The sequence below is a fragment of the Odocoileus virginianus genome, chromosome 2 (genome assembly GCF_023699985.2).
Source record: "Odocoileus virginianus isolate 20LAN1187 ecotype Illinois chromosome 2, Ovbor_1.2, whole genome shotgun sequence".
In the NCBI taxonomy this organism is placed as follows: domain Eukaryota; kingdom Metazoa; phylum Chordata; class Mammalia; order Artiodactyla; family Cervidae; genus Odocoileus; species Odocoileus virginianus.
In genome coordinates this window covers 46208770-46448736 of record NC_069675.1, presented here as the reverse complement: position 1 = coordinate 46448736, position 239967 = coordinate 46208770, and the positions used below count along the sequence as shown (strand labels likewise).

The 239967-nt window shown below is 44.1% G+C and overlaps 3 protein-coding genes and 2 non-coding genes across 14 annotated transcripts; 3 read left to right on the top strand and 2 right to left on the bottom strand.

The window, feature by feature from the left end:
- Positions 1–2975: 2975 nt before the first annotated feature.
- IMMT (inner membrane mitochondrial protein) lies at positions 2976–43735 on the bottom strand. Of its 9 annotated transcripts, none has more exons than XM_020889452.2 (15): positions 43574–43734; positions 32062–32135; positions 31176–31365; positions 26535–26646; positions 24030–24167; positions 23573–23668; positions 19569–19705; positions 15387–15490; positions 14028–14163; positions 13353–13482; positions 11940–11954; positions 10408–10631; positions 6632–6763; positions 5249–5378; positions 2976–3929 (listed from the first exon to the last, which is right to left on the bottom strand). In XM_020889452.2, exons 1-15 carry the CDS (start codon positions 43616–43618, stop codon positions 3316–3318), a joined length of 2277 nt encoding a protein of 758 aa, XP_020745111.2. In that variant the 5' UTR covers positions 43619–43734; the 3' UTR covers positions 2976–3315. The 9 variants fall into 9 exon arrangements, with proteins under 9 accessions (XP_020745111.2, XP_020745114.2, XP_020745113.2 ...); XM_020889455.2 differs by having other exon boundaries at positions 24030–24131; XM_020889454.2 differs by having other exon boundaries at positions 24030–24134; positions 43574–43733.
- A 7449-nt stretch (positions 43736–51184) lies between these two features.
- On the top strand, positions 51185–59839 carry MRPL35 (mitochondrial ribosomal protein L35). Its single transcript, XM_020889457.2, has 4 exons — positions 51185–51289; positions 53160–53349; positions 54214–54358; positions 57375–59839. Exons 1-4 carry the CDS (start codon positions 51247–51249, stop codon positions 57561–57563), a joined length of 567 nt encoding a protein of 188 aa, XP_020745116.2. The 5' UTR covers positions 51185–51246; the 3' UTR covers positions 57564–59839.
- Positions 59840–61201: 1362 nt separating this feature from the next.
- REEP1 (receptor accessory protein 1) lies at positions 61202–193479 on the bottom strand. Of its 2 annotated transcripts, XM_070479468.1 has the most exons (9): positions 193156–193357; positions 134879–134951; positions 116762–116838; positions 103239–103359; positions 99124–99237; positions 78998–79175; positions 74120–74155; positions 66759–66910; positions 61202–64230 (listed from the first exon to the last, which is right to left on the bottom strand). In XM_070479468.1, exons 1-9 carry the CDS (start codon positions 193185–193187, stop codon positions 64159–64161), a joined length of 855 nt encoding a protein of 284 aa, XP_070335569.1. In that variant the 5' UTR covers positions 193188–193357; the 3' UTR covers positions 61202–64158. The 2 variants fall into 2 exon arrangements, with proteins under 2 accessions (XP_070335569.1, XP_020745119.1); XM_020889460.2 differs by lacking the exons at positions 66759–66910; positions 74120–74155 and having other exon boundaries at positions 193156–193479.
- On the top strand, positions 160841–160979 carry LOC139031705 (small nucleolar RNA SNORA68). Its single transcript, XR_011484187.1, has one exon. It is a non-coding gene; the product is annotated as a small nucleolar RNA SNORA68 (small nucleolar RNA).
- Positions 171445–171516, top strand: TRNAG-GCC (transfer RNA glycine (anticodon GCC)). Its single transcript has one exon. It is a non-coding gene; the product is annotated as a tRNA-Gly (tRNA).
- Positions 193480–239967: the final 46488 nt, after the last annotated feature.

Sequence of the window (239967 nt, the reverse complement as noted above, 5' to 3'; positions counted from 1 at the left end):
GCTTGTGCTTCATCCAGCCCAGAGTTTCTCATGATGTACCCTGCATGTAAGTTAAATAAATGAAGCAAAAGTAGATGTTTTTCTGGAACTGTCTTGCTTTTTCAAAAATCCAGCAGATGTTGGCAATTTGATATCTGATTCCTCTGCCTTTTCTAAATCCAGCTTGAACATCTGGAAGTTCACAGTTCACATACTATTGAAGACTGGCTTGGGGAATTTTGAGCATTACTTTGCTAGCATGTGAGATGAGTGCAACTGTGTCGTAGTTTGAACATTCTTTGGCATTGCCTTTGGGATTAGAATGAAAACTGACCTTTTCTTGTGGCCACTGCTGAGTTTTCCACATTTGCTGGCATATTGAGTGCAGCACTTTCACAGCAGCATCTTTTAGGATTTGAAATAGCTCAACTGGAATTCCATCACCTCCACTAGCTTTGTTCATAGTGATGCTTCCTAAGGCCCACTTGACTTCGCATTCCAGAATGTCTGGCTCTAGGTGAGTGATGAGACCATCATGGTTATCTGGGTCCTAAAGATCTTTTTTGTATAATTCTTCTCTGTATTCTTGCCTCCTCTTTTTAATATCTTCTGCTTCTGATAGGTCCGTACCATTTCTGTCCTTTATTGTGCTCATCTTTGCATGAGATGTTCCCTTGGTATCTCTGATTTTCTTGAAGAGATGTCTAGTCTTTCCCATTATATTGTTTTCCTCTATTTCTTTGCACTGATCACTGAGGAAGGCTTTCTTATTTCTCCTTGCTATTCTTTGGAACTCTGCATTCAAATAGGTATATCTTTCCTTTTCTCCTTTGCCTTTCACTTATCTCTTTTCTTAGCTATTTGTAAGGCCTCATCAAATGACCATTTTGCCTTTTCACATTTTTCTTGGGGACGGTCTTGATCACTGCCTTCTGTACAATGTCACAAACCTCTGCCCATAGTTGTTCACACATTCTATCTGATCTAATCCCTTGAATCTATTTGTCACTTCCACTGGATAATCAGAAGGGATTTGATTAAGGTCATACCTGAATGGTCTAGTGGTTTTCCCTAATTTCTTCAATTTAAGTCTGAATTTGGCAATAAGGAGGAATTCATCATCTCAGCCACAGTCAGTTTCCTGGTCTTGTTTTTGCTGACTGTATAGAGCTTCTCCATCGTTGGCTGCAAAGAATATAATCAACCTGATTTTGGTATTGACCATCTGGTAAAAGTCTTCTCTTGTGTTGTTGGAAGAGGGTGTTTGCTATGACCAGTGCGTTCTCTTGGCAAAACTGTTAGCCTTTGACCTGCTTCATTTTGTACCCCAAGGCCAAATCTGCCTGTTACTCCAGGTATTTCTTGACTTCTTACTTTTGCATTCCAGTTCCTATAATGAAGAGGACATCTTTTTTGGATATTAGTTCTAGAAGGTCTTGTAGGTCTTCGTAGAACCATTCAACTTCTTCAGCATTACTGGTCGGGGCACAGACTTGGATTACTGTGATACTGAATGGTTTGCCTTGGAAACGAACAGAGATCATTCTGTTATTTTTGAGACTGCATCTAAGTACTGCATTTGGACTCTTATTGACTATGAGGTGTACTCCATTTCTTCTTGCCCACAGTAGTAGATATAATGGTCATCTGAGTTAAATTCACCCATTCCATTCCATTTTAGTTCACTGATTCCTAAAATGTTGATGTTCACTCTTGCCATCTCCTGTTTGACTACTTCCAATTTGCCTTGATTCATGGACCAAACATTCCAGGTTCCTATGCAATATTGCTCTTTACAGCATTGGACTTTACTTCCATCACCCCGTTACATCCACAACTGGGTGGTGTTTTTGCTTTGGCTCCCTCTTCATTCTTTCTGGAGTTATTTCTCCATTCTTCTCCAGTAGCATATTGGACACCTACCGACCTGAGGAGTTCGTCTTTCAGTGTCATACCTTTTTGCCTTTTCATACTGTTCATGTAACAATCATCAGCTGGTATACTCCTGCAGAAATATATAATCAACTGTCTCCTTTTTTCATGATTTCCAGGTAGGTTGCTCAGATTAAAATGCCTCTTCAATAATCTGTTTATGAACACAAGCCTCCACAAAATTTTGATTTTGGAAAAAATGTAATTTTTGAAATGACCCTAGAATTTCAGTAATTTCATGAAATGAAAAATAAAAGATAAAACATTTGTTAATGCTTATCCACTAGGAAATTGTTCTGGTCTTCAGAGAAGCAAGGTAAGCAAGTTCTCTGGGTTTTACAGCAATCCCGTTCAAATTCCTTTAAGATTCCAGGCTCACCACCCCACTTCATTGGAGAGATTCACAGTCTACACACCAGATAGGAGCAAGGGTAGCTACCAGGGTGTCAGAACTCAGACCCAGGAACTCTTCTGAGGGCTGTGGCATTAATTTGTGGGTAGAGAAGAGACCCACATTTCTCTAATGCCACAGACCAAAACAGAGTACATCACAGTAGAAAAGAGGGACTTCCCTGGTGGTCCAGTGCCTTAAGACCCCACGTTCCCAGTGCAAGGAGCCCGGGTTCGATCCTGGGTCAAGGAATAAGATCCCACATGCCCCAACCCAAGAGTTTGCGTGACACAACTAAAGATCCCACATGTCGCAACCAAGACCTAGCGCAGCCAAATAAACGATGCTAACAATAAAAAAGAAGCAGTGGTTCCAGAAACTGTTTCAGGTATACATGCACATAATGGTGTGTGTGAATGTACTGCACCCCAGTGTGAAACACAGTTTTTCCCTGCGGAAGCAAAGTTTGGGATACATACTGTTTCTAGTACCTTTGAATCACTGGAATGATGTATTTCCAATTATAAATATATTGCCATTTTGGCTTATCTATATAACCCAACTCGCAGCCTAGAAACTGAGCATCCAGGAGTTCCTACTTCTGCTGTTGCTGCTTCTTAAGGAAAGTTTTTATGTACACAACAAACCAGAAATGGTACTGTTTGAAACGGGATGAGCTACTCAGTTGTCATCTTTTTATTTTATTCAGTTTGCTCCAAGGGCAAAATCAATAGTAATAGTGATCACAAACATTATTTTGACTGGCTTACCAGCCTGATCAGTAAAACCTGAAAAACAGAAAATGTTACACAAGTTGCAAATAAAATACTCCTGGAGTTGACTGACATGATAGCAAGTGGAAATAATATAAATGCAACAGGTGTTAACATTTGGAACAGTACTTGTAACTTTCTCACTTCTAGACAATTCTAAGACCCTGTTGCAAACCCTTCAGGTATTACTGCCAATTTCCTCTGATATAAAACATGACTTTACGGGACTCTTCCTAGGCCTTACTCCTGTTGCACTTGAGTGGTTCCTATCCCTACAGCACTGGCATATGCTGTCAGGATCTCCACTATCTGCTTAGTTTCTAGGGTCATTCGGGCTTCCTTCAGCCAGTCCTGGGCCACTCGTCTGGACTCCCCTTTCAGCTGATTGACAAACTTTGCTGCCAGCTCCAGGTCACCGTGCTCAATGCAATAGGAGGCATATGACAGTAGCTTAAATGTATTTGTATCCTCGGGGCAGAGCTCTGCTGGTGGCTTTAGCTGCTGAGGTGGGAACAGGAGCAGGGACTGTAAGTAGGAGAGGAAGTACTGGTATAAGCTATTTCTGGTCTCATCGATCATGGCTACCCTGCGGGCCAGTTTCTGGACAGCATAGAAACGGACTCTAAGGGTCTCTTCACTGTACACCCCACGGGTCAGGGACTCTGGAGGGAGGGCCGCTGTTAGCACCTGGGCAAATTCACTATCGGAGCAGCTGACTCGGATGGCCTCAACTGCACTGCCCAGGGGAACCGTGGGCAGGTCTGCAGACGCCGTCTTCATGCGGTACCTCAGGGCCTCCACTGAGAGCCAGAGCTGGTGCACTTTTCGGGCCTCCTCCTCAGCAACTGCATGACCTACAGAAAAAGACAAGAGACTGTTTTCTCCACCTGACTACATGTCCTCATACATGCAGAGAACTGATGCACCTTCAACAAGCTGAGTCCACAAAAGGGAAAGATGGGGCTGGACAGAGCCTCTTCCTCGTCCATCCCACCACTTGCTTCTGGTAGTCTTTCCTAGCTGGCCTCTTCACATGAGGCCACAAGGCAAGACGTACTTGGCTGAGGATGTGGTGGTGGTTTTTTTGTACAAATTTTCATCACTTTATTTGTAATCACTGGAAACAACCCAATGTCCATCAGTGGTTGAGGACTTGTTTTGACTACAGCCCTGGAGAGAGCGGGGCAGATGGAGGTACACAAGTGAGTCTCCCTTCCCTCTCCCTGTAACATCTGGGACAATACATGGTATCTAATTCAGATATGTTTATCTCCAGAAATGTGTGAGAAAGAAACATGACTCTTAATCTAGGCTAAGACTTCTACTAAGGCCATCAGAAACTTCCCACAAAGGAACGGAAGGCTACTGGATCCTGAAATTTCATGAGTACTCAGTTTGTTCTACTAATCTGACAAAAAAAGGTTCCATCACACCCCAAAGAAGCCCATTTCATTAATAACATCTTACCGTCAGGACATTTCCCTCTCAGTGTGGCCATGGAGGCTTCAGTGTAACTACTGTCCATCTGGTGGGTGGAAGAGCAAGTCATCCCCAGCTAACCCTGTGACTGCAGGGCTGGAGATGGGTCAGCAGAGCCTTGAGGCCACAACACTGACCTCTCCACTCGGCACGTGGGACACAACCAACGTGTGTAGGGTAAGCTGCCATGTAAATGGTGACCTCATGCTGGTCACATAATGAGTATAACTGCAAGGTATTTAGGTTTAAGTTTTAGATTCCTTAAGTTTTAGGCTTCCCTGGTGGCTCGGATGTAAAGAATCTGCCTGCAATGCAGGAAACCTGGGTTCGATCCCTGGGTCGGGAAGCTCCCCTGGAGGAGGGCATGGCAACCCACTCCAGTATTCTTGCCTGGAGAATCCATGGACAGATAAGCCTGGTAGGCTATAGGCCATGGGGTCACAAAGAGTTGGACACGACTCAGTGACCAACACTGTAACTTTTAGACTCCTTTAAGTTTCCTCTCACAACTCTGTAATCCAAACTTAACCAAATCTGAGGCTAATTTTCTAAGAAATTAACAAAACTTATTAGAGTGATTTTGTCATCTTCATTCCCTAATGTCAATGCAGGTACACCATTATCCTCGTAACGAGAATTTACTCTAAGAACTAGGGCTGAATGAAGTCAGCTGTAAGAGGTTCCACATGCTTACTCTGAACGGCCTGCTCGATTCCTCTCAGTCTGGCATAGGCAGTGTTTATATCCAGAGTGAAGTTGTCAACCTGCTCCTGACTGAGCCGACGAAACTGTAATTCTTGTTCAGCAAGTTTCTCAGACAGGTCCTGAAATTATAAACAGTTGACAAAAAAGTGGCGCTACCTCCACATGTGTCACTTACTGGGCCACCAAGTCTTCCAACAACGGCTGCATTCAAAAGCAAAGAGGGCCTTTATCTCAAAACAGGTGGCATGAAACTCCTACACTGTGTGTCCAGTTTCAAAAATTTCTTAAAGCTTATATCTGATGTTTAACCTTAATCTTCTACAAATTTACTGGTGGAACCTAATATTAGATGAAGAAAACCAGAAGGAAGAAGTCTATTAAAATGAGAAAATGACAACTTTAGAAAATAAAGTAACTATTGAGCCACCAATATTTACAATGAATTCAGTATTTTCTACTTTGAGTTCATTTTTTTCTCAGAAAAATACTCAACAAATAGAATTTAAAGTAATACACCTTTTCCTATTGGCATAAATTTCAATTTTCCAGAAGATTTCCTTACTTAGAAAACCTCATTCCCTTCTTGTGAGACAAGATAACAAGTTAATGTATTATAAACGGCCTGAGTAGAAACTAATTATGAAAGGTATCCTCATGATTTGCTGTATTTCCAAACTTCACCTCTGTGGGATGTTTCCTCAGACATAAAAATCTGAGAACTACTACGTCATCCACAGTTTGTGGAGATAAAGCAGGAAATACATGTGTCAAGTATCACCTACAAACCTGAAACTCCTGTACCAATACTCAAAGCTTTCAAGTCTCCAAATGACTAGGACATAGATATAAAACACATATCAGATCAGTAACACGCAGGTACACCTTAATGTAAAAAGGAGCAGATTTGCAAATATACAAAAGCCCACCACACTTCACTCACCCACCCCTCAAATCAGGACTTCCCTGGTGGTCCAGTGGTTAAGAATCTGCCTTGCAATGCTGGGCACTAGGGTTTGATCCCTGGTCGGGGAACTAAGATCCCACATGCGGGATCTTAGCAACTAAGGAGAAACTAAGTCCGCTCACCACAACTGCTGAGCCTGCACACCACAACTAGAGTCTGTGAGCCTCACAAAGATCCCACATTACTGCAACTAAGACCCAACGCAGCCAAATCAATGAATATTTACAAGACAAAAAAGCTCCCCCCCTCCCCTGCACTCCACGATGGGTACCGTTAGAAACTATTCCCCATGCTTCCACACCTCATATCAAAGGACATGGAGCACGTGAGATGAAAGCAGAGACTGTTTATAACATAAATGGGAAAAGAAGGTTGAAGAGGAGACGATGCTTTACAACAGGTCCTCACCTGCTCAAACTCAAACTTCAGTTCCTGCTCTTGGACCCTAAGGACGTCTCGTAAGTGATCAGTGTGGGCAGCAGCCTGCCGGCGAAGCTGGGTTCTCATTTCATTCTCCATGGCGTCTCTGACTTCCTCTACCTGTGAAGCCAAGCACAGTAATGAGGAGTTCTCAAATCTGCACAGATGCTTAAGCAAACGAGAAAGACTAGTAACCACGATGATGGCAGCTTCTTGGTCTGGAACCCCTATGATCGGCCGTGAATGTGAACACACTCTACTTCGAATGTTAATATGAATCAGAAAGCTAAGTGTTCGAAAGCGACTCAAATAAGGTCACACAGCTATGTCACATGGCTATGGCAAGATCAGATTCAAACAGGGGCTTCTTTGACCCCTCCCTCAAACTTGTGTTTCTTCCATATCACCAGGCTGCCTCCTAAACAAACACTGTCATTTCTTGAATCACAAACTCCCCTGGGAATTAAGAAATCCAAGCTCATAGAAAAAACAACTATAAAGATTTGAGATCAAACACAGTTTCACTGCAACCCTCCATGTGCCCTCAAGGAAATTATTCATCTTCTGTCTCCATTTTCTCCTCTGTGAATAATAATGCCTACCATGCAGAAGTGTTAAGAAAATTAACTAACATCTGGCAGTTACTGAACAAAATCTCTCTCAACAAAGAAGTTTAAGTGTTAGTCGCTCAGTCATGCCCGACTCTTTGTGACCCCATGGACTGCGGCCCACCAGGCCCGTGTCCATGAGATTTTCTAGGCAAGGATACTGGAGTGGGTTGCCATTTCCTTCTCCACTCAACAAAGAAAGCTGCTCTGAAACTGCTGATTTTCATATGAATTTAGATTCACACAGGCCAAATCAAGGCAAAACTGAAAAGTCTATCAAGTCTGGCTTAACAATTAGACATCAATCATGCTACAAATTATTTAACACTAATTACTTGGAATTCATAACTTAATTTTTCTCAGAAATAATACAGTTAATGAATCCATTCAGTCAATGCATAAATATTTATGAAGTGCCAGTCCTGTGCCAGGTACTGCCCACTATAAGTGTGAATGAAATGGTGCTCAAGGCAGACAAACTTTTTGCACTATTGCCAAGGTATACATTTCAAGAGAGGAATGAGTGACATCTCAGACTATGATACTTGTTTTTAAGAAAATAAATAGGGCAACAGACAAAAAAGTAATACAGATGCTCTACTTTAGAGGGAAGGGAATAGGAACGGGCGGCTGTTGGTCAGTTGCTCAGTTATGTCCAACTCTTTGCAACCCCATGGAATGCAGCACGCCAGGCCTCCCTGTCCATCACCAACTCACGGGGTTTGCTCAAACTCATGTCCATTGAGTTGGTGATGCCATCCAACCATCTCATCCTCCACTACCCTCTTCTCCTTCTGCCTTCAAAAAGATGTAGTCAAGGCACCGAAACAACATCAACAAAAAAACTCAGGGGAACCTGTGAAATAAAACAAGTAAGGGAAGTCTGGCTCACAGCAAACAGGAATGAGATCAAAGGCTCTTCAGGTATAAGTTACGAATTTGGATTTTATATTAAATGCAGTGGGCAATCAGTGGAGAATTTTCAGCAGCACAGTGTCTGATGAGAATATATTTTATAAATAAAGACCACCTGCCTGTGTAAACAAAGAAAGATGGGTATGCAAACAGAGAACCTGTCAAGAAGACAATGTGGACTAAGGTGGTGGTCACTGAGAGAGAGACTAGGGGAGAGTTTGGGGATTTACTTTTTTTTTAAATAAAAAGTTTTACTGGAGAAAAATAGAACCACCATGTACACAGGGAAAGGAGCACAAAAATTCAACTGATAGGGGACTGAAAGTCACAACTACCCAATGTTGTTTGCGATTACTTGTCAATTTCTTAAATGGCTTCCCTCAATTTTTAAAATAGCCTTGCCAATTTTTTTCAGCTGAAATAGCATCAAGTTTTCAAAAAATTAAGAGCCTCAGCGAAGGAACCAGCTTTTAAGATAACAAAGGTGACACCAAGAGTCTCCTAATAGGACCAATTCTACCGAAAAATTCCTGAAGCACATAACTACTGAGTCTGGTAGAACAGTAGCTCAGAGACCATCAGGGATTAGTTAGAACACTGACTCAGACGGTCCAGTATGCAGAGAGGGCAAACAAAAAAGCTGCATTTCCCTGTCAGATGAGTTCACGTAAGAAAACCAAGGAGGTGCTAAGAAAATACAGGCAATGGCTGCTCAAAATAATTAAGAAGGCATTCTAAATACCACATATTATTAGACAACAGTGTGTAAAGTGATGCAATTAGAAAACAGGCAACTTAAAAAAAAAATATGGTCACAGGTCTTTGAGAACTCAAGAAAACAATTTGAGAACTCAAGAAAACAATCAATAGCAAACACAACAGCTGAAAGTCTTTTCAGCTGAGGGTTGAAAGTGAAAGTGAAGTCGCTCAGTCGTATCCGACTCTTTGTGACCCCGTGGACTGTAGCCCACCAGGCTCCTCCGTCCATGGGATTCTCCAGGCAAGAATACTGGAATGGGTTGCCATTTCCTTCTCCAGGGATTTACTCTTGATGCAGAGCTTGGTAGACTCTCAATGGCCTGAATGCGAAAGTTGATGGAGGAACAACTAACTGAGCACGATTTCTAACTTGATCAACTGAGTGCACAGAGATTTATTTAGAGAGAAACAAGCTGAGGGGCTGGAAAACAGGTTGCACAGAATCAAGAAATTCATTTTGAACATGGAATGACTACTGAAAATCCAGCTGGAGTCATCAAGTCAGCCCAAGAAACCAAGGCAGAGGTCAGAGCCTCCAAAATAAATGTCAGTGACATTGGCCACAGGACTAGCTAAGAGCACCTGGAAGTAGCAAGATGGATAAAAGGTTTTAGGACAATGCGAATGCACGCTGATATTTGATAGGCTGAGCAACAGAGGCCAAAGAGGGGTGGGGGAAGGGCTGGCAGAGTGTGGTATCTGGCAGTCTAAGGAAGAAAGCACTTTTAGGAGTAAGTGGTCAGCTGTGCAGCTGAGAACACCTGAAGGTAGAATGAGTAGCGAGGTTCCTAATCAGTTAGCAGACACCTCTTTAACACACAATGTGCACAGGCAGAAGACCACAGCTATTTCATCTATGCTTAACTACCAACCACTCAGAAACACTCACAGAGAAAAATATTCTTAGAGTCCAACAGGGACTCCTGGACTTCCCAGGTGGCTCAGTGGTCAAGAACCGGCCTGCCAATGCACAAGAGGGGGGTTCGATCCCTGGATTGGGAATATCCCCTCAAGAAAGAAATGGCAACCCACTCCAGTATTCTTGCCTGGGAAAACCCATGGACAGTGGAGCCCGGCAGGCTATATATAGTCCCTGGGACAATATATAGTCGCAAGAGCGGGACACAACTGAGTGACTAAACCACAGAAACTCTTTCAACACTGCTTAAGGGGCTGAAAGGCTCCACTGGGAAAAGACAAGCTAGATAACTCTGGATGCTCACAGCTCATTGCTTTCTGGCACTTCTGCATCTGCTCCACATAAAGGCTCGCTGTGAGACCCGTCCTTCCCTAGAAGTTCTGACAAGGGCAAGGGGAGAAGCTCCACTCTGGAGCTTCTGGGCTGGCCAGAAGCTTCTGGAGGTGGGCTGGCCTAATTGACAGCTGGTATTCTGAAGTCAGTGACTGCTGCTATTATCTTCTCAAGGTAGGTAATCAAGCTAGATTCACATAAATATTGGTTAACTGCACTCATTTCTTCACCTTTCTGTCCTGTTCAGCCTGTATCTCACTTCTGTGATGCTCTAATGCTTTTGCCACTGCAGAGTCAAACGCCCGCTTTTCCTCCAGCTTCTGTTTCTCCAAGGCTAAGGCAATGTGCTGCTTCTCTGTGGCTTTCTGTTCGGCCAGTGCTCTGTTCAGCTGGTCAATGCGGCGATGCGCATGAGCAATCAGGGCGTTCAGGTCGTCGGCAGACAGCTTGTCAGCTAAACCAAACCACATGAAAATGTCAATGTCGTCACCCAAATCATATATCCAAGTAACTTGACTCAACTGACTGCAATTTAATTTTCACAGCTAGAAAGAAAAGATAAGAGGAGCTGACATTTCATAAGAGATACAGAGGCTGCAGTGTAATCAAATGCACAGCTCATGGCCAACAACTAGATATTTTCAATTCCAAGCAAAACTGTTCAGGGAGGCCTTCAAGTGTAGAATCACTTTTTTTTTCCAGTAACCCAAATTAGTAGTACTTCCAATCTAACCTAATTATAAACTGGTTTTATAACTCAATATAATTTTGTCTCTCAGGACAAGCTTACATACACAATCATTTTCTTTCAAGCATAACAGGAATCCAAATAAAGATTCTTTTCTGCTAAAACTTGACTCAAATTCAAATTCTCTCAGACTTTTCCCTAATCAGAGCTTTGTACTTTTTCTTACACAGGTAATATAATCCAGGATGGTCATCTGCAGCCAGAGCTGTCCATCAGAACCATTTTTAGAGCTTTTCAAAATAATCATACTCAAAGATTCTGACTCTTATTTTTTTTTCTTTCCCAATCTCACACTCCACAAGTGTTCTGAGATATTACCACAGGTTAAGAATTACGGCTGTAACAGTAAAATAAAGAATATGGGAAATACCATATGACAAATGACGCAATTGCACAATTAAGTAGATCAAAAAGCAAAAAAAGAATAAGAGATTTATAGACCAAATTCAATATGTGGAGCTCCTTTAGATATTGATTTGATCAAAAAGAACTAAAAAAAACTCATTCTATAAAGTGGGGATATCTGAACTCTGAAGCAACATTTGATAACACAAAGAATTGTTGTTGAGTGTGACAACAGTTTGGTGATAACATTAAAAAAATACAGGAAGTTTTTTACAAGTGAAAGAATAGGATTTGCTTCAACATAAGCTGGGGGAATAAATGAGACAAAACCAGCCAGGTGTTGGTAATTGCCAAAGTTGGGAGACGGGTCCACAGGAGTTCATTACAATTTTCTTCTTAGTTTTTAATGTTTGAAATTTTATAAAATAAAAATTTAAAATATATATCTTCACATATATCACATCTACAGGTTGCCAATCACATGGTAAAAACATTTCCTGAGAACATATGGATGACAAAAATATCCAAATTAGATTTATGGCATGCAACATAATTCTACTTTATATTAATTTTGATAGTTTAGTAAGAGAATCACAGGCAAAATAAAGACGAGCCTTTTTAAGACTTAAAACACAAGTCTTTAAACATAAAATACATGTAACTACTCACCTAGATCAGAAATACCTACAAAGGAAAAGAACAACGGTTTGAGAAAAAGAAAGTACATGTATCAGTTATTAATCATTGCACAGAAATATCCAAAAGAAAACAAGAACCAGAAGCCAGTAATAGAAAAAGCACATTTTAGTACTGAAAAGCAAAATGATGAGTGTATTTCCTAAAAAACTTTTAAAGGATCATAAAACAATATAAATCAGGGTAAATTCTAACATTTCAGAAAATCAGTCAATGACATTCAAAGTAGTTTTGGTTTCTGGGGACTCATCTCTTTTTGTAAAGCAATCAACTATATTTTTACACGGAAACTACAATTCTCGTTTATTCCCCCACTTCACATTAGCTCGCAGGCTATTTCAGGAAGTCACAGTCCATTAAGTCAACCACTTAATCTGGTTCTCAACCAAAGAAATAGGGAGCTGATCCAATGCTGCAGGAAGAACAGGCAAAGATGGACAAGGTAAATAGTTGTCTCAACCTATAACCAGACTGAACTCTGTATTTCTCCACTTAATCCTTTCATACAAATCCTGATTTTATTTTCTGCTTTGACGAGAAACTGCTATCTATCTCCCTCTTACGTGAGTCAACCACATGAAAAAAAACTAACTTCATGTCTGAGTTATTTTTTGACAGCCTTGATTCTACTTCTTGGCATTAAATCGTCCTGGTTGGCCCTGAAGCTGTTAAAAATCCCTGCACTGGCTATTACCTGAGCTACTCAGACCAGCCTTGGTTCTGTGATGCAACTTCGACACCTTCACCCCAGGGAGGCCTGTATCACTAGTTCTTCAAATGCTACCTGACATTCAGTTTCTAAAAGACACTGAATGCATTTAGGAAGTACTATTTTGACCTTGTTGAGACTCCAGGCGCACAGCTCTTCATGCAGATGTGACTACTCCCTGCAGTTAAGATGTGTAATTGTTTAGCCACCAAATTCCCTGTAATCTGAGCTATTTGCAAGCTGAAGGCCACACAGCCTGAAATTCTGTTTTCACCTAACATCCCAGGTGAGTTCTCAATCAGGCTTGTCACAGAGCAGTCACAAGGTATGCCTTATGTAATTCATTATGAATATTTTTAAAGTGCCAAGGGTTTTCAATAATTTTATATATAATAGGCAGATAGAGTCAAGATTAAAATGTCACTTCACTCACTAAGATTGCAAATTACACTGGCTGGAATTTGTGTTCACCATTGCTAAACCAGGTGTGTCACCTGTCACAGGTATGACTGAAATAAAATGCTGAAAACACTATATTGCACACGAGATAAAATATGCATGCCAGAGGGGTTTAGACTAGAGAATGGAGCTGACAAGTTTAGATCAGATGATCAGTTGTTTTAAAAAAAAAAAAAAAACCTGAAAAAGTAAAATATCAACACTTCAGTTGCACTTACTCATCCCCTTCCACCCCGGCAAGACTTCTGGAGTAATACTGTCCAGCTCTCGTTTAAAGTCGTCCCGGGCTTGGACCACGAGCTCATGATACTGAGACACGACCTTAGCCTCAGACTGAGCTGCCTGAACCTGAACAAATACAAGGGGTATGTGGTTAAAGTGAACAAAAAATACCATAAACACTCCAAAAAATATAAGTCATATTCAAGTATTTATTTGCATTTGGTTGTGAAAATATAAGTAATACACAGAAATCCAAAGGTCAGAGAAAGGAATGTAAGTCTTGCCTTTTGTTTCCATCTAATTCTGTTCAAATGCCATGGATAAGCCCTTTCCCATCTCCTTAGGCCACTGTCCCTCTTTCTCTGGGTCATGGAAAAACTAACCACACAGATCAGAAGCGCAGACAAAAGAGACGCTACAAAATGGAAATTTCCATAAGCGGTAATGACCATAAGCAAACACTTACCTATTATAAAATGTATCAACAATACTGAACAATCCACTTCATGTCCAAAGTAAGTTTCTAAAATTAGTAACAACTAATATTCTTTTCCAGGGGAAGGAAGAAAGATGACAGGACTCTTAATATTTTCCTGAATTCTTAAAAACCCCTTGACAAAACAACTATATTAAAAAATAAAAAATACTTATAAAAGACCTGAAAAACACACCTTTTGGACCACATTATCCAGATCAACTATCATGTTGTGAAGCTTCCCCTCTGCAGCGGTTATATGAGATTTGGCCCCAGCAACCTCTTCTTTCTTTGCATTTTCAATTACACTTTTCATCTTCTCTAACTCTTCTCTGGAAACCAATAAAACAAAGGTTTAGTATTAATCCTTGTCAACTTGATTAAAAAAACAGAAATCAATACACGTTACAATTAAGTCTATGAAACATTTAATTTGAAACTACTCCTCAATGCTTTTTCACACTCAATAGGCACAGAAGTTTTCCTCACCAAACAACTGAAAACACCTCGGTTTTTTAGCACCTCAAGCTAGATTTAAAGAGTGGACCAGGTGAGTAGTATGGTATACAGGAAAAGACATAGGCTTCAGAACCAGGCAGACCTGGATTTAGCTCCCAGACCAGCCTGTCCTTTGTTGCTCACCCTGGCATAGGGATTAGAAGTAATTCATGAGCAGTACCTTGCACAATACCTGCTACATCGAGAGCACTCAACAAATGGAAGCTTTTGCAAGGATTAGGTTGATTCCCTTGCCAATGAGAGCTTGAGGAAGACAAAGGCAAGGGAGCAAGTCGAAGAGCTCACTGAGCATAGAGCTGGGTCCTCAGGAGCCCTCTCGATTCAGGCTGGATGGACTATAATCTACAAACTACAAACACAGAACTCAGAGCCCTGACTGATGTGATGAACATCATGCTGTCAATCTCCTAAAAGACATGCTGGCTTTATCAGAAAGTTTCCCTTTCTCTATCAATTATAAATATTATGTTAAGACAACAAATTTTTCAATGACAAATAACAGTTCCACAATGTTGATGAGAACCCCTTTTCAAATATAGGTTCCTATTGACAGAGATTGAACTTATATTTGGTTTGCTTGCTTGATTCTAGTTTTAGCCAACTTTCAGGAATCAAGGTCAAGGTAGCATAAAACTAGACCTATTATATGCTAACTACTTCGGTAGTTAAGGCAAAGAGAGTATGACACACTCCTTAAATTCTGACAGAACTGCTCAAGCCATCCCAGAAAAACCTTGAAATAATGGCAGAATCTCTGTGAACTACAGAGACATATCACCTAAGTAATATTGCAGAGAAACTGCTTTTTATACAAGATTGTTTATGTAAGTTTCTGCCAAATTTATTATGGCCAGATTATATATTTTATTCTCTCTCTTCCTTTTAAATTTTCATGTTCCTAATACCAAACTACAGTGCGTGGAGAAGGGAAGGGTTTCTCTGCCTCCTCTTTCTATGTAGACAGTACAAAGAAAACAGAGCCAAAAGAAAGCCAGCAGGAGGCCCCAATTACTTGTCAAAGTCCATGAGTAATTACTTGGCTTTGAGAAGGGCATCAGCAGCCTCATCTACTGCCTTTCTGCGCTCCTTCAACGCACCCTCCACGGTGCGCCACTGAGCTGACTTCTTGTCACCTGCAACCTAAACAAAAAACTTGAGTTACGAACACATGAACAACTAGTACTGTCACAATAACATGACTAAATACAGAAAGTCAAAGGTTAAAAAAGTATATATAACATGTCTCCCAAACAGGAACTCTTAATCTAATGTTCATGAGAGGTTCAAAGAAGTCCATGAATCATCTCCCATCCAACCAACCCACCAAAACTGTAAGAGTATGTTCCAGTGCACAAACATGCTCTAAGGAAAGATAATATTTTTACTAGATTCTCAAAAGGAGATATGAAGCAGAAAAGATGAATAAGAACAACAACTTGTCATGAACTCTCTGATTAAATCTTTCTTCAACGAAGCACCAGTACTTAAAATTTTCTTACTTGCAGGTCTACTGAAATATTAGTATTAGTAATAGAACGTTTACACACTTGTGGAATCTCTACTCCTCCAAAACACTACCCCAAAGAATGACTCTCCATAATCTTTAAGGAGAAAATCAAGTCTTGTCAAGAACCCCACTCCACCTTGAGCTGGTTTTACACAGCTTTATATAAAGCTGTGGACTTTATATAAATGTCTCCCTTGGAAAGTCCTTAGGCAGGTTCAACATTTTTTGCTCTAGCATTGGAACTGACTGCCACCTTCTGCAGAGCTGGCTCATATTTACAGCATATATCATACCAAAAACAAAAACCATCTCTAGCAGAATAGTCACACTCTGTGCAGCAAGATGCTCACACAAGAGATGTGTGAGAACTCTTGCAACTGAAGTCGTGGCACAGATGAGTCCAGCTTTCATCCTGCCCCTCACTCTGCATCATATAAACAATGAGCAGAATGCTATTTGCAATTGTTTCAACTCTTTAAAACTACTTTTAAAATTAGTTAATACTTATTTTAAATGACTTTTCTTTCTTCCTTTCCTTTTGCCAAGTAGATATAGCTTAAAGTAGTATATTATGTGTAGATATGAAAAAAAAACCAACCTTAGGGCTTATCTTCAAAGTACAGCTGACCCTTTAACAACACAGGTCTAAACTGCATGGGACCACTTATTCGAAGATCTTTTTTCAGCAGAGTACTACACAGTCCATAGCTGGCTCAATCCTCAGATGCGGAAGGGCCAATTATGGGACTTGAACATCCCTTAATTGTGGTATCCCTGGCAGATACTGGACCCAATCCCCTGTACATACTGATGGGTAACTATACACTATACCAGGACCTTGGTGAAAAACAGGAACATATTAAATTACCGAAAATAAAATATTTATTGTCAAGGAAAAAAATGACTAAAGTAGTCCAATAATTATAGTTCACAAGTCACCAAAGAGAGTCACCGCAAGGGCTGCTGCACACCCAAAACATGAGTGCCCTCTGAATTAGGTGTCCCAGGCCTTGGATAACCAACCTTTATTTTCCCCTGTAAGAAACACAAATGGTTTTGCCTCTGCAGCCCTAGGCCTGCTACTTGAAGGAGAAGAGGACTCGGCAATGCCTCTGCTTTGGATCATTCACAAGCAATTCTCAACCTTGTGTTCCCCCTGACATTAAGTGTGATCTTGATTTTAAAGGTACATTCATTACCAACAGAAAGTTTAAACAACCAAGTTCCTTAAGGAGGGTTGCCACCGGACCGTTGTGGCGTCTGAGGAAGCCTCTCTGAGTAACATTTTTAAATGCTTAAAATGAAACTACGAGCTTACAAAGGAGCCCAATTACAATGAAATTTGATTTAAAAAAAAGTATTTTTTAATTCTGTGACACACAAACCAAGGTCTAGTGGCAGGACTAATAAGTACCCTAATCTAGAAGTAGTGATGAGCATAAATGATATTTCAACAGTCTGTAAGTACCACAATGTGATAGGAAAATACTTGTGCTCTCTCTTGGAAATAAAGTTATGATTACTACTAACACTACGGCTCTTGTTGTCAATATTCATAAATGAAGGAACAGCTTTTTAGGCTAGAGAAAATAAAGATATTTTCCATCCAAGTTTAGTGAGCCCCTGAATTCTATCCACAGACTTGACCTGAGGTTAAGAACTTTTAGAAGAAATATTTGGTACTTTCTTTTTTACCTTTTTATCTCACTTTTGAACTTTTTATGTTTTACATAGATTGTGGTAAAGTTACAAATCACAGTATTTCATGGTGCAAATAATCAAGTTGAGGTTTAGGTAAACTACCACTCTAGCCATCCTGCAAAACAAAATATATCAAGAAAGCATGCTGGGGCTTCCCTGGTAGTCCAGTGGTTAAGAATCCACCTGCCAAAGCAGGGACACAGGTTCGACCCCTGGTCTGGGAAGATCTCACATGCCTTGGAACAAGTAAGCCCATGAGCCACAACTACTGAGCCTGTGCTCCAGAGCCCAGGAGCTACCAACTACTGCACCGCTGTGCTGTAACTACTGAAGCCTGCATGCCTAGAGCCCAGGCCCTACAACAAGAGAAGCCCGCACACCACAGCTAGAGTGCAGCCCTGCTTGCCACAGCTACAGAAAAGCCCGCACAGCAACGAAGACCTAGCACAGCCAAAAATAAATAAATTTTTTCAATTACCAAAAAAAAAAGAAAGGATGCTGGTTTGGGCCATGTCAGTATCTTGTCATGTGCAAAAAATTTTACAAGACCTTCCTGTATGCTGTTACAAGACCTTGATACTATATTAGGATAACTCTTCATAACTAACCCAAATAGACTCATGAATCATGTAAGTGTCAATGACATATCTGGGGGCCAAAATGTGTCTCCCTCTACTTGTAGAGATCCAAAGATAAACTGTCCTATAAAACAGACACTAGGTTCCCCCACGATCCCCTGGTCCAACTGTTTACAGGCACTACCTTTTAGAAAGTAACTCAGTATATATTATAGAGTGAGCCCACATGCACCTACAGCTTTTTACTAGAAGAAACAGAGTTGGCATCAATTTTTAACATTCCATAACTTGTGCTCGTACATTTTTCTGGATTATTTTGTTAACGCCAGCTAACTATGCCTATTCTGGTTAACTTCTACTATAAGGGATCCCTTAGTTGTAAAATCTTAATTATAATAGATTTTGTACTGTTCAAGCCACATGCACCACATGTTATATGTTCAGTGGGGAGAGGAAATACCCTCTTATGTATAGCCTTCCACCAAAGTAGTATCATGGACATTTTAAAGCTTCTAATCACTGTCCTTCTAAAAGAACTCACTTGGGTTCAAACTCAATTTCCTGATATCATGCAACTTCGAGCTTTCTCACATGTGTATAATCAGTATATTAAATATTCCCTGTGTGGTTTCTTAGAATGAACTCTAAGATTTAAGCTTTCTTCTTGGACTTTGAATAAAATAGAATCTTCTTTTAATTTTTCCAAGGTTGTAGTTTCTTGGCTGTTTGCATCAGAAGCATAACTTAACTGCTTTGTGATGTATGTGCATATGCCTAAAGCAAGTAAAGTGTATTTAACTTTTTAAAAAAACCTCAGTCATGGTGGCAAAATAACTTTACTGATGATGCAGAATCCTGATCCCTGAGATTTATTAGGTTCTCTACTTTATTTTATTCTTTAAATGACTTGATGTCAAGATGCATTTTTATACACTGAATAACTGAATGTAACAAAGGAAATTTACTAAGTCTCAGTATTACATTTTAATTAGTGTAATTACTTTATTCTTTGAAGTGTACAATGTAAAGTAAATAATCAGCATAAGCATTTAAAGTAGCCAGTGTTTTGGGAACCCTGGGATCTCTGTATTACTTCTTACAACTGTGTATCAATCTCAAAATATCTCACAAAAAGTATATTTTTAAAAATGGTTGGCAATTTTAAAGCACACAAAAAAAACCCCAAACGACAAATACATTCAAGCAGTATTAAAAAACATGAGAGCAAATCTGAACTAATCCTAACACCACATCATGGTTGTGAGATAAAGCACCATATATAAAATTCATTAAAAAGAACATTTCAAGTTTTCTTTTTTTTTTTTTCCATTTTGCTTTGTTTTTCTAAAAAGATAGTCATTCTAGTTTGCTTTCACTTAGTGAGAGAAAGCCAACCTAGGAGAAGAAATCACGTGTAACATTCTTGGCCCACCTCAGAATCATCCATGGCTGCTTTCAGTATGTTCGCGTGGGCAGTGACAGCCTGCACCGCAGCATTCTGAGCCACAATAGCCTGCTGAGTGATGCAGGCAGTCTGGCTCAGAGCATCTTCTAAGCTCTTAGCTAATGCTGAAGTTAAAAAAAAAAAAGTTAAAGACCAGATCCTTCCCCACCAATTACTTTAATCTTTCCCTCTTTACCTGTTGAGTCCTGTGTCACATTTCCCCCCCAAAATGAACAAACAAAATACAGTTTTATAGAATCAAAGTTACACTTAAAAAAGTATGACAAAATTATTGAATCCAGGGACTTCCTTGGTAGTCCAATGGAGGGGGCACAGGTTCGATCTCTGGTCAGGGAACTAGATCCCACATGGTGCAACTAAGACCCAGTGTAGCCAAATAAATAAATATTTTAAAAAAATTTATTGAATCTAGATGATCAATCTATGGGAGTTATTATACTATTTTTACCTTTACGTATATCTGAATTTTTCCAAAATAAAACATGTCTGGGGTTTTCTATACACAAGGGAAAATCACAACAGGAAAGACAAATGTATGAAAGGACTGAAGGTCACTTAAGTAAGTTAGTACATAGTTTAGAAAATAATCCAAAAAATTCTGTGAAAGCAATTATAACTACAATGAACAGCAAAAGGATAAACATGAAGATATAAAACAGGATGTCAAAATCAACAAATGTGGGGGAGGGGAGTAAGAAAACACATCTTTAGAATGTGTTTGAGCTTATATCACTATCAGCCTAACACAAGTACATATAGTAATGGGCTAACATACTTGAAAATCTTGGTAACCAAAAATCAAAAAAACACGCCACAGATTCACAAACACCAAAAAAAAAAAAAAAAAAAGGAATTCAAGCATAATACAAATGAAAACCATCAAATCACAAAAGAGAACAAAGGAAGAAAGAAATAGTACATTAACTGGAAAATAAGGTTTAACATGGAGATAAATACATATACATCAGTAATTACCTTAGGTGTCAACAGACTGACTAATCTTAACAAAAACAGAGAGTGGCAGTACAATGAGAAGTCTGCTCACCACAACTAGAGAATAGCCCACATGCAGCAACAAAGGCCCAGCACCTAGAGGGGTGGGATGGGGAGGGAGGGAGGAGGGAGTTCAAGTGGGAGGGGACAGGGGCAAACCTATGGCTGATTCATACTGATGTTTGGTAGGAACCAATGCATTATTTTAAAGCAATTATCCTTCGATTAAAATTAAATAAATTAAAAAAAAAAAGACCCAGCATAGCCAAAAAAAAAGAGTTACAGATTAGAAAATAAAACAAGAATCTACAATATGCTGCCTATAAAAGATGCACTTCAGGGTGAAAGATACACACAGATTGAAAGTGAAGGGATGGGAATGGAAAAAGATATTTTCATTTCATGTGAATGGAAACAAGAAAGCAACAGTAGCAATATTCATATCAGATGAAACAAACTTTAAAACAAAGGCCATAAAACACTCTCCAACATAAATCACAGCAGGATCCTCTATGACACACATCCCAGAATTTTAGAAACAAAAGCAAAAATAAACAAATGGGACCTAATGAAACTTAAAAGCTTTTGCACAACAAAGGAAACTATAAGCAAGATGAAAAGACAGCCCTCAGATTGGGAGAAAATAATAGCAAACGAAGCAACAGACAAAGGATTAATCTCAAAAATATACAAGCAACTCCTCCAGCTCAACTCCAGAAAAATAAATGACCCAATCAAAAAATGGGCCAAAGAACTCAACAGACATTTCTCCAAGGAAGACATACAGATGGCAAAAAAACACATGAAAAGATGCTCAACATCACTCATTATCAGAGAAATGCAAATCAAAACCACAATGAGGTACCATTACACGCCAGTCAGGATGGCTGCTATCCAAAAGTCTACAAGCAATAAATGCTGGAGAGGGTGTGGAGAAAAGGGAACTCTCTTACACTGTTGGTGGGAATGCAAATTAGTACAGCCACTATGGAAAACAGTGTGGAGATTTCTTAAAAAACTGGAAATAGAACTGCCATATGACCCAGCAATCCCACTTCTGGGCATACACACCGAGGAAACCAGATCTGAAAGAGACACGTGCACCCCAATGTTCATCGCAGCACTGTTTATAATAGCCAGGACATGGAAGCAACCTAGATGCCCATCAGCAGACGAATGGATGAGGAAGCTGTGGTACATATACACCATGGAATATTACTCAGCCATTAAAAAGAATTCATTTGAATCAGTTCTAATGAGATGGATGAAACTGGAGCCCATTATACAGAGCGAAGTAAGCCAGAAAGATAAAGACCATTACAGTATACTAACACATATTTATGGAATTTAGAAAGATGGTAATGATAACCCTATATGCAAAACAGAAAAAGAGACTCAGATGTATAGAACAGACTTGTGGACTCTGTGGGAGAAGGTGAGGGTGGGATGTTTCGAGAGAACAGCATCGAAACATGTATATTATCTAGGGTGAAACAGATCACCAGCCCAGGTTGGATGCATGAGACAAGTGCTCGGGCCTGGTGCACTGGGAAGACCCAGAGGGATCGGGTGGAGAGGGAGGTGGGAGGGGGGACCGGGATGGGGAATACATGTAAATCCATGGCTAATTCATTTCAATGTATGACAAAAACCACTGCAATGTTGTAAAGTAATTAGCCTCCAACTACTAAAAATAAATGGAAAAAAAAAAAAAGTGCAACAACAACAAAAATAAAATAAAACAAAGGCCATAAAGAAGGACAAAGATGAACACTATCTAATGATAAAAGGATCAATAGAAAAAGTGGATATTATACTCATTAATATATATATGCACTCAGTATAGGAAAGCCTAATATATAAAAGAAATACTAACATACATAAAGAGAGAATCTGATGCAAGTACACTAATAGGAGACTATCACACCTCACTGCCATTAATGAACAGATCTTACAGACAGAAAATCAGTAAGGCAACAGATACTGTAAATGACACAGTAAAAGACTTAACTGATATCAATAGGACATCACATCCAGAAAATCAGAATACACATTCTTCTCAAGTATGCATGGAACATTCTCTAGGATAGACTACATAATTGCACACAAAACAAGCCCAACAAATGTGCTTATACTGGCCCATCTACTCTTTACACAATTCTAACCAACTTGCTTCCTAGAAATAAGACAGAACTAGCAAATTGAAGGAAACCGAGAACCACTAAAGGCAGAAAGACAGAAATAAATGGAGAGAAGACAAAAAACCACCTACAAACAGCTGTCATAAGGGTTTAAAACTAACAACTTTCAGCCCAGCAAAAAACTACATGCACACTACCTCGAGGGACATCAATATACTGCAGCATTATACAATAAACTATGTTCCATGTGCCTTAAGGCAGGAAAATACATTTTTAGATAACTAGTATCTTTTTTCTTTAAACCATCAAAAAACCAAATATAAAACTGAAACCTAAAAAGGAATAAGCCTCAGTTGGGTGGAAACCAGCAGTGTGTGAAACAGTCCATCTCTCAACAATGTCATATAAGAGGACAATGACACTGAGTCCAGAGGCCAGGTAACAAACTAGAGAAGGAGCCATTTCCAACCTGCACAAATAAATGTATAAGTGTAACAATTAGAAGACTCTTAGGCAAGGTGCCAAAACATAAATTATTCCCCTTCTGCAAAGTATATAGAATCTTCAGCACTAACCATACTAAAAACAAATGAAGGAAGTACATGTATCACTTGGAATTTACACCAATTTTACACTAAGAATAACCCCTTGTCACCTGGGTAAAAGTGTAGATGGAAAGAACACAAATGATGAGTGAGTAAGAGTAAGTAAAGGTGAGTAAGAGCAATGCCACTAAAGAAACCACAAACAGCTGACAGATGAGAAACTTGCACGAAGGTTGAAGAAGAAAGCAACTGAGACATGACCCAAGTACTTAGAAAGCATCTGGTTACATACACTCAATCTTAACTTGTTCTTGCTTCTCTTGTTGGGCAAGTCGTGCTGCAACTTCTTCAGGTGGCCGCTCCCTTACAGAAGCTGAGGATGCTTCCTCTTGCAGCAAAAGTAAATAAGAGGAAATCAAATTTCAGCACAGAATTTCAACAGCTAATGGGGACATAAAAACACCATCATTTGTATTTGCCAGCTATATCAACTTGAGGGCATTTTTGTGATAAAGATTATAAAACCACATCATGACTGAATGATTCCAACATGAAGAAATACAGGGTCAGCTCTAAAGTCCCTTGTTTTCAAAGATTTATTCTCTGAAATATCAAAAATTAGCTAAGCAAGGCTGCAGACCTAAAGCCAGTATAAATATGCACTTAAGAGTGTTTAGCAATTGCCTAGACAGTACATAGTTCGATGAACACATCATTTATAAAACCACATGTACAGAGAATTTAACTACCTGAAGTTGCAGGCTTGGGTTTTCCTTCACCAGTTTCAGGGTGATCGGTTTTTACAAGGTCCTCATGCTGAACCACAGGGGCTGGGACCGACAGTGCGTCACCTGCTGCAGAGATAATTTGAGCTGCCTCTGTAGGTGCTATAAATATATGTTACACATGGTATATAGTTTCCTGGGTTAACAGAGAACACACAGGAATCTACTACTACTACTGCCACTTCATATCTAACTCCTTAAAGACACAAATCCTTGTGATGCCACTCCTCAAACACACAAATTAGTCAGGGGCTCTGTCCACTGCATAAATCCACCAGCAATGAACAATGGTTGGGAAAGCACAAGAGAAAGGAATCTGGTCAGCATCCCTATGTATTCTAACTATTATTCTCAGGCAAGGCGTCTAGTAACAGTACTAAATGGTACTAATACTTAACATGAGAAGGGGACATAAGATTTACATAACATGTGAAAATAATAACAAAGGGGGAAAAAGGAGCCTATGATGAAGAAAGTAAGCAAAAAAAAATAACCACAAACCATTTTTTAATTGCTTTGAAAAATGGTAGAGATGAATGAAGAGGTGTGAAGAAAAACAAGATGGCAATTTTAAACACAGAAAAAGGGTTCACAGTTTAGATGGTGAGTTAGAGAACTCAGTCAAAAAACTTATGCCATAGACATATTTTTAAAGAAAGGAAGGTTTAAAAATCAAGAGCCTATAAATTATAAATAAAAGTATTGATGGAAAAGAAAGTGAGTAATTCTGAAGACAGAATAGATGCAGGGGACAATAAAATGGAGAAAAAAGTTTCTTAAATAAATTGAAGGTCCCATTTAAGAATTACAGTTGGATTATCACAAAGCCCACTAACTGGTCTCCTCGCTCTGTCCTTGTTTCCTTTATCTGTCCTCCACAATAGCCAGTCGGCACATGTGCTTAGTTGCTTGGTCATGCCCAACTCTATGACCCTATGAACTACAGCCTGCTAAGCTCCTCTGTCCAAGGGATTTTCCAGGCAAGAATATTGCAGTGGGTAGCCATTCCCTTCTCCAAGGTATCTTCCTGACCCTAAGATCAAACCCAGGTCTCCTACATTGCAGGTGTATTCTTTACCATCTGAGCCACCAGGGAGGCCCACAATAGCCAGTGCCAGTACTCTCATTAAAATAAAAGATATCAATCCCCTGACCCATAACCCTCCCAACAGCTTCCCATCTTACTCAGACTAGAAAGCAAAACTCTTACGGTGGTCACCAAGAACTGATACGCTGGCTTTCTGCTCCCTCTTTGACCTCATTTGCTGTTCTCTGCTTACCCCAGCCAGTCCAGCTTCATTAACTCCTTGCTAGAACATGCCAAGTCTTTGCACTAGCTAATCCTTCTACCTGGATGCTCTTCCCCACCAGTCTTTTACATGACTGACTCCTTCATCTCTTTCTGGTCTTTGCCTTCCAGAGGAAACGTTTCCTGCCCACTCCATTTAAAACTGCAATATTCCCTCCCACATTTACCATTTTATGCCATCCTATACATAAATTACTTGTGCATTTATATACAATTTCCCTCCCCTCATCCCACTAAGAAATATGCATAGCTTTTGTATGCTTGTTTTTACTATTTTGTTCATGGCTATAACCTCAGTGCCTAGAAGACACGCACCACTTGGCACAAAAGAGATACTCAGTATTTACTGAATGAAAGGTGATTTCATCAAGGCAGAAGTGACTACAGACAAACAATAAATTCAAATGTATGCTGAATAGGTTGCTGCTCCTGCTAAGTCGCTTCAGTTGTGCCTGACTCTGTGCGACCCACAGACAGCAGCCCACCAGGCTCCGCCATCCCTGGGATTCTCCAGGCAAGAACACTGGAGTGGGTTGCCACTGCCTTCTCCAATGCATGAAAGTGAAAAGTGAAAGTGAAGTCGTTCAGTCGTGTCTGACTCTTCCCGATCCCATGGGCTGCAGCCTACCAGTCTCCTCCATCCATGGGATTTTCCAGGCAAGAGTACTGGAGTGGGGTGCCACTGCCTTCTCCGCTGAACAGGTTAGGATGGGTAAATGCTGTAAATTGGTGTGGGATTACTTATGAATCATGAAGACAAAAAAATACCTGCATATCAAAACCTAGATCAAGACACTTCAACCACTAAGACAGAAGACAGGAGAATGAATTAGTGAACAAATAGAAGAAAGAAGTCGGGAAAGAGCAAATCTTAAAATCTAAAGAGAGGGAAAACTAGGAGTCAGAGAAAAGGAAAAAAGTAACTGTGTTTCAGGCTAGACCAATTCTTGTTCTTACCAGTACTCAGTAGCTGTTCAAAAACAAAAGCCCCATTCCATATCCCACTCAGCCCCAAGAAGACACGAGAGAATATTCCTTCCCCAGGGTGAGGGAAGACTCCTTCATGGGGACAGACTCCCTCACCCTTGACCATGGGTACAAATACATTAAAACAATTCATTTACCCACAATTTTAAAAGAAGGATTCTGAATATAGGTACCTGTTGTTGAAGCTGAAGTATCTCCCTTTTGTTTTTGAGGTTGTGAGGCAGGCTGTTTTGATTCTTTCATTACCTCTGATACACTAGAGATTTTCAGTGGACCAGACTGAATCTTGGAAATGAAAAACATTTAACGTTTCAGACATAATAGTGTTTTTTAAAAAGGCAGCATACAGTAACTTGTATTATTTAAAAAGTCAAGTTTTTCAAGTTTTTAACATGGGAGTTATCAATAATTCACAATAATGTATTTTATTAACTGCAGTAAAAGAACCCATCATACTAGGAAAATGCAGTCCAAAAGTAGTCCATATTTTAATAATAACAAAAACTACTCCTAGGGTAAGTAATGTACTTGATATATGACCTTCCCTTTAAATACCATTACTTTTATGTGTACAACACAGAGAAGGCTATTTCCATTCACTTTCTAAATCCAATTATGGTGTCTTCTAAATACATTCAGTTAGAAACAAACATTTTTTTAAAAGCTCTGAGTAAAAATAAAAATTCGTTTTCCTTTCTTTAATCTCCAAGATTCATGCACCTGCACTTCCAAGATATATGATGCAATTGTAATGCCTGCTTTCCTCTTTGTTAATAACCACATGCTTTAAGTTTAAAGCACCATTCATGAACTGGGTTGTCAAATGATACGCCAGAGAAAACTACTGAGTAACAGAAATATTTTCATTTACCACCTATGTGGTCTCTCTTTTTGCAAGAACTTGGCATTGGGACTCGGATATCCTAAGATGATTATGCAACCATAAAAGAAATGGTTCTGAATTTTGTCACTACCAGAAATCAGAAATATACCCATTTTCTTATTAAAATTTTATTTATTTTTATCTCATGAAATGCATGCTCATTATAACAAGCAAAATAGTATCAAGAAAAAGCATTGTTTTATAGCCTCTTCACTGCTCCTTCCAGCCTTCTCAGGGAGCCACTACTAATGCCCTGAAATCTATCCTTCCACCCATGAGCTCAGATATATACACATATGCAGTTTTTCATTTCATTAAACAATCCAAAATAGGTAATTTATATTATACAAATTATCATATAACTTGCTTTTTTTTCATTTAGCAACACATTAATATATTTTTTTCATTTAACAACAACTTATTTGTTTCCAGGTTAAGAAATTCTTTTTAGTTGAATAATATCCCAATTTAATTGTATAGCCTAATGGAGTTTCAAATTCCATAATCTGGGCCTCTTATTCCACTATTTATGGACATTCAAACTGTTTCCTGTTCTTTGTTAAGCATTCTTGTCCACAGACAACTGAAAAGCACTAGAGTATGATGTCTGCAGGGTAGTTTGCCCCAAGAAACACTGGGTCAGAGGGCTTGTATATTTTTAAGATATCACTTTCACATGAGATTCTAGCAACTCACACTCTCAAAATGAACATGTATGTGTACAAATATGATCTATCTGTAGACTCAGTTGTTCTATTTCTCTAATTTCTATTCCTATGTCAAAATCTTCTTGTTTATAACAGTAGGATTATAACAAAGTCAGTATCTGGAAAGGCAAGTGTCGTCTGAATCCCTAACCCAACACTTTCAAAATGTCCTTGACCAGCCTTGTACATTCCTTATTCTTCCATGTGAACTTTAAATCTTGTCTAATTCTTCACCCTCTGGAAAAATCAATTAGAAATTTTATTAGATGTGTGTGTATTTATATAAACACACATACACATCATAAAAATATTACTTCTCTCAAATACATATATATTTAAGAGATTTGAGAGAAACATATATTTAAGAAAAATGACATTTTTATAGTACTATATTCTATCCAGGTACGTAGCATTTGTCACCATTTAGGGAAGTTATCATCTACGTTCATCAAAAAGATTTTAGCAGGGGAAGAAGGGGGTGGAACAAATTGACAGAGCAGCATTAAAACATATACATTACCATATGTAAAACAGAGAGCTAGTGGGAAGTTGTATATAACACAGGGAGCTCAACCTGGCGCTCTGTGAGGACCTGGAGGTGTGTGATCGGGGTGGAGGGGTGGGGGGGAGGCTCAGGAGGGAGGGAATATATGTATACTTAAGGCTAATTCACATTATTGTACAGCAGAAACCAACACAACATTGTAAAGCAATTATTCTCTGATTAAAAGAAACAAAAAGAAAACTAAATTCAGATACAGCACTTGTATCTGTAATGAGACAATAAACTAATATGTGAAAAACATTTTAGGATTATCTTCTCTCAGTATTTACTGACTATGCATAAATAACCATGTTGACACTAAAAGGGTTACCATCACATGAAATGCATAGTATCTAAAATCGACAAGTTTGTAACAGTGCACAACCACTGAGAGTACTCAATAAATGGGACAAAATAAAAATAAAAACACTGCTACTGGAATTTAGAGGTGACAGAAAACTGACTTTGGTCTGTGTAGTGAAGAAAGCCAGTCTCGAAGGAAACAACAGAAGACAAAAGAAAGGAAGTCATTCTGGATAGAAGACAACCATGGGAAGAGGTATACAAAGAGAAAGGATCTCTGTTTAGTCTTCTGCTTTACCAAGGACCTTGGAACAACGCCTGGTACATAATAATCACTTGACTGACATTTGAGTAAATGAATGAATGAAAAATACAGGCATATCCATAAGGTAAACAACTACGAGAGCACAGATTTATGTGCAGGACCATACAGAGATACGGACAGAAGTGTAAGCAAGAGCCACACTGCCAAGGGTACTGAGTGTGAACCAAAGAACCAGCAAAAACCATAAACCACAGAAACAAAGGAACAAATCGCCAGCTCCCAGGCTAACATTTAACCACTCTTGGTTTCACTTTTCTTATACATACCATAATACAATCTCAAAGCCTTACTTGTTTTTATATTCTGTCTTTAAAACAATAGGAATCAAAGTCCCTGATTAAGTGATACAATGGAAATATCATGAAAACATCACAACACTTATTCTAGAAGATTCTCTAAAACTGATAAAAGGATAGCCTAGATGACGTTAAGAGTGACTGGGGGGCGGAGCCTGGAGGTGGGAAAGAAACACTGTGTGTAGTGAGGAACAGCACTGCTGACCTGCTGAGCACTTCCACCTGTCAGCTCTGCATATCTGCATTACACCACCTCACAATTTGCAGTCTTTTTTTAATTTCTTATTTTTTAATAACTTTATTTATTTTTAGTTGTACTGGGTCTTCATTGCTGCATGGGCTTTTCTCTAGCTGCAGTGAGCAGGGGCTATTCTTTGCTGCAATGTGTGGGCTTCTCATTGTGGCAGTTTCTCTTATTGCGGCATGTGGGCTCAACAGTTGTGGCTCCTGGGCTCTAGAAGAGCACAGGCTCAATAGTCGTGGCACATGGGCTAAGCAGCTCCACAGCATGTGAGATCTTCCCAGCTCAGGGATCAAGCCTGTGTCTCCTGCATTGGCAGGCGGATTCTTTACCACTGAGCCATCAGAGAAGCCTTTGCACTCTTTTTTTTTTTTTGCACTCTTCTTAAGTTGCTTTTTTTAAAAAAATATTAATGATTGTACCATGCTATCAGGTAGCTAGGTTAGAATTCTTGGATTCACCTTCACAGTTGCCCATATTTTGCTTGCAATCCTCTCATTTAATATTTATTCTTTTTCTTGCCACCATTCTTACCCTATTTCTGACCTTTAACAGCAGGGTAGCAAAAGTGGAGCAAGAAGAGGTCAAGGCTATTGAGAATGACACTTGGAAGTCATGTCCAGGGTGAAAAGAACACTACTCTGAACTGTGTAGCCTGACTCTATGCTCCTAGATGCTTCCAGCTATTTCTCCCAGGTCACGTAGCTCAAAACAGACTCAGGACTTTAGAATGAAGCCATAGGATTCTGCTTCTACTGAAGCTGCAACTTTACCTTCCTGAGCCAGCATAAACACTTTAAAGTTCACATGGATGAATAAACCATGTAGAAAACTAAGAACATTTTGTATCATTTGGGGTAGGGGCAGGAGAAGTCAAAGGACACCTGCTTTTCCACAGAGTAACTGTATCACAGGTCTGGTCTCAAGACCTTGCTACATACTGGAGCAAAGACCTCCACCCAGTTTCTAACAAAGAACTGGTCAGCCAGTATGATGTTTAAAAAAAAAAAAATTGTAAGCCTCATGGAGAAAACAAAGATGAAACTGAAGAAAATGCACAAAGTTCCAGGAATACTGGAAGATATTCCCATTACTGAATCGCTATGTAGCTGAAATTTCTGTGACTGCTTTGGGATCTAAAAGGAGCCATGACTAACTATAACATGGGGATCCTGGTGTCATGGCCATTCTCCGTTTATGCTTTTACCGTTCTGAGTCTGAGAGCTGCAGTGCTGGAGGCTGACACGGAACCCCTGGGTCCGCAGGGCAGCCAGGGTTACGTCTGCCCAAGCTGTCCTTCCATTTAACCTATGGGCCACATAATTATTTTCTATGTGACGTGCACTAAATGAGAGCACTTACGGGACTCCAAAGGGATAAAAATCCTGCTCTACGAAACATTAGTTCAAGTTAAAGAAAAATGACAAACAATGCTGGCAAAACATTTGCAAGATGAAAACAACCTGCTTTTCAAAGTATTCCACAGGATAAACTGAAACTGTTTAAAACTCTTACCGGTTTCTTTGGCAATGGAACAGTGTAAGGTGGGGTACCAAGGACCATTTCAAAGAGTTTATCTGAGTAAGGTATGGTTTTCTCTACATTCTTCCGGAAATGGGAATCCCATTTGGCATACAGGATGGTGCCACCAATACCGCCGCCAACAAACAAAATGCCAGCTCCAGCAATTTTGCTAGCAGACAATCTAAGTGAAAGAAACAGGAAACACAGGTTTTTTTTTTGACTCTCCTAAATCTTCCTTCCTAGACCAGCCTAAGTCTCAAAGACCTTTAAGCTCCACTTCTCTGCCACTGATTCAGATCACAGCAGCCCAGTGTATCTCCACACACTGCACATCACCTTCCTCTGGTTTGTTGTTTAACATGTCCAAAATAAAAAATAACATTTATGGATAACTCTTCCTTAATACAGTAATATCTAGGATAGGAAGAATGAAGCAATTGGCCCTTTCATACTTAAAACTTAGCATGTTCACACTCATGAGGCTTCCTTTGAACCCCAAAAACAAGTATCACTAATTTTCAAAGCTCCTCTCCCTTAATTAAGCATTTCTGTAAATACAATGAAATAAATATTAAGAAGAACTAACAAATACTTTTTAAGTTCCAGTGTGCTGAGTTCTAGATATAAATCTATTTGTCATATAATGGAAGCCAGTACAGGGGGAGGGGGATGTCTATCTTGGATGACATCCAACCACCAGAGCCAAAAAGAGCACCATTAACAAATTTTCACCTACAAATACATATGCTCCCAAGGTATTATGAGAAAACTTCAGTGTTTCTACCCTTTAAAAATCAAGATTTTAAGCAGATATTCCCATAATACACACACACACACTTCAGCACACAGTTAAAAGTCTGTTTACAGGGAGACATACCGAGAACTGCCTGAAGTGGAGTATCTGCGGCATGGTCGCAATGGACGGAGGACAAATTTCCCACAGAGACAACTCTAGAGGGGAAGGAGATAATATTACAACCAATAGTACAGGAACCTAGAAGGCTTTTAGGGTCAGGAAGTAAATCCTTTTACTACAAATATAAATGTCTTTCTTAAAATTTTACTTTCATAAACCAACTTACCGTGAAACATATTTACAGATCCATAAAAACAGTGATATTTCCTGTACCCCAAGACTCATGTAAAATTTACTTTTAAGATTTCAAAAAAAGGGGCTATTTTCAAGATTTCAAAAAGAGAGAGTATGAAACCACTCTCCGCTCCTCCCCCACTGACTGCACCATGCAGCTTGTGGGATCTTAGTTTCCCGACCAAGGACTGAATCTGGGCTCCTGCAGTAGAAGCATGGAGTCCTAACCACTGGACCACCAGGGAATTCTCCAGACCACTTTTTTTTTTTTAAATTGAAGTATATAGTTGATGTGGGCTTCCCTGGTGGTTCAGTGGTAAAGAATTCGTCAATCAATACAGGAGACACAGGTTCAGTTCCTGGGAGAAGGAAACAGCAACCTAGTCCAGTATTCTTGCCTGGGAAATCCCATGGACAGAGGAGACTGATGGGCTGCAGTCCATGTGGTAGCAAAAGAATCAGACACAGCTTAGTGACTAAATAACAACAACAACAACATAGTTGAGGTAAAATATTATCTTTCTGGTTTACAAAACAGTGTTCACAAATTTTAAAAGGTTATATTTCATTCATAGTTATTATAAAATATTGGCTATATTCCCTGTGTTGTACAATATACCCTTGTAGCTTATTATTTTACACACAGAAGTTTATACCTCTTAGTCCCCTACCCTTACCTTACCTCTCTCCTGGTTCTCTCTCCACTGGTAACCCACTAGTCTGCTCTCTTTATCTGTGGGTCTGCTTCTTTTTATTGTAAGTGAGTGAGTGTTAGTTGCTCAGTCGTACCCGACTCTTTGTGACCCCATGGACTGCAGCCCACCAGGCTCCTCTGTCCATGAGATTTTCCAGGCAAGGATACTGGAGTGGGTTGCCATTTCCTTCTCCAGGGGATCCTCCCAACCCAGGGATTGAACCTAGGACTCCTGAACTGCAAGCAGATTCTTTACCGATTGAGCTACAAGGGAAGCTGTAGCTTTTTTCTGGAGAGAAAAGGAGGATTCAATTGAGAAGGTTCACACAGGGCTTCTAAGAGTAATGCTGCAATTTTTAAAAACTTGTACACAAGTGTCCTGTTATTCATGTAAGTGATATCATATAGTACTTGTCTTTGACTTACTTCACTTAGCACACTGATTATAAAATAATCCTTGCATGATTTTACTCTGATGGTTTCATTTTTTTTTATGTTTAAATCTTTGAATCCAGTGTAAAGTATATGGTATGAATTATTTTTCCCCAAATGTCTATTCAGTTGTCCCTAAATCACAAACTGAAAAATACATTTCTTCCAACAATTTGAAATGCCACCCTAAAATATATTCAATTTCTTGATGAATTTAGATTTCCTAATTTGTCCCACTGTCCCACCCTATTCACACACTTCCATTCATCGACAACACAATGTTTTAACGACTGCATCTTATAATCAGGTTTTAACCTGGTAGAGCTAGTCCTCTCTTCTACTACTTTTTTTTTTTTCAGAATTTTTCTGGATTTTCTTGCTTTTGTTGTTGTTTTGAAAGCCGAGCTTTCAATTAAACAACTGTAACAACTGTAATATGCACCCTGATTTAAGAGATTAAATGTGGGGAAAAAATTACCTTTTATGACCAAAAAATAGTAGCAGTAAGTTTCATACCTCTATACCAAAAAAAAAATAAAAATAAATAAAAAACCTGACTGTATCTTGACTCAAATTAATAGGTTTTTTAAAATCTGAAACAGTGGCTCCTGATTTTAAAACTTGGCTACCTGCATAGTCTGTAATAAATTTTATATTCCAAATAGAGCTTTAAAAGTCAGGAAATTGAAGCTTTTTACAGTTTTATCATACAAGTATGAATCCCTAGATACAAAGTTTAATCTTGCCTACTAAATATATATATACCTGTATCTTCTAAGTCTCTTAATCCTCAAGTCTTTTACTCTATAGATGTTTCCTCCAATAATTCTGTTGGAAGAATCTACTTGTTTGATCTGCAGAATTTTCCACAGACTGGATTCTGTTCAAGGTGCAACTTAAAACATGCCAGTCCTCTGTATTTCCTGCAACCTGGAGCGGAAACCAGACACTTGACCAGAATCAGGCTTACTCTTTGGCAAGACTTTACATGGTAGTGTCTTCTTTCACTACGGAGGCACACAATGCCTGCCTGTCTCTCTTTTTGTAATGTTATCAACTGCTGATTTACAATGTCTAGATCCATTAATTTATTGGAAGCTGCCGAAAGTGGACTCTGATTCTATTTTTCATTTATAGTTTGACATATTCAATAAAGAGATGCTTACCCTCATCTACAATTTAGTTACTCAGCAGTAGAGTTTAAAGAGGAAAGGAAGGATAAATGGTTTATTCTTTTTATCCTTATATCCAGTTATCCTCTGATGAGGAACAATTGCAGGATTTTTTGATTTTCATTTATTGTGACAGACTGTATTTTCCAAAACTTGCCACATTTCACATGCTTTTCTAGAACCTTGCCACCTCCCCAGAACCCTGCAAGCTTATACGATCCCAAGAACCTCCTAATGTAACCTCCTCAGAAATGAAAGATAAATACTTACTTATATATTATTTCCTTGTATATATATATGCATGTGTGTGTGCTAAGTCACTTCAGTCGTGTCTGACTCTTTGTGACTCCACGGACTATAGCTGGCCAGGCTCCTCTGTTCATGGGATTTTCTAGTCAAGAATACTGGAGTGGATGGCCATGCCCTCCTCCAGGGGATCTTCCCAACCCAGGGATCCAACCCACATCTCTTAGCATCTCTTGCAGATAGGCTCTACCACTAGCGCCACCTGGGAACCATATGTATATATAATACAATATAATTTTTATCTGTATAATAATAAATATAATTTACTGTGAAAGAACAAATAATGTTATGGTTAATTAATACCACTAGGTTTGGGGTGATCTGTTATACAGCTATAACCAACCATATGCTTGCACCTGGAAATGGGGTGCTACTATAAAACATGAAACACATGGTAATGACTTTGGGATGGGACTGGGGGGTGGAACTGAAAGTTGGAAGGGCCTTGAGGAGACTGTTAGCAGAAGCCTAATGATCTTCACGGAAGCTGTTTTGGTGAGGGCTTGCTTAAGAAAGCATGAAAAATATTTTGGGAACCTGGAGGAGAAAGGAAATCTTTTATGTAGTGGTAGAAGTTTATCAAAACTCTCACGATTGTAAGACGTGGAAAACAGAAAAGTAGGCATCACTATACATAATGAAAGGGGATTCCCAGGTGGCCCTAGTGGTAAAGAATCCACCTGCCAATGCAAGAGGTGCTGGAGACACGAGTTTGATCCCTGGGTTGGGAAGATCCCCTGGAGGAGGGCATGGCAACCCACTCCAGTATTCTTGCCTAGAGAATCCCATGAACAGAGGAGCCTGGCAGGCTACAGTTCATGGAGTTGCAAAGAGTCGGACATGACTGAAGCGACTTAGTACACACTATCTAATGAACTGATGGATTTAGCTAGACGCAGTATCAAGCAGAATGTGCACAAGTGCCAAATGGTTCCTTTCAGCAGAGTATAATAAGGTTAGAGTCAAGCTTCTAAAACATAAGCCAAAAAAACTGTTTAGCTTGCAAGCAAAATTTGAAGGAAATATAAAGGACCCAGTACTTGGTGGGTTAAAAAATGAGACTGTTTCTCATTCTCAGCCTCTCCAGTTAGCAAAGATCCTTTAAGACCTCAGAAGGATCTCAGGAGGTGCTCCTCATAGAACTTTTTACACTGAGAATAGGCTCACTAAGGACAACATTAAGAGTATGCAACCCATATTCCTTTCATTAAACAACAGGACTGCTGAGAATCTTAGGGGTTTTAGACCACAGCAGCCTCACAGGAAGCCTAAAATGGAGAATAGCTTATCCTGGTCAGATTTATGGGTATGGCTTTTGTCTAATGAAGAAAACCCCAGAAAGACCCACAAGAAACCCACAAAGTCATTAAGATGAGAAAGAGCCCAGCCTGGATTAAAGGGGAAAGAGTACAAAATGAATTGAAGTTTCTGGACTCCAGAACGTCTACAGACAGACATCAGTCTGAGAAAACGATTCAGCTGCCAACAGGCTACAGTTTCTAGAATAGGAAGGATAATTTAAGGAGTGAAACCTGAAGCCCAGAGGGTAGAACCAAGTTAAGGAGAAACATTCCCAAGCAGAAGAACTAAGTCCTAAATAAGCAAGCAGCAACTCATGCCAGATAGATCTGACATTTGTTAAGAACAGTGACTGCTGTGTGTCTCTTTTTTTCCTGCCTTTTGGGACGGGAGTGTCACACTTTATTGTACATAGGACACATGGGGAACAGATAACTTGTCTCTTTAGTTCACAGGTCTTTAGACTGAAAGGAAAAGCACTTAAGAAACTGCACCCAAGGGATCACACCCAAGATGTTTTGTGTGCAAAGGTAACTGATTTGATGACAAGATCCTGGTCTGTTAGTCTAAGTCTGATGCTGTGATGGGATAAGGTTCTGGAGGGTTCTAAGGAAGACTGTGAACACATCTGCATGTGGGAGGTATTCAAGTTGCTGTGGCTACAGGGCAGACCATATGACTACAGTAATACTTCCTGTGATATTATTTCTTCCAGCAACTCATTATCTTCCATCAAACTGACATCTATGCACCATTCCCTGGAACTAGGACAGGCCTAAGTTATCAATTTACTAATAAGGGCAGTGAAAGTGATACTCTGTGACATATGAGACCAGGACATAAAGGGAACACAGTTTCTGCCTGGCTCTGCCTCTCATCACACTTGCTCTTGGAACCCAGCCACCAAACAGTGAGGAAGCCCAGACACGTAAAACCCCACATGTAGGTGTTCCAGCCAACAGCACCAGCTGAGGTCTCAGTTGCCACCAGTATCAACTGCCAGACATGGGACTGAGGAAGCCTTTGAGATGACTCTAGCCCTAGCCACTGCCTGACTACAGCCTTACAAGGGATGCTGACCAAACTGGCCACCTGAGGCCAGGAAACCCCCAGAACTGAGTGAGGCAATAATCTTTTACCCCAAGCTCAAGGTGCCTTATGTAGTTACCACAAACTAAAACAGGATCTTTCTTAACTCATAGATTTAAATACTTTTGATGGATTTAAACCAGCTGCAATTTCTATCTGTTTGAAAACTCAAATTGCCCCAATTTTGGCCAATGGATACTACTTCAAGTTTATTATGTGTTATATTACTTTACTATTACATACACACACACATCTATTTATCTATCTTTAGATATCTACCTGGAGGGCTTCCCAGGTGGCGCTAGTAATAAAGAACCTGCCTACCAATGCAGGAGGGCTTCCCTTGTAGCTCGGTTGGTAAAGAATCTGCCTGCAGCACAAGAGACCCAGGTTCGATCCCTGGGTCAGGAAAATCCCCTGGAGAAGGAAATGGAAACCCACTCCAGTATTCTTGCCTGGAGGATCCCACGGACAGAGGAGACTGGCAGGCTACAGTCCATGGGGTCACAAGTGTCAGACATGACTTAGTGACTAAACCACCACCAATGCAGGAGATGCAAGGGACGTGGGTTGGATCCCTGGGTCAGAAAGATCCCCTGGAGGAGGGTACAACAACCCACTCCAGTATTCTTGCCTGGAGAATCCCATAGACAGAGTAGCCTGGTAGGCTGCAGTCCATAAGGTCAAAAAGAGTTGGACATGAGTGAGCATGCATGCACACACTTCATGTATCAGGTCATTTCCAACTACCTGGTGCTTTTTCTCTGCATGGTAAACTTCACTTATAAAAGTCACCATTTAAAGTGCACATGTCAGTGCCATTTAGTACATCCACAATGCTATACAACCATCACCAATATTTAGTTCCAGAACAGTTTCATCACTCCAAAAACAAATTCCTGTACCATCAGGTCTCCCCACATTCCCTTCTCCCTAGCCCCTGGCAGCAATTAGCTACCTTGGCTCTACAGAGCCTGTTCTGAACTTTTCCTATAAATGGAATAATGCAATATGCTGCCTTCTGTGGCTTGTTTTTAAGGTCCTTCTATGTTGTCACATGTATCATGTATGTAACTCGTACTTAATTCCTTTTTGTGAAATTAGTATGAAACTAGTTCATTCAATTTGAACTAGGGTTCAAAGTATGAACTACTTTGTTGTATAGATATACCATATTTTGTTTATCTAGACATCAGCTGAATATCTGAATTGTCTCTATCTTTTGCTATCAACATTCACCTCCAAGTTTTTGTTTGAATACCTGTTTTCAGTTCTTTGGGGTGGAACTGCAGGGTCATACGGTTAATTCTATGTTTAACTCTGCAACATTTTACATTCCCACAGTGAAGTATGAGGGTTCCAATTTCTCCACATCCTCACTTGTTATTTTCTGTTTTTATCAGAACCATCCTGTTGGCTACAAAGTGGCTATTTCACTGTGGTTTTGATTTACATTTCCTTAATGTCAAAGGATTTTGAGCTCTTTTCTAGTGCTTGTTGGCCATTTATACATCTTCCCTGGATAAATGTCTAGTTAAGTCATTAGCCCATTTTTTATTTGGGTTGTCTTCTTGTTCCTAAGTTGTAGGAGATCTTTACATATTACAGATACTAGAACTTCATCAGTTATATGATTTGAAAATAGTCCCTCCTATTCTTTTCATTCTTGTGTCATTTGATGCAAAAATTTTTTCAATTTTGTGAAATCAAATTTATCTTATGTCTTTTGGTGTCCTGTGTTAAGAAACCACTGCCAAACCCAAGGTCTACCTCCAAAACTCTTTCTTAAGCACCAGACTAAACTCTCTCTTTATTCATACAAACTAAATATCCTAACTTTAACACAAAAGATACTGGACACCTTAATTCTGGAATACCTTTTAATAATAATAATAAACAATAATACAGAAGAGACATTACTGTTTCAAAACAATTTGTCTTGACATATAACTTTGTAATAAATGTTGTTAAGGTTAGTGCTGCTTCCAACCTATAAAACTGTGATTTTAGCAAACAAAACAAACAAACAAAAGGAGAGATAAAACACACAATTTCCATGTGATGTTTTGGTACAGACCACTAATTCCTTAGCCCTACCAAACTAAGTGAACATAGAAAAGGAAACCACAATCCTGGAAACAGAGACTGTAATACAAGGCCCCTCATATAAACCCTATCTAGAGGTTGCAGGTTTTCTTTCTAGACTAGGGGGTAGTTGTAACTGATATTTTTGAATTCTGTCAAAAGAATTCCTCCCACACAAACAAAAGACATCCAGACATTAATGGCCAGTTCTACATTTGAAATACAGATTAATATGCAACAACTTTTTCTATAGTTAACTAAAAATATTTTATAGGAATCATGCATTAAGATTAAAAATCTATCACACACAAAAATACAGTAAATTTGACATGAAAGCAGTATTATTTCTCAGTAAATTCATATTCTAGATCTAGAAGAAAAAGGGCTCTTTAGTTATGATAAAAAAATGGCAGATATTCATCAGCATGGCAAAAGCAGGAAGATGACATTTCCCTAGTTTTCTCTGCATCTATGTGTGGATATATATTACTTATATACTTTCAATCCTGTGTTCTAAGTCATGACGTAAAATGTATTTCAAAATGGTTTGAAAGCAACTGATCTAGAGAAATAAAAATGAGGAATAAAAAAAAGATTCTAATATCCGTAGAAGTAAACAGGCTGCATCATATATTAAACTACTTTCTACCATGTACACCTTGCTACCTACATATATTACTGAGCAATAGTATTTTATTATCCTAGTGAAAAGAAAGAATTCTAAAAGATGATAGCTAAAAATATTTACAAGACAAGTTCAGTCTTAAACTAGCCCTGCTATCAAACTTGGTCTTAGTTAAATAAATTCGCTTAGTCAATCCTCAAGAATAATGATGTCTCCTTCTCTTTTAAGATCAATGCATATGCAGTGACTACTCCCAAATTTATAGTCTGGGAGAGGGTCAGCCTAGACTGAAAGCCCGGGTCCTCCAAACCACAGGTCCTCCAAACCCCGGGCCCACCTCAAAAACGGTTGGGCCTGGCCATGCAGTCCTGGGACTAAGAGAAGATGGATGGTGTCAGGTCTGGCAAGTAAGGAAGAATCAGAGCTGTGAAGCTCATTTCTGGGAAAGAAAGAGCAATTCATTCCTGCTGAATACCCACATGGATGACTAAGTCCAGACACTGAGAATCAGTTAGATGTCAGCTGAGGTGGTTAATTTTATATGTCAAAATAGGTGTTTTTGGACAAGATCAACATTTAAATCAGTGAACTACGAATAAAGTGAGTTGCCTTTCACAATGTGGGTGGGCCTCATCCAACCAACTGAAGGCCTCAATAACAAAAAGACCAGCCTGCCCAAGCAAGAGGCAATTCTCTAGCAGACTGCCTTCAACCAAAACTGCACCATCAGCTCTCCTGGGTCTCTAGCTAGCCAGCCTTCAGAATGAAAATGTACCATCTCTTCTGAGTATGTGCATATCAAGCCTGCCAGCCTCCATTACAGATATTGGACTTGACCGTCTCCACAACTGCATGGGTCAATTCTTTATAATAAGTCTATCTATAAACGCATCCTATCGGTTCTATTTCTCTTTGTGTGTTAGTCACTCAGTTGTGTCTGACTCTCTGCAACCCCATCGTCCTCTGTCCATGGAATTTTCCAGGCAAGAATACTGGAGTGGGTTGCCATTCCCTTCTCCAGTGGATCTTCCCAACCCAAGTATTGGACCCAGGTCTCCAGCACTGCAGGCAGATTCTTTACCATCTGAGCCAAGTTTCTCTAGAGAAGTTCTAACACCTATGGAGGTTTAAGGGAGGTCACATCTTCTTATGGAAATTAAGAAAAATTCACAGAACACATTAATCTTTCATTCAAACATGTCACACTTGTGACATGTTTATTTACTGAGCATCTATTAGGAGCTAGGGGCTATTATGAGTACTGATGTAAATACAGTCCCTTTGAGGAGCTTCCATTTTAATGTGGAAAACACATAATAAATACACAGTATGTCAGGTGGTGTAAGAGCTACAAAGTAAAACCAAGGAGGGTAAGGGTAGGTTCCAGAGGGATGCAAAGGAGAGAGCGAGCAGAGGTGTCTTAGATAGGGAAGGCCTCTCTGAAAGAAAAGTGATATCTAAGAAAACATCTGAATGAAGGCAGTAAGCTAAGCAAAGATGTGTGGGAGGACTTCAGGGCAAACAGCAACTGAAAAGGCAATCAGAAGAACAGAATGAAGCAGAGTAAAAAAAATAAGATATGCAAAGAGCCAGATCACAAAGAGCCCTGTGGATGTGGTAAAGAGTTTAGATTTTATTCTGATATGATGGGATGAAACTGGAAGGCATGGCATGGTCCAGTCTATGTGCTTTTTTTAAAGGCCTTTGTTAACAACAAGGTAAAGAACTGACCCTAGGGTAGACAGAGGAGACAGATCAGTGACAATCATGCTGTAACCTTTGGGCAGAATAATGAAGAGTGGGCCTGAAAGGAGGGCCCCAAAGATACACCTCAACAGTTTCCCCTGAAAGGCTGCTCTGCTTCCTGCATCCTCCCAGGCCCACTTGGGCACTTTGGTAGCCCAGATTCTAAGATGGCTCCCACGATCTCTGTCCCCAGTGGTTAAGCCCATGATCAGAGATGTACAGGCAAAAGGGATTTTACAGATGTAATGAGGTTTCTAATAAGTTGACCTGATTTATCAAAAGGGATTTATCCAGGTGGGTTTGCCCTAATCACATAAGCCTTTTAAACCTAGGTCTGGAAATCAGAAACAGGGAAGAGATATTAAAGTCTGAGAGACAAGCTCATGGTAGCCTGCAAGAAAGTAAACATTGATGCTATAAACTGCTTCTAAGAATCTTGTGGCAAAGAATTTCAGGCAGCCCTCAGGTAGGTGAGGTGAGGGCTAGCAAGAAAACATGGACTTCAGCCCCACAGCTGCAAGGGGCTGAATTCTGCTAACAAACGGAAGGAGCTTAGAAGAGGACCCTGAGCTCCAAATGAGAATCACAGCAGGGACACAGTCTGTCTGCACCCCTGTATGACAGCAAACAGATAACCCTGACCATTCACCTCTAGAAACAGTAATGTAATAAATGGGTGTTGTTTTAAGCTGCTCCATCTGTGGTACCTGCCATGTACACAAAGCAATAGGAAACTAATACACACTCCACTTTCCTATGGAAGAGCCTGCTTCTTTTACCCTGGAAACGAAAGGGGAGATGGAAGATAAGCAAACGTGGGGAGAAAAAAAAAATTTGACTTTTCTAACTGACTGTGTCCAGGGACTAAGCTCAATTGCTTGAGTCACAGAACCTGTTTCGTAAATTCCACATTTTGCCAAAATACCAATTCTCTTTCAATTGTGAGCAATGGAAGCAGGTTTACTATTTTAAATTTCAGGAAACTACTTTGATGTGTGTGCTTAGTCGCTCAGTCCTGTCTGACTCTGCAACCCCATGGACCCCATGGAAGCCTCCCAGGCTTCTCTGTCCATGAGATTCTGCAGGCAAGACTACTGGGGTGGATTGCCATTTCCTTCTCCAAAATTACTGTGATAATTATGCAGAAATACAAGTAACTCCTTGGACGTCTGCCAAAGTTGTCCTAGCACCTAGAGACAGAGATCCTCAGGCTAATCTCAGAAACAAGCACAAGGTCAGGTGCTTAACCTTCCTCGAGTTCTAGAAGCTCGAGCTCTTACTGTTTTTATTCAGAGTAAGAATAACTCAAGAGGCGTTCTCAGTTATGAAAAGAAAGGCAGTCCTTCCTGGATAATTACAACCTTGACCCCTAAAACGCGGTCTAAAGCAGTCCAGGCACCTCCTTAAGGTGCAACCAGCCAAGGATATGCGTGTCCCGCTGGGAACCGTAGTTTTCCCCCCGTCGACCTTCAACCACTGGATCCGCGAAACCTCTCACGCGCCCAACCGGCGACCCGGGCGCCAGCAGCCTCGATTGGTCCTAGACTGAGGCAGCGAGGGGCTGATTGGATGGCACTTGCCCAAAGCCGTGCCTCCCGTCCTACGCCCGCCTCCCCGCCACCTTCTCTCCTCCACGCCCCATCCCGTTTCAGCAATAACCCTCCAGTCATTCCCGTCCACCGAACTCCCGAATTAACTGCCTCACGGGCCCACCCAGGACTCTCGCGATAAGGGCGGCCCGGAGACACGCCTCTGTCCTGGGGCCTAGGCAAAGCCAAAGCCTCCCTTATTTTCCGCTGGTTGCCGAGAGTCAGTTCACCATGCGCTGTCTCCCGGCGCCCCCTTCCTCACCTGGGCGGTGGAGGTCACGCCGGATAACTGACAGGCTCGCAGCATCTCTGCTGGGCTGATGCCTCTTCGGGTGTAAGTGAGAGCTAGGGCGGCGGCGCGTGTAGGGGAGACGGTGCGTCCGTGCGTGCCTGCGTCCGCGCCGCCTGTCCGCGCCGGGCGTACCGGAAGGGCAGCCAACGCCACTGCGCACGCGCAGCCCCGTCTCGCTCTAATCCCGGCCATTCGAAGAGGGTGGGCCCTTTCCAGGCGGAAAGGGCGATCTCTCCTTCCGGGTCGCGCTGAGGGGTAGCCTCTGTTACCCCAAGTGTAGGTTACTAGGTAAACGCGAGCGCTGGCAGTGGATATGAAACTCGGGCTTTGGTCCGCCCAGGAACCGAGCAGGTGTGACTCGTCGATAATTCAAGCAAGAAACTGTCTTAGCCATTTCTGTCAGCTGGATATTTCATAGAAAGAAATGGATTTGCCAAAAGACCATTGCCACAGTGGTGCGGTCTCCGTTTGCGCGTTCCTTTTCGTTTCACAGCCCTTCAGGGAGTCATCCTGCTTAAGGGAGATTCAGTTCAGTTCACTTCAGTCGCTCAGTCGTGTCCAATTTTTTGCAACCCCATGGACTGCAACACACCAGAATTCCCTGTCCTTCACCAAGTCCGGGAGTTTGCTCAAACTCAAGTCCCTTGAGTCGGTGATGCTATCCAACCATCTGATACTCTGTCGTCCCCTTCTCCTCCTTCCCTCAAGCTTTCCCGGCATCAAGATCTTTTCAGATGAGTCAGCTCTTCGCATCAGGTGACCAAAGTACTGGAGTTTCAGCTTCAACATCAGTCCTGTAAATGAACACCCAGGACTGATCTCCTTAAAGATGGACTGGTTGGATCTCCTTGCAGTCCAAGGGACTCTCAAGAGTCTTCCCCAACACCACAGTTCAAAAGCATCAATTCTTCGGGGATCAGCTTTCGTTACAGTCCAACTCTCACATCCATACATGACTACTGGAAAAACCATAGCCTTGACTAGACAGAGCTTTTTAATATGCTGTCTAGGTTGGTCATAACTTTCCTTCCAAGGAGTAAGCATCTTTTAATTTCATGGCTGCAGTCACCATATGCAGTCATTTTGGAGCCCCCCAAAATAAAGTCAGCCACTGTTTCCACTGTTTCCCCATCTATTTGCCATGAAGTGATGGGACCAGATGCCATGATCTTAGTTTTCTGAATGTTGAGCTTTAAGCCAACTTTTTCACTCTCCTTTCACTTTCTTCAAGAGGCTCTTTAGTTCTTCACTTTCTGCCATAAGGGTGGTGTCATCTGCATATCTGAGGTTATCGATATTTCTCCAACCAGTCTTGAGTCCAGCTTGTGCTTCTTCCAGCTCAGCATTTCTCATGATGTATGCTGCATATAAGTTAAATAAGTGGGGTGATAATATACATTTTTGACATACTCCTTTTCCTATTTGGAACCAGTCTTGCTCCATGTCCAATTCTAACTGTTGCTTGCTGACCTGCATACAGGTTTCTCAAGAGGCAGGTCAGATGGTCTGCTATTCCCATCTCTTTCAGAATTTTCCACAGTTTATGGTGATCCACACAGTCAAAGGCTTTGGCATAGTCAATAAAGCAGAAATATGTTTTTCTGGAACTCTCTTGCTTTTTTGATGATCCAATGGATGTTGGCAATTTGATCTCTGGTTCCTCTAAAACCAGCTTGAACATCTGGAAGTTCTCGGTTCATGTATTGCTGAAACCTGGCTTGGAGAATTTTGAGCATTACATTACTAGCGTGTGAGATGAGTGCAATTGTGCAGTAGTTTGAGCATTCTTTGGCATTGCCTTTCTTTGGGATTGGAATGAGAACTGACCTTTTCCAGTCTTGTGGCCACTGCTGAGTTTTCCAAATTTGCTGACATATTGAGTGCAGCACTTTCACAGCATCATCTTTTAGGATTTGAAATAGCTCAACTGGAATTCCATCACCTGCACTAGCTTTGTTCATAGTGATGCTTCCTAAGGCCCACTTGACTTCACATTCCAGGATGTCTGGCTCTAGGTGAGTGATCACACCATCGTGATTATCTGAGTCATGAAGATCTTTTCTCTACAGTTCTTCTGAGTATTCCTGCCACCTTTTCTTAATATCTTATGCTTCTGTTAGGTTCCTACCATTTCTGTCCTTTATTGAGCCCATCTTTGCATGAAATGTTCCCTTGGCATCTCTAATTTTCTTGAAGAGATCTCTAGTCTTTCCCATTATATTGTTTTCCTCTATTTCTTTGCATTGATCACTGAGGAAGGCTTTCTTATCTCTCCTTGCTATTCTTTGAAACTCTGCATTCAAGTGGGTATATCTTTCCTTTTCTCCTTTGCCTTTCGCTTCTCTTCTTTTCTCAGCTATTTGTAAGGCCTCCTCAGACAATCATTTTGCCTTTTTGCATTTCTTTTTCTTAGGGATGGTCTTGATCACTGCCTCCTGTACAATGTCACGAACCTCCATCCATAGTTCCTCAGGTACTCTATCAGATCTAATTCCTTGAATCTATTTGTAACTTCCACTGTATAATCGTAAGGGATCTGATTTATGTCATATCTGAATGGTCTAGTGATTTTCCCTACTTTCTTCAGTTTAAGTCTGAATTTGGCAATAAGGTGTTCATGATCTGAGCCACAGTCAATTCCTGGTCTTTTTGCTGACTGTATAGAGCTTCTCCATCTTTGGCTGCAAAGAATATAATCAATCTGATTTTGGTGTTGACCATCTGGTGATGTCCGTGCATAGAGTCTTCTCTTGTGTTTTTGGAAGAGGGTGTTTGCTATGACCAGTGCGTTCTCTTGGCAGAACTCTGCTAGCTGTTGCCCTGCTCCATTCTGTACTCGAAGGCCAAATTTGCCTGTTACTCTGGGTATTTCTTGACTTCCTACTTTTGCATTCCAGAAAACTAACCAATCTGATCACATGGACCACAGCCTTGTCTAACTCAATGAAACTATGAGCCATGATGTATAGGACTACCCAAGCAGACGGGTCATGGTGGAGAGTTCTGACAAACATGGTCCACTGGAAAAGGGAATGCAAGCCACTTCAGTATTCTTGCCTTGAGAACCCCATGAAAGTGAAAGTGAAGTCGCTGAGTCATGTCTGACTCTGCAACCCATGGACTATAACCTATCAGGCTCCTCTGACCATGGGATTTTCCAGGCAAGAGTACTGGAATAGGTTGCCATTTCCTTCTCCAGGGGATCTTCCCCACCCAGGGATCAAACCCCGGTCTCCTGCATTGCAGGCAGATGCTTTACCATCTGAGCCACTTGATCTTAGCTGAGAACCCCATGAACAGTATGAAAATCAAGGTAACACATGTTAAATATTAAGCAACATATTTAATACTATTAATCGTAATAATGATCTTACCATCACAGTATAGTGGAAACTAAACTTGTGTATCTGTTGCATTTGCAAAGGACTATCAAGTCTTAATGCTACCAAATCCAATTTATAAAGTAGAGAAATAGATTTGAAAATTATCTAAAATCAGGTAATTTCTTATGTTTGTATAGGTTCATTGCTTTTCAGAGTACTTTTGTAGTTATATTACACTATTTCATACTGCTATCACTTAACAGCTTCCAGAGCAGATCCCATTTTTTAAATTAATCTTATTCTTGAACTGTCATCACAACCCCTCCACCCCATCCCTGCCCACTACTATCAATTTCTGTAGTTTCCTAACCTCTAGTTTAACCAAGTCCTTAATCCTCATCTTCCACGTGCAATGTGAGATTTTTTATTTTTGCTTTAAAATGGACTCTCCTAAAGTAACTTAGAAATGTAATTCATTCCCTCGTTGAAAACTTTAGGCGACTCCCACTGCCAATTCAAAGATCCTTAAGAAATGTCTCAGAGTACTTTTCCAGCCTGTGTTCATGTTTTATGGCTCAAAGTGGTCACTGTAGGTCAGAGATCGAGATAGCAACAATAGCAATTCAAGCTCATCAGCCTCTTGTCTACCCTAAAACCCAGAGAAACTGAAATATAACCAACTCAGTGGTTCTCAAAGTGTAGCCTAGGACTCCTGGTGAACCTGAAAGCATTAAAGAGGGTCCATAAAATCAAAGCAACCTTCATAATTTTAGATATTTGCTGTTTTTTACTCATTATTCATAATTGTAGCATTTTCCCAGACACTAGGTGACAGGTGATAACACAACAAATTGAATGCATAAGCAAATTTCAGAATCCAGTTTTCTATTAAACCAGACCTTGCAGAGACTTGAAAAGAGGTTAAACAATGCCACTCTTCTCATTAATTTTTTTAAAATTTACTTGTTTGTTTGTGTCGAGTCTTAGTTGTAACCAGGGTTTTTCAGTTGTGGCGTGTGGGATCCAGTTCCCTAACCAGGGATCAAACCCAGGCCCCCTGCCTTGGGAGCACAGAATCTTAGCCAGGGAAGCCTTCATTAATTTTTAATTTTGAAATAATTTTTCCTAAAATATTTGTTAATATGTAACAGGCTTATAATTTTTTTCTGCACCACATCAGAATGTAGAATATCAGTTTCCCTACCAGGGATCTGGTATGCAGGTCAAGAAGCAACAGTTAGAACTAGACATAGAATAACAGACTGGTTCCAAATTGGGAAAGGAGTATGTCAAGGCTATATGTTGTCACTCTGTTTATTTAACTTATATGCAGAGAAACGCCGTATATCGTGAGAAACGCCAGACTGGGGATGAAGCACAAACTGGAATCAAAATTGTCGGGAGAAATATCAATAACCTCAGATATGCAGATGCTGCTGCTGCTGCTGCTAAGTTGCTTCAGTACTGTCGGACTCTGTGAGACCCCATAGATGACAGTCCATCAGGCTCCTCTGTCCCTGGGATTCTCCAGGCAAGAATACGGGGGTGGGTTGCCATTTCCTTCCCCAATGCATGCATGCATGCTAAGTCGCTTCAGTTGTATCTGACTGTGCGACCCCATGAACAGCAGCCCACCAGGCTCCTCTATCCATAGGATTCTCCAGGCAAGAATACTGGAGTGGGTTGCCATTTTCTTCTCCAATATGCAGATGACACCACCCTTATGGCAGAAAGCGAAGAACTAAAGAGCCTCTTGATGAAAGTGAAAGAGGAGAGTGAAAAAGTTGGCTTAAAACTCAACATTCAGAAAACTAAGATCATGGCATCTGGTCCCATCACTTCATGGCAAATAGATGGGGAAACAGTGACAGACTTTATTTTGGGGGGCTCCCAAATCACTGCAGATGGTGACTGCAGCCATGAAATTAAAAGACACTTGCTCCTTGGAAGAAAAGTTATGACCAACCTAGACAGCAGATTAAAAAGCAGAGACATTACTTTCGTAGCAAAGGTCCATCTAGTTAAAGCTGTGGTTTTCCCAGTAGTCTCATATGGATGTGAGAGTTGGACTATAAAGAAAGCTGAGCACCAAAGAATTGATACTTTCAAACTGTGGTGTTGGAGAAGACTCTTGAGACTCCCTTGTACAGCAAGGAGATCCAACCAGACCACCCTAAAGGATATCAGTCTTGAATATTTCGTGGAAGGACTGATACTGAAGCTGAAACTCCAATACTTTGGCCACCTAATGCGAAGACCTGACTCACTTGAAAAGACTCTGATGCTGGGAAAGATTGAGGGCGGGAGGAAAGGGGACAACAGAGGATGAGATGGTTGGGTGACATCACTGACTCAATGGACATGAAATTGAGTAAGCTCCAGTAGTTGGTGATGTACAGGGAAGCCTGACATGCTGCAGTCCATGGGGTCGCAGAGTCGGCCATGACTGAGCAACTGAACTGAACCGAACCAGGGATCTAACCTGTCTTCTGCAGTGGAAACAGATTCTTAACCACTGGACTGATGGGAAAATCCCTATAATTGTTTTGTAATAAAATAGTTAAGACCAACAGGCAGAATACTTATCTCCCAACAGGTCCTTGTTCTCCTAATCCCTGGAGCCTGTGAATATATTACCTTACATGGCAAAAAAAGAATTTTGCAGGTGTGATTAAGCTGAGAATCTTCAGATGGGGATTGAGATAATTCTGAAATGTTTGTATGGACCAAATGTCCACACAGGGGTCCTTAGGAATGAAAGAGGGAAGCAGGAGGGTGAGTCTGAAAAGGAAGTATGACAATGAAAGCAGAAGTCAGAGTGATGTCGCTTTAAGATGGAAGGAGGCAGTAAGCCTCTAAAACCTGGAAAAGGGAATGAAACAAATTTCTCTAGAACCTCTAGAAGAAACACAGCCCTGGATACCTTGATTTTAGCACTGTGAAGCCCATGTTGGACTTCTGACCTACAGAACTGTAAGACAATAAACTTGTGTTGCTTTAATCCACCAAATTTGAGTTAACTTGTTATAACAGCATTAAGAAACTAGTAAAATAAATAGTTTCTGTTTTACTTTCCAATGTAATACATATTAATAGATATAATCCATATAATTATAAGCTCTTTGGGGTCCTCAATTTTTAAGCATGTAAAGAGGTTCTAAGACTGAAAAGTTTGAGAGCCACTGCTCTAAATAAATCCTGTGTGTCTCTCTCTTGGCTCCCTCTTTTTTCACCTTAGCTCCTGGTGTTCTTACCACCAATAGTGACCTTGCTCTTGTTAAAATCCTCAGCATTCTTTAAGATCCATATTATATTCCATCTTCTTGTCCCTGATCACCTCAACCAAAAGCCTTCTTTCTTTAACTTTGAATGCCCTGTGAGTCAGTTATCTGCCATGTATTTTTGATCTGTTCTTTAGTAAGTCGTGTCTGACTTTTGTGACCCCATGGACTATACCCTGCCAGGCTCCTCTGTCCATGGGATCCTCCAGGCAAGAATACTGGAGTGGGTGCCATTTCCTTCTCCAGGGGATCTTCCCCACCCAGGGATTGAACCCATGTCTCCTGCATTGCAGGTGGATTCTTTACCACTGAGTCCTGGGGGGGGGGGGGGGGGGAACCTGTAAATAGTGCCATATATTGAATATGCCTCAAGTATCTTAGACAATGAGGATGGGAGAGAGTTGTTTATTTTCTGTTTGAATGAACCTTTTTTTTAATGTGTGATCAATAATTCTCAGGAATAAGATAAGGGATGTAAATTGTTCAGAAAGAGTTGAGATGCTGTTCTACCAAGCGACAGTGCTATTGATTAGAGAAAAAAAAGTGTGTGTGTGTGTGTGTGATGTCCTCTGGATATTTACATTGTTTTTATTAGAGTTGGAATTCAATTTTTAAAAATTTCTAATAATGTCTCTATTTCCTATCCATTTAGCCTAACATATACCAGCTTTGGGAGGATACACTGTATTCTCAAATAAATTGAATGAAATGAGCAAAAAGAAAATGTTTCAAATGTGTTGGTACTAAAATACATCATTCAATCAAATGCTCAGTAAGAATTTATTGAGAGCCTGCTATATGCCAGGCACACACACAACTGAGCGACTGAACTGAACTGAACTGATACTATAGGCACTTGTTTTACAGCGCTGGAGGACAGCCTGGCATATAGAAGACATTCAATAAAGGCAGAGCTGACCGTCCCTTTATTCATTTTTCTAACTCCCTTTCTTGACTCCGCCCAGGTTAGTTTTCCTAAAGTACGTCTAGTCCTGAGGCTTTTAGACCCAAAGCGGCTGCCGTAGGGCAGCGTTGCAAGATGGCGGCCTCCGTGTTCGCCGGTGCGGTGAGAGCAGCCTCCGGTCAGTGAGAAGCGCCACGCTCGGTTTATGCTTTCATAGAAGCGGGGACTGGCGTGGGATGGAGTGGATGTTTAACGTGGGTGGAGGTTAACAGGAAAGGAAAAAAAAGGAGAGGTGGTCGTTATTGAGGACAGAAGCTTGTTCCGAATTTTCTGCGGAGTGGCCTGTATTCGATATTCGATCTCAGCTCGAGAGAGCCCCGAAATTCTTGGACCCTCACGGACCTGGGGTTTCCCCCGGTTTCCTCTTCCTTACCGGCTCGTAGCCATTCCGCGTTCCCTAGAAAACAATCCCGAAGGACGAGGGTTGTGGTAGGGGGTTGCGAGGAAGACAGAAAAGTTCCACCAAGGCCAGGATCTGTCATTCCAACCTTTGACCTTGAGGTGTTACTTAATATCTTTGAACTTAAGAGGCTACGACTCTAAAATAGGGCTAACAGCATCCACGGAAAGTTCCTTGTGTACTATCTGGGACATGGTGTATGTATGAGATTCAGTCAGTGTGCAGGGGATGAGCCTGTTTGGTTCCCTCAGTCCCGCTACAAGGGGTCCTAAGAGAGACAGGAGTGAAGGGTTGCCTTCACTCTGAAGACTTTTGTAAAGGTTAGAGATCATTCAGATACGGTTTTAGAGAGTCCCATGGACAAGGAACCTGGTGGGCTATGGTCCATCCAGTTGTCGAACATTTCCATCATTCTGTGGAGTTTTATCGATATGCACACTCTTTATTATTATTATTCTAATTTTTATTGGAATATAGTTGATTTACAATGTTGTGTTACTTTCTGCTGTATAGCAAAGTGGATCATACACACAAATACATATATCCACTCTCTTTTGTCATTACAGAGTATGTAGAGTTCCAGTAGGTCCTTGTTAGTTATCTATTATATATATATATAGTAGTGTGTATATATCAGTCCTAATCTCCTCCTTTATCCTTCTCCCCTGGTAACCATAAGATTGTGTTCTTCATCTGTGACTCGGTTTCTTTTAACGTGCACATTCTTGAGTCCCTTACTAGTGTCAGAATCTGCAAGTGGAGCCCGAGCTCTGTGAGTGGTTCTGCTTTGCAGCCATGGACTCTGAGTCTGGTGATTGTGTGAAAGATTGATAGAGAAGACACCTAGACCCTCCATGATCTGCCTTCTGAGCTGCCACCACTCCTCCATGTTAAGTCTGGTCCCTGCTCCCAACAAGGATTTGTCTCAACTTCCTGACCTTTGCATGTGTTATCCTACCTAGAGTCTGTGCCTCCTCCTCTTGTGGCCTGTTCATTTTCGAGAGGGAAGCTCAAGTACCTCTTATGTTATCTTTATGAATCCTTTTTCTGCTGCTCTGCTGTCTCCAAGGATCTGTGGAGCTTTCATGTCTCTGCCATGCTGTTTCCTGTGTGTGGGAGTTCTGTGTCATCACAGTGCAAGATCTGGTGGTGGGAATTAACTTTACATATACTTTGCCCTCTACTGTTGACCATAGAACTAGGACATATCAGACTGGATTGTGGTGGTGGTAGCATAACTCTCTAACTTAAAAAATAATTGACTTGTACACAAATGGGTAATTTTGTAGTGTATAAACTATATCTCAATAAGGATAAAAAGCTCCATGTGTGAGTCTGATGCTCAGGATCCATTAATTAGAACACTTGGTTGCTTTGATGCTACTTCATTTTAAATATCTGGATGTGTGTTTGTTTGTTTGTTTTGGCTGTGCCCCTTGGCTTGCAGGATCTTAGTTTCCCAATCAGGGATTGAACTCAGGCCCCAGCAGTGAAAGCACCAAGTCCTAACAACTGGACTGCCAGGGAATTCCCTAGTTGCATATTTTGGAGTGTCATATTAAGTGTATATGCTTTTCTTTCTCTGCAGGAATTTTACGGCCCCTGAACATTTTGGCATCTTCAGCCTATCGAAACTGCACCAAGAATGCCTGTCTTAATTCTGTACTGTCCTCCCGACATTTCAGTCATATTCAGACACCAGTTGTGTCCTCTGCTCCCAGACTGATCACATCTGTCAGAAACCTGACATGTGGGCAGACTGCTACAGTTCTCAATAGGTTGAGTATTATATTTCAGTAGACATGACTCTTGGACAAAAATTCTAAAATCTTCATGCCTACCACAATATCTTAGGAGTAGATGAGATTCTCTGCCTACCAACAGTTGATTATAGACTTTGCTTGATAAGATTGGAGAATATGCATGTTAGCAGAGACAACAACCAGGACCCACTTCTGATGTTCTAGATGTGGTTTCCTGGGTGGAAGCTGTCAGCCAAAGGAGATGCTGGATAAAATGCTCAACTTAACAAGGCTGGGCTGCACATGGTGCTCATTCAGTCAGCCAAGATTTAGTTTAAGCACTCCTGGGTGCCAGCACCATACTTGGCAGAAACCATACAAGGATAAAAAAGTTGAGGCCCTCAAGGAAGGTTTTTTAATTTTTATTTATTTATTTGACTGCATCAGGTCTTAGTTGTATCATGTGGGCTTCTCTGGTTGCAGGGTACAGGCTCTAGAGTAGGCTGGCTCAGGAGCTGCCCCGTGGCATGTGGGATCTTAGTTCCCCCACCAGGGATCGAATCCACGCCCCCTATATTGGAAGGCGGGTTCTTAACCACTTGATCACCAGAGAAGTCTCCCTCAAGCAGTTTATAATCTAGTGGGCAGGTGGGTAAGAAATCAGGTGATTAAGCTATACCTGCATAAATTCTTCTGCAGGGATTAAGGGAGTAGATTATGGAGGGCTTGCAAGTTGATGATAATTGCTATTCTTATGGGTAGCATCATGGATCATTTGAAGTAGCAGTATATATTGAAAGTCAGCTTTATTCCAGTGGAGTTGCTTCTTTCATTTCTACGAAGTGGATTTTATCCTTTAGTGTCTTGTTGCTGAGTTTAAATTTTTTAAATGTGTTTTAGAATGGCCCTCTTGCTCCCAAACGTCCTGAAGCCACCAGTCAGAACTGTAACATACTACAGTTCAAGAAAAGGCAAGAGGAAGACTGTGAAAGCTGTCATCTATAGGTTTCTTCGACTTCATAGTGGCCTGTGGTTAAGAAGGAAGGTGAGTCTTCACATAGTGACTTGTTTAGAAAAGGAGTGTGAGGTTAGATGAAACTGACGCAAAATTCAGTTAGCCTGTTCTTGACACATCTTCCCCACATCTTAGCAGTAGGTCTTACAGTGCTGTGCTTGAGTCCCAGCTTTGTGGGCATCTCTTCATGTAAGCGAATCCATGTGAAGAAAACATGTTTTAGCATTCATGTAACAAAATATTATTCACAATGGCAGAAGTCTATACTGCAAAACAGGTTCATCTCAGGTCTCTTACACATCTGGCTTATCTAAAGATTACTAGAATTCCTTTGAGGCTCCTGATGTGCAGTATCTTGTAGGGAGGCTCTGTTTAAGCTCCAAGCATTGAAACAGCAGAGGAGACTTCAAGGACTTAGCCCCATGGCGAGGTTTGGGACTGAAGCACTTCCAGCTGACCTTGGATTAGGTTCTCAAGGTGACTTAATCTTTATGACAGAATAGTAGCCCCTCATAAGCCCCCCCTTCTTTTTTTTAACTTTACAAGTTTTTGTCTGTTGGTGTGTATGACTGGCAACCATATCAGACAGAACTCTTAGTTCTTAATTCTGACCAGGGACCACAGCCTCTAGAGGAGGACTCTGACAGATTACAGATTATTCCTGTTCTGTCTTCTCCTGCAGCAACAGGTGGTAAAAGTGAATGTGGGCTTTTTCATTCATGTCCTTAAATATTCATGGAAGCAGAATGGGTAATAATTAGAAAGCAGCTGAAGACCTGAGTTTTCTAGGACACTTTTGATAACTATTAAAATCCTAATTCCCTTTTACTATTTGGAAGTTAACAAACAATTCTTTAAAGGTCAAAATTTGTTTCCCTGTGAAAATAAATAATTGGTAGGATGGTCTCACTATTTGAAGGGTTGAAAGAATTATCTTCTGTCTTATAAACTATCCTAAATTTGTAGACAAATAACTTGACTGGCACTCTTAGCTCATTTCTCCATTGGAACAATCCTGTGGTAGTTAACTTCTTACACTAGTCAGTAGAAGCTCATGTAATCCCTAAGTACCTGAACTAAGTAATTCAGCAGGTAGTTGTGAATTCTGTGCCATTGGAAACATTCCTTCCCCTTTGTTAGTAATTATTTCCAGGTCCACATGTGACCCAAGACAAAATGAAATGGCTGGTCTTCCTTGCCTTCCTTTCCACAATCCCTTGTATTGGGCTCTGAAACCCTCTCACTATTATAAATGACCTGGTCAAGCTCCCCAGTCATAATACCTAGCCCCTACTCAAGACCCCCCAAAGTATTCCATATACAGAACAGCCTGCTTCATCACCATCTGATTTTAAGAAGAAAACAAAAATATTCGGATGGGTTAATTTACACTAATGTATAAAAACATTAGTAGAAACATTTGTATAAATGTTTATATAAGTTAGTATAAATAGTGTAAATATAAATATATATATTTATATATATAAAAAAACATAAAAACATTTGTATAAAAACAACTTATTTTCTGCAGCAGTTTCAGCCAAGTGTTCCTAATTTAGTCTTTACTCCCTCCTTCCATTTCTGACCCTAGAGACTGTCTAAGAAGTCTCAAGCACTTTCTCAGTGGCCACATTCCACAGAATAATCTTTGAAGGAGATAATTCCCTTGGTGACGGGCAGGACAGTAAGCTAGCTAGCTAGCTGTCAGATCCACAGGGACCCAGTTTGGCTTGCAAACTAGAAAACTTGTTAAATGGGGATTTTGCTTTGAATCTTTCAACTTAAAGTTGTAAGTAATGAGAAGTAACCATCTAATCTCTGGCATTGTAAAGTCAAAACTCTGAAATAATCCTTCCTTCTTTCTAAGCATCACTGTACTCTAGAAGTTGCTAACCGCACGATGACACTAAGGCATGTGAAACCCATGGCACCTTCCCGTCAGAGAGCTGTGGTTTTATTCACTTGGCATGCTTGTGAATTGCCAATTCACTTGGCACTTTGTTCACTTGGTAAGAGCCCTTGACTCTTACCAATGGCTCAGGTTCTAGTCTAACCTTCCCTGTAAATTACTGTATGATTTTAGCCAAGCATTAACCTGGATGGCACCTGAGGTCTTTTCTACTTTAAATAGGCTATGATTGGGAGTTTCTTGGAGGTCCAGTGATTAGGACTTCATGTTTTCACTGCCAAGAGCCCAGGTTCAATCCCTGGCCGGGGAATTCTACAAGCCACAAGGCCAAAAAAATAAAAAAGAGAAAAGAAAATAAATAGGCTATGATTATAGTTTTTATATTCAATCTCACTATCTGTTTCTTCAGAGATTCTTCAAAATTAATAATGTATGGATGATATATATGGCAGTTCTGGGTTAAACATATGGAGTAACTATTCCTTCAGCACTCTTCCTAATAGTTTTCCTGTAGTCATTATTCCTCAAAAGAGTACTTATTATAGAAACTAGTCCCCATGTATGAAAAGGATAAATGACATAGTATACTTGAGAACTCTGCTTCTCAGCCCTTGTAATACTTAGCTCCCATAAATGAACATAAGTGTCACCAGTTAGCTAGTACTCCATCATCCTTGACATTTGGAAGAGAGTAGTGTAGCGGTTAAGAACTCTAAATAATTCTGGGACCTCAGTCTGCTACTTAATTGCTCTAATTGTTTCTCTTTTATCTATAAAATCAGAATAATAGTACACTGCTGTTCAAGAGATAATAAAGTAATGTATATAAAGTTAGCCGTTAAAATTGTGTATCATTACCCTGTACTTCACAAGCCACAATTTATTTAGCTTTATTTTCTGTGACTTTAAATAATCTGTTTAAAACCGTTGAAGTTATTAATATTTGTTTTACAAACTATGCATGCTTTCTCTGCCTCCCCTGCATTGAGAATTGTATTTTTCTGAAAAAACATACCAGCCCCTATGAAAGTTTAGTCTTTGTTCCCAGTGGGCCTATAAACCATAAGTAGTGAAGATAATCTGTTTTTTTCTATATAATATAATGTTGTAAATGTCTCTGTAATATTATCTCAACAGGCTGGTTATAAGAAAAAATTATGGAAAAAGACGGTTGCAAGAAAAAGACGCTTGAGGGAATTTGTCTTCTGCAGTAAAACCCAGAGTAAGCTCTTAGATAAAATGACAACGTCTTTCTGGAAGAGGCGAAACTGGTATGCTGATGATCCTTATCAGATGTATCATGATCGAACAAACTTGAAAGTATAGATCAGAAGATCTATGATTTCTCAGTTGTTAACTGTGTATTTGTGTGTGTACGGTGTCTTTGCAAAGATGAAGTGGTATCAGACATGATGTAAATTGTACCAACTGATACTTGAAACATGGGGTACCAACATTAAACTTAATGTTTTAAAACTTAATGGATTAAACATTCCCAGATTTGTTTGGGGAAATATAAATTTTAAATTATTGATTATTTTTAATAAATGACAATGACTTAACTAGTTGTTCCAGTTAGGCTTATTTAGTTGCAAGGCATCTCCAGTTGGGACAGACATGAAAAGACTATAAAGCTAACAAGTTAGTTCAAGCAGTGTGACTTTATTTTAAGGACATGTGTCAGAAATGCAGGAATACCTCACACCACCCAGAACTAACCCCCAGGCCTCAGGGAGAGTAGAAATTACAGGGTGATCCTGGGTCCAAGGCACCTCTAGGGGCCTCAGCGGCAGAAACAGTGGCTCTTTAGGCTTGGGTGGTCTGCCATGCATGTGACTAAACTCTTTTTACATCACTGGCTCCATTCTCTCCTCTCTAACTCCTCTGATTCACAGCTGCTGTTTATTCTAGTGTCTGCTGCCTCATAATAATGCTAGCTTGCACCTTTGAGGTTCTTTTCTACATCATGACCCTCAGCTCCAGTCTCCCGTCTCTAATTACCAAGAGACTCTAATAGGACCAGTTTGTCTTTTTATATTAGGTTTCATCATGGGTCACTGACCAATCTATGTAAGAACTGACTTTTCTTAGGTCAGGAGCCCACACTGGCTCATTTGATTATGCTCGAGGTTCACGTAGAGCCAAAGATAGTTATGTGAGCAGCTTCCCTCAGAGGTGAGCCTGGGGTGATAACATACACCTAGTATACCAGGTAAACAGTTATCACTGAGTTTACTGGAACAAGATTTTTTGTTGAGAGAAGCATAGATGAAATAGCCTGTCAGTATGCCCATTCATGAAATAAAGAGGCTATATAAATGGAGACAAAAACTTCTTAACCAAGAGTTAAAAGATACTATATTTCATAAAAGTTAATTTATCCCCTTGAGGTTTCACATTTTTAACTGTGAGGGTAAATGTTTTCCAGAATTTTCCACATTGTAGAATGTAAAGGGGAAAAGGTAATTTCAGTCATTTTTAGAAATGATACATGATGCATTGTTCACTTGAAGAGGACCAGATAAGCAGCACTGAGGAAAATTCTGTTTTCCAGGATGGCTACAGTCTAGGGCAGTGGTTCTCAGCTCTCCCATCAGAATCATCTGGGAAGCATGTTGAAACAACAGCATTTTGCCTGGCTGAAAACCGTTATTATATACAATTATACTTCAGTTACTGCTTCAGATCCTTTAATAGTTGATGATGATAAGATGTAGTTCAAATAAATTAAAATATAACCAAATTGACATTCTGTGGCATATCAGACTTGGGTTATTGGAGGAATTCCTTGAAACTAGTGTGTTCATTAAAAGGAAAAAGGGTGACAACAGAGTGTTTTAAAACTGCAAGGCCAAATGTGTGTCAGGTCTCGCTCGTGGCTCAGCAGTGAAGAATCCACCTACAATGCAAGACACCACCCTGTGATGCAAGAGACACGGGTTCGATCCCTGGGTCAGGAAGATCCTCTGGAGAAGGAAATGGCAACCCACTGCAGCATTCTTGCCTGGAGAATTCCATGGACAGAGGAGCCTGGTGGGCTGCAGTCCTCGGGATCTCAAGAGTCAGTTACGACTTAGCAACTTCACCATCACCACCACCACCAAGTGTGTGTCTATTTATGGGACCAGTTGAAAAAGAACAGACATTTGATTTGAGATGAGAATCTCAAGAGTCTGAAGCATGGGATGGCTTTCTGTTCTGATGAGTTTTCATTTCCACTTGCTTCCCATCCCTCACAAGGGCTCCCCATCATTTCTCACTGGCCTGGCTCCTTACCTCTTCTGCTCACCCCTGGAAGCGGGATACAGCTGGTGCCCTACAGAGCCTTTCCCACGCCTCTGTGACTTCTTAATGCAGTGTGCACAAGCAGGTCTTGGGGACTCAGAGCACCTTGGTTCCCCTCTAGGCCAGTGACAGGAGAGGTAGAGACAAGGACGGGCCCAGCAGCCAGAGATGGACTGAAGTGGAAGGGCTAACTGGATTTAGGAAAAGGAATTTTCACATATATAATTTTTGTTTTGTGGGTAGCAGACTTATCAGACACTAATTTTGTAGTTTGACAACAAGATATCTTATTAAAGGTCTATATAAGTGACATTCAAGTATACGTAAAAGTGTAATTTATTAAGCACCTACTATGTCTCAACATGTAGCCACAAAACAGCAAACCCTCTTATCACCCTTCCAAGAAAGAGGGTGACACTATCCATCCCTAGTTTAGATGTGCAGAAACTGAAATTCACAGAAGGGAAACACATTTCTCAAAGTACAGCAAGTGAGTCCCAGAACCCAGGTTGTCTCCTTGGAACTTTGTGTATTTCCAAGTCTTGCAACAACATTGAAAATTCACACTGAAATCCACAAGTGACTGAAATCTAGCACCGTGAATACTAAACACTTCCTCATGACACTGAACCAAGTCAGCTTTTAAATTTGATAACTTTGCTTTTCTGTTACATTATCTTAACCTGGTTAATTGCATTTCCATCGACATGGACTTGGCTCAGTAAATGAATGAATGAGTGGATTTTCAGCCTTCCTTTGATCTCTTCTGTCCGTCTTGGAATCATCATCTTTACCTTCTGAGCCTATGCTTTACAGTCCTCGTGTCAAACGTTTTGGACTACACAAGCAAAGAAAAAGCGAGTTTCATTGTGATGTTTCTGAGTTTCTAAGTCTTTGTGACCACCCACTGAAGCGTGTATGTACCTGTTTCTGTCTTAAGGTGAGGGCTGTAGTGGCATTAAGGGCCTCCACACCACCCAGTGCATCTCCATGTGCAATGCCCTCTTCTGACCTGCACACGTTCTCCCACATTGGCAGATAAGAGAGCAGGTTCCAAAAAGGAAGGCAGCAGACCAAAGGTCTGTCTGCACAATTGAAACTGCCTTCCAGCAGAACTGCTCTGCTTTCACAGCTACCTAGTTTCCACTGGTGATCTTTAAAAATGTAAAACAAACATACTGCCAAATGAATGCTTATGTGATCAACTGGTTTTCAAAGCACTGATAGCATTTACTTTTTCCTCTCTGCAACAATTCTATGCAGTACGCGCAGAGCCCAGACACCAGGCCCGTTAGTGACTACACATTCAGCTTCTACTCCTTGCTCATGAATACATTTTTTTTAAAGATATTGTTTATTTGTTGGCTGTGGTGAGCCATTATGGTTTTCTCTGGCTGCGGCGCACATTCTCTGGTTTCAGTGCACAGACTTCTCAGTGCAGTGCTTTTTCTTGTTGGAAAGCCCGGGCTCTAGGTACGTGGGCTCCAGAGCACAGGCTCAGGAGTTGTGGCATACAGGCTGAGCTGCTCCGCAGCATGTGGGATCTTCCTGAGCCAGGGATCAAACCGGTGTCCCTTGGATTGCAAAGCAGACTCAACCACCGGATCACCAGGGAAGCCCAAATACATTTTTTTAAAAGGATGTTCTCTTTTTTCATAAGCCCAACATTTACAAAGATATCTTTTAAAAGAAACATGTTAAGACTTTATTCAAGATATAGATCAGGCATTATAACAAAACAGAACTTCAACCTTTGGAATACTGTAATTTTACATCCCTTTGATGCACAGTCCAGTATACTATTTGATTACAGATCGTCCTATAGGATTACAGAGATAAACTAAGGGGGAGTGTGCACAGTCACCATCCAGAACACCAGCCCTCTGGTGCCTGCCGTTCACGAATGAAGCACATCCTTTACCATTTCCAGTGCTGTGCAAGATGAACAACTAGGAAGGTACTCAATGGTGGTCATGGTTGACAAGCACTGTTATCACAGACACATGGACAGTTTACTATAGAGAACACACAATTCAGAGGCCAGCAAAGTGAGCAAGCTATTCACACAAAGCCAGGAGGGATTATGCCTAACTCTCCAGTTTGTAAGTACAACACCCTCTCTCGTCTCCTCAGAAACAGAACAGGTGCTCAAAAGCAAAGAAAAATTTACTACGTGAAAGGTACAGACTTTCCATTAGCATTTTGTAAACAGCCCGTGTCTGTAAATCAGCAAATTAAAAACATTCAACTTTATCGTCTTGACAGAACTCCACACCACTATGTGTACACTTGGAGGCATTCACATTTTTACGTCAGTCCACACAAATATACAGCTTGCTGGGCAAGTAAACACATTTTGCCAGAAATATGACAGCTGCTCTCAGTTGTACTGTGAGTGTTTTTAAGAAAGAAACCAACTCCCTAAGCAACACCTGAAGGAAAAATAGTTACATTAAGACAGCAGTTTGGGTGCTTTCTATTTTTTAAAATCTTAAATGAGAAGTAATACAGCTTGTCTGAGAGTAGAGTGCTTCAAACTCGTTTTTGGCATCATTGAGTGCAAACTTGAGAGCCCATACTTGTTAAAACTCTCCACTGTAAAATGGTGAAAATATAGCTTGTGTACAATAGGATTTTAATCTCTGCTGCTAAAGGCATTTATTTTGGCCAGGAAAGAAAAAAAAAAGTTGCTAAAAAGCTGCTTAATAAGTTGTTTTTTTTTTTTTTTGCATTTGTTTCAGATAATTCTGGGTACTCCCAATAACAGGTAAATACATTTTAAAGCATTTTTCAAACATTTTTCCTCTGTTTGAAACTACTCTGTGAGCTTGAAGAAAACAGGTTTTCTGTCTTCACTAACAGATTTAGGTATTGATGGGTATGGGGCACAAACATTAAACAGCCAGCCTCTGTTTGCCCTCCTGAACCCCACATACGCTTTTAGGTTTATTTTCCTAAATCCTTTTGTAAATTACCAAGTCACCTTCAGAGGCATTATGAGGAAAAGGGGTTTAAATTTGCAATCTAGTAGATAACAACTTCAAGTAAAACCCTTTCCGATGTGGCTAAGATCCAGCCAATGTGTCCTCAGGAAAGACTGATGTAGGTTTGTGTAGCTCAGTCATGCCACTGTCTCTAACTGGGCCTGCTTATAGCTGACTGACAGTAGGTTCTATGTGGTACGTGACACTAATTTTCTAGTGTTCAGGGCCTATCTATGAACAAACACAATCCAAGTATAATAAGTAACTGGGTCGCGACCACTGCATGCATCACACTGAAAGGAAACATCAATTCTAAGCACAAGTAGATGAGTCCTACATTTAGGCTCGGCGCTCCCAGTGGGGAGCAGCCACCTCTGACCAAGATGCTATTACAGCCAGATTCTTCATTTCAGATAAAATTCTCAGTCTAATTAGGGAGTCGCCTCAGATGGCGCTTTGTTCTCTTCCTAAAAGAAGTGGGCCTGTATGAAATACAAGTGCCCGTGAACGTGCCACTTCTCTCTGGCTCACACTCCACACAAGCCAGGAAGCAAACAGAGGGCGCGAGCCGCCGCTGCCCGTGGAGCTGAGCAGCAGGTCACATTCGTGAAGATGCAACCTCTACAACCTCTTAGAACCCAGGGTTGGGATCGTTACCCAGACGTCTCAGATGTGCTTCACGGAGCATCTGAAACAAAGCGTGGTTCTAGGGTTGGTTTTGTTTGGGTGGATTGGTTCATTTTTGCCAGTCACAGCGCAGGGTGCTATGAAGGAGAAATAAACACTCAATGATTTGTCACAACAATCCCAGGAGTTTACATCCCCGAATATTTCTACCAAAGGTGAGCCAACCTGCCTAAGGCAATGAGAAGTCCCCACCCTGGAAGGACTCTGAAGCTCCTAATCCTGTGCCCATGGGGGAGACAAGCTTCCTGTGACTTTTCCCTTATTCTAGGATGTTCCCCTGACTTCATACCCACCTCTGGTACTGAAATATCATGTCTCCATTCTAAACTTCTCTGGTATACTGACTGAAGAATACGGAGCATCGCCCTACAGGAAAAACGGATGTCCTTGAGGTGTGTTTGGAAGCTTCGTAAGCACATCTGAGACACCCTCCAGAATTAATCTTTTACGCTTCTGTTTTTGCAGTTTTCTTATACATCAGAACCTCTGGCAGCTTTTGCAAGTCCACGGTATCAAGTCAAAAGCCATAAATATGTACATCGTAGTCCAAAGTATTAGTATCAAGAACCAAAAAAAAAAAAAGTTTTTAAAAAATTGCTTTGTTTGCATATATAGGACTAAAAACAAAGTATGCAACAAATAAGTTACAAATGTACATCTCAGCAGCTTGGTGGGGGGATTCTCTTCTAAAAACACTGCTGTCTGTATGCCAATCCAATGGTGGGAAATGACTAACCTCAGAAGACCTAAGATCACACCCCCCACACACTACCTTTCCCTTATCCTCTCCCCAACAAAATAAAGAAAAGGAAAGGGGGGGCTCTTAGAGGGGAGAGAGGAAAGGCCACGTCCGAGGCTGTCACAGGGCACACCAGCTTGCGGTTTTCTATGTGGTTAGTGAATAAATAGCTCTTTAAGGCAGAGAAGAAACATTCTGTGGATCCGGTGCTGTTGGCTCATCTCACTCACGTGGTTTCAGTGGCCGAGGATGAGGTACTTTTCTTCCTGAAGCGAGATCGAAGGATTCTAGGCGGTGCCTGGCAGAGAAAACAGAAACAGGACTGACCCCTCCGTTTGGTATAAACACGAACGCGTTTGAGGACAGTACCTGGAAGGATTTGTGTTGGGACTTCAGCTCCTCGGGTCAAATGTCCATGTGTGTGAGCAGGCTGGTGGGACTGGGGACCCCCTTGGGGTCTCCACCACAGCAATCAGAGTGGCCTCCCAATTCCCCATAGAGCTGAGCCAATGGAGGAGCCCAGTGCCCCCGTCTTCATGCTCTCCTAAGTCTCTGCACCTCCCGAGTGCACAGTTGCATGGAAGAATGATACAACTTGTTTCTGCCTTGGGAGCGAAATGATCTTAACAAGTGACTCAGCAGACAGAAAGGCCTCCCGGTGGCTTCCCTGGTCTTTGTTATTTCCTTTGGGAACTGGCCTCGCCTTTCTTGGTACATGCTTAAAATTTCCATCACTGAATTTCCAGATGTGAAATCCTTTCATGCACAAGCAAACCAAACAACACAGGAAACACTGGCTTTAGGCACGAAGAGTTCTACTTCATCTCCCCTACCAATGGCTATCAAGGGACCCCCTCCTCCCATGGGACGCAGATCACAGGGGATGCTACGTCATGATTAAAGTAAAGGGGAATACTTTCTCCTGGCATAGCGCCCTCAAGGGGATTCACCACTGGCCCTGACCTACCCTCAACCCCCATCTGTCCACTTCTCCATACTCAGCTTCGTTTTCTACACTCTCCTTTCACATCTCCATCCCTTCTGACCAGAGGCCTTTTCTCCCTTCTCTGTCTGGTTATTTCTAGTCCTCTTAGGAACAAGCTCCAAAGTCACTCCTGAGACCCACCCCCACGGCCCAGTCACAGCCAGGATCAACTCCCTGGTTCTCACACTGTTTAGCAGCTGGCAGGGCATCAGAGACAGATGCCCACGCTCCCATGGGGGAGCGTGCTGCTCTGCGCACTGTCTTCCTTGGCCACACTGTGCCTTCCTGGGGGCAGGAAATGCACCACCATCTCCCAGCAAGGAGCTCCGTGCCCAGTGGGTGCTCGGAAGGGAGGCGGGAGGAAAGCAGGCACAAACAGAAGGCTCTGGCCTTCCAAACAGTGAGTCCTCCCACCACGCCTGAATGGTGGGAGCGTTTACCAGCCACCTCTGGTCAGAGTGAGGGAAGAATCAGTGACCTGCCCAGGCAGTTTAGCCAAAAACAGTAAAGCAATGTGGGCAGTTTTAAAAAACAAAACCAGGGACTTTCCTGGCAGTCCAGTGGGTAAGACTTGACCCTTCCCATGCAGGGGGAGTGGGTTTGATCCCTGGTCAGGGAGTTAAGATCCTGCATGCCCCGTGACTGAAAAACCAAAACACAAAGCCATAAAACAGAAGCAATGTTGTAAGAAATTGAACAAAGACTTTTAAAATGGTCCACATAAAAAAAAAAAAAGCACAAACCCTCCAGACCTAGAATGGTTCTAGCACCTTGCATGCCCTCCGGGCTGGGTCCCTCTCCCCATCATGGGGCTGGCTGGGTTGTAAAGGACTCCTTGGACAGAGTCCAAACCCAGAATATCTTCTACCAAAACCTCTCAGTTCAAAATGGACCCCTGCGTGCCCCACTTTGGGAAGGAATCTGATGAACGCATGTGCTCTGCGGTGGAACAGCTGTGACCCTGGTGGGAACAGGCCGTCAGGCTGCTGTGTTGGAGAAGGGCAGCTTGTCCACACACTGCCTCACCTGAGTCTCACAAGGGTCTCTGCACTGAGGGCAGGGGGGCTCCCAACTTGCCTCAGTTGGACTCTCAGGTTGCAGCGTTCAGCAGAAGGGGAAGGAGGGGAGACCTGATGAAACAGAGAGGAAGACTCTGGGGTCCCCCAATTTTGCAGGCCCTGCATCCAAGCCCAAGGCTGTGACCCTGCCCAGAGCAATGACCTGAGGCTCTAGGCTTGGCCTCCAGCTGCCAAAATTCCATCTATGTCTGCACTTGGCCAGAGTACGTATATCAAGTGTATTGTTTTGCTCATTTGGCCGTGCCCTTTTAATAACATTTTATGAACATCTACTGGGTTGGCCAACAAGTTCGTCTGGGTGTTTCCAAACTCGAACAAACTTTTTGGCTAACCCAATATTTTGTATCGGTCACTATATTGTGACATGGAGATAGAGAGATGAACAAGCTCTATTTATAAAGACAGATCGTAAGACATTCTGAATTTTTCTCTCCCCCAAAACACTCATTTGGGTTGCTTTTCACTCACGCATCATCTTCAGTTGGTAGCTGGATATTTTGTTTGTTTTGTTTAATCCCTAGACATGATCTCATTTCTTCGATTCCCAAATAAAAGTGGTAGAGTCTTTTTCACCCCTTGGCAAGTAGCTAGATGCTACCTAGTGGCTGCTCCTGCCTGTTTGCTGGAGGGAGGTCTCCCCTCCTCAGACACTCAGGAGATGCTGGGTATCCCAAGAGATGCCACTCCCAGGAGCCCAGACCTCCAGGGCAAAGCCCTCTGTGTAAACACACGCTCCACCCCGCAGCCCCCGATACTGTGTACCTCCAGGGGGAGCTCCGTCTTTCGAGGTGCTTTAAACTTGTACATGAAGTCCAGCAGGTCTTCCTCCTCCTCGTCAGAAAACGCCAATGGGTTTTGGACCTGGTGGGGCCCCCAGGCCTTTACACCACCCTCATCCACATCGCCCTCAACCACTGAATGGCCATTTACAATCTACGCAGGGGAGACAAAGTACAGCAAGGTGGCATCAGTGAAGAAAGGAGTGAAGACAGGCAGGCCGAGGTTAGGCACACAGCATGGCAAGCCAGGCCAGTTAGGAGAACCGAGGCCCCGACATCTTCCCAGGACACTGCAGGGGATCCAGGATCACTGCAACGGTGAGACACTATGCACAGGAACAAGTGCAGGCTTCAGAATGTACTGACAAGCTACCAGGGGGAGGTGGGAGTCCAGGTGGGGGTACCTCTGTCTTAACAGATGGATCACACCCTACAGCTTAGAGCTGAGAGGCCACACCAGAAGAACACCAGGGGGGAAGAATATCCTCTGGAAAGGATGGTGGCAGTGACTTCGGGAGGGGAGTGACACAGTTTTCTGCGTGATACATACAAGCTGACAGTGCCTTAATTGTATTTGCGCATACAGCTGCGAGCTGTCCTTAGGAGAGAGGATGTAAAATGCCAGGAAGCCTTCAGAGAGAACCTTAAGCAATGTAGACTTTTCATTTCAAAGGCCAAGTGCTAGACAGAGAAGCAAAGGAGACTGGTGGAAAGAGAACCTAGCAGCAGTCTTCCCCTCAAAAGCAGCAGCGAGATTCCTGTTTTGGTCTGCCATGACTAATGCACGTGGAAAACTCCAGAACTTATTTGTGTCACTGTTGTTGTTGTTCACTCAGTCGTGTCCGACTCTTTGCCACTCCGTGGACTGTAGCACTCCAGGCTTTCCTGTCCTTCACCATCTCCTGGAGTTTGCTCAAACTCACATCCATTGAGTCGGTGATACCATCCCACCATCTCATCCTCTGTCACCCCCTTCTCCTCCCACCTTCAATCTTTCCCAGCATCAGGGTCTTTTCCAATGAATCGGCTCTTCGAATCAGGTAGCCAGAATATTGGAGCTTCAGCTTCACATCACTGAGTATTTCTGCAACATCGAAGGTGGAGCATATTCCATGTCATCTGGCCACGTGATCCTATCTCAGTCAAGATATAAAATACTTCCTGTCCCAGTCTATCTGACACTCAGAGACATATCTTTCTAGGCTTCATATATTGTTTTTACCTAGAACCACAGAAAGCAGAGCCGGGGTCCCTCAGATCACCTGATCTGACCACCTGAGGCCTGCAGACAGAAACCAGAGCTCTTTCTGGGACGCCCTGCTACTTCCCCTAAAAACATGTTCAGCCACCAAATGTGTTCTCCTCATCAAAAGGGGTATGACAGCATCCAGTCTGGACTTCATAAAACTAACAGCGGGAGCCTAGTCTTGAGCCGCTTTCCCAGTCGTTGCTGCTATACTCCCAACAAACAGCAGGGGGCAGCATGGGAACACAGTTGTCTTAACCAAGAATCTCAAAGCCGAATTGTAGACTGGGAGTGACCAGCTGAGACAGGATAGAGCCAAGCCTGAGAATGTTAACCCTTCTTTGCATTTTTTGCTCCTGTGCATCCCCCAACCTGTTTCCTCTGGGTTTAGGCTCTCTCTGGTCCCTTCCCCTGCCCAAGTCAGCTGCATCGTTAAGATGGATAAATGTGAAAACTGGTCAGTCTGGCCCTCCTTGAATGCTCTGGTCTTCCCCAGCCTATCAACTCACCCAAAAGGTCTTGGGATGTGTACCACATGGCTTGTGCCTCGAGCCCTAGTTCTCCTGTCCATCAGTTTCTGCCTCAGCTTCAAAGAAAGTGGGCTGAGCTATGGCTAATCCTTCTTGGTCACTCTGAGCAGCTGATCCAGGACTGCGCCCACAGTGGCCACCCATCCACTAAAAGAGGTGGAATCTTGACATCATCTCAGAGGGCTCCACCCTTGTCCCAAACAGAACTCAACACCCATCACAAGGACATTCCTCTGAACACCTAACAGGAGAACAAAGAGGCGGGCCTGCCTAGGACCAGAAGACCAGGGCAGAAGCAACCTGCCCAGGTCTGCCCCAGCACAAAATCCCCCATATTGAAAGCAGACTAGGGTTTGAGTCTGTGCTTCTGCACGTGAGGGTCCCTCTAAATTCAGGGCCAAGGCTTTCCCTCAACATATCACTCTGGGGTTCAGAAGGCAGCCCAGAGTCACCAAAAGATCCTCAGGCATGGAACAGTTCAGGCTGCCCACCCAGTCTGGACTCACTGGGACTGAGCAGTGAACTCACACTGTCAGAATAGCAATAATAACAACAAGTGCCATCTAAGAGAGAAGCAAAAATGCTTTGAGTTAGTTCTCCACCGCATCCTTTAGCATGGACGAAATGGTAGAAAAGAAGGGCCACCAGGAGTGATGGATCAAGGGAAGTCCAGAGATCCAGGCAGGAATGGGAAATAAGGTTTCAACTCAGCAGAGGTGGGGAGTGAGGAAGTCAGTGTGGGCAGCTCGGGGACCAGAAGTATCTTCTAATAGAAGACACAGAGAGAACCTGTTGAAAAGAGGAGAATCCTATTGGTCACTGTGTTCGTGGAGAGTTTTTGCCAAGAATGTTGTTTGTAATATTCTGCTTGACTCTCGGGACCCAGGAGACGAAACACTGTAGACAGGCTGAGCCTCTGAGCCTCCAGATGTCTTCTGTGCTGTGACAATGAATCTCTTATTTGTTTTTGGCTGCGCTGGATCTTTGTTGCTGCACATGGCCTTTCTCTAGTTGCAGCACACAGGCTTCTCATTTCGGTGGTTTCTCTTGTTGCAGAGCATGGGCTCTCCGAGCATGTGGGCTTCAATAGTTGCAACACATGGGCTCAGTAGTTGCAGCTTCCAGACTCTAGAGCACAGACTCAGTAGTTGTGGCATATAAGCTTAGCTGTCCCGTGACATGTGGGATCTACGCAGATCAGGGATCGAACCCATGTCCTCTGCATTAGCAGGCACATCCTTAACCACTGGACCACCAGGGAAGTTGGACAATGAACTGCTTAACTGCATTTCCCTCTTTGTGCTGGCTGCGAGGAAGCCCAGCATCTCAGACTGTCTATGACTTCATGACAAGCGCCTATATTTTTCTTCTCATTCTGACTCCATCTTACCTGCCTCCTCCCTTCCCCTCCAAGCTTCATTTTTCTTATTTGGTTTGATCTATCATCTGTATTTCCACAAGCAGACTTAAATCCCTTAGGGTACAGGGAGGAGTATCAGTGAAGAAATAAAACCCATGAACATGGTCCCATCTTTATGGGCACTCAGATGAAAATCAGTGGCTGAGCAGAAATGTGGTGCTGGGCCTCCTCAGCGCTCCTCTTGCTGGACATCCAAACAGAATTTGTGATCCACCAGGTCCTCACCCAAAAGGGTGCTACTGTCTACATCTTAATAATCTGATGGCTCCTGAAGACAACTTGTATGAGGGGAGTATCTCATGCAAAGTCATGGCCACAGCCACCTGCAAACCTCAGGGGATGGCAGCCAAGCCCTTAAGCCCACAGAGCTGACTACGGTGGCCAGGGCTGGGCGGTCTCCAGGAAAAGACAGGCATCACTCTAATTTTCCTCAGTGGGGGAATGAGTGTATGGCCTTGGCTTACTTTCTGTGTTAGCAAATGTGCGTAGAGCAGGCTGGAAAGCGGCAGCACCTCTTCTCTCTGTGGGGAGTGCAAGGAGGGAGAAACTCCCAGCCCTTCAAGGCTGAGCAGATCCATCTGCAGGAGCCCCAGGCCTCCCCACACCCCTCCCCCAGTGCAGCAAACACTCCGGGTTAGCGAACACTTCCACACAGCACACATTAGTGGGAGCCATTAATCAAAGTCAGCAAACACATTTGAGGAGAGCACGCCTATCTGGACCACTTACATTTGAGTCCCCAACAGCCACCGAAGAGAAAGGAAAGAATATCCTGTTAAGGAAGGACCTTTGGGGATGAAACTCACACACGTGTGTGAGTGTTCGTGCACACACACACACACACACACACACTCACTCACTCACTCACTGCCCACACTCCAAACCTCTGAGGGAAGAAACTGCCCCAGGGCCCCTCTCATGAAAAGATGCAATTCTCTCTCTCTTTTAATAGGATAAAAAGGGATGATTCTGCTTTTAAAAATATGTCCCATCTACTTGATTTAAAAAAGTGGGGGCGGGGGGCCCACCTCTATGACTTATTTCGAGCAGTGACAGAATTCAGTCTTCAGTTCTATATAACATCAAGGCAGGCAGAGAGAAAAGCGGGGAGAAAGTGCGGTAGGGGTGGGAGACAGAGATAATAATAGAAGCACAGAAAAAGAGAGACAGATGTGCAGGAAACAACAGGAGACGGTGACAGGCAGGAATGGAGCAGAAAGTTCTCTTGGGACATGAGAGGCATGGATGAAAATCATTTAATCATTTCAGGGGACCAGGAGGGCCCCTCTGACCAGAGCATCTGTGATCTGCAGCATCGGTGCCCCAGCCCCAGATGTGAGACACACCTCTCCCAACACCATCTGCTGACGCTTCACAGCCAGCGCCCTGCATGGGTCAGAGCTGGAAGGGTCCCAGGAGCCGAGAGTTTAATCCCTCACCCTATTTTACAGAGGAGGCGACTAAGGCCTGGAGAGTCAAGGGGCTTTCCCATCATCACAGAGGGAAATGGTGCAGATGACTCACTAGCTGTTTCCTTGCAAGCATACTTTAGGGAGATAGGGTAGAACTCCAGGGCCTTGAATGTTCAGAAGGCTGAGAAAGGCAGGGCTGGGGCAGAGGCTCCCAGATCATGACTCTGAGCAGGTCCACCCCGGCCTGAGGCCTCCACCGAGCCCTACCTGCGGCCCCATCCCCAACAATCCCCATCCCCACAGCTCCCGGGAAGGCCAGACTCTACTCAACGCTCACCACCAGTGATAATTCTATTTTAACTTCTATTCTAATGTCCGAGAAAGGGAGGCTTTGATGATGAACTCACCAGGTGTTGCGGGGGTGGCGGGGGAGGGGGACTTCCCAGAGGGCAGCATGGAGCAGACCCACCTGCTTCTCTCCTCTCCCAGGTCCCCAAGATGACAGGATCCCATGGGGAAAGGCTTTCTGAGTGGCTTAAGGTATTTACAAACTCCAAATTGTAGGGTGATTAGATAGAAATAAACATAACTGCCTGAGGTCACTGGGATGGTTGTTTTCCTCGAACTGGTGTGTCCAGCGGGCTTCCCAGGTGGCACCAGTGGTAAAGAACCCACCAGCCAATGCAGGAGACGTAAGAGATGTGGGTTTGATCCCTGGGTTGGGAAGATCTCCTGGGAAAGGGCATGGCAGCTCACTCCAGTATTCTTGCCTGGGAAATGTAATGGACATTTCCCAGGAGGAGCCGATGGGCTATGGTCCATAGGGTCACAAAAAGTTGGACATGACTGAAACAACTTAGCAGCAGCAGCATCCAGCAGACCTGAGTATTATGTGCTAGTGCTGGACACAGCTATGTGCAGCCCCTGGGTTTGTTTCATCCTTGTTGAGCATATGTGCACTCCTCTGTTCCGGCAGGACAATGGTCCCCACAGCCTCCTGCTCAGGAATCTTTAGACCATCTATTCTCATTAGGCTCATGGCCTCTGAAACCCCCAGGTCTTCTACAGACCTTTAAAAATCCAAGAGCTGAAATGTCTAAGGCAGGGGTTCCTAATCTCTGGGATCTAATGCCTGATGATCTGAGGGGAGACTGATAGAATAATAATAGAAATAAAGTGCACAATAAATGTAATGTGCTTGAATCATCTTGAAAGCATCCACCACAACCCCAGTCCATGGAAAAACTGTCTTCCATGAAACCAGTCCCTGGTGCCAGAAAGGTTGGGGACCACTGGTCTAAGGGACTCCCCTGGCAGTCCAGCGGTTAAGACTCTGCATTTCCACCGCAGGGGGCATGGGTTCAATCCAGGTCCGGGAACTAAAATCCCCCATGTCGTGTGGTGTGGCCAAAAAAAGAAGGAAACGTCTTAAAACTGAAGAAATAAAGGGACGAGAGGATCCTTCTTAGAACACAGCTCCATGCCTTCCTGCTCACCATTTCTGTGGGAAGCATGAACCATGTCTCGGCAGCAACAGGGCTGGGGGTGCAGGCAACAGTGGCACTGGGCTTGTCTCCCTTCTCCTCCACCCCCGACACCCGCCAGAAGCCGCAGGCCAGGCGTGGCCCCTCTTGCCTTCTGAGCCAAAGGAAACTCCTTCAAGGGGTTGTATGGGGGACTTGGGTTAGCCCAGCACCATCTCTGGTCCCTCACATGTTAAGATCAAGGAAAGAGCAGGAGCAGGTCAGAAGACAGCAACACAGCCCAGACATCTCCCTCACCCAGGGAGGCTGGCAGCAGGTGCCCTGCCCAGGCCTAGGAGAGCCCAGTCCCATCTCCCTGAGGCCTTCTGGCCATTACGGTCAGCATCGTTACCATCATCATTCTTCAAAAAGCCCTGTCACAGATATTGTCATAGCTGCACAGTGAGGTGGGGAAGCGGGGAGCTTTATCTCTATTGGAAGGAAACCCAGGCTTATGGTGGTTAGGTGATTTGCACATAATTACACAGCTGGTAAGTGGCAAAGCAGGACCAGGGCTCCCTTGGCTGCACAAGGACTGAAACCCCCAGAACTGCAGGGCTCCATCACTTCCGGGGACCTGGGTAAGGGCCTGGCACTCCTATCACCAAGAGCACAGGGAACTATGACTCTGTGATGGTTTTAAAGTATCTCCATATTCCTCCCTCCAAGAGGTGGAGATGAATTCCCCTCCCCTTGAGGATGGGCTGGACTTAATGACTCACTTCCAACAAACAGAACAAGGCAGAAGTGGTGGTTTTGTGCCTTCTAAGACCAGGTCCTAAAAGGTGCTGTGGCTTCCCACCTGGCCTCTCTCTCCTGCATCACTCACCCTGGGTGAAGCCACCACGTGGTGAGGATGCTCAAGCAGCCCCCAGAGAGACACCTGGAAAGGAGCTGAGGCCTCCAGTCAAGAGCCACAAGTTGGCCATGTTCAGCCAAGCCTTCAGACAGCTGTGGGCCTGAATGACACCCAGACCATAACTCTTGAGAGTGCTTGAGCCACAGACACCCAATTAAGCTGCTCCCAAATTCTAGCCTGAATTTGCTGCAAGATAATACACACTTGCTATTTTAAGGAGTTAACCTCCTCACCCCACCCCACCCCCTGACCCTGCAGCTGAAAGGGAGCCCCAAGGTCAGACACCAGCTCACGGTTAGAGCCTCCTCCCAAGGCAGGTCTCGCACGCTGCAGGGAGGCTGGCTGTGTACTCACCTTTCCGGGTCCTGCAGGTGGAGCAGCAGGTACACACTGTGGGGACGGGGGCATCATCAGTGATACCCCTCACCTGGACAGGAACCAGCCCCAGGCCAAGAGGGAGGCCCCAGGGAGGTGTGGGCATCCCCATGTGTTCACTACAGGGGTCCCAGGAATGTGGGTCTCTGTAGAGACACCAAGGTAGGACAGAGGATCACTCCAGATTCCGCTTCCTCACAGGTGCTAGAAAATGCCCTTGTCTGGCGCACAGAGGCCGGTCCTTGTGACCTGCAGCCCGAGGGGAGGGAGGGGATGAAGTCCAAGTTTCCTCTGAGAAATAACTCCAACTGCCCCTTCTCTCTCTCTCCCAATTCGGCATGGACTGCAGAAAATCTGCTCACACTGACCTCTGAACTCCCAAAGGGGTCTGTGTCTGGCCATCTGGCCCCAGTGGCTAACTGGCTGCTACCTTACACACTCCACTGGTCTTGGTGCATATCTGGGCCTTGGTATATACAGTGTGTATGTGTGTGTATGCACGCTCAGCTATGTCTGATCTTTGTGACCCCATTGACTGTAGCCAGCCAGCTTCCTCTGTCTATGGGATTCTCCAGGCAAGAATACTGGAGCAGGTTGCCATTTCCTTCTCCAGGGGAACTTCCTAACCCAGGGATCAAACCCACATCTCCTGCATTGGCAGGGAGATTCTTTACCATTGAGCCACGTGGGAAGCCCTTGGTATACAGTAGCTGCTCACTAAATACAGGCTGTCTCCAAATTCATGGAGGGCAAAGATCATTCTTTCAATTCCCTTTGTACCCTTCCCTGGGTTCAATGCCAGACCTGCAATAAATGATGTCTGACAAAATACTTCCCAGGCCGTTTATTCTGCAGGGTGGGCCACAGAAATTGCATGGTGTTATTTTATACCAGTGGGCATGTATATTTTTATTTTACATAAATTATTACCTAATCTCTTATTCCATTTTGTACTTTTTTCACTAGGCCTCATGTTTTCAAACTCTACCTAAATGTGCATTGAAACTGTTGCTTCCAACAGCTGCACACAACTCCCTGGGGTGTGCAGCCACCGCCTCCTACCCAGCCTATCTGCAACAGTGGTCTCTGGTCCAGGACTGGCAAATTATTAATACCTCAACTGCTCTTCTCACAACCCCAAGATGGAGGTCAAATAGGGATTCTGGTATCTCACCTTCAAAGGCAAAGGCTGAAGCGAACTGGGCTCCTTTCCTGGTCCAAGGACAAATCCTCTGATAGTGACTGCCCACGGAATCACTCTCAGGAAGGTTCTGAGATTGCATATAGGCTTGGTGGGAATGAGAGTGGTGACTGCTTGGTGACGTCAGCCTCGCTGCATTGCCATCTCTGCCCAGGCCCAGGGTCACTCAGTCAGGAAGGAAGCCCAGACTCGGGGCCATTTCCCAGACCAAACCACGTCTGGTGTCTGAGGCCAGGGCTGGGAAGGGCACACCAGCTGGGCCTCCTTTGGTGGACTTCCTCCTAGGCACCCTGACCCTCCCCTCCGGAGTTATGACAACTCCAGAGCCTCTGACCTGGGTGCTTCTACCCTCGACCCAGGCCCTGAGCCATCTTTCACCTGTCTTTCTTTCTGAGCTGCCTTTTATTTTAGGCCCAGAACAGCTATGGTGAAGGCAAATCAATGGTCCCTGTCCTTCCTGCTAGGTCAACACCCCACTTGTTGGCCCTGAAATCACGGGTACCATGGCCAAGGGCAGGCAGTGAGGAGAGTGCATTTTGTTATAGTACAGCAGGCTCTCTGGTTCTCCGTGAATTCCACTTGCTCAGCCTGCAGACCTGCAACCAGCGTGCTCCCCTGCTTTCTGGGGCATCATGGAGCATGGAGGGGGCAGGGCCAGGAAGACAAATCAGCCCAAGTCTATTTCCATCAAGTGCTGGCCTGAGAAAATGTTCAAAGCCGAGGGGATGCCCCCATTGCCTTCTCTTTTTTAACTGAAGTACAGTTGACTTATAATATTTAGTTTCAGGTGTACAACATAGTGATTCAATATTTTTTATAGATCATACTCCAGATAAAGATGTTATAAGTAACATTGGTAAGACTATTGGTGGTCTAGTGGATAAGACTCTGTGCGTCCACTGCACTGGACATGGATTCAATCCTGGCCAGGGAATTAAGATCCCACATGCTACATAGGGTGACCAAAAAGGAAAAGAAAAATCTCACATAATACTGGCTACATTCCTGCACTGTACATGGCATCTTTGTAACCTATTTTATATGCAGCAGTTTGTATCTCTTAATTCTCCTCACCCACTTTACCCTCCCCCAACCTTCTCTTCTCTGGCCACCAGCAGTCTCTTCTCAGTACCTATGAATCTGTTTCTATTTCATTATATTCGTTTGTTTTATTTTTTAGATTCCACATATAAGTAAATATATACAGTATTTGTCTTTCTCTGACTTATTTCAATAAGCATAATACCCTCCAGGTCCATCCATGTTGCTACAAATGGCAAAATTTCATGCCTTTTCATGACTGAGCAACATCCATCTCCTTTTAGATCCTACCAGACCTCTTTTTTTCCCAATTTTGAAGCTGCTGCAAATAATCCGCCAAAGGGAGGAGTAGGCAGGAGGCCTGGATTCTGGTCCTGTGTGGCCTTGGCACAGTATGTGACCTCTCTGAGCCTACTTCCTCTGCTAAGTTTGCCTCTATAGTGACAACAGAGAGAGGAAGGGACTGCAGGGCCACCTAGACTCACTTCCTGGCCAGCGCAGGAACTTGGTACATGGTAACTCTGGTTTGGGCCCTTCCAATGTCAGGGATCTCAATACTTCACAAGGCAGCTCATTTTCATCCTGGTCACTTTAACATTAAACTGCTTTTCTAGGTAAGTTAGACAGCAACAAGAACAGTAATAGCAGCTACTACTTAGAGTGACAGGCATGACCCTAAGCACCTTCACATGGATTATTTCATTTGAATCCTCATGACAACTCTGCATATGGGGCTAGTCATTCCATGTGTTCAGATAAGGACTCTGTGGTGCAGAGAGGATAAAGCACTTGCCCCGGCCACACAGCTGCTAAGCGGCTGCCCCCTCAGAACTCTACCCCGGTGGTTTTAGCTCTGCCCACTGAGCCTCACAGAATCGGGACCCTTTATCAAGTCAAAGTGACAGCTTTCATTTGAGGCTCGGTAGCCCAGAAACTGATCAAGAGTGGAGGCTCGCATGCCTAGGAGCCAGGGAGGTCAGAGGCCAAAGATGCTCAAGGAAACCTGATGGCCAGTGGGTGAGTGGATAGAAGGCACTGACCCGGGAGTCAGGGGCCACAGGAGAATGCCACCAGCAGGCGCAAACCTGATGACAGCTACCTTTCCTGGGCCTTTGTCTCTTCGTTGGTAAAATCAGAGGGTGAGATTGAGTGATCCCCAAGCTCCCTTCCTGCCTGGCCTTGGACAGGGTTTCCCTACCGGAGGTGGATCTCACCCCCATGGCCAAGCCTCCATCTCCCCAACCCTGGTAGGGCTAAAACATCTCTCTTCCAACAGAAAAGCCACAATCTTCAATCCTAGGTAGAGGGGACATTCCCTAGAAGGGAAGAAACTGGCGGATGCCAGGCCTGGCTCTGAGCTGGTCTCCTTTTCCAGGCGGGGAGCACACGCTGTCATTCCCAGGGCAGCCATGAAGCTCCTCTTTCCCATCCATGTCTTAGACCCTCAAGTTGGGTGGGCCTGGAAGGACCCTGTGCTCAGGACTCTAAGATGTCCCCCGCGGGCTGCATCTCACAGCACACGACCCAGGTCTAAGTGACCTGGACATCCCTGTTTATACATTTAAGGGCAGGCGAGCCACCTGGCACACATCACAGCCAGAGATTGCCACAGTGGCCCCATATCCACCCCCAGGCTCAATGTCCCATCAAGTGAGAGGGGTGGAGGTGGAGATGCAGAACCATGCCCTGCAGCCCGCCCCCTCTCCATCAACCCTCAGCAGGAGTGCTCAGCCCTGTAACCTCCCCTGGGAACAGTCTGGGGAACCAGAAGTCTTGTCCGGCTCCCTACCCCTCCAGTCCCCGACCCCAGCCTCCACAAACCAGAAACTCATTGATGGGTCAGATGTTGGTGGGTCCCAAATGTGGCTGCACCTTGACAGCATCATGTATCAGGGTCTCGTCCTCAACAAACTGAATCCCCTGGGAGTGGGCCCAGGACGCTACACATTTAATAATAAGGTCCCATGTCAGTTCTGGCACAGGGACCCCTCTCTACCAGGGCAGACACGGAGGCAGAGGTATGGTTTCATATAACCCTGGCCTCCGCAGAAATTAGATCTCAGGGCTAGTGTGGCCTTGGCACGTGGTGGCCCAGGGTGAGGTTTATGGTGGGGGCACAAGGAAGGGACGAGATGGTAGAATGAGAAGACAGGAAACACCATGTCAAGAAAAGGGACCATGGGAGCCGTAAGCCCTGGGTGTGGGGGGGAGACACTCAGGTGCTCATGACAGGTGAGCCCTCCTGGGAGCATGTGGACAGAGAGGAAGGAAAGGGAGGAAGCTGCCTTGGCTGAGGGCAGCTGGGCCAGTCACCTCTAGGCTTGGTCTGCGTACCACTATTCAACCACCCTCAACACCCTCCCAACCCAGATAATCAGATGGAGGAAGCAGGACCCTCGGTGTAGGTGACCTAACTCTGCCCCCATCAGAGTTCCCAAGGCCAGCTTCCCATCCTGGCCTGAGTGGCACTCAGTCCCTTGGCTGGCCTGAATGGTCTGGTGGGTGTCTGTGTGAGTGCTGAGTCCTTGGGGAAAGGGTGCTAGGGTGGCCTGGGCCTCTCACTAGGAAAGCAAGGCCTAGGAGGTGGGAAAGAAGGGAAGTGAAGTGATACTTACCTGAGCTGCCGGCGCTCTCAGAAGCACTCCTGGACATCTTAGGCTGGCCGTGCTTGCCGCTGGCCCGCCCAGGGCCCGGTGGAGGGGGGCCCGAGGGAGCAGGGGTGCCGTCTCCCCTGATGGTGGAGAGATCCTGCATGCTGAAGCTCCGGAGTCGCTCCGATAAGGCACCTTGTCCCTGGACGCAACACAGGAGGGACACCCATCAGAGGCCTGCCCCACAAGCCAGGGGGAGCTGCAGGGGTCTCTGACAGTCAGCACAGGAGAGACCAAGCCCCTGGAAGGGCTCTGCACAGGCAGCTGCCCCGCATACTTTTGGGAAACACAGAGGGGGACTAGGCCCAGAATGTCCCAGGGCTTCCTATAGGCTCAACTATTATGTCTCTGCCTCCAGACTCTCCTCTCCTTCAGACACCCCCACAATAAAGCAGGGTCTCAGCCAGGCCCAGGGTGGAGGACACTACCATTGCCATCAGTCCTTACTCTCCAGGACTTGTCTGTGGCTTCTCCAGCTTTACATAAATAAAAATCCTTATATAGCTACATTTTTCTCAATCTTCAGGACACAGGAATCTGGCCAGAAGATCAGAACTTAATAATCTGTATGTGCTCAGTCCTTAGTCTTTTCAAAGGAAATCAAATGCAGACAATATTTTTTAAATGTATGACAACAGCAATTTCTTTTATCTACTCATGTGACTGTCCATGAGTCAGACTGACTGCCACTGGTGCATCTGAGCTTCATAAAATAGCCAAAGGTAATGAATCAGGAAGGAAAAAGATGATATTAAAAAAATAGTAACATACATGCAACAAAACCCTGCTGACTGTAACCATTTCTGTCTTGCTTGCTCAGTCGCTTCAGTTGTATCCGACTCTTTGCAACACTGTGGACGGACTCTTTGCAACACTGTGGACCGTAGACTGCCAGGCTCCTCTATCCATGGGATTCTCCAGACAAGAACTGGAGTGGGTTGCCATGCCCTCCTCCAGGGATCTTCCCAAACCAGGGATTGAGCCTGCCTCTCCTGCGTCTTCTGCATCACAGGTGGATTCTTTATCACTTAGCCACCAGGGAAGCCCTTTACTGTCCTGAGGGAGCCACAGACATCATCTCAGGCAGAAACTGTTCTTTTGTTTAGGAAAGCAAGATTGATCCATTATACTTATGAAAGGGAAGGGCCTTGTTGTCTGGATGAGAGACTCTTGTCATTGTGAAAAGGATTGTAAGGCAGACACAGGGACAATGGCGTCTTAGGTGCACCTGGGGGGCTGGAGGACAGACTCCTGTTTGCAGAATAGGAAACCTGAGGTGGGAGGAGCTGGTAGGAGACGGGTTATTGAGAATTGGGTTGGGACCTGGAACAAGACGTGACAGGCAGACTTTCCTGGTGGTTCGATTAAGAATCTGCCTTGTAATGCAGGTTCCATTTCTGGTGGGGGAACTAAGATTCTATACACGGCGGAGCAACTAAGCCCCAGCAACAGCAACTAGTCTGTGTGCAAGAACTAGAGAGTGTATGTGCCACAAAGAAAGATCCCGTGTGATGCAATGTCTCCTGGAAACTAACAACAACACATAGAAAACTATTTAAGTAATCAGATACATACACAATTAGAATATGAAATCCAGGCAAAGGGTGTTTGGAGGGCATTATATGAAAAAGGTGGGCTTTCTACGTAGCTCTAGTGGTAAAGAACCCACCTGCCAATGCAGGAGACATAAGACATATGGGTTTGCTCTGGGTTGGGAAGATACCCTGGAGGAGGGCATGGCAACCCACTGGAGTATTTTTGCTTGGAGAATGCCATGGACAAAGGAGTCTGGTGGGCTATGGTCCATAGATTTGCAAAGACTCGGACATGACTGAAACAACTTAGCATGAATGCACGTATGAAAAAGGCAGAAATTGTCCTGGTTGCCTCAGATATTGCCCTGGGATGTTGGTGGGCAAGGGGTTTGAGGCTTAACCTACCAGATATGACAGCTTGATAGTCTTTGCCAAGAAAATTGGGTAGAACTGGCTGCCCAGTATAAACCTCTCCAAATTTATCAGTTAATGACCCATGATATTTCTACTCAGAAACATTCATGATGACATCTAGAATTTAGAAGAAATGAGACTAAAGAACAAAAACTGATCCTGAAAAGAGGGAGTAAATATTCTGATAATTATAATGGACTAATTCAATATTAGGTTAACATTCAGGAAAACTACTTATAAATTTGCTCTTTCATTCATTCTTCCATTTATTCCTTTATCTATTTCACAAAGATTTATCAAGGATTGGCTGTGGGCAAGACACTGTGCTAGGTGTTACTAGGAAGTACCAAAAATATAGCTAGATTTCTAACAAAATGTAAAAAGACAAATGGACAAATAACCATTTAGAAGTGCCATACCAGAAGCTATAGAAACTGAAGATTAAGAACCACACAGTAGAGAATGGACACCGGAACACAGCGGGGGAAGGGGAGGGTGGGACAAATTGGGAGATTAGGATTGCCGTATATACACTGCTGCTGCTGCTGCTAAGTCGCCTTCAGTCGTGTCCGACTCTGTGCGACCCCATAGACGGCAGCCCACCAGGCTCCCCCGTCCCTGGGATTCTCCAGGCAAGAACACTGGAGTGGGCTGCCATTTCCTTCTCCAATGCATGAAAGTGAAAAGTGAAAGTGAAGTCGCTCAGTCATGTCCGACTCTTCACGACCCCATGGACTGCAGCCTACCAGGCTCCTCCATCCATGGGATTTTCCAGGCAAGAGGTCTGGAGTGGGGTGCCATCGCCTTCTCCAATATAGATACTACCATGTGTATATTCTCTGCGAGCTCAGACTGTAAAGAATCTGTCCACAATGCGGGAGGCCCAGGTTTGATCCCTGAGTCAGGAAGATCACCTGGAGAAGGGAATGGCTACCCACTCCAGTATTCTTGCCTGGAGCATCCCATGGGCACAGGAGTCTGGCGGGCTACAGTCCACGGGGTCCCAAAGAACTGGACACAACCATGAGACTGACACTACATGTGTAAGTAGATAGCTCATGGGGACCTGCTGTGTGGCTCAGGGAGCTCAGTTTGGCGCTCTGTGACAACCTGGAGGGGTGGGATGGGGGTCGGGTGGACAAGAGGCGCAAGAAGCAGGGCATATATGTATTCAGGTAGCGGATTCACTTCGTTGTACAGCAGAAACTAACATGACATTGTAGAGCAATTATACTCCAATAATAAATGAACAAACCACAGCTCTAGAATCAGACCTGGATTCAGTCCTATCACTCATAGCTGGGTGATCTCAGCCTGTCATCTGTACAACAGCATCCATGTGGCAGGAGGGTGGGGAGGAGTAAATGGGATGATGGCATAAACCATCCATGACAGAGAGCCCAGTGTGTAGTAAGTGGTCCCAAAATGTCAACTATGACGATGATTAACATATTACTCTAGCTACCTGAGACATACAAGTTGCTCCTGAAATCAAAAATAGAAAGATCAGGGACTTCTCTGGTGGTCCAGTGGTTAAGAGTCTATGCTTCTGATACAGGGAGTGTGGGTTCAATCCCTGGTCGGGGAACTAAAATCCCACATGCCACACAGTGTGGCCAAAAACAAATTAATAAATAAAATATAAATTAAAAAAAATGAGAAAACTCCAAATGCATTTGACCACAGTGAGACAGACTATTAACTGACCATCCAAAAGCCATCCCCAATCCCATTCTCAAAATGGTGAGAAAAAACAGATTTCCCAAACTCCCTCCTACCTACTATTCATGGCCATGTGACGCAATTCTGGACAATGGGAGGTAACGGGAAATTTGCTAAGTGATTTCTGGCAGAGAGATTTTCTCTGTCTGACATGCAGAAGGTGAAAGGCCTGACCCTGCTCCCTGCCTTCTGCCTCTGAGTGTGGGAACCGCTACCTTGTGACAAGAAGACTCACCAAGACATTCACCCGGAGCCTCGGCATCACGAAGACACGGGGATAATGTATGTCCGCTTACTCCTAGACTTCTTGTGAATGATGTTCATCAATTATAAGACATATATTTTTTCACCTCTGAAATTAGGGTGAGTCGTACGATTGCTTGCCTTATTCTTGTTGTCACTGATTACACACGAATGCACTTGGTCATTATTCCCAAAGGCAGGACCAGACAAAGGAAACTCTAGACGGTTCACTGTTAACAAACCAAGACCTACTGGAAGAAGGATTATGAGCCCAGATTGTTTAAAACACATTCCATTGACACCTTCTAGTAAGATGCAGAAAGTGGCAGAATGGGAAACAGCAACATGGATGAACATCTCAGAGACAAAATATCTACATCACTAGTACTCGGGAGAGCACAGAAAGTGATGTGGCTTCATCATATATGGATACTGATAAGCGGTTCAAAAGAATCTTAGAAAGACTTCAACTAATTTATTGCATCTATAGCTTCCCTTTACTGCATGTATGCAAGTGACAGACAGAAAAAATCTAAAGACTCAAAGAAAGCTGTTTTAATAAGCAGGAGTAGAGGAGTTCCCTGGTGTGTATGTCAGCCACTCGGTCGTGTCCGACTCTTTGCAACCCCATGGACTGTAGCCAGCCAGGCTCCTCTGTCCATGGGATTCTCCAGGCAAGAATACTGGAGTGGGTTGCCATTTCCTCCTCCAGGGGATCTTCCAGACTCAGGGGTCAAACCTGGGTCTCCCACACTGTGGGCAAATTCTTTACCGAATGAGCCACCCAGGAAGCCCCAGTTATACCAATGTTAATGGCCAAACAATTATATTTGTGAAAGTGCCTGCTGAAAGGTTACAGGGTTTCTTTTACTTGTTGATTTTAAAATTATGTATTTATTTATTATTTTCGGCAGCATCAGGTCTTAGTTGCAGCCTGTGAGCTTCTTTGTAGTTGTGGCACAGGGACCTAGATACCCCGTGGCATCCATGATCTTAGCTCCCCCACCAGGAACTGAACTAGAGTTCCCTGCATTGGAAGGTGGATTCTTAACCCCTGGATCATTTAACCACAGGTAAGTCCCATTACAGGATTTCTTTTAAAACAACTGTGTCAGGGTTCCCCAGTGGTTCAGTGGTTAAGAATTGACCTTGCAATTCAAGGGACACTGGTTCCACCCCTGGTCTAGGAAGATCCCACATGCAACTAAGACTGTGTGCCATGGTTACTGTGCCCACACACTGCAACTACTGAAGCCTGTGTACCTAGAGCCTGTGCTCAGCAACAAGGAGCCCACACCCAACAAATGAAGAGTAGCCCCCACTCACCGCAACTACAGAAAGCCCAAGCACTGCAATGACGACCCACCGCAGCCAAAAAGTAAAATAAATAAATCTTAAAAACAAAACAAAACAGTGTCAGAGGAGGGCGGGGGCAGAGGAGTAAGACTGACTTTTCACCTGATGCCCTCTTTTGTACTTTTAGAATTGTGTACAATGAACATCACCTTTAACGTAATAAATCATTACAGTTGCATTTCTAGTAACACCCACAGCACTCCTCCATGACCACCTTGTGGACCCCAATCTGTGAATATGAGGCTTGCATGATGCTGACAAATGCCATCTAGACTGAAAAAACAACATGGAATTATTTAAAACAAATGAGAAGAAAGGAGGAAGAAGTGGTTTCTCCAGAAATTGCCATATACTCACTCTCCAGCCTTGAGAGCCCGGTCTCAACTCTGCTTGGGGGACCCCAACCCATCAACTTGGTCCTGCTCAGTCTTGCAACCTCACTGGGAAGTTAAAGGGTTGAGTAAGATTCCTTTCTGGAATTCCCAACTGGGAAATTTTAACTTCAAGAATCTATGGCCTTCTCCTCTACAGTTGATTATGTGGTTCTGATCGCAACCCTAAGACTTTCCAGAGTAATTTGAAAATCTCTAGAATAAATGTTGGGCCTCCCAAGGTAATTCTGAGGAAAGACAAACAAAATTCTGGTGTGTGTGTCTTTAAATTCTTTTACCAATTTCCTTCCCAGCCAACACCAAGTTTAGAATATGAACCATAGGAAAAGCTGGGAAGTCTGGAGCCTTTTCATGAGCCAAGGTCAGCCTACTTCAGGCACATTTCGAGCACCTGCCTCAGGGCTGTCACATCACAGGTCTGCACTGCCTTCAGCATCTCACGCCTGGAAGAACCTCCCCGTGGCCCAGTATCATGGGACCAGAAAGGGAGATGTAGTCAGCCTTCCATGAAAACGAGTCTCCTATTTGCATTCTGTCCTACTTTGAGCTCTTTATTTCCCACTGTATTATAAGCATGGTCTACCCAGTCTTGTTGCAGCTGTTTGTTCACACGCTGTTTGTCTGAACAGACTCAACCTTGAGCTTTTCCTGGCATGTCGATACCACGTGGCCCAGTGGCTCTCTCAGCTCCTTAAAATACCAGAAATCCCACATAATCCCACATAAGTATCTTGGGGGCGAGGAAGGGAAATCTATTCCTGATTATTTAAATTTTTTTTTTCCTAGCTAAAACTCAGAAAACTGAACTTTAAGAGCTAAACTGTGTCACTGAATTTTCTATTAATCTGAGATCTTTATTTTTGTGTGTGTGTGTTTCAATTTTATTGATGTACTTTTTCCATTTGTATTTTTTAATTTATTTACTTATTTGACTGTGTCCAATCTCATTTGCGGCACGTGGGATCTTCCTTGGGTCATTCTGGATCTTCCACCGCAGCACTCGAACTCTAATTGTGGTGCGCCGGCTTAGCTGCCCTGTGGCATGTGGGATCTTAGTTATCCAATCAGGGATCGAACCCAAGTCCCCTGCATTGCAAGGCGGATTCTTAACCACTGGACCACCAGAGAAGTCCCTCCATTTGTACTTCATTACCACATTTTCCTAATTCTGTAGATGGATTCAAGATATAAACCTTAGGTGCTTACAAGTACTTTCACAAAGATATTTATACCTAACATGTACTGTAATTTTTTTTAATTTTAAAAGACTTTTTTATAATTATTTTTTATTGGAGTATGATTGATTTACAGTGTTGGAAATCTGAGATCTTTAATTCCCAATTCTCCCCCTAATTTGTAAGGAATAAGAAATCCATGTAGCCAACACACACCAAATTCTCTGTTTTAATGCTTTTCTTAGTCAGGGGAGCAAGTGTGTTCCTGGGAAAACCCACCAGACCTCTAGTAATCTGATATTCTAGGTAAAAAATTTACCACTAATAGAACACCTGCCATTACAGCCCAGAGAGCCCCGATTTAACACAGTCACTAAGTCTGGCTGCAGGCCCTTGAGGAGGTCCTCTTTCCCAGACGGACACAGTGGGGAAGGGACACCAGGACTCCCACGGGGGGCTCCAGCAGGGCATAAAGTTTAGCACACCTCACTTCACACCATATCTAAGGCCTGTGACTGATGACAGTGAGAATAAAGTCAGAAGGTTGCAGTGAGTCAGTCAGTTGATAACAAAGCCACCAGCAGTAACCACAATTCCCACTGGCGATGCAAAGAGCGTGAGCGCTTCCTTCTAGATTCCCATGGGGTACGCACCTCACTGACACAGTTAGCCTCTACAGCTACACATGCTCCACACCAAGCCCGAGCAGGCTCCTTCTCGGCATGCTGGATGAAGGCAGGGGCCTGTGTTTGTGCCACAGAAGTGGGTTAACAAACCAAAGAGAAAGAGAATCCTTCCCACCATAGCATCAACGGTAGCATCAGTCATCAAATCCAATTCATTCTCCAGGCATGAAACAAACAAACAAACAAACAAAAACAAATAAGTTAATCGTATGTTAGATGCCACCACGTTAACACAATAAGAGGCCCTGGGCGGAGGCTGACCCCGGCTCTGGGATTAACGCACATGGACACACACGGGTGTTGGCAGGAGAGACACCGGGCTTGGATCCAGACCATGGGCTGGTAGGCAGAGGTGGCTACTGGCCTCTCTCCCCGACTGGATCAGTTCGAAGTTAGTCACACCTCTCAACGGGGTTACCTGCCATTCTCTGAGGTCCAAAGAGGAGACAAAAGGAAAAAGTCGAGCCACCTGATAAAGGGGAAAAGAAAAAAAAGCCATGGGCACCAAGCCTATGAAATGGGTTGAAGGGCACCATTCTGTTGCCCTGGCCTCAGACTCACTCATTCACTCATGTCTTCATTCCTTCATTCACCACCAATGCTGATAGTGTTCCAGAAGCTCTGAGGGAAGCCCGGTGGAGGAAAACAGAAATGAATATGAATCAAGACACGGTTCCTGCTTCCACTATTCTTGCCTGGAGAATCCCATGGACAGAGGAGCCTGGCAAGCTACAGTCCATGGGGTCATAAAGAGTCAGACACAGTTGAGCAACTAACACTTTCCTGCTTCTAAGGGCCTCACAGTCTGGCCAGGCATCAAGACACAAACACAAACAAGACAGCAAAGGACAAACGACAAAACGCATGACAGACGTTCAAGGCACAGAGAGAAAGAGAGCAGTGTGGGCAGGAACACCCAGAGAGGCTTCGTCCAAGAGTTCAAACTTGAGTGAGAGATGAGGGCTGCAGCATCAGAAAGAGAGAGGAGGGATATTGTGGCCGGAGAGTTGTCGGAGCCAAGGTGTGAGAGAGGAAAACCTGGATTGGGAAACTGAGATTGAACCAATCAGAGAAGGGGCTCAGGTGCCTGGTGAGCAGCGGGAGGTAAGTCTGGAAAAACTGTGCTTTGTCTAAACCTGGACTTCGATGAGAATGCCACTGATGGTTTCTGAGCGGTGATCCAAGTGAATGAAGCGGGATTTTAGAGTCACTTCCATGGTGGCTCAGATGGTAAAGAATCTGCCGGCAATGCAGGAGACACGAGTTTGATCCCTGGGTTGGAAAGATCCCCTGGAGAAGGGAATGGCAACCCACTCCAGTATTCTTGCCTGGAGAATCCCCATGGACAGAGGAGCCTGGTAGGCTACCAGTCCAAGGGGTCACAAAGAGTCAGACATGACTGAGTGACTAACACTTAAGAGTCATGTGAACATTCCAGATATACAGTGTGGCCCACAGGGAGAATGGCCCCTGATGTGTGCTCTGCCTTTCTTTCTCAAGTTGGAGCCAGGCACATGGATGTCTGCAGGAAAGACTGAAGTGCGGGACTTCCCTGGTGGTCCAATGGTTAAGACTCCAAGCTTCTACAGCCAGGGATGCAGGTTCCATCTGTGGTCTGGTAGCTAAGATCCCACATACCTCATGGCCAAGAAACCGAAACATAAAACAGAAACATTCTGTAATAAATCGTACAGAAATATTGTAACAAATTCAATCAGAACTTTAAAAAACGGTCCACATCAGAAAAAAAAAAAAAAAAAGGACTAGCAGTGCCCTTAATGGGAGATGAAGTGCAAAATGAACATTAGCTCTGGTGAGGGAAGGCTGGTTTGGAGCACTGGCTGGATCTGAGGTGCCCACAATAGCTGCTGAGGAGGTGAGGAGAGGGATGGGAAATGAGGACATTGTGCAGGACAACGACAGTGCACGAATGAGCAGAGTGCCTATAAATCAGAGCTGGGCCTGGTCCTCTGAGCCAGGTCAGCACCCAGATGGTGGGCTTTTGGGGTCACCAGGAAGGACTCCAGCTGTCCCAGCCCTCACATGCAGAAGGCCACCATTGAGACCCATCCAGAAGCCCTGTTTGGTCCTTGGAGAGACCAGACCCTGAGGGAGCTTTGTGTGAGGCAGATCCCTGTTCCATGATCTAATTTCTTTTTTTCTGTTTTTTTATTGAAGTATAGTTGATTTACAATGTAATATTAGGACATTGTGGTGCTAGAGAAGACTCTTGAAGTCCCTTGGACAGCAGGAGATCAAACCAGTCCACCCTAAAGGAAATCAATCCTGAATATTCATTGGAAGGATTGATGCTGAAGCTCTAATATGTTGGCCACTTGATGGGAAGAGCCGACTCATTGGAAAAGACTCCAATGCTGGCAGACTGAAGGAAGGAGGAGAAAGGGGCAACAGAATGGCATCATTGACTCAATGGACATGAGTTTGAGCAAACTCCGGAGATAGCGAAGGACAGGGAAAGCCTGGTGTGCTGCAGACTATGAGGTCACAGAGTTGAACATGACTTAGTGACTGAAAAACCAATCAGGACACAGTGATAAAGCTTTAGAGAATCTATCTTTAGTATCTTTTTAAAAATTTAATTAATTCATTTCTCTTTGGCTGAGCTGGGTGTCATTGCTGCACTTGGGCTTTCTCTAGTTGTGGCTGGTCAGGGCTACTCTCGAGTTGCGGTACTCGGGCTTCTTATTGTGATGGCCTCTCTTGTTGCAGAGCACAGGCTCTATGCACATGATCCTCAGTAGTGGTGGCAGGCAGGCTCAGTTGCCTTGCAGTATGTGGCATCCTCCTGGACCAAGGATTTGAACCCATGTCCCCTGCATTGGCTGGTAAACTCTTAACCACTGGACCATCAGAAAAGTCCCTACCTTTAATGTCTTAAGGTAACTTGTGACCCACTGCCCAGGAGTTAAGTGTGGCCCCAAGCCTTGCCTGAAGAGCTGACAGACAACCTTAAAAGTACCCAGGGTTGGTTCTAGAATTCTCAGTGGCAGACTGGCATCTCTCAGGCCTTCAGTCCCGGGTCCTCCTGGGCAGGGGGTGAGATCCAAGCAGAATGTGGTTAAGGAAGCATTGGTCTGGTGTGGGTGGAGGGGAGGCGGTTGTGGGGGTGTCTGGAGTGATGCAGGAACAAGCGACTGGCAACTAGAGTCTCACTCTCAGCCTAGCTGGGCATCTAACAGCTGTGTGACCCTTGGCAGCAGCTTGGCACTAGGATCTCTGTGTCCTCCCCTGTGCAGTGAGGGACTACAGATGGCGGCATCTAAGGCTCTTGTTCTAGTCACTCACAGGCTGACATTCTTCTCTCTCTCTCTCGGTGGGGGAGTGGGGGCAGGGGCTCATGTGTTATACAGAAGCTGCTGCCCAGGCACTGCCCGCCTCGAGGCTGAACAGGTGGCAGAAGTCGAGCCCAGAGTTAAGAGGGACCTGAAGCCCAGGGTGGGGGAGTGTCTCTCGCAGGGCCACTCAGCACAGGCAAAGTGGACAGAGCACAGGCAACACCCAGCTCATGCCACCACACCCAGAGAAAAGACAGGATTGTAAATCACACTGTGATGCCAGCGTCAGACTTGTTTCTTTTATTTGGTTCATCAGTGAGTGAAGATCATGATCAACCTCAGGGTATAAACGGACACAGGAGGAGTGACCGACAGGCAGCCTCCGCATGAGCTCTGCATCCTAAGAAGTCTCTGGACATCGCCTTATGACTGTTTTGCGGCAGAAACCATCGTCATGCCCATTTTGCAAGTGAAGAGACTGAGGCTCACAGAGATGCAATAGCAAGCGGAGGAACTGAGGTTTGTTGGTTTTTTTTTTTTTTTGCCTCACAGCATGTGGGATATTAGTCCCCTGACCAGGGATCGAACACACACTCCCTGTATCAGAAGCAAGGAATCCTTAACCACTGGACCACAAGTGAAGTCTTGGAGCTGGGATTTCTAACCTGGGCCTGCTTATTTTCAAAGCCCACACTTGATACTAAGCATTGTTCTTCTGGCTATGACAGCTAAAAATAGGTACAACCGTCCTTCATTCCTTACTATTTACTGTGTAACTAGTAGGGATGCAGATAAGACATGGCTATAACGACGGCAAGAGGGCCACTGGGGGACCATGAAGCGAGAGACTGGTTTTATCGGGAATATGAGGAGGCAGCCGTGGAGGATGTGGCTCTTGATTTTGAAGGGTGGATAGGATTTCACAGTTGGGAACAGAGGTAGATGAAGAATCAGCATCAGAAGAGGTAGGGAAGAGAAAACTCTGGAAATAGCATGTTAGTCACCCGGTCATGTCCAACTCTTTGCAACTTCATGAACTGTAGCCCGCCGGACTCCTCTGTCCATGGAATTCTCCAGGCAAGAACACTGGAATGGGTAGCCATTCCCTTCTCCACGGGATCTTCCCAACCCAGGGATCAAACCCAGATCTCCCGCATTGTAGGCAGGTTCTTTACCATTGGAGCCACCAGGGAACGCCACATGGAGGTGCTGTTGCTAGAACAGCATGAGAGGGGGCGCTGTAAATACAGCACAAGAGCCAGGAGCAACTAGACAGGGAGGCAGGGATCAGTGCCGGAATGCACAGGCCTCACACAGGGAGAGTGGCAGCAACACTTGAGTGGCTATTGCAGGAGTCCAAGCTAGAAGGGAGGCTGATGGGAAGAGGGGAAGGAAGGGAGGAAGGAAGGAAGGGATGTCAGATGGGCAGGTCTTGAAGAATAAGTCAGAGGAAGGAAGAGCATCAAAGACAACTAAGATTTAGAGCTTGGGGACCAGAGAGGATGGTGATTTCATTATCATCAGAAAGTTGGGACACAAGAGGAGGGGCAGATTTGGAGTTAGGTACCTGGTACTAATGGTCCAGGAAAGAGGGAGATGTTCAGAGAACCAGTAACACTGGACTTGAGACCTGGGAGAGGAGCTGATTTGGGAGCCAGGAGCATCAGGTGACAGCTGAAGGCGAGGAAAGGATGAGTTGGCCCTGGAGGGGTAAAGGAGCAAGCTGGGGTCCTGGAGAATCCAAACACAAGGGAGTTAGGGGAGGTGGCAGAGAGAGACATATGGCCACTGATCATAATTGCAGGCAAATTGCCTGAGCTTTGGCTGGCAATTCAGCAAAGTGTGAAAGCAGGCCTGAGCCAGGGGAGAAGATGAAGAAGCAAAAGCTCCATCATGGGCAGTGCTGTAAGTTGAGTCTCTATACCCCTGTTCCTGGTGAACTTTATACACAAAGGCCTCAAAGGGCTGAGTGGGTGAGGGAGATGGTAGAGACAGGAGTCAAGGAGGAGGAGGCGACCATCCTCCTCCACGGAGGCTGTGGTGCCATCGCCACAGCCACTCATGGTGATCCTGAAAGGTTTCTCAGACCTCCTAGGTTCAACCATGCTCAGAGTGGTCCTCAGAGGCCAGGCAGGCACACGGGCATCTCTTCTTCCACTGCGACCCTTGGTGCATCCAGCACCATCACCCCCACAGGCCAACCTGGAGTAGAGGTGGGGCAAGTGACATCAGATCAGTAACTCTTCCTGCTACTGTGGAGTCCCGGCACTTCCACTGACTTGTGAAGCTGCGTCTCTTCCTTGTTTTAATCCACCAGGAGTGGATTCCAAATAGAAATCCGGAGAGAAAGGGCGTTGGGTGATAAAGGCAAGCGTGGTAGAACCACAGTGAACAAGGTTTACTTGGTTCTGTTTCAGCTTGTTTTGGCAACAAGCTCCAGTGCAGGCTGATTTGTTGGGGAGACTAGAGGGCAGGGAATACTTCCAAATTTTTTCAGTGGGTTGTCCATATGGTTTAGATAATCTTGGTGTTTAAACGGTTGCCATAGTGAATTCTAAACATTAATTTTATGTCACACAGTCCTTGGCTGAAACAGAAAGAAGGCTAACCTGACGTAAGTGAGCACAGAGGCTGGGAAATGTTGCTCTGAGGGGTGAAGGGACAAGCACGAAGCTTCCTGGAGTCCCTGGGTTCGGCAGACACGAGGGTGTGAAGCCACACAAGGGAGACATGGGAACCTGGAGGGGCCAGCAGTCTTTTCTTCTTCCTTAGAAAGCATGCCTTCCAAGCATGAGTGGATATAGGGAGATGTTATAAAAAGAGAATCAATATTTAATTGATATAATTAATTAAATGGGTTAAATATAATTAAATCTGATTAAGTAATTACTCTGACAGATTGTAAACAGGTAGGTTATTATTATTATTATTTTTTGTCTTTTGGGTTTTTGCTAGAAAAAAAACAAAGGCAAACAACTCCAGTCTGGTCAGAAATCTCAAATCACTAGGCTTATGAACTTTCCAGAGTTAGCTTCTGGCTCCAAAAATAAAGTTCCATGGTCATTTGAAAGCAGCATTTTATTCAAGCAAGATTTTCAGATAAAGCAATGATGGATAAAAAATAAGGATCAGGGGCAGAGAACTTTTAAAAGAAAAATTATGGTGACTTGTTCCATAGAGTTTATTTTTAAAGCAAAAAAGAAGGGGATTTTTTTTTTTCAATGGATGGGAAGACACTGTAATTTCTCTCTCTGTGACTGTGCCTAGCTATTTGGATACTAGGGCTATAGCCAAGGCTTGGCTACACCCAGGTGGCAGCTGACCATAATTGCAGGCAAAGTGCCTGAGCTTTGCCTGACAAGTCAGCAAAGTATAAAAGCAGGGCTGGACCAGGGGAGAAGGTGAAGAAGCAAAAGTTCCACCATGGGCAATGCTGTAGGCTGAGTCTCCATGCCCCTCTTTTCCTGGTACACCTCACATACAAAGGTCCAAAGGGCTGAGCAGGTGAGGGAGGGAGGGGCCTTGGTTAAAGCAGAGCACTGTAGGCAAGAAGATGGAAATAAGGCAAAGGAGAACCCAAGAGGCATAACAGAGGTCTTGGTGCAGTGCTGACCAAGAGAACTTTCTGTGATGGTGGAACATCCTGTACCTCTGTCAGTCACTAGCCACACTGGCTGCTGAGGACTTAAAAGGGGGTTAGTAAAGACTGAGGAATATTAAAACTTCTAATTTCAAATAATTGAAGTAACCACATGTGGCAAGTGGCTACCATTTTGAACAGAGGATTGGAGGCCTCAAAAAGTTTATTCTTCAGATCGGTTAACAAGGTTTAATGAGTGTAAAACAACAAACAAGATGGCAGTTTGGCTGTTAGTGTTGGTTTTTTCCTAAATGAGGAACAAGGGAAAAGAAACCAGAGCCACTCATCCCCAGGAGCTCACAAACTAACAGGAAATATCCAATTCTAGGGAGCAAAGAATCCACAGGCAATCCAGGGCAGAAGCATCCCTCATGCACAGACTGCCAGCTTTACTGAGGGTAGCTGACTTGAACTGCTGACTGTAATAACATTATTGGCACTGCTGGAACTGTTCTAGGGTAGGATCTCCAGGGGAAGTAAAATGACATTATTTTCCAAGTTATGAGACAAGTAAAACACAAGATTGGTTTACCAGGCCAGAGAACTGAGCAGGTGGAAGAGACGGAGGATATAGTTCAAATGTCAAGGGGAGTGAGGGGGCCTGGATATCTCACAGTCTTAAATTTCTTTCTTTCTTTCTTTTTTTTTTTTTTTTTTAGTGAAAAGTGTTTATTAGGAGGAAAAGAGTACAGTTCGTGTGGATAGACACATGGGCAGAGCTAGAGAGAGTCACTAAAACTCTTATTCAATTGTTTTTTTCTCACTATGGTTTCTCCTCATGTGAGAATGTATTTTGCTTAACTAATTAATTTCTCCATTCCCTTTTCCAGGGGATCTTCCAGACCCAGGGATCAAACCCAGGTCTTTGACATTGCAGGCAGATTCTTTGCTGTCTCAGCATACCAGGGAAACCCAATGAATTTCTAGAGAATTATTTTTAAAAAGAGAGATTTCCAATTCTAGTCTTAAAAAGATGTGGGGCTCAATATTCCCTCCAGGTGGAATTACTGACTGGGAAATATTAATAGCTAACATCTAAGTTCAGAACCAACCAGGAGACTAGGGACACTTAGAAAGAAGGTACTAGCAAAGTGTGTTCCCAGGAAGGAGACAGAGCAGCTGTCACTGAAAGCAAAGATGCATTGCTACTTCCCAGGAACAAGGGCTAGACCTTGGGGAAAACTGGGGGATGTGTTGGTGTTAATAGGTCTGGAGAGACATTTCCAATGTGCAATATTTTTATTTTAGATTTTCTAATTCTAAGATAAAACATCAATAGCAACTTAAATTCATACAGTGACAGGCTCTATTTTCTTGGGCTCCAAAATCACTGCTGACAGTGACTATAGCCATGAAATTAAAAGACGCTTGCTTCTTGGAAGAAAAGCTATGACAAACCTAGACACCATATTAAAAAGCAAAGACACCACCTTTCTGATAAAGGTCCATATAGTCAAAGCTATGGTTCTTCCAGTAGTCATGTACGGAGGTGAGAGTTGGACCATGACGAAGGGTGAGGGCCAAAGAATTGGTGCTTTCAAACTGTGGTGCTGGAGAAGACTGGTGAGAGTCCCTTGGACTGCAAGGAGATCAAACCGGTCAATCCTAAAAGAAATCAACCCTGAATATTCATTGGAAGGACTGAATGCTGAAGCTCCAATACTTTGGCCACCTGAAATGAAGAGCTGACTCACTGGAAAAAGACCCTGATGCTGGAAAATACTGAAGGCAAGAGGAGAAGCAGGCAATAGAGGATGAGATGGCTGGATGGCATCACTGACTCAATGAGCTTGAGCAAATTCCTGAAAACTGGACAGGGAAGCCAGGTGTGCTGCAGTCCATGGGGTCTCAAAGAGTTGGACATGACTAAGCAACTGAACAAATGGTTTACAAACCTTCACACTTCATGATTATTTGCAAAAACCCTGCAAACTTTTTTTTTTTTTTTGAGAAACGGCTCAGGGCTCAAAGTTACAAGGAGAAAGAATGAAATAAAAGTGTAGGTAAAAAACTTTTCATTCCTCCAGTTAAGCTCTGCAGTTCCTCTTGGAGAAGCATCAAAGGATGGAAAAAAGATCAGATGAGGAAGAAGCGCCCTTCTCACCTGGGCCCAGGCCCTCTTCAATCTGTCTGAACTCAGAGAGAGGCTCTCAGGCACCTCACCCCGTCTTCTGCATCTGTTGAGCTAAATGCAGTAGGTATTTAGAGTGAGAATTGATTTGTCAGTTGAAGGTGTTTTCTAGAAGGAGATAGGCAGGGTCCAGGAGATGTAAAATGGGGCCAAGAGCACTGCAACCATAAATTCCAGTTTGCTTGGAACAGACCTAGTTTATGCCTGTTGTCCTAGCATAATAATTAGAGCACCCTTTCACTCTCAGATGTGTCCTGTCTGCATATTATATTATATGGTCAACACTAGCCTCTGGGACTTGACATGGTGTCTCCCTGCCGCACCCCGCCCCCTCCCCCCAGAATTGCTTTGACTGTTGCCCTGGGGTCATTGACAAGGTTGTTCTGGACTCAGCTTTCTCATTCTTAAGGTTAATGCTTCTAAAGGGCTAAATCTGCATCCCAGGAATGTTAAAGAAGTTAACTGTTTTAACCCTATTCACCTGTGGTTTATGGCTCTGCATGGGGCGTCAGGCTGTGACCCGTAATGAGCTCGCTGTTTGAAAATGAAAATCATCTGGGGAACTTGTTAAAAATAGAGATGCAAAGGCCCATGGCCTGAAATTGATTCAGCTCATCTGAGAATCTATTTAAAAACGAGAAACAAAGCTTCCCAGGTGGTTTGAACACTGAAGCCAGATTTGAACCCACTGGTGAGTCATCATTCTTCAACCGCTGGCTGGAGTGGTCCCTTGTTGCTATGGAAACCACTGATCTACCCCTCGGCCAGACTGAATTTTCCTTTTTTTTAAAGTACACATCTGTTTCAAAAATAGAGGGCATTATTTCAGGGAGAGAAGAGTATTTTCTCTGTTAAGACATTTAGAGAGGAAAAGCAAAGCTCCTAAAAGGCAGAAAAATTTCTAGCCTGAAACCAAATTCAGCAGAAAGCAGGCATCCCTCACTACTTTAGCAAGACAAGAAAGAACCAGAGAGCAGTTATTTTCTGAAGCAAGTTTCAGACTGTCTGGAGCATCCTTCAGGTTAGCTGTAAGATACCCGACTGGAGGCTTGGGCTCACGGGCTTCCCCGGTGGTCGGAGGGGCTGATGGTGACCGGCCAAGATGGTATCAAGACTCAGGAGATTCCTGCTGGAGAGGGACCTGGAAAAGGATGGCCCTACAGAATTACCATCAGAATATAATTTACACACACTGCTGAGTGGCCAGGCGGCCTGCACTGAGCCACTCTGATAAATATACCACACTGATGCTCTATGTCTGAGCTGAGGAAAGAGCAGTAATTTGTCCTTTAGGTGAAGAAGCAGAGAAGATAGGGTGGAGGAAGGGGCCTGGAAGAAGGCTTCTATAAGCTTCATGTGGCCAAGCTGGCCTGATGAATTCAGAATTTAGCAATTCCGAGTTCTCTTTTCTTTCAGCTTAAACACAAAAGCATAAAACAATTGTATCTCAAATAGAATGATCTTGGAATTCACCTCTCTTTGTAAATTCTGATACAGCTGAAGATAAAACAGCAGAATTTCCCCTCCAAAGATACTCCCTGGGATTCGCTGCTTTGCCAGCAACTATTGTACTAAGGTAGACAGGGACCCTCCAGGTACCAGCTGTAGAAGCAGAGAGACACTTCACTACAATTCTGCGTTACATAAGCAGTGGTCCTTTTCTGAAATAGGAATCATTCCCTTTTGGTTCTCCTATCTCCCTGCCAACCTATGTCTGCAGAACTCCCTGACTTTATGTGGATGGTACTTTTCAAACACTCAGCCCCGTGTGCTATATCTTTCTCCCAGAAATGCTCCTAAAGTGCTTCTCCCTGGGCCTAGAAAACCCAGCTCAGTCCCTTGACCCAACTCACTGTCCATACACTCCATTCCACCATCCACTGGAAGCCCATGGAGCACCAAGATCAGTATTCAAAGTCCTTTTCCAAATCCTTTCAAAACTCTACCCTCTCTTTCCCCGAAACTCTCACATCACCATCTAGGACTCATAGCTTCCCTTTGCAAATACAACTCACCTCCCAACCACTGGGTCTCCCCAGACATAAGCATAACTATTTTCTCTCCATCCTCCACCAACTGTAGACCCCTATTCTACATCCCAGTTTGGGGGAAGCGATTTTTACATGGGCAATCTGCTGAATTTGCTCTACAAGTAAACGTCTACTAATTAGATTTTTCAGGGTTGAGCACATACTGACACAACGACAAGGAGAATGTGATGGAAGAAGAAGCTGGGAAGGAACACAGAGGGCCTTTGAACAGGGCTGGGTGGAAAAGAGAAGGAAGCAATGACTTACATCACAATATCCCACAGATTTGTGTTTATTTCAAACCTCCTCTACTGTATGATATGTTTTTCTCTTTCTGACTTACTTCACTCTGTATAACAGGATCTAGGTTCACCCACCTCACTAGAACTGACTCAAATTCATTTTTTATGGCTGAGTAAGATTCCGCTGTATATATCCACCACATCTTCTTTATCTGTTCATCTGCTGATGGACATCTAGGTTGCTTCCATGTCCTGGCTATTGTAAACAGTACTACGATGAACACTGGAGTACATGTATCTTTTAGAATTGTGGTTTTTTCAGGGTATATGCCCAGTAGTGGGTTTGCTGGGTCATAATGAATATATATGAAATCTAGAAAAATGGTATTGATAAACTGATTTTCAAGGAAGAAATGGAGATGAAGATGCAGAGAATGAACTTGTGGACACAGAGGGGTAGGAAAAGAGTAGGATGACTAGAGAAGGTAGCATCAATATATATATATATATATATATATATATATATATATATATACATACACACACACACACTATCATGTGTAAAATGGATAGCTGGTGAGAAGTCACTGTATAACATAGGGAGCCCAGTCTGGTGCACGATGACCTATAAGGGTGGGGTGGGGAGAGGGGAGGCAGGCTCTAGAGGAAGGGAATATATGTATAATCATGGCTGATTCAAGTTGTTGTATGGCAGAAACCAACACAACACTGTCCAAAAAAAAATTTTTTTTAAACACTCTTCTACGCTAGTTACTGCTACTACACATATTGTCCTCCACATTTAAACCACTCAACTTATTCTAGGACCCTGGGTTCCTTCCCCTGGATCTTCAGGGTCATGTGAGCCTGGAGTGCACCTGCTCACTCAGGTAAGTCTCTGCACCTGTCTATTTAGGTGACTCTCCCAGTGCATGCTGGGAAATTGCAAAGAAGTGCCCCATCGCCTCCCCTCCCCTCTTCTCTGTGTCCAAGGTTTATGCTTCAAGTAACTTAGAAGTTCTTAACATGAGAACCACAGGTGAGCTTCAGGGGCTCTGGGAACCTCTCGGTATTGCATAGATCATTTGCATGTGTGTGTGTGCACGAGCATGCAGTTTTCTGAGGGTAATATTCACCCTTTATCCCCTCCGGTTTTCAAGGGTACCCCAGCTATACTTAGCCTGTGGGGATGAGTTACAGCCATGGTGGTCAGGTCCTGGCACGGTACCTTGGAAGCAGCCATCACCGCTGCCGTGGCCGCCACGTTCAAGCCTCGCTTCCCAAAGTGCACAAGGGCATCGTAACTTCGGTCTTTCGCTTGGACCAGGCAATCATCGATTTCCTGTCAAGGGAAAACAGACACTCTGAGTTGGAAGGCCCAGATAAACCTCTGTTCTTTCTCCCCTCTCCTGAGCGCTGAGCTTGGCAGCTTGCTCCATCACTGATTCTCACTGGCGCTGCCACTAATCGGCTGTCAGAGCTGGGTGAGTGCTTAGCCTCTACACATGGTTCTGTCTTCTGAGAAATGAGGACAGTGGTGCCACCTAACCTGTGGAGCATGATGAGAATCATTGCTGTTGTTTAGTTACTAAGTCCTCTCTGACTCTTGTGACCCCAAGGACTGTAGCCCACCAGGCTCCTCTGTCCATAGGATTTCCCAGGCAAGAATACTGAGTGGGTTGCCATTTCCTTCTCCAGGAGATTGTCCCAACCCAGGGATCGAACCTGTATCTCCTGCATTGGCAGGCATATTCTTTACTGCTGAGCCACCCCGGAAACCCCACGGTAAGGACTACATGCGCTCATTCCAGGAAAGCACCTGAACAGTGGTTGGTTTCAATAACCAAGAACCATTGTCATCTTCCTTATCTCAAGTAGGTAAAGCCCCAGGATCTCTGAAATTCTATTATTTCATAGCAATTTCATACAATATTCAAATGCCTCCTCGTGTGTATGTTGATGGGAGAGATCAGAATGCAGAAACAGACAGGGGATATTTTTGTTGATAGAGGAGATCATTTTACAGATAATTAAATAAAAACAGAAATCAGAAGTCAACTACAAGGTAAAGGTGAGGTGGGAGAGAGGATTGAGGTCTACTTAGGGACCAAAAGCAAGTCAAAGATTGGTTTAGTTCAAATTTGGATCAGTGCTGGCTCATTCTTCTTGTTGTGTTTGGGTTGCTGTTGTCATAGTTTTAAGAAAACAGCCATTCTGTAATCATAGGAGCAGAGTTCAGTCAATGACACTTGGCCTCTGTCTCATCTGAAGTTCAGCACACTGGTGCACTTCCTTCACTTTGAGGCATACAGGTGGGCATTCGACGCCCTGCCTGGTCCTTGTTTAAAATTCCTCAGGAAGTCACAGCACTCAGTTTCCATTGTGACCCCTGGCTGACTCTGGACGTGATTCGTGGCAGCTCTTAAGAGTCAGTCACCTTCGTGTCAATGGAAATGACATTAGTGGCTTCAGGGTTAAGTCCAGTGTTAAGAGAAAGGGAAGTAGGAAGAGTAGAGATTTGATAATGAGGTGGAGGCAGGGATTATTGTTTCTCAAATTTTACCCTCTGAGACAGTAAGTGTTGTGTCCTAGTTTCTAAAGGGCATCTCAGAAATGGCTACAGTAACCTGTACCTCCAACTGATGTACTCAAAGCCTTGCCCTGGAAATCCAAAGTGTCCAACTTTCAGAAGCAACAGAAACAAATATATCAAGCCACCTATAGTGAAAAAGTTGGCTTAAAGCTCAACATTCAGAAAACAAAGATCATGGCATCTGGTCACATCAATTCATGGCAAATAGATGGAGAAACAGTGGAAATAGTGGCAGACTTTAATTTTTTGGGTTCCAAAATTGCTGCAGATGGTGACTGCAGCCATGAAATAAAAAGATGCTTGCTCCTTGGAAGAAAAGTTATGACCAACCTAGACAGCATATTAAAAAGCAGAGACATTACTTTGCCAATAATGTTCCATCTAGTCAAGACTATGGTTTTTCCAGTAGTCATGTATGGATGTGAGACTTGGACTATAAAGAAAGCTGAGCACCGAAGAATTGATGCTTTTGAACTGTAGCATTGAAGAAGGCTCTTGAGAGTCCCTTGGACTGTAAAGAGATCCAACCAGTCCATCCTAAAGGAGGTCAGTCCTGAATGTTCATTGGAAGGACTGATGTTGAAGCTGAAACTCCAATACTTTGGTCACCTGATGCGAAGAGCTGACTCATTTGAAAAGTCTCTGATGCTGGGAAAGATTGAAGGCGAGAGAAGACGGGGACGACGGAGGATGAGATGGTTGGATGGCATCACTGACTCAATGGACATTAGTTTGAGTAAACTCTGGGAGTTGGTGATGGACAGGGAAGCCTGGTGTGCTGCAGTCCATGGGGTTGCAAAGAGCTGGACACGACTGAGCAAATGAACTGAACTGATAGCGTTCTTAATTCATATGGTAGAATCTCACCACACAACCAGTTCGGAAAGTCATATAATATCATTAACAAAATATAGAATGCTGGACCCAATAATCCCACTCTAAAGAATTTATTCTAAGACAAGTAGTCAATAGAAGTTGACTGTATACTATGTGTGGTGTTGTTTGTGGGTCCTTATGAAGAACAAGTAGAAAAGATGGTATACAAACATGTTTAAGATTTCAGAAGACAAGTAATGCATCTGTTCAGTTTTTTGTAGTTATTGCTTTTTGGTTTTGATTTGGTTTTTTGGTGTGTGTGTGTGTGTATGCTTAACATTTTATTTTAAGGAAACATTACATAGAGTAGATTGAATGAAAAAAGGAGCTACCAAACAAATTAATAAGACAGAGGTCATTTATTTTAATGGTCTCTGCGTCTATTATTTCCCCTAGTGTCTCAGTGGTAAAGAATCCACCTGCCAATGCAGGAGACACAGGAGATGTGGGTTTGATCCCTGGATTGGGAAGATCCTCTGGAGGAGGAAATGGCAACCCACTCCAATATCCTTGCCTGGGAAATCCCATGGACAGAGGAGCATGGCAGGCTACAGTAGGACATGACTTAGCAACTTAGCGTGCGTGTGTCTCTTATTGTATGAAATCTCAACAAAACCATGGAACAATCCATTGAAAACAAATCTGGCAAATTAGGTTCAGTGGAGATGTTAAACAAAAAGTAATTTTATGGACAGTGACATTATCTTAAAAGTAGCTTAAATTTCTTTTCAAGAGATATATGTTGTAATTCCTCCTTGAATCCTTAGTTACTGTTGACTCCTTCCTGCAATTTCTCCCTATCTTATTTTTTCCATGTCTGACATTAGACAAATCTACATTTTCATTTCAAGGATGTATGTGAAGCAAAACTTTGAAGCAAAACACAAAAGGTAAATAGCATGAAACAAATTATTATGTCTATTCCCACTACCACACTTATCAACTGATAACTTATAAAGTATAAAAAAAGCAGGTATTTCATGTGTAGCATACATTTTATCATTGATCAATAAAGCAAATGTACTAGAAATTTATTATATTCCAGTCTCTGTTGCAGCTATCCAGGCACAAATTCAAGTCTTTTCATCTCTCTAGGCTTCAACTTTCCTGTTTATGTTAGGTTTTTAAAAATTTATTATTTTTATCTTTAAAATTTGTTATTTTTATTTTTTTGCCTGTGCCGAGTCTAGGTTGCTGCTCAGGCTTTTCTCTAGTTGCAGACAGCGGGGGGCTACTCCGTAGCTGTGGTATGTGGGCTTCTCACTGCAGTGGCGTCTCTTGCTATAGGGCACGAGCTCTAGGGCGAGCAGGCTTTGATAACTGCGGCACGTGAGCTCAGTAGTGTGGCTCCTGGGCTCAAGAGCACAAGTTCAGTAGTTAAGGTGCATGGGCTTAGCTGCTCCTCAGTATGTAGGATCCTCCCAGACCAGGGATCAAACCTGTGTCTCCTGCACTGGCAGGCAGATTCTTTACTACTGAGCCAGCAGGGAAGCCCTGTACTAAGTTTTTAAAGTATTTTTTAGTAGTATATATAAAAATTCCATCTGCAAAAGGACAGGCGCTGAGCCTGATGAAAGGAAAGAAATTCAGTTTGGGGAGTTGAATTATGAGTGAATTTTTTTCTGTCTTTTGTTTCAATGCATGGAAATGTTTTACAATAATAGTGATGAATAATATGCTTTTGAGAATTGCACCAGGTCATAAAAATAGACTTAAAAGAGAAAGATTAGAAGGAACAATTTTCGGGTAGGGGGCAAATAAGTCAATCAAGAGTCTCCTTCAATAAAATCACATGTCTTTTTAAAAAAAAAAATCACTTAAAATTTTTTTTTTCACTCGCTGGAAGGAGTGAAAGGCAAAACAACACAATTTACCTTTTCTTTTGAAGACAGCGTGGGATGTACAAACTTCCTGTAGAGGAGGCTGGAGCCTTTTGTGTAGGGAGACAGCAGCCAGGCTACAAATGCTATTTTTAGTTCATAATAGAATGGAAACCTGGAGAGAGATGAGAAAAATACACATTCCATTAGGTTTTCAGCACTCTGCCCTGAGTCTACAAAAGACAGAACCTGGGAGCACAGATAGCTCTCCTGCCTGCACACAGCCTGGTCCTCGGATTCCCATGAGCGTGTGTGCACACACGCACGCCCAAGGTACAAGTCCAGGGCCTCTTTTGAAAACCAGTTCCTTTTCTGTGTATGTGTGACCTCAATATGAGGCTTGTAGGACCTTAGTTCCCTGACCAGGAATTGAACCCAGGCACCTAGCAGTGAAAGCACAGCATCCTATCTATGGGACCAGCAGGGAGTTCGCAAAGCCCGTTCACGTTTTCTTTTGTTGTCAAACAAGCTAGGGACCCAGGGTCTCTCAGCAGTCACTCTATGACTGTGCCTGACAACAACTGGCACTTTCTGCCAGGTTCTGTTCACTTCGGCTGGAGCCGGAGCTCCTGCAGGCCCAGGTGCCACAGCCACTCTTGCCTGAGTTCCCAGTCATTCACTCTTTCCTGGAGGCCGAGAAGGGGCAAACGCCTGGAGGATTCACAGCAGGGCAGAGCTGACAAAGAATCTCCACTTTGAATAAAGCCTCTGTTCCTTGGCTGTCTTCTTAGTCCCCAAACAGGCCGGATAGGAGCCCAACTCTTGCAGGAAAGAGGATGCTACTTACCCTGATCAAACCAACAGCAGACTTGGAGGAAGGGGGCAGGGAATAGAATATAAATAGTAAAATACAAAAAAGCCTGGCATGCTGCAGTCCATGGGGTCACAAAGAGTTGGACACGACTAAGCAACTGAACAAGTACAATATATATAACTGCTTTATATACATATACTTATATATATACATGTATGTATATATATACTCCCTGAGAATCCCTTGGACAGCAAGGACACCAAACCAGTCCATCGTAAAGGAAATCAGTCCTGAATATTCATTGGAAGGACTGATGTTGAAACTGATGTTGAAATATTTTGGCCACCTGATGTGAAGAACTGACTCATTTGGAAAGACCCTGATGCTGGGAAAGACTGAAGGCAGGAGGAGAAGGGGACGACAGAGGATGAGATGATTGGATGGTATCACTGACTCGACGGACATGAGCTGGAGTAGGCTCCGGGAGTTGGTGATGGACAGGGAAGCCTGGAGTGCTACCGTCCATGGGATCACAAAGAGTCAGACACAACTGAGCGACTGAACTGAACATATACATATAGTTTCAGGTGCACAACAAAGTGACTCAGCTGTACACCCAACACTAACACATCATTGTAAATCAACTATGCGTGCGTGCTAAGTCATTTCAGTCATGTCCAATTCTTTGCCACCCCATGGACTCTAGCCTGCCAGGCTCCTCTTTCCATGGGGTTTTCTAGGCAAGAATACTGGAGTGGGTTCCTATGCCCTCCTCCAGGGGATCTTCCCAAGCCAGGGATCAAACCCTTGTCTCATATATCTCCTGCTTTGGCAGGTGGGTTCTTTACCACTACCGCCGCCTATACTTCAATAGAAAAAAAAAACTAAATTTTAAAAACCAACAGCAGGCAAAAAGGTTTTGATCATTTTGGTGCCAAAAGAAAGAAGAGTTCAAGGTACAGATAAAATATAACTCTGAACTTTAAAGTCCTGGGTACTACTCACTGATGTATCCCATGAACACTTCACCAGCACCCATATGTGGCAGTTGGTGCTGGGCACCAAGAGGACACTTGGTGGGGGAATGAATAAGCTCCTGTTCTCTTGGAGCTTCCAGTCTACCAGGAAACACAGACAAGGTTCTGGCATCCTCGGGACCGACAGTCCAGTCAAGGCAACAGAGATTGCTCAAATCAAGACAATTAGTATAGAATAACATCCTGAGACAAACACCATCAAGGGTCTCTGTTAACCCATGTGGTACTTCTGCACGTGTGAGAAAAAGCCTAGCCCTTCGACTGGATGCAGTCCTGTGAGCATATGACTTGCAAACAGGGCTTCATCTGAATTTCAGCTCCACTGGCCAGGTATCTTGTGCTATGAACAACCTGTGCAACCATTCTTGGCAGGTCAAATGGGTATTAACCAGGTCTTTTTATTTTCTGTATTCTGCTGCTTTGCCATCTTGGGACCTTGCTGATGGAAAGGCTGCCTCTCTCATGGACACCACAATACAGGCTCCTGCCCGCACTTCCTTCCTCTGCTTCCTGATCTGCCCTGTGTGACTCTGCATGGCATACTGTGCCTCTAGGGATCTGTGTATCTTTTTAAAAATATTTATTTATTTATTATATATTTGACTGTACTAGGTCTTCACTGCGGCACACAGGATCTTCAGTTGCAGCATGTCAACTCTTAGTTGCGGCATGTGGGATCTAGTTGCCTGACCGGGGATTGAACCCAGGATCCCCACCCTGAGAGTGTGGACTCTTAGCCACTGAATCACCAGGGAAGTCCCTTGGGATCTGTGAAGTTAACAAACTTACTCCTTCATGACAGACAGTCATTTCTGTGTCTGCATGTCTTGTGCTACGCTGTGCTTAGCTGCTCAGTCATGTCCAACTCTTTGTGACGCCATGGACTGTAGCACACCAGGGTCCTCTGTCCATGGGGATTCTCCAGGCAAGAATACTGGAGTGGGTTGCCACGCCCTCCTCCAGGAGATCTTCCCAACCCATGGATCAAACCCAGGTCTCCTGCACTGCAGGCAGATTCTTTACCATCTGAGCTACCAGGGAAGCCCAAGAATACTGAGGTGGGTAGACTATCCATTCTCTAGGCGAACTTACCAACCCAGGAATCAAACCAGGGCCTCCTGCATTGCAGGAGGATTCCTTACCAACTGAGCCACCAGGGAAGCCCCTCTGCACGTCTTACCAGACTTAAAAACAAATCCTGGGTACCATTCAAACATGATGCTGTGAGGGAACATGACACCTGGGCAGGTCTGAGGCATCGGAAAAGTGAAGCCCTTCCAGGCCATCCTCGTGATAAAAGAGCAAACACAAACAGTAATTTCTAAGAAGACATTTCAAAGGTCTTTAACTCTCACATCACTCCAGACAGCAGCTCCACCCACCCCTTCTTTCCCCATCCTAGTCCACTGCCTTCTGCTCCTGGCAGGCCCTTCCTGAACATTCCCCTAGCAACTAAAGGACACTTTCATGTCAATATCATTTAATGCTTCACAGCCAGAAAGAGAAGGAGCTGAAGGAACAGAGATGTGATCCCCTTATATTTAAACACTCTGGTGATTAACAGTGGAGGAAATCTGGTCTTGGAAACAAGTATTCATCAGCACCAAGGGGCAAATGAGCCTGGCAAGCTCAGGCACCAATCCAAGATACACAGATAATCCTAGGGGGAATCTGTCACACTGTGGCTGTTTTGTTTATTATGTAAGAGATGTGTGTGTGTGTGTGTGTGTGTGTGTGTGTGTGTGTGTGTTTTAATAGGTTGTGTGTGCACATAGTTTAAAAGATTCTAGAAGTCCAAATGGGGACATAACAGAGTCTTTTTCGCATCTTGGACCCTTTTCCAAAAGCACAAAAGCATCATCAGTTTCTTGTAGATCCTTCCAGAAGTGGACTAGGGCTCAGATGTACAATCATGTGGGCATGTAGGACACCTGCAATGCTCCCTACACTCACTTAGTGGCATTCTCTGCTCCCTCCCCTTCACATCACACCTTGCTTTCCCCGCCACACACACGATTAACAGTACACTCTGGTGGCTTCAGCAACACATGAACCGTCAACTTCCAGATGTTCAAGCTGGTTTTAGACAAGGCAGAGGAACCAGAGAGCAAATTGCCAACATCCACTGGATCATCGAAAAAGCAAGAGAGTTTCAAAAAACCATCTATTTCTGCTTTACTGACTATGCCAAAGCCTTTGACTGTGTGGATCACAACAAACTGTGGGAAATTCTGAAAGAGATGGGAATACCAGACCACCTGACCTGCCTCTTGAGAAAGCTATATACAGGTCAGGATGCAACAGTTAGAACTGGACATGGAACAACAGACTGGTTCCAAATAGGAAAAGGAGTACACCGAGGCTGTATATTGTCACCCTGCTTATTTAACTTATATGCAGAGTACATCATGAGAAATGCTGGGCTGGATGAAGCACAAGCTGAGATCAAGATTGCTGGGAGAAATATCAATAACCTCAGATACGCAGATGATACCACCCTTATAGCAGGTATACTTTCTTATAGCAGAAAGTGAAGAAGAACTAAAAAGCCTCTTGATGAAAGTGAAAGAGGAGAGTGAAAAATTTGGCATAAAGCTCAACATTCCGAAAACTAAGACCATGGCATCTGGTCCCATCACTTCATAGCAAATAGATGGGGAAACAGTGGAAACAGTGACTGACTTTATTTTTGGGGGCTTCAAAATCACTGCAGATGGCGATTGCAGCCATGAAATTAAAAGACGCTTACTCCTTGGAAGGAAAGTTATGACCAACCATGATAGCATATATAAAAAGCAGAGACATTACTTTGTCAACAAAGGTCCGTCTAGTCAAGGCTATGGTTTTTCCAATGGTCATGTATCGATGTGAGAGTTGGACTATAAAGAAAGGTGAGTGCCAAAGAACTGATGCTTTTGAACTGTGGTGTTGAAGAAGACTCTTGAGTCCCTTGGACTGCAAGGAGATCCAACCAGTCCATCCTAAAGGAGATCAGTCCTGGGTGTTCATTGGAAGGACTGATGTTGAAGCTGAAACTCCGATACTTTGGCCACCTCATTCGAAGAGCTGACTCACTGGAAAAGACCCTGATGTTGGGAGGGATTGGGGGCAGGAGGAGAAGGGGACGATGGAGAATGAGATGGTTGGATGGCAATGGACATGGGTTTGGGTGGACTCTGGGAGTTGGTGATGGACAGGGAGGCCTGGCATGCTGCGGTTCATGGGGTTGTAAAGAGTCGGACATGACTGAGTGACTGAACTGAAGTGAACTGGAAATTTTCTCATACCAGTACATGGAAAGTGGTTTCTCTCTCTCTCTCTCTCTTTTTTTGGCTGCTCCATGTGACTTGCAGGATCTTAGTTCCCTGGCCAAGGATTGAACCTGGGCCCAGGGCAGTGAAATCACTGAGTCCTAACCACTGGACCACCAGGGAATTCCCCATGCCTTACCATTCTTAATGGCTGAATAGGGGGCATGAGCGTCTACCCAGACCCCCATGGATGGATATTTATGAAGGTCGCAACCTTTAGCTACTACAACAGAGCTGCTGTGAATCTCCTGGAGTATGCTTCTTTGTCCTGATGCTAATGTACCTTTAAGAAAATGCTCAGAAGTGAAATTTCTGCAGGTATTTGATTTATACATAGAAGCTGCGCTTTTGTGCAAGCATGGGTACAAGAGCCTGGTTCCCCCCAGCCTCACGCTCATAGTGTAGGACAGTGTAAGAGCCTGACCCAGGTTATGAGGATTAGCGGGGTGGGGGGTCAGGGGGGAGGATGGGCATCATATCCTGAGCAGTTCTTCTGAGCTGCTGGAGCCCTTGTATTCTCTGGTCAGCCTGCTACTAAGCCTCCTTGTTCTTCAAGATCTTTCCTGTGTACCCCATCCACATTAACATGACTTTTTTTTTTAAATTTATTTTTAGTTGCACTGGGTCTTCATTGCTGTTTTAGTCACTCAGTCATATCTGACTATTTGTGACTTCATGGACTGTAGCCCACCAGGTTCCTCTGTCCATGGGGATTCTCCAGGCAAGAATACTGGAGTGGGTTTCCATTTCTTTCTCCAGGTTCATTGCTGTACATAGGCTTTCTCTAGTTGCGGTGAGCGGGTGCTACTCTTAGCAATCACTACATTTTCTTTCAATTTTTTTCCTCAAGCTTTTTTCCTGCCCCACTTTCTATTCAAAGACAACTGCTGGCTTATTGAGTGATTTATTCAGTTGGGAAAATTCAACTGAAAAGCTGTGAGGTAAGGGGCCTAGGCTAAGCAGTTCAGGGAAACCAAAGCTGGGGTAGAAACATCTTCTCCCTTAGTGGTTTGTCGTCTAGCAAGACAGCAAGACCAACAGGTAACCCCATAATGTGCAGTGAGTAATGGAACAATGTCTCAGTGAGGCTCAAGGGCTTTGCTTCTCTCTGAATCGTCATCCATTGCTCACAAACATCTACCTCATAATTCTTACTATGTATCTGGCCAAAGGTCCATATAGTCAAAGCTATGGTTTTTCCAGTAGTCATGTATGGATGTGAGGATTGGACCATAAAGAAGGCTGAGCACCAAAGAAGTGATGCTTTCGAATTGTGGTGCTGGAGAAGACTCTTGAGAGTTCCTTGGACAGCAAGGAGATCAAACAAGTCAATCCTAAAGGAAATCAACCCTGAATATTCATTGGAAGGACTGATGCTGAAGTTGATGCTCTGGCATTTTGGTCACCTGATGCAAAAAGACAACTAATTGGAAATGACCCTGATGCTGGGAAAGATTGAAGGAAGGAGGAGAAGGGGGCAACAGAGGATGAGATGGTTGAATGGCAACACTGACTCAATGGATACGAGTTTGAGCAAACTCTGCGAGATGGTGAAGGACACAGAAGCCTGGCGTGCTGCAGTCCATGGAGTCGCAGGGAATCGGACACAACTTAGTTACTGGACAACAACAAGAAAATTCTATGAGGATAAGCCCTTGAATTGCCCTGACCTTGAGAGTTAGGATGTATTTGAGGAGAAAAGGCCGGATGAACCCATCATATCCAAGGCATCTGTACAGCACTCAGGTGCATTTCTATGCTCCCAATATAATACCGTCACACTCAAGAGGGTAAGAGTTTCCTTTTTTTCTCAGTCATGCCAGGTGGCCTGCTGAATCTCAGTTCCCCAACCAGGGATCAAACCAAAGCCTCAACACTGAAAGCTCTGTGCCCTAACCACTGGACTGCCAGGGAATTTCTAAGAGTTTTCAAAGAGCGTTGGGCAAGTGATGAAGCTGTCAAAAACACAAGCAATTAATGTGTATAGAAAATTTCTGGAAGAAAACACAACTGACTTTGACCATGCTAACCTCTGGGGAGAGAGCCAAGGGCCTGGGGGAGGACAGACTTACTTTTTGGTATATTGTTTCAATTTAATTTTGCCATGTGCATGTAGTATTATATAATTTTTTTTAATTAAATGAAATAATCTACACAAATTGTGAAACAAACCACCATCCTATCTCTTCTGTGACCATACACAGCTGCTGTTTTCATCAAGACAGAAAGCTTTTAAAAGTTACCTATGAAGAGAGAACTGTTCTAAGGGTGAGGTGGAGAGAGCAGAGTGGGGATGGATGCGTGAAGAGTGAGAGGAAAAGTATAAACATGAGGGGTGATTTCCAGTCCAAGAAGTGAACAGAAGTGAAAGACGCTTCTAGGATGCCAGAAGTGGGGATGCCTCCCAACTTTTTTAATTATAAAAAGAACTTAGAGCTGCTGAATTGGGGTCCATTCCCTGGAAGGGAAAGAGGCTCTGTCTGTCTGATAGGCCTGTTCTGTGTCCAATCCCAAGGTGAAAGCAAGGATGGAGAGGGAGGACTATCCCAGAAGGAGACCAGGATCTGTGATACCTAGAGGTGGGCAGGAAAAGACAGAGCAGGCTGAGGCATGTCCAGACTGTAAGCTGAGACAGGTACAGGTGGTAGTGGTTTAGCTGCAAGTCGTGTGTGACTCTTGCAACCACATGGACTATAGCCCACCAGGTTCCTCTGTCCATGGGATTTCCCAGGCAAAAATACTGAAGTGGGTTGCCATTTCCTTCTCCAGGGGATCTTCCCGAACTACGGATCAAACCTGGGTCTCCTGCATTGCAGGTGGATTCTTTACCAACTGAGCCACCAGGGAAGTAAGGCAGGCAGGGAAGGATCCGATGAGCCCTTCCCTGCAGAAGCGGAGCCCAAGGTGCCAGGAGACAGGCAAGGGACCCTCACTTTCCACTCACAAACTGCCTGGACAGTGCCAGCTCAGAGGGACCAAGGAGGGACCAGATGATGCCTCTACATGGGTCATGAAGAGAGGGGGATTCTGCCCACACTGCACACACACTCCAAATACACCAGCTATCAGACGCCTTCCTGTGACAGGCAGCATTTTGATCCTATAAACTTCCTCCCCATGTTACCCACCAATATGTTACCTCATATGGCATAAGGGATTCTACAGATGTAATTAAGGTAATTAATCTGCTGACTTTAAGTTAGGGAGACTGGGACTTTCCTGATGGTCCAGTGCTTAAGAATCTGCCTTCCAATGCAAGGGATGCAGGTTCAATCCCGGATCGGGAGACTAAACCTGTGCACTGCAACTATTGAGTCCACATGCCACACTGAAGACTCAGCATAACCAAAAAAAAAAAAAAAAAAAAGAAAGAAAGAAAGAAAAGAAAACTGAACACAGGAAAATTTCAAGGTTCAAGTCAACAAGACAGGGAGATTATATTGGATTATTGGGGTGGGCTTAATCTAATTACATAATAACTTAAACAAAAAAGCAGAGACCATTCTCTGGCTGGTAACAGAAGAGGACAGAAATGACATGCTATTGTTGGCTTGAAGATGACAGGATGTCACATGTCAAGGGAGTGGGGACCTCAGTCCTACAGCCCCAAGGAATTGACTCTGCCAACAACCTGAACAAACCTGGAACTGGAATCTCCCCAGAGCCTCCAGGTAAGAGCCTGGACTGACCCACACCCTGGTTTTGGTCTCGTGAGCTTCTCAGCAGAGGACCAGTTGACTCTACTTGAACTTCTAATTCACAGAAACTGTGAAATTATAAATTTGTACTGTTTAAGGATGCTAAATTTTTAGTAATCTGTTATGGCAGTAATAGAAAAGTAATACACCTCCTGCAAATCAAAATTAAATCAACCCCAGAAATAGTTGTTGATACCTGCGTTGCCATGCCCTCCTCCAGGGCATCTTCCTGACCCAGGGATTGAACCTGAGTCTCTTTACGTCTCCTGCATTGGCAGGCAGATTCTTTACCACTAGTGCCACCTGGGAAGTCTACTTATTAGGCATGAGACTAAAATTCCAGGACCATGGGTTAAACATATCCCAGCTATTAGGGAGCAGCACATCCATCATTAGGTAGGATTTCCACCCAGCAAAGTGGTTGAAATGCCAGGACCCCCAGGAAAGAGCTCATGAGACTAACATTCTTTCCCCTAGTGTTCATAATAAAGGATGAGAGGACAGAGGGAGGCCACCAGTGCCAGCCAAAAGGAGGGCATTAATAGACAGAAGACTGGACCACAAGAAGCGCTGGCCATGCTCTCTCTCTCTTTTTTTAATTGCAGGACAATTGCTTTACAGTGTTGCATTGGTTTCTGCTGTACAACACTGCAAATCAGTCATAACTACATATTTATATCCGCTTCCTCTTGGGCCTCCCTTCCTGCCCCCATTCCACCCCTCTAGTTCATCACAGAGCACCAGGCTGGACTGGCTCCCTGTGTTATTAATGTATTAGCACCTTCCCACTAGCTATCGGCTTTACACATGGTAGTGTACATATGTCAATGCTACTCTAAGAATTCATTCCACCCTCCCGTTCCCCCACTGTGTCCACAAGTCTATTCTCTACATCTGTGTCTCCATTCCTTCCCTGCAATTAGGTTCATCAGTACCATCTTTCTAGATTCCATATATATGCTTTAATATACTATATTTGTTTTCCTCTTTCTGACTTACTTCACTCTGTATAAAAGGCTCTAGGTTTATCCACCTCACTAGAATTGACTCAAATTCATTTTTTATGGCTGAGTAATATTCCATTGTATATATATATACCACAACTGCTTTATCCATTCATCTGTTGATGGACATGTAGGTTGTTTCCATACCCTGGCTACTGTAAATAGTGCTGCAGTGAACACTGGGGTAACATGTGTCTTTTTGAATTGTGATTTTCTCAGAGTATATGCACAGTAACAGGACTGCTGGGTCATATGGTGGCTATGATCCTTAAGTAATTACACAGTCCTCACTAGGTCCAGGCTATTCTCCTCATCTCCACGAGACAGACAGGAGCCTCCCCACTGAAGCTCTGATCAAAATGCGGTTTGCCTCCTAGTGCCAGCCCATGGGGCCTGGGGAAGGAAAAAAAATGGCTCAGCAGAGTTCTGTCTCCACTCCTAGAGACTCAGCCCATCTCTAGTCTGTTGTTTACCTGGGCACAGAACAGGGCAGGATGGCATAAGCATATTAAATTAGGTAATCCAGATTCCTTCCTTCCAGCTTGAGGTCATAATAGCTGAGACATCTATCTCTCCCAGTGGAGATGAAAGCCAGGCTCCTTCACTGGAAAAACTACATACACTCTGAGCCAAGACAGTGAAGTAGTGTTCAGAGAAGTGGATGTCTTTGACCCAGGACACCCCAAAGGGTAAGTCCAGACGAATCCTTTTTTGGATGAGAACTTTCTTCTCCAAAATGGAAATATCCTTATTATTTTTTCTGATGATATTTGACCATGGTAAAACATGCATAAAACACAGCAAATGTGAAACTGACCTCATGATCCCAAATTGCAGAAATAACCCTAGTTAAGTGATGAATATTTTCCACACTATTTTAGTATACATTCACATGTGCATAAACTCAGATGCTTCAGGTATAAACAGGATGCTATATATTATTTACAACCTCTTTTAGCTAAGATACAAGGTATCAGTACAAACACATAGCTTATGATTTTCACTTGATTCACTGCTAAAACTGTACTGGTCATAAGAGAAAAAAAGCTGTCCGTCAAAAGGGAATAGATTAAATAAGTAACAGTCCATCTATACCATGAAATTCTGCTGCTGCTGCTGCTGCTGCTGCTGCTGAGTCACTTCAGTCGTGTCTGACTCTGTGCGACCCCATAGATGGCAGCCCACCAGGCTCCCCCATCCCTGGGATTCTCCAGGCAAGAACACTGGAGTGGGTTGCCATTTCCTTCTCCAGTGCATGAAAGTGAAAAGTGAAAGTGAAGTCGCTCAATCGTGTCCGACTTTTTGTGACCCCATGGACCGCAGCCTACCACGCTCCTCCGTCCATGGGATTTTCCAGGCAAGAGTACTGGAGTGGGGTGCTACTGCCTTCTCCGCATGAAATTCTATGTGGCCTTTAAAAAAAAGTAAGTAGATCTGTTTATGCTTTCATGAAAGTATTTAAAAAATAATTTAAAAAACAAAGTAAGACCTATTAGGTATACTATAGTTGTTGTTCAGTCTCCCAGTCATGTCCAGCTCTTCAAGGCCCCATGAACTGCAGCACGCCAAGTCTCCCTGTCCCTCACCACCTCCCAGAGTTTGCTCAAGTTTATGTAAATTGCATCAATGATGCCGTCCAGCCATCTCATCCTCTGATGCCCTCTTCTCCTTTGGCTCTCAACCTTTCCCAGCATCAGGGACTTTTCCAATAAGCATCTGTTCACATCAGATGACCAAAATACTGGAGCTTCAGCTTCAGCATCAATCCGTCCAGTGAATATTCAGGATAGATCTCCCTTAACATTGACTAGTTTGATCTCCTTGCTGTCCAAGGAACTTTCAAGGGTCTTCTCCAGCACCACAGTTTGAAGGCATCAATTCTTTGGTGTTCTGCCTTCTTTACAGTCCAACTCTCACAACCACACATGACTACTGGGAAGACCATAGCCTTGACTATATGGACCTTTGTTGGCAGAGTGATGTCTCTGTTTTCCAACACACTGTCTAGGTTTCTCATCATTTTCCTGCCAAGAAGCAATCATCTTCTGATTTCATGGCTGCAGTCACCATCTGCAGTGATTCTGGAGCCCAAGGAAAGGAAATCTGTCACTAGTTTCACCTTTCCCCCTTCTATTTGCCATACAGTAATGGGGCTGGATGCCATGATCTTAGTTTTTTTAATATTTAGTCTTAAGCCAGCTCTTTCACTCTACTCCTTCACCCTCATCAAAGGGCTCTTTAGTTCCTCTTCACTTATTGCCATTAGAGAGATATCATCTGCATATCTGAGTTTGTTGATGTTTCTCCTGCCTATCTTGATTCCAGCTTGTAACTCATCCAGTCAAGCATTTCTCATGATGTGCTCAGTGTACAGGTTAAACAAACAGGGTGACAGTAGACAGCTCTGTTGTTCTAGTTTCTCGATCTTGAACCAATCACTTGTTCCAGACAGGGTTCTAACTGTTGCTTCTTGACCCGAATACAGATTTCTCAAGAGACAGGTAAGATGGTCTGGTATTCCCATCTCTCTAGGAGCTTTCCACAGTTTGTCATGATCCACAGAGTGAAAGGCTTTAGCATAGTCAATGAAACAGAGGTAGATGTTTTTCTGAAATTCCCTTGCTTTCTCTATAATCCAGTGAATGTTGGCAGTTTGATCTCTAGCTCCTCTTCCTTTTCTAACCCAGTTTAGACATCTGGAAGTTCTCGGTTTGCATGATGCTGAAGCATACAGTGCTGTATGTTGTGCTTAGTCGCTCAGTCATGTCCAACTCTTTGTGACCCCATGGACTGCAGCCCACCAGGCTCCTCTGTCCATGGGATTCTCCAGGAAGAGTACTGGAGTAGGTTCCCATGCCCTCCTCCAGGGGATCTTCCCAACCCGGGGATCTTCCCAACCCAGGGATCGAACCCAGGTCTCCTGCATTGCAGGCAGACTCTTCATTGTCTGAGCTACCAGGGAAGTCCAAAGCATTTGGTACATCCTTAAAAAAAGGAAAAGTATGTGTATATGTGTGTACCCCTGAATATTCATTGGAAGGACTTTTGCTGAAGCTCCAATATTCTGGCTACCTGATGTGTAGAGCCAATTCATTGGAAAAGACCCTGATGCTGGGAAAGATTTAAGGCAAAAGTAGAAGGGGATGGCAGAGGATGAGATGGTTGGATGGCATTATCAACACAGTGAACATAAATTTGAGCAAACTCTGAGGGATAGTGAGGACAAGTGTGCTATAGTCCATGGAGTCACCAAGAGTCGGACCCAACTTAGCAACTGAACAACAACAAAAGTGTGTGTGCATATACACACGCACACATTTTTAAAAATTGTATACAACTGTGAAAAGCAGTAATGGTGAGAGTGAATGGTGCCAGGGAGAAATTTAGTTTTATTGCACACTTTTGTGTATTGTTTCTTATTTTCCTTTTAATTTTTTAACATATGAATGCTTCTTTACCAACTCCATTAATTGAAGAATCTTGTTTATCTTGCCCATCATTATAAGAACAATACCTGCTCTGATAAGGGCATTCAATAAATATTTACTTGAAGAACAACTTCATAGACTAGTTGATTTGAAATGTTCCAGTGAACATCCTTGCACCTGCTTCTCTGCTGATTAGGTTTAAGACTGTTGTCAGACCTTTTCCACCTCTCCCTTGAGACTAGGCAACATCTTTCCTGGAAAAGTCCCAATTCCTGGAGTACTTACCAACAAAGGAAGATGTCAGTGAATGTCTCTGCTGTGGTGAATAGTGCAAATATAATCCAGTACATCATCCATTTGACCTGTTGAAAGAAAAAGCAACAAAGCTAGCAGAAAAGGTCAAAGATGAATGGTTGCCAACTTCAAGAGAACAGGCTCCAACAGCAGATGCTGGGATGGGTCCAGGCAGCCTGGCCTACTCTGGTCATCCCTTCTCCTATCCTTCCCCAGGTTAGTCCACTTACACTCCAGACCCTGGGACTGCAAGCAAATAGGCCATTTCCACAACTTACCCAGGCTCAAGCTCAAAGTAGACTTTAGGTGGCCTTCACTAGCCCTCAGGTGAGCCAGTGAGACCTGAAGACCAGCAGTGACTCAGGATTCAGTCAGGTCATTTTGCCAGGACTAACATCAGGTGAATAAAGTTTCTGAGCTTCCACAGAGACATACTCTGGGATGAACTTTAACCTGGCCATATTCTCTGAGATAGAATAATGGTAATCCTCACTGGTCACTTAAAAACACTTCTGAGGACTTTCCTGGTGGTCCAGTGGTTAGGACTCAGAGCTTCCACCGCAGGGGGCACAGGTTAGATCCCTGGTCGGGAACTAAGATTCCACATGCTGAGGTACAGCAAAACAAGCAAACAAAAAACTCTCTCATGTGGGAAAGCCCTCACAGAAACCGGATCTGTCTTTTAATCTCCCCCATGTGACCATCCTTTTCCATTTCTACTGTTTCTCTTCCCCAGTTGAAGCCTTGGTTTCCCCCTCCCCGCCCCCCACTCCTGCTCTCTTCAACTACCGTAAGAGTCTCCTAACTACTTCCCTGCCCCTTGACTTTCCTCTTACCAATCCATCTTACAAACTATCCCCACACTAATCCCCCACAAAGCATGAACTCATCCTACTAACCTTCCATTTAAAATCTTCCAGCCTGCAGAATAAAGTCCCAAGTCCTTAGTCTGTTCCTCCTGTTTTTTGAAACCGTGGGGTAGTTTGTATTGGACTAATCCTCTTGCCAATAATGATAATAAACTCAGAACAAAATGTTTTATATTATTCTATTTATCTTTGGCCACACCATGTGGCATGTGGGAAATCTTAGTTCCCTGACCAGAGATTGAACCCACACCCTCAGCATCAAAAGCACAGAGTCCTAACCACTTGGCTGCCAGGGAATTCCCTAAACAAAATATTTTAAATTAACTGTCTGAAGGCTAGAAAAGCTATCAAAAGCTGGCGGAAACTGGAAAGGATCCAACTCTTGAAATGTGGGGACCACACAGAGTAAATCCACATGGATGCAGCTAAAGAAACCACCCAGCCAGCAAATCATGGGGCAGACAGAACTCCAGAAGAAACCCATAGCCAAATTTGCCTGAGGAAGTGGAAAATAAGACTTTTAGACTGTTAAAGATGCTGGAAATTGAAAAGAAAAATCCTCAGTAAGAGGGAAGCATAAGTCATAAACCAAACTCACATATAAATTCCTTTCAATTTCTTAGCTGGCTCCTGAATTGTACAGAATCAGGTACTATTCCAAGGTGGCTGAGTAAAATACAGCTAGGAAGTGGAGAGTTGAGCAGAGATTCAGTTTCTGCCCACTACAGGAGAAACAGAGTTTGGAGTTCAAGTTTTGCCTAATTAGAGGAGGTTGGTAAACATGTGGGAATTTCCAGCGGAACATCTAAAAGGTCATACTTCAGGAATAAAAATTACAACCTAGGATTTAAGAGATTAGCTCTAGGATTAAGAGTAAAACTGAAATACACCTGCCCCAAGAAAATGCAAAACTTAACTACCACAAGATCAAGATGATCTGTCAGAAGTTAACTGCCTGCTAGAATAAAAATAACATTTTTCACAAGAAGACAACACAGATCTGGAATTCCTATGATGAAGTATACATAAAAATTCCAACAAACAAAAAAGGTGTATATATATATATATATATATATATATGAAGAAACAGGAAAATATACTCCATGGTTAAGAGAAAAACTAGTCAATAGAAACAGATCTGTATTTGACTTAGATGTTACAATTAGCGAAGACTTTAAAAAGTATAAATGTATATTGAGACAACTAAATACTCACATGTAAAAGAATGAAGATGGACTTCTACCTCACACTATATACAAAAAGTGAACTCAAAATCGATCAGAGGCTTAAATGTAATAACCTTACAAGAAAACATAGGAGTAAATTTTTGCTGCCTTGGGTTAAAAAATGTTTTCTTAGATGTGACACCAAAAACACAACCAACAAAACAAGAAAATAGATATACTAGACCTTGTAAAAATTTAAAAATTTTGTTCTTCAAAAGATACCATCAAGAAAGTGAAAAGACAACCCACAAAATGGGGGAAATTTGTATCTGACAAAGTATTTGTATTGAAATAATAAAGAACTTCTATAGCACAACAATAAAAAGATCAAACCCAGGTCTCTTGCACTGCAGGCAGATTCTTTACCAACTGAGCTACTAGGGAAGTCCCAATAAAAAGACAAATAACCCAATTTAAAATGTGTCAAGGGCCCATATCTTTTAGAAAATGAATCAGTAATAAATCCAACACCCACTTATGATAAAAGACCTGAATAGCCAATATGATACTGAAGAGAAACAAAGTCAGAGAACTGATACTGTCTAATTTTAAGACTTACTATAAAGCTACAATAATCAGGAGAGTGTGGTATTAGTCAAATAACAAATATATCAAATAGACTAGACAAATAGAATAGACAGCCTCCAAACAGACTGCACAAATACAATCAACTGATCCTTGACAAAAGAGCAAAGGCAATTTGATGGAGAAAAGATAGTTTTTTCAATAAGTGGTGCTGGGAACAACTGGATATTTACATTCAAAAAACAAATAGATATAGGCAATGATCTCACATCTTTCACAAAAATTAACTAAAACTATAAAATTTCTAGAAGATAACACAAGAGAAAACCTAGGTGATCTGGAATTTAGTAATTAGTCTTTTAACACACCACCATGACCCACAGAAGAAAAAAATGATAAGCCAGACTTCATTAAAATGAAAAATTTCTGCTCTGCAAAAGATATTGTTAAGAAAAAAAAAAAAGATATTGTTAAGAGAATGAAAAGACAAGCCACAGACTGGGAGAAAATATTTGCAATACGTATATCTGAAAAGGGACTTGTATCCAAAATATTCAAAGAATACTTAAAACTCAACAACAACAAAAATAACAACCCAATTTTTAAAATGGCAAAAAATCTGAACATATATCTCACCAAAGAAGATATACAGCAACTTAATAATAGATATTTTGTTATAAGTTTTTTTTTGTTTGTTTGTTTTTTACCACCACTTAACAAGACACTTATCCTAGGAGAAAAAGGATAGATTCAGTATTATTTCTTTTTAAGTATAAATATGTTAAAAAAAATCTATAGGAAAAGGTAGATATAATCAGTGAAGAGATAGGAGATTTCAAGAGTAAGAAGGAAAATCTTTAAAAAGAACTAAATGTACTATGGCAAGAAGAAAGAAAGTAGTATACCCACTAGGGAATTTCTATCATGTTTCTTGCCAAGAGATTTCCACTGAGGTTTATTACTTGTATGGAGAAAATGCCCCGCAGCTTTATATAGAGAGGAAGAACCTTTCCTGAGCAATTATTTTAGAGTAAAATGGGTTTTCATATCTAAACATATTGAAGATGCTTCAAATCAAATATACATATAATGTTAAGGACCTACAATAAGAAGTAAAGACCTACAATAAGAAGTAAACATACTTAACACAGAGAGAATATACAGTCCTTATCTCCAATGAATCCTGAGGGAAAGTAAATATCAATGTCAAGAAAGGGAAGTACTACCATTGAACATCAACACTGATTTAAAGTAAGTATTATATGTAAGTGATTATGATCTGTTTAGCTTGATCGATTCATATCATTTTGTACAAGTTTTTGTGCAAAGCTGCATACTAAAAAAAATGTGTAAGTAAATTGGCACCTTTAGTATTAATAGTATTGAAATGCTCCTATTTTGGAAAAATAAATCTAGAGATACTGTTAAAATAAATAAATAAATAAAAAGAACTAAATGACATCCTAGAACTGAAAAACACAATATCTGAAAAAAAATGCTTTTAATTATTGAATGGAATTTATAGCAGTTTGGACACAACAAAAGATCTGTGAACTTGAAGAAAAGACAACAGAGTCAACCAGGCTGAAGCCTAGGTCAGGGGATGGGGTAGGGGATGAAGAGTCTCAATACCTGAGGAACAGGCATCAAGCAGTCAAATATACATGGAATAGGAATTTGAGAGAAGAGAAAAAAGAGGATTGGACAGGAAAATTATTTGAAGAAACACTGCCTAAAGTTTTCCAAAATTTGACGAACATATCAAACCCACAAAACCCAGTGAATTGAAGCAAGATAAATATGAAGAAAACCACACCTACCCACATCATAGTAAAACTGCTAAAAAACAAAGAGAAAATCTTAAGTTGGGGGAGGGGAGGAAGACATTACATATAGGGGAATGACAGTAAGAATTACAGTTGACTTTTTATCAGTATCCCTAAGAAAGGCAATCCCAAAGAATGCTCAAACTACCGCACAATTGCACTCATCTCACACACTAGTAAAGTAATGCTCAAAATTCTCCAAGCCAGGCTTCAGCAATACATGAACCAACAACTTCCAGATGTTCAAGATGGTTTTAGACAAGGCAGAGGAACCAGAGATCAAATTGCCAATATCTGCTGGATCATCGAAAAAGCAAGAGAGTTCCAGAAAGACATCTATTTCTGCTTTATTGACTACACCAAAGCCTTTGACTGTGTGGATCACAATAAACTGTGGAAAATTCTGAAGGAGATGGGAATACCAGACCACCTGACCTGCCTCTTGAGAAACCTGTATGCAGGTCAGGAAGCAACAGTTAGAACTGGACATGGAACAACAGACTGGTTCCATATTGGAAAAGGAGTACGTCAAGGCTGTATATTGTCACCCTGCTTATTTAACTTATATGCAGAGTACATCATGAGAAACGCTGGGCTGGATGAAGCACAAGCTGGAATTAAGATTGCCGGGAGAAATATCAATAATCTCAGATATGCAGATGACACCACCCTTATGGCAGAAAGTGAAGAGGAACTAAAAAGCCTCTTGATAATAGTGAAAGAGGAGAGTGAAAAAGTTGGCTTAAAGCTCAACATTCTGAAAACTAAGATCATGGCATCTGGTCCCATCACCTCATGGGAAATAGATGGGGAGACAGTGGAAACAGTGTCAGACTTTATTTTTTTGGGGCTCCAAAATCACTGCAGATGGTGACTGCAGCCATGAAATTAAAAGACACTTACTCCTTGGAAGGAAAGTTATGACCAACCTAGATAGCATATTAAAAAGCAGAGATGTTACTTTGCCAACAAAGGTCCATCTAGTCAAGGTTATGGTTTTTCCAGTAGTCATGTATGGATGTGAGAGTTGGACTGTGAAGAAAGCTGAGCGCCAAAAAATTGATGCTTTTGAACTATGGTGTTGGAGAAGACTCTTGAGAGTCCCTTGAACTGCAAGGATATCCAACCAGTCCATCCTAAAGGAGATCAGTCCTGGGTGTTCATTGGAAGGACAGATGCTGAAGCTGAAACTTCAATACTTTGGCCACCTCATGCGAAGAGTTGACTCATTGGAAAAGACCCTGATGCTGGGAGGGATTAGGGGCAGGAGGAGAAGGGGACGACAGAGGATGAGATGGCTGGATGGCATCACCAACTCGATGGGCATGAGTTTGAGTAAACTCCGGGAGTTTGTGATGGACAGAGAGGCCTGGCGTGCTGCGATTCATGGGGTCGCAAAGAGTTGGACATGACTAAGCGACTGAACTGAACTGAACTTTTATCAGAAACAATGAATACCAGAAGAAAATGAATAACATCTTTAAAGTGCCACATACACACACGCACACACACACATAGTGCCAACCTATAATTCTGTACCCAGCAAAATTATCTTTCAAAAACCGAAGGCAGTTCTGGTGAATCTCATTGCCTTTGTGACTCTGAAACATGTGGCCAAGTAGATCAATTAGAGGCCTCTCTATTTAGAAAAACAGAATAATCCCTTGGGAACAAGGCTGGCTTAGTCCATCAAAAGAAACTTATCTGTGACACTATATACTACCAAGGTTATCTGCAGCAGAACGGGCTCCTTAGCAGGGAGCAAACAATCTTATCTAGCTGTAAACTCCGTGGCATACTGGGGTCCAGGATCTAAGAATTCCCAACACTGGTATCCATATACACTGCAAGGAGCCTAAATTCCCTCTCTGGGAGTTTTTCCTTTTCAGTATTCAAACCATGTTCCAGGGACTTCCCTGGAGGTCCAATAGTTAAGATGTTGCACTTCAGAGAATGCTGGACTAAGTGGGTTTTTGGGAAGATGGGATTAGAAAGCTTGCAAGGCAAGAAATCCTCCCCAAGAGAAGGATGGCTGGGTATACAAGGGAGGGAAGGGACCTGCTGAAGTCAGGTCATGAGTGACTGATAGTTACGGAACCACTCACATTAACAAGAGATTAAAAAAAAAAAAGCCAAATTAAGGAGAAGAAGCTGAGCTCCATGAGGCTGAGGACAATCTAAGGGTCTCGGAGGACATCTAAGAAAAATGCCCAATGGGCCTCTGGAGAAGCAAAACTAAATCTCAGGAAGGAGATTGGGGCTGAAGACTGAAGACAAAGATGAGGAAGTCATGGCAGAGAGGAGGCTGGAAGAGATAGCCTAAAGAATTTTCCATCATGTACTCCTTCACCTTAAAATACTTTCATGCAGAAAGAAGGATCTGAGAATGACTCACTGAGCCTAACAAGGTAAATGAAATACTGGTGACTCAGACATGGAAACCATAAATAAATATCTGGAAATGGTCTCCCGACCACTCCTCAGAGAACCAAACGGAAGCTGTTTTTCCAAGATTTGAAATAGAACTTGCCAGGTTAGAGGGATTCTACCCCAAACTCCCTGCAAGGTGAGTGGGAGTGTGGGTGGGCCAGCACCCAGAATAGAGAGAGGAAGTTATTGTTGATTTGTGATGTTATCATCAGGGGCAACTCTGGAGTGGACAGTTGACAGCACAACTGGGAACTCCCTCTGGACTGGTCAAGCACAGGAATGAGGAGATAGGAGAGAAGCGATGACCCTAGGTCACAACAAAAGGGTGGGAAGCAGATCTTGGTGACCTTCCATGAGTCACAGAATGGGCTGAGACCCCAGGACCCATCAGATCCTGCCCCCAGGGCTCCTGGGAGCCTGTGAAAGGCCTCGTCCATGAACTCTGGAGGCAGCAGTTTCAGTCAACTCAGCCTCACCTCACCTGTGGACCCTCCCCCACACCAGTCACACTAATATTCCTTAAGCCTCTCCAACTCCCTTCCTCATGTGAGCTCTGCTTCAGTCTCACAGGGAACCCTCTCTGACAAATGACTGAGGAAGGAAATATCTGAGCCTGGTTGACAGATGAGTTGGCACCATCTGCTGGTACCAGCTCACAGGGGACAACTGTATAGTCAGAGGTGGCCCAGAGAGAGTAGGGAGGGAAATTCCCTGTAGGCAGAACTTTGAGCAGTGCTCTCAGTCCAGAAGGAGAATTGTCCTAAGCTAAGGCATTTATACTGTCATCATGTATATTAACTGTATTTTCATATTTTCTGGTTTTTTTTTTTTTTTTAGATTTTTCTTGATGTGAATCATTTTTAAAGTCTTTGCTGAATTTGTTACAATATTGTTTCTGTTTCATGACTGCAAGGTATTTTGGCCACAAGGCATGTGGGATCTTAGCTCCCCAACCAGGAACTGAACTTGCATTCCCTGCATTGGAAGGAGAAGTCTTAACCACTGGACCACCAGGGAAGTCCCATTTCCTGTGTTCTTGATGTTGTAACACCTGGGGTCTTGCTGACTGGAGCGTCTGCCTCTCCTATGACTAGCTAATTCATAGAGATGGTATATTTCTTATCCCAGAGCAAATCTGCAAACTGAGCAATCTGGGGTCCATACTACAAACCACCTCCTTTATGGAGCTCTCACAGGTTGAGCTAATATTTCCCAGCCCTAATCATCTAGGGCCAGCTGCCAGATAACTGGAAGCAGATTCCATACCCCAGAGCCGGTTGAAATTATTCAAACTAACCAGTCATAAGATTGCTCACTCTGCTTTGCCTTGAATTCTCCACAGAAACTGTAATAAAGGTCAATGCCCATGTTTTCCCCTTGCTCTCCTTCTAACTCCTAACTGACCCTGGTGCTTCTCCAGTGGCCCTGCATGATATGCTGAACCTCCTACTTCCAAGGAATTGTGAGTAAAAACTTCTTCCTCCATGAGTCATTTCTGTGTCTTCATGCCTTACCATAGCTGATTAAAACAAATTTGGGATACATTTTAAAACACCAGGTAAGAATCTGGATAGATGATGAAGTGCTTGGAAGGGACAAGACTGAGAATTTGGTGTTGAGGTGGTTTAGAAATTATGTGGATGGGTCCATAGAATGCAGATATTTGTGGCTCATGCTAATGCTCACCAGAAGGTCCCAGTGGCAGAGGAGGCTCTTGGTAATCAGGTGGATGAGATGACCAGTTCTGTAGATGTCTGTGAGCCTTTTACTTCAGGCATGATATTGCTTGATCAATGGGCTCATGTAGCAGTGGTCATGTGGACAGAGGAAACACACTAGCTCAGCAATGTGCATTTCTCTCACCAAGGATGACCTGGCCATGACCACTGCTCAGACAGCAAGTTGCCAACAGCAGTGACTAAGCATCTCTAGGATGGTACCATAACTCAAGGCACCAGCCAGCCTCCTGGGAGCAGGCCATCATACCAAGCCCCTTCCTTCATAGAAAGGGTAGCACAGAGTCTTTCTGGAATATTCATTTATTGGGCATATGGGCTTGCTTTCCCCACTGCCATGTTTCTGGCATCCACACAAGAAACTGTGGACTCCATTGAGTATCCTTCTCATTTTGATGTATTCCACCCAACATTCCCATGAGAGGAGCCTGGCAGGTCCGTGGTGTCATAAAGAGTCAGACACGACTGAGCGCACACACACACACACACACACACACACACACCCAACACTGCCTCTAACCAAGGGCCCTCTTTTACAGCCAAAGAAATGCAACAATAGGCTGATGTTTTGGGGAATCTCTGATCTAATCATGTATCCCAATGCCCAGAAGCAGCTGGCCTTATACAATGCTTCAAGAGCTTCAGAGAGTGCCAGAAAAGAGCCAGGTGGTAATTAGCATTCTGGAAAGTTGCTATGCTCTCCTAGACAATGCAGTTTCCTCTCTGAACTAGTGACCAACACATGGTACTGCACCTTAGCCAGAATCTAAAGGTTCAGGAACCAAGGAAATGAGGGTGGTGTTTCTTAGAATTAGGCCTAATGCTAGCTCCCTGCAATTCAAAATATGGTTCATGAGATTGCAAATTGGAATCCCCAAGGAGTTTGTCAGAAATGTAGAATCAACTTGTTAGAAGTGTAGCATTTCAGGTCCGACTCCAGAGCTAATGGATCAGTTCTACATTTTAATAAAACTCTCTGCTTATTCATACGCATGTTAAAGTTTGAGAATCACTGGTCTAACCCACTCACAACACTTCATTTCTCACCCTCAAACTTCTGAGCTCTGGTTTTTAATAATTTTAGTACTTGAAGGATGGATGCTTCCACCAGGGATATAAAACGGTTCTGATGAAGTAGAAGCAGAGACTAGAAGGTCACCTGGCCATTTCAAGACCACTATGTCACTAGGAAACAGAGAGTAAAGGGCTTATGGACTGCAAGAAGATCCAATCAGTCCATCCTAAAGGAAATCAGTCCTGAATATTCATTGGAAGGATTGATGCTGAAGCTGAAACTCCAATACTTTGGCCACCTGATACAAAGAGCTGACTCATTTGAAAAGACTCTGATGCTGGTCTTTTTGAGATTGAAGGTGGGAGGAGAAGGGGACAACAGAGGATGAGATGGCTGGATGGCATCACCAACTCAATGGATACGAGTTTGAGTAAACTCTGGGAGTTGGTGATGGACAGGGAGGCCTGGCATGCTGCAGTCCATGGGGTCGCAAAGAGCAGACACAACTGAGTGACTGAACTGAACTGAACAGGGCTTTTGTAGGATAACTGATACTGCTTATGAAGGGAAACTAGAGTTGCTATTATACAATGTGGTGGGAAGGAGGTTGGATGGAGGTTAAGAATCCTTTAGGGCAGTCATTTTTGGCACCAGGGACCAATATCAATTTCTTGGAAGACAATTTTTCCATGGATGGGGGTTGGCGGGTGGTTTTAGGATGGTTCAAGTACAGTAGGGTTTGTGCTCTTATGAGAATCTAAAGCCACTGCTAATCTGATAGGAGGTGGAGCTCAAGCGGTAATGTGAGAGATGGGGAGCAGCTGTAAATACAGATGAAGCTTCACTCGCTTGCCCATTGCCCACATCCTGCTATGTGGCCTGGTTCCTAACAGGCCATGAATACAGGTTTGTGGCCTGGGGGTTGGGAACCTCTGCTCTAGGGGATCTGCAAGCATCATTTTGTTCAGAGGTAAAAGTCAATGGATCATTACCACAAGCCTCCAGAGGCAAGACCACTAAGGCCTCAGATTCCCCAGGAATGAAGATTTAGGCCACAACCTTGGAGAAGAGAAGAGGGCTTCCCTGGTGGCTCAGATGGTAATGACCTGCCTGCAATGCAGGGGACCTGGGTTCAATCCCTGGGTTGGGAAGATCCCCTGGAGAAGGAAATTGCAACCCACTCCAGGATTCTTGCCTGAGAAATCCCATGGACAGAGGAGCCTGGCAGGCTACTGTCCATGCGGTTGCAAAGAGTCCAACACAACTGAGCCACTAACACTAACACTTGGAGAAGAAACCACACTCACTAAAGTTGAAGGCACAGGAAGCATGGACTGGATGGTAGAAAAGGAAAGTAATAGGAAAAGCTGTGAAAGACTTCGGAATGGGTGTCCTGTGGACTGCTAGGTGCTAGCCAGAGCAGCCTCCTGAATTATTTTAACTCTGCAGGTGTGCTGCTTTACAATATCTTTGAGTTATTTTCCAACTTTGTGAGTGACTGAAAACTGACTGCAATGCAGATAATTTAGTCTATAGAGGTGAACAATAATTTTGTCCAGTGGAGATACAACTGGGTCCAATGATCACATTTCTCAAGAAATCAGTTGAATATCTATGAACAAACATTTCATCATACCTCATTGCTTCCATATGTATCTGTTCTTTGGAGTCTCCTTTGGACTGTTTTCTTCTTTAACACCTTATTGGTTCCCACATTACTCAATGAGTTAAGTAAAATTTTCAACATGTGTTAATTTTATATTTGTATAAGAATCATGATTTCACCCCTTTTTAAATTTAGTCGGTTCAGTCGCTCAGTCGTGTCCGACTCTTCGCGACCCCAGGGACTGCAGCACGCCAGGCCTCCCTGTCCAACACCAACTGCCAGAGTTTACTCAAACTCATGTCCATTGAGTTGGTGATGCCATCCAACCATCTCATCCTCTGTCATCCCCTTCTCCTCCTGCCTTCAATCTTTCCCAGCATCAGGGTTTTTCAAATGAGTCAGCTCTTCACATCTGGTGGCCAAAGAACTGGAGTTTTGGCTTCAATATCAGTCCTTCCAATGAACATTCAGGACTGATTTCTTTTAGGATTGACTGGTTGGATCTCCTTGTAGTCCAAGGGACTCTCAAGAGACTTCTCCAACACCACAGTTCAAAGGCATCAATTCTTGCGCGCTCAGCTTTCTTTATAGTTCAACTCTCACATCCATACATGACTACTGGAAAAACAATAGCTTTGACTAGATGGACCTTTGTTGGCAAAGTAATGTCTCTGCTTTTTAATATGCTGTCTAGGTTTGTCATAACTTTTCTTCCAAGGAGCAAGCATCTTTTAATTTCATGGCTGCAGTCACCATCTGCAATGATTTTGGAGTCCAAGAAAATAAGGTCTGTCACTGTTTCCACCATCTCCCCATCTTTTTGCCATGAAGTGATGGGATCAGATGCTATGATCTTAGTTTTCTGAATGTTGAGTTTTAAGCCAACCTTTTCACTCTCCTCTTTCACTTTCTTCAAGAGGCTCTTTAGTTCTTCTTTGCTTTCTGCCTTAAGGGTGGTGTCATCTGCATATCTGAGGTTATTGATATTTCTCCTGGAAATCTTGATTCCAGCTTGTGCTTCATCCAGCCCATCATTTCTCATGATGTACTCTGCATATAAGTTAAATGAGCAGGGTGACAATAAACAGCCTTGACGTACTCCTTTCCCAATTTGGAACCAGTATGTTGTTCCATGTCCAGTTCTAACTATTGCTTCCTGACCTGCATATAGCTTTCTCAAGAGGTAGGTCAGGTGGTCTGGTATTCCCATCTCTTGAAGAATTTTCCACAGTTTGTTGTGATCCACACAGTCAAAGGCTTTGGCATAGTCAATAAAGCAGAAGTAGACGTTTTTCTGGAACTCTCTTGCTTTTTCGATGATCCAGCAGATGTTGGCAATTTGATCTCTGGTTCCTCTGCCTTTTCTAAAACCATCTTGAACATCTGGAAGTTCTTGGTTCATGTATTGCTGAAGCCTGGCTTGGAGAATTTTGAGCATTACTTTACTAGCGTGTGAGATGAGTGCAATTGTGCGGTAGTTTCAGCATTCTCTGGCACTGCCTTTCTTTGGGATTGGAATGAAAACTGAATTTTTCCAGTCCTGTGACCACTGCTGAGTTTTCCAAATTTGCTGGCATATTAATAAAAGACATACATACAAGTATGAACTCATGACCACTGACTTAAATAAGGACTCTAGCTTCTATTCATATTTTCTTTCATTCTATGTCATGTATAGATTTACATATTTTAACTAATTTTATTTTTATTTATTCTCCTTCTCCCCTTAACATAGTATATGGGCTCTGCCAGTGATGGTTCACTTGACAATTTAATTTTTAGAGTGTTGACTATTAAGGTTAGATCCTGTCAGGAGCCAGAAGAGAGAGGACTTTGCCAGAGATAAGGATCTGAAGCTGGACTCAAATGAAGAAATTTGGATTTGGCAAGTATATGGTATAGAATTCTTATTGGAAGAATTTGTTTTGTTTTGGGGTGAAGTAGAAAAAAATAGCTTTGTTGCTTTGTGAAGCAAAGGGGGACACAGTGGGATTGTGCCTCTCAAAACTGTGTGTCCCAACCTGGAAAGAACTGGTGAGGAGTTTTATTCTGGCCTCAAGTGGTCTCCTGATCTTCTCTGAAGAATACTTCATCAAGGGTGTTCTATCTTCCACTTGTTCTGGAAAGATTTTTTTAAAAGCCAAAACCTAGGTAAAGGAGTGGATGCAGATGTTGTGCAGCCCAAGAAATAACTGTAATATAGATCACTATATAGTTTCATATATATAATATACAGGCATATCTCCTTTTATTGTTTTTTTTAAAATGGTCTTTGCAGACACTGAGTTTTTTCACAAATTGAAAATTTGTAGTTAAGCAGATATACTGGCACCATTTTTCCAACTTTTGAATAAGGTGTATATAGTTTCTTAGACATAATGTTAGTACACACCTAACAGACTATAGCATAGTGTAAACACAAGTTCTGTATGCTCTAGGAAACTAAAAAGTGCATGTGACTTGCTTTTTGGTGATACTCATTTTATTGTTGTAGTCTGAAATCAAACACGCAGTATCTCTGAGGTGTAGGATGTGTGTATGTGTATATTTTTAAAACTACTAGCATCTAGGGACTTCCCTGGCAGTCTCCTGGGTTGTACTGCAGGGACACATGTTCAATCCCTAGTCAAAGGATTAAGATCCTGCACGCCTCATGGTGTGCCAAAAAAAAAAAAAAATTATGAACTACTAGCATCCAAAGCCTTCTAATCTGGAGGGCATCTCCCAGAATGTGGGTCTTTATGGAAGGCAAAGTCTATTACCCAGAGTTGGAAAAATCAAATGTCCCTATCCAGGGTTTTGAATCTTCATGGGATATTCCAAAGGCAAGAATGTTCCAAAGGCATGGGCAGCTGGCAGCCAATTTGGTAGTGGTGACCTGGGCAGCAGATTCCTAACCAGACCCTTCCTGTAGCACAAGCTTGGCCATCATCCAGCCTTCTCGGACCTTCCCCAATTTCTGAGTATCTTTCCCTAGCCTTCTAGTTAATTCTATGAAAGTGTTAGTCGTTCAGTCGTGTCTCTTTTTGACCCAGTGGACTATAGCTTGCCAGGCCTCTCTATCTGTGTAATTCTCTAGGTGAGAGTACTAGAGTGGGTTGCCATTTCCTCTTCCAGGGATCCTCCCAACCCGGGGATCAAACCCAGATCTCCTGCACTGCATGCAGATTCTTTACCGTCTGAGCCACCAGGGAAGCCCTATAAATTCCTTTCTGTTTAAGCATTTGCCCATCAAACCTTGACTAGTGTAGTAAGTTTGGAAAGACATAAAAAGCTATGACTGTCAAGAGCAGTGTCTCTCAAATTAAGGATCTTGTCAAAAATGCCGATTTTTGAGTAGAGTTACCTGTACACCTGAAACTAACAGTGTAAATCATCTATATGCCAATAAATATTAAAAAATTGAAAGTAAATAAATACAATAAAAATAAATTTAAATGATAACTTTTTTAAATGCCAATTTTTATTTCAGAGGTTTAGGTAGGGCTTGAGATTCCAAGTTCTAACAAGCTCCCAGATGATGTGGGATAATGCCAGTCCACAGACCACTCCTTGGGTGCTGAGCTCGGGAGTGCTGAATGCTTGTAGAGAAGTGGCTAGAGAGTAGGAAGGCGCAAAATCAACAAGGCTCAACACTACCTAATGGAGTTCAGACTTGATCCTGCAGGGGATAAGCAGCCATTAAAGGACCCAGGGGGAGTGAGATGAATAAATTTCCATTTCTCGAGGGCTTGTAGATGTGATGTAGACAACAGAGCCTGAGAAGACAGGAGGCGGAGGAAGCAGGGAGGGATGGGGGGGGGGGGTGCAGAACAACAGCCTCCACCCCCAGATGTCCTCTTGCGCATCCCCAGAACCTGTGCATATGTCACATTATATGATGAAAGGGACTTTGCAGTTATTAAGTTAAGGGCTTTCAGATGGAAAGATTATCCTGGATTAACCAGGCAGGCCCAATGTAATCACAGGAATCCTTGCAAGTGGAGAACCCTTCCCAGCCAGAGGGAGACGGGATTACAGAAGAATACACAACACTGTGTGTGTTGTGTGTCAGATACGCAACACTGGTGACCCTGAAGGTGCAGGAAGAGGCTTAAGCCAAGACATGCAGGTGGCCTCCAGGAACTGGAAAAGGCGAGGAAGTGGGCTCTCCCCTATAGCCTCCAAACGGAGGCTTGATTTCAACCAGGACACCCATCTGACTTGAACTCTATAACTGTGAGATAGTACATTTTTGCGTTTTTGGTTTGGTTGCTTTTAGTCTATTTTTGGCAGGGGTGCGGGGGCAGCTGTACATAGGGCTTGTGGTACCTTTGTTCCCTGACCAGGGATCAAATTTCTGCCCTTGCAATGGAAGCATGGAGTCCTAACCACTGGACCACCAGGGGATGCCTGCATTTGTGTTCTTTCAAGCCACAAAGCTCATGGTAATTTGTTACAGGTGCCAAAAAAAAAAAAAAAAAAAAAAAGGATATAGGAAGCCACTGGGATATTCAGGTGAACAATGATGAGAGCCTCACTGAAGAGAAAGTATTAGTCTCTCAGTCATGTTTGACGAGTCTTTGAGGCCCCAGGGACTGTGGCCCGCCACACTCCTCTCTCCTTGGAATTCTCCAGGCAAGAGTACTAGAGTGGGAGGCCACTCCCTTCTCCAGTGGGTCTTCCCCTTCCAGGGATTGAACCCTGGTCTCCTGCACTGCAGGTGGTTTCTTTACTGTCTGAGACACCAGGGAAGATCTCACTGAAGAGAGAGGGCAGCACAAAAGGAGAGACCTGGTTTGAAAGATTATTGCGACGATAGAGATGGAGGGTCATGGTTACCAGCCGGGTGTGTGGGTGGGGATGGGTGGTGAGGAGAGGCAGGAGTCAAAGGAAGTTTTCAGGTCTCTCTCTCGGACAAAGGGGTCTGTTGGTCAAAAGGAAGGAAAGAAGTGAGTGTGAGTCTGAGTGTGAGAGAATGTGTAAGTGTGCACGCAAGTGTGTGAGTTGAAGGCACGTGAGAGATCCCAGAAAAAGGAAGGAGTCTCCCTTAATACCACTGGGCTGTTTCCTTGCAGTTCCATTTTTACTGAGAAACTGGCTAATCTTAACTCTCAAGCTTTCCCTCCTGAGAACAGCATGGCCAACATAAACAGCTGCTCTGCCTGTCAGTTATATTTTTCAGTTTAAATTAATGAACTGCCATTCTAGTCCTACACCAGGCTCCCCTGAGTTTAACCAGGGCAAAACAATTCCCCGGGGGTCACTGTCTCCCGGATAAGTGGACAGAATTGAGTTTTGTACCCCTGCAAAGCGGAGGATCAAGGAGACCTTGAACCGTGGTTACCCCAGTTTCACCTCCTTCCTGGGCACAGCGTCCCCACGTCCCCGGCTGGAAGGGGTCGGAGAAAGGGAGGGAGACGTGGAGGAGGCTGCCCAGTGCTGTCCCCCAGGCCAAGTCAACTAGGAATCATGAAGTTTTGTGCTTGCAACTTCACTGCTATTTATAGTTCACACTCTGAGATTCCTTCACATATGCTTATCCGGGACCCAGCCTCCAGAGGGGACATGCCCCATTTGGATCCCCTGCATGGTCGCAAATGCAAGCCAGGCAAGCTGTTCTGGGAAACTCTGAGGGGGTGAGGTAGGTCTGGCTGAGTTGATCTAGAGGTGGCTGGATCCATCCTAAAGACATCATGGGAAAGCCAAGAAAATAACTTCAGGGCAGGTTACTGCTCTGAGTGATTTCTCTAGCTGTGCCTAACTTGCCAAGTGACCTCTTCTGAGTAAAAGGAGAGCAAAGATCCTTTTTCACTCCCAACGCTAAGGGCTGGGACTGTTGATATCAACCCACTGCTCAGATGAGGAAATTAAGGCTCTTGGAAGTTAAAGTTCTTATCTAGTATTTTGTCAATCAAACATCGGAGCCAGGACTTAACTTGTCTTTTGATGACAAAAATCTCTATCCTTTGTACTCTGACTGAGGATTCTGTCCCCTCTGGGGAGGGACACCCCCCACCCCTCACTCCCCACAGGCCTTTGTCGATCAGTGGTAGTCTGATGATTCTCCTGCCTGGAGCTGCCCAGAACACTTAGGGCTGTGACTGGGGCACCCAGATCACCCAACAGTGACACAATCCTCCCGCCAGTAAGTCTTCCTGATCCCCTACCTGTGTTTCCAGCCCTTGGCCAGGTGTTGTGGAAGATAGTATAGGAGGTATATGTGGAAGATGGTACAGCCATAGGAGGATGGTAGCTCCTCTTCTCTAAAAGTTTATAAAGCAACAGTGCTTAGATCGTGGAGTGCTCAAACCACAGAACTGGAGTGGGGTTCAGAGTTGCTGAACCGGGTCTGTTGGACATTAGGATCTGAGTCCCTGCCCCCAGTGCAAGACTGTTTCCCAGTAACATTGCCTTTCACTCCAGACAAGGAAACTGACACTCAGTAAGATGAAGTCATACTTCCAAGCCCATGGCCTGTGGCCTCTGGCAGCCTCCAACTCTAGCTAACATTTCCTCTTGCCAGGCCTCCCTGCTCTCATCACTTCCACACTCTACTTGTAACACTGCTGTTACTCAGCATAGTAGTTCATTTGTTTAAAATAATGCTTCATTATGTCACAGTCATGACCACCAGTCAATGAAAAAATTGTGTGAATATGCAATCATCTCTTTTCCTATGGCCTCTACCTCATGACTCTTCTTAAAAGGGTATGGAATCTCCTTTAACCTTGCTAAAGGAGAGGACTCCTGGGTGATATCTGGCAGGTCACTGTACCACCCTGCTCCCAGTATCCACCAAAGAGGGCAGATGCCCTGCCTCCACTTCACGCTCAGCCTCCCCCACTTAACCCCATCATCACCCACCCCACCCACTCAAAAATTGTGCTACTTACATATTCTTTAATGTCCTTTGACTTCACAGCCTTGTAGGAATAATATGCAGGGTAAAGAGTGCCAAATATTAGCCTGGGGGGAAGAGAAAGAGGGAAAAAGTGAGAAATGTGATTTTCATTCATTCTGTTTGATGGAAAATGTTGTCTTCAGTGCCAGAGCATCCTCTGAGCTACAGAACATGCTTCTGTGGGGCTTGGGTTGTTTTTCTGAAGGCCCTGAAGCTTTTCTGCTCATGGCTGGGACATGCTTAGGAACCTCTATGACCTGTTACAACTCCACACCCACCCTCCCTCCATCTATCATTTGGCAACACATTTGGGGTCATGGAAGCCAAAAATGGGAGGAATCAGGGCTCTGGAGGTGGGAAACCAAGCTGAGCAGCCAAGACCCCTGAAATTAAAGGCTCAGTGGATTTCCCTGGTGGTCCAGTGGATAAGAATCCACCTGCCAATGCAGGGGACACAGATTCCATCCCTGGTCTGAGAAGATCCCACCTGCCGTGGAGCAACCACGCCTGCGCACTGAAACTTGTGAAGCCTGTGTACCTAGAGCCTGTGCTCGGAAGCAAGAGAAGCCACCACAAAGAGAAACCCACGCACCGCAAGGAGGAGCAGCCCCCACTCTGCAACTAGGAAAGAGTCCTTGCAGCCACGAAGATGGAGCACAGCCAAAGCTACAAATGAATAATTATACCGATGTTTTTAAAAGGCCCGATGTTCCTCCCTGCTGCTGGTCCCCATCAGATGCTCTCTTAAGCCCACCTACACCTTGGGCTTCCTTTTCTACCAAAACCACACCACTCCAAGTTTCTTCAAATTTCACTCCCTGCAGATTGGATTTCAGCATCCTGCAGTCAGAATCAGCTGTTCAGTTTGTAAATCCAATCGAACCAAACCTTCCTCCCACCAGACAGCTAAGTCCCCACCTTGCATTAACCTGCGTCCCCGCTGCTCTGAAGATGTAGAAGCAAAAATAATGACACCAGTGTGACTGTTTGGGCTTCAGCTCTCACTGAGTCATCACACCTGGGGCCATGCACCAGGTCATTAAATAATCAGACTCTGCATAACATAGCTTCACTTGCCCTCATTCTCTCTACTTTGTCCCTTCCCCACCCCCAACAGCCGAGTCTTTGCCTGTTCTGTTCTTTCCTTCTGGAATCTCTGCATCACACCCCCCCACCTCCTTCTTTGTCAGGTTGGTGCCTATTCACTCATAAGATGCCAGCTCCATATGACCTCTTCCTGGAAGCCTTCCCTGAACTCTCCCCCTAAGTTAAATCTTCCCACTACACTCTCAAAGCATGATGTACAATTTGATCAGGGCATGTGATGTTTTGATTGACAGAATCCCCCAACTGGCCTCTAAGTGCCTCAGGGCACAGAATGGATCTGTTTTGTTCAACAGTGTATTTCCAGCACCTACCACATAGGAGACTCAGTAGATACCTTAATAATTATTATTTTAATTTTATTCATTTATTTATTTTTGGCTGTGCTGGGTCTTCATTGCTGGGCATAGGCTTTTTCTAGTTGTGGTGAGTGGGGGCTACACTCTAGTTGTGGTGCTTGGACTTCTCATTGTGGTGGCTTCTCTTGCTGTGGAGCGCAGGCTCTAGGGCATGCGGGCTTCAGTAGTTGCAGCTTGCAGGCTCCAGAGCACAGGCTCAGTAGCTATGGTGCTTAGTTGCCCTGTGGCATGTGGAATCTTCCCAGACCAGGGATTGAACTCATGTTCCCTGCATTGGCAGGTGGATTCTTAACCACTGGACCACCAGGGAAGTCCCCTCAATAGATATTTTTAAATGAATGAATTGACAGGATGCTGGAGCTGAAAGGGTTTCATCCTTTCACCCGACAGGTGAAGTCACCTCTACGTGTCAATTCAGGTGCCAGCTGTTGTACCATCCTGGCTCTGTCCCCACAAGGGCCAGCAACTCATGTGACAACCCTATGGACAGGGCCATGCAAGGGGACACCACACTCAGGAAGCCGAAAGCCATGGCTAGTTCACCGGGGGATAGGGGTGGGGGGTTGGTTATACAGAGGACTCCCATCAGATGCTATTTATCAAGCAGGGCTTAGTTTTACAATAAACTGTGGCAGGTAATACGTTGACAGTCCACATTCATCATGTTTCCATGGAAAAACAGAAAGCTAACTGAACCAAGTCTGTTTCTGGTTCTGAATGGGAAGGGGAAAGGATTTTGTAACCTTGACTCACACAGGCCCTGCACTAAATGCTCTGCAGACGTGAGCTCAGACAGCCTTGGTAACAAGAACCTCGTCCATAGACACGGCACCAAGGCTGGAGCGGCTAGTCCGAGCTTGCCTAGTTCCATGACCAGTAAGGGATAAAGGAGGGCAAGACAGACTGGCCTCCTCTGTGCCTGACTCCTTACCAACACTGTCTACCGCCTTGGAGAGCAAGGCCACGCCCTGGGAAGGCTGAAACTGTATCTAAGGAGCTAGATAAGACAGCCAAAGGGACAAAAACATAGTCTGAAAGAAAACAAGAAAATTCAAAAAGAGAGGGTGACGTCCACCGATTGTCCGGTGGCTAAGACTCTCCGCTTTAATGCAGGGGTTGTTTGGTCATTCAGTCATGTCTGACTCTTTGCAACCCTATGGACTGCAGCATGCCAGGCTTCCCTGTCCTTTACCATCTCCTGAAGTTTGCTCAAACTCATGTCCATTGAGTCCAATGCAGGGGGCCCAGGTTCAGTTCCTGGTCAGGGATCTCACATACCGCAACTAAGAGTTCAAATGCCTCCACTAAAAAAGAATCCTGCATGCCACGGTGAAGATCCAAGATCCTGCGTGTTGCAACTAAGACCTGGTGCAGCCAAATATAATGTCAAAAAATTAATTAAAAAAAAAAAAAGATGGCCACAGTGCCAAAGACACAGGCAGCCCAAGGAAGTCCACTGGGATCTGTCACAAGTCAGCTCAGAGGAGGAGGTTTCCCCAACACACCACCCCCACCCCACACCCTGGCCACTAGCCCCACTTTGCCCCTAAGCAATATTCTCAGATACTCAGGAGAATCTCCCTTTGTCCATGAGACCTTTCCTGACCTCAGCATCCCCTGAAGATTAGGTTCCTCTTCTGTTCTTCACTGCCATACCCTGGATGGTCTCCTTTCTTAGCTCTGATCCATATCACTTGCATCAGTTTTTTCCATGTCTCTCTCTCCCACAAGACAAGTTCTACAAAGTTGACTTGATGTTGTCTGCTTATGAGTCTAACCCACACCCCTTGGGCAGAGGAAGTGCTTGGTAAATATGTGTTTCCTCTGGGAAGTTTCAGAAAGTGGTGAAGCAAGGGTCAGAGCCATCCAAGGGATGTTCATGACTTTGAGGCTGAGGTCTCAGTAGCGAGGAGATGCTGGACAGCACCAGGCTGCTTCAGCAAAGCCTCCAGCACAAGGTCACGGGCCCCAGAGAAACAAACACACCCTCCTTTGGCACAGAGGCCCTGGTCAATAGTCACGTCTGCCAGGACACAGGAGCCTGCAATGCTGCAGTCCATGGGGTCGCCAAGAGTCAGATGCGACTGAACAACAAGCAAGGCTGAACAACAGCAACGGCCAGGAGGGTGTCCAGCCCCTGCCTTGGGGCAGCGTGTGAGCAGCAGGAGACACGGGTGGAAAGTGCATCTTGACCTGACAGCCCATGGATCAGGTCTTCTGTGAACCCCAAAGGCCAGCGACACCCCCTGAGTGGACATAGAGGTGGAAAGCCTCATGAGGGCCAAGACAAAGGAGGCCTGTGCTCCGTCTGCCTGGGGGACTCAGGTGTGAATGGCTGCCAGCATCCCCCAACCTGGTTCCCATTTGACAGCACAGGGACAGCAAGACAAAAGTGCCTGTGCTTTCCAGTCTCCAAAAGCTCAGAAACACCGGCATGTAAGGGACTAGACCCAGTATTTCACTGCCCAGAGGAGGGAGAATGGAATGAAAAGGGCAAGCTCTCCTAAATCTATTTTGGAGAAAAAAATAAATGAAGCAGGTCCATGCCAAAGGGGTTTGGGATTGATGTCCATTCAGAGCAAGTCCCCCTGGCCAGGCCCTTCTCTTTCCCCACCTCCCTCAGCTCCGGACCTAACCCTAACCTCCTGGCCAGTGGCTGTTCCCCACTGAGCCACGCTTGCAGGCTTACAACGTGTCACTTCCTGGGACTTCCCTGGTAATAAGTGGGTAACAGGCAGGAAGGCCAGGGGTCTCCAAGGGGAGGAAATAGGCTGCAAGTGTCAGACATTTTTTATCTCTCTCTCTTAAGCGGCAGGAGGAAACAAACAAGTGTTAGATATTTTTCCCCTTCTCTATACAAATTTTAAAAAGGTTTCTCTTAAAATTCTGTGTTGCCATAATGACACCTGGTTCTACCGGAACTTAGCTTTTCTCAAACCTTGAGCTAACTAATGCACTTTTCTTACGGAAATGTTTGTCTTAAGCTATGTTAATGAGCTATGTATTTACCCTAGACACTGTCTTTCAAACCTGTATATTTAACGCATACATTGTTCTCCTAATCTATGTTAATGAAACTATATATTTACTTGGAAACCTGCCTTTCCTCAAGATTCAAGTCAATAATTTTATGGCCCAGGATAACTCACCTAGTGCCAATGTTATCTCAAAATGAATGTTGTGGGTGAGGGGCCTGGTGCCACTCTGAGTTTTGAGACATCTCCTTTCTATAATTAACAGCTTGCCAGTAGCTATATAATATCCGGCTAAAGACTAGCAGGGGGCACTCTTTCTACCCCCTTCTGATGTCTATGTCAGAAGCTTTCTCTATCTCTTTTATAGTTTAATAAAACTTTATTATACAAAAGCTCTGAGCAGTCAAGCCTTGTCTTCGTCACTGGCCCCGGACTGAATTCTTCTCTTGCGGAGGCCAAAAAGCGTCTTTCATGGCTCAGCAACAACCTTTCAGTAGGCCAGTGGCTAAGATTTCATGCTCTCATAGCAGGGGGCCCAGGTTCTATCCACAGTCAGGGAACTAGATCCCACATGCCATAACTAAAGAGTTTGCATGCTGCAACTAAAGATGGAAGATCCTGAATGTCACAACTAAGACCCAGTACAACCAAAAGAATAAAAATAAACTTTTTTTAAAAATGTGTGACTTCCTATTGGTTACCTCTTCTTCAATTTTTTAAAAATTTATTTGGCTGCATCAGGTCTTACTTGCAGCATTCGAATTCAGCTGTGGCTAGTTCCCTGACCAAGGGAGCTTGGAGTCTTAGCCACTGGACCACCAGGGAAGTCCCCCAGCTTCCTCTTCTGCCTGCATCTTAGTGCATGACCTTCCCACAAATCCACACCTTACCAACACCCCCCCGCCAAAGTCTCACTAATCCTTTAAGACCATGTCAACAGAGCCACTTCTGTGAGTCTTTGATCAGTTGTCTCTCAGGATTTTCTTGACACATGTTAAGTCTCTTACAGCTCTTATGTAGTAGTTTTCATAATAAGACATTAAAAATAATGATATTAAAATCACTTGAGTGCTCACTCATGCCAGGCACTGCTCTATAGGCTGTCTATTCTCTCAGTCCTCTCAACATCAATAGGATAAGAATTATTGTAGTGTTAGTCGCTCAGTCATGTCCGACTCTTTGCGACCCCATGGACTGTAGCCCACCAGGTTCCTCTCTGTCCATGGAATTCTCCAGGCAAGAACACCAGAGTGGGTTGCCCTTTCTCTCTACAGGGAAGAATTCTTACCACTCCATTTTACAGATTAGGACACTGAGGCTTATAGGGACAAACAGCCAGGAGCTGAGCTGGGATGTGACCCGGGCAGCCTAACAGGCTTACTGTCTTCTCCCAGGGCGGCCTGTGCTGACTGGGTCAGACCATCCAGGCCTAGGGGATTAGTGGGGTCCTCAGCACCTGACACAGCCCCTGCCCAAGTGGGTGCTGGATGAATGTCTGATGGATGAATAAATATCAAACAACTGCAACCTCTCTCCAAGGAACTTCAGCCCACTTCATATACACATGACTCTCTCTACAAGGTCAAGAGAAAAGCTGTACAATTCTTAGGAGGAATAAAGCCACTTAAGTGCTTAAGGTTGGCTCAAGAGTGGGAAGGAAGGCTTGAGTGCCTTCTGTAGAGGGGAAACGAGGCTCTGTGCTCACACACTCCACCTGGTTATCTGTGAACGGAGTCTCACCCGGCGCTCCAGAGCCACAGAGCTCTGCACCCACCCACCCTCTGCCCACGGCCATTTACCGCTCCCCGGAAGCCCCCAACCCAACCTGCTGCCTCCATGTATCTGCTTGCCGCATCCCTGCTATCTTGCCCTTCATTCCTCCCCTTGCTCCAAACTAAAGGCTTCATCTGGGTTGCCTCCTTTGCTTGCCCCCAGCTGCAGGGGGGGGGTGGCCAATGGGCCTCCTGTGAATGCTAACCTCTGAGACAGCAGTTCCCAACTGGGAGTGGGACATCTGGGCAACATCTGGAAACATGCAGGTCATCACAACTCAGAGAACGCTACTGGCATCTCATAGCGGGAGGCCTGGAATGCTGTTAAACATCATACAGCACACAGGACAGCCCCCCAGAGCCGATCGGGTCCATAACATCAGAAATGCCAAGGTGGAGAAACCCTTGTCTAGGTGCTGTTTTTCAATCCTTGGGCCCTGCTCCTTTCCTTCAGCTTAAATGACATAAGATAACTGCTTTGAGCAGGACCCAGGGGCCTCTCTCCTTTCTCCAGTTAATTTCCAAGGAGTTAAAATTTCCTAAGAAGAAAAGGCTTCCCAGGTGGCACTAGTGGTAAAGAACCTACCTGCCAATGTAGGAGACATAGAGACTCAAGTTCGATCCCTGGGTTGGGAAAATTCCCTGGGGGAGAGCTTGGCAACTCACTCCAGTGTTCTCGCCTGGAGAATCCCATGGACAGAGGAGCCTGGCAGGCTACTCTAGTAGCCATGGCCTGTCCATGGGATCACAAAAAGTTGGACACGACTGAAACAACTTAGCACAGCACAAGAAGAGAGGTAAGAGGTCTGTTGAAAGCCTGACTGAGCCCCACTGAGCCCCTCACTGGGCTCACCAAGCCAAACAACAGCGGAGGGTCCAAGAGGGTGAGCCCACACCTGATCTCATCTTGGCCAAGTCCACAGGTTCCCCCCTCAACACTCAGTCAGCCCTGCTTCCAGCCGCCCCACCACTTCCCAGCCCTGCTGGGACCCCAACACTGGCAGCAATATGCATCCTTGGCACTGATGCAAAATATACAATTTCTGATTATCATCCTATGTAGGTTTTTCTATGAAAGTTTATGAATTCACTTTTTAAAATATTTACTTATTTTTATCTATATATTTGGCTGTGTTGGGTCTCAGTTGCAGCACACAGGATCTTAGATCTTCGTCGTGGCATGCAGGCTCTTTAGCTGCAGCATGAGAAATCTTAGTTGCAGCACGTGGGATCTAGTTCCCCGACCAGGGATTGAACCTGGGTCCCCTGGATTGGGAGCACAGAGTCTTAGCCACTGGACCACCAGGGAAGTCCCTACAAATCAGTTTTGATTACTTTCCAAGAGAATTAATTTCCAAGACCATTTTTACTTTCTACTGTCACACAAGGGTCCTCCTTGATGCTAGAGTGCCTACTGGCATTTCAATAAGTATGCTATAATTTTTAAGACAGAAAAAAACTTAAAACAGGAGAGAGAAATCTGAAGTCTCCTATATGTACTCTTTTCTCATATTTTTCTTTCTTTCCTTCCCCCAAATAACCTCCTGAATTCGGTGTTTCTCATTCTATTTCTCATTAATATTTTTACTAACTCTGTAACCCATGCTGAAACAGACAAAAATGTATTTCTATTTAAACATTATATAAATGGAATCACACTTTATGTATTCCACTGAAATCTTTCTTCATTCAAACTTATGGTTTTGAAATTTTGATCCATATTGAGACGTGTCTTTCTAGATCTTTTTTGTTGTTGTTGTGTTGGGTCTTCATTACCGTACGCAGGCTCTCTAGTTGGTGTGTGGGACCTTAGTTCCCTGACAGGAGATCAAACCCACATTCCTTGCACTGGAAGGCAGATTCTTTTTTTTTTAATTAATTAATTTATTTTAATCAGAGGCTAATTACTTTACAGTATTGTAGTGGTTTTTGCCATACATTGACATGAATCAGCCATGGGTGTCCATGTGTTCCCCATCCTGAACCTCCCTCCCACCTCCCTCCCCATCCCATCCCTCAGGGTCATCCGAGTGCACCAACCCTGAGCACTTGTCTCATGCATTGAACCTGGACTGGCGATCTATTTCTGGAAGGCAGATTCTTAACCACTGGATCACCAGGGAAGTCACTCTAGCTCACTGTAAACCTCTGTATACTATTTCATTATGTGAATTTATCATAGCTTATTTACCCATTCTATTGATGCATATTTAGGTCCTTTCCAAGTTGTCACTATTACAAACAGAGCCAGAATGAACATTCTTATACAAGTCTCCCTGGGCACATGTGACTTACTCTAGGGTTTACACACAGTGTGGAACTGCTGAGTTGCAGGGCACAGCACCTTCTTCCAGACAAGGCCAAACCACTCCCCAGAGAGGTTATACCAGTCTCTACTCCTTCCTGCAGTATAAATGAGTTCTGATGTTCTCCATTATTATTTTTGGTTGCGCTAGGTCTACATTGCTTCACTTGGGCTTTCTCTAGTTACAATGAGGAGGGGGCTACTCTTCATTGCAGTGAGTGGACTTCTCATTTCAGTGGCTTCTCTCATTACAAAGCACTGGCTCCAGGCACACAGCCTTCAGTAGAAGCATGCAGGCTCAGCAGTTGTGGCACATGGGCCGAGTTGCTCCGGGCCATGTGGAATCTTCCTGAACCAAGGATCAAACCTGTTCCCCTGTATTAGAAGGCACAGGATTCTCCATTCTTGCCAAACTAATACAGTCAGGTTTAAAATTTTTTTGCCAATCTGAAGGATGTGAAACAGTATCTCAAGTTTGTTTTAATCCGTATTTCCTCAATTGCAAGTGAAGTTGATTAACATGTTACGCCTCTTGGCCATTTGGCCCCCTTAACTGAATTATTGATATTGCTTCCCTCCCCCACCCCACTCAGTTCTTTATCTTTTTCTTACTGATTTTTAGGACTTCTTTGTGAATTCTGGGTATAAATTATGCCTCGGACATATGGATTGCAAACATCTTTTCCCAATAAAAGGCCCTTTTAACTTTCTTTGCTGTGGTCCCTTCTGCTGTACAGAAGTTTTAAATTTTAAACGATAAATATATCAGTCTTTTATAGCTTGCTTTTTTATAGCTTGTTGAGGAAATCCTGGCCACATATATCTTCTCATAAAAGTTTTTCAGGTTCACTTTTTCACTATTAGGTTTTAATTCATCCGGAACTTATCTTTATGTATGTTATGAGTTAGGGATTCAACTTCATGCTTTTTTGTAAGGATCCCAACTGTTCTAATAACAATTACCAAATTCTTTCCCACTGATTTTCAATTCTACCATCACATGTAATATTTTCTAATATGTATAGATATTATTTCAGTTCTCCATTCCCTTACCCTGGTCTACCAACCAACCATGCACCTATACCACAGGGTATTAATTTCCATAGCTTTATAATAAATCCTGATATTCTTTTTAAAAAATATTTATTTATTTGGCTGCACTGGGTCTTAGTTGCAGCATATGGGATCTTCAGTTTTCATTGCAGCATGCAGGATTTAGCTGCAGCATGCAAACTCTTAGTTGTGGCATGTGGGATCTAGTTCCCTGACCAGGGATCGAACCTACATTGGGAGCACAGTGTCTTAGCCACTGGACCACCATGGAAGTCCCCTAAATCCTGATATTCTTAACGTTGTCTTGCCTATTCTTAGCCCTTAGATTTTCTATATGAATTTCATGACAGCTTGTCAAGTTCCATGAAAAACTTTATCTATTCTGATTGAGAGTACACTGAAATTACAGATATACTTGGGAAGAGTCACCATCAGGTTTCTTTTTCATGAACATGGTCCCTTCCACTGAGTCTTCCTCACCGTCTTTTCAAGATATGCTGCAGATTTCTCTATAAAGATCTTGGACTTGTTTTGTTTTCTTTATTCTTAAGTATATATTTCAAGAGGTTTTTTTATGGTATTATGAGTTTTTAAAATTAGATTTTCTCTTGGTTTTTAATGTTCTACAGGAATGCCATTGGTTTTCCATGTGGATCTCAGAACCACTCAACTTGCTGCAATCAAAACCTTTTGGAGTCCCAAATGCATTACAACTCCATGAAAAAAGTCAAACCCTAAACCAATATACTGTATGATTCCATTTATATACTATTCTGAAAAAGGAAAGTTTACAAGGATAAAAAGGACTAGAGATGGTGGGAGAGGTGACTACAAAGTAGAGTGAAAGAATTATGGAAAATGATTTATGGAATCATGAATTTATGGAATCAAGAATTATGGAAACTTCTTATATCTTGATTGCAGTGGTAGCTACATAATTGTCCATTTATCAAAACTCAGAATTCAAACTCACACTTAAAACATTCATACTGGGATTTCCCTGGGGCAGTCAAGTGATTAAGAATCTAAGTTTCCAAAGGCAGGGGGTACAGGTTCAGTTTCTGGCCAGGGAAAAACTAACCCATGTGTGGCCACATGCCACACAATGCCGGCAAAAAATTTTAAAGTAAAAAATAAAATAAAACTAATCAAATTGATTAAAAAAAAAACTGACCCTAAAAAGAAAAAGCATCCGGAAGAATTCACACTCATAAGTCTGTGTGTGTGTGTGTGTGTGTGTGTGTATTGGTGTCCAAAAATGCGTAAAGCTGGCCAGGCATTAGCCTCCAAGCTTGACACAACTTCTTGATATTGGAGGGTCCATGTGTGACAAAACAACGATTTGCAAAAAACATAATACACCTCTAGGGGCTGTTAACACTATAGCTCTGAAAGGACTGTCTTGGACACACTATGGGCCTGGGTACTACATGCAACTGAGCAAGCCTGATTTTTACCATGCTGTGTAGGGAATGTCCTTATTCAGAGTGGTTGTCCACAAGCCTAAGCTGGGCAGCTTCTCGGGCTGGGTGCAGAGCTCAAGGTTCCCATGGCACGGCAAGCCAGCTGGGCTCTGGTTGCCATGGGTCCCACCCCTTGGGCTCCTGCTTCTGTTTACCCACTGTGACCTTCTAAAAGGCTAGAGGGAGAAAACAGGAGAACAGCAGAACTGGCCCACTGGGCATTTGGGCTCCTTGGAGACTATATGACTATGATTTATAAGTTCCTCTTTATTTATTGAGTATCCATTAGTTACCAGGGACTGTGCGAACTTCTGTATAAGCAATATCACTATTCATTTTCATATGTCCTTTGAGAGAGAAATTGTTTTTCTTATAACAGAGACAAGAAATCTCAATAAGAAGACTGAGCACTGAAGGACTGATGCTTTTGAACTGTGGCCCTGGAAATGACTCGAGAGTCCCTTGGACTACAAGGAGATCAAATCAATCAATCCTAAAGGAAATCAACTCTGAATATTCACTGGAAGGACTGATGCTGAAGCTGAAGCTCCAATCCTTTGGCCTGATGCAAAGAATCTTTGGAAAAGACCCTGATGATGGGAAAGAATGAAGGCAAGAGGAGAAGGGGGCGACAGAGGATGAGATGGTTGGATGGCATTACCGACTCAATGGACATGAGTTTGAGCAAATTCTGGGGGACAGTGAAGGACAGGGAAGCCTGGCGTGCTGCAGTCCATGGGGTCACAGTCAGGCATGACTTAGTGACTGAACAACAACAAAGCTGATCTCAGCCAAAAATAAACAAACCATGTCTTTCTTTTTCAATGTGGCATGTGATTCTGCTAACCCCTGCCTATAGACCCTGCTCTTTTTCCTCTTGGTCTCACTGTGTGGCACGCAGAACTTCTCCAAACAGGGATCAAATCTATGGCCCCCTGCCACCCCCCGCCACATTGGAAGCACAGAGTCTTAATCACTAGACCATCAGGGAAGTCCTGTAGACTTTCTTTTCAGGGTGCTTCAAGTCCAACTCCTCTCTGCAGACTTGAGACTAACACATACAAAACTGTTCCTGGGGGAACACCTCAACAAACACCTTATTCTTTTATTTGCTCCTTTGGTCTACACCACAACCCTCTGAGTCAACTGGGGTTCTTTTCACAGTCAATAAAAAACTGAGGCTCAGAGTGGTTCAGAGACCCGCCAAAGGCCCCTTCCTTATCTGACAAGACTCAAACCCAGGTCTCCTGCCCTGAAGTCCAGGACCATTCTGAAGCCATCGCCCTGGCACAGAGAAGAGTTTATTACTTATTTAGAGTGGTGTATAATGTGTGTGGCAAAAATACAAATTTAAGTTGGATTACAGAAATACTCCAAAGTCCAATTTAGAAAAACACAAAACAGAACAGACATGCTGCAGATTTCAGTTCATGCTGTTAAGTGTTAAACTCTGCAATCCAGCCCACTCAAGTCCTGTTCAAGTATCGGTCTGAGTATTTTTTAAAAAATATATATGATTGAGATTTCTATTCTTAAGAAATCCAGAAGCTAAGCTCTGGCATCAGACCTGAGTCCGAATCCAGTTCTATCACTGACTACCTATGGGACTGGGAGTGTGTTTCTTAACTCCTCTGGACCAGTTTCCTTGAGGCTAGAGAAGAAAAACACCTATAGTCAATAGCCAGTGCACATATTAAACAAGGAGACTGTAGGTGAGAATTTAACATTTCAGAGGCAGTGTAGAAGGATGACAAATACTAGTTTCCTTCCCTTCTACAGAAAAAAAAGGATCACTTCTATTTACAGAAATAGTGCCTTCAAATGCCAATTCCTTTAGGCACAAAATAGTTTTCATCCAATCATTATTTGTTGAGCATATACTATCTACCCTGGGTCTTCTGGTAGGGAAGGCATCCAGCAAACAGATAATTATACAAATAGTTGACTAATAACTGCGGCATTGAGTCTCACTGAGTGTGTTTTGAAGGAGAGAATGGATTTCCTTTACAATGACAGTCCTGTGGTCGCCCACTTCCCAGCTCACAACCCCTCCCAAGATCTGAGAGCCAGAGACCTTATTCCCAGCCAGATGGTCCCCTTGTAAAGGGTTATGGTTCTCCTCCTGGTGAACTTATCTCTAAAGCACCCTACAAGGGATATGGGGCTTCTCAGGTGGCTCCGTGGGTAAAGAATCCACCTGCAATGCGGGAGACCTGGATTCGATCCCTGGGTTGGGACGATCCCTTGCAGGAGGGCATAGCAACCCACTCTAGTATTCTTGCCTGGAGAATCTCATGGAGAGAGGAGGCTGGCAGGCTACAGTCCATGGGGTTGAAAAGATTTAGACACAACTGAAGTGACTGAGCATGCACAAGGGATATACTTGGTGAGAGGAAAGTAGTGATGAACCTTCCTGCCTGCACCATGAGAGAGGGGGAAGGGGAATAGGCCTGAGGGGTACTCTGAGCTAGATCTGAGGTGGTAGCTATAGGGTACCTGTGGGATTCTCTGGGAACCTGTCTGCTCAGCTTGTGCCCCACCCCCGACAACCATTCCCACGGAGCAGGTGCTGGTGTTGCTGTGCCCAGTTTGGAGGTCTACACAATGTGCACACACCTGTCTAAGGAGGGTAGCAAAAGGCTCCAGGGGAGAGAGGGGAACAGGACAGATCTTTACTGTTGCCTGCCAAGTGCTCACTGATGCCCACGGCAGTCAGGTGAAGTCGTGACTATTATCCCCTTTTTAAACAGGTAGGGCCCGGGACTTAAGGAGGTTCCATTCTTACATCCATTCATTAGATATTCATTCAGCACACTCTGTGCCAAATTCTGAGTCTAACACAAAGTCACAGAGCTGCCAGGTGGTAAGCTGGATTCAAAGTGCTGTCACTTCCTGGCTTCAAATCCTTTGCCCTTTCCAGTCCAACATGATATCTCAGGAAGGTAAGAGATTTTATGTTCAGGGTCATCAGAAGTACCTGGAGTGCCAGGTGTATTAGAATGAGATAGTTAGCACAGCAAAGCTGCATGTGCTAAATATTGAAGGAAAAGCCTATGGAGGTGGGTCCAAGAGCTTCCTCCATCAGACTGTGAGCTCTCTGATGGCAGGAACTGGGACTTTCCCCTCCTTTCAACTCCAGCGCTGGGCATGGAATGGGTGAGACATGCAATAACATGGTGAAATTCAAATGTGTCATGCTAAGTGAAAGAAGGTGAAGGTGTTAGTTGCTCAGTTGTGTCCAACTCAATCCCCCATGGATTGTAGCCTGCCCTGCTCCTCTGTCCATGGAATTTTCCAGGCAAGAATACTGGAATAGGTAGCCATTCCCTTCTCCAGGGGATCTTCCCAACTCAGGGATCAAACCTGGATCTCCCACATTGCAGGCAGATTCTTTACCTTCTGAGCCACCAGGGAAGCCAGACTCAAAAGGCTATGTGCTGCTTGACTCCACTTACATGACATTCTGAAAAAGACAGAACTATTAGAGACAGAAACAGACGCACTGCCAGAGGCTGGGGATGCGAGAGAAGTTGACTTCAAAGGGGCACGGGGAAATTTTTGAATGTGATGGAATGGTTCTATATACCATGATAACGGTTACACGATTGTATGCATCTATCAAAGTTCATAGAACTACATGGTAAAAAGGGTAACTTTCATTGTATATAAATTATACTTTAATTTTTTAAAGGGGGAAGAAAGAGAAAAAGAGAATGAATATAAGCAGAAGCAGATTTACAGGGAAGCTAATGAAGCTTAAATTTCAAGACCCCTCAACTGCATGGGTCCTGGGAGGGGTCCTAGTAAGTGTACTCATCAAATTTTTTTATGACTTTTTCAGAGAAGGCGCTTTTCTTTCACTGTAAATGCTTCAAGATCTATTAAACTTAGATCCATGCCTGAATAAAAGTATAAGAACAGATCAAAAGAAGAATGGTGGGTTCCCAAGGAATTAAGACTCAAGTGGGACCCTAAAGAAAGGCAAGACCTGGTTCCAGCAGAAGGAGGTAAGGAAGACAACCCAGGGAGCAGAACTAGCATGGACACAAGTTCAGGGGTTTCTCATGGTTCCCGGTGACATCATGAGCATCAGGAAACTGGTGTCCCAGCACTTATGCTCACTACTCAGACACAGATGTCATGGTGTGATCTCTTCAGGCACATCAAGCCATTAAATGCAGGTAGAGTTGTGACCTAACAGGATGTGAAAATCCTAGATGCCAGTGTGACAAGCTTGTATCATTCTTCTGGCTACCCACACAGCAATGACCCCCAATGCCCAAAAGAGGGAAATTTTACATTATGTTTCTGAAATGGAAAATGGTTGATGTCCACTTTTCCAGCCTTCCCTCCAGCAGGGGTGTGTGTTTGTGAAGACACACCTGCCCAGGTATGAACCCAGGTCCCTGCAGCCCTCTCACTCCAAGAATTCGTCCTCCATGAGGACAATCTCATATACTACAGAAACAAACACAGCCAAGTGAGGCGGGTCTTGTGGGTGGAGTTGCTGATTTCTTAATGGTTAAAATCAGCCAAGTTGTCAGTAGACTGCAGCTCCAATTTTAAAGCAATTCTATTACAGAAAAATATTTGCACACCCATGTTCATAGCAGCATGATTCACAATAGCCAAGGGATGGAAGCAACTTAAGTGTCCAATGACAGATGAAAGGAGAAACAAAATGCAATGTATATTTATTTTTGTTGTTGTTCAGTCACTAAATTGTGTCAGTCCCATGGACTGTAGCCCGCCAGGCTTCTCTGTCCATGGGATTTTCCCAGGCAAGAATACTGGAGTGGGTTGCCATTTCCTTCTCCAGGGGATTTTCTCCATCCAGGGATCAAGCCCATGTCTACTGCATTGGCAGGTGGATTCTTTACCACTGACCCACCTGGGAAGCCCAAACATATATATATATATGTATGTAATTTTATAGAAACAGAATATATTGAGTACAGGCCATTAGCTCATTTAATCCATAAATGGTTCACTGTAACAAACTTAGAGGAAAACAGAATTTATAATTTTTCAAGTTACATCTGTTCTGCTTCATGGTACAATGTCATTTATTTAATTTACTGAAATTGTCTAACAAAATAAAATTTACCAATTTTAGATAGCATTGTAAACTCATCTCAATTCATTATAGAGGATATAATGACATTTAAGATGAATGAAAATTAGCAAGCAATGCAAAAATCGTATTTTTTAAATGGTTCTGGTTGTAGAGGAAAAAGCAAAGCCTGTATATTATGTTATATCCAGAAGTTTCACTACTAAGTATGTTCCTCCTATTGATAGATGGTAAAGAATCTATCTGCAATTCTGGAGACCTGGGTTCACTCCCTGGGTCGGGAACATCCCCTGGAGGAGAGCATGGCAACCCACTCCAGTACTCCTGCCCAGAGAATCACATGGACAGAGGACCCTGGCAGGCTGCTGTCCACAGCGTTGCGCAGAATTGGACCTGACTGAATTGACTTAGCATGTACACAAACACATACACGCACACTCCGCACATGTATATTTGGCTGTGCTGGGTCTTCGTTGCTGCGAACAGGCTTTCTCTCTAGTTGCAGTGAGTGGAAGCTACTCTTTATTTCAGTGCACGGGCTTCTCATTGCAATGGCTCCTCTTGTTGCGGAGCACAGGCTTTAGGGTGTATGGGCTTCAGGAGTTGTGGCTCACAAGCTCTAGAGCACGGGCTCAGTAGTTGTGGTGAGTGGGCTTAGCTGCCCTGCGGCACATGGGATCTTCTTGCACCAGAGATCAAACCTGTGTCCTCTGCATTGGCAAGTGGATTCTTAACCTAAGATCACCAGGGAGGTCATATATATATATATATACACACACACACATATACGCCTTGATTTCCTCCAGAAAAGATCTGGAGGTGACTTGGTTATAAATCGTGTGACGGATAAGAAACTATCACGATTCCAGGCCCCTGGGCTTGTCTGCAGGAAGGCTTGGGCAGCCAACAAAATCACTGTCACCTCACCCAAAGTGGGAGGAGCTAGGGGAAGGCTAATCACATCCAGGCCTGACTCACCTGCTCATAGAAGAACAGGGCTGTCTGGCCAGTGCCCAGAACGCCTCCCTGATGAGACAACAAAAGCCCAAGAAAAGAAAAAGCAGAGTGGAAAACAGCCAGGTTTTCTTTGGTGAGTGAAATTTCAAATGAGAGGAGGTTCTCCAGCACATGTCTCAGTCGTGAGGGAGTTGTTCATTACGAGGGACAGTTAAGGAAAAAATGCAGCTAATGACTGCTACAGAACGGATCTGGCTGGGCCTTGTGAACTGGGCTCCTGAGAAGGCCAATCCATCATCAAGAACACCTGTGCTTCAGGTGAAGTAAGGAAGCCCACGGCTCCCCTGGGAGAAGATCAGCGAGTGCCAGCCTCCCAGCTGTGCTGATTGCTTACAACTCCTGGGGTCCAGCCATCAAGAGCAGACGGAACCTCAGAGAAGAAAGGCAAGGCCCTGGTTTGGGTAACAACATTTTGACCCTTGAAAAGGTAATCCTTGGTAGTGCTCTAAAAGGTGTGGAGGAGGGAGTTCCCTATTGGCTACTGGTTAGGATTCTGGGTTTTCACTGCCGTGGCCTGGGTTTAACCCCTGGTCAGGGAACTGAGACCCTGCAAGCCACTCGGCCAAAAAGGAAAAAAGTTTTTTTAAACAGGGGGTAGGGGTTGGGAGCGGGAGGCAGAGGGAGGGGCTTCCCTGGTGGTTCCGTGGTAAAGAATCTGCCCGCCAATGCAGGGGACACAGGTTCTATCCCTAGTCTGGGAAGATCCCACATGCCATTGGCAACTAAGCCCCGTGCACCACGACCACTGACCACAATTACTGAAGCCCATGGCCCTAGAGCCCATGCTCTGCAATGAGAAGCCACCGCAGTGAGAAGCCCGTGCTCCGCAACTGGAGAGTAGCCCCCTCTCGCTGCAGCTAGGGAAAAGCCCAGGCAGCAACGAAGACCCAGCACAGCCAAAAATAAGTAAATAAAATTATTTTTTTAAAAAAAGATGAGGTAGAATGATGCTTGGGAGTTAACAAGCTGAAATACATCAAACAGTTTGCTTTGTTTAGAAAAGATATTCCTCTCAACTACACAGAATGAGAACTACTTTGGAACATCTGTTCCATTTGCTTTTGCAGATCTGAAAAGAATGGATAAAACTAGGTCACTAAGGAGAAAACAATTCCAACACAGAACACAAAGAGTTGGATTAGAGGAGGGTGATATAAGAAATTTTGTCAATTCAGAATGAAAACAGTATGCTTTCTTTCCATTTGTTGTGAGCTCCAGATGGCCATGAAGACAGGGCGGACAGACAGGCAAGTCCTGGTGAGGGATGGCCTGCTATCTTGGGAACCAACAGCAAGCAGAAACGCTTCACATTTTGGAAAATAAAAAAAGTTAACATCCCATAATAAGTGGTGCTGATTACTGAGCAAGGCCCTAAGCACCCTACATGCATTTGCAGGTACAACCACTCTAAGAAGTAGGCATGATTCTTTTTTTTTTTTTTTTCCCAGTTATCATTTTAATCACCCAGGTAACTCCTATGTTTTATGTCCCCTTGTCAGAATGCGTTGTTCATGTTTTCAAACACTAAAATGTTTTTAGTGACTAGCCTTCCATCTTGTTTTTGATTACACAGAACTCCTGCAGTTAAGTGTTCTAAAAATAAATTATCAGCCCCGTTCTTTACGCATTACACTGATGTAGGCATGATTCTAATCTCCATTTCTCACACTGAAGATGTCGATCAGAGAAGTTAAATTATCAGGCTAAGGTCACACAGAGGATGAGATGGTCGGATGGCATCACTGATTCAATGGACATGAGTTTCAGCAAGCTCCAGGAGCTGGTGATAGACAGGGAAGCCGATGTGCTGCAGTCAATGGGGTCGCAAAGAGTCAGAACGACTGAGCAACTGAACTGAACTATAGGTCACACAGTGAGTCCACGTCAGGAATGAAACTAGAATGTGAGATTTCAAAGCCTCGGTGCTAAACGGATGTCCCGACTTTTTTTGACAGCACAAAATCAGTAAAATATGATATTCCTCAGGCTTTGCTGAGGAAATCTTGTTAAGTCATCATGAAGGCTGGTTTTATCTAAAATGAGCCTATCTAATAACATAAGCCCACTTCCCAAGGCTCTTTCAAACTGTAACATAACGTGACTTCTGCTGAAATCAAACCAAAGCTTGGGAGAACCTCCCACAGCATTCGAGTCTACTCCCCCAGCCTCATGCCCTACCCCAGAGAGTGTGTGCACCATGCTCTTCTCCCAGGCAGACCCACTGCCTGCTCTGGCCCAGCACTGCACTGTAAACCACCCATTCCATCTCCTCTCATCTTCATGACGCCCAGAGGTTTCGCTGTCCACAGAGCCAGTCAGTATCTGTTAATAGGGGATGTGAACTGGCTAGAAAGCTGCTTGAACCCACAGCTGCCGATGGAAGGAGTGAGCAAACTGGGAGGCTTTGGAGGTCAGGGACCTCAGTGCCGACCTGTGCTGCACCACTCACTGGGTGATGGTCCTTGGACGAGCACCCAGGACACTCACTGGGTTTATGTCCTCTACACAACGGGGTGTCCCCACCAGAGCTGGGAGTCCTGTCAATGGGATGATATACAAGAAAATAGTGATGCTGAAGTTCCAATACTTTAGGCACCTGATGTGAAGAGCCAACTCACTGGAAAAGACCCTGATATTGGGAAAGATTGACGGCAGGAGGAGAAAGGGGAGACAGAGGATGAGATGATTAGATGGCATCATCGACTCAGTGGACATGAGTTTGAGCAAATTCTGGGAGATTGTTAAGGACAAGGAAGCCTGGCATGCTACAGTCCATGGGGTCACAAAGAGACAGACACAACTGAGCAACGGAGCAACAACAAGAAAATACATTGAAAAGAAATGCTGCACAGACCTGTGACATTATTTCCCTGTGGTGGCTGTGAGCAAAGGATCATGGTGTCCCACTAACAGCAGGGTGAAGCAGGAGCCACCATGGGAGTTATACCTGAAGAGCCCTGGGTGGGGCTGAGTCCAGCCCTTGTGCCTATAAGACCCAGGGATGCCTTGTAGCTGGGAGAACAGGGATAGCACTGCCTGCAAGTCCCTCCCTGGGGTTAGTGGACACTAACATCCAATGAGCATGGTTTTCAGAGCACAGGGAGGAGTGTTGCTGTCCCAGTTGACTCTTAAAAGCATCCCACCCTGATTCGTTGCTTCCTTCTGGCTGCATGACAGCAGGGAAATGCCTCTTCCCAGAAGGTTCTGGGGGCATCAGGAACACCTGTATTCACACTGCCTCCATTCCAAAACAGAGAAAACAATGGACAAATTCACATTACTTCCTCTCCCTGTGTGCATTTGACCAAGAAGGTTTTACTATGAATGGTACACATGCTCATGTGCTCAGTCGCGTCCAGCTCTTTGCAACCCCATGGACCATAGCCTGCCAGGCTCCTCTGTCCATGGGATTTCCCAAGCAAGAATATTGGAGTGGGTCACCACTTTCTGCTTCAGGGAATCTTCCCAACCCAGGTACTGAACCCATGTCTCCTGCATTGGCAGATGGACCCTTTACCACTGAGCCACTTTGGAAGTCCATGAATGGTATAGTTTGGCCCAAACTTCAGCGTTGATAGGATCTTTCCTCAAACCCCAGCCCTGACTGGTCTGTGAAGAATTAAGCCTGGGCTAGCTTCCCAGGGGTCTCAGTGGTAAAGAACCTGCCTGCCAATGCAAGAGATGTGGGTTTAATCACTCAGTGGGTTAGATTCCCTGAAGAAGGAAATGGCAACCCACTTGTCCCAGGCAAGAATAGCTGGGAAACCCCATGGACAGAGGAGCCTAGCGGGCTACAGTCCACGGGGTCACAAAGGGTCGGACACGACTGAGCAACTAAACAACAAGGCACCACTCCTGGAGGTGTCCCTGGGGGTACGCTATCCTCAGAAGGATAACTAAAGGGACCACAAGCCTGTGATGTGGTATGGGGTGGTTCTGTGGCTCGTTTGCAGGTAGAAAAGGCAAGTTACTTTTTAGGGTGGGTTGGTTAGTTGGTTAGCAGTGGACTTCAACAGGAGGGGACTAGAGCACAGAGTGCTGGGTACAGGGGCCTGGTCTTCAGGAAGCTCTGCATCAGTCAGGGCCTAGGGTGACATCTCTGGGTCCCTATGCACTGAACGGGGTGCAGCACAGAAGAACGGCTCCCAGCTGGGCGTCAGGAATCACGTTTCTAGACTCAGCTCTGATCCCAACTGGCAGCGTGATCTTGAGCCATCACACCATCCCTCCCGGAACCTCTCCTCATCCTTTCATTCAGAAATCACTGACCTACTGGGACTTCCCTGGTGGTCCAGTGACTAAGACACTGAGCTCCCAGTGCAGGGGGCCTGGGTTCAATCCCTGGTCAGGGAACTAGATCCCACATGCCACAACTAACAGTGAACATGCAGCAACCAAAGATCCCAAGTGCCCCACCTAAGACCCAGTGAAGCCAAATAAATAAATATTAAGAAAAAGAAAAAAAGAAAGAAATCACTGACCCACTGACCTATTGTACCTATTGTACTGACCTGGTCCCACAAGTGTCCAGCACTGCTCTGATGACAAACCAGTGGTGAACAGATGGGGATAGAACCCTGTTGAGTTCTGGGGTACCCCTTCCCCTGGCTCAGGCATTCTTTCATCTGATGACTGCAATCTGACCCAGCTCCAGTCCTGGCCTCTGCTTAGCCACTTGCCCCGTGTGGACACTGCTGAGTGTGAACTGTAACCTGGCCACCACCCCCGCTCCACTCTGCATCCTGAGAGAGCAGGAGGATGTCAGCAAACACCCAAACAGTGGTGATGAGCAAACAAGCAAAGCTGCTCCAAGGCCATCTGCACAGATGTGGACAGTCACCCCTCACCAGGGTAGGTTCCTGGGAAACTACAGCAGGAAATAGAACGGTCCAAAGGGGGATCATATTTTTGCTATATCCCTTTGTCACCAGTAGATGGGAATCACGGGTCAGCAAGGCAGAATGCTGACACAGCTTTCCCTCGGATGCATGCAAAACAAAGAATGGACAGCCTGAGGTGGAAAACAGGAACATACGGTGTGATTGATCTGTGGGTGTGCAGATGAGCCAGCAATGAGGCAAAGCTGGGGTGATGAGAAATGATACCCTTCTTGATGGAGTGATTCCACTGCTCCAAAATCTTCCATGGTGTGACTTCCCTGGTGGCCCAGTGGCTAACACTTCACCCTCCCAATGCAGGGGACCTGGGTCTGATCCCTGGTCCAGGAACTAGATCCCACGTGCCACAGCTAGGAGTTTGCATGCCACAACTAAAAGATCCTGCATGCTGCAACAAACCCCCACCTTACTGCAATTAAGACCCCGAACGGCCAAATAAATAAAAATGCAAAACTTCCACAGCTCCCAACTGACCGCAGAACACATCCAATTGCTTGCTTTGGTATTGAGGGCCCCCACCATCCAGCTGGGCCCACCCCGCCAGCCTCGTGTGCCCTCCGCTAACTCCTGGGCACACATCATGTGTTTTTGCCACTCATGCTCTGCCATCATTCTCTTTGCCTGGAAGGTTCTTTCCCAGCTCTGTCTGCCAAAATCCTGTGCACTGGATTAGAAGCCTTGACATCTGGAGCCAGGTAATTCTTTGCTGGTCAGGGAGGGGGCTGTCCTGGGCACTGAAGGATGTTCAGCAGCAACCCTGGTCTCTCCAATAGATGCCAGTAGCATTCCCTCCATCCCATCTGTGAGGATCAAAAATGCCTCCAGGAGAGAGAAAAGTTCAAGAGGGAGGGGACATACGTATCCCTGTGGCTGATTCATGCTGATGTATGGCAGAAACCAACATAATGCTATAAGGTAATTATCCTCCAATTAAAAATAAATGAATTTAAATTTAAAAGAGAAAAACAACGCCTCGAGAAGGACCTCCCAGGTGGTCCAGAAGCTAAGACTCTGTGCTCGCAATGCAGGGGGCCCAGGTTCAATCCCTGGCCAGGGAACTAGATCCCACATACTGCAACTAAGACCTGGTGCAGCTAAATATATACATAATGTTTTTTTTTTAACGCCTCTAGATACTGGCAAATGTCCTCTGGGGGCCAAAGAGCCCCTGGATGAGAACCCCTATTCTACACTCAGATCCAGTGCTACTCTTTTCATGAAGCCCTTCCCTGAACTTCTTAGAAGTGTAAATGGCTTTTACACGCTTTGTAATAACCTATTAGCTTTTAACATAGCTTCTTTTCAGCTTGATTTATATGTGTTTATATCACCCTCCCCATCAGGCCATAAATTCCTTGAGGGTAGAGATCACCTATTGTTCATCTACAAGCCTATTGTTCTACAAGCCACTCATTACCTACTGGCCTAGTGAAACTCGACCACTGGGTTTAACTTGCTTACTGTTAACATAAACATAACCTGTCTACATTACTTATTTATGCTTATTGTAGAAAAAAAATAAGACAGAAAAGGACAAGACCTGGACCTGGTGGTCCAGTGGTTAAGACTCCATTCATCCACTGCAGGGTACACAGATTTGATTCCAGGTCAGGGAACTAAGATCCTTAAAAAAGAAAAAAAAAAAAAGAATAAAATAAAAATCACCCAGAATCCTACCATACAGCAATAACAAGTAGTTAAATTGTTATACTAAATATGTCCTTCTAATACTGGTATACCAATAAAATACTGGTACACATCCCTCCTCAGGGCTTCCCTGGCGGCTCAGTGGTAAAGAATCTGCCAGCCAGTGCAGAAGATGTGGGTTCAATCCCTGAGTCGGGAAGGTCCCCTGGAGAAAGAAATGGCAACCTATTTCAGTATTCTTGCCTGGAAAATCCTATGGACAGAGGAGCCTGGTGGGCTACAGCCCATGGGGTCACAAAGAGTCAGACATGATTGAAGACACTTGGCATGCACGCACATGAAAAGTCGAAGCCTAGAGAGAGAGTCAGAGTCAGAAAGAGAACAGTGAACACACATACACACACACACACACACACACAGAGAACACAAAGCAGAGATGTGAGACCAGGGTCTTGGGGAGGGGGAGGAAGTGAGAACAGCAGGCTTCCCAATAGCTTCCAGCCCAGTTTCTAGGATCCCATGGAGTCCAGCTGCAACTCCATAACTCTTTACAATGAATTCCCCTTTTTGTTTTGTTTTTATTTTTTTTAATTTAAATTTTTTTTTTTTTTTTACTTTACTTCTTCCCCTATTTCCATTATTTACAGAGTTTGAATCTTAGGGCAAGCTTTGGTTTCTTGTTGTTAAGTCTGAGGAATAGTTTAAACTTAAGGCTCCTCTGTCCATAGGATTTCCCAGGCAAGAATACTGAAGTGGCTTGCCATTTCCTTCTCCAGAGGACCTTCCAGACCCAGGGATCGAACCCACATCTCCTGCACTTGCCGGCAGATTCTTTACCACTGAGCCACCAGGACAGCCCTGAGGAGGGATGTGTACCAGTAATAGTTTAAACTCTGCTGATTTAGGAATTAGCAGAATGCATACTTTCTTTCCTTGTTGGCCACACCACTCAACATGTGGGATCTTAGTTCCCCAACCAAGGATCTAACCTGTGTGTCCCACCCCCTGCAGTGGAACCACAATCTTAACCACTGGACCACCGGGGAAGCCCCCAATTCCCCTTTTTGGATGATGCTAAATCATCCACTTGGTTTTATCTCTCCTGGTTCATGCGGAGGGAGCAGTGGGGGGTGGGGGTGGGGGTAGTGAAGACTTGACTAAGACACAGCCTCTGACAACTGATGCCTAAAAACTCAGATCCCCTTAACTTTCTCCTCTCCAACCTGAACTCACATCCTCTGGAGCTGACCGAGGCCTCCTGAGGGTAGATTATGTACCCTTGTGCATTAAGCCATTCACACTGCAGTACTACAGACAAACTCATTATGATGGTACCAAAAGGTGAGGCTCTAGATCCTGGGCTGAGAGAGCTGGAAATCCAGTACAGCAGTACCCACCCAGAGTGTATGTTTGTGTAAGGATTCAGATCACCCCAACTAAACACAAGTACCCACAGTGAAGGTCTAAGGCCAGAGAAGCTGGGAGCTGTCCAACTTCTCCATCTGGTTCCCTTTGAAGGGCCTCTAAGCTCCCCTCAGAGCAGATCCTCAGCAGAAACCACAGCAGGCTTTCTCCTAGGAGCACACAGCCCTGTCCCTCCCAGGACCAGGTAATGGCAGCTGGCCTACCACCCTCTTTAGTCCAGCTTCTGCCAGAGCCAGAAGAAAAACCATCCCCTAAAGACCGAGAAGGGCATTTCATCTTTACCATATACTGACTTCACGATTTTGAATGTTATTTAAGTTCTCTAAGTTTCAATTCCCTCATCTACAAAAATAAGAAATAATAACAATTCCCACTGTAAAGATTCAGTGAAATGAGAATTTTAAAGGGACCAGAGTATTAAAATAAAAGTTTTAATACTCACCAGGTGTTAGCTTTCCATCTCCCATTTTGTTCATATTAAATGTTTTAATTAATTTTTTCAATTTGTGCTGTGTGTTGTGTCCGACTCTTGGCGACCCTATGGACTATAGCCCATCAGGCTCCTCTGTCCATGGAATTCTCCAGGCAACAATACTGCATTGGGTTGCCATTTCTTCCTCCAGGAGATCTTCCCCACCCAGGGATCAAATCCTCATCTTATGTCTTCTGCATTGGCAGGAGGGTTATTAACCACTGGCGCTACCTGGGAAGCCCATTCATATTAAATGTTTTAAGTAATGTCTTTTAGTTTACTAGGTGACAATATAATGTCAATTTAAAAAACATAATCTATGTGAGATCCTCCTCAGCTGTAAAATAAAAACTTGATTAGGGTTCATTTTATTTTTTAAGTATCCTCAAAATGGCACCAATTCCAGAAGTATATCAGCAAAAATAAGCAATACCATGGTTTAAACAGGGGTGCCAACAGAAAGTGGATCTTATTGCCTTTAGGGGGCTACAATTGTGCCCCTCAAAGTGAATTTGCAGGTTCTGTGTGCTTAGTCACTCAGTTGTGTCTGACTTTTTAAGACCTTGTGGACGGTAGCCTGCCAGGCTTCTCTATCCATGGGATTTTTCAGGCCAGATACTGGAGTGGGTTGCCATTTCCTCCTCCACGGGATCTTCCCAACCGAGGGATTGAAACTACATCTCTGTGTCTCCTGCATTGCTTAATGCAGAGTATACTTAATATTTCAACAGATGTATACGTGCAACAGGGTGCAAGTTCAGCTTCCAGGCAGGTTCAATTTCCTATCTGGAAATGAATGACCTCTTGGAAACCCATCTTTGTTTGCTCCTGGGCTTAACTGGCCAGGAAGCCCCAGGCAGATGAATGCACAGTAGTGACCTCCCTGCACCATGACGGCAACGAATGCTTCACCCTCATTCCATTTTCCTTTAATGTCCGGTAGATTTTATAAAGCCAGATGGGCTTCCTGAAGCTTGAGTTCCTCAGTGATGGATGTTCAGCCAATGCATTGCTGTCTGAAGCACCCTGCCCACAGGTCAGCAAGCAGCTTCTTTCCCTCCCTACTTCGGAAAGCCACAGAGTCTCTCTGGGAGGCTCTGGGGTCATGGAAGGGGCAGCTATGCTGAGAGCCCTGGCCCTTGTCACTGAGGGCCAAGCTCCCAGCCCTGGACTGCAAGGCAACAAGCCTGTCTCCACACAGGGGCTCCAAACACAGGAAAAGCTGCCACTTCCTCCAGACAGATTTTCCAGGCAAGAATATTGGAGCTGGTTGCCATTTCCTTCTCCAGGGGATCTTCCCATTGCAGGGATCGAACAAGCATCTCCTATGTCTCTTGCACTGGCAGCTGGATTCTTTACCACTAGCCCCACCTGGGAAGCCCCCTCCAGGTGGAAGTCACAGCCAGTTAAGAGGATATCAGGCTGATTCATGTTGAGGTATGGCAGAAACCAACACAACATTGTAGAGCAATTATCCTTCAATTAAAATTTTTAAAAAAGAGGCTATCAGTGCTTCTTTTTTTTTTTTTTTCTGCCTCTATTTTTTTTTTTTTTTTAGGAATTTACAAACTCAATCATCCAGAACTGCAGATGGGAGGAGAGACTGGTATGATCTGTCTGGGAGGCAAGTTGCCCTTATCTCTCAAATCTTTACAGCTTTGCTACCCTCTGACCCAGTAACTGTACTCCTGAGAACCCACCCAAAAGAAATCATCAGAGGCAAACAAAGATTAAGGCACAAACACATCCCATGGCTTTTTATTACAAAAGAAACTGAAAATAATACAGCTGTCCAACAATTTAAAAAAAGGAACTGACTGTACAATTTTAAAAGGTCACTAAAATTCTGTTTAGAAATATTGTGGACACAAGGATATATTAATATATTAATGTTAATGGGAAAGCAAGATACACAGTAACTCCAACCACACAAAATTTTTGTGTTCAAAAAGCCTTAAGGATCCCCCCAGAATGCATTTCCATAATGGAATTATGAGTGACTTTATCTTCTTTATCCTTTCCTTTTCTTCCTCATCCTATTGCCCAGAGTAGCATTTTATCCATCATTGTCAGGATCTAAAGATGAGTGGGACAGTCCTAGACATCACCAAGTTCAAGTCTAGCTGAATGACAGATCATCACACCCACAGCCATGCTCTGTGAGCTGAGACTGGGCTGCTAAATTAGCAGGGGATGCTCCAGATGTTGAACAATGAGCAGGAGCTTGGTAGATTTGGGAGGAAGAAGGGGACACTTTAGGAAGGGAGAAAACATGAGGAAATCCCAGAAACAAGAGAGAGCATCGTGGGTTTGGGGCTACCAGGGGCTCAGGGAAGCTAGGACTAGGCTAGCTGGGCATGGACTGGGGAAGCTGTCATTTTCCAGGGTACATTCTGCCAGGGGGGTCCCTCCAAAGGCTGAGCAGAGGAGGGAAAACTAAAAAGGAAGTGCCAAGGCGGGTGATCGAAAATATGAAGCAGGACAAACTCTAGGGGACTCCCTTGAGGTCCAAGTGTTGAGACCCTCCCCCACTTCTAATGCAGGGGATGTGGGTTCGAACTCTGGTGGGGAACTGTGATTCCACATGCTGAAGGGCGTGGCCAAAAATTAAAATAAATAAAACACACTTGAAGTAGGACGAAGTCTATCTCTTTACACAGTGCTTGGCACACAGAAGGTATGAATAATGAGTGAAGGAATGAGTGAATGCATGCATGAATGAATGAATGAATGGATGACTCAGGGGCAGAGAGACGGTTAGTGAAGCAGTTTACAACCAAGACAGTGAAGGAAACCAGTGAGTTGGAGTTTCCCCTCTTTGGAGAGTGGGTAGAGATCCATTCACACATATGCCCTGTGGTCTCCCAGAACTTATAAATACTCCAATAAAACAAAGGAATAATTCTTGTAGAATCGTTAGCAACCAAGTCCTAGATTTCATGGGAAAGAAAGATGCATGGACCCGAACACACCACAGCACCAACCAGATGAAGGTGAGTCTACTGTGCTCAAGAAGGAACACACAAGCCACTGCCATTCCCTCCACTCCCCTCCATCAGGCTTAGATGCCCAAACTCCGTTGTTTCATTTGTAATCACAGACTCTCAGGCAGAGCAGCTTTAGAAGCTATCACTCTGCCCCCAAAAGGAAAAGAATCACTGTGTCAGTCCCTCTTCACCAACAAGCTCCACCTCTCCCATCCCCTCCTCCTGACTCCACCAACAATAAGTGTTTCTAATAATTAGTACACACAAACCCTCAAAGGGGCCGCACAGCGTTGCAAGAGTGTGCTGTTAAGAAGTTCATTATGAGTGAAAACAAAAACCATTTCCCCATACTAGTGGATCACACTGCTGCTGCTGCTGCTAAGTCACTTCAGTCGTGTCCGACTCTGTGCGACCCCATAGACGGCAGCCCACCAGGCTCCCCCGTCCCTGGGATTCTCCAGGCAAGAACACTGGAGTGGGTTGCCATTTCCTTCTCCAATGCATGAAAGTGAAAAGTGAAAGTGAAGTCGCTCAGTCGTGTCCGACTGTTCGCGACCCCATGGACTGCAGCCTACCAGGCTCCTCCGTCCATGGGATTTTCCAGGCAAGAGTACTAGAGTGGGTTGCCATTGCCTTCTCCATGGATCACACTAGTAACCATGAAAACACTGCACTGAGGATCAGACAGATTGGCACAGCCACGCTGCCCATTCACCTCTCTTACAAGGACCACCCCCCCACCCCCCATCCCCACCCCCAGGCACGAACAGAGGACCCTGCCTCCAGCCAAAGCTGATTCTGCCACTGTTGGCCCCCAGCTGGACCTCTCTGATTTTCGCCCCCAGGAATTTAGAATCAGAGCTGAGAGATCTGCAGGTTACTGAAAAGGAGGACTGTACGCACAGTGGGTAAAGAATCCACCTGCCAATGCAGGAGAAGCAAGAGATACATGCGTTCAATCCCTGGGTGAGGAAGATTCCTTGCAGAAGGAAATGGCAACTCACTCCAGTATTCTTGCCTGGAGAATCTCATGGATAGAGGAGCCTGGCAAGCTACAGTCCATGGGGGCGCAAAGAGTCGCACACAACTGACCGCGCGCGCGCGCGCGCACACACACACACACACACACACACACACACAAACACACACACTGACTAGCCATGTCTGACCAAATGCTCACCAAAGGAAAAAAGGATGTCTGCAGAGACAGAAAGGAGTACAGAGAAGCAAAGACAATATTTCAAGCTAAAAGAAACAGATAGACATGCTGTATAAGGACAGAGCTGAGTCTCTTTTTTTTAAGCTCATATACTCTCTGGGTTCTCACCATGTTCAGCTCCTGGTTTCAGTCCTTCCTGAAGTCCAGGTGGACTCTGTCCTTTCATACTCCGGGAGCCACCCCAACATCCTTCCCACAAACGTCCTCTCTCGCCGAAGCTGATCAGAAGCACATCTCTGTTCAGTTCAGTTCAGTTGCTCCGTCATAGCTGACTCTTTGAGACCCCATGGGCTGCAGCACACCTGCAGTCTCTCCTGGACTTTGCTCAAACTCATGTACATCGAGTCAGTGATGCCATCCAACTATCTCATCCTCTGTCATCCCTTTCTCCTCCTGCCTTCAATCTTTCCAAGCATCAGGGTCTTTTCCAATGAATCAGTTCTTCGCATCAGGTAGCCGAAGTATTGGAGCTTCAGCTTTAGTATCAGTCCTTCCAATGAATATTCAGGACTGATTTCCTTTAGGATTGACTGCATTGATGTTCTTGCAGTCCAAGGGACTCTGTTACTTGCAACCAGAGATTTACTGAGACACCGACAAAACTGCCTAGGCAGAACACTCCTTACACTCCTGGGTGCACAGATTGGGCAAGGCCAGTGATCACACCGGCCCCACCACCCCTCTACCTAGCTTCCACCTCCTCCTCCAATCTCCAACAGCCTGTCAGTATTTCCTCTTGGATCATATACTTCCCCTCAAACCCCATTTCCTTATGTCAGGGGTTCTTAAATGTGAGGTACATCAGAATTTCTCAGCAGGCTTGTTAAAGCACAGATTGCTGGGCCACCTCCAGAGTGTCTGAGTCTGTAGGTCTAACATAGGGCCCAAGCCTGCCTTTCTAGCAAGATCCCAGGTGGGGCTACTGCTGGCCCCAGAGCACAGTATGAAGATCACTGTCCTATTTCCTTCCACGGAAACAGGGCATCTGCCCTTGTTCAGGGGCTTCCCTGGCGGCTCAGATGCTGAAGAATCTACCTGCAATGTGGGAGACCCAGGTTCAATCCCCGGGTCAGGAAGATCCCCTGGAGGAGGAAATGGCAACCCACTCTAGTATTCTTGCCTGGAAAATTCCATGGACAGAGGAGCCTGGCAGGCTACAGTCCAGGGGGTCACCAAAGAGTTGGATATGACTAAGCGTGCACACACACACACACACAGAGGTGTGCAGTCTGGCCGATCCAGCCAAGTCCAGCACACCACAGGCGTGATCTCACAGGGTCCTCATGATGTTCCCTGTGCTCTGATCCTACACTCAATCAAGTCCCACCTTTTCTGTGAGACTTCTCCCACCCACCCTCGTGAAAAAAAAAAAAAAAAACCCAGTAGGCCTCTCTTCCTGAAATGCAGAATATACAAAAACAGTTGAGTAAAGATAATCTAGTTTCCCATTTTCCCACCTTTGCTTGAAAAAATGTGATCATAATAAAATACTTCCAATTGGCTTACATTGTTAGGTAGTCTTTAACCACTCATCAAAAAAAAAATTTAAAAAAAAAGGACTGATGGCTTTTTCATGTGAAACAATCTACAGCATCACACTGGCAACATTTTTCCACATGCTGGAGACAAACAGTTACTGTAACTTTATCAAATGAAAGAACAAAATGTATGTCCCTCCCTCTTGCTAAGGGTCATGCGATCTACAAACGGGCGGCTGGGAGTTGTCCGGACAGACCTCAAAGAACGCTAATAGAAACAACTATTTGTTCTCACTCAGAGTCTTGGGCAGAGAACCATACAGGAAATTCTGACAGGGCCGCTCACTCTACTGGTAGCAGGGGAATCAGTGCTCTGTGTATGAAAGCCATTGATGACACACATCAAAAGTTTTTCAAAGACTCATACCTGTTTATCCCTGATTGTATCAGTAGAAGGAAAACATCTGAAAAACAAAGGCCAACAATACCATTTCCCATAGTCACACACATGCACAAACTCAGAAACAAATGAGACATCTCACATGAGCATGGCTTTCACATTCATATATTTATTTATTGTCATTCATGCTCCCCAGGTGGCGCTAGTGGTAGAGAACCCGCTTGCCAATGCAGGAGATGTGGGTTCCATCCCTGGGTGGGGAAGATCCCCTGGAGGAGGGCTCGGTGACCCACTTCAGTATTCTTGCCTGGAGAATCCCATGGACAGGGCAGCCTGGTGAGCTGCAGTCCATGGGATTGGAAAGAGTCAGACACAACTGAAGTGACTTAGCACATGCCAAAAAGGATTTACTATACACTTAATTGGGCTCAATTTACTAGAATGGATGACAGCCCTTAAAAGTGATATTTACAAAATGTCAGAAACAGCACAAAACTTTTTAGAACATTATCTTCAAGTGAAAAGTAGAACACAAAATTGTTACTATGTATAAGTACAACTGTATATTTTTACAAAATAACTTCACAAGCAGAAAAGGACCAGAAAGATTCTCTATGATGTTATTAGCAGTCCTGGTGGGAACATGGAAATAGTAATATTTTTTTCCTTTCTATTTTTATGCATCTTCCAACTAACAATGAGCTCATTTTTAAAACATAGCTTAACATAAATATAGAAACCAAATGGGGTATGGAGGTCAGGTGTTCCCTATCATATAGCTTGGAGAAAATCACCTGTTCTCTATAGAAACATGTATCCGATTACAAGAACAAAAGGCAGACAAATGTAGAGAAGGCAGGAAGGACTGGGGAGATCTTTGTTGTCAGCCAAGTGCACACTGCTAAGAATCTTTTAGATGCAAGATTCAAAGGCCAAAAAAAAAAAAAAAAAAAAAAACATGAGTGGTGACAGCCCTGCTGCTCAATTGGACAGGATTACAGAAAAAGGGGGGAAAACACATGTGATGTTAGGAAAGCATTTTCAAGGATGACCCAACAAAGATCATGTTTTAAACTGCTGGCAGTGAGAGAATAACAGCATTTCTCCTCGGGGTCTCAGAGCCTCCCAGGTCTGCTTAACAAGTTCACTCCGCTAGCCCAGAAGGGCAGGACTGCAGACAGCTGGTCTGAGGACCAGAACTGCAGCCCAGACTCTGTCACTCGCTAATGGAGAGCTGAACTAGTCAGCCTCTGGGCTCTTATTGTCCTCCTCTGTAAAATGGGAGGGTCTTGGAAGAGAGTCATTTGGTTGTAAGTAACAGAAACTGACCAAGTTGGCATAAGTAACAAAGGGAATCTGTGGGGAAGACACTGGGGTAAAGTCATAACCCCAGGGCAGCTGGGCTCTGGGAGCATCTGGAACCGGGACTGGAGAGCCTAGGAAAGCAGGCAGGGTTTCTGACACCTCTGTGCTAAGTATCTCTGTCACTCTTCCTTCTCTGCTAACCCATCTTCCACATGCTCTTTGTGGCAGAACACAGCCTGCACACCTCCTCATGCTTACTTATTACGGCTCCTGCCTCTTGAATAATTGGTGTTTTAGCTCAGGCTACCATAACGACGTACTACATACAGACTGAGGGCTTAAATCACAGAAATTTATTCTCCCACAGTTCTGGAGGTTCAAAGTCCAAGACAAGAACACTGGCATGGCTGGGATCTGGTGAGGACTGACAGATGGCCAGCTTTCTCCCTCGGTCCTCCTATCACAGAGACAGGGGGTGGTGGGAGAGCTCTCTGGCGCCTCTTCTTACAACAGCACTAATCCCATCATGGGGGTGTCATCCTTGTGACCTCACATGAACCTAATTACCAGGCTTCCTCGGTGGCTCGGTGGTAAAGAATCCACCTGCCAATACAGGAGATGCAGGTTCAACCTCTGATCCAGGAAGATCCCACATGATGTGGAGCAACTGAGCTCGTATGCCACAACTATTGAGCCTGTGCTCTAGAGTTTGAGAGCCACAACTACTGAAGCCCGCACCCCCTAGAGCCCAAGCTCAGTAACAAGAGAAGCTGTCAAAGTGAGAAGCCCTGATACCAAAACTAGAGAAAAGCGTGTACAGTAACAAGACCCAGCACAGCCAAAACTAAATAAATAATATTATTAATAAATAAACCTAATTACTTCCCAAAGGTCCCACCTCCAAATATAATACCTTCTTATTGGACGTTAGGGCTTCAATATATAAATTTGTACCTGCATGCTCAGTCGTGTCTGACTCTTTGTCATCCCATGTGCTGTAACCCACCAGGCTCCGCTGGTTCATGGGATTTCCCAGGCAAGAATCCTCCTCTAGGGGATCTTCCTGATCCAGGGATTGAATCTGCATCTCCTGCATTGGCAGGCAGGTTCTTTATCCCTGAATTACCTAGGAAGCCCCTATATAAATTGGAGGAAGACACAATTCAGTCCATGGCAACTGGCTACCTCTGAATCTCACTTCTCAAGAGAAGTGCCAAGAGAGGGAAAACAGAATTGGTTCAGTCTTGAGTCATGTGGTCATCCAGCACAATCCTGGCTGCCAGGATTGATTCCCCAGTCCTGTCTCTACCCTGTCACCTGAATGAAAAGCTATAAAGCAGCAAGTCAAGAACTGTTCATTTCCTCTTGGTCAATATTTCCCACAAAACTAAACATTCATGGAGGATAAAGGTCATTTCTGTCTTATCTAGCACCACCTCCTCAAGCCCATCATCGAAGCAGGCACACAGAAGATGTTCAATGCCTGGTGGTTGCTTTTTGGCTAAACGAGGATGGACTTCCCTGGTGGTCCAGTAGTTGAGCATCCACCTGCCAGTGCAAGGGCCACAAGTTCAATACCTGGTGCAGAAGGATTCCACATGCTACAGGGCAACTTAGCCCGTGCACCACAGCTACTTGGCCCAAATTCACAAACTGATGCTCCGCAACAGGAGAAGCCACTGCAGTGAGAAGCCCGTGCGCCACAACTAGAGAGTAGCCCTCACTTGCCACAACAAGAGCAAGCCCACATGCAGCAACCAAGACCCAGTGTAGTAAAAAGTAAATACATTTTTTTAAAATGGGAGAAGGATAAAGAGTTTGTACTCCAAAGATATATACAGACATACCATCACCTTCTTGGAGCCAGAGTATGATTTCCACCCTAAACGTCAAGAAAACTTTCCTTTGAGTCAAACTTTTTTGTTTTTTAATCTTTCCCAGGCAAAGAAAATTACCACTTACCATTGCTTAGAAACTCCACTACATGTATGTTGAATACTAACAATATATAAAGTGTATAGAGCAGAAAAATATTCAAAATTCAGTCTACCTTCCAGGACTGAGACCTGAGCCCAACCGAAAAGCCATCAATATTGGCAAAGTAAAAAAATATGAGTTAAGAAAGAAGAAAACATGTGATATGTCTCAAGACGGCTGGGAAGAATACTGCCCAAAGACTGGTGCTGGCAAGCAGAGTGTGCTTTGAGGGGGCAGGACACGGAATCCACCTTGGTCTAGAGTGGCCCAGGAAGAAAGGGCAGATGTTAAAGATGGGTGGGATACAGCTTGGGGAGGTAGAGATGCGGCCTCAGGAATAGGGTAGCAGGGACTCAAGTCAAAGCATAGAAAACACATGACATATGTAGGGATGGTCACAGGGAACAGTGCATACAGTCCTTTAGAAGCACATCAAGAGGGCCCTGGACAACTGCAAAGCCTAGACTGGATAACTGAATGACTGTGAGCACTGGAAGGGCTTCCCAGGTGGCTCAGTGGTAAAGAATTCACTGTCAGTGCAGGAAACACAGATTCGCTCTCTGGGTCGGGAAGATCCCCTGGAGGAGGAAATGGCAACCTGCTCCAGTATTTTTGCATGGGAGATCCCATGGACAGAAGAGCCTGGTGGGCTGCAGTCCACGGGGTCACAAAGACCTGGACACGACAGAGCACACAAAGGAGCACTGGGAAGGAGCGAGAACAAGTACCTGGACCCTGAACGGGTCCTCTGAGGATAATCAGGCCAGGCAGACCTGCTTCTCCTTAAAACAGGGAGGCCAGCAGGGGACTGTGGGCTCTGCAAGGTCATGAGTACAAGTTCCCATAAACTTGATATGAGAAATTTCCATAAGCTTGATGGCTTAAAATAACAGAAATTTATTCTCTCAGTTCCAGAGGGGATACGTCTGAAACCAAGGTATCGGCAGGGCCATGCTCCCTCCAAAGGCTTAAAGGGAGAATCCTTCCTTGTCTTTTCCTAGTTTCTGGAGGTTGCCAGCAATCCCTGGTGTTCCTTGGACTGCAGAGGCATCGCTGTAAAATGCCTCACTTGTCACATGGTATCCTCCCCCTGCGTGGCTCAGCCTGTGTCCAAATTTCCTTCTTTTAAGGACACCAGTCACTGGATTAGAGCCAACCCTAATCCAGTGTGAACTCATCCTAACTTGACTACATTCGCAAAGACTCTATTCCCAAATAAAGTCACATTCTGAGGTCTCGGGTGGGTTTCCCTGATGGCTCAGCAGTAAAGAATCTGCCTGCAATGCAGGAGATGCAGGAGACGTGGGTTCAATCCCTGAGTGGGAAAGAGCCCCTGGGGAGGGGAATGGCCACCCATTCCTTGAATATTCTTGCCTGGAGAATTCCATGGAGAAAGGAGCCTGGCAAGCTGCAATCCATAGGGTGACAAAGCATCAGACATGACTGAGCATGCACGCATCTTTGTGTCTTTTGTATATGAGGTCTCGGGTAGACACAAACTTTGGGGAGACTCTATTCACATCAGCACAGACACTGAGTAACTCCCATCCTTATGTGCTGGTTCAAGAAACTAACAGCCACATAAACAACTGTTCCATTATCCTGCATGAGAAGTGACTCAAAGGACTTCCTTGGTGGTCCAGTGGCTAAGACTCTGCACTGCCAATGCAGGGGCCTGGGTTCGATCCCTGATCAGGGAACTAGATCCCACATGCTGTAACTAAAGAGTTACTAGGAGTTCATGTGCTACAACTAAAGATCCCGCACACTACAAGGAAGAATGAAGATCTCATGTGCTGTAACTAAGGTCTGGCACAGCCAAATAAATACTAGAAAAAAAGTGACTCGATGGACGCCACCAAAGGAGGAGTCCCTGCGCCAGGACAAGTTAAAGTTCTAGATGACTTCCAAAATTCCTTCCGATTATACAGACATGGGGTTCAAGGTTCTGTCAATTATTTCTGTTATACTGAGTTACCAATTCAGTCCTCTCTCTCCATTCCTACTGCCAGACTCTGGTTCAACCCTGTTGCTTCAAACTTGACATCAATAGAACTGTTTTCACATCACTTCCGCTTTCTAAAAACCTTCACTGGCTCATTCCTGTCTAAAAGCAAAGTCCTGTACCCTTCAGCCCTGTACTTTGACCTCAAATCTACCTTCCCCACCAGAACTCCCCAGACATCCCAACATGAATTCTCAACTTGAATCAGTCTGGTCCTTCAAACACAGCTGGCACATTTCACCCCCACATCTTAGCCTGGCACGTGCCTGCCTCCTGGCAGAAGGAAATCCAAGCTGCACCTTGAAGACCATTCGCTCCTCTTTCACACCACCTCTGAGGACCAACCAGCCCAGCCCACAGGGCTCTGGCATCTCCATGAGTCTGACTGCCTGCAGAAATGCTGGATCCTTGCTCTCTCACTGCCTTCCACTATTGATGATCCTTTTTGGACACAAAGAATGCTACAACATCCAAACAAAGACAAACAAAGGCTGTGAAATCTGAGCCAATGGATAACCATTAAGAACTGGGCAAATTCCTTAACCTTTATAAGCCTCAGACTGCTCATCTGTAAAACAGAAATTATACTATGTACCTATCCCATCAGAGTATTGTCAGGATAAAGTGAAATAATACACACACAGCTGCCCATGAAACATCTTACATGGAGTACAAACATGCTAATAAAAGTACTCATTTGCAGACTTCCCTGGTGGTCCAGTGGTTAAGACTCCACACTCCCAATGCAGGGGACCTGGGTTCGATCTCTGGTCAGAGAATTAGATTCCATATGCTATAACTAAGAGTGACTAAGAGTTTGAAGGCTAAAGATCCTGCATGCCACAACTAAAGATTTTGCATGCTATAACTAAAAAAAAGAAAAAAAAACCCCACTAAAACTAAAAGATCCTATTTGCTGCAATAAAGATCAGAGATCCTTATGCTGCAACTAAGACCTGGTGCAGCCAAATAAATAAATAAATATATTTTTTAAAGTACTTACTTATATCATGGTTGTGCTATGCTAAGTTGCCTCAGTCGTGTCTGACTCTGCAGCCAGACTGCAACCCTTTGGACTGTAGCCAAACAGGCTCCTCTGTTCATGGAATTCTCCAGGCAAGAATACTGGAGTGAGTGGCCATTTTCTTCTTTAGGGAAACTTCCCAACCCAGGGATCAAAACCCACATCTCTTATGTCTCCTGCATTGGCAGGCGGGTTGGACCCAAGTTTTGCCTTTAGATTTGGGGACCAAGGCACAGATCTGTGTCTCTCCAGAACCAAACAGCACACAGCCAATGACTAATCAGGTGACATATGTCGTAGGACCCTGTAAGCATTTAGCTACCCCTCCCTTCATTTTTGGAGAAGGCAATGGCAACCCACTCCAGTACTCTTGCCTGGAAAATCCCATGGATGGAGGAGCCTGGTAGGCTGCAGTCCATGGGGTCGTGAAGAGTCAGACTCGACTGAGTGACTTTACTTTCACTTTTCACTTTCACGCATTGGAGAAGGAAATGGCAACCCACTCCAGTGTTATTGCCTGGAGAATCCCAGGGATGGCGGAGCCTGGTGGGCTGCCGTCTATGGGGTCGCACAGAGTCGGATACGACTGAAGTGACTTAGCAGCAGCACCATCAGCCCTTCATTTTATGAATGGGGAGACTGGGACCCAGGCAGGCAAAGTGACTCACCCAAGCTCACAGAACTGTTAAGCAGCAGAGCCACGAATGAATTGGGCCATGACTATTTTCCTACATCAAATGTTGAAATCAGTTTGGGCTTTGGTTACCTCACTGGTAAAACAGGGATGCTAATGCCTACCTGCCCAGGTTGCTTTGGAAATACTGCATCAGGCTGGTGAGGGAAATGACTGGGTGTAAGATGAGCAGTGGTAATCTCCAGCAGCCTTCAGTAACCGGACCAGGTGGGGCTGAGTAGACCCGGGGGCACGTGCCCCAGGGGCAGCCTCTTCTCAGCTCAGCTGATACTGCCTTGCTCAAATCACCCTGGGGCCTCGACTGTCCGAGTCTTCCAGGGAAGACAGAAATCTGGATGCGGGTGCCACAGCTCTCAATTTTAAATGTGGTGAATGACTCAAGTTTCAAACACCACAAGGCAAATAAGCACAGGTAAGCTGGTCTCAGCCTGCAAGCCACCATGTTTGTGACTCTGTATCCAACAAGAGGGGCTTCCCTGGTGGCTCAGTGGTAAAGAATCCACCTGCCAATGCAGGAGAAGCGGGTTCAATCCCTGGGTCGGGAAGATTCCCTGGAGGAGGGCACAGCAACCCACTCGAGTATTCTTGCCTGGAGAATCCCATGGACAGAGTCTCACGCAGATGGGTGGGCTACAGTCCGTGGGGTCTCAAAGAGTCAGACACGACTGAGCGACTGCACATGCATGTACACACCGTGGGGTAAAGTAAGGACTGCCCCACGGTGAGTGGGGCGGTCCATCCACCTGGAAAGCTGCCTCCAAACTGTCTTCCCAGGATCAGAGCTCCCACTCCAAGTGATTTCACCCAGCCCGGTGACAGGCCTGCCGCAACCACCGCTGACCTCACCCTGCCCCCAGCCGGCACCACGTCCTGCAGGGAAAGCACCTGCTCGCTCAGAGCCTCATTAAGCTCGAAGAGCAGCCCCCAGGGCAGTGCTGAGCCTCAGTCACAACTGGGAGGAGACTGCGGGGCTGGGCTGACCTCAGAGTTTGGAGGCCACCTCTCCTGAGAGGAGGCAAGCGCTGGTCAGGGGAGCAAGGAGGCAGGGCTGAGCCAGCCAGGCCAGGAAAGACAGAATCTGGGCTTTTTCAGTTGCTCAGTTGAGTCCGACTCTTTGCGACCCCATGGACTGCAGCATGACAGGCTTCCCTGTCCTCCACTATCTCCCACACTCCTGGAGTTTGCTCAAACTCATGCCCATTGAGACAGTGATGCTATCTAACCAGACAGGTGTGTAACCAAAATCAGGAGAGTGAGATGCTTGCTAGGAACTTCTGAGGAAGAAGCTTCCTTGTGTCCCACGAAGATACTCACAGAGATGCCCTCTTCCTCCTGGACCCCAAACCCCCTAGAAGCTGCTGGCAATCACCATATGTCCACAAGGGGAACCAGCTAACATCGGTGCAGGGGAGAGACCAGGAGAACCTGACACTCTGGTGCTGACCCTGGGCTGCTGGATCAAGCCTCATCTGAAGTTAGCCCCACCCTAGACTTTTAAGTTATATGAGCCAGCATGAGTTGTATTTTTTTTTCCTTGGAACCGAAAGAATTCTAACTGCTACACCTCTGAACCTCAAAAATGAACACGCAAAAGGATATCATTATTTACAGTAGTATCAGACAAGATATTTGGATATTACCTACCCATTGAAAACAACCAAAAATTCTGGATATAAAGAAACTGTAACTGTTTTTTTTTTTCACCAAGTGGTCAAGTTTGGTGGGCTTCTTCAGTGACTCAGTGGTAAAGAATCCACCTGCCAATGCAGGAGATGTGGGTTCAATTCTTGGATTGGGAAGATCCCCTGGAGAAGGAAATGGCAACCCACTCCAGTGTTCTGGCCTGAGAAATTCCATGGACAGAACCTGGTGGGCTACAGTCTATGCGGTTACAAAGAGTTGGACATGACTTTGCAACTAAACAACAACAACGATGACAAATTTGGTATAATCAATCATGGGACAGCCTGACATTCTGTCCGCTTGACAGAAGGTAGTGGGAAGTGCATCTCACCATCTGTACAATGTTTGACTTGAGTCTAACCATGAGGACATGTCTGACAAGTCCAGAACATCTATATCACAGTCAGAGTCACCATAAATTTGGGGGGTAGTGGGAGACTGCTGGCACTTCCAGGTGGTGCTAGTGGTAAAGAACCCACCTGACAATGCAGGAAATAGAAGAGATGCGAGTTCAATCCCTGGGTCAGGAAAACCCCTGGAGAGGGGCACGGCAACCCTCTCCAATATTCTTGCCTGGAGAATCCCATGGACAGAGAAGCCTGGCAGGCTACAGTCCACAGTGTCGCAAAGAGTTGGACACAATTGAAGTTACTTAACACGCATGTGTGGGAGGACTGTTCTAGGTTAGTCAAGATGCAATAGCCAGATTCCATGTGTGAGCTTTAACTGGATCCAAATAGAAACAAGAAAAAAATAAAGAGTTGCTTAAAAACTGGGGTTAATTTGAGTATGGACCACATGTTGGTTGAAGCCATGGAGTGACAGTTGATATTCTTAAGTATGGAAATGATTGTTGATTGTATAGAACAGTGACTGGTTCTCAAGCTGGCTCCACAGACTTCTGGGAGACCCCCAAACCCTTTCCAGGGGTTTCTGAGACCCTGTCAGAGGGTTCATGAGGTCAAAACAATTTTAATAATAATACAAAGACATCTGCCTTTTTCACTGCATTGAATTTGCACTGATGATGCAAAAACAATAGAGGGTAAAACCACGGCCTTTGCATGAATCAAGGCAATGGCACTAAACCTTAGCAGTAGTCATTGTATTCCTCACCATGACCCAGTAGGGGAAAAAAAATGCCTGTTTCATTTAAGAATGTCATTGATGATGAAGCAGAAATCATCAATTTTATTAAACCTTGACCTTGGAGTACAGTTGTTTTTAATATTTTATGATGAAAAGGGAAGTATGCATTAAGCACTGTTGCATGCCAACGTATGATCACTGTCATGAGGAAAAGCCCTTGGGTCACTGAGTTATGTGTTGATTATCCACTATTTTTCAGGGAACACTATGGCTACTTATTGACTAGCAAACCATGGTTATTCATCTGGCAAGCATGTTTTAGGAAATGAGTCCATTTCTTTAAGAAAAACAAATAAGGTTTGTTGTCAATGATAAAATTTGATATTTCAACCAAAGACTAGAATTTTTGAAAATGTTCCTCTCCTACCATGAATTTGATAGTGTCCTAACACTTAAAAGACTTTTCTGATGAGACTGATGGTGACATTAATGAAAGTGATTTTTTGATATCATATATTTGTCAACATTTAGAAGATCTGCATTTAACTTGGTGAGACAATAGTTTCTAAATGATTCATGTGTGATATTACAAATAATGCACGGAAAAAAGATCCATGAATTTAAAATATGTGGAAGGGGGCTTCCCTGGTGGCTCAGTGGCAAAGAATCTGCCTGCCAAAGCAGGAGACTTAGGTGTGATCCCACACACAGCAGAGCAACTAAGACCATGCACCACAACAATTGAGCCTGTGCTCTAGAGCTTGGAAGCCACAAATACTGAGCCGATGCATTGCAACTACTGAAGACTGTGCACCCTAGAGCCTGTGCTCCACAACAAGAGAAGCCATGACGATGAGAAGCCCACACACCGAAACTAGAAAATAGGCCCCACTCAGCCCAACTAGAAAAAAGCTCGCAGAGCAACCAAGACTCAGCACAGCCAAAAATAAACAAATAATTAAATAAATTTTTAAAAAAAATCTTTAAATATGTGGAGGGATCAGAGGCCATAAAGTATGACCAAAGAGAAATAATCAGCTAATTAGAGACAGACATGGATAAAATTATTCATAAAGCAGCAGAGGGACTTCCCTGGTGGTCCAGTAGTTAAGAATCCACCTCGCAATGCAGGGGACATAGGATTCGATCCCTGGTAGGGGAACTAAGATCCTACCTGCTGTAGAGCAACTAAGCCCATGCACCACATCTACTAAAGCCCATGGGCCACAAGAAAAGATTTCTCATGACACAAGGAAGATCAGCAACTAAGACCCAATGCAGCCAAATAAATAAATAATTTTTTTTTAAGTAGTAAAGACAAAAGAGGAATCAGAAATAAGAAATGAAGAGATATGGAAGACAGAGTAAGAACACCTACCATATATCTAATGAGAGCTAGGTTAAAAAAATTTTTTTTTAATTCCCTTTTCTCCCCCAGTGGGGTAATTTGCTTATTAAAGTAGTGACATTAATCCAAATCATAAATATTGCTAAAAAAAAAAAAAAAGGAAAAAAGGAGTGGGGGACAGAAGCAGTGTTGTTAACTATCAATAAATTTGAAAAATTAGTAAAATGAATGAACTCTAAACTGACACTGACTCAAGAAAATAGAGAAAATCTAAAATCATCAAAGAAACCAAACAAGTATGTTAAGTTTTTTCCATAGAATAATACACCTGGCCCTGATAATTTTACTGGTAAGGTCACTTATTTTACACACAAGAAAGAAATTCAATATTACACAAATTATTCCAGAGTATAAAAAGGAGGATATATCCGCCCTCCACTTGGTTTATAAGGCTAGCATAATCTTTTTAACCAAACCAGACAAGATAACACAGTTAATATCACTCCAAATATAATTTTAAAAAGAAAAACTAAATACTAATAAACTGAATCTCAGGTTGTTCTAACAACAAAAAAGAAAAATAACTTTATGACCAAATTGCCTTTATCCAAGAAGGCAAAATTGATTAAAGGTAAAACTAATTTGCCGCTTAACAAATTAAAGGCCAAAAATATCATTATCATCTCCAAGGAAGCATCAGATAAAATACCATATCATTCATTAAAAATCTCTCAGCAAACTAGGATGAAAACAAAACTTACAATGATAAAGTTTTCTTTATCATTTAAAGTTTCTTTGAAGTTTTCTTTAAAAGTGTCTTTAAAGTTTTCTTTACTGTTTAAAGTTTTCTGAAAACCCTATGGCAAGCACAATACTTTATGGGAAAACGTTGAAGCATTCCTTTTTAAATCAGGAACAAGACAAGAAGGTTTGCCTTCATCACTGCTTTTTATCTTGCACTAGAGATCTTAACCAGGATAGTCAGGGGTAGGGAAAAAAGGGATAATTATTGGAAAGACACAACACTGTGCTCTTCTCAGATGGCATGACTATCTGGAAAGCCCAGAAGAATCTATAGTTTGACAAGGATGCATTTTAACAAACAACCGGAAGGTGAAAATTTTAATAAGATACCAAATACACAGGCATCAACAAACATAAAGTAACTGGGAATAAATCTAAAAAATGATACATAAGATATTTACATTAAAAATTATAAAACTATATTGAAAATCACTAAAGACCATAAACATAGATAGAGACCATGGTTAATGGATTGGAACATTCAATACCTCAAGAATATCAATATTACTACAATCAAACCCCCAAAAGATTTTTGAGTGAGTATGTGTATGTCTCTGTGTGTATACATCTGTGCTGTAACATATAATTTTAAGATAATTCAAAACATGTATATGGAAGAGAAAGGTCTAAGGCACTTTTGAAGGTGGGGGGGACTTGCCAGGACAGATTCCAAGAATTTTCATAAAATTATGGTAATGAAAACAGTGGTATTGGTACAGGGCCAGACAAACTGTTCAAAGGAACAGAATAAAGAGCCCAGAATAGACTTACACATCATGGAAACTTACTTTATGACAGGCTGGAAATCACAGATGTAGAGAGACAGGACACACTCTATAATAAATGGTGCTACAACAATTGGTTTTTTTTATAGAAAAAAAAATTCTGTAGTCCTATTCCACATCATATACCAGAATCATCTCAAAATGGATTAAGAAATTAATGTGAATGACAAAACTATAAAACTGCTTGCTAGGAACAATAAAGGAGAATAGCGTCATGATTTCAGATAAGTATGGTTTTCCTAGGACACAAAAAGTACAAATTGTAAATGAAAAAAATTGCTAAATCAATTGCACTCATATTAAGAACTTCTGCTTATCAGAACACACCACGAAGAAAATGAAAAAATAAACCAGAAACTGGGAGAAAACACGTGTAATGCATAGTGACAGAGGATTAGCATCTAAAATATTTAAAGAACTCCTACAAATCAGTCGGATAAGGATAAGAGAAAAATTGGCAAGACTTAAACAGGCTCTTCACAGAAAAGAGAACATGAATGGGCAATAAACATATGAAAAGATGTTCAACCTCATTAGTATTCAGGGAAATGCAAATTAAAACCTATAATGAGATTCCATTCTGTACCCACCAGACTGGCAAAAATTCCCAAGTGTGACAATAGCAAGAGATGGTAAAGATATGGCACAACTGAAATAATATATTTCGCTGGAGAAAAACCATTTCAGATAGCAATTTATAGTGAAAAAATGTGGAGACTCGCCAGGCCAGATACCAAGAATTTTCGTAAAAGTTATGGTATTGAAGACAGTGTGATCCTGGTGCAGGGTCAAACTGATTAATGAAATAGGATAAAAAGCCCAGAAAGAGACCCATACATCTAGGAAACTTAATTTATGTTATTTGGCCTAGTGAAAGATACATATACCCTATGTGTCAGCCATTCCATTCTTAAAGAAATTTGTGCACCGGTGTACCAGGAAACACACACAAGAATGTCCACTGCAGAAATCCTTTCTTTTCACAAGCAAAAGAGAAAAACAAAAATCTAGGAAGAACCCAAATGTCTGTAAACAGTGATATATTGATAAAATGAAGGTAATTTTCTATTTCTTAAACTGGTTGGTGAGTAAAGAAGCATTCATTTATTATCCATTACTAATGTGTATCCTAACCACTTCTTTGTAATCTTTTCTACTGACTCAATAATTAATTTTTACAAATCAAGGAGAATCTGGAAATAGACACAAACTAAGAACATCAGAGTGTTCTTTCTTTAGGTTATTCTTTTTTTAGATTCTTTTTTTTATGTAGACCATTTTAAAAGTCTTTCTTGAATGTTACAATACTGCTTCTGTTTTATGTTTTGTTTTTTTGGCCCCGAGACATGTGGGATCTTAATCCTCCAAACAGGTGTGGAATCCACACCCCCTGCATTGGAAGGTGAAGTCTTAACCACTGGACTGCCAGGGAAGTCCCTTTCTAGGCTATTCTTAACTCCCCTCAGCTTAGCAGCACCAGAACCAGCAGTTTGGTGGGCTGAATTTTGTTTCCATTGTCCTTGTGCTTGGCTGTGTCCAACTCTTTGCGACCCAATGGACTGTAGCCTGCCAGGCTCCCCTGTCCATGGAATTCTCCAGGCAAGAATACTAGAGTGGGTTGCCATTTCCATCTCCAGGAGATCTTCCCAACCCAGGGATCGAACCCCATTCTCCCACATTGCATACAATTCTTTACCATCTGGGCCAAGGAAAGAGGCTGGATTAATTTCTATCAGATGCTGCAGGAGTAATGCTGTGCCAGGACCAATGTGTATGTTAATCTCTCAGCTAAGGGTACAGAGACCATGCAGAATGTGTTCATTTAAACCCCAAATCCATATAAGGACAGGGCCATAGAAGGTTTCAAATTCCCAAGGGAGAGTTTCCCCCCACCAAGAATCCTGGGCAAGACAGACAAACTTCACTGCCATCTTCCTTTGCCAGTGGGTCTATGCTTTTACTCAGGACTAGGCTGCAAAATGCCCTTCAAGTCTGAGCTGTACTCAACATTCAGCTCTGACTTATTACCCCCACAGACTCAAGGCCCCTCTTTTCTCTACTGAGATACTAAAACCAAGTTAGGCCAGTCCTATAGGACGGTATATTAAAGAGGGCTGCAAATTACTTCTCCCCATCCTATGGAGAGGGAGAGTCTAAACTCCCTCTCTTCAAATCTAGGATGGTCTTAGCAACTTGTTTGGCCAATAGAATGCAGCTGAAATATTGTCCTGGGACTTCTGAGACCGGCTGGTGAAAAGTTTCGCAGGGGGCTTCCTTGATGGTCCAGTGGTTAAGAATTCACCTTGCAAGGCAGGGAACACAGGTTTGATCCCTGGTGGGGGAATTAAACCCCAATGAGATGGAGCAGTTAAGCCTGGGTGGCACAACTAAAAAGTCTGCAAGCCACAAGGAAAGATCCCATATGACAGTATCATGTGGGATCATGTGGGATCTTTCATTGTGGCGCAGGGACTCTCTAGATGTGGAACACGAGCTTCAGAGTGCGCAGGCTCATTTGTGGGCTCAGTAGTTGCAACATGCAGGCTTAGTTGCTCCATGGCAAGTGGGATCTTAGTTCCCTGACCAGGGATTGAACCCATAATGTACTACACCAAGACCAGCCAAACTCTTAGCAACTGGACTACTAGGGAAGTCCCTCTTGGACACTCACTTTTGCAGCTCTGAGCTACCATGTAAGAAACTTGACTATTCCAAGGCCTCCATGCTGGAGAAATTACATAAAAAGACCAAGTGGAGAGGTCTTGGAACACATGAAAAGTGAGAGACGGCTAGTCTGCCACTTGTTGCCATTTGCCTCATCCCAGTTGATACCCAGATATCACCAGGCAGAAATGAGTTTTGTGGTTCGTGTCCTGCCCAACTTCCTGAACACAGAGCCAGAGGAGATGATAACAAAACGGCTGCTGTTTGAAGCTAAATCTCAGGTTAGACTGTTGTGCGGCTGCTGCAGGACTGGTTTACAGCCCAGCAAAACACTTCTCTCTGTCCTGTCTCTTGGCAAATTTCTTGCTTACTTAAAAGTTTGGCTATGTTTTTAGGGGATCACTTAGATTTCATCCAAAAGTTTTAGAAAAATGTTTCATTCAGTTTTCTTATGGGAGGAGTTTCAAGCTATATAGTTTTCTATACTGCCAGAGGTAGAAGCCAAATCTTTCACTTAACAGATGAAAAAATTGAGGCTGAGAGGTTAAGCTATGTGTCATGGTCACGAATCAGGGTTCTACAAACCTAGGTTTAAAAAGGGATCTTCTAGCTGCTCTTACCTCCTGGGATGGCCCACAGTGAGTCTGTGGCATGTTTCTCTCTAAATAAATCCACTTCTTACCGATCACTTTGTCTCTCACTGAATTCTTTCCATGATAAGATATCAAGAACGTGAACTTCATTAATTCCTGAGATGAGGTGTAGCCTCAATTAAAAGACTGTGGGTTCAAGTCCCAATTTGAGTTATACAGTTTCACTTTGACATCACTTATTCTGATCACAAATCTTAGGGACAGAAGTTCCTCTGTGGGGCGTGCAGATGGTGGACGGGGCATGACAACACACCAAGAGGACTGAGACATCATAAAAAATTTTTAAAAATATCTTCTAACCCTAAAGGGAATACAAAGTCATCATTCACATTTTTATCTATTTATTTATTTATGACCTTGCAGCATATGGGATCTTAGCTCCCTTACTAGGGATCAAACCCATAACCCCCCACAGTGGAAGCAAGGAGTCTTAACCACTGGACCACCATGAAAGTCCCTGGATATTTTTTAAACACCTACTATGAGCTTAGAACTGCTCTAGACACTCAAAAAACAGCTACAAGATAAAACAAGAAAAAAGTCTCAAAACAAACCACGGAGATCATATCCTCTGGAGAGATAGACCAGAAACAAGTAAGAAAAGAATTAAAAGCATAGTTTCAGGGAGGGACAAGAGCACAGAGGTGCGGGTGGTGGATATCTTGGAGAAGGTGATCAAAAGAGGCCTCTCCTGCATACGTGACATGTAAGCAGAGACCTAATAGAGAGAGGGAAAGGGCCATGCATGATCCAGGGCAGTGTGTTCAGGGCCACAGCCCATCCACTCCAGGGTGTTCAGGGCAGAGGGCACAGCAAGTGCAAAGGCTTCTGGGTGGGACAAGCTTGTTGCCCTCCAGGAATAACGAAGATGATGGAACTGAGTGAGCAATGGGGGAGCAGTACCAGTGAGGTTGGTACAGTGGGCAAGGCTAGGCCTTGCTGAGTCTTGTTGAGAATGGTGAGGAGTCTGAATCTTATTCTCTGTGTGATGGGAGATCTTTAGACAGTTTTTAAACAGAAGGGAAAGCTAAGATCTATTTTATTTTTTGAAATCTTTTCCCCAAATAAAGTATACTCCAATAAAAATTAATTTTAACAAGGAATATATAATTTTTTTAAAAGGAAAAAAAAATTTCCTTTATAATATTTATTTATTGAAGTATAGCTTTTTTTTTTTTTTTTTTTTGGCTGCACAGGGTCTTAGTTGTGGCACACAGCATATTTTAGTTACAGTGGGATCTCTTTAGTTGGAGCATGCAAACTCTTAGTTGTGGCATGAGGGATCTAGCTCCTTGACCAGGGATCAAACCCAGGCCCCTGCTTTAGGAGCATGGAGTCTTAGCCACTGGACCACCAAGGAAGTCTCTATTGAAATATAGTTGATTTACAATAATGTGTTAGTTTCTGGTCTATGGCAAAGTGATTCAGTTATATAAATATATGTGTGTGTGTGTGTTATATGCATGTGTGTGTATTCTTTTTCATATTCTTTCTCATTATGGTTTATTACTGGATACTGAATATAGTTCCTGTGCTATACAGTAGGTTCTTATATATATGTATATATATATAAGTTTTATATTTTGGCCACATTGTGCCATACATGGGATCTTAGTTCCAAAACCAGGGAACAAACCTGTGCCCTCTGCAGTGGAAGCATGGAGTCTTAACCAGTGAACTGGTAGGGAAGTCCCAAGACCTCCTTTTAAAACTATCCAACAGGATAAAGAAAATAGGTCAGAAGGAGAGAGAAAGATTTTTCTACTGTGAAGAGGTAAAGGAGTATGTTAGCACTGTCCCGATAGCAATAAGGAAAAAAATCCCATCTCACCCCAACTATAACAAAAAAGGCCATGCAGAGGTTTGCAAAGCTGGTGAGGATTTATTCATTCAACACATATGGTGATCACTGGGGCTGATTACAGATATTTCGTGAGATTGGAAATCTCCACCCAGTTAAATTCAGGCTTAGTCATATGATCTTTGGCCAATGAAATGTGAGCAGAAATGACACATGTCACTTCTGGTTAGAGGTACTTAAGAACTGGTACATGACTCTTCATTTTCTTTCCCTACTCCAGTGAATCCTGGTGCCTTATGTTGTAATAATAGCACCTGGAGACAAAAAATACTCAGTCACTCTGAGCCTCTGGTGATGACCATGAGCGGAGTGCCTCTGCCAACCCACAGTGAACAGGCAGCATAAAACAAGAAATAAATCTTTGCTGTCTCTAGCCACCGGGATTTAAGGGTTGTTGCTGCAGCATAACCCAGTCCATCCTTACCACTACAATAAATATTTAATTCACACAAGCACTATTTGGGACTTCCCAGAGTGGTTAACACTCTGAGTTCCCAATGCAGGGAATGCAGGTTCGATTCCTGGTCAAGGAACTAAGATCTCACATGCTGCAAGGCACAGCCAAAGAAAACTACAAGCATTATTCAAGGCCTTCATTGTAGGATATGGGATAGATCAAGGAATCAAAAGAGGAGCTGCAGGAACCAGAGCCTGAGAAACCAGAATCAAGACTCTGGTGCCAGCTTCCTGCTTTCTATTCCTGCATCTCATCACTGTTTACTTCTGCTTTGCCATAATTACTCTCTTCGGTCTCTATACATTCTTCATGTGCCAGGTAGCCACCAGCAGTCCCAACTTCACATCTTTCCAGTTCTGGGTCCCCCAGGCAAGTCTATTCTCTCTCAGCTTCAAATAAAGAAACCCTGGGGAAGGGCCTAGGGGTTCCATTTGGGTCACAAACCCACCTTTGGACCAATCTCTGTGCCCAAGGAAATGTGCAGCTAGGCCTGAGTCACTGCCTGTGTCCACAGTGGAGTGGAGTAGAGGGAGGTAGGATGGGGTATGTCACCAAGCAGGAATGGGAAATATGTTTTGAAGCCCAAAGTATCATCCCCATCCATAAAGGAAGTGGAAAGGCTATGAGTGTACAAGTACATGAGAGAAGCCAAGGGAGAACATAACTGAGCTGAGACCGGTGAAAGGCAAAGGAAAACGTGGCATATGTATGATCAGCCGAAGAGGACAGAGGCAGACTGCAGAGCCACTGGCTGACAGCTTCCTAAGCTGGTATCAAGGAGGCACCAGGGCTGTAGTACTGCCGTGTAATTGACAAAGCCTGGTGGAGACAGGATATGAGGAGGGGATGTTAAGTCAGATAAGGCATGGTGCTCTCTGTTTACTAATTTAGGGAACAGTGGGATGGACCTTCTGTGACGGGGAATAGGCTAAGTTTGGAAGAGCAAACACTGAACTAACCTGTAAGCTCCATTACCGTCTTCCCTGCGTGAATCACTTATTGGTCTTCTTCACCAGTGAGCCCAACTCAGGTTTATACCCCATCTCAAGACTGGTCCCAAGCAACCCCCTGTCAATTATAAGAGATGAAACCCACCAGCCATCCTGGTTGAGGTATGCACACTGTGCTTTGAGAGCTATAATACCAGGTTACCTGTCAAGATTCTTTCAGACACCCCGACTGTGTACAAGATACTTGGTTCTTTATATTTACCTTTTCTCTATAAATCAAAGGAAAGGCCCCCAGGGCAACTGAAATGAACCAAAGGGAAAACAATGCACTTCTGTGTGAAGATGGGTGAGATCTGAAAGTTCGGAACAAACCATATGCATGTACCTATCCAACTTCCAATCCATCAGGGTCTTCTCAAGGCCCAGAAGTGAGAGGAAAATATTCTCTTGGCCCAAATGCAAACTCTCTTAACACTTGTTGATTCTTGGAAAAATTTCCACAGACACCAAGAATCCTGGTCACTAGTTGGGCATGTGCATGGCTCTTTGTTGGCAATAAAATTCCAAAGATGCCAGGGACTTCCCTGGTGGTCCAGAGGCTAAAACTCTGTGCTCCCAATGCAGGGGACCCGGGTTCAAACCCTGGTCGGGGAACTAGATCCCACTAGGCTGAAGCTAAGACTTGGCACCGCCAAATAAATAAACAAAAATAAATATTTTTTAAAACTTCCAAAGGCTATTGCACAGTCAAGTTTACCCCACCTCCCACCCTCCTGAAATCCCTTGGACAACACACACTCACACACACACACACATACACAATACAAAATAACAACCTGTCCAGGTGGCTACTTGAGGGCCTGATCCTCCCTTCTCTCATTCTTCCCAGGGCTCACACTCCCTGCAGATAATATATACCCCAAAGAGGACAGCTCGCTTTAAAAGGAAGGGGAGGACTGAGCCATTACTAGCCTGGTGAGAACGTCACTTGTCAGCTACCCTTCAAATTAAGACCCAGCAGGAAGAAGGGCACAAAAGCTACTTCCCAGCAGGCAGGCAGGATTAATAAACAAAAATCAGGGCAACAGAACATCAGTGAATCTAATGATGTTTTTCACTTCCTTGCGGATACTTGTCCTTGTTTATAAACAAACATGGTGCATATGGGCCAGCTAGGGGATCTGGGGAAAAGAATCTCTGTGCCCAGAGGAGCAATGGCTCTTGGAATGTCACCAAGAATGATGTTGGTCAAAAATCTTGTCTCATAGACCGGGAGCTGGAGAAGGGCATGGCAACCCATTCTAGTACTCTTGCCTGGAGGATCCCATTGACAGAGGAGCCTGGTGGACTACAGTCCATGGGGTCGCAAAGAGTCAGACGTGACTTGGCGACTAAACAACAACAACAGACCGGAAGCAGGGCCCTAGCGCGGGTATGAGTTGCCCTTAGGACTCTGCCGGCAGGTCAGATCAGCACTTGGACTAGAACCTGGCATCCTTCCTCTCAATAGTTCAACTGAAACGTTCACCAGGCTCCTACCCTGTACCACACCCAGTGCCAGGAACGAAATCATTAACCCACCTGAACCCTCCATTAACAGGATCACATTTCTGCATTCCACTTTTCAGAGCAGGCCCCAAAGAAAAGCAAGCTTATATTTAAGAGTGTATGATTTTTTTCTTTTTTCCATTTATGTTGCAATAGTTGGGGAATATCTCAAGGACAACCCACATTCCTTCCAGATTCCTCTATGTGTCCATCTCTGACCCAGAGCACACAGATTTCACACTCCAAATCCCAACCCCAGGACTCAGCTAGATCTTCAGCTATCAATCCAAGACTCTGTTTTAAATATCAGACTTTCACTTTCTAAAAACTAACATTTTTTAAAAGATGTGCAATGTGGAAAAGTGGCATTTTTCAGCACGTGTGTGTGTGTTTAGTCACTCAGTCATGTCCGACTCTTTGTGACCCCATGGAATGTAGCCCACCAGGCTCCTCTGTCCATGGGGTTTCTCCAGGCAAGAATACTGGAGTGTATTGCCACATCCTCCTCCAGGGGATCTTCTGAACCCAGGGATCAAACTCAGGTCTCCCGCATTGCAGGTGGATTCTTTACCATCTGAGCCAACAGGGAAGCCCAAGAATACTGGAGTGGGTAACCTAACCCTTCTCCAGGGGATCTTCCTGACTCAGGAATTGATCCAGGGTCTCCTGCATTGCAGGAGGATTCTTTACCAGCTGAGCTACCAGGGAAGCCCATTTTTTGGCATAGCTATTGGTTATTTAAAATTACTGTTGAATTAGGACTCTCTTTTTTCCCCCTGCAGTGAGTTGGAGTTGTGGTCTACTAACCCAGTAAGTGGCTTCCTTGGTGGATCAGTGGTAAAGAATCCGTCTGCCAATGCAGGAGACTAGGGTTCAATCCCTGAGTCAGAAAGATCCCCTAGAGTAGAAAATGGCAACCCACTCCAGTATTCCTGCCTAGAAAATCCCATGGACAGAGGAACCTGGCAGGCTACAGTCCATGGAATCACAAGAGTCAGACACAACTTAGTGACTAAACAACAACAACACAGTTAAGTGGTGGGAAGCTCTGGATCCATTTAGCCAACATCCTGGGTCTCAGACAAAATTCTGTCCAGGGACTTTCTTAGTGGTCCAGTAGCTAAGACTCTGAGCTCCCAATGCAGAGGGCCCAGGTTCGATCCCTAGTCAGGGAAACTAGATCCCACATGCTGAACTAAAGTTTCCACTTGCCCACAACTAAGACCAGGTAATCAAATATACAAATAAATATCAAAAAAATTCTGTCCAGAGATAGTGAGGCGACACCTGCTCCTTCGAATAAATGCTTCAAGACAGTGCATTCTCCCAAGAAGGCACAGAGCATGCTCTGTGTGACCCCAACTCCCTCCAGTGCACATGAATTTACCCTCCACAGTTTGAAATTCTTTCACACCTAGGCCTTGCGTTGTTTGGAAAGAAAACAAAGTATTTTAAAGAAGGCAGGCAGCCCAGGCCTAAGTGAGCTTCCAAGTTTCACGCAGATATCAACCAGGTTTTAACAAAGCCAACTTTGTTGTTGCTGCTATTTAGTTGCTAAGTCATATCTGGTTCTTTGTGACCCCACAGACTGTAGCCCACCAGACTCCTCTGTCCATGGGATTTTCCAGGCAAGAATACTGGAGTAGGTTGTCATTTTCTCCTTCAGGGGATCTTCCCGACCCAGGGGTGGAACATGCATCTCCTGCACTGCAAGAGGATTCTTCCCCACTGAGCCACCAAGGAAGCCCTAAGGGCTACCTTGCTACTGCACTAATATTTCTTCCTTAATTCTCCCTAGCTAAGTGAAGGGAGTTAAGAGGAAGACACCTGGCAAGAGAGAAGAATCTCAAATTGGTTCCCGTTCCAAGAGCTTTGCCCATTGGACACAACTCTGTCCCAATGCCCACTAACCTCCGTCCCCAGAGAATATCCCTGACCAGCTCCCTGGCTCATCCCAGGGCCTCTGACCTCATTCAACACAAGCAACATTTACTGAGGGCACTGAGGTGCCAGGGACTTCACAAAAGAGCCTTGGGAGGGGGCAAGAGGTGGAAGAGGAAGAAAAGCTACCACCACTGCCCTCAAAATGCTCACAGTCCATGGCAACACAGACAGCCACAGACACAGCTGCCTGTCCCCAGACACCATCAGCTTGTCCTGATGCCTCTGGCTGGAAGGAAGATACTCCCTCCCCATTCTCAGAACACAGTGATAGGTCTTTCTTACACAGTCTTTGATGTGACAGAGGCTCACCAAATCATGAAAAAGATTGCTTACAGGAAAAGGGACTTGTGGACAAAATCATAGGACTTCATACTAGAAGTCTCGAAAGCTTGAAAGACATCATTTTAGGTTAAGGGCCAGCAGAGGTGGAAAAGGCACAGGCACAGTGCCTATGTTTTTCTCCAGCTCACCTCCTGCCCTGAGGCAAGGCACACTCCACTAAGAGTTTTACAGAGGGAAGGACTGGTTCGGCGGTTTTTATTAGCAGTAAAACCCTCATAGTTTCCAAATTACATTTGATCTAGAACCTCAATATATAAAAAAAAGAAAAGGGGTCAGGGCTGCAAGCCCAGAGCCAACCCACTAACACTAGGTGGCCACCAGGGCAGCCAGTTTGAAATCTGTAGGAATAACATCTGAAAGCTCCTTCCAGAATTTGTACACCCTCGCTTGGAGGACAGAAGGAGGGGATTCTCGTTGACTGAATGCTTTCTGTGGTGCCTGACAATTTATCAGTCAAGGATCATTGAAATCTCTGCAACAGTAACATAAGTTCAACTAGTGCCTGTGAACTAGTGTCTCCTTGGATCTGAGTTGTGAACTGGGATGTTGGTAAGAGGCAGAATTGGGTTTTGAATCAAGGATTTTCTGGCTCCAAACATGGGGTTTCTACTCTTTACTAAGGGGTGTCTGGAAATGTGGGCTGAATCGATAATCTCCTTGAGTGGTAAAAACAAACATACATGCATATATGCCTAGGAAAACACATCTTGACAAATACACCTCTTAAAATTATCATTAGCTGGGCTTCCCAGGTGGCGCTAGTGGTAAAGAACCTGCCTGCCAATTCAGGAGACAAGAGAGGCAGATTTAATGGGTGGGTAGGGAAGATCCCCTGGAGGAGGGCATGGCAACCCACTCCAGTATTCTTGCCTGGAGAATCTCATGGACAGAGGAGCCTAGTGGGCTACAGTCCTTGGGGCAGAAAAGAGTCATACACAATTGAAGTGACTTAGCATGCACGCACATATGGTAGTCATGTAGATGCCTTATAGTCTATCTGGTCTATATTTTCTAATTTCCCTATAATGAATAGTTATTTTTATACAAAACAGGTATTGCTTATTAAAATGGTTTTAATAATTCACAACTGACACATATTGGGTTTCTGTAGAATTGGGGGCTGGAGGGATAGGTGGTATCTCTGAAGTTTTGGAGTTGACAGTGGGAATAACAACCCCAAATTCTGAAAACTCTCTCTTGGAGTAGAGGGCCCTGGGCTAAGGAGCAGTTCTCATGGTCATTTAACAGCTGGCGAAGGAGAGGGTGGGACGAATTAAGAGAGTAGAATAGACATATATATATATATATTACTATGGCTCAGACGGTAAAGAATCTGCAATGCAGGAGACCTGGGTTCCATCCCTGGGTTGGGAAGATCCCCTGGAGGAAGGCACAACAACCCACTCCTGCATTCTTGTGTGGAGAATCCACACGGACCGAGAAGCCTGGCGGGCTACAGTGCATGGGGTTGCAAAGAGTCAGACGTGACTAAGCGATTAAGCACACATATGTAAAATAGCTAGTGGGAAGCTGCCATATTACATAGGGAGCTCAGGCCAGTACTCTGTGATGACCCAGAGGTGTGGAAGGGAGGGGGCAGGGAGCCTCCAGAGGGAGAGGATGTTTGTACACTTATGGCTGATTCATGTTGTTGCACAGCAGAAACCAACGTAACACTGCAAAGCAATTATCCTTCAATTAAAAATAAATAAATAAACAAAACATTCTCTGAAATGAAACTGTTCACTTCTAGGAAGTGTGGTTATTTTCAAAAACAACAGTAAGTCCTTAAGACCCCACCCAAACCTATGTCTCTCTTCTCCACTCCTCTCAGTGGCCTCATATACAGGCTGAGGGTGCTAATAAAATTAAAGATGGTCACACGGACCCCTTATGACACATGGACCCCAGAAAGCCTAGCTCCTTAGTGTTCCAGCCCCAGCCCAGCAGGACCTTTGGAGAGTGAGCCCTCCAGCCTGGCCAACTCAACTCTCTGGCCCCACCCTGAAGTCCCCCCAGCAGCCACTTGAAAATATGACAATCACAGCACTACTTCAGGAGAGAGAGAGAGAGAAAAAAAAAAAAAACAAAAAACACCCAGAAGGCAAGACGGGCCTTGATCGGGCATGAGGTGGGGCCAGCTGTGCCAGCCACTTCCCTGGGTTATTCATGCCAGCCCCGCCTGCAGAAATCTTCTAAATATTTAACATGCCACCTCTAGGTACAGGACAAACCCCCAGCAGGCGGCAACAGCTGCGGACAGGCCCGCAAGGAATGAACAACTCGGGGGGCTGAAAGGCCCATGCCCTGGCTTTCAGAGGAAAGCTCAGAATGGTGGCCGTGAGACAATGCTGAGTACTGCTTCAGAAAGCGGCCCCTGACCGGCTTCTGTGAAAATCAGGAAAGAAGGATAGGAGATGGGAGGTGTTTCCAAACGTGGAGGGTGATGGTGCAGAATCAACCAGAGTCAGGAGCCCCTCTTTCTCAGACAAAGAAAAAACCAGAATCGCACCACCTGGCCCCCGTTCCCAGACCAATTTCACCCCGGTTCCCCAAGCAGGTGGCAAATCTGACTCAGGAGAGGCTGGTCAACGAAGGGGGGGAACTCGAATAGATGGCTATGTCTACCTCCAAAGGAGGGCAAATCCGCGAGAAAAGGAACTCTTGAAAGGTCTAGTCAGCTCTGGGGCTTGTCAGAGGAGAAAACGCCCCCCACGCCCACCCGCGATGACTTCGCGCAGGCCTCACCCCGGATGACTCTGCGCTCCCCTGCAAGGCCGGGGAGGTGTCATCGTCACCGTCAGGGTGGCCGTCCGTCACTTGGAAATTTCCCGGAGATACCTGTCTGTCTCTCTCTCTCTCCTTCAAACCCCCCGCAAAAGGACCCAGACAAGGGGACGCGAGATTCAGAGGTGTCCTTCTCCGTTCCACTTCCCTTGGCCGCTGTCAATTTGAGAACCCTAAAAAGGAGTCTTTTTCAACCCCCTGGGGAGCCCCGCCTCTGCCTCTCAGCCCTTCTCCGCGACTACCCTTCCAGGCAGCGCCCAGGCTCTGCCGTCAATTTCACCCGACCAAAGCGTAGTGGCGGGGCGATCCCAGGCCAGCGTTTCTCCCCCAAGGAGAGGGACGCGTGTCCCCGCGGCGCGCCCACTCGGGGCCTCTACCAAGCCCATCAAGCGGGGAAACAAAGCGGCCGGGCGCGGCGACACGCGCCCCCCGGCGCAGCCCCGTGCGCCCCAGCCCTCGCAGCCCCACCCGCCGGTCCCCCGCGCCCCGGGCCCGGCCCCGCAGGGCAGCAGCCGCGTCCTGCGCCGCCAGATCGCCCGCGACCTCGGCAGCTACTGTACCTGCTAAATTTAGCGGCCGCCGGGTATTAATAGCCGGAGCCACCGGGGCCGGCGTTCCGCAGGGGCGTCCGCAGCCCCCGGGGCCGGCGGCGGAGGAGGGAAAGGAAGGAAGGAAGGGACGCGGGGAAGGAGGCCACTTACACCACCAGCCTGGAGATGATCCATGCCACCATGGCGGGGGCCGGGCGGGCGCGGCTCGGCGACGCGGGGCGGCTCGGCTGCGGCGCTCCGGGCACGTCCGTCCGCGCACGGCCGCCGCCGCCAGACTGAACGCGCCCGCCGCCCTGCCCGGCGCTCGCGCGTCGGCGCAGCCGCGGCACGTTCCGGCGGCGGCCCCAGCCCCCCGGGGCACCGCGGGCCCGCGGCGATTGGGCGGCGAGCGGCTCCGGCACCCGCGGGACCCGCCCCGCCCCGCTGGCCCCGGGTCCCCCGGCTAAATTCGGGCGGTTCCTCCGCGCGCCCCGGTGCCCCCTCCGTTCACAAGGGGACCCTGCGGTGGCCTAGTGGGCAGGGCAGAGACCCCGGGGCCTCCCCACCCTCGGTGCTCGGGGGAGAAACTGAGGCGTGGACTTTGGGAATCTGTGTCCACCTGTTCTGATTAGAACACAGCCATCCCTCGCCCGGATACCGCGCTGGCCGCGTAAGGGACTTAGCAGTATCCACATCTGACTTCTCCAATTGTCCCCCACAAGGCGTTATCTGCCTAAGAAACAAATCTGGGCCTGTGTCTCCTGAGGTTAAAATTCTGAAGAGTTCCTGCAAAATCTGGTCTCTGCCTACAAACTCACAGCTACCACCATAGCCCAGATCCCCTCTCCGGGCCTTTTTACTTCAGGCATTTTGGACTTAGACCACGTTGTCCCCTCTCCCCTGTTTATACTCCTCAAGCCTTGTCTCTTTCTTCCAGGCTCAGATAAGGGTTATTTCCTAAGGACAGCCTTTCCTGGAGGCTGTTCCAGCGTCTCTGTGTCGAAGTGGCTCCCAGTGCCCTGGAGGAAGAGAGAAGCTGGTATTGCCTAGCGCCAGGGCCCTGTGGAGCCATTTTGGAGTCTTAAGCAAACGGGAAAATGTGCATCTATAGCGTTTGTTTTGTTTTTAAACATTGCACAAAATGTGATTTATCTTGATAACTGCGTATTGTGGCACTCCCTTATATTTTGCCACTGAAAAAGTGCCTCAACCTTCTCACCCTGGATCTTATTATAGACGTGCTCCCTGTTACATTGTTCCATGTGCACTTGAAAAACCTTTGTCTACTGCGCCTGCCCTTGGCTGCTGCTTTCCTCACTGCCTCCATGGTGCCTTCTGAGAGCCTCTTCTTTGCTGATGCGATGTCATGTATAATTCAGTGTCAGATGCCAGAGACACAGGAAAGAGCCAGCTTGAAGCCTTCTTTAAAGGAAACTTGCCCACGACAGCTCCCTAGCAGAGGAGAGGAGACCTCAGACCTTGGAAAGAGGCTGAAATGTTCCTTCAGAGGGAGCAGAGAGACAGTGAGGGTGCAATATAGGCAGAAAAAAGACCTTGCCCACAACAAGGGAATGGGAGACAAGATATTCTCTTTCAGTGCATGGGCTTTCCCAGGTGGCTCAGTCAGTGAAGAATCTGCCTGCAATGCAAGAGACCTGAGTTCGATCCCTGGGTTGGGAAGATTCCCTGGGGAGGGAAATGGTAGCCCACTCCAGTATTCTTGCTGGGAAATCCCATGGACAGAGGAGCCTGATGGGCTACGGTCCACAGGGTCACCAGAGTCGGACACAACTTAGCGTTTAAACCACCAAAGAACCCATCAAATACCTGTAATAGAGTAGTTGTTGTTGTTTAACGCTGTTTTGACCCAGGTTTGAGGTCCAGCAGGGACTAGTCAGTTCCCCTTCGTTGGCAGCCAAGCAAGTCCACACCCCACCACCTGCCTTATCAGACTCTGGCACAGGCCACCATAACCCAGCTTATCGCTCCGGGGCCAAGTACCAGATGGTCAGGGACAGCTTCTATGTCCTCGAGCCCACCAAAATTATTCAAATTAGCTAGTCCTAAACCTGTTTATCCTGCCTTGCTTTTTCCTTCCCACGGAAACCACAGTTTCCCTCCGTCTGTCTGCCTAGTCATCCACCCCCATGTTTACAGCAAGTAGCTCTATGCGCAGGGCTACTGTCCAGGGAACTGTCCAATTCTCTGTCCAAGGAACCGTGAGTATAACAAAACTGTAAAACTTTTTGCTTTCTACCTTCTGATCCAGCCTCATCGTACTTTACTCAAGGTAATATGGTGAACCTAGTTGTTGTTGTTCAGTTGCTAAGTCATGACTGACTCCTCGTGACCCCATGGACTGTAGCCCACTCGGCTCCTCTGTCCATGGGATTTCCCAGGCAAGAATACTGGAGTGGGTTGCCATTTACTTCTCCAGGGGATCTTCCCGGATCAGGGATGAAACGGATGTCTCCTGCATTGATAAATGGATTCTTTACCACTGAGCCACCGGAGAAGCCTGGTGAAAACAGAAGCCCCCAGGAAGAAGATTGGAATACGTACTAGGCACATCAGGACAGTAGCCAGCTAATAGGAATTTCCTCCATCCCCTCTCCACACCCAGGTCAGAAAATGCTGTTAGTGGTGTTGAGGGGTGGATAAGGGAGGAATTTTGTAGTTTAAAGAGAGACTTTTGGTGGGAAATTAGAGAAGCTGGTCACATGCTATTTCTCTCCTACTTTTGTTGTTCAGTTGCTAAGTCGTGTCCGGCTCTTTTGTGACCACATGGACTGTAGCCTGCCAGGCTCCTCTGTCCGAGGGATTTCCCAGGCAAGAATACTGGGGTGGGTTTGCCAATTCCTCCTCCAGGGCATCTTCCCGGCCCAGGGATTGAACCTGCGTCTCCTGCATTGGCAGGAGGGTTCTTTACCACTGGCCACCAGGAAAGCCCTTCTCTCCTGAAGATGCCCCCTATTCCTAGAAATAGAATTCTTAGGTTTGACTGATGCTCACAACTGGACATTTTCATTAATGAAATGAGACTATTCTTGGGATTAGAATATCTGAAGATCTTTCTGTTACCTGAAGAATACCAAAAAGCTAGTGGGACCAACCAGATTTCATTCAAGGGTTGGGGAAAAAAAATGTTCAACAGCACAAACAGGCAGGGGAGGGGAAAGAACACAGAGAAGAAAGTTGCTTTTCTATTTCTTTCTATCTCTTTCAGGGTAACTGTTACATATATTAACTCTCTCCTTCATAGACTCCTGCCAGTTAGTCCTTGACCCTGGAAAACTTCAAGCCAGGGGAATAGATAGAGCCTTTGAAACAATGAGTCTCTTACAGCCCTATCAGCTGTTTCGCTTTAAGTTATTTCTCACATGAATTTCTATTGCCATGGATACTTAGGTGGAGACTTACACTCTGTTTTTCCCCTGTACCCTTTCTTCGAGGAAGATCAATTCATTTTGCATTGAGGAGTGATTTTCCCTATCCTCAAATCTTTTTTTTTTTTTAATTAAAGTTTATAGCTAATTTACAATGTTGTGTTAATTGTCTGGTCCTTCAAGTGTCATTTTTCACAGGTCCTTGCTACCTTGACTGGCCAAGGGTGAGCACTGGGCATCAGCTGAGCCAAAGTTCTCCCCTGGGATTTTTAAAGTCGAAAATAGGAAAGAGAGACTTTAGTTTTTCATCCATTTATATGAAATTCTAGTCAAGACAAAACCTTTGACTCTGCAAATTCTAGCTTCCTACCTAAACTATCAGAGTAACAGAAAATACATCAGTGTTTCCCAGATGCCAGGAATGGGGGAAGGCAATTGACTGCAAAAGGGCAAGAAGGAACTTTTAGGTGATGAAAAAACTTGGCAATGATAGCATTTTCAGTGAGAAATATCAAGACAATATAGTGCACTTTTCATAAAGCTAATGTATGCCATCTAAAAGACCATCTCTTATTCTGAGATTGTCTTTTATACCTTTGGGGTTCCTAATATGTCCTTTCTTTTATGACATCATGGTGATAGCAATTAGTGGTTGTTATTTTATTAATGTCCTTCCTGGCAAAGTAAAAAACTACCAAACTAACGTCATTCCCTTCAGTTACTTCCTTTTTTCTTTTTTTCCAAGTGTCACTGTTGCTTGAAATTCAAATGTCCAGGGGCCATTGCTCTGCCCTAGTCCTTGGGTAGCATGGACTCAAGAGGTGCATAATTGGACACTTGACATTTTTGTAGAGTTCTGTGGTTGTTGTTGTTGTTGCTGTTGTTTTCCATCTTCCCTTGTAGAACTAGCATATGTATTGATTTATAATTTATACCCCACCTGTTTCCAGAAGGATTCAAGGCCACAAGACAGTTTTTCCCCTGGCATCCCCCCAGACTCTTGTAACGGTTACTGAGTCAGATGGGGCCCTTTCCTGGGTGCCGACAGGATTCAAGCAGCAGGAGTGGGAGGATGAGGCATGATCTTGCGCTATCTATTGCAGGCAGAGCTGCCACATTGCCATTTGGCAGAGCTCAGCAGGGAAAGGCAGAGATTGAGACCAGGGGCCCTTGGCAGGTGTCCCAGGCCAGCCCTCAACTGTGGACCGGCAGCTGCAGCTTCTGTCTCCTGGCATGTGGTTCTGCTGAAGTCTATCTTTAGGCTGTAAAGCTTTGCCTTGGGCCACACTCTTCCCTTCAGGTGACGGAGTGCTCTTGTCACCCCCCTTATAAATGACTACCCGTAATAGGACCCCAAAACTTCTTGGGAGAATAATGTAGCAGAAGAGCTAAGAGTCTGATCTCTGGAGGAATAGTGCCTGGATTGAACCTAGTTCTGCCTCTTACTAGGTATATCATGTCCTTGGGCAAGCTATCGAAACTTCCTAGGCCTCTGTCTCCTCATATGTAAAGTGAGGGTGGTAGTAGTAGAACATACGTCATGAGTTGGTCATGAAACAGGGCCTGGGGACTGCCCTAGTGGTCCAGTGGCTAAGACTCTGCCTCCCAACATAGGGAGCCCTGGTTCGATCCCTGGTCAAGGAACTAGATCCCATGTGCCCCAACTAAGAGTTCACCTGCTACAACTCAAAACCCCACATGCTGAAACTGAGGCCTGGTACAGTCCCCAGAAAAACACAAATAGGGCCTAGGAAAGGCCATTTAAAACCACATGAGGGAAAAAAAAAAAAACCAAACACATGAGGACTTCCCCGGTGGCTTAGTGGATAAGACCCTGCCTGCCGTTGCCAGGGACACAGGTTTGGTCCCTGGTCTGGGGAGATTTCACATACCACAGAGCAACTAAGCCAGTGAGCCACAACTACTGAGCCTGAGCTCCACAGCCTGCAAGGTGCAACTACTGAGCCCACGTGCTGCAGCTACCGAAGCCCATGCATGAGCCTGGAGCCTGTGCTCCGCAGCAAGAGAAGCCACTGCAACGAGAAGCCTACACACTGCAAAAAGGGTAACTCCTGCTCGCCACAACTAGAGAAAGGCCACTCAAAGCAATGAAGACCAAGGGCAGCCAAAAATAAAAATGATGATTAAAAAAACCCCACAATGAGATAGCCCACCCACCCAGGAGAACAACTGAAATGAAAAAGAATGACAACACCAAATGCTAATGAACAGGAAGTACAAGTAGAATTCACACATTGTTGATGGGGATGAAAAATGACACAGCCACTTTGGAAAACTTGTTGGCAGTTTATAAAATGCCAAATGTTTTTTAAAAATTTCATTCATAAAATGAAGTATTTTAAAACACATACAGTGCATAAATATTAGAAGATGCATGTCTTTACAAAAAAAAGAAATATGTATTTACCAAATGGCCCAATATACATTTACCTCCTGGATATTTTACCTATGAGAAATAAAAGCATATGATCACACAGACTTGTACACAAATGTTCTCGTGTATGTGTGTGTTTAGTTGCTCAGTTGTGTCCAACTCTTTGTGACCCCATGAACTGTAGTCTGCCAGGCTCCTCCGACCATAGGATTTCCTAAGCAAGAATACTGAAGTGGGTAGCCATTCCCTTCCCCAGAGGAACTTCTCGACCCAGAGGTCGAACCCCAGTCTCCTGCATTGCAGGCAGATCCTTTATCACAGAGCCATGGTAGCATTATTTGTAATTGCTAAAAATGTAAACAATGTAAATGGCCATCCACAGGGTGGATGGATAAACAAAATGTGGTGTTTCCATACAATGAAATATTGTTCAGTTGTAAAAAGGCAGGATCTACTGATACATGCAACAACATGGATGAATCTCAAAAAAAAACTTTATGCTAAGAAAAATTTTAAAAGGCAACAATAAAACAGTTGTTCATTTATTAAAAAAAACTCTTGGGAAGACAAATCTAATCTAGAGTGACAGAAAGCAGACTGTTATTTATATAGGGTGGAGAGAGAAGACTGGGGGAGAGCAGAAAGAAATTTTGAGATGATAGAAATGTTCTCTCTATATATATTGTGATGGATGCAGCCTAGTGTATGCAGTTTTAAAAATACAACCTGGGAGGGAGGTTCAAGAGGGAGGGGATATATGTATACCTATGGTTGATTCATGTTGAGGTAGGGCAGAAACTAAGACAATATTGTAAAGCAATTATCCTCCAATTAAAAATTTAAAAATAAAAAAATACAACCAAGCATACACTTAAAATATAAGAATTTTATTATGTGGAAATTATACCTCAGTAAATTGATTTTTAAAAATCTACCTGTTTGGGACTTCCTTGGTGGCCCAGTGGTTAAGAATCTGCCTTCCAAAAAAAAAAAAAAAGAAGAATCTGCCTTCCAAAACAGGGGACACGGGTTTGCTTGCTGGTTGGGGAACTAAGATCGCACATGCCAAGGGGAAGCTAAGCCCCCGTGCCTCAACTGATGGAGGCCCTGTGCGGCAACAAAGACTCAGTACAGCCAAAAGTAACAAAAATTAAAAAACACAGCTACCTATTTGTATATAACATGATGCTGTAGCTGAAAATTGGGCTAAGGAAGGGAAGACAGATATAAAGTTGGGGAGAGTGAGAATGAGGTAGAACCCATGAGCCTGAGCTGAAACCCACAAGGATGGGCAGAAAGCCATGTCAGTCACTCATCACCTCCAACCCCGATGAAGGGAATCCTGCAGGAGAAGCTGACCTTCTTTGTCACAGAGCTTAGCACACACCTGGCTCAGCAGTCAGAGAAACTGAAGGAAAAAGCAGGACATGATGGAGCAGTGCAGGCCTGGATGGCTGCCCCAGTCACCAAGGTGAGAAGCAAGAGTGTGCAATAAAAGCAACTGTCCTGACCTCCCACATGTGAGAAATAATATGACCGCTGCTTCAGTTCGGCTCTCCAAATCTCAGGAAAAGTCTCTCATGGCCCAATTCAGCATAAACATCCAGGGAAGGGAATTCCAGGAAATTCAGTTAGGCCAGCCAAGTGGACACATTACAAAGCCAACCTTGAACATACAGTTTCATGTCTTAAAGCTGGTAGGTAGTTCCATAAGTGTTCATGTTGCTATTCTCCCTGTATATTTTGTATGCCTGAAATGTATTTTTTATAATTTTATTTATTTATTGGCTGTGCTGGGCCTTCGTTGCTGTCAGTGGGCTTTCTCTAGTTGTGGCAAGTGGGGACAACTCTTCCTTGCGGTGTGCAGGCTTCTCTTTGCGATGGCTTCTCCTGTTGCAGAGCACGGGCTCTAGGGTGTGGGGCTTCAGTAACCGGTGCACAGGCTTAGTTGCCTCATGGCACGTGGAATCTTCCTGGACCGGAAACTGAACCCATGTCCCCTACATTGGCAGGCAGATTCTTTACCACTGAACCCCCAGGGAAACCCCTGCCTGAAATGTTTGATGATAGTTTAAATGTTCCTACAGCTGGGGAGTTGTAATCTTGTTAGTTACACCTGCCCCTGACCTCTATAACCTATACATTCAGAATCACAGATGTGGCCGTTGAGACCCCAGGTCACCCAGCCAGCAAGGGGCAGCCCTGGGACCCAGGACAGCCTTCCATGCTCTTTGTTCTAGACCAGGCTGCCTTCAGCAAACATGAGTTACAGGTGACCTAAAGAGGTGGCGGCTGCAGTGTACTGTCTTTTTACTTAATTTTCTTGTTTAGCATCCGTCTCTCATCACTAAAATGTAAGCTCCAAGAAAATAAGGACATTTGTCCATTTTGTTGGCATGTTAACCTTGGACTTCCCCGCCTCTGGAACTGTGAGAAATAAATTCCTATGGATTAAGCCACACAGCCTATGGTATTCCTGTTATAACAGCCCAGGCTTCAAGGTCTTCAAGGTAAGAACCTTGCTTTTTTTTTTTTCTCTGTGTGGTGTGGCATGTGCGATCTTAGTGCCCCAACCAGGGATCAAACCCAGCCCCCTGCATTGAAAGCCCAGTCTTAACCACTGAACCACCAGGAAAGTCCCAAGAGCCTAGCATTTTAAAAAAGAGGTATTTGGAGAAAAAAACTTCAACTTGGGCAAGGAGGGAAGTTCTTTGGGGGTAACGGTTCAGGGTCCATAGGACCTATGGGGTCCCTGAACTCATCCCACACAAGTGAAGCTACTAATGCATGCTTCATAAGATAACATGCTAGACAAGCAATGCCGATTAAGCAATGTGGACTGTGCTGCAAGTCAGAATTTCCAGAGTTCTGCCTGTACAACAAGTGAGCCATTGATCTTGGAACAAATTACTACCTGTCTGAGCTGCAGGTTTTTGTTTTCTACATGGAACGTAGGGAAAATTATCTTTGCCCTGCTTACCTGTGAGGCTGTGAGGCTCAAATGAAACTGACTCATAAAGTCTTTAACATGATTCCCATTATTCCCATGAGATATTTGTTCATTCCTAGAACGGAAACGAAAATGAAATCACATAGGGACAAAAAGGTGTGCAAAGGGCCACCAGTTCCATCAAAGACTTTCTGACTGCTGGGGACACCAGAATGCTGAGGGATATCCATCAATATCCAACTACAGGCATACCCAGCTCCAGGTACTGGTTCTCTGAGCACCCTGATGCCCACACCCACAGCCCAGACTCCCCACAGCTCAGCTCTGGAAGAGTGGAGTTTCGATCCACAGCACATGCCCCCTTGTAGGTGGATTTTAATATTGCTTTCCCCACTGCTGGCTTTCTCTCTGTGGCACACAAATAAGATCCTATTCTCATCACCCTGACTCTTATACATTATATAGCATCCTGTCTGGAGCATGGACAGAGGAGTCTGGCAGGCTACAGTCCATGGGGTCACAAGGAGCTTGACATGACTGAGCACACATACACACTGGAGCAAACCTGCTCCTTACTTTATTTCTTCTGAAGTTTCATTCACACATAGCAGGGGGTAGTGAGATGCCTTGTATTTGATGACACATCCTTCAATCCTAGCAGATTGGGAAATTCTGGAGAACATAGGCCTAGTTTATCCATCTATGGTTTTGGGCTCCTTGGCTCATGACCCAATGGTAAGCATGTGGCAGGTATTACGTATAAACTTGTTGAATGAGTATAGAATGAAAAACACTAGGGTGGGAAGTGGGAGGGAGGGAGATTCAAGAGAGAGGGGACATATGTACACCTATAGCTAATTCAGGTTGATGTATGTCAGAAATGAAACCAATGTTGTAAAGCAATTACACACACACACACACACACACACACACACACACACACACACAGACTAGACAAGCTCCCAGGCTATGCCAAGTTTACCAGAGCTGTATTTCCCTCACTCTGCCTTTCTGAGATTTGTGTCTGCATGGAGGTGGTAGCCACACAGAGGGCTGAAGACAGATGGTCCAGCAGCCCCAGATTTCTGTCCTCCCAGGTTAGCAGCTCCCAAAGACAAAGAATCTCTATTCCCTTGTATCAAACTCAGAGGAGAAGCTGATTGCTTCTCCCCCATCTCCAACTTCAACCCGACCTCTTTAGCTTCCTGACATCTGTCAAGACTGTTAACAGTTTCTAAGAGTGTTACAGTCTGGTCAGTGAGACCATCTAAGGGGTTCATTTACTACTTCACGAAGCTGGTGCTATAGACTGAATGTTTGTGTCCTCCCCTCATCATGCCACAAATTCATATGTTAATAATCCCCATTGGCAGAAACAGAGACTCAGACATAGAGAACAGACTTGTGGACATAGTGAGGGAAGGAGAGAGAGGGTGGGACAAACTGAGACAATAGCTTTGAAACATGTATATTACCATGTGTAAAATAGATAGCTAGTGGGAACTTGTGTTGCAGGATGGGAAGGAGGTTCAAGAGGGAGGGGACACATGCATACTTATGGCTGATTCACATTGCTGTATGGCAGGAACCAACACATCATTGTAAAGGAATTATCCTTCAATTAAAAATTTTTTTAAATGCGACAAAAAAAAAATCACCATTGGATGTGGGGCCTTTGGGACGAGATTGGGTCATAAGAGCAGAGTCTTCACGAATGAGATTAGTGCCCTCAAAAAAGAGCTCGCCCACCTCACCCCTTCTGCCAAGTGAGGGCACAGCAAAGTGACTGCTGACTATGAACTAGGAAGTGGGTTCTCACTAGACATGGAAACTGCATCTTGGTCCTGGACTTCCCAGCCTCCAGAACTCCGAGAAATAAACATTTGTTGATTAAGCCACCCAGCCTACTGTGTTCTGTCATAGTAACCTGAATGGACTAAGACAGCTGGGCTGGGCAAGGGCTGAACTGAGCTCACTGCACACTCCTCTTTTCCCAAAGGTCCAGGATCCTCTGGGCCAGAGCCCAGAGAGAGTTGATTAGCTTTCAAGGTAATGTCCCACTGAGAAAGTGAAGGAAGTTCATACTTCCCTGCAATGCCATCGTTCCAGAACACCTGGCTGACACATCCGGGAAAACAAGCAGCGCTCACTCCACAAGTGAGAACTGTGCAGATTCTACACATAGAGAATTTCCAGATCAGAGGAAACCTGGTTCATCCACCTGACTTTCAGGGAACATAACACTTGGGCTATCCAGGAAAGAAGAGTCTATCTCAGTAGAAACAACAACAGCAATAATGATGATGTTGAGCTATATGAACGTTTGCTTTTAGAAACTCAGTTTCTTAACCACAAAATGGTGATCTCCCACAGGATTATTTACAAGATTTAAATTAAGTTATACATATGACTTCATAATAGGGCTTCCCTGGTGGCTCAGAGGGTAAAAGAATCTGCCTGCAATGCAGGAGACCAGGGTTTAATCTCTGGGTCGGGAAGATCCCCTGGAGAAGGAAATGGCAACCCATTCCAGTATTCTTGCCTGGAGAATTCCATGGACAGAGGAGTCTGGTGGGTTGCAGTCCATGGGGTCGTAAAGGGTCAGACAATACTGAGAGACTAACACTTTCCCTTCCCTTTCCTCTCCCTATATATGAAGCAAATATGGGAGTAGACACAAAGGAAGCACTCTTAAGTTTCTCCTGTTACTTGACACAACCAGCCCCTATCTTCCCGAACTGGAGAATGAAAGTCCATAAACGATAACTTTTTTTTTTTTTGCCATATCTCAAGACTTGTGGGATCTTAGTTCCTGACTGGGGATTGAACTTGGGCCCTCAGCAGTGAAAGCACAGAATCCTAACCACTGCACCACCAGGGAATTCTTCATAAATAATAACTTTAAATGGATATACCCACCTCCCCACACACATATACACACACATTTATTCTGGATATTTGATTTTTTTTTTACATTCAATGACTGTGTACTATTATTTTAACAAAACAATCTTTTACTTTTATATTTTAATTGATTTAGTTGGAAACATTTCCTCCAAATATAAGACCAACACTCATAATTTGAGCTATCTGAGTGTGTGAAATTCTGGCTTCTGTGATTAGCTTAATTTTAAGTTTGCCTTCTCTGATTGGTAGACTGCCGAGCTTTCTTTCTAGTTATTTTAATTCAGAATTAATTAAAGCCTTTTCTTTTGCTCTCCAGGCAGAAGCAGGTTGTATGGAAGGTGGCTGAATTGTTACCATAAACTCTAATTAATCCACCCAGAGCCCCGCTATTGTGAGGAGCGCTGGCTAGCCAAGGCATGGCAGAGTGATGCTTGTGGGACACTTGGATGTGAAGTTGGGAAGCGTTTCAACTCAGAGCCAGGACCACGTGAAAAGGCTGCTTTGTCTGTTCTTACTGTTGAGCTCATTAAAGTGGATTACCGTCAGGACAACCAAGCCCCAAATGACAAACTGAGCCGTGCTGCAAGAGCCCTTCAGAAGCCCTCTACACAAGCAGGCTTGCATTTCCCCATGGAAACTGACGCTCCATCCAGAACAGCACTGCTTCTCTGATGACCCCTCCAAGCTGAGTGTTCCAGCCTGAATTCTGGAACCCAGGAGCAGGGAGCCTGCCCATGTGGGAGGCAGGGAGACGGTGCTGGTGTAATGTTTCTCTTTTCAGAGTACAGGTTGCTGCTGTTGACCCCAGAAAGTCTGTGAAAATGATATTTGTTTAATTTTACCTATTCATGTATGACTGTGCTGGGTGTTCGTGGCTGCTGCATGGGCTCTGCTCTAGTTGTTGTGTGTGGGCTTCTCGCTGCCGTTGCTTCTCTTCTCGTGGAGCACGGCTTCAGTAGTTGCGGCACAGGGGCTCAGTAGTTGTGGCTCCGAGACTCTAGAGCACAGGCTCAGTCGTTGTGGCACATGGGCTTACTTGCTTTGAGGCATGTGGAATCTTCCAAAATCAGGGATTGAACTGGGTCTCTGGCATTGGCAAGCAGATTCTTTACCACCAAGTCACGAGGGTAGCCTGCAAACATTGCTTTACGTGCGCATCTGAGCTTCGATCTGGGGAGTGGTTCCAAAGCGTTCCCACAACTCTCAGAACTGTCACTGACACCTTCACCTGCCCACCCCCACCCCAAAAGGTTAGAAACTTTGTCTTAGTACAGATCTGAGACAGCCTGGCTCCATCTCACTTTCTGTACTGCTTTCCCCAAGGATCTCCTCATGGCAGCATGCCCCAGCACACACAGACCTCCCCCCACTCTCCCCATTTGAGGTGGTGTGCGTGAGCGCCCAGTCACTTCAGTCATGCCCTCCTCCAGGGGATCTTGCTGACCCAGAGATCAAACCTGGGTCTCCTGCATTGCAGGCAGATTCTTTACTGCTAAGCCGTGGAGAAATCCATTTGAGGGGTTTGGCGGGGCAGGAGGGAGGGGGGCAGTTGGTCAAAAGACTCCCTGAGTCACCTAGGAGTCTTCCCTAGAGCTGCTTCCTGAGAGCTGTTCTTTCTTTACTTTCAGGACTATGTCCAGTGCAGGAAACTCAGGTTTGATCCCTGGGTCAAGAAGATTCCCTGGAGAAAGAAATGGCAACCCACTCCAGTATTCTTGCCTGGGAAATCGCATGGACAGAGGAGCCTGGTGGGCTACCATCCATGGCGTCGCAGAGTCAAACATGACTGAGCAGATACGCACTCGAGTGCAGCCTCGGCTCTGTAGACCATGTAACCCTCTCTCTGTGAGGGACCAGGACCTCACCCGAGGAACAGCAGCAACCCCACTTGTGAGTTGGGGAGGTGAGGGGATACTGTGGGATGACTAACGGTCCCCCAGGATTTATATCCCCCTGGGAAATCAAAATATGACCTTACTTGGAAATAGAGTCTTGTAGATGTAAGTGGTTAAGGTGAGGCTATACCAAATTAGGCTGGACCCTAAATCTAATAACTGCTGTCCTTAGGTGAAGACGCAAGGGCACACAGACACACCCAGGGAAGAAGGCCCTGTGATGATGGAGACAGGGATGTTGGGAGTGATACATCTCTAAGCCAAGGAATACCAAGGATCGCCAGGCACTATAGGAAGATAAGGCAGGGACTTCCTGGTGGTCCAGTGACTGAGACTCTAAGCTCCCCATGCAGGGGGGCCAGGGTCAATCCCTGGTCAGGGAACTAGATCCCATATGCTGCAACTATAGTTCTGGCATTCAACAGTGAAGATCGAGGATCCTGCCTGCTGCAACTGAGACCCAGTACAGCCAAATAAACAAATAAAATTTAAAAGTGAATATTGAAAGAAAGAAGCTAGAACAGAGGCATGGGTGAGGCCCCCGAACCCACTGCCCCCCAGTGCCTCCAAAAACCAGTCCTGCCCACACCTTGATTTCAGACTTCTAGCCTGAAATCTTGAGAATAACTTTCTGTTGTCTTAAGCCACCAAGTTTGTGATAATTTGTTACGGCTGTTCTAGGAAACTGATACAGGCAAGTACTTTCCGAATCCCGAATCCCGGGGGATCTGCCTTTGTTTTCTCCGTGTTCTCTGGAGGCTGGGCTCTTGCTGCGTCCTTGGCAAGGCACAGAGTGGGAATCACAGTCACGTGAGCAAAGCATACAGGGCCCTGGGTTTGTGGCAGCCAGCCACAAAGCCGTCCTCTGAAAACAGCTCCGTGCAAAGTCCAGTCTCGGGCCCAGGGCCAGGAGGCCATCCACAGCTCAGTCACCCCCTCTCTACTGTAGAGGTGATGAAATGAGCCAGTGTGTAGGTGATATTAGTGAATGAGCAGATTGTTACTAAAAGTAGGCAAGGTTGGGTGCTGGGGAGACAACAAGGAGGCAAATGCACTTAGAGGTTATGATCCTGCTCTTGTTAATAATGTAATGATAAAAAACTACCATTTACTGAGCACTTAGCATGCCAGGCGGCATGCTATGCACTTTACAAGCATTATCCCATTTTAGCCTCACATCAGGCCTTTGGAAATAAATAACATGCCCAAAGTAAAAAAGCTAGTAGGTAACAGAGAAGGGCAGATAAGACAAGTGCACATAAAAAGAAATAAAGAGACAACAGAGCTGAAGACAATATGTGCTTAGAATGTGATTTGGACTTCCCTGATGGCTCAGACTGTAAAGAATCCGCCCTCAATGCAGGAGACCTGGGTTCGATCCCTGGATTGGGAAGATGCCCTGAAGAAGGGAATGGCTATCCACTCCAGTGTTCTTGCCTGGAGAATTCCATGGAGGGCTTCACAGTCCATGGGGTCGCAAAGAGTTGGACAAGACTGAGCAACTAACACTTTCAGAACATGATCAAGTAGAACATGATCAACACTCAGTGCAGAGAAATCTGTAAAATAGCGACAAAATTAATTCCAACCTCATGGGTTGTTCTGAAGTCTAAAGGAGCTCATGTTTCAGAGGATTTTTTTCTAAAGTATCTCGCAGAGAGTAAGCTGTCAATAAATACTAGGTATTCCATTTACTATTAAAATGAGTAGGGCAGAGAGCTAGAACTTTCTAGATGGAAAGATTATTCAATGAAAAGTAGAGATTCAGGAGTGAGTATTTTATTTTGGAGTTATGTGTCTAAACTGAATATGGAGATAGAGAAAACAGATATGTGACTAAAATAAATTTTTGTTGTTTAGTCACCATGTCATGTCCGACTCTTTTGTGATCATCATGGACTGCAAGCTGCCAGGCTTCTCTGTCCATGGGATTTCCCAGGCAAGAATACTGGAGTGGGTTGCCATTTCCTTCTCCAGGGGATTTGCTTGACCCAGGGATCGAACCCTCATCTCCTGCATTGGCAGGAAGGTTCTTTACCACTGAGTCACCAGGGAAGCCCCTAAACTTAATAACCACTAACATTTCAGTTCAGTTGTTCAGTTGTGTCCAACTCTTTGCAACCCCTTGGACTGCAACACGCCGGATTTCCCTGTCCTTCACCAGCTCCTAGAGCTTGCTCAAACTCATGTCCATCGAGTTGGTGATGCCATCCAGCCATCTCATCCTCTGTTGTCCCCTTCTCCTCCTGCCTTTAATCTTTCCCAGCATTAGGGTCTTTTCAAATAAGTCAGTTCTTCAAATCAGGTGAACAAATTACTGGAGTTTCCGCTTCAGCATCAGTCCTTCCAATGAATATTCAGGACCTTTTTCCTTTAGGTTGGATTGGTTGGATCTCCTTGCTGTCCAAGGGACTCTCAAGAGTCTTCTCCAACACCACAATTCAAAAGCATCAGTTCTTCGGTGCTCAGCTCTCTTTATGGTCCAACTCTTACATCTATACATGACTACTGGAGAAACAATAGCTTTGACTAGACGGACCTTTGTCATCAGAGAGATGTCTCTGCTTTTTAATATGCTGTCTAGGTTGGTCATAGCTTTTCTTCCAAGAAGCAAGTGTCATAATTTCAAGACTGCAGTCTCCATCTACAATGATTTTGGAGCCCAAGAAAATAAAGTCTGTCACTGTTTCCATTGTTTCCCCATCTATTTGCCATGAATTGATGGGACCAGATGCCATGATCTTAGTTTTTTGAATGTTGAGTTTTAAGCCAGCTTTTTCACCCTCTTTCACTTTCATCAAGAGGCTCTTTAGTTCCTCTTGGTTTTCTGCCATCAGGGTGGTGTCATCTGCATATCTGATGTTATTGATATTTCTCCCAGCAATCTTGACTCCAGCTTTGTGCTTCATCCAGCCCAGCATTTCACATGATGTACTCTGCGTATGAGTTAAATGAGCAGGGTGACAATATACAGCCTTGACGTACTCCTTTCCCAATTTGGAACCAGTCCATTGTTCCATGTCTGGTTCTAACTGTTGCTTCTTGACCTGCATACAGATTTCTCAGAAGACAGGTAAGGTGGTCTGGTATTCCCATCACTTTCAGAATTTTCCACAGTTCGTTGTGACCCATACAGTCAGAAGCTTTAGCGTAGTCAATGAAGCAGAAGTAGGTGTTTTACAATATCGTACAGGCTAGTGGCAAGTGCTTTAAATGTATTTTTCTCACAGTAATCCTGCAAGGTTTCCTAAGGTTTCAGAAATGGTGAATAACTTGTTCATGGTCACGCAAAAATACAGGGTCAGACAGGACCCAGCAATCTGACTCCTAAGCCCAAGCGGACCCAATTTCTCTTCCAAGGAAGACAGTCCCGCTAATAGAAAGCCCGCATTGTGCGCCCTGAGAAGGGATGCTGCTGGGACTGGCCTGGGGCGCGTGCGCCCCCTAGGGGAGCCGGAGGGGAGGGCTCGAAAAAAGTCACCGGGCCGGGTTGGGAGGAAGGGCAGGACAGTGAGGACCCCGCTTGCCTTCAGGAGGAGCTCTGCTCTTCACCAGACAGGGCAATTCAGGCAAGTCCCCGAGTGAAACCCAAGTTCAAACTCGGACCGCCTCAACACTTATGCCCTGGGAGGATCTAGAATGAATCGGGAATAGGTGGGTGAGAATAACAAAACAGGGGAGGTTCCCGGAGCTGGTCAGAAGCGGCCACGTGAGATCCAACTCAGAGAGTGTCAGAACTTGAGGGAAACAGGACCACAGACTGTTATAGAAGGTGAAATTTTAAGTGTAGTGGACCACTTGACAGTCAAAAGGATTCCCGAATTGGATGCAAAATAGGAATTAATAGAAAACTCTGAAAGTGAAAGTTGCTAGGTTTGTCTGGTATTCATGCTAGTAGGTTTTCATGGACTGCAGCCCACCACACTCCTCTGTCCCTGGGATTTTTTCCAAGCAAGAAAACAGCAGTGGGTTGCCATTCCCTTCTCTAGGGGATCTTTCCCACCCAGGGATTGAACCTAAGTCTCACACACTAAGGGCAGATTCTTAACTATCTGAGCCACCGGGGAAGCCCTTGAACTTTCTCTAATTGAGGTTTCTGTATCAAGCATCTGTGATTCTACTGCCAAGGGCTTGGGGTCAATCCGTGGTCGGGGAACTAAGATCCAGCAAGCCAGGTGGCTTATTTATTAAAATTAATAATAATAACAAAATAATCTATGACAGGTGCTGCTTTAGGGAAAAGCACATTTTGGGAGTCTTCTCACACCTGGGGTTCATTGAGGCTGACAGAAGCACATTTGGAGAAAAGATTGAGAAAGATGGGGGTAGGCTAACCTAGTTGAAACCTCAACTCAGACAGGACTCAAACCCACAATCTTCCATCTGAAACTATAAAACTCATCTCAGGACTTAATGAAGCTCAGGTTCTTTAAGTCTCCATGCAGAAGGGATTCAGCAAGATGCCAAGTGAGAGGTAAGAAGCAGATTTATTGATATCTTTTGTAAAGAAGTTACAGGAAAATGGCGTGTGAGAGGATGGTTGTGTCCTGGGTCTCTGACAAGTTCCTGGGACAGGTAACCAGGTGAGCTGGAAAGAATTCAAAGGCAGTCACAGTAAAGTGAAAGTGGAGGTACACATTCCAGAGACTGAATGCGATCTATCTCAAAAGGTGAGAGAAGCTTAAGGTGTTGGGGAGTGGTTCATTTTTATGGGCTGGCTAATGTCATAGGCTAATGAGTGGGAGGATTATGGGAGGATTTCAGGGAAGGGGCATGGATTTCCAGGAAGTTAGCCACTGCCCATTTTTAGCCTCTTTTGCTGGGCCTCGAAACTGTCATGGACCTGTAGTGTGACATTTAGCTGATGTGTTACAATGAGAGTATAATGAGGCTTGAAATCCACTGGAAGTCAGTCTTCTGTCATCTTGGACCTAATCACTTCTAACCAGTTTTTGGTGACTCCAATTCTCAATGGCTATGTCATTCTTTTAATGACCGTGCCCTGCCCCCTGCCCTCTTGTCTCATAGAGGTTCTCAAAATGTGGTTCCAAACCAGCAGCTTCAGCATCACCTGGGAATTTGTTGAAAATGCAGATCTGGGGACCCCTACCCAGACCTACTGATTTAGAAACTCTAAATTGGTAGGGCTCAGAAATCTGTGTTTTAACAATCCTCCCTTCTCCACCCTAATCCCACCTCACCTCCACTCCAAGATTCTGATGCAAGCTACAGTTTGAGAACCACTGTCTAGAGTGCATCTTAAACTAGTTGTTCTTGTCCTCTAAATGTTGATCACATAGTATCAATTTTATTACCCATTAATATAACAACATAGTATTCATTAACTAGGCACTTAGGAGTCGACACAGAAGTGAACAAGATATGGTAACTTCTCAGTTGGAATTCACATTCTGATGGGAAACTTGATTTCCCATCAAGACAAACATACTATAGACATACTATGATCTGCTCTACAGCCAAGGGGTAAACATATTAAGGACACGGAGGAAAGAAGGAATTTATTCCCATTGATATACTGAGAGAAAGCATCACTGAAATGTAAGTATGTAGGGTAAGAGGTCCCAGAGGAAGAGAACCAGGCATGACTTTCTTGACATAAGAGAAGCCATTTTGGGTCTAAGCCTGGTCACAATGCTTACTCTTGAACAGGTCTCAGTAATTAGTGATCTTAAAGGAACAAAAGAATGCAGGAACAAACAACTGTTTTCAGGCAAGAGAAATAATGAAAGCAAAGGTGATACATTAAAGACTCCCAGTTCTGTTTCAATAGTAAAGAGTAGCCTGAAGCGTTTTCCTGAGCTGTTCCCCCAAGTGCAAAACCCCCTCCAGTGCTCAACAACCAGATCAACTGGAATCTAAGGAATAATGACTTGACTTTTTCTGACTATTGTGACTTCTGTCAACTACAGCTTGGATTCTGTCAACCTTTGCCCCAATTCTATGCTAAATTCTCAGCTGCTCAAGCATGCAGATACTCTTACCTTAAAATTCCTCCAGTTTTGCTGTCTGGGAGACCTGCTTTGGGAAAGATCCTTGGGGTTCTCCTTACTTGCTGCAAGTAATAAATCCTTCCTTCCTGCTCTTTGGCTTGGTTGTGTCTTTTGGCTCAACACTCATCAAAGACAAACCTAGGTTTCAGGTAACAAAACAGTGACATGTAACTTGGATCTTGAAGGACTGTGCAATTTCCAGCAAGCCAGAGAAGGAGGAATTTATTATTACTTAATAGTATTTAAGAGCTTCCCAAATGGCGCTAGTGGCAAAGAACCTGCAGGCCAATGCTGGAGACATAAGAGACATGGTTCAATCCTGGGGTTAGGAAGATCCCCTGGAGGAGAGCAAGGCAACCCACTCCAGTATTCTTGCCTGGAGAATCCCCATGGACAGAGGAGCCTGGCGGACTACAGTCTATGAGGTTGCAAAGAGTCAGAAACAACCGATCAACTAAGCACAACAACACAACATCACCCCAGCAGGAGATGTGGGTTTGATCCCTGGGTCAGGAAGGTCCCCTAGAGAAAAAAAATGGCAACCCACTCCAGTACTCTTGCCTGGAAAATCCCAGGAACAGAGGAGCCTGGTAGGTTACATTCCATGGGGTCACAAAGAGTCAGACACAACTGAAGTGATTTAGTATGCACACATTCAATAATACTTAATATATCCTTAAACTGAAAGTGAAAAAGTGAAAGTGAAGTCGCTCAGTCGTGTCGACTTTTTGCAACCCCATGGAATGTAGCCTACCAGGCTCCCCTGTCCATGGGATTTTCCAGGCAAGAGTACTGGAGCGGGTTGCCATTTCCTTCTCCAGATCTTCCCAACCCAGGGATCAAACTTTGGTCTCCCACATCACAAGCAGACACTTTACCATCTGAGCCACCAGGGAAGCCCATCCTTAAACTGAGGGTTTTCTTTTATGATCAACAGAGCAGAATAGCTGTTATTCTTGATATCTTGTATTTACCCAATATGCCAGACAGCCTCATTTGCTGGTGCTCTGAAAACAGAAAAGGGAAAATGTATGATCTTCATTAGTTCACTAGGTCACTGATCACCCAAGGTCATGGTTGAGGACTGTCAAGTCAGATGCCACTGGTTTTGAATAGAGCAATAGGTGGAAAGGAGAATTACCTAGTGACAGAAGGAATGCATTGCTGAGTGTAGAGGGTTAAATGCCTGAAATGGGCAAAGAAGGATGCAGGAGGAATTGACTGAATTTGGTGGCTGCTGAATAGAGGCCATCAGAAAAGAGGAGGAAGCAATAGTTCAGTGGTCCATATACTTTGCCTTCTAAATTAAACATCAATAAAGCTTTCAATATGAAACCTTAAAAGGACATTTAAATCAGTGTTTTGATTATTTAATACTGCAACACAGAATATTTGGGCCTGAGTCAGAGCTGAGATCTAGGTTGGAGCCTAGGAGTAAGCCTGAGGAGTAAGGCTGCATCACACATGAGAGAGATCAGGCAGTCTAGCCCCAGGATCAGTTAGGGTCTGATCAGAAAAGAGAAACTGGGCTTTGCTGGTAGTCCAGTGGTTAAGAATCCACCTGCCAGTGCAGGGGACTTGGGTTTGATCTGTAATGGGGGAAGATCCCATGTGCCATGGGACATTTTTGCCAGTGCACCACAATACTGAGCCTATGCTGTAGAGTCTGAGAGCTACAACTACTGCTCTGCAACAAGGGAAGCCACTGGAATGAGAAGCCTGCTTACCGCAACTAGACAGTAGCCCTGACTTGCTGCAACTAGAGAAAGTCCTTGCACAGCAATGAAGACCCAGCACAGCCCTCCAATTTTTTTAATTCTTAAAGAAAAGAGAAACCACAGAGCGATTTGAATAAGAAGGGTTTAATGCAAAGAATTATTAACTGTAATAGTGGATTGGAATAACAAAGAACTGGCTAGTAATAAGCAAAGAGAATAGAGCCATAGCAGATAGATACAAGGAGCAGCTGCGACCCCTAGGGCTGCCGTGATGCACAGGATGGCAGGGGTGCTGATACTGCAGCAGCAGAACTTGCTGGGAATCAGCTGTCTAGGGCACTAGGGAAAGCTGCTCCTGGAAGGTGACACAGGAGGAATTCTGCTACAAATAACCAGAGGTAGGGTGCCTGGGAAAGCTACACCCCTCCGTACTGGCAGAGCCTGGGGCTGGAGACACCGTGCTGCTGCAGGAACCTGCTGGACAGGCGCATTGGAATGAGGAAGCAAAGCTTCCTGTAGTGTCTCTCCAGCACCCTCTACTGACAAAGCTTTACAGCCAGTTGGGAAAGGAAAAAAATATTTCAAGGTCCCAGCCTCATTTTCAGAGAGCAGTCAAAAAGGGTGAATTTGGAGTTGAGATTCAATCAACTGATAACTGACATACTCTGTAGCAATTTTAGAATGTTCAGGACATGAAAAAATAATTTCCTTTGATTTTCATGGAACTCATGTTGCCTTGGGATTCCCAGGTACTTCAGTGGTAAAGAATCTGCCTGCCAATGCAAAAGATGCAGGAGACATGGGTTTGATCCCTGGGTTGGGAAGGTCCCCTGGAGAAGGAAATGGCAACCCACTCCAGTATTCTTGCCTGGAAAATTCCATGGACAGAGGAGCCTGGCAAGCTGTAGCTCATGGGCTCACAAAGGGTCAGACACGACTAAGCATGTACACATACATGCACACTGCCTTAGGAAACAGCTTGAAAGTGAAAGTGAAACTCACTCAGTCATGTCAGACTCTGCGACTCCATGGACTGTATAGTCCATGGAATTTTCCAAGCCAGAATATTGGAGTGGATAGCCTTTCCCTTCTCCAGGGGATCTTCCCAACCCAGGAATCAAACCAGGGTCTCCTGCATTGCAGGTGGATTCTTTACCAACTGAGCTATCAGGGAAGCCCAGAAAACAGCTTAAATTTGTCTAAATTGGAATTTTGGCAGGTGAAGACCTGCCTGATGAGTACCTGGCTGTGAAGGCACCAAAAACTGTATACAAATTCATGTTCTTTGATGAAGAGTTTCTGCTTCTGAAGACTCAAAATAAGCACATGCAAAACAAACAATCAAAAAAGTTCATTGCCCATGTTGTTTTGGTTTTTTTTGGGGGGGAGGGGTCACACCTCCCAGCTTGCAGGATCTTAATCCCCCTTTCAAAGATTGAGTCCATGCCCTTGACAGTAAAAATGTGAAGTCCTAACCACTGAACTACCAGGGAATTCCCACCATGCTATTTATAAGAAAAAAAGTCCTTAAAAGTCTGACAACAGGAGAATGACTAAGTTATGGTGTGTTTACAGAATGGAATATTATGTGGTCATTAAAAATGAATGCCATTTTGAAGCAATTTTTTGATAAAATGGGAAAAGAGGATGCAATGTAAAAAGAGAAAAAGGATCCAAATTATGTATAGTATATTCCAATTATGTTCAAATAAAAAAGGTGTGTGGGTGTCTGTATAATGAAACAGAAGGAAATCATACTAGTGTTTATCTCTGCATCGTGACTAATTTTTCATTTCTTTTTCATATTTATCTATATTTTTCATGTTTCCTAAACTGAGCATATGTGACTTTCATGACTAAAAGAAAATGTGGGGCTTACCTGGTGAGTCAGTGGTAAAGAATCTGCCTGCCAATGCAGGAGACATGGGTTCAACCCCTGGTCCAGGAAGATCCCACATGCCATGAAGCAACTAAGCCCGTGTGCCAAAACTGTCAAGCCTGTGCTCTAGAGCCCAGGAAATGCAACTACTGTAACCCATGCACCCTAAGCCCGTGGCCCACAGCAAGAGAAGCCATGGCAATGAGAAGCCCAAGCACTGCAACTAGAGAGTAGCCCCCACTCACTGCAACTAGAGAAAAGCCTGTGCAGCAACAAAGACCCAGCACAGCCAAAAATAAATAAATACACATTTTTTAAAAAAGAAAATACTTGATACATTTTAAGGAATATGCACATGTCCAGCATTCAGTAGCAGGAGGAAAGCTTGACTTCACAATTCCTTCTGGAGCCTTACATTCAAGACCTGATTTCCCTCCAGGGGCACAGACATTGAACTATTTACAGTCCACTGGGATGAGAGCAGTGGTCTATTTCTGCCCTTCTCATTTCTCTTGAATCTTTCTTCTCTTTGTGCAAGGGGAGAGAGAGAGCAAAATCATGTAGCAGGATGATAACATGATCTCATAAAACTCTGTGTCTGACAGTCACAGCTGACAGCAGGGCGTTTCAGTTTATTAACTAACCGCAGAACCCCCGCTTCCCTCCCTCCTCAAGACCTTCCTCCTGATTTGCTAGATATTTACCAATTCATTTGTTTTCAGTGTTCCCTCTGAAACAACCAGTCGGATGGGATGAATGGCCAGATCAGCAATCCAAGAATCTTGTTTTTTAACAGACCTCAGTTATGGTAAAAAGAAATGCATGCAACACAACAATAAAGTCTAATGTTCATGTCGAACAATAAAGAGTAGTAATCAATAGTTATTTTAATAGCTTCCTTTATAATAAAAGGAATTGCATTGTGATACAACACTTTTAATAAATCACCATGTGACGACTCCTTCCTCTTCTCATGGGTCTGAGGAAAGGTCAGCGATTTAATGACAGGAATCACTGAGGAAATAATGGACGAAGAAGAATGGGAAAGCTGAGGAGAGGGGTATTGTCATTAACCAATGTGTGCCCCCTGCAACACACACACACACACACAGACACCCAAACATGCTGCTGACAGGAGATGAAAGGAGATAAAAAGTTCTCCCCGGCCTGTGGAATAGAAGACAGCTGGTGAGGAAGCAAGAGAACTGGTGGTTTCTCACCCGACTCAGATCCAAATGAAATGGAAAACAGTACTTTAGAGGTGTCTAGCGGGACTCTTAGTGCTGATGGGAACATTCTATATCATTACTATACAATGCAGTGGCCACTAGACACAAGTGACTGTTGAGCCCCCTGAAGTGTGGCTAGTGTACCTGAGGAGTGAGCTGTAGATCACTTCATTTTTAAAAATATTTACTTATTTGGCTGCTCCAGGTCTTAGATACCATGCTTGTGTTTAGTCGTGTCCGACTCTTTGCAACCCCATGGACTGTAGCCCACTAGGCTCCTCTGCCCAGGGCATTACCCAGGTAAGAATACTGGAACGGGTTGCCATGTTCTCCTCCAGGGTACCTTCCCCACCCAGGGATCAAACTCACATCTCCTGCGTTGGCAGGCAGATTCTTTACCACTGAGGCCCCTTATTTGTGGTACTTGGGATCTTTAGTGGTAGCATGTGGGATCTAGCGCCCTGACCAGTGATCGAACTCAGGCCCCCTGCTTTGGGAGCGTGGAGTCTTAGCCATGGGACCTTTAGGAAGTCTCAGATTTTACTTAATTTTTAAAATCTATTTTAAATTTTTTATTTTATATTGGAGTATAGTTGATATACAATGTGTTAGTTTCAGGCATACAGCAAATTGACTCAGTTATCTGTATATCTATTTCCATATATCTATACATATATCTATTCTTTTTCAGATGCTTTTCCCATATAGGTTTTACAGAGTATTGAATAGAGTTCCCTGTGCTCTTTACGTAGGTCCTGTTGTTTATCTATTTATATATAGTAATGTGTATATGTTAATCCCAACCTCCTGATTTATCCTTCTCCCAGACTCTACATTATGTAAATGAATTTAAAATTAAATAACCCACATGTGCCTAGTGGCTACTGTATGGGCAGGACAGAAAGAGGTGTAAGTTTGGAGATCTGAGAGATCTGAAAGCAGAAGAGCTCTGTTCCCCTTTTCTCTCCAGAACTCTGGCACCATACAGCAGTTCCTCAAGCCTTCCTGCAGTAGCAGCCATAGAGGAAAAGAGGCTGGCTGGGATGACAGGCACACAGAGGTCCTAGGACAACTTCCCCTAATTTCCCATGACTCTTTCCATAGTGTTAAGGGAACAGCCAGTCACACATTCCTCAGCCCACCTCCCCCAGAAGCTACAGAAGTTAGATTAAAAAAAAAGAGGAATGCTAACCTCCAAGGGTCACATTCGGTCTTAGAGAGGGGATGCTGCCTTAGAAAGTGGTGTGAGCTCCAGGACCATGGCTGTATAAGAACACCACCAAGAGCTGGAAGCCTCACTTTATGGATAATGTAGTGCTTCCCCCCACCCCACCCCCCACCCCCCACGTTGTTCCCCCTCTTGGTCATTGTTCAGTTATTCAGTCATGTCTGACTCTTTGCGACCCCGTGGACTGTACCATGCCAGGCTTCCCTGTCCTTCACCATCTCCTGGAGCTTGCTCAAACTCATGTCCATCCAGTTGGTGATGCCATCCAGCTATCTCATCCTCTGTCATCCCCTTTTCCTCCTGCCTTCAGTCATTCCCCGCTTCAGGGTCTTTTCCAGTGAGTTAGTTCTTCATATCAGATGGCCACAGTGTTGGAGCTTCAGTTCCAACATCAGTCCTTCCAATAAATATTAAGGACTGATTTCCTCTAGGATTGACTGGTTTGATCTCCTTGCAGTCCAAGGGACACTTAAGAGTCTTCTCCAACACCAGAGTTCAAAAACATCAATTCTTCTTTGCTCAGCCTTCTTTATGGTCCAACTCTCATATCCATACATGACTACTGGAAAACCCATAGCTTTGAGTAAATGGAGCTTTGTCAGCAAAGTAATGTCTCTGCTTTTTAATACACTGTCTAGGTTTGTCAGAGCTTTTTATTCAAGCTTTTCTTCTCTCTCTTGAGGACAGTAGCAAATGCAGTCAAGCCGGTGCTAATGGTAAAGAATCTGTCTCTCAGTGCAGGAGACTCAAGAGTTGTGGGTTCAATCTCTGGGTCAGGAAGATCCCTGGGAGTAGGAAATGGCACCCAACTCCAGTATTCTTGCCTGAAAAAATTCCATGGGCAGATAAGCCTGGCCAGACACGACTGAGTGACTGAGCAGCACCACCACCACCAGAGAGTAAAGAGCCTTCTCTGTTTATCAGGGCTCTATCAGCTTTATGGAGTGCCATGAGACCTCAGCAGGGGAAGGGGAAAGGGTGAAACCAAGGAAGACTCTATGGGGCTCCTGGACACAGAAACATTCTTATGTTTCTTGTAGGCAAGTCTTCCCAAGTGGTGCAGTGGTAAAGAATCTGCCTGCCAGTGCAGGAGATGCCGGAGATGGGGGTTCGATCCCTGGGTTGGGAAGACCTCCTGGAGAAAGAAATGGCAAACTACTCCAATATTCTTGCCTGGGAAATCCCATGGATAGAGGAGCCTGGTGAGTTACAGTCCATGGGCTTGCAAGAGAGTCAACTGTAGGACTAAACAACAATAAAGGTAAGACTCCAGCCTCTGTGACATTCCCTGAGTTCCAAAGGGCAGATTGGAACAGTTGCTAATCAAGGGAGGAGCAGCCAAGAAACCACCTGAGACAGGATTAAAAGGACCAGAGAAGCTCATCCAGATAGGGGACCAATCACCTGAGATCCTGCACACACCCTAATCTTGTCAGCAACCCCACCCTTGAACTATTGCTGTAAAACTCCTCACAAAATCCTCCTGGGTGGGCACAATACTTTTCAAGAACAGGAGCCTGCCATGTCCCACTCTAACTGGTGAAACAATAAAGCTATCCTTTCCTCAGTCAGTTCAGTGGCTTAGTTGTGTCCGACTCTTTGCAACCTCATGGACTGCAGCATGCCAGGCCTCCCTGTCCATCACCAACTCCCAGAGTTCACCCAAACCCATGTAAATTGAGTCAGTGATGCCATCCAACCATCTCATTCTCTGTTGTCCCCTTCTCCTCCTGCCTTCAATCTTTCCCAGCATCAGGGTCTTTTCAAATGAGTCAGCTCTCTGCACCAGGTGACCAAAGTACTGGAGTTTCAGCTCCAGCATCAGTCCTTCCAATGAATATTCAGGACTGATTTCCTTTAGGATGGACTGGTTGGATCTCCTTGCAGTCCAAGGGACTCCCAAGAGTTTTCTCCAACACCACAGTTCAAAAGCATTGATAATTGGGCGCTCAGCTTTCTTTGTAGTCCAACTCTCACATCCATACATGACTACTGAAAAAACAAAACTTTGACTAGACGGACCTTTGTTGGCAAAGTAATGTCTCTGCTTTTTAATATGCTGTCTGGGTTGGTCATAACTTTTCTTCCAAGGAGCGAGCATCTTTTACTTTCATGGCTGAAGTCACCATCTGCAGTGATTTTGGAGCCCCAAAAAATAAAGTGTCACTGTTTCCACTGTTTCCCCATCTATTTGCCATGAGTGATGGGACCGGATGCCATGATCTTAGTTTTCTGAATGTTGAGTTTTAAGCCAACTTCTTCACTCTCTTTCACTTTCTTCAAGAAGCTCTTTAGTTCTTCTTTGCTTTCTGCCAAAAGGGTGGTATCATATGCATATCAGAGGTTATCAATATTTCTCCCGGCAATCTTTTTTTTTTTCTCCCGGCAATCTTGATTCCAGCTTGTGCTTCCTCCAGCCCAGCATTTCTCTTGATGTACTCTGCATATAAATTAAATAAGCAGGGTGACAATATACAGGCTTGACGTACTCCTTTCCCAATTTGGAACCAGTCTGTTGTTCCAAGTCAGGTTCTACTGCTGCTTCCTGACTTGCATACAGATTTCTCAAGAGGCAGGTCAGGTGGTCTGGTATTCCCATCTCTTTCAGAATTTTCCATAGTTTGTTGTGATCCACACAGTCAAAGGCTTTGGCATAGTCAATAAAGCAGAAATAGATGTTTTCTGGAACTCTCTTGCTTATTCGATGATCCAATGGATGTTGGCAATTTGATCTCTTGTTCCTCTGCCTTTTTTTTTTAATCTTTTTTTAAAAATCCAGCTTGAACACCTGGAAGTTCACGGTTCACATACTGTTGAAGCCTGGCTTGGAGAATTCTGAATATTACTTTACTAGCGTGTGAGATGAGTGCAATTGTGCAGTAGTTTGAGCATTCTTAGGCATTGCCTTTCTTTGGGATTGGAATGAAAACTGACCTTTTCCAGTCCTGTGGCCGATGCTGGGTTTTCCAAATATGCTGGCATATTGAATGCAGCACTTTCACAGCATCATCTTTTAGGATTTGAAATAAGCTCAACTGGAATTCCATCACCTCCACTAGCTTTGTTCATAGTGATGCTTCCCAAGGACTACTTGACTTCACATTTCAGGATATCTAGCTCTAGGTGAATGATCATACCATCTTGATTATCTGGGTCATGAAGATCTTTTTTGTATAGTTCTGTGTATTCTTGCTACTTCTTCTTAATATCTTCTGCTTCTGTTAGGTCCATACCATTTCTGTCCTTTATTGCCCCCATCTTTGCATGAAATGTTCCTTTGGTATCTCTGATTTTCTTGAAGAGATCACTAGTCTTTCCCATTCTATTTTTGTCCTCTATGTCTTTGCATTGATCACTGAGGAAGGCTTTCTCATCTCTCCTTGCTATTCTTTGCACAGCTGCGTGGTGCTGGAGTGACTGTGAGGAGATACCCCATGTCCAAGGGCAGAGAAGCCCCAGCAAGATGGTAGAAGGGGTGAAATCATGTTTAGAATCAAACCCCATCCTGCCAGAGATGTTCAAAGGGCTCAAACAAACCTTGTGCACACCAGAACACAAAGACCCACAGAGACTGAGGCAGAGCTATATGAGTGGCTCCTGTGGAGATATGGGTCAGCAGTAGACTGCTGCAGGGGCAGGGACTCTGGGTGCAGCAGACTCGGGTATGGCTGGGTGCAATAGACCTGGGTATGGCATAAGCCATCTTGTAGGAGGTCGCCAGAACTTACACAGGTCTGGGGAAATAGACTCTTGATGGGTACAAACAGAACTTTGCATGTACCAGGACCCAGGAGAAAGGAGCAGTGTCCCCACAAGAGACTGACCCAGACTTGCCCATGAGTGTCCAGAAGTCTCCAGCAGAGACGTGGGTTGGCGGTGGCCTGCTGCAGGGTTGGGGGCACTGAGTATAGCAGTCCATGCATGGGACCTTCTGAAGGAGGTTGCCATTATCTTCGTGACTTCCACCATACTTTAGCCCCAGATAAATAACAGGGAGGGAACACAGCCCCACTCATCAACAGAAAATTGGATTAAAGATTTATTGAGCATGGCCTCACCCATCAGAACAAGATCCAGTTTCCCCCTCAGTCTCTCCCATCAGGAAGCTTCCATAAGCCCCTTATCCTCCATCAGAGGGCAGACAGATTGAAAACCACAATCACAGAAAATTAACCAGTCTGATCACATGGACCACAGCCTTGTCTAACTCAATGAAACCATGAGCAATGCTGTGTAGGGCCATCCAAGATGGACGGGTCATGGTGGAGAGTTATGACAAAACGTGGTCCACTGGAGAAAGGAATGGCAAACCACTTCAGTATTCTTGCCTTGAGAACCCCATGAACAGTATGAAAAGGCAAAAAGACAGGACACTGAAAGATGAACTCCCTAGGTTGGTAGGTGCCCAATATGCTACTGGAGATCAGTGAAGAAATAACTCCAGAAAGAATGATGAGACGGAGCCAAAGCAAAATCAACACCCAGCTGTGGATGTGACTGGTGATAGAGATGAAGTCTGATGCTGTAAAGAGCAATATTACATAGGAACCTGGAACGTTAGGTCCATGAAGCAAGGCAAATTGGAAGTGGTCAAACAAGAGATGGCAAGAGTGAGTGTCAACATTTTAGGAATCAGCGAACTAAAATGGACTGGAATGGGTGAATTTAACTCAGATGACCATTATATCTACTACTGTAGGCAGGAATCCCTTAGAAGAAATAGAGTAGCCATCTTAGTCAACAAAAGAATCCTTTTCTACTTCATCCTAAACTCTGTCTCAGAGATTTAATTTGGCACCAGAACACAAAGAAGCTGAGTTTTCTGCATCAGGGGGAGGGGCCCCAGGGGCCTACAAAGTCTGAGATGGATTTTGTAGGAAGGATGAAGTCTTAAGAGTCAGAATTAAGGTGATTTAAGGAAAATAAATTTAGCAAACTAAGGTTCGTACCCATTATGTTTGCTTGATTCTGTAGCTCCCTCTTTCCTACTTCACCCCTCTTAAAAGTAGATTACCATTTGTAAAAGCTATATTATATATGTGTTTTCCCCATATACCCCTTCTCCTCACACATTCATAGCCTTCCCTACTCTCTACATCCCACACCAAAATGGTGTATTTGTTACAATTGATGAACCTATATTGACTCATCATTATCACCCAAAGTCTGTGGTTTACCTTTTTTAAAAAATATTTTTAGAATTTATTTATTCATTAGGCTATGCCAGGTCTTAGTTGCAGCAAGCAGGATCTTCATTGCAGAGTGTGGGATCTAGTTCTCCAACCAGGTATCGAAACAGGGTCCCCTGCATTGGGAGTGCAGAGCCTTAGCCATTGCACCACCAGGGAAGTCCCTGTAGTTCGCTCTTGATGAACATTCTATGGGTTTTGACAAGTGTGTAATGACATGTATCTACCCATTGCAGTATCATACAGAAGAAGTTTCACTGCCTTAAATCTTCTCTGTGCTCTGCCTGTTCATCCCTCCCTTCCCTACCTCCCCATAATAATTAATCTTTTTACTACCTTTTCCAGAATGTTATATAGTTGGAATTTTACTATATGTAGCCCTTTCAGATTAACTTCTTTCACTTAGTAATATGCTTGACTTTTCACAATTTGATAGCTCATTTCTTTTTAGTGCTAAATAAACATCTCGGTTTAAATGTACCATTGTTTATTTATCCATTTGCCTACTGAAGATCATCTTGGCTGTTTTAAGTTTTGGCAACTATGAACAAAGATGTTATAAACCTCCATGTGCAGGTTTTCGCATGAATATAAACTTTAAATTCCTTTGAGTAAATACCAAGGAGGGGCTATTACTGGATCACATGGTTAGAGTATGTTTAGTTTTTAAAACTAAACCAAAACTAAACTTTTGTAAGCTAAACTGAAAACATTTGACAAACTGTCTTTCAAAGTGGCTGTACAATTCTGTATTCCTATCAGCAGTAAATGAGAGTTGCTATTGCTCCACCTCCTTGCCAGCATTTGATGTTTATCAGTGTTTTGGATTTTGGACATTCTAATAGATGTGTTGTGGTATCTTGCTGTTGTTTTAATTTGCAATTTCCTAGTGACATATGATGTTGAACATCCTTTCATATGCTTACTTGCCATCTGTGTGTTTTCTTTGGTGAGGTATCTGTTCAGGTTTTTGATCTATTTTTTTAAACAGGCTGTTTATTTTTTTATTGTTGAACATTGTGTTCTTTGCATATTTTGGATAATAGTCCTTTATCAGATGTGTCTTTTGCAAACATTTTCTGTGGCTCCACTTTTCATTCTCTTAACATTTTCTTTCACAGAGTAGAACTTGTTAATGAAATACAGTTTATATTTTCATTTAGTTCAAAATATTTTAAAACTTATATTAAGATTCTTTTTTGGACTTACTTGTTATTTAGAAGCATGTTGTTTAGTCTCCAAATATTTGGAGATTTTCCCAGATATTTTGATGTTATTGATTTCTAGTTGAATTCCATTGTTATCTGAGCAGATATTATATGATTTCTATACTTTTCACCTTGTTAAGGGTGTGTTTTGTGGTCCCAAATGTGATCTATCTTGATGAATATAATACATTTTTTTATTATGTGAAAAGAATAGCATAATGAGTTATGTTTTCATCACTCATCTTCAGCTGTTATCCACACATGACCAATCTTATTTCCTTACAGATTTCTCCTGGCCATTGTAAAGCAAATTTTATTTATTTATTTTTAAACATCTATTCATTTGTTTGGCTGCATCTGGTCTTAGTTGCAGCACACAGGATCTTCATCACATCATATGGGATCTTTCATTGTGGTGCACAAACTTTCTAGTCGTGGCCCATGAGCTCAGTAGTTGCAGTTCTGGGTCTCAGTCACTCTGAGGCATGTGGGATCTTAGTTTCCTACTAGGGGTCAAACCTGCATCACCTGTATTGCAAAGTGGATTCTTAACCACTGGACTACCAGGGAAGTCCTTGTAAAGCAAATTTTAGACAATATTATTTTATCTATAAATACTTCAATATATATCACAGTGTAGTCATCACCACTGAAAATGTGATCCTTCTAAGCTCAACAAAATCAGCCTATGCCCACCGATACTTGTTGATTTTCATTGATATCCTACCTTTACCCACCCCACCCTGTGCCTTCTCTCTTGACCAAAGCTGGATCAATCTAATTTGACTCTGCATTGAGAAGACTCCGGAAGCTGATGATGTATACATGATCTTAGGTAGCTACTTTGGATGGGCAAAGCAATAATGTTGCAGTTGGCAGTTTGAATCCAGATTCCATCACTTTTATTAATTTTTAAAAATTTATTAATCTTTTGGCTATACCATGCAGCATGTGGGATGTTATTCCTCCTTCCATAGATTAAGCCTTTGCCCCCTGCAATGAACCCTTGAAGTCTTAACCACTGAACTATCAGGAAAGCCCCAGGTGTCACCACTTTTGAGCCACTTGAACTTGAGCAGGGCCTTTAACTTCTAGAGCCATGTCTTAGTTTTCCTCTCTGATTAAATAGAGATTATAAAACTACTTCACCAAATTGTTACGAAGCTTAACTAAGGCAATAGAAATGAAAACCATGCTAGTCATTATTATCCTGATTTATGCAGCAACAAAACCATGTTAAGGATGGAGGCTTTCAGTTAGCCTTTTTGTACAAGGTCCTCTTTTACATAGGAAGCCCTGTGATCCTAGAGAAGCCTAGAAACTCCATGAACCCACAAGTCCCCAGGCACCAATTATCAGAACAAGGCTGAGTTTGGGCCCGATAGAGATTGAATCTTGAACATGGGACTCTAGGCAACCCAAACTCTCCCTCGTGAACTGGATGTTATTTGATCCACTGAGACATAAAGTTGGAACAGCATTCAGTGTATAATGGAAATAGTAATCAGAAGACAGGGCTCCAGCAGGTCTAAAACTAAAGAAAATTGCATGAGCAGGTCAGCTGTACTCCCATGGTTCTTGCTCCCACTGTTCTACCATTTCTCTCTCAGCACATATCCACAGCCTCATGGGGAATTATTGCTAATTGACAGTGGAAGGAAAAGGGCAGGCTTAATTTACAGATGGGGTATATGATATGGCCTCAAGTGAACAGATGCTGTTTACCTCTTCCTTCAAAAATAAGTCTGATAGACAGGAAAGGAGAGAAATCCTCCCAATAGACAGTGCTGGGTTTTTTGTTGTTATTGTTGTTGTTTTATTTTACGTATCTATTTATTTCTGGCTGTGCTGGATCTTTGTTGCTGCACCAGCTTCTCTCTAGCTGCAGTGAGCAGGGGCCACTCTCTAGTTGCGAGTACATGGGCTTCTCATTGCAGTGGCGTCTCTTGTTGTGGAGCTTGGGCACTAGGGTGAGCAGGCTTCAGTATTTGTGGCATGTGGGCTCACTAGTTGTGGCTCCTGGGCTCTAGAGCACAGGCTCAATTGTTGTGGTGCATGGACTAAGCTACTCGTTGGCATGTGGGCCCTTCCCGGATCAAGGATTGAACCTGGATCTCCTGCACTAGCAGGCAGATTATTTACCACTGAGCTACCAGTGAAGCCCTGAGAGTGTTATAAGTGCACATCTGTCATCCTATTAATGGAGAGATGGCCCAGGGTATACGTATCAATTTACAGTCAATAGTTCATGGGTTGGAAGATAGTCATTGGCTTTTGAAGAACAAAACTAGAAGACTCAGGACAAGGAAGTCTGGGTCTCTGTCTCTCCCTCTCTGCCTTCACCTCTTTCCCCTTTATAACCCTGGTCTTCCCACCGCCCCCAACACTGTCTTCTTCCTTCTGCTCCTCACAGCGCAGCTTCCACAGACTCACCGAGCAAACCAGCCCCAATGCCACAGATACTACTCTACACCCATGAGTGCCCACCTCTTCCCACGAGGATGAGTCCCCAGAAGCTGGGTTAGCCTGAGACCTTACCTACATTCCTCTCATGATTCTGGAAAATATGAGGTGTGTTTTCAGAAATGAACTCTTACGTTCTGTTCCAACTCAGAGCAGTTCATAATCCACAAACTATGATCCAAGAGCTTGGAACCAAGCTTTTTTTTTTTTTTTTTTACTGTGCCACAAAGCATGTGGGATCTTAATTCCCCAACTAGGAATCAAACACATACCCCCTGCATGAGAATTATGAAATCTTGGACTGCCAGGGAAGTCCGGACCCAGGCTTGGTTCTGAATTCCGATCTACCTATTAGCTGTGTGGCTTTGAGCTTCATGCCTCTGAGCCTCCAGCTCACTGATCTGTGAAATGGGGATAATATCTACATGACAGGATTCCATGGGCAGCAAATGAAAGGGAAGAGAAAGCAATACAAAGCCCAGTACTGGGAAAATAAGACTTTAAAAATATACCAATTTTTATTCCCTGTTTTGAATATAATGCTAGATATAGTCCCTAAAAAAACTTTACTTTGGCAATTTGGCCTTTGACTGTTTCTGTATATCCAGAAAACAGCATTTATGTGTGTGTTTGTGTATGCCTGTGTACACATGCAAATATGCTCCAGTTCTGCTAAAAGGGAGAAGGTCAAAATCAGTCTGCTGTGTATGTGAGTATGTTTGTGTGTATTTGCCTGCTTATCTTGGAGATCCCAAGAAAATGAATCCGTTAAACCTGACTCAGATCATTGTATGTTAGTTTTTAAAGTGGGTCATCATTAAGACCTTACTGTATGCTTGCTCTAGATTCCATGAAGCAGAAATCAATATGAGATAATGCTTTCTGCCTACAAGGATTTACTAGTCAAGACTCTTCAAACTAGCTTCAAGATGCAGAAATATACTGGCTCAAGTAGAAAGACTACAGAAAGAGTAGAAGTCTATCTGCTTTCTGATTCAGCTGGATCCAGGGCTTAAACTCTGTCAGGACTTTCTTCTTATATTTGAATCTCTTTTCCTTTCTTCATTCTAACCTTTGCTCTTAGACTGGCTCCTCCATGGGGTAGGATATATGGCCATAAGGCAGCCTCAATCTTGCATCTTCAGAACATACAGCCAGAGAGAAAACAAGGCTCTTTCCCACAAGTCCTAATGAGAGAAGTCCTACAGAAAGGCTCTGATTGTCCAGGCTTAAGTTATGTATTCATTGCTGGCCCAGTTACTATGTCTTAGGAATCAATAATGGGTTTTTGTTGTTGTTGTTGTTTTGTTGTTTATTTTGGCCATACCGCACAGCATGTGGGATCTTAGTTCCCTGATCAGAGACAGAACCCTCTGGTATAAGCATGAAGTCCCAACCATTAGACCACCAGGGAAGTCCCAGGAATCGATGTTTTTTGGTTTCTTTTTTAGCATTTAATTTTTAAAATCTTAATTAATTAATTTTTTATTTGGCTGTGTTGGATTTCGTTGTAGCACACAGGCTCTTCGTTCCATCATGGGGCATCTTGCATTGTGGCACATGGGTCCTCTAGTTGTGGTGCTCTGGCTCAGTAGTTGCTATGTACAGGCTTAGTTGCCCAGCAGCATGTGGGATCTTAGGTCCTTAACTAGGGATCAAACCCTCATCCCCTAAATTTCAAGACATTCTTAACCACTGAACTCACCAGGGAGGTTCCAGGGATCACTAACATTTGGCTTACACTACCCACTGTGATATTGTAATTTATAAGAATTATGTATTTGGTCATTCAGATAACCAAAATACATTTCTCATATATATTAGGTCTTTATCCACAGTTCCTGGTTCACAGCTTCCCCAAATCTTGGAATTTCCTAAGTGATAAAGCTGTCTTTTTTTTTTTTTTAATGAGAGAGGTGATTTTTAGAAGCAGCTATGGATGGGGGTTGAATGCAAGAGGAACCAGTCATATGATTAGAGGGTAGAACTTTTAGTCCTTCCCTATTCTCGGGCTTCAGGGAGGGAAGAGGGGCTGGAAGTTGAATCAATTTTCATTTGCCAATGATTTAATCAATCATAACTATGGAATGAAGCCTCCATAAAACCCCAAAGGATGACTTTTTGGCCCTTTTTGGAGAGCTTCCACATTGGAGAACAAGAACAGTTCCAAGTGCCACCATGCCAGGTTTCAGGCTCCATGAGGAGAGAAGCTCCTTTGTTTGGGATGTCACTCTGAGTATCTCTTCATCTGGCAGTTGACTTGCAACCTTTGATATCCTCTTATTGGGTCTTCCCAAGTGGCGCTAATTGTAAAGAACCCACATGTTAATGCAGGAGACATAAGAGACACAGGTTCCAAAGATCTCGTGGAGGAAGGTATGGCCACCCACTCCAGTATTCTTGCCCAGAGAATCCCATGAACAGAGGAACCTGGCAGGCTGCAGTTTCATGGGGTTGCAAAGTGTTGCACATGAGTGAGCATGCAGAATAATCCTTGCATAATAACTTGGTAATCTAGTGAGTAAATGGGTTTTCTTGAGTTCTATGAGCCATTCTAACAAATTAACTGAACCCCAAGAGGAGATCATGGGAACCTCTGATTTATAGCCAATCAGTGAGAAGTACAGGTAGCAACCTGGGCTTGTGATTGGTCTGAAGTGGAGGATGGTCTTGTGGGACAGAGCCCTGTACCTGTGGAATCTGGTTCTATCTCTAGGTAAATAGTGTCAGAACTGAGCTGAAATCTCTGACATCTTGCTGGCATCCAAGAATTCCTTATTGGTATGGGGAAGTTCGTGTGTGCACACATGAACACATACACATGTGAGAATGTACACACAGGCACACAAAGACACTCACAGACACACACACACACTGGAATTGGGTCCAGGAATCCTTAGGATCTATCCTCACTGGTAGCTGGAAGTGCAGTGTATCAAGAAGGACAGACTTGTGTGTCTGGAGGGCAGGGGCAATTTCCCAGAAGGAAGTTACAGTTATGGGCAGATAATATAAATAAAATTAAATGTTGCTATGGAGGAAATACATGTCAGTGACATAATTAGTGAAAAAGTCAATATTCTTAAATTCTATTTTGATAGTGTCAGTAATTGTCTTCTACACAGTTAGAACAAGGTGTTTGTCTTTTGATAATAGAAACTGACAATGTACTTAAAAGTTTTAGAAAGGGCTTCCCTGGTGGCTGGTGGTAAAGAATCTGCCAGCCAATGCAGGAGACACAGGTTCAATCCCTGGTCCAGGAAGATCCCACATGCCATGAAGCAACTAAGCCTGTGTGCCACAACTACTGAAACCCACACACCCTAGGGCCCATGCTCCACAAGAGAAGCCACTGCAATGAGAAGTTTGTGAACTGCAGCTGGAGAGTAGCCCCTACTCTCTGCAACTTGAGAAAAGTCCGAGAAGCAATGAAGACCCAGCACAGCCAAAAATAAATATATAAAACTAATTTAAAAACACTTTAAAATTTTAGAAAAAAATTTATCCAGTTATTTTCAGCAAATTACCATAGCTTCACAATTCAATGCATGTCCGTGAGATGAACGTCTTTCATTTAATCTTTATAGTAACCTTTTTATAAAGGGCTTTAGTATGTCATGATGTGGGGTAAACTGAATTATGTTACCTTTCCAGTCTACCCCATAGTGCAAAGGGATTCTTTCTGTGACCCTAAATGCCTATCAATCCTGATATTAACATTTTCTGACATCAATATCATAATGTGAATCTACTAGATATAAGCAGATACAATAGTCTTTGAATTAATTAATGATGCTTTCAGAGAGAAGTTTGGGATCCTGGGATCTGTTCCAACTTTTGTGATGTCTTGGAATAGAACCAGAAGTACCCAAGACCACGAGAATGTGAGGGGCTCAGACCTGGGTATGAACTTGATTCGCTGACGTGGTGTATGATAGGAAAGGTGGGCTAAGAGTCAAGAATTGTGGTGGCAAGACCAATAGTCCTTGGCAAGTGCTTGGAAAAAGGGGACAAAGTAGAGTGAGGAGCCTGGAATGATACTGAAGTAGGGTGGAGGTACTGGTCCCAGAACTAGGAGACAGGGAGGCAAAGTCTGTTGAAGGAGAGTCCCATTTTTTAAAATTTATTTTGACTGAGTAGCTTGCAGAATCTTATCTTGGTTTACTGAGTAATGATCAAACCAGTGTCACCTGCAGTTGAAGCACAGAGTCCTAACCACAGGACCCCCAGGGAAATACCAAGAGTCCCATTTTAGACAGTGAGAATGAGCTGCCAGTATCTGGTAGTACCACGAGACTGAAACTCAGGAAAGAAGATGGATTTTGGCAGGCTTCCCTGGTGGCTCAGGTAGTAAAGAATCTGCCTGCAAGGCAGGAGACCCGAGTTTGATCCCTGGATTGGTAAGATTCCTTGGGGAAGAAAAAACAACTCACTCCAGTATTCTTGTCCGAGAAGTCCCGTGGACAGAGGAACCAGGCGGGCTACCGTCCATGTGTCACAAAGAGTTAGACAGTATTGAATAACTAACACACACAGTGAAGGTAACAGCTGAACTCTGACAGTACATGAGTTTGTCAAGTGAGGAAATGTAGAGAGAAAAGACAAAAAACAAAACTTCTGGGGAACACTCCATTCATGGGTAGAGCAAGCACCTCAGCCAGAGAGGGAAGCAGAGGAGGTGGTGTTAGAGAGGAAATGGAAGGAAGGAGTCAGGACACAGGTTTTAGAAAAGATCTGTGCCTAGGAGAGTGGCCAGGGTGTCAAATTTTGAGTGGGGCCTGAGGAGGAGTTCCTGAGGGCACACGGAAAGTCTCTGTTAGGTTGGGGTGTCCCCACTTTGGAGAGATTCCCCAGAAGCAGACCCAGAGAGGAGAATTCCTGTGCAAGAGACTTCCCAAGAAAGAAGTCATCACAGAGCAGGGCCAGCAGGACAGGGAAAGGAAGGGGAAGCAAGAGTGTAGCTTCCACCATGTCTCAGGGAGGGGCGTTGCAGCTTGATTCTGCCTTGGATGCTTTGGGGGTGATCCTGCAGTGGGTTTGCTGGAGTCTGTTGTGCTCAGGTCAGAGATGGGCTGAGGACTGCAGGGGGCAGGCGACAGATGCCCAGGAACTTCTGGTCTCCCTAGTGTCCCAGGACCAGCCCACCCTCCAACCCCTAGGTGCACACACTCAGGGAGGGTTGATTGCCATTTGTGATGATTCTAGGCTAGTTTGCAGGATGTCCCTCAATGTATTTGTCTGGCTGTTTTCTCATGATCACACTTAAGCTCAATGTGTTTTTAAAATATTTATTTATTTAGCTGTGTTGGGTCTTAGTTGTGGCATGTGGGATTTTCCTTATGGTACACTGACTCCCTTGTCTGGCTCGTGGGCTCAGAAGTTCTGGCACACAGGTTTAGTTGCCCCGCTGCATGTGGGGTCTTAGTTCCCCCACCAGGGATTGAACCTGCGTCCCCTGTATTGTAAGGCAGACTCTCAACCACTGGACCATCAGGGAAGTTGCACATTCAATATTTTTAGGAGGAATGTTTCACTGATGATGTCACGTTGCTCTTAGGACAGCATATAAAGAGTTATGACAAAATCCTACAGACTTGGTGGATTACATTAATAATAGCAGTAGTTATTAATATTTCTTATAGTTCTGGAGGCTGGGAAGTCAAAGGTCAAGGTGTGGACACACTTGGTGTCTGGTGAGAGCTCTCTTACTAGTTCATCAACGTCTGTCTTCTCCCTACAACCTCACATGGCAAAATGGAGCAGGGAGCTCTCCAGAGCCTCTTGTTGTTTAGTTGTTAGGTCATGTCTGACTGTTTTGTGACCCCATGGATTCTAGCCTGCCAGGCTCCTCTGTCCGTGGGATTTCCCAGACAAAAATACTGAAGTGGGTTGCTATGCCCTTCTCCAGGGAATCTTCCCAACCCAGGGATCAAACTTGCATCTCCTGTATCTCCTGCATTGCAGGTGGATTCTTTACCATTGAGCCACCAGAGAAGCCTGGAGCCTTTTCTTAAAAGTGCAGTAATCCTATTCATGAGAAGCATGAAGTGAAAGTTGCTCAGCCGTGTTTGACTCTGTGACCTCATGGACTATGCAGTCCATGGAATTCTCCAGGCCAGAATAATGATGTGGGTAGCCTTTCCCTTCTCCAGGGGATCTTATCAACCCAGGGATTGAACCCAGGTCTCCCACATTGCAGGTGGATTCTTTACCAGCTGAGTCACAAGGGAAGCCCAAGAATACTGGAGTGGGTAGCCTATTCCTTCTCCAGCAGATCTTCCCAACCCAGGAGTCAAACCAGGGTCTCCAGCATTGCAGGCAGATTCTTTACCAATTGAGCTATCAGGGAAGCCCCTATTCATGAGGACTCCACCCAAATTACCCTAATTACCTCCCAAAGGCCCCACTTCCAAGCACCATCACATTGGGATTAGGCTTCGATGGAGGGATGCACATTAAGTTTATAGCACACATTATGGCAATGAGCCCCATTGCTAGTGCCATTAAGTTGAATCATTCAGGCAACTGTGGAAACATACTGTGCAACTTGCCTTAAGACCAGACATGAGGATGAGGGTCCATAGACTCAAGGCCTGGAGAGACTTTGCTAACAACCAGGTGGCTGATAGGCCTGTTTGAGATCTCCTAACTTAGAACAGCATTCCCCTTCTGAGGCTTTAAAGGCTGGGTTGGTTTGAGACTCCTTTTTCAGAGTCCTGCAGCCACTGTAACTGCAGCCCAGAGCCTGGGGTGGTGGGAATAGGAGGCAATGACAGCCCCCTGTAGTTTGCTACTGAAAAAGCTTGGGATGTACCTTGTGGTCCAGAGGTTAAGACTGCACTCCTACTGCAAGGGTCTTGGGTTTGATCCCTGGTCAGGGAACTAAGATCCCACATGCAGCTTGGCCAAAACAAACAAACAAAAGATGTTAAACTGGACAGGGGCAGCCAACATGGGTGAGACGGGCTGAGCCTGGCTCTTCCTTCCCCACTTCTAAGGGTCAGATTATCCTGGCACAGAATTTTCTGGACTCTGGGACAACTGAGATTTGGAAACTCTGCTGTGAGCTAGGTCCAGGCTCACAATGGGGTATGGAGGTAAATGCTGTGTGTCAAGTGCCAAGGCCACATCCCAGGCCCTCTAGCCAGGTGAGAACACGATCCCCATCCACCCAACCCCAACTGTCCCTGGAGTCCAAGGAGTTTCTTTGGAAGGTAGTAACAAACAGAGAAGAAAACATCACCTTGGGGAAGCATTCCTGACTGAGGAAGCAGTGCCATCTTGACTTGCCAGTGAGCTGAGACAGGGAGAGCAGGTGGGATATTTTGCTCTCTTCTGGGCTCCCCTGGTGGCTCAGAAGATAAAGAAACTGCCTGCCATGTGGGAGACCCAGGTTCGATCCCTGGGTTAGGAAGATCCCCTGGAGAAGGAAATGGCAACCCACTCCAGTATTCTTGCCTGGAGAATCCCATGGACCAGGGAGCCTGGTAGGTTATAGTCCATGGGGTCACCAAGAGTCAGACATGACTAAGTGACTAACACTTTCATTTACTCCCCATCCAAGGGCATCCCACAACCAAAGATTTACTAATTGGGCCAATATGAAAAGAAAGATCTTGGAAAAGGGACTTCCGGAGCTCTGTGGACACACTCCCTAGTGAAACTGGTAAAAATTTTTAAAAAATCATTTGAAGTCTCTAGAAATGGCCCCAAAGACATACAGCAAATGAACACATATTTTAAAATTTTTATTTCTGTATTTTTAACTGCACTGGGTCTTCATTGCTGCAAGCAGGCTTTCTCTAGTTGCAGTGAGTAGAGTCTACTCTTTAGTTGCAGTGGATGGGCTTCTCACTGCAGTGGCTTCTCTAGGGTGTGTAGGCTTCAGTATTTGTGGCTCTTGGGCTCTAGAACACAGGCTCAGTAGTTGCGACACAAGAATTTAGTAACCCCAAGGCCTGTGGGATCTACCAGGACCATGGATAGAACCCATGTCCCCTGCATTGGCAGGCAGATTCTTAACCACTGGACCACTAGGGAAGTCCTTAAGCAAATATTTATTCATGAAAACATGTTAAAATTCAATATTTTTAAAAAATCAGTATGAATAATTCTAAGGTATTTGAACCCAGATGTGCTCCCTGCCTTCAGCTTTCCAACTTGGCAGGATGGAGACTCTACTCCAGACTGCTTCAGCCAAGAACTCAGGGCTCCCACCTCTCTTCCTCAGCTCCCAGTTGGAGAACTGTCTTCCTGAAAGGGGCAGTGTATGGTCAGGACACTCAAAGTGTCTGTTCTCCTGCTCTCTGTACATTCCTGCTTGACCAGTGTTTACTCCACATATATCCAACTCACAGGACTGAACTTACACATACTTACCCCAGGCACCAGATAATGATTATTCTTATCAAAGAAGAAGCATTGAGGGGCATGTTCCTCTGCTAGTTTCCCTGGTAACATATGAACCAACCTGATGTCCAATTTCCCTGATAACTGACAATCTCCACCTCCCCCTGGGAGCAAAGATTGCTGCCATGTCTTGCCTGCTGTCCACTGTACACAGTGGTGTGTCATTCCAGGACCTTGCTTCAGATGTGTAAACTCCTCCATCCATTTAACCATTGATGTCTCTGTCACTGACCTGGGCTCTTTAGGTTTGAAGCTGGCAAGGACAGGCCTTGCAGGCCTGCATGGTGCAGCACAACAGGCAGGACATCAGCGTTTCTCATCTGGCCCCCACTTACCTGTGCCAGGTAAGTGGCTGGCTGGTGGAGGCTGCCATTTTTTACCCAGCTGCCACTCATGAGGAGGAAGCTCTACCTTGAGCATGGTGCCGCTACGAATACTGGGACCCCAGCTGCCCTTGTCCCAGCTCGTAAGGCAGTGATTTCACACCAAGAGAAAGAAGACAAGACCTGAGACTACTGCCCCGATTTCCCACCCACCCTCACCCCACCCATCTACCAAATGTCAGACCCCTAAATGGGAGTATCACCCAGAGAGAAGAGGGTCTCTTCTGTCTTTACTCCCGGATCCAGAACTGTGACTCAGAGATTTTTGCCTGAGAAGAGAAATAAGCCATAAAACAAATAGTTCCTAATCTCTTCTCAAGGAACCGATTTTATTAGGAACAGAGTACAAAGAACTTGAGGCCTAAGAGCACCATCAGAAACAATGGAGGTTGTGGTGAAAGGCAGTTAGGAAGATTAGTGGCCTCACTAGGCATGTAGGTTAAATTGGAGGCCAGCTGGTTTTTCCAAAATTCTGGGGGAGAGAAGCAGCTGAAAGGAGCTTCTTGTTATTTTGTCACTAAGTCATGTCCTACTCTTTGCAACCCCATGGACTGCAGCACGCCAGGCTTCCCTGTCCTTCACCATCTCCCGGAGTTTGCTCAAATTCATGTTCATTGAGTCTGTGATGCCATCCAACGAGCCTGAGATCGAATCTTAAAAACTGACTTTGCGAACTATCCCTTCTTAGAAGCCAATTTTATTGGTTTAGTCTAAGAAGTAGTTTATGCCCTCAGGACACTGTTGAAAACAATGGAGAAATCAGATGATAGTGGAGCTTAACTGCTGGGTGTGGTCAGGAAAAGAGATAGTCAAAAAGAGCCCTACCAAAACTACCTTCATCCCTGGGGAACTGCAAGAATATCCCAAGGCTGCATCCCCAAGGAACAGCATCAGAAGCTAAACAGTGGGGATGGGTGGGATGTTCTTTTTTAGTTGCTCAGACTCTTTGAGACCCCAGGGACTGTAATCCACCAGGCTCCTCTGTCCATAGGATTTCCCAGGCAAGAATCCTAGAATGGGTTGCCATTTCCTTCTCCGGGATCAAACCTGAGTCTCCTGCATTGCAGAGAGATTCTTTACTGCTGAGCCACCTGGGAAGCCCATGGGCAGGATGCTGCTAAGTTGCTTCAGTCGTGTCCGACTCTGTGCGACCCCATAGACAGCAGCCCACCAGGCTCCCCCGTCCCTGGGATTCTCCAGGCAAGAACACTGGAGTGGGTTGCCATTTCCTTCTCCAATGCAAAGTGAAAAGTGAAAGTGAAGTCTCTCAGTTGTGTCCAACTCTTCGAGACCCCATGGACTGCAGCCTACCAGGCTCCTCCGTCCATGGGATTTTCCAGGCAAGAGTACTGGAGTGAGTTGCCATTGACTTCTTGGATGGGCAGGCTACACTACATCAAATAATCCAGCTAGTCACTAAACACAAAGTTGCAAATAAATAACAATCCTTAGAGTGGGGAGGTTGCTACAATATATATCTAAAATATCCAGTTTCTTAAAAACATTCTCAGGTGGTGCAAATGACAAAGAATCTGCTTGCAAGAGACACAAGAGACACAAGTTTGATTCCTCTGTTGGGAAGATCTCCTGGAGGAGGAAATGGCAACCCACTTCAGGATTCTTGCCTGGAAAATCCAATGGGCTACAGTCCATGGGGTCGCAAAGAGTCAGACATGACTGAGCTTGCAGACACAGCAAAACAACAACAACAAAAGGAAAGTATGACTCATACTCTGGGGAAAAAAGCAGGCAAGAGAAACTACCTGTGAGAGTGAATGAATGTTACATTTTACAAAGATTTCAAAGTAGCTATTATAAGTATGCTCAATAAACTAAAAGAAAGTATGATTAAAGAAGTAAGGGAAAATGTTATTACAGTGTCACATCAAATTGACAGAATCCATAAAGAGATGCAAATTGTGAAAAGAAGCAAATGGAAATTCTGGAGTTTTAAAGTACAATAAACAAAATAAATGACAGCTTAGCTAGACGGACTCAACAGAAGATTTGAACTAACAGAAGAAAGAATTAAAGAACTTAAAACTGTATCAAGTAAAAAAAAACTATATCAATAGAGATAATGCAGTCAGAAGAACAGCAAGGAAAAAAAGAATGAGGAAAATGAACACAGCCTTTGAGAAATATGGGACATTATTAAGTACCAATGTACATGTAATGAAAGTAACAGAAGTAGAAGACAGAAAGGAATAGAAAATATATTTGAGGAAATAATGGCTAAAAAAATCTCTCATATTTATTGAAAAACAATAATTTACACATTCCGGAAGCTAAATGAATCCCAAGTATGATAAACATAAAAGGCTCTACAAGCACATCATAATAAAAATGTGAAAGCCAAAGACAAGGCAAAAATCTTGAAAGCAGCAAGAGAAAAATGATGCATCACCTAAAAGGGAACTAAATAAACAGCTTACTTCTCAGCAGAAACAACAGGGACTAGAAGGCATGGGGGTCATACAAAGATCACATATACAAAGATCAAAAAATAAGCTGTCAACTAAGGACCCTGTATCCAGCAAAGCATCTTTTTATTCCCAGATAAACAAAACATTTAGAGAATTTGTCACTGGTAGACCTGCTTTACTAAACACTAAAGGAAGTTCTTAAGGCTGAAAGCAAGTGACCATAGAATTTGAATCCATAAGGTGGGCGTTAAGAGTGGGAGGAAAGAACACCAGTGAAGGTAAGTAATTTATACAGATGATATAAATGCATGTAGTTTCTTCTTTTCAACTGATTTAAAAGACAATACATATATATATATAATATGAATATAATGTATTGTTTGGTCTATAGCATAGAAATACATTTGCCAGTAAAAGCACAAAGGAGGTAGGCGGGAGCAAAACTGTACTGAGCTAAGGAAATGACTCAGATGGTAACTGGAATCCATAAGAACAAATAAAAAGAAACAGAAATGACAAGTAAAAGATTAATATAATGGAAAGTATTAATATATACTTGTTCTTTCTTCTCTGTATAAAACATCAGCTGTATAAAACATCAAAGTATATAAAGTAAACATTATAACAGTGTATTATAACAATTATAGATGCAATATGTATAACAATACCACAAAAAGGGGGAAAAGGGAAGAACTATATAGGAGTAATTATTCTACATCTGATTGGAATTAAGTTAATATAAATTTGAAGCTGTCTCTAATAAGTTAAGATGTCTATGATAAGCCAAATTAGGAAACACCTAGAAAAATGTAGTGAAAAATCATTATAGTAATCAAAATGCCACATTAGTAAATATTTGCTTAATACAAAAGAAAGCAGGAAATGAGGAATAGAGGAACAGAAAACAGGAAAGTAAATGGTAAATGTAAATCCAACTATATCAGTAAAAATATTAAATGTGAATGGATGAAACAATCCATTGAAAAGACAGAGATTATCAGACTTGAATTAAAAAAGCCAAATAAGATCTTAACTATATGTTCTCTAGAAAAAAAAACATGTTAAATTCAAAGATACAATATATTGAAAGTAGAAGAATGAAAAAATAGCATACAAGCAACAACCATAAGAAAGCTGGAGTAGCTACACTACTACTAGACAAATGGATTTTGAGTAAAAAAAAAGAAAATGTTACCAGAGATTTAAAAAGTCACTTAATAATGCTAAAAGAGTTCATCAGGAAGACAAAACAGTTGTAAACATATAGGCACCAAAATATAAGAGGCAAAAACTGACCGAACTGAAGG

What these genes read in the sequence shown, in the direction of transcription:
- REEP1 (XM_070479468.1), bottom strand. Translation starts at nt 193,187, where the DNA reads ATGGTGGCATGGATCATCTCCAGGCTGGTGGT. An exon ending in CGGTGATGGCTGCTTCCAAG is followed by an intron (nt 79,176 to 99,123) that starts GTACCGTGCCAG and finishes TGTTGCGTCCAG; the next exon opens with GGACAAGGTGCCTTATCGGA. An exon ending in TGAGAGCGCCGGCAGCTCAG is followed by an intron (nt 74,156 to 78,997) that starts GTAAGTATCACT and finishes CCGTCCCCACAG; the next exon opens with TGTGTACCTGCTGCTCCACC.
- MRPL35 (XM_020889457.2), top strand. Translation starts at nt 51,247, where the DNA reads ATGGCGGCCTCCGTGTTCGCCGGTGCGGTGAGAGCAGCCTCCG. An exon ending in TGCGGTGAGAGCAGCCTCCG is followed by an intron (nt 51,290 to 53,159) that starts GTCAGTGAGAAG and finishes CTTTCTCTGCAG; the next exon opens with GAATTTTACGGCCCCTGAAC. An exon ending in GCCTGTGGTTAAGAAGGAAG is followed by an intron (nt 54,359 to 57,374) that starts GTGAGTCTTCAC and finishes TTATCTCAACAG; the next exon opens with GCTGGTTATAAGAAAAAATT.
- IMMT (XM_020889452.2), bottom strand. Translation starts at nt 43,618, where the DNA reads ATGCTGCGAGCCTGTCAGTTATCCGGCGTGACCTCCACCGCCCAG. An exon ending in TACTTCAGCTTCAACAACAG is followed by an intron (nt 24,168 to 26,534) that starts GTACCTATATTC and finishes ATATATTTATAG; the next exon opens with CACCTACAGAGGCAGCTCAA. An exon ending in TGAAGTTTGAGTTTGAGCAG is followed by an intron (nt 5,379 to 6,631) that starts GTGAGGACCTGT and finishes TTATAATTTCAG; the next exon opens with GACCTGTCTGAGAAACTTGC.